Here is a 288,358-nt window from a genome sequence, read left to right as displayed (position 1 = left end):
AACATTGGCCAAAAAGCGGAACTCCAGAGGTGAGGTGAAACTGACTGCTTTTATTGTTAGGATTACATTTGACTGTGCGTGGCAGCACAGAATCCACCTCTAGAAGTCAAAGCTAGAATCATGGGAGAGACATTCTGTTTATTTGGAGTCATATCTGCATCAAGTCTGCCCCTTTATTATGTTATCCTTGTTTTTTCTTCACAAGGGGTCATAAAGGTAGAAGTGCCAAAATGTCTGGAAGTTGTCACTTTCAATAAGGCAGAGGAGAGCCACTTCTCCCAGTTCTGGTTTTCTCTAGCTTGGTTTAATTTCAGTGGAGGGTGAGAAAACTGCTACTAACAGAGAAGCTGCTACAGTGAAACAAGATGCCATTCTCTAACAGATGTTTTCTTGCCTGACTCTATTCTCTTTAATCTCTCCTGACGGTAAGAAGCTGTGTTTGAATTTACCTTTTGCAAAGGGATGTGTTTATGGGATGTTGTGGGAAATGGAACAGCTTTGTTAAGTTGCTATAAAATTGGCTGGGTTTTCAAATAAGTTAACTTATTCTAAATTCTGTTTTCTTTCAATCATATTTCATCCATAGTGTTTAAATAAATTCTGTTTTGTTTAAAACTGAGTGGTTTTTCCAGCTGCATTACTCCTGGAATATCCACTCTACATCTGCCTAAAAAAAAAATAAAGTTAGGATCTGGACTACCTTATTAAAATGCTTTGAGGGGATCTGGCCTGGTCCATTACACACCTAATCGAAAGAAAAATTATTTTGTAATGTCAGCTCCAGAACATCTCTGCAAGAGTTTATCAGGATAGAATCTTCAGCTGCTTTATCAATGACTACCCTTAAAGCATATAGTCAGGAGTTGGGCTGATCATTGATGATTGTAAAATATGCATTACCATTTGTGATCTCTCAAATACTGAAGTCATCCGTGTCCAAATACAGCAAGGCCTTGACGATACCCAGATTTGAGTTAACATGTGGCAAGTCATGTTTATGCCATAGGGTACAAGGAAATGCCTATTTCCTAGCAATCACCACTTGACATTCAATGGCATTACCATGACTGGATTTCCTACTATTAACATAGAGTCATTGAGTCATGGAACCCTACAGCAAAGAAACCCACCCTTTCACCCCAAACTGGTCCATGTTGACCAAAATGTCCATCAACACTAACCCCATTTCCCTGCACTTGACCCATATCCTTCTAAATCTTTCCTATCCAAGTATTTGTCCAAATGGCTTTTTAAATGTTGTTAATGTACCTGCCTCAACCACTTCCGCTGACAGCTCACTCCGTATGCGTGTCACCTTCTGTGTAAAGATTTTGCCCCTCAGGCTTCCTTTTATTTTTTCCCCTAACCTTAAACTGATGCCCTCTAGTTCTCGATTTCCCAACCCTGGGAAAAAGACTGATCGCATTCACTCTATCAATGCCCCTCATGATCTTATAGAAAAGATCTCCCCTCAGTCTCCCATTCTTGTTGAAGTGCTTATGCCCAAAACATCGACTCTCCTGCTCCTCGGATGCTACCTGATCTGCTGAGTTTTTCCAGTGCCACAGTTTTTGACTCTGATCTCCAGCATTTAAAGTCCTTACTTTCTTCTAGAGAAAAAAGTCCTAGCTTGTCCAACCTCTCCCTCAAACTCAGACTGTTGAGTCCTGGCAACATCCTTGTAAATTTCTTCTGCAATCTTTCCAGTTTAATAACATCCTTTCTGTAGCAAGGTGATCAAAAATGAGCACATACTCTAAGTGTGGCCTCACCAATGTCCTGTACAACTGCAATACAACTTCCCAACTTTTATATTCAATGCCCAGACTGATGAAGGCCAGTGTACCAAAAGCCTTCTTCACTGTCCTGTCAACCTGTGACTCCACTTTCAGAGAACAGTGCACCTGAACTCCAAAGTCCCTCTGTTCAATTAGACTCCTTAAGGCCCTGCCATTCACCATGAAACTCCTACCTTGACTTGATTTTCCAAAATGCAAGACCTCACACATCTATATTAAACTCCATTTGCCATTTCTTGGCCCCCAGATGATCAAGATCCTGCTGCAATTTCTGATAATCTTCCTTCGTGTCCACAATATCTCCTATTTAGTGTCATCTGCAAAACATCTTGGGGGAGGCTTTACCACTGTCTAGAAATGGAAGTGGACTCACTTTGCAAGTACTGTGGCTACAAGACCTAGTGAGATCTAGGAATTTTGCAGTGAGTAACCCACCTTCTGACACCCTGGAGCTTCTCAACCATGTGCAAAACACATGTCAGAAATGCGATGTACTACTCTTCACTTGCCTGAATGAGTGCAGTTCCAACAACAGCAATCATGAAACTTCACATCATCCAGGACAAAGCAGCCAATGTGCTTGATTACAAGATCCATAGGCAGTCGCTCCCTTCACAGTAGCAGCAATGGGTACCATCTGGAAGATGCACAGCAGAAATTCTCCATGAATACTTAGCAGCTTCCAAACTCATGACCAGTACAAATTAAAAGGATATGGATAGCAGATGTGTGGGAACACCATCACCTCCAAGTTCTTATCCAAATCGCTTGCTATCCTGACTTGGAAATATATTGCCACTCCTTCACTATTTCTGGGTTAAAATTGTGGAACACTCTCCCAAACAACATTAATTGGAGATACTGGTGTTTGACTGGAGTGTACAAAGTTAAAAACCCTTACACTCACGCAGACCTTCTCTCATACACAAGCTGTTTCTCATATGCTCACACACACACTCCCACAACTCACGCTCACACATGCACTCTCTCAAAGACTTATACCACTTTACACTCACACTCACACACGTACACACTCTCTCTCGCAGGCACTCATAACTCCCCCCTAACACACACACACACACACACACACACGCATATCAGCTTTGGGGTGAATTTGTACTTGCAGAATTACACTTTATTTTGCTCAAAAACTGCATGAATTCATGTGAGATTCCGTAAATCTGTTTTTTGGATTAGAATCAGTCTGAACATTGTGGCATAGACAGTCTCACACAGGGCACCTCACACCTTCAATGCATTACCTGGGCCGACATGACACCAATTAGATTAGATGCCCTACAGTGTGGAAACAGACCCTTCAGCCCAACCAGTCCACAGCGACCCTCCGAAGAGTAACCCACCCAGACCCATTTCCTTCTGACTAATGCACCTAACACAATGGGCCAATTCACCTGACCTGCACATCTTTGGACTGTGTGAGGAAACTGGAGCACCCAGAGGAAACCCACACAAACACGAGGAGAATGTGAAAACTCCACATAGACAGTCACCAAGGCTGGAATTGAACCTGGGACCCTGGTGCTGTTTGTTAAAGTTCATTTGAGAATATAACTTTAAAGAAGTTCTGCAATTTATATATGAATAAACTGAAACCAACATGTTAATTCTGAGTGATGAGAGACTAAACAAACAATCCAGGTCTTTTTCAATATACAATTTCAGTTACATCAAGCTGTAAACTTTTGCTATAAATTCTGTGTCTTATGATCTTATACTGCACAACAATCTGATGAAGGAGCAGCACTCTGAAAGCTAGTGCTTCCAAATAAACTTGTTGGACTACAACCAAACAACATTGTATGTCTACCTATGCCAAACGGATGCAACATTTCAAGAAGACAATTAACCACCACCTTCTCAACGACAACTCGGAATATGAAATAAATGCTGATGGATCCAGCGAAGTCCCCACCGTCTGAATTTTAAAAATTTGCTGTAGATTGTGTACAGCTGCAACCCAAAGTATCCCATTGATCAGAACTTGCCAACTTGAGAATACTCTTTTATTTTTATTTTTTGTCTTTCATATAATCATCAATCCTTGCTAGTGTATTACACACAATCCCTGTGTGGTTTAACTTTTCTTTCTAACTTTTTGTATTGGAATTCATCAAAAGTCTTCTGAAAATCTAAATTCCCCACAACCACAATATTATTGATGCTGCCCATAGCAACCTCAAAAAAATCCATCAGCTTTATCCATCATGATTTCCCTTCATAAATCCAATCAGACAACTCTTTTCTAATCATCTTTTCTAAGTCATTTGAGTACTTTCCCTATTAATTATGTTAGGCTCACAGCCCTGTTGCTCCCTGCTTCCTCTCTCCCTTCTCTATGAAACAGTGTGCTTACACCCTGCAGGTGCCATGGTTGAAGTAACTGGAGTTTGAAAGATGATTACCAATACATTCATTATCTACGTAGCCTCAGTTTCAATACTCTAGAGTGAAGGATATTGAGCCCCATGGGTTTGTTAACTTTCAGTACCATCATTTTCTGCAATACAACTTTTCACTAATGCTAATTTCTTTCAATTCTACACTGTTACTAGATTTTTATGTCTTAACTAATTCAGGAAGTCAAAAATCACAGGTTACAGTCCAATCACCAGGGTTACAGTCCAACAGGTTCAACCACCTGATGAAGGAGCGGCACTCTGAAAGCTAGTGCTTACAATTAAACCTGTTGGACTATAACCTGGTATTGTGCGATTTTTAACTTTGTACATCCAGTCCAACACCAGCATCTCCAAATCGTGACTAATTCAGGAAGGCCTGTTTTGTCTTCCTGTGTTCCTATTTTGCAAAGTATCTATTTTGCTTCTTTATTTCCTATTTTAAGTTTTCCAACCTGTAAAGGACACACAAATTATCTTTGTTAATCTTAGCTTTTATACATACCTGTAAAAAGTTTTACAATGCATTGTGCATTTCTAATAATAATGTTCATATCCTATTTTCTCTATGTTTTTTTTATCCTCTCTTGCTGAATTCTGAGCTTCTCTGAGTCCTCAGGCTTACACTATTTTGACAACTTTACAAACTTCCTCTTTTGATGTAATATTAACTTCCCTTGTTATCCATAGCTTCCAGACTTTTCCTGTTGAACATGTTTAAATAATGCATCTTTTTTGAAAACAAAGCATTGCCTCTTTATATACTAGCCATTGCCTATCCACCAAATATTTTAATGTATTTTCCATCTCACCATAGCCAACTAAATCCTCTTATATATTTCATAATTACCCTTGTTCAGATTGAAGACTCTAATTTGGGTTGAACTGCACATTTTTTCAAACTTAATGCAAAATAATGTCATGTTGTGGACCTTGTTCACGCAATGATCTCATTGCAGCATATAAATCTGAAATAGTTTGTGCCCTGTTTAGTTTCTTAATAAATTACTCCAGAAAACAATCTCCAACATATTCAAGGAATTCTTCTTTCAAAGAAGCGGTATTCATTAAGTTTAACAAGTCTATAAACAAATTGCAGTCACCTATGAATTCAGCATTCCTCTGACTACACACACATGTAATTTCCTGATTTACACTGAACACAACATTACCAATTCACATTGGAGGGCTATAACCATTCATACCAATGATTGCTGCCCTTTGGCATTACTGAGCTTCACAAAACAGATTCTACATCATTTTGTTCTGTTTGGAAATTCTCTGTCACTAATACATGGATCCCATCTGTTATTATCAGCACTAACCATTACCTCTTGTTCCTTTTCCTCCTAAATGTTGACTATCCTTTAATGTTTGGTTCTTAGTCTTGGTCACTCTAGTGATGTATTTGTAATGGTAATTAAATTATACTTCTTATTTTGACTAGCACCATCAATTCACCTATCTTGTTCAAGGTGTTATGGGCATTTGGAGTGCTTTTAATTCTGCCTGCTACATTCTATAGTTCTGTCATTTGACACTAGATTCTAGGCTTTATTTCTGCTGCTTTTGTTGTCATTTATAGCTTTTCTACTTTCCACAACAGGCTTTGCTTTTATTGTTGATGAATTCCCTCTTTGCTTGCCATCCCCTGACAGTTTAAACTTTCCCCAACAGCACCAGAAAATCTCTGCATGAGAACATTAGTATCAGTCCTGCTAAGATATAATCAATCCATGTGTAGTTTTCATTTGCCTCAGAGCTGGTGTCAGTGGCCCAGAAATCTAAATTTCTTCCCCTTGCACCATTTTTGCAGCCACAAATTCATTCCCTCAATCTTCCAATTTTTATGTTCACTTGCACTTGGAACAATTTTAAGATTATTGTCTTCAAGGTCCTGCTTTTCAGTCTCTTGCCTAGTTTCCTTTAGTACCTGATCCCACTTCTTACATAGGTTATTGGTATCAATGTGGACTCAGCTTCCAACTCATTCCCAAAAAGAATGTTCTGCTCTATGACATTATTGACCTTGGTACTAGGTAGGCAACCTGGAGCCATGTCATGGACCAGAGAAACACCGTAACTTTCCCGAAATATCAAATTGTTTACCACTATTGTCCTTGTCCCTTTTTTTCTGCCCGCTTCCCTCACCTGTGCAGCTGTGCCAGTTCCTGTGCCACAAGCTTTGCTCTCTTTTTCCTCTGATGCTTCGCCAGTATTGAAAACTTACAACTGGTTATTGAGTGAGATAAACTTTGGAATTCCTGCATCACATGCCTAGTTTTTCTAGGCTGCCTTGCAGCCACAAATTCCCTCTCTGTCTTAGTCGGCAGTATGACCATGTCATTAAATGTGCTGTCATATTGTTCTCAGCTTCATGAATACACTACAGCAACTCTAGCTGCTGCCCTAGGTCCAAAACCTGGAGCTCAAATTCCCACATGAGGAATCCTCTGGGCCAAATGAAGCATTCGTGAGTCCCTAGTGGTTTAGATTAGATTAGATTAGATTAGATTACCTATAGTGTTTAGATTGGGCAACTCACACAGCCAACTATCCTGTCATACTGTGATCCTGGACCTTTTCTCAACTACTCTTGGATGTTGATAATCTTGAATCTTAGTCTTAAACTACTATGTAGAGCCCTCAGATTCCATGCAATGTCAATGGAAATATTTATTGTCTTCTTTGGTTAAAAAGAACAACTCTCTCGCCATGTGATAAAATCCTCCATATCATTCATACCAACAAAAATGATTACGGAGTCATGAAAATGGTGTGTAATATTTTTAATGTTATTAGCTTGTGTCAACAACCAGAAACCATGTCAAAGGGAAGGAAACTGTTATTACACTTTCTTGAAACTGTAATTTTTTCTCAGGTGATTATAACACCTACTGTGCTGAAATCCATTAGGCAAGCAATGATAATAGCCACAATTGTCTACAAGAGACAACTGTATGGAAAGGAAAGAACAGAAGGTATTCATTTCAATTTCATATCAGAGTGCCCGTCAAAAAATGTAAGGGAGCAGTTGGTTTGATTTTCTTCCAGTGTCAAAACCAATATTTTGAAAATCAGCTAGAGCCATTTACACACAGTAGAGAAAAAAAATGACAGCGCAGGACATTTTTCACTCTATTATGATACTTTATCCATTGGAAATTCACTGTTTTACATATGAATAGAAATGGTGATAATGTGAAGGTCAATTTACCTTTAAAGGACAGATCCCTATGACATTAATAATAAAAACACATCTGTATTACAATACAGCACCCAACAGTGACTTTTGACAGTGTGAAAACAATTTGTATTTATCTTTTCAGAAAGTTCCTGACTCCTCAGTAGGCTTGAATAAAAGTGAAATACTGCAGATGTAAAAATCTGAGACAAACACAAAGAACACTGGAGAAACTCAACAGTTCTGCCAGCACCTGTGTAGAGAATCCCACAGTTAATGCATTGAGTCTGCTATGCCTCTTCTTCAGAAATGAAGTTGTCTGCATTTGTTTCCTTGGAGGTTTTGCATTTTCTTTGTTATCTCTCAAACCTGGCAAACATTTAATGGGCTGCAAAACCTCTCCCTCTACCAGAAAATAAATATGTGCAGAAGTCAATCTGATCTTTATTCTTCATTTAAAATGGAGAACCTGACTTCAATGAGGTTAGGTATTCCTTTTATGTGTTAGGAATTCTCAACTGGTGAGACGGTCAGGGGCGGTCATGGTGCAGAGTCAGTTCTGTGGAGGAAAGTTGGATTTTCTTTAAAAAAAATTAAGAGTGCTCATGCAATTGATGCACACTGCTACACATGGATCGAAATTCAGCCGAATGAATGAAAAATTTTATATGAGCCACCACATCAGACTGATTTTTCTTTCCCCATCTATCACCAATTAAGTTACATATAGAGCTCCGAAAACTGAAGCCAGCTAATTCTACAGTTAGAATTTCTGCAGCACAGAAACAGCCCTTTGGCACACCTCATCTATGCCAACCAACAAACTACACTAATCCCACTTACCAGTACTTAATCCATAGCCTATTATGCCCTGGCATTTTAAGTACTCATCCCAGATGCTTCTTAAATGTTGTGATAGTACCTGCCTCCACCACGTCTCAGGCAGTATGTGCCATTTATCTTCCACTCGCTGGGTGAAAATATTTTTCCTCAGCTGTCCTTCAAACCTCTTGCTCCTCACCTTAAATTTGTGTTCTCTGGTTTTAATCATGTTTGCAATGGGGGTAGAGATCTCATAATCTCCTTGGCCAATGCCTCTCATAATTTTATATACCTCAAACAAATCCTTCCTCAGCCTCCTCTGCTCCAAGGAAAACAAACTCAGTCTAACCAGTCTTTCCTCATAACTAAGACTTTTCATCCCAGGCAACATCTTAGTGAATCTTCTCTACACTCTTTCTAATGCAATCACATCCTTCTGTTTGTAATAAGGCTTCCTGGCTAATGAAGGTTAACATCCTGTATGCCTTATTCACCACCTAGTCTAACTGTGCTAACACCTTCAGGGATCTATGGATTTGTACATCAATGTTTCTTTGTTCCACAGTACCCCCTAGGCATCTACCATACATTGTGTATATCCTTCCCTTCTTAGACCTCCCAAGATACATCATCTCACACTTATCAGCATAAAATTCCAACGTCATTGCTCTGCCCAATTTCCCAGCTGATCAATATCAGACTGTAGACTGAGACCATCCTCATCACTATCAATAACACACTCAATTTGTGTTTCATCTACAAAGTTACAAATTAAACCTTCTACATTCACATTAAAGAGTCCTAGCACCAATCTCTGTGGTACACTTCTGGTCAGTTTTCCAATTACAAAAACAACTCTTCACCATTAATCTTTGCCTCCTATTTGTAAACTAATTTTGAATCCAGTTTACCAACTTGGATTTTAGCTTTAGGACCAGTCTTCCATATGGGACCTTATCAAAGGTCTTACCAAATGCCATGTAAACCACATAAATTGCACTACTCTCTGCAGTATGTTTTGTCACCTTTCCAAATTAGCCAAAGAGGATCTCCTTCTAACAAATCTATGCTGTCTATCCTTGAATCTCTGCCTTTCGAAATATTGATTAATCCTGTTTTGCAGATTATTTGCAATAATTTCCCTCCCACTGACACTAGACCAACTGATCTGTAATTATCTCACCTATCTCTGCTGCTCTTCTTTAACAAAGGAACTACATTTGCTATCCTCCAGATATCTGGCACTTCACTAGTGGCCAGCAAAGTATTAAGTATCCACACCAGGACCCTTGCCTCCCATAGCAGCCTGAGATCCATCTTATCAGGCCATGGGATTTATGCACCTTTTTGCCCCCTAAAACACTTAATACTTCTGCCTTATAAATCTTACCATGTCCTTGAACCTCATCATCCCAAGTAAAATCCTCAGCTACAATGTCCTTCACCTTTGTAAATACAGATGAGAAGGATTCACTTAAGAATTAATCTATGGTCCATAACAGGTTGCCTCTTTAGTCTCTAATAGACCTCTCTAATAGGTCCCACTCTTTCCCTGGTAATTCTCTTACTCTTAATATACTTGTTAAAAGCATCAGGATTTTCCTTGATCCCATCTGCCAAAGATATTTGTGACCCCTCTTTGGCTTCCAAATTTCTAAGCTACCATCTGCACTCTATACTTTTAAAGGACTCCATGTTTTTAATGTGCTATGCCTGGCATATGCTTCTGTCTTTTTTCTGATCAAACTCTCAATATCCATTGACATTCAGGTTGCCCTGGACTTGCTATCCTTGCCCTTCACTCTTAAAGGAACACACAGGCCCAGAATTCTCACTATATTACTTCTAAAAGACTCCCACTTTCCAAATATTGACTTACCTACAAGTACTGCTCCTTGTCTATGTTTGCCAGATCCTGTCTAATGATATTGAAATCAGACTTGCCCCAATTTAATCACTGAACCTATTCACTATCCTTATCCCTTCCATAATGACTTTGAAGCTTATGGAGTTATGGTCACTATCCCCAAAATGCTCACCCACTGAAACTTCAGCCAGTTGGCTGGTGTCATTCCCTAGGACTAGGTCTAGCACTATCCCATCTCTAGTTGGACTATCAACGTACTGGCATGGACAACTCTCCTGGATGTATTTTAATAATTCCACTCTATATCATCCTTTCACAAGAAGGCCTTCCCAGTAATTTAAACAAAGTTGAAGTCTCTTGCAACAAGGTTTCTCTCACACTTTTCTATGATTTGCATACATATTTGCTCCCCCTGTCTCCCTCTGACTTTATGAGGCCTGTAATATACTTCCAGCAAGATAATTGCCCCTTTTGTAATTTCTAAACTCTACCTAGATGGCCTCATTTATAGAGTCATAGAGATGTACAGCATGGAAACAGACCCTTCGGTCCAACCCGTCCATGCCGACCAGATAGCCCAACCCAATCTAGTCTCACCTGCCAGCACTCGGCCCATATCCCTCCAAACCCTTCCTATTCATATACCCATCCAATTGCCTTGTAAATGTTGCAATTGTAAGAGCCTCCACCACTTCCTCTGGAAGCTCATTCCATACACGTACCACCCTCTGCGTGAAAAAGTTGCCCGTTAGGTCTCTTTTATATCTTTCCCCTCTCACCCTGAACCTATGCCCTCTAGTTCTGGACTCCCCGACCCCAGGGAAAAGACTTTGCCTATTTATCCTATCCATGCCCCTTATAATTTTGTAAACCTCAATAAGACCAACCCTGAGTCTACGCTCCAGGGAAAACAGCCCCAGCCTGTTCAGCCTTTCCCTATAGCTCAAATCCTCCAACCCTGGCAACATCCTGTAAATCTTTTCTGAACCCTTTCAAGTTTCACAACATCTTTCCGATAGGAAGGTGACCAGAATTGTACACAGTATTCCAACAGTGGCCTAACCAATGTCCTGTACAGCCATAGCATGACCTCCCAACTCCTGTACTCAATATTCTGACCAATAAAGGAAAGCATACCAAACGCCTTCTTCACTATCCTATCTACCTGCAACTCCACTTTCAAGGAGCTATGAACCTGCACTCCAAGGTCTCTTTGTTCAGCAACACTACCTAGGACCTTACCATTAAGTGTGAAGAGTCTTCTATGATGTCCTCCCTTATGACTGCACCAATGAAAAGTTTTCTTTATCAATAATGCATTGTCCCCACCTTGTGTACCTTTTGCCATTACACCTGAAATCTCTACAGTGTGCAATTTTGATCTGCTGTCCCTGTCCTTCCTTCAACCATATCTTAAGAAATAGAGATTGATCTATGGGACCTTTTGCAGAAAGTGAGTGAGCTATGGACATTACATTTTAATCACCAACCAGATAATGATCAAGAATAAATGAAATATTTAAGGTGAAACAGGAATCCAAACATTAGAACCCAACAGGAATGCTCACAACCTCCCAAACAGTAAGTTACAAGGCATATAATTGAATTTTCAATCAAGATTATCTAACTGGATTTAAGTCAGGAAGTTTAGGTACTTATAGATAACTTCTACTTCATGAAACATGACAATGATACTGAGACAATCAAAGTTAATTCACGTTGGCAGGATAACATTAATGCTTGGATAAACTATTGATCATAGTCCTCAGTTGGCTCAACAATTTGAAAATCTACAGAAGTTAAGCTCATGAACATTTCCTAAAGTGCTGCTATTGTTCACCCGAAGAAAACAAAGACAGAGTCAAAGTCTAATCTCACGCCAACATTGCTGCAGTCATGGCCAGCACAGTAACAAACTCATTTACAAACCAACAGAAATAATTATTGTCAAAAATAACTGTTGGCAGTAGAATTTGGCAACGAAACACATGCAAGCTAATTTTCTCTCTGCACATGTTTTCCTGTAAATCTATCCAAAATCATAACCTGACCAATCTGAGCTCTGATTCACATTCTCAAATCTTACTGTTTAAATTGGAAATGGAGTAAGGCCGGATATAATACTTCAAAGGGAAATGAACCAGTCTGTGAGAAAATAGTTTTTTTTTGATAATTGTCTCAGCTTTTGAGAGAAGACTTGCACTCAGTTGGTAGCTCTTACTGTGTAGTGCCCATTGTGATGGATGTCTAATGCTCTAAAAAGGGAAAGCAATGGTGAAGGTTTGCAATCAATTCATTTGAAAATTCCTCCCTGTGATGAGCAAAGTCTAAACCGGTAAGTATTAATTGAATGTATTTCAATTTAGTCAAAAACCATAATAAAGATGTGGAAGTATTGTTTTGGATAACAGGGAGTAATAAAACAGGCAGGTATGAAGAGCAAAGTGAATGGATTTTGGAAAAGTCTTCAACACTCTAATTACAGGGAGGCAATGACTATGCAGTATTATTGCTGGGCTGTTGACCCAGGTAATGATCTGAGGACTGGGTTCAAATCCTGCCATGGCAGATAATGGAATTTGAATTTAATTTTTAAAAGTCTGGAATTAGGAATCTAATGATGATCATGAGTCAATTGGCAGGAAAAACCCATCTGGTTCATTAAACATTAATTATGGTTCATTAAAGTCATTTAGGGAAGGAAACTGCCATCCTTACTTGCTCTGACCTCCATGTGACTCCAGACCCATAATGTGGTTAACTCTCAACTGTCCTATGGGTAATAAATGCTAACCTAGCCAGTGACCCTCTTCCTGGGAATAATTAAAAATAAACTTCTAAATTAGAGTTAAATATTGAATGTGAAATAGAAACAAATTTAGATTTTTACAGAAATTAAGAATTGCTTTAATCAGCCAACTGCCAGCACTGTTCCAAGTTGCTCTATGGCCACGCCATACAGAAATCTGTCCATTTACATGCCCTTATGCTGTAGGCTATCTGTTGTCAGAAAAATCTTGCTCCTCCACAGGATGTACTGTAGCAGCTCTTACCAAATTTACTGAAATCAAGCAAATGACATAAAAGTTCCAATACTTACCCAAAGGATGCTCTCGGAAGGTGCCAGTAAAATTTAGAGATGTTGGATACAGCCTAAGTGAATTTTAACATTGTAGTTATTGCCAAACAATTTTGCTGGATTTGAAAGGTTGATTTTCAAGCTTTCAGAAGTTTATTTTATTTGTGGAGAATCTTATAAAAGAGCAGCGCTCCGAAAGCTAGTGCTTCCAAATAAATCTGTTGGACTATAACCTGGTGTTGTGTGATTTTTATCTCAGCATGAAGAGTAATGTTGAACAGAGTATTAGCAGTTGGGTGAGTAAGAGAATATGGAAAATTGGAGGGAGAAGCTCCTTTGCTCTTTTTAACATGCTAACCTCGAGAAATGTGTTCTTACATCTCTACAGAGAAGAGGTTTGGCAAATACCTGGTGAACGGTTAAGGTGTGTTCTATTCCTTACATTTAGGATATTATAGGAATTGGTGGTTATATTAACAAAAATAAAAAGGGAAAATAAATCATTGCAGAAAATGAATAAATGAAGAAATAATTAGAACTCATTAAGGATAGCAGGACAAGTGATGTTATAAAGCTGCTGCATGTGGATGTTCCTGGATATCAGTGTGATATAAATACACTTGGAATTAATTCAGAGAAAGTGTACCAGGCTAATAAGTGGAATGGGAAGGTTGTCTTACAAGGAAAGTTTGGACTGTCTCAGACTTGTATGAGGTGATGTTGAGAAGTGTAAAAGACAACCTGATTAAATTATCTTAGATTCTAAGGGGTGTTTACTGGGTTCATGTGGAAATGATATTTCCTCTCGTGGGAGAACGAGGCATGACTGTTTCATAATAGAGCTCCATCCATTTACAACAAAATAAGGATTACTTCTTTTTCTCACGAGTTTGAGTGTCTTTGGAACTCTCTCCCTGAACAGGCAGTGAAAGCAGAGCCTTTGAATCCTTTTTTTAAAGGTGGAATTGATAACTTTTCACCTCGTTATTAATTGAAAATGTATCAGTTTTGTCAGGAATGTGAAGTAATCTTATTGGTCATGATCTTATTGAATGAAGGACCAGGCTTGTTCTTGCTCCTAATTAATATGTTTGTAACAACTTTGCATTTGAAAATGTTTGGGGAGACATGGAAAGTTGCTTTTCAATTTCATAACAGTGAGTGCTTTCAGCCTCATTATTATTATCAATCTAGATTCTGGCCCATTTGTAGCATAATGAAATACTAATGAAAGGTTGCTAGCCTTTACAAACTCTTCAAAGCGGACAGTGAAGGTTTTTCATTTTTACCAACACAATTTAAGAGGATTGCATTTAGTGTAAGATTCAGAGTTAGAATCCTTTTTTGAGGTATTTTAGGTGCTGGAGGTGATTCTCTCGAATTCCAGGAGCAGCAATTACTGTTTTATATGATGTTGCATTGTTTTGGAACTTTGGGAAAAAAAGTCAAAACAACAGCAGTTTTAAAAGGGAGAAGAACAGACAAAGGAAGCACATGGTGAGGTCATTGCAGGAGAGAGAGAGAGAGAACCTGCAAAGTTACTGCCTTTGCTGTTTGAATTCATGTATTGTTGGACATCGGAGTGCATCTGGGAAAATTAACAAACAGTGAAATTCACAACTGATCTTGGAGGAACTGTTGGGCAAAGTTCACAGCACAGAATCAGATAAGGTAATCATTGTTTTAAGCGTGGCCTACAAAGAAACTGCAGTAGTGAGTAGAGTGGGTTCTTTCTTGATTATATGTTTTTGGAGATATGTCTCTTGATTAAACTTAAAATATAAGCCATAAGTATTAATTTAACCTGGGGCAGTGTTTGTAGAGGAATAAGACGGTGTTAATTTCTGGTTCTGTAGATTGTGTAGGAGCAAAAATGGCCTGTAATACAGTGATATGTACTTCTTGTCAGATGTGGGAGTTTAAAGAAAGTTTATGGGTTACTGCGGATTATATCTGCCATAAATGCTGTTGGCTGCGAATCTTATTAGATCGAGTGGATCGGCTGGAGAGACAGTTAGAAGCAATGAGGAATTTGCAACAGCAACAGTATGTGGTGGATGGCAATTATAGGAAGGGGAGAAAGACTCAGATATAGTCACATAGATGGGTTAACTTCAGGAAAGGTAAGAGAGGTAAGCAACTAGTGCAGGAGTCTTTTGTGGATATACCCATTTCAAACAGGTATGCCCTTTTGGAAAATATAGGGGGTGATGGATTCTCAGGGAAACGTAGCATGAACAGCCAACTTTCTGTTTCAGAGACTGGCTCTAATGCAATGAGGGTACATCGGGTTACAAGAGATCAATTGTGTCAGGGGGTTCTCTAGTCTGAGGTACAGATAGACTTTCTGTGGCCAGCAGCAATAAAGCAGAATGGTGTGTTGCTTCCCTGGTGCCAGGATCAAGGATGTCTCAGAGACGGTGCAGAATGTTCTCAAGGGGGAGAGGGGCCAGCAAGGGGTAATTGTCCACATCGGAACCAATGCATAGGAAGGGAAAAGGTTGAGATTCTGAAGGGAGATTACTGGGAGTTAGGCAGAAATTTAAAAAGGAGGTCCTCGAGAGGAGTAATATCTGAATTACTCCCGGTGCTATGAGCTAGTGAGGGCAGGAATAGGAGGATAGAGCAGATGAATGCATGACTGAGGAGCTGGTATATGGGAGATGGATCCACAATTTTGGATCATTGGAATCTCTTTTGGGATAGAAGTGACCAGTACAAGAAGGACGGATTGCACCTAAATTGGAAGGGGACTAATATAGTGGCAGGGAGATTTGCTAGAGCTTCTTGGGAGGATTTAACCTAATAAGGTGGGGGTGGGGGGGGGGGGGGGGGGGGGGTGGTGGGACCCAGGGAGATAGTGAGGAAAGAGATCGATCTGAGACTGGTACAATTGAGAACAGAAGTGAGTCAAACAGTCAGGGCAGGCAGGGACAAGGTAGGACCAATAAATTAAACTGTATTTATTTCAATGCAAGGGGCTTAACAGGGAAGGCAGATGAACTCAGAGCATGGTTAGGAACATGGGACTTGGATGTCATAGCAATTACGGAAACATGGCTCAGGGATGGGCAGGACTGGGAGCTTAATTTTCTAGGATACAAACGCTTACAGGAAGGATAAAAATGGAGGCAAAGGGAGGGGGGTATTTTTGATAAGGGATAATATTACAATTGTGCAGAGGAAGGATATTCCTGGAAATATATCCAGGAAAGTTACAAAATTATGAGGGGTATGGATAGGGTAAATAGGCAAAGTCTTTTCCCTGGGGCCGGGGAGTCCAGAACTAGAGGGCATAGGTTTAGGGTGAGAGGGAAAAGATATAAAAAAGACCTACTGGGCAACATTTTCACACAGTGGTTGGTACGTGTATGGAATGAGCTGCCAGAGGAAGTGATGGAGGCTAGTACAATTGCAACATTTAAGAGGCATTTGGTTGGGTATATGAATAGGAAGGGTTTGAAGGGATATGGGCCGGGTGCTGGCAGGTGGGACTAGATTGGGTTGGGATATCTAGTTGGCATGGATGAGTTGGACCGAAGGGTCTGTTTTCGTGCTGTATATCTCTATGACTCTATGACTATAACTAAAGAGCCCAAGCTCAGACGATGCATCAATGATTATTGGTTTTGTATAATGTGATAACTGCAGAACAACAGTAGATTTTGTGCATGTGGTAAATGGATGAATGAATGATATATACATAATTCTGGATTAGTGGTGCTGGAAGAGCACAGCAGTTCAGGCAGCATCCAAGGAGCTTCGAAATCGACGTTTCGGGCAAAAGCCCTTCATCATACGTAATTCTTCACACTTTGCTTCAAGGTATAATCTGGATGCCAACTAAGAAAACTTTGAGCTGTTAATTTTTCTTAGGTTACTTGCAGTGTGGAAACAACCCTTCAGCCCAGCAAGTCCACACTGACCCTCCAAAGAGCAACCCACCCAGACCCATTCCCCCCTTCACTGAATACTCTGGGCAGTTTAGTATAGCCAATTCACCTAACCTGCACATTTTTGGACTGTGGGAGGAAACCAGCACAAACCCACACAGACAGTGCAAACTCCACACCAACAATTGCCTAAGGCAGGAATTGAACCTGGATCTCTGGCACTTTGCAGTGGCAGTGCTAACCACTGTGCCACCGTGCTGCCCAAAGCAAGCTTTGAGAAATTCGAACCGTATATTTGAATTTTCCAAATCCAGAATAATTCAATCACATTTGGTTATCATTGTGCTCCTGGAAAAATGAGGCATTAATCAAAAGTCCGAATGGTGAAGTATAAGGACCGATTTCTTTTATCAGTGCCAGATAATTTGCTGATAAAACACAAGATGGTAAAATGACACTGACCTGAAATATTAACTCTTATTCTTCTCTTTCCACTGATGGTGCTTCATCAGCTGAGTGTATTAATTTTTATTTGGTTTTATTTCAGGTTTCAAACATATCCAGTTCTTTGTTTTTCGAAAAAAAAACATGATTTTATTGTTTCCCTTCCTGAAGCAATAAAGCAGATAGATAAATCACTCTCAAAACACTTCAGTGCTTAACCAAAGAGTGAAATGACCTGGCAGAAATTGGAATAATAACAATGGCAGACTGAGTACACTTTCATTCAAAAAGTAAATTGAATACTGCAGTTTTCTGTTAGTACATCATCTGCCATATGCTGCAGTGCTTTATTCAAAGGAGGCAGTGCATTTGGATATAAGTAATTTGACTGTATAAACAACATAACACCTTGGCAAAATGATTTAGGCAACAATAGTTGATAAAAGCCTAGGAGTTACTTACTACAATAAGTTACCTTCAATCTAGTGGGAAGAGAAATAGCAGCAATGGAGAATAAGAACAACTAATTAAGGCACCAATCACTATTTTAGGGTGCAAGTCCGATTTACTCTCATAGGTCATATCTGCTGAAAGGAATTATTAAAAGTATTCGGTCTATTAAATAAACAAGAAATCTCTATGGTCACAAAGCAAAACAAACCATTATTTTCTAAAGAGGAGTATTCAAATTTGTAAGTTAACAACAAAATAAATATTGAGGATGAATTAATTTTGACGCTTTGTCTTATATCCATTTATATGAAAAACTCATTTAAAAATCACATTAATAAATTCACAAATGTTTATTAATACAACCTCAGGTAGTAGCAGAGATGTCTTTTATCATTTATGTCTGATCTGCTCTCAATTGAAATTGCATATGTCAGATGAACAGAATGTTTGTTTATATGAAAAAGAAGATATTAGGGTGAGGTTTAAAGTTGGAAGTGGATTAATAGTATTATGACAGAGTCATAGAGTCGTAGAGATGTACAGCATGGAAACAGACCCTTCGGTCCAACCCATGCCAACCAGATATCCCAACCCAATCTAGTCCCACCTGCCAGCACCCAGCCCATCTCCCTTGAAACCCTTCCTATTCATCTACTCATCCAAATGCCTTTTAAATGTTGAAATTGTACCAGCCTCCACCAATTCCTCTGGCAGCTCATTCCATACACGTACCACTCCCTGTGTGAAAAAGTTGCTCCTTCGGTCTTTTTATATCTTTCCCCCTCTCACCCTAAACCAATGCCCGCTACTTCTGGACTTCCCAAACCTAGGGAAAAGACTTTGTCTATTTAGCATATCTATGCCCCTCATAATTTTGTAAACCTCTATAAGGTCATCCCTCAGCCTCCGACGCTCCAGGAAAAAAAACCCCAGCCTACTCAGCCTCTCCCTATAGCTCAAATCCTCTAACCCTGGCAACATCCTTGTAAATCTTTTCTGAACCCTTTCAAGTTTCACAACATCTTTCTGATAGGAAGGAGACCAGAATTGCATGCAATATTCCAACAGTGGCCAAACCAATGTCCTGTACAGCCGTAAAATGACCTCCCAACTCCTGTACTCAATACTCTGACCAATAAAGGAAAGCATACCAAATGCCTTCTTCACTGTCCTAGTTACCTGTGCCTCCACTTTCAAAGAGCTATGAACCTGCACTCCAAGGTCTCTTTGTTCAGCAACACTCGCTAGGACCTTACCATTCAGTGCATAAGTCCTGCTAAGCTTTGCTGTCCCAAAATGCATCACCTCGCATTTATCTGAATTAAACTCCATCTGCCACTTCTCAGCCCATTGGCCCATCTGGTCAAGATCCTGTTGTAATCTGAGGTAACAGTCTTCGCTGTCTATGACACCTCCAATTTTGGTGTCATCTGCAAACTTACTAACTGTATCTCTTATGCTCACATTCAAATCATTTATCTAAATGACAAAAAGTAGAGGACCCAGCACCGATCCTTGTGGCACTCCACTGGTCACAGGCCTCCAGTCTGAAAAACAGCCCTCCACCACCACCCTTTGTCTTTTACCTTTGAGCCAGTTCTGTATCCAAATGGCTAGTACTCCCTGTATTCCATGAGATCTAACCTTGCTAATCAGTCACCCATGGGGAACCTTGTTTAACGCTTACTGAAGTCCATATAGATCACATCTACTGCTCTGCCCTCATCAATCCTCTTTGTTACTTGTTCAAAAAACTCAATAAAGTTTGTGAGACATGAATTCCCACGCATAAAGCCATTTTGACTATCCCTCATCAGTCCTTGCCTTTCCAAATACATGTACATCCTGTCCCTCAGGATTCCCTCCAACAACTTGCCCACCACTGACGTCAGGCTCACTGGTCTATATTCCCTGGCTTGTCTTTACCGCCCTTCTTAAACAGTGACACCACGTTTGTCAACCTCCAGTCTTCCGGCACCTCACCTGTGACTGTCGATGATACAAATATCTCAGCAAGAGGCCCAGCAATCACTTGTCTAGCTTCCCACAGAGTTCTCGGGTACACCTGATCAGGTCCTGGGGATTTATCCACCTTTATCCATTTCAAGACATCCAGCACTTCCTCCTCTGTAATATGGACATTTTGCAAGATGTCACCATCTATTTCCCTACAGACCATGTCATCAATATCCTTTTCCACAGTCAATATTGATGCAAAATACTCATTTATTATCTCCCCCATTTTCTGCAGCTCCACACAAAGGCCGCCTTGCTGATCTTTGAGGGTCCCTATTCTCTCCCTAGTTACCCTTTTGTCCTTTATGCATTTGTAAAACCTCTTTGGATTCTCCTTAATTCTATTTGACAAAGCTATCTCATGTCCCCTTTTTGCCCTTCTGATTTCCATCTTAAATATACTCCTACTGCCTTTATACTCTTCTAAGGATTCACTCGATCTATCCTGTCTATACCTTACATATGCTTCCTTCTTTTTCTTAGCCAAACCCTCAATTTTTTTAATCATCCAGCATTCCCTGTACCTACCAGCCTTTCCTTTCACACTAACAGAAATATACTTTCTCTGGATTCTTGTTATCTCATTTCTGAAGACTTCCCATTTTCTAACCATCCCTTTACATTCAAACATCTGCCCCCAATCAGCTTTTGAAAGTTCTTGCCTAACACCGTCAAAATTGGCCTTTCTCCAATTTAGAACTTCAACTTTTAGATCTGGTCTATCCTTTTCCATCATTATTTAAAATCTAATAGAATTATTGTCTCTAGTCCCAAAGTGCTCCCCCACTGAGACCTCAGTCACCTGCCCTGCCTTATTTCCCAACAGTAGGTCAAGTTTTGCACCTTCTCTTGTAGGTACGTCCACATAATGAATCAGAAAATTGTCTTGTACACACTTAACAAATTCCGCACTCATTCATGCCTTTGCTAGAGGTTTAACATGCTCCCATTTTCAATTTCATCAATAATTATTTTGCTTTCAGAAATCCACTGTCTTTGAAGAACATTTTAATTTTTTTAAACATGAGAAAAATGCTTTTGCTATCCTTTTGTGAATAACGTGCTATGCTCTGAAGTTGATATTCTACAATTTTTTCTTATATTTTCATCTCAACTCTCAGTACTTAAGGGACCTGATTTTCTAATAACATTTTGATAATGTTCATATTTTTCTTTCATTTGTGGAAAGAGCACATGCTTGGTTGATCATCGGCTATCAGTTGTAAAGCTGATCTGTAGAATTAATTAAAATAGAGCAGTCCAATTGGTTATTGAAAATTGATTAAAATATCAAAGTGCTAAGACATGCATTATTGAAGTAAGCCTTCTCCATTGAACTCTAAACTTAATGATGAGGGTATAATGGTGGATTGATTCTAAACTGAACTTGGATGGTCAGAGGTGCTGCAATGTTTAATCACTTACAGCAATGTGCTTTGTTGTAACTCTATCTTAAGATGGCTATTTATACCGTCACACAGAAGCTAACCCAATATATTCAGACATGTCTGCAAATGATTTTCAGTAGTTTTGATGATAAGGATGCATCATGACAATGGTACACTTTCCAAATAGAACAGAATGACTTATCCTAAGATCTCTTCATGGATCTCATAGGGTTTAGTAAAATTATTATGGGTGGCACAGTGGTTAGCACTGCTGCTTCACAGCGCCAGAAACCAGGGTTCAATTCCCACCTCAGGCGACTGACTGTGTGGAGTTTGCACATTCTCCCCGTGGCTGCATGGGTTTGCTCCGGTTTCCTCCCACGGTCCAAAAATGTGCAGGTTAGGTGAATTGGCCATGCTAAATTGCCCCTAGTGTTAGGTGAAGGGGTAAATGTCGGGGTCTGGGTGGGTTGCGCTTCAGCGGGTCGGTGTGGACTTGTTGGGCCGAAGGGCCTGTTTCCACACTGTAAGAAATCTTAAAAACAGTTGGGTTAATTATGTTCATAAAATACATTCTGAAGAGAGGAATACAAATTTATAAGTTTACAACAAAAAAAATCATTTGAGAATGATGTAAGGTCGAGGCTTTGTCCTATTATATTCATGTGTAAAAAAAAATAAAATTCACTTGTGAGAAAATGTGTAAATTTTTACTATTAAAAATCAAAATATTTATTAAGGTAAATATAACCATGTTGGAGGCAAAAGTCTTGATAATAACAAAATCTATTTGGCTTAGGTAAAGACACAATACAGGTATCATTATATTTCTGCATGTATTTTATAAACTGTAAATTAATAGGCAAGGTAAAGAGGACCAACTTTGCAGGAAAATTACATAAATGTGTAAATGTAAAAGGTGACAATGGTGGTGGACTCATCATTATTTGAGTGTATCCAAATTGTTAGTGACTATGTTGTCTTAGACTAGAAGACCATAAGACATAGAAGTAGAAATTAGGCCATTCAGCCCATCAAGTCTGCTCTGCCATTTAATCATTCATCTTCTGTGAGTTTTCTCTTGACTCAATAGTCCAGTTTACGATCAACACAGATATCTACAGAAATTGTCGTACCTGCTGTTGTTCTTGTTGGGAGAAATTCCACAGCTATGGCCCCTCTAACCTGCTTTTGTGTAAATTAGATTCTAGCAGTTTAATGTGTATGGACCTTGAAATACACTAAACCAATTCAGTGCTTGCCACCATATGAACTGGTTGACTGCAGTGGTTTCCTACGTAAGGTGGTCTGCATTGCAGATTGTGGGTGTGTTTGTCTCATGTTCTTTATTGATCAGCTTGATGCTGTTTGCCCTGGAACAGTTCTACCTGGAAGATTTCCTGAGGGCTTTTACAGTCATCGATGTAGGCGATATGGTCTCCATTTTTGAAGTGGAGGTTCTGTTGGGTGTTCTCCATACTATTGAGTACTGCATGGTGAAGAATCATGTTTGTGATTTTATCTTACCATCAATTTCTCACCATGGGTCTCAGGTATCAGATTGAGAATTTTGCAGTGTACAGCAGAGAAGGACAATGGCCAGGTAGAGTTGGATTGTAGTTTTCAGCTTAAAGCTATGCTGCCTCTAGATGTAATCATTGAGTCAACCACAGATAGAGCTTGCTTTTGAATGCGTGTATTGATATCTTCATCAACAATGGAAATCCTAAAAGCACACTAAAGAGGTATGAAAAATTTCTACAACCTGGGGAATGGTGTCATCGATAATTATGTCTGACACCAAACACAACCTAAGATAGGAAAAATGCGAAGGGCAGAGAGATGGAAGGACGTTTGAAGTTCTGGTGAATCGGTATATTTCCATACCAACAAGGAAAGAGGAATTGCTGGATTTAGTTCTGGGAGTAAAAGCAAATCAAGAGTCTGTAGTGGAATATTTAGAGGACAGTGATTAATGTGTTGGGCTTAAGTTAATTATGGATTAAAAAAAGGACCAAACTGTGGGAAAGAAAAACTGAATTGTAAGAGGGCCAATTCTAGTACTGTGAGAATAGATCTGGCTGAGGTAAATTGGAACTAAATATTAGCTGACAACACTGCAAGAGAACAATGGTCTACCTCTGTGGTTGGAATTATTTCAACCAGAAGATATTTCCAAGAGGGAATTGTGTATTTTGATCTCCTCTTCAACGTGGCCCATGTTGAATTATGGCATAGATTTCAGGCCAGATAGGCCTGTACTTTTAAAACAGTTCCTTGACATCATAAGACTGGCTTAAAATGGCTGCAGCAATTACCTGACTGTAGGTTGGGCAAGTCATAAAACTGGTTGGAAATAAACTAAGACAGTCTGAAACAAAGATTAGAATAGTGCTGAAAAAGCACAGCAGGTCAGGCAGCATCCAAGGAACAGGAAAATCGACGTTTCGGGCAAAAGACTTCATTCATTCCTGATGAAGGGCTTTTGCCCGAAACGTCAATTTTCCTGCTCCTCGGATGCTGCCTGACCTGCTGTGCTTTTCCAGCACCACTCTAATCTTGACTCTAATATCCAGCATCTGCGGTACCCACTCCTGCCCAGTCTGAAACAAAATCAATCTTACAAAAATGCACTGAAACCAGTGAAGCCGGTTAGACAAGAGGAAAGTCTCAACTATTTTGAGTTATACATTGATGCAAATTTTCAATCTTGGAGATGGAATTTTACCTCCAATTAGCACACCTTAGAGAAAAGTAATTTCCATAGACACAATGCACAAAACAAACTTGTACTTCATGGAACTGTCTTTTGAAAAAAGAAGAGAGATGGATTTGTGACTGCAAGACTGGAGGAAGCTTTTCCCTCTCTTGATATTTCAAAGTAAAAGTTCCCAGTGACAGAAGTGATTAAATAGAAACATTAGAACACGATGAATTCAAAGGATAACTGAAATGATTGTTACTGCTGTTATTATAAAACATTTCTTTTTTGAAAAATGGTCTCAGATTACAAGATTGTGCTTGAAAACACTCTAATACTTTATATGTTCATTTCATCCATCTTTTACTACACTTTCAAATTTTCTATCTCTCTGTTTACTTGAACTTGGATTGTTCTTATTTTTCTTTTGGTTAGCTGATAATAAAATTAGTCTTTTTTTCACTTTGGTTACATTAGAAATTGCATTAGTCCATGCTTATTAGCCAGAGTATGGTCTCACGCTAAAAAGGAACGTTAATATCTTTTGCAGTCAACCAGGAGGCTTCACCTGGACATGATTTGGATGTGAGCATAAGAGGTAGTTAGTAACAGATGACATGAAAATTGGAGGTGTAGTGGACAGCGAAGCAGGTTACCTCGGATTACCATGGGATCTTGATCAGATAGGCCAATGAACTGAGGAATGGCAGATGAGTTTAATTCAGATAAATGCAAGATGCTGCATTTTGGGAAAGCAAATCTTAACAGGACTTATTCACTTAATGGTAAGGTCCTAGGGAGTATTGCTGAACAAAGAGACGTTGGAGTGCAGGTTCATAGCTCCTTGAAAGGAGGCAGATAGAATAGAAGATGTTTGGTGTGCTTTCCTTTACTGGAATAGTACTGAGTACAGGTGTTGGGAGGTCATGTTGTGACTGTACAGGACATTGGTTAGGCCAGTTTTGGAATATTGCATGCACTTCTGGTCTCCTTCCTACTGGAAAGATGTTGTGAAACTTGAAAGGATTCAGAAAAAATTGACAAGGATGGAGGATTTGAGGCATAGGGAGTGGCTGAATAGGCTGGGTCTGTTTTCATTGTAGGGTCGGAGGTTGAGGGGTGACCTTGTCGAGGTTTATAAAATCATGAGGGGCATGATAGGATAAATAGACAAGATCATTTCCCTGGGTTGGGGGAGTCCAGAACTAGAGTACATTGGTTTAGGGTGAGAGGGGAAAGATATAAAAGAGACGTAAGGGGCAACCTTTACAAACAGAGGGTGGTGCGTGTGCGGAATAGGCTGCCAGGGGAAGTGATGGAGGCTGGTACAATTCCAACATTTAAAAGGCATCTGGATGGGTATATGAATAGGAAGGGTTTGGAGGGATTTGAGCCGGGTCCTGGCAGATGGGACTAGATTGGGTTGGGATATCTGGTTGGCATGGATGAATTGGACCGAGGGGTCTGTTTCCGTGCTGTACATCTCTATGACTCTATGACTCTATAACAACATGTTATATTTTTCTTGGGCTTGGAATACATTGAGAGAGCTGAATTAGACAATTTGTTCAGACATATTTTTATTTATCCTTTATTGTAGAAAAGTAAAGCCTTTTTCCTTTTGTTATCTGTGATCTCAAAATCTACTATCTTACTTTTGGAACATTGCAGTCATTTAGACAGCTTGGAATGAAGATGATGACTCTGAATGTCCAACAAAACATGCTAGATTGGGCTTGGGAAATGCCACGTTGATAGGTAATGCATTAAAAGAGGCTGAATAAGGATTGGGATTATATTTCTTACAAAAAAAACTTTTCTGTCATGATATGTGATTATTTTTTAATTGGGTGGTTGGTGTGTGTTGATGCGCATACACTGTAAGTACTTCCTCTGTTAATTCCAAATTCGAGTATATCCTTGAGGTTGCATCCTCTTAGACACACAATGTGATCCCTACGTGTCCAGTTTAAAGTGCTGCCTGGAGAAAGTAGAGAAACACCTGCCAAATATTTCACAGCTGAAAACATTGTTTCATATTTCTCCAACTTTGTTTCTTTGAGTAAGTTCTTGGGAAGAAACAACACAATCCATGAAGATACATTCCAAATCAGAACCCCTCCAAGTGTACTTTTAAAAATAATTATTTCATTCTATTTTTATTTCTTTTCGACTTTTAATTTGCTGGTAGATGTGTATGGTAGCGTTAAGTGGACAAAACTGACAACGTAAATTTTCAATCAGTTCCAGACAACTATTTAAAGCAAGCGATAAAAGAATGAATGGCAGCATGAGGATAAATCCTGCCGGAAAGCATGGTGGAGCAGGATGAAATGGTAGCTTTAAAAACTAAAAAAATGGATAAGTGCAGGCAGGGAAAGCTAATTACAAGGTTAAAGGGGAAAGAACAGGGGAGTCAATTTTTATTTGCAAAAAGCTAGTGTGGAAACAATGGGCTGGCTAGTTTTCTCCAGTGTTGTTAACGCTCCTGTAATAAGATGACTCTATAAAGGGCTGGTATAAGACATGATGGATATTTCCCTGGCTTGTATAATTCTGCGGTGTGTCGATAGTATTAAAACTACTTAAGAACAAAATAAGTGATTTCTAGCTTGCAATAATTCAGGTGGAAAAGCATTCATAGTCAAATCTCAAATTTACATCCACAATACAGAAGTTTCGATAAAGAGTGGAGCTGGAAAAAGCACAGCTGGTCAAACAGCATCCGAGGAGAATGGAAGTCAACCTTTCAGTTCGGAACCTTTCATAAGGACCTGGTGAAAGGTTGCGATCTGAAATATTGACTCCTTTCTTCCTCTGATGCTGCTTGACCTGTTGTGCTTTTTCCAGCTTCACTCTTTGTCCACACTGATCTCCAGCATCCGCAGTTGTTACTATCTCCAATACAGAAGGTTACAGTATGAAAATATAGGCATTCTCCTTAGGTGGATTATCATTCAAGAAAATGTATCTTTTCACATGTGTCAACTTGATTGGTCAGATGGCCTCCTTACATTTCTTAAATGATTGTATAATTTAGGACTATTACCTTAGAGAATGAATGTAAAGTCCATTTGAATGGGAAAAAAAAGACAAAAAAAATCAATCTTGGACTTGGAGCTAAAGCAGCAAGACATTGAAATTATAATAATTAGATGTGAATATAAAGATAGTTGAGATAGATGAAGTGAATTGGTTCCATCCATCCTCCAAAGTAGTCAGATATTGAATTATGGCAAAAATGATTAAATCACACAAAACATAATGGACAATGATGAGTATAAAATACCATGCGTTGGCATACAGTGATAAAATCCAATTGTGAATCTTCCTTACCAGCTTAATCTGAACTTTTATTTACAGTTATACAGCATTGACTGAAATGTACAGGTAACTACTTTATATTCACTCTAACATGATTCAGTTCTTAAACCTAGGAACTGATATTAAAATAAAACACTACAATCTAAATTGGAGATAATGGTATTATCAATCTGGTTTTTCATCCAATTCAGGAAAATATTTCCTACTAAATAAATGGCATAAATTTTTTAGATTAGATTACCCACAGTGTGGAAACAGGCCCTCCGGTCCAACAAGTCCACATCGACCCTCTGAAGAGTAACCCACCCCAACTAATGCACCTAACAACTATGGACAATTTAGCATGGTCAATTCACTTAACCTGCACATCTTTGGAATGTGGGAGGAAACCAAAGCATCTGGAGGAAACTCACGCAGACATGGGGAGAATGTGCAAACTCCACATGGACAGTCGCCCAAGGCTGGAATTGAACCGAGGACCCTGGTGCTGTGAGGCAGCGGTGTTGTGAGGCAGCAGTGCTAACCACTGAGCCACCGTACTTTGAGAATATTTAATCAGTTGGCCATATTTCATTAACATGGAAACATGCAAGAGAAATCGATCATAAAATTGTCAATTTCAATTTTATTAACAATTACACTTGAATTGTTTAATAAATGTGAAGTCATCCATTTTGATAGGAGTAACTGTAAGAAGGATGATTACTTGAATGGGAAATAGTTGCAGCACGCTGCTATGCAGAGGGACCTGGGCGTCCTTGTGCATGAATCACAGAAGGTTGGTCTGCAGCTACAATAAGTCATTAAGAAGGCAAATGGAATTTTGTCCTTCATTGCTAAAGAGATTGAGTTTAAAAGCAGGGAAGTTATGTTGCAGCTGTAAAAGGTGCTGGTGAGGCCACACCTGGAGTACTGCAAGCAGTTTTGGTCTCTTTACTTGAGAAAGGATATATTGGCACTGGAGGGGGTGCAGAGGAGCTTCATTACGTTGATTCCAGAGATGAGGGGCTTGGCCGATGAGGAGAGATTGAGTAGGCTGGGATTATATTCCTTGGAATTTAGAAAAATGAGGGGAGATCTTATAGAAACATAAAATTATGAAGGGAACAGATAAGATAGAAGTTGAGAGGATGTTTTTGTTGGTAGGTGAAACTAGGACAAGAGGGCACAGCCTCAAAATTAGAGGGAGCAGAACTGAGAAGGAACTTCTTCACCCAGAGAGTTGGGAATCTACAGAATTCCCTGCCCAGTGAAGTAGTTGATGCTACTTCAGTAAATGTTTTTAAAGCTAAGATAGATATATTTTTGAACAATAAAGTAATTAAGGGATGTGATGAGAGTGCGAGTAAGTGGAGTTGAGTCCACAAACAGATCAGTTATGACCTTATTGAATTGCGGAGCATTATCGATGGGCCAGACGGCCTATTCCTGCTCCTAGTCCTTATGTTTTTATGTTCTTACATTCTAATTATTTCATGCAGTGATTGTATCTTCCTGAAAAATATGTTTGGTTTAATGATCTGATAAAGTTACTGTAATATTTACATAAATTTGAATAAAGCTATTTGAAACTCTATAGGGAGCTAAAAATGTTACACACAGATAACTTTTTTTTAAGGAATGAACATTTGCAAGACTTAAACAGGACTAAATAATATTGTGTATTTGCATAATGTAAAGTTTACTTCAGAATTGAGTTTTACTCTAATTACAATTTTCAAATGAATTTCAATATGGCAGCATGTATTCTTTGCCACATACACCATAGAACATAGAACATAGAACAATACAGCACAGAACAGGCCCTTCGGCCCACGATGTTGTGCCGAACTTCTATCCTAGATTAAGCACCCATCCATGTACCTATCCAAATGCCGCTTAAAGGTCGCCAATGAATCTGACTCTACCACTCCCACGGGCAGCGCATTCCATGCCCCCACCACTCTCTGGGTGAAGAACCCACCCCTGACATCTCCCCTATACCTTCCACCCTTCACCTTAAATTTATGTCCCCTTGTAACACTCTGTTGTACCCGGGGAAAAAGTTTCTGACTGTCTACTCTATCTATTCCTCTGATCATCTTATAAACCTCTATCAAGTCACCCCTCATCCTTCGCCGTTCCAACGAGAAAAGGCCGAGAACTCTCAACCTATCCTCGTACGACCTACTCTCCATTCCAGGCAACATCCTGGTAAATCTTCTCTGCACCCTCTCCAAAGCTTCCACATCTTTCCTAAAGTGAGGCGACCAGAACTGCACACAGTACTCCAAATGTGGCCTAACCAAAGTCCTGTACAGCTGCAACATCACCTCACGACTCTTGAATTCAATCCCTCTGCTAATGAACGATAATACTCCATAGGCCTTCTTACAAACTCTATCCACCTGAGTGGCAACCTTCAAAGATCTATGTACATAGACCCCAAGATCCCTCTGTTCCTCCACCTGACCAAGAACCCTACCATTAACCCTGTATTCCGCATTCTTATTTGTTGTTCCAAAATGGACAACTTCACACTTGGCAGGGTTGAACTCCATCTGCCACTCCTCAGCCCAGCTCTGCATCATATCTAAGTCCCTCTGCAGCCGACAACAGCCCTCCTCACTGTCCACAACTCCACCTATCTTTGTATCATCTGCAAATTTACTGACCCACCCTTCGACTCCCTCATCTAAGTCATTAATAAAAATTACAAACAGCAGAGGACCCAGAACTGATCCCTGCGGAACTCCACTTGTAACTGGACTCCATGCTGAATATTTACCATCTACTACCACTCTCTGACTTCGACCGGTTAGCCAGTTTTCTATCCAATTGGCCAAATTTCCCTCTATCCCATGCCTCCTGACTTTCCGCATAAGCCTACCATGGGGAACCTTATCAAATGCCTTACTAAAATCCATGTACACTACATGTGATATATTCAGTGAGATGAAGTTGGTTTGGAAGGATTCTGTTTTCTTTGATTAGCTCTGAGCCTTGTTACATGCGCCTAGATTCTGGACAGGTACAGACACAGTCTGCTTCATGGAAAACTCAGCACCATACAACCCTGTCACGGTAGACATTGCAAGACATGTCAGAGCGTTAACATGGATACCACTATTAAACATGGGACACCACTCATCATGTACACGACAAGTACTCATGTGATTCGGCCAACATTGGCTATCTCATATACTGCAGGGAACGATGCCCTGAGGCATGGTACATTGGTGAGACCAAGCAGAGGCTATGGCAACAGATGAGTGAATATTGCACAGCAATCAACAGACAGGAGTGTTCCCTCCCAGTCAGCTGACACTTCAGCGGTCCGGGACATTTGACCTTGGACCTTCGGGTGACCATCCTCCAAGGTGGACCTTGGGACAGGCAACAATGTAAAGTGGCCGAGCAGCAGCTGTTAGCCAAGTTTGGTACCCATGAGCATGATCTCACGGGACCTTGGGTTTATGTCACACTTCAGGTGATTTCATTGCACTGTACACTCTCTCACAGAGACACACACATACCTACAGACCCATACACTCATACAGACCTTCTCTCATAGACAAGGTCTCTCTCATGTGCTCATACATACACTCACACGCATACACACACCCTCTCACAGACTTATATGCCTTTACACTCACACTCATACACATACTCATCCACACACTCTGTCACAGACACTCATAATCACCCTCCCCCCCCTCCCCCCTTACCGGCAAACACACACACACATATAAATTTGTGGGATGATTTGTACTTGTAGAATTACATTTTATTTTGCTCAAAAACTGCTGAATCTGTGTAGATTTTGTAAATCCCTTTTTCCGATTAGAGTCAGTCTGAACATTAGGGCACAGACAGTCTCACACAGGGCACTTCACACCTTCAATGCATTATCTGGGCCAACATGGCACTTATTGTTAACATTCACATGAGAATGTAACTTTGAAAAGGTTCTGAAATTTACATATGAAAGAACTGAAACCAAAATGGTCATTCTAAAAGATGAGAGACTTAACAAACAATCCAGGTCTTTTTCAATATATAATTTCAGTTACATAACACTGTAAACTTCTGTTATAAATTCTATGTTTTATGATCTTATACTCCACAATCACTTGATGAAGGAGCAGTGCTCCGAAAACTCATGCTTCCAAATAAACTTGTTGGAGTATAACCTGGTGTTGCAATTTTTAAAGTTGTACACCTCAGTTCAACACCGGCACCTCCAACTCATTTATGGAGGATTACTATAATCACTGGCTCCCAAGAAGAATAACTAACTTAAAAATCTAAAAGTACTGTGATAGAATTCAATATCTGAGAAACCTAAAAAGCTTTTAAAGCCTTTTAAAGTGTTTAAAAAGTACCAAAACATTTTTAAAAATGTTATAAATGTTACCAGGTTGAGGTGTATAAGCAATGATTCTTGTGGCATATTGGTAATGTCATTGACCTGGTAATCCAGGTTAACGCTTTGGGGATATGGATTCAGGTCCCATCACAGTTGTTGGCATTATTTTGGACCCAGGATGTAATGATATTTGGAATGAGGTAGTCCTAGCAGAATTCAAACTATGCATTGGTGAGTGTGTTATTCCTGAGTATTCCTTGTAGCACTTTCAATAACATCTTCCATCATTTTGGCAATGACCAAGGAGAGATTAATGGTACAGTAATTGTCCAGGTTGGATTATATATGCAAAGCATATGCCTAGACAATTCCCACAGTGTTAGGTTGATATCAGTATCATAGCTGTATTGCAGCAGGTTGGTTCAGAGGCAGAACTAGATCTAGAGCACAATCTTCAATAATGCAACTGTGATTGTCTTGATGCCCATAAACATTGCTGCAACTAGTGCATTCAGCTTTTTGCTGATAAAAGGCATGTCAAGAAACTTTACAATTGATTATGTTTGCCCCAGTTTATGTGAAATTACACATGACCAAAACATAATCAGATCATTTCTAACCAACAATTTATGGCGATTTTGATAAATAATTAGTACTCAAAAGTTATAGAAGTATATTGTGATAGCAATTTAGGTTAAAATGAGTCAATCTAGCTGAATATTGAGTTTTGAATTGCAATGCATCAGAACATATAACTTGGTATTTGATTATAAGCATTAACCAAGTTCATTGCTGAACACTGTTGCACTTAGCGTGTACTTAATGGCTTAGTTCTTCCACAGAACAGCGATCATTACTGGCTTGCTACTAAACTCAAATTTTTGTCCACCGTGATGCTGCTTCACATTTCTGGCTAATCTTTTTCAGCTGGCATATTAATAAATGCAGAGCAAACTTTCATTTGGAGATCTTCATTATAAAACAGGAGTATTGAGGAGAAGACTGGACATGCCCATTTTTATGGCACTAGCTGCTCTAAGGCTAATTTAAATGTCCAGTGTAAATGTTAGTGAAGGGGTAGTGTGAGTAGGTAGGTGCAGTGAGTGGGTAGAATGACAGGTGGGTGAAGTGGGTAAGTGAGTCAGGGTAGTCAAGTTAGGTCTGAGGGGTTGTCAGATTGGTGACCAGGTGAAAGTGAGGACTGCAGATGCTGGAGATCAGACTCAAGATTAAAGTGGTGCTGAGAAAACACACCAGGTCAGGCAGCATCTGAGGAGCAGGCGAATCAACGTTTCGGGCAGGAGCCCTTCATCAGGAATGATGGAAGGGCTCCTGCCCGAAACGTCGATTCATCTGTTCCTCGGATGCTGCCTGACCTGCTGTGCTTTTCCAAGCATCACTCTAAGATTGGTGACCAGTCAGGTCAGGTTGGAGGTGTAGTTAGGTTGTAGTCAGATGACAGGAGATTGTCTGAGTATTAGGACGAACTGGGGTTTCAGTATGAGTGTTTGTTAGGGAATGTCAATTGTTTAATCACCCAATAGTTTGTCCAAGATTTTCCGTCTAACGCTTACTGAGCAACTATTGAGGAAGTACCCCAGAACTGTCCAAAGTCCCTGACTCTGTCTCAGGAGGGTCCAGAGAAGCAGGAGAATTGTGCATCTAATGTTAAAACTTCCCAGACAATTTTCACAGATGTCAGTGTGTCAGAACTTCCACAGATTCCTGATACACATTCTGAGTAGTATAACTGATCTGAGCCAATAAATCTATGAATTTTTGATTTCTGTATTACACAAATCTTATCCAATTCAAAAAAATAACACAATGAATAAGTGTCTGAATCTGAACACTACAATTTAGGAACTGTGTTAGTCTTTGGAGGAAGTGCAGAAGAGATTTATTGGTTCCAAGGATGTGTAATTAATTACATTTAATCACTGGAGTAGCTGTGGTTCTTCCTCTTAAGCAGGGAAAGCTAAGAGGAGACTTTATTGAGGCAATAAAATCCATGAGGAGTTACATACAATAAATAAATAGGAACTACTCCATATGATTGAAGGGCAAGAACCTGAAGAAGGCATGTGTATGGTGATTAGCAAAAGAACTAGAGGTAACATGAGGAAAAACATCTTTCTACATACGTGTTTAGGATTTGGAATGCACTGGCTTATCGGGCAGTTAGAAACAAATTAAACAGTAGATTTTCAAAAGGGATTTATGGTAAAAGTAGAATAAAGTTGGAGTATAGGGGAAAACATATGAAACAGAGCAACATAGAAAATAGGTGCATGAGTAGGCCATTTGGGCGTTCGAACCTGCAGCACCATTCAATATGATCATGGCTGATTATGTGATCAAAGTATCCCATTCCCACCTTATCCCTTTACCCATTGATAGCTTTAGCTGCAAGGGCCACGTCCAGCTCCCTCTTGAATACATCAATGAAGTTGCCCCAACAATTTCCTGTGGGAGAGAATTCCACAGGTTCACAGCTCTCTGAGAGAAGAAATTCTTCCTCATCTCATGCCTGAATGACTTACCCCTTACTCTTAGACTGTGACACATAGTTCTGGACTTCCCCAACATCGCAAATATTCTTCCTGCATCTAGCCTGTCCAGTTTCATCAGAATTTAAATGTTCCTATGAGACCCTCTCCTCATTCTCCTAACTTCCAGTGAATACAAATGCAGTTGATCCAGTCTTTCCAGGAATCAGTCTGGTTAACCTTCTCTGGACTCCCCCAATAGCAAGTATGCCCTTCTTTAACTAGGAGACTAAAACTGTACACAGTTTTGAAATGGGGTGAACTAGAGTGTTTAGTGAAAATACCATCACAGACTCAGCGGACCAAAATATCTCTCCTCACTGTTCTCTATGGTTCTATTACTCCATTGTACCAAGAATCACAATATTATGACTGAGACTAAAGACATGTATTACCACTCCAGTCCCACTACTCCATATTTCACAAAATAAGAATCGGTTTTCCAGTTACCAAGATAGTCAAATAAATACTTTTACTGTGTCAGGTTTTAAGCAAAAAGATAAGCCATCAGATTTCTTAATAAACATAATTATTGATTTATTCTCAAAACAAAACATAGTCAATTAAAATACAATGATTAATTTGTGTACCCCTTTGGTAATATCGAAGCATAAATGCTTATTGTTCTAAATAACACCAAAACGCATGTGCACACGCATATACTTTTCAGAAAACAAGAAAAAATAAAGACTTTCTGCAGTGTTACCTGGGAAAACACATTTGGCCAATGGGTTATTCTCCAAGATGGAAGGATAGAAGCGTAGAACATTCTGAAGTTTGCTGCTGCAATATTCGGGCATGTTTAGTCAAATCATTAGTCACATATGGTTGGCTCTGGGGTCTTTGTGGACAAAGCATGCTTAGGGAAGACAATATGGAGATATTCCTTCGGTCACTCTTAGGAAACAGGTTGGCTTCACCCTGAACTGAACAAGAGGGTGTATTTTCAGAAGTTGAAAGATTAGCTTGGTATCCCTTCTACAAAAGCTTTTGTCGCCTGTTTGAAAATCACCTAAAAATGCAAACTGTCTAAGCCAAATACTGTTCAAACTACCCCAGTAGGGTCTAAACCAAAGCTAGCAGTTGTCATCAGTCATGTATTTTCCAGGATGTTATTTTTTTAAATCTCCAATGTCCACAGAAACATCTCAAAGATCTCTTTGGAAGAAACTACTCCAGGTATTTTCACAAACCTTGAAGCAAACTAATTTATCTAAAATTCTTAAAAAACAAGTTTTCAAAGAAATGTGAATTAAGAAGTGCCTTTGTAACAGAATAAAACTCAAGAATATATAGCACTAACACCTATGTTTCTTTTCTGTCTCATGGCAACTGAAAATTCAATATCAAAGAGTTAATCTGGTTTTATGTATCAATGATAAATTCTAAATATGGCCCATGGTGCTGTTACGTAGATAAACCAGCAGCAGAAAGAAATTTATGAAAATAAAACACTTTTCAATGTAAATGCAACAAAGATCAAGATTCATTTTGTTTAATGAAGAATAACATTGGCTTTAGAGAAAATAAAAGCAAATGTGAGTGCTAGAAATTTGAAAGTAACACAAACAATATTGGAAATATGCACATATTGGACAGCATTATGAGAAAGGAAACTTTAATGCTTTTGATCATGGCACCAAGTTAGTTGCAGAGAATTGCATTGTGCAGAGCTGGATTAAGGAACGGTGTGTTGTAATTGTAAGCAAAGGATTCCACAAATTAAAAGCTAATGTTCATATTTATTACCCAATTATGGAAAATGCAATTACTTAATTGCAGTGAATGATGGCCCATCTTTAGCATTCAAAATGGTAATGGATATGATGTTGACAATAAGAGTTCAGGAATTATCCGTGAGAGATGAGTCAGGGAGTAAGATGAGATCAATGTACTATTTTTCATAGAAGACTTCCATAGAAACTCTACAGCATGGAAGCAGGCCATTTGGCCCATTGAGTCCACACCACACTCCTGAAAAGCATTGTACCCAAACATCCCCAACACCGTACCCCTGTAACCCCACATTTCCCATAGTTAACCCACTTAACCTAGGTATCTCTGGACACTATGGGAAATTTAGCATTACCAATCCACCCAACCTGCACATCTTTGGAGTGTGGGAGGAAACCAAAGTACCTGGAGGAAACCACACAGTCACAGTGAGAATGTGTAAACTCCACATAGACTTACCCAAGGCTGGATGCGAACACAGGTCCCTGGCACTGTGGGGTAGCAATGCTAACCACTGATCTTTTTTTTTCATTATTCCTTAATCACTTTTCCTTATTTTTAAAAATTATTCTTGACTTTCTCATTCTACACACCAATCCTCAGCTTTGGTGACTTTCACCAGATTTATCCTGCAAAACAAATTCATAATTCCTCAGCCTGTCTGGGGAAATTGATAAGATCCACTTTTCAGTAACCCTTTCAAATTAATTGTGGGATTATAACATTTCTTGAAACTTACTTGCAACTTCAGGTTAATGGGAACCCCCGTGACGCCTTTGTTTATTACTTTGTGTTTTAAGTACATTGTTAAATAGAAATAAGCATTTCAAAAAGTGAATTAGCGTGGTGCTGGAAAAGCACAGCAGGTCAGGCAGCATCCGAGGGGCAGGAAAATCAACGTTTTGGGCAAAAGCCGATTCCTAATGAAGGGCTTCTGCCTGAAATATCGATTTTCCTGCTCCTTGGATGCTGCCTGACCTGCTGTGCTTTTCCAGCACCATTCTAATCTGGACTCTGGTTTCCAGCATCTGCAGTCCTCACTTTTGCCTATTTCAAAAAGTGTACATTATAATAAATGCATAGTAGTCTCAAGTTCAGTTGTAAGATTGACAGATTTCCACAACTGACTTCAGTAAAACGAAAGTTAATGGCAAGTCAGTAGGCAGAACTTGAAATTTATTCGAATGAACATTTTGATTTTGTTAAGGCATTTTGTTAAGGATTTTGTGATTAGATACAGAATAAAGATTCAGAAGAACTAGATTAACAGAAATTTCATCCAATCAATTTTTGGACCATTTTGGCGTCAACTGCCATCACAAACTTCATTTTCAAGTCACAAACATTATCCCGCTCATGGGTACCAATCTGAATTTGAACCAGACTGTTTGCAATCTTGGTGTGCATTGTATTTGACCCAAAGATGAGCTTTGTCCACAAAGCTGCACCAACACCAAGACTGGCTATTTCCGCCTCCATATATTTGTTCAACTCAGATCATGCTTCAGTTCAGCTTGCTATTGAAACTCTTGTTAATTCCTTTTGTACTTCTAGCCTGACACTTCCAATTATTGAAATTCTACCCTCCATAACTCTGAAATAATTCCAAAACCTGCTGCCTGTGTCTTTCGGTAAAAACAATGACTGCAGATTCTGGAAAAACCAAATTCTGGATTAGTGGTGCTAGAAGAGCACAGCAATTCAGGCAGCATCCAAGGAGCAGTAAAATCAACGTTTCGGGCAAAAGCCCTTTCTCAGGATTACAGGCAGAGAGCCTGAAGGGTGGAGAGATAAGTGAGAGGAGGGTGGGGGTGGGGAGAAAGTAGCATAGAATACAATAGGTGAGTGGGGGAGGGGATGAAGGTGATAGGTCAGGGAGGAGGGTGGAGTGGATAGGTGGAAAAGAAGATAGGCAGGTAGGACAAGTCGTAGGGACCGTGCTGAGCTGGAAGTTTGGAACTGGGGTGAGGTGGGGGAAGGGGAAATGAGGAAACTGTTGAAGCCCTCATTGACACCCTGGGATTGAAGTGTTCTGAGGCAGGAGATGAAGCATTCTTCCTCCAGGCATCTGGTGGTGAGGGAGCGGCGGTGAAGGAGGCCCTGCAGAGCACTTTAGGTAACATCTCCGGGAGACTCGCACCAATCAACCACATCGCCCTGTGGCCCAACATTTCAACTCCCCCTCCCACTCTGCCGAGGGCATGGAGGTCCTGGGCCTCCTTCACCATTGCTCCCTCACCACCAGACGCCCAGAGGAAGAACGCCTCATCTTCCGCCTCGGAACACTTCAACCCCAGGGCATCAATGTGGACTTCAACAGTTTCCTCATTTCCCCTTCCCCCACCTCACCCCAGTTCCAAACTTCCAGCTCAGCACTGTTCCCATGACTTGTCCTACTTGCCTATCTTCTTTTCCACCTATCCACTCCAACCTCCCCCCCCCCCCGACCTATCACCTTCATCCCCTCCCCCACTCACCTATTGTACTCTATGCTACTTTCTCCCCACCCCTACCCTCCTCTCACTTATCTCTCCACCCTTCAGGCTCTCTGCCTGTATTCCTGATGAAGGGCTTTTGCCCGAAACATCGATTTTACAGCTCCTCGGATGCTGCCTGAACTGCTGTGCTCTTCCAGCACCACTAATCCAGAATGCCTGTGTCTTTACATTTACCAAGTTCCATCCATCTATTACCCCTATGCTTGCTGATCTAGACTGACTCCTGAATAAAAAAAATGTCTTGATGTCAACAAAAATCGGATTCTTAATTTCAAATCTCCTTTTTTTTCATCCTTCCGTATATCTGTAACCTCTTCTAGGCCCACAGTTCTCTTAGATACCTGTATATCTCCAACTACAGGATGTAGAACAGACTTAAATTTTAATCACTCCACCATTTCAGATTATGGCTGTGCTGGCCCCTGAGCTCTGGAATTCCCTCCTTGACCAGATTGATTCATTGGATGGCAGGACTCATTTATGTGGAGAGACTAGACTGGCCCTGAATATATTCACTGGAGTTTAGAAGAATGAGATGGGAGGAGGAAATTCATAGAGACTTATTAGATTCTAAAATATTTATACAAGGTAGATCCAGTGAGGTTTTTTCTCCAGAACTGGAGAAGTCCATAACCAGGGGTCACAGTCTAAGTATAAGGGATGGATCTTTTATGACGAAGATGAGAATTTCTTTCATCTGGAGAGTGGTAAGCCTGTGAAATAAAGAAAGCAGTTGAGGCCAAAAGATTGAATATTTACAAAGAGGAGATCAATACAATTCATATAGCTAAAGGGATCAAAGGATATGGGGAGAAAGCAGGAACAGGACATTGAGTTGGATGATCGGTAATGATCATATTGAATGGCAGAGCATGCTTGAAAGATCGAATGGCCTATCACACTCTTATTTTCCATGCTTCTATAAATCTCTCCCTCTTTTGACTCACTTCGCTGATTTGATTTAATCTTTAAACCTTATCTCTCTGACCAGGAATTTGGTCACCCACTTTGTTATCTCCTTCTGCATCTCAGATTTAAAGTTTGCCTCTGAGAAGTGCATTGGAATGTTAATGCATTGATTTTGCCATATAAGTTGCCATTTTTCTTCTCCAAATCTAACATAAGAGAAACACTGCTTTCTCCACAAGTATGACAAACTTTATCTTTCGTATATGAGCTAATTTCCATTTTTCTGAAGGTCCATACTTTTAAAGACCCTGGATTGAAATTATTCAAATGCATCTCATGTAAAATCATCCTATTTTGAATTTGAATTCAGCTTCTAGGCATGAAAGAACAGTATTTACCTTCTAGCTGTTTTAAAATAAAAGTCTGTATACAGTTATGAGACTTATGGAGTTGTATACAGTTAAAAGATATACTCTTTGGTAATTGGCAATATCACTTCAACACTGAGAAACGCTGAGTTTATTAATGCTCTCAATTGATATAATGGGATTTATGGTTCTTCCATCTTGGAATTGGAATATAATAAGATGAATAGCCAAGGGTGGGAAATGAGAGGCCATAGGTTTAAGGTGAGACGGGTAAGATTTAAAAAGGTTCTGAGGGGTAACCTTTTCACGCAGCGGGTGGTGTGTGTATGGAATGAACTGCCAAGGGAAGTGGTAGAGATGGGTATATGAATAGGAAGCATTTAGAAGGATATGGGCCAAATGCTGGCAAAAGGGACTAGATCAGATTGGGTTTCTGGTTGGTGCAGACGTGTTGGGCTGAGGGTCTGTTTCTGTGCAATATAACTGTATGGCTCTATAATTTGCAGCTGTTTCATGGGTGACCAGATAACTCAGACTGTTGTGCTTTCAATGGGATTTGGATCACAGCAATATATTTAGGTACTTCAGACCTGTGACAGTAACATCTGAATATTGGACTAGGAGGTACAGACGAGAACAAATGGAATGGTTTGCCTTAGAAATTGGCAGAAAAAATAGCTCCAACACGAAATCAGAAGTGTATAGAAAGGATGTAGGAAATAATCACTTGTGCATTTAATAAATAGGTCAATGGCATTGCACGTAAAAAGGTACATCAGAGTGATAAAGAGCACAGTATAGTTTTACTGATCATATCCATCAAGGTGCCATTAACAAGCTGTAAGCTCTGTAAGTTTTATTTGGCAATAACATAAGATAGGGCTAAGATAGATTTTTTTTTGACCAGTAAAGGAATTAAAGGTCTGAGGGCGGGTAAGTGGAGCCGAGTCCACAAAAAGATCAGTCATGGTCTTATTGAATGGTGGAGCAGGCTCGAAAGGCCAGATGGCCTACTCCTGCTCCTAGTTCTTATTTTCTTTCTGCCCTTTCTGCCCACACATGTTCTTCCATTTGAAATAGCCTAGAAATCTGGTCAGTCAAGGGCAATTAGAGATGCCAGCCTTGCCAATAATACCGATTACCCATGGAAAAATACATAAGAAAAATAAAACTTTCTGTACCTCTTGATATTGCCCAAGAAATGGGTTAGAGAGTTATGTCAGGCCAAGTTCTAGAGAGAAGATGGCAGTGTATAAATGTTCTCTGAGTCTTGATATTGTCTAAGTGAGTCAAGTGACTATATACTGAGAATTAATTTATTTTTAAAATTGTTACTTCCTGAAGGGTGTTGGATCTCCAGAGGCCTTTGACAATGTGCCACACAAGAGGCTGCTAAATAAGATAAGAGCCCATGGTGTTAGGGACAAGCATGGATAGACGATTGACTGACTGGCCAGGAAGGAGAGAGTAGGGATAAAGGGGTATTTTTCTTAGTATAGCAGCCAATGACTGGTGGAGTCCCGCAGGGGTCAGTGTTGGGATCACCAATATTCTTGTCATACATTAATAATCTGGACAAAAGAAGTGAAAGCATTGTTGTGAAGTTTCCAGATGACACTAAGATGGAAGGAGAGGTAGTGTTGAGGTGGTGGAGATGTTGTAGAAGGACTTGGATACCTAGGCTAGTGGGCTCAGAAGTGGCAGATGGAATACAATGAGGAAAAGTGTGAGGTTATGTACTTTGGTAGGAAGAATAGCTATTTTCTGAATAGGGAAAAGCTTGAGAAACTGAAGCACAAAGTCCTACTTCAAGACCCTCCTAAGGTTAACATGCAGTTTCAGTTATCAGGTAGGAAGGAAAATGCAATGTTATCATTCATTTTGAGAGGGCTAGAATACAAAAGCATTGCTAAGGATGTACAAGGCTCTGGTCAGATTGCATTTGGAATACTATGTTCAATTTTGGGCCTTCTATTTCAGTGAAGACATGCTGGCTTTGGAAGGGATCAAGAGGAGGTTTTCAAGAATGATCACAGAAATAAAAGAGGTAGTTGATGACTCTGGGTCTGTACACAAAGGAGTTTAAAAGGATGACTGGGGGGATTTAATTGAACCTTACATAATGCTGAGAGGCCTGGATAGAGTGAATGTGGAAAAGATGTTTCCATTAGTAGGAGAGACTAGGACCTGGAAGCACAGCCTCATGATGAAGATGATACTTTAGAACTGAGATGATGAGAAATTTCTTGAGTCCCAGCAAACCTGGAATCAATGGGTATTGGGGCAAACTCTCTGCGGGTCAGAGCCATAAATGGCACATGGAAGATGGTCGTGGTCATTGAAGGTCAGCCATCTCAGCTCCAGGACATCTCTGCAGAAATTCCTCAGGATAGTATCCTCGGCCCAATCATCTTCAGCTACTTCGCTCCATCATAAGGTCAGAAGTGGGGATGTTTGCCAATCATGCATAATGTTCAGCACCATTTGTGATTTTTCAGTTACTGAACCAGTCCATGCGCAAAGGCAACAGGATCTGGGCAATATCCAGGTTGGGCTGACAAGTGGCAACGAACATTCATACCACAGAAATGCTAGGCAATGACCATCTCAAATAAGAGATAATCTAACCATCAATCCTTGACAGTTACTACCACTGAATCCCTCACGAACAACATCCTCAGGGTTTCCATTGACTAGAATCATATAAACACAGGGGCTTTAAGAGCAGGTCTGTGGTAAGTACCTCACGTTCTGATTCCCTAAAGCCTGTCCAGCATCTGCAAAGGTACAAGTCAGGAGTATAATTGAATATTCCCCATTTGCCTGATTGAGTGCAGCTTCGACAACACTGAAGGATCTTGACACCATCTACAATAAAGCAGCCCATTTGATTGGCATCACATCCACAAGTGTTCAACCCCTCTACCATCAACACTCAGTAGCACAGCAGAGGATGCACTACAAGATGCATAACAGAAGTTCACCCAAAGATCCTAAGACATCCTTTCCAAATCCATGTTCACTTCTGTCTAGAATGATAAGGACAACAGATAGATAGGAACACCGCTACCTGCAAGTACCCTTCCAAGTCACTCACCATCTTGACTTAGAAATATATCACTGCTCCTTCACTATCACTGGGTACAATTCCTGGAATTCCTTTTGTAGGGGCATTGTGGGCCAACCTACAGCATGTGGACTGCAGCAGTTCAAGAAGACAGCTCACAACCACCTTCTCAAGGGTAACTAGGGATAAGAAATAAATTCTGGCAAGCCAGAGACACCAATCTCCTATGAAGGAGTACAAAAAGGTCAGTTCCTATTCATTCTCATGGTCTAGTGGAGAACGTAGTGCAGATCAGTTGCTCCTTATGTTCAGGCCTGTTAATAGCACAAGTTAGTTGTTTTGATGTCCTTGGCCACCACCCTAAGCCAGGCTCTGCACTTTGCAATATCCACGTGCTCCTGGTGCAACTTGCCTAGATCTCATCTCTGAGTGAAAATGCAATGTCCAGTTCATTATCAAGTACCAACAAATCATTTATGATGGTGAAATACTGTCATTGCTCAAAACAGGTCTTCACAGCCAACGCACTGGACATTTTACCTTGCCAATGTCTGCCACAATTTAGGTGAATGGCAATATTTTCTAGATTTTTTTTTGTTCATTTCAGATTTGATTGAGCCTTGGGTTGCTGACTACTCTGTCACTGTCACCTGAGTATATGTTTCAAATTCACCAGCAAATTCTTCATCAGATATTGTGAGGTTATTGACAGTTTTTTCTAGAGAGAAGTAACTGCTGTTATTTGCAGTTTCCTCTGCATCCATTTTAAACCATTGTATCTGTGGAAGCTTTGTTGCTAACTCTTTGCCATTTAACAGGTAGACCAATAGTTTTTTGTCCATTTCAGCAAGGACGTAGACCTGGAAATTTTTTGCAAGCCCGTTGACCTACAGAACCACCTCATTTATGACAGCAAAGTTTATCTCCAATGTCAGATAATATCTTAGAGGCAAAGAGTACCAGTTTCCAACACCCATCTGTTTGCTCTTGAAAGAGCTCTATTCCAGTGTTCGTAGCTGAAGCACTTGCAACTATAATAGTTTGGAAGGATGAATTGTCATAGCACAGAATTTGCAGATATCACCATGTCTTCCCAGAACCATATTTTGATTTTTTTTGTGTGTTGTCTGAAGGATTCCATCATATTGCCAAGTGAGGCAAAAATCTTGACAATTAGTTCACCATATCTCGAAATCTTTTCTATTACTGAACCAACTTTTGAGTAGGCAACACTTTGTCTTCTAAGGATCCAGCTTTATCCCAACTATGCCAATAATGTGTCCCAAGAAATGAGTAGATTGTTTGGAAAGTGCACACTTTGCTTTGAGAGGGTCATGAATGCTGTAAACACCATCTGTAGGTCGCGCAAAGAATGTGTCATTTAAAGAGATGCAATGTGGTGACACTATCTGTACTTGCAGACATATATTGCAGCCTATCCTGTGACAGCCAGCTAACATCACTGGCTACATCTGTCTTGGGTGTGGTGGTTATATGACATTATGGATAATCATACTGCTTTTAGTGTAAGCCCTGAATTGTGTAGGTGTTTTGGCACTGCATGAACTCTATGAACACATTTTTTCATTGTCACTAATATGGGTTAATATATGCCGGAGGGCATGTCAGGAAGACAGCCAGGCATACCCAAAAATGAAGTGTCAACCTGGTGAAGCTACAAAACAAGACTACTTGTGCGGCATACAGTGTAACCAGAAAGTGATAGGCTGGGCAAAGAGTTTCCATAACTAACAGATCAGATTTAAGATCTGCAATGCCACTAATGACTGGAGGAGTTGACTCAACAAACATTCCCATCCTCAATAACAGGGGACCCCAGCACTGTGTAAAAGTCAAGGCTGAAGCATTTGCAACAATTTTCAGTCAGAAGTGCTGAGTGGATGATCCATCTCAGCCTTCTTCAGAGTTTCCCAGCATCACAATTGTCAGTCTTCAGCTAATTTGATTCATTCTACATGACATCAAAAATGGCGAGCTACATTGAGGTTGCAAGGGCTGTGAACCCTCACACCATTTGTTGCAATAGTATTGAAGACATATGCTCCACAATTTGCTGTGCCCCCAGTCAAGCTTTTGCAGTATAGCACTAGCATCTATCTGACAATGTGAAAAGTTGTCCAAGTATGTATTGTACACAAAGGAAGACAAATTCAACCTAGTCAATTACTATTCTCAGTTTACTCTTAATACCTATAATTACTTTACTGATGATCATTAACAGTGCTATCAATGCACTTTCTTAGCAATAACCTACTCACAAGTGCCCAGTTTGGGTTCTGCCAGGGCCACTTAACTCCTGGCCTCCTTTCCACCTTGGTTCAAACATCAATAAAAGAGCTGAATTCTAGGGATGCAGTGAGAGAGTTAACAATTTGCAAGTTGACAAGTTGCAACTAATACACATTCCACGCAAGTGCCAAGAAATGACCATCTCCAATAAGAGAGAATATAACCACTGCCCTCTGACAGTAAATGGCATTGCTATCAATCAATCCCACACTAAACAACATCCTGGAGGTTATCATTGATCAGAAAATTAACTGGACTAGGTGTATAAATCCTTGGCATCAAGATTGTATGTGACTGAGTGTAGCATTAAGGAGCCCTCACAAATCTAAAGTCAATGGGAATCAGCAGGGAACACTCTGCTTGCTGAAGTTATACATAGCATGTAGGAAGAGTTGTGGTTGTTGAGAGTTAATCATCTCAGCTCTGGGACATCTCTGCAGGCCATCCTCAGGCTCAACCATCTTCAGCTGCTTCAGCAATGACCTTCCCTCTATCATAAGGTCAGAAGTGGGGATGTTCACCGATGATTACACAATATTCAACACCACTTAATACTCGTTGGGTCAAAAACCTAGAAGCGCTTCTCCAATGGTATTAAAAGGTGCAACTACATCAAGCGGACTGCAATGCTTCAAGAAGGCAGCTCACCACCACCTTCTCATGGGCAACAAGATAGAGAAATAAATGCAGACCCAGCCAATGACATCAAGATCCCACATCATTGCAGCAGGCCACATATTTCAAACTAAGTTGTGAATTGTTTTCAATAAGAATTTACACAGAAGTTAAATCAATAAAAGATAATAATTTGCTTAAACGATAACTTGATACTGATTCAAAACATTTTACATAAATAAGCCTTTAGATTTTTTTTTATTTTTGAACACAAGCCCATAATGAAAAGAAACTGCCAGATTCGCAGGTATCTTAACAATAATTGAAACTGTGCTATGTGAAATTACATCCTGTCCTGACAGGCCAGGAACTTAACAATGCAAATAAGTTCAACAAATAAAGCTTAGCTAAATAAGCTTTGACTTAACTAGATTCAAATTTTTGACAGGAATTTGCATATTTTCCTCTGCTGACAGGTTAATTAAAAGTCAAGGACAAATAATATCTCAGAGCAGAATTTACTGAACAACTTTTATTTTTTAAATGTTAGCAGTTAGGTCTTCTCTAAATGTGTAGACAATGATTATTATAATTTATTATAATTTGAAACTGGACAAATTTTAAACTAACACATAACACTTGTCTGAGGGTGCTGGTTACTTAAAGGCCTGATGAACATCTTGCTCATGGCCACCATGCAGTGTTATGAAAGCACTTTCTGTTCCGTATGGAATGCCTGAATGGAATTTTGTCTCAATGACAAGCTTGGCTACATCTAAAACTGCCCACATCCTATTTGTATTCTGCTATCACGCACTGAGGTCAACAATGTTGCCTGATTGGAATGCAATGTTTGGTCTTCAAACAAATCGGCTTAGTTGATCACTTCTGTTTGCAAAAGGCAAAAGAAGAACATCATAGCTGATTGTTTTTTTGATATATAACTGCTTCACAGCCAAACAGAAACTGAAAATGCTGGAAATGCTTAGCAGATCATGGTCAAGGATCATTCATGGACAGAAACCAGAGGTAAAGTCTCAGATTAATGAATTTTTATCGGAAAAACTATATCTGCATAGGCAAAGTACTTTTGCCTTCTAAGTAATTTCCTAAGCTGTAATATAACATGCTAATTATGTAATTCCTGATATTTTTAAACAGGCAAGGCCAATAAGACAACTCAACAAAGAGATGAGGTTTTGAATCAGGTGCTTTATTCACTATCATTGATGAGAAAATTACATACTTTCTGATGAAAGTAAATGTAAGTTTCAGTGCATTGTAAGGTCAATGTTTCCTCAGTCCCACGTATAGGCCCAATGAGCTGAACTTCTCTAATCCTGTTCTAGCCAGTATTAATGTCATCCCACAGAACACTGAACAAGGCCATTCATGTACAAAAGCTTTACACCAAATACAACAGATCTATACACCAATACTTCATCACAGAAAAAGCCTTCTGTTAACCAGTCATTCATCATGATGAGAAGCAACAGCGATGCCAGGCCAATACACAGTCATGTGTCACAGCAACAAATATGTCTCAGATATTGCCCAGGTTCTTTCAGAGCAGAATATATGCTTTACTCCTCACCTTGTTGACAATTGCATCACTCTTTTGTAACCTCTTAGGATCTATTATAGGATTAATAGATTACCAATACTAACTGCTAACATGAATTGATCATGAAACTAACATCTAAATTCAATGGAAACTTAGTGGGGAAAAAATAGGAAATAACTTCTTTTTGATTCTTAGTACCCTAAGAAACCTAACTCAATGCTCATTCTATTCATCCTCCACTCTAGATTTTCCCAGTTTACATGAAATGGACAACACCCATTATTACTGTATTACCCACATTATTTACATTATTTGTGTTTCTGACTTCCTTATTTATATCATGCTCAATATTTGTACTAGGGTTTGGTGTCATATAAACAACTTCTACCAATGTTTGCTATCACTTGTGAGTCCTTAGTTCCACTCAAACTGTTTCTATATTTTGATCCTTCAATCTAAGATTCTCTCTTACAAACGTCCTGATCACTTCCCTTATTAAGAGTGGCACGCCATCTCCTTTTTTCCTTTTTGCCTATTCCTCCTAAATGGCAAATATCCTTGGATATTTGGTTCCCAATCTTGGTCACAAAAAATAGTTGACTTAATTGTGTTTAGGTCTTGATTGTCCATATTCATTGAAAGGCTAATCAATTCAGCCTGGATCCCGGTTACAAGTGGAGTTCCGCAGGGATCAGTTCTGGGTCCTCTGCTGTTTGTAATTTTTATTAATGACTTAGATGAGGGAGTCAAAGGGTGGGTCAGTAAATTTGCAGATGATACGAAGATAGGTGGAGTTGTGGACAGTGAGGAGGGCATTTGTCGTTTGCAAAGGGACTTAGATATGTTGCAGAGCTGGGCTGAGGAGTGGCAGATGGAGTTCAACCCTGCCAAGTGTGAGGTTGTCCATTTTGGAAGAACAAATAAGAATGTGGAATACAGGGTTAATGGTAGGGTTCTTAGTCAGGTGGAGGAACAGAGGGATCTTGGGGTCTATGTACATAGATCTTTGAAGGTTGCCACTCAGGTGGATAGAGTTTGCAAGAAGGCCTATGGAGTATTATTGTTCATTAGCAGAGGGATTGAATTCAAGAGTCGTGAAGTGATGTTGCAGCTGTACAGGACTTTGGTTAGGCCACAGTTGGAGTACTGTGTGCAGTTCTGGTCGCCTCACTTTAGGAAATATGTGGAAGCTTTGGAGAGGGTGCAGAGGAGATTTACCAGGATGTTGCCTGGAATGGAGAATAGGTCGTATGAGAATAGGTTGAGAGTTCTCGGCCTTTTCTCGTTGGAACGGCGAAGGATGAGGGGTGACTTGATAGAGGTTTATAAGATGATCAGAGGAATAGATAGAGTAGACAGTCAGAAACTTTTTCCCCGGGTACAACAGAGTGTTACAAGGGGACATAAATTTAAGGTGAAGGGTGGAAGGTATAGGGGAGATGTCAGGGGTGGGTTCTTTACCCAGAGAGTGGTGGGGGCATGGAATGCGCTGCCCGTGGGAGTGGTAGAGTCAGAATCATTGGCGACCTTTAAGCGGCATTTGGATGGGTACATGGATGGGTGCTTAATCTAGGTTAGAAGTTCGGCACAACATCGTGGGCCGAAGGGCCTGTTATGTGCTGTATTGTTCTATGTTCTATGTTCTAATTTAAAAAGAACAAAGACAATTTTAGATTCCAACCATCACAGTTTATATCTTTGTAAAGTACAAATGTACAAAAATGAGACATAATACAGGAAAAAGACTGAGTGCTCAGTGGCATTGTGTAAAGCCAACAATCTGTCCATCAATTTCTGCAAAATGAAAGAGAGGATCATTGACCTTCAGGAAGTGAAGTGAGGTGATGGTGGTCGAGAGTGTTAAGTTCCTTCAGGTGATAGACATAGACATAGAACATTACAGTGCAGTACAAGCCCTTCGGCCCTCGATGTTGCACCGCCGTGTCATACTAATCTGAAGCCCATTCCACCTACACTATTCCATGTACGTCCATTTGCCTGACCAATGACAACTTAAATGCACTTAAACTTGGCGAATCTACTACCGATGCAGGCAAAGCATTCCATACCCTTACTACTCTCTGAGTAAAGAAACTACCTCTGACATCTGTCTTATACCTATCCCCCCTCACTTTAAAGTTATGTCCCCTCATCTTTGCCGTCCCCATACTTGGAAAAAGGCTTTCCCCATCCACCCTATCTAACCCTCTGATTATCTTGTATGTCTCTATTAAGTCATCTCTCGACCTTCTTATCTCTAACGAGAACAGCCTCAAGGCCCTCAGCCTTTCCTCATAAGACATTCCTTCCATACCAGGCAACATCCTAGTAAATCTCCTCTGCACCCTTTCCAAAGCTTCCACATCATTCTTATAATGCGGTGACCAGAACTGTACACAATTCTCCAAATATGGCCGTACCAGAGCTTTGTACAGCTGCAGCATAACCTCCTGATTCCGGAACTCAATCCCTCCATTAATAAAGGCCAAAACACTGTATACCTTCTTAACAACTCTGTCAACCTGGGTGGCAATTTTCAGGGATCTGTGTACATGGATACCGAGATCTCCCAGCTCATCTGAACCCCAAGGATCCTACCATTAGCTCAGTACTTTGCATTCCGATTACTCCAGCCAAAGTGTATCACCTCACACTTGTCCACATTAAACTCCATTTGCCACCTCTCAGCCCAGCTCTGCATCCTATCTATGTCTCTCTGCAACCTACTACATCCTTTGTCACTATCCCACAACTCCACCGACCTTAGTGTTGTCCGCAAATTTACTAACCCACCCTTCTAAGCCGTCATCCAAGTCATTTATAAAAATGACGAACAGCACTGGACCCAACATCGACCCTTGTGGTACACCGCTAGTAACTGGACACCAAGATGAACATGTTCCATCTACTACAACCATCTGTTTTCTTTCAGCAAGCCAATTACTGATCCAAACTGCTATGTCTCCCACAATCCCATTCCTCTGCATTTTATATAATAGCCTATTGTGGGGAACCTTATCAAATGCCTTGCTGAAATCCATATACACCACATCAATTGGTTTACTCTCATCTACCTGTTTGGTCACTTTGTCAAAAAAGTCAATAAGATTCGTTAGGCACGACCTACCCTTCACAAAACCATGCTGACTGTCCCTGATCAGATTACTCTTTTCTAGATGGTTATAAATCCTACCTCTTATAACCTTTTCCAACACTTTACCAGCAACTGAAGTGAGACTCACTGGTCTGTCATAACCAGGGTTGTCTCTACTACCCTTTTTGAACAAGGGAACCACATTTGCTATCCTCCAGTCCTCAGGCACTATTCCTGTCGACAATGATGAATTGAAGATCAATGCCAAAGGCTTGGCAATCTCTTCCCTTGCTTCCCAGAGGATCCTAGGAGAGATCCCATCCAGCCCAGGGGACTTGTCTATTTTCACACTCTGCAGTATTTCTAATACCTCTTCCTTGTGAACCTCAATCTCTTCTAGTCTAGACGCAAGTATCTCTGTATCTCCCTTGCCAACATTTTATTTTTCTATAGTGAACACTGTCGAAAAATATTTATTTAGTGCTTCCCCTATCTCCTCTGACTCCACACACAACTTCCCACTATTATCCTCGATTGGCCCTAATTTAACTCTCGTCATTCTTTTATTCCTGACATACCTATGGAAAGCCTTAAGGTTAACCCTGATCCTATCCACCAACAACTTCTCCTGTCCCCTCCTGGCTCTTCTGAGCTCTCTTTTTAGGTCTTTCCTGACTTCCTTGTAACCCTCAAGCGCCCTAACTGAGTTTTCACATTTTGTCCTAACATAAGCCTTCTTCTTCTTCTTGACCAGGGATTCCACTTCCTTAGTAAACCATGGCTCATGTGTTCTATATCTTCCTCCCTGCCTGACAGGTACATACTTATCTAGGACACACAGGAGCTTTTCCTTGAATAAGCTCCACATGTTTAATGTGCTCATCGCCTGCAGTTTCCTTCCCCATTCTTCGCTTCCTAAATCTTTCCTAATTGCATTGTAATTTCCCTTCCCCCAGGTGTAATTCTTGCTCGGTGGAGTACACCTATCCCTTTCCATAACTAAAGTAAACCTGACAGAATTGTGATCGCTGTCTCCAAAGTGCTCACCTACTTCCAAATCTAACACCTGGCCAGGCTGGTTACCCAGTACTAAATCTAAAGTGGCTTCGCCCCTTGTAGGCCTGTCTATATACTGTCAGGAAGCCCTTCTGCACGCACTGGACAAAAACTGACCCATCTATAGTATTCATACTGTAGTGATCCCAGTCAATATTTGGATAGTTGAAGTCCCCCATGACAACTACCTTCCCTTTCTCACTCCTATCGAGAATCATCTTTGCTATCCTTTCCTCTACATCTCTGGGACTATTTGGAGGCCTATAGGAAATGCCCAGCATGGTGACTTCTCCTTTCCTGTTTCTAACCTCAGCCCATACTACCTCAGTTAACAAGCCCCCAAACATCCTTTCTACAACGTAATATTGTCCCTGATCAACAATGCCACACCTCCCCCTCTTTTACCATCTTCTCTGTTCTTACTGAAACATCTGAATCCCGGAACCTGCAACAGCTATTCCTGTCCCTGCTCTATCCATGTCTCTGTAATGGCCACAACATTGAAGTCCCAGGTACTGACCCACGCTGCCAGCTCACCAACAATCTGTTCTGGTCCACCCACATTGGAACAATGGTCAAGAAAGCACAATAATGTTTCTAATTCCTCAGGAGGCTAAGGAAATTGAAGTCGAAAAGGGTGGCAATGGAAAAGCACAGCAGGTCAGGCAGCATCCGAGGAACAGGAGAGTTGACGTTTTGGGCATCTAGGCTAAGAAAATTGTACAAAAGGACTTTCACCAATTTTTATAGATGCCCATAGAAAACATCCTATCTAGATCCATCAAGCACGGTATGGCAATCATTCTTCCCAAGACTACAAGAAGCTAGAGAGAGTCATGAACACCACCCAATCCATCATACAAACCAATCTTCCATTCATTGGCTCTATCTACACTTCCCACTGCTTCAGGAAAGCAACAAAGCAACAAAGTCAAAGACCCCTCCCACCCCAGTTATGCTCTCTTTCACCATCTTCCATCCAGGAGAAGATACAAAAGTTTGAATATATGTATGAACAGATTCAAGAACAGCTTCTTCCCTGCTGTTGTCAAACTTTTGAATAGACCTCTCAAATGTTAATTCTGATCTCTCTCTCTCTCGCTCTCTCTCTCTGTAGTTTCTCAGTGGCTGTAAAACAGTATTCTGCACTCTATTCTGCTACCCTGATGCACTTTATATGTTACAATCTGTCTGTACAACACTTTTCACTGTATTTTGATGCATGTGACAACAATAAACAAAGTCTTAAGGTTTGATTATTAAGCATAACTCATTCAAACCTACCCTTCCCATTTTATAATTTAACCCAATCAATTGATTGGATTTTATCTTTAAAATCCAATGTGATTACATTAACTCTGTTTCTCTCTCCACAGATGCTGCCAAACCTACTGATTGTTTCCACCATTTTTAAAAATTTCATATCTTTAACGTTGCAATTTTTTACTGTCTCATGTGATATGTATTTTCTACCTCATTTACACGTTCATGCTTCAGTCTTTGCGGATGGTGCCTAAAAGTCCGTGGAACTGGTAATTAATCGCAAATCATTCAAATCTAGTTCCATCTTCACTTCTCTTCATGGCAACTGAACATAACACAGAAGTATATAACAATGTGCTACTCTTTTAAAATTAGCTTTAGGGTCTTGAACAAGAGATTTTCACATAGATAGGATGACATATTAATGGTGAAGGAATAGCAGGCATTGATGAAGAATTTGTTAGTAATATTCTAGATGTGTCATCATGGAGGTTTACACTGCAGTTGGCAATGTTCTTGCCTCTGGGGTGGAAATTTTGGGTTTGAATCTTACCCAAGGACTAGATCGGTAAGGAAGTTTGTTACTTTCCCAATGAAACAGATTGAATATATTCATGTGTAAATTCTTCCAGCACACATCATTAGGTAGTAAGAGCAGGTGATACTCTGGGTTAGTGGTATGACAGAAAGTTGAAGTCTTCACCATCATTATCCATAGCTCCACAGTGCAACATGCATGTAAAAACCGGGACTCCTTGTGAAAGTTGTAAAACGTATGTCATCAGCTTCTTTCTATGGCAACTTAAGCCAAAAATAGCATTTAACTGAATAAATTAAAACTAAATAAAGGAATACAACTTATTCATCCCAGGTGATCATTGGAAGTTTGTGATCTGAGGTCGTGGATGGCAACAACTGTCATTGTAGTGAACACATTAACTTAATAATCAGTAAAGCCTTGGAATGTATTTTCATGACTGAAAAGCAGCTCAACTTGAATAGGTTTATTGGAAAACAATCAATGATTGGGGCGAGCGGATAGAATCAGCTCCAGATAACTAAACTCTCTCATTTGGTTCGTGTCTGACATTGGAACAGCCGTGTGGTAGACATAATACTATTTGACTTGAAATTGTCCATTGCCAAGGAGTGGACGTCAGTCAATAAAGGGTTAGACCACTGAAGTGCGAATCCGTTTACGGAAATAATTGGACTAAAACTCGTTTTTTTTGCAGTGATTGTGTTTGGGAATATCCTGAATTATCGTGTGTAACAAAATCCTCCATCCTGCCTGTCTCCGGACCCTTCCTGGGATGGGATCGTTCGGCAATGGGAACGTCAGTTTCAACTTGGATTATAGGCTCTAACAGTGCATTGGTAGTATCCCAATTCTGAACCAGGAGGCCCAGGTTTAAGTCCCACCTTCTCTCGGGGTGTGTCATTACATCTGTGAGCACGTTGATTAGAAAATATGTAAACTTGGATTACAAGAGGTTGTTATGACACACTTCGCCCTCTGTACTTCTCTCTCTCTCTCACTCTACCTCGCTATTTAGCCTTCACTGGGAAACGCATCCATTACAGATAGAGCAGCTACGTGCAATACCGAGCGATATAAAAAAAGCATCCAGATCAGCAGCTTCTCCGACGATACTGGGGACTGTGACGATATATTTACCACAAATCGTGAATGTGATTGGTTTCAAAGGGAGGGTTCCTTTAATTTCTGAACTAACATCACAATTCCAAACCAAAGAGAAATCCGGAGTCAAGGTAAATATACACTTCTAATAAAGACATTATTTCTAAAAGCATAACAGAGAATCATGTCTTGGTGCTTTCCAGTGGGTTAACTATCGCACTGTGACTCTCGGATTGATTTGCAACAACAATTATATGACAGTGCTACGTTTAAAAACGCAATAAACTTATTTCTCGACTTGTTCCCAATTGTAATTGTGTCATGGTTCGCCCGGGAGACGGTGGGACTGTCTGATCTGACGTTTCCGATTGCCTTTCAGCAGGCTGCCGAGCGCTTGCTGCTCGCCAACAATCAAGTGCAAGCTGTTTCGTGCTGCTATGTTGCTGTGTGGATATTCACGGTGAGAGAGAGAGAGCGAGGACCGAGTCGACGACACAGATGAAACGAGAGATGGCTTCTCGCAAAATACATCTCCAATGTCCCATCGTGTCAATCAGCGTCTCATTCCTCAGAAAGGTAGTCTTCTGGACATTTCTGATCGCGTGTCTTCCATCCTGGTAAGTTTTTGGAAATTGCCTTTCATTTTGTATGTGTATTAACGTCTTGGAGATACAATCAGATTGGAACTCTTTCTCTCCCTCCTGTAATCAGCGATTACTGCATTGGTGGCATTCCTCATCACACAGGCATGCATTAGCTTCCTATCAGGTGTTACATAGTTACGTTGTTATGGGTCATCAGAACTGCTTAAATTTAAACGTAGTTTTGTGACTGTTATATAGGTATAGCGACGACCCTTATTTCGATATTGTTCATGATTTTGCCTTTGGACACAATTCGGATTTCATTGTTCATATGTATGGTGGAAAATGAATCACACAGCATTCATCTGTTTATTTGCTTAAAACAAGGATTGACATGAAGCGTTTGTGTGGGATGCTGGAAAGGATGGTGCTGTTCGATCGTAGCCTCCTAGGTTCCGTTTAAAGGTTTTCTGTTGCAGCATTCTGTTCCCTGTTTTCCAGGAACGTGCATGTCCTCTTATGTAGGTCATAGTTCCTCTCCAACGCTGCACATAAATAAAGAATTTCTCAAATGAAGGCAGATTTAGAGCAATCCTACACACGGCACACAACTGTGTACTGTAGTATACATACTTACACCCAATTGCCTGCACAGACGCCCAGACACTCACAGAGATGTAAATGCTTTGTTTGACGATTGTATACGTGCAGTGAACGTCTCCTTCAATCCAGGTTGCACAGAGGCCCCCAATATAATGAAACGTCAGATGAAAAAGTGCTGCAAAGTCTTTTTTTTAAATAAATGTGACTAAAGTAGAATACAGGTTTACTATCCTTAGAAATTTGCAGTTTTTAAAAACAAATCATTTGTGGGACATGTGTGCACGGTTGGCTGGCCAGAATTTATTGCTTGTCCCCCTAGCTGTCCTTGAACTGAGGAGCTTGCTATGCTATTTTAGAGAGCAGCTGAGAGTCAACTACGTTGCTGTGGGTCTAGAGTCTTGTGTAGGCCACACCAGGTGAACATGGCAGATTTCCTGCCCTGAAAGACATTAGTGTGCCAGGTGAGTTTTTCTGGCAATCAACAAATCATCAGTGGATTCTTAATTCCAGATAAAAAAAACATTCAAATTCCACCATCTGCCATGGCGGGATTCAAACCAAGGTCCCAGAACATTAGTTGGCTCTTTGGAGTAATAGTATCCCAATAATAACACATCTCCATGTTTGGGATGTTTGAGATTCCCATGTTTATCAGTAGTGGGGGTTGGAGAATGAGATTGGTGAATGTTGCCTCTGGTTTCTTTGCATGGTTAAGAGATAAACAACTTTAAGTGTGTCTGCCCCACAACAATTAAAGAAGAAGCATTTGAAAAGCAAAGTGACACAGATTCCCCACCCCCCCCAGTCCAGTTACAGAACACAGATACCAAATAACATTGACTAATAACATTGTAATAGCATATCATAGTTAAGTCACACAAAGATGACAAGAAGTAGGTCTCTTTCAACTACGCCAAAATAGCCATTGCACAGGCAGTTATTGTAGGGACCAGCAAGGAATGACAAAAACAATGAATTCAAAGCCTCTTGAAGAGAATGCCATGTTACCTTTCAATTAAACACTAGTTATACTGTTGTTGATTGGATGAAATCAGAAAAGTTGCTTTACTAGATTCAATTGGACTCAATCATGTTGGGAATCCATGGCCTAAAACCAGATAATGTATGCATTTAATAAAATAAGAGTCCCACATATGGAGGAAAGATAATTCAAAAATGCTTTCCCCCTGTCCTACACCATATTTTGAAATGCTTTTCTTAAATTGAGTAAAGAAGATCATGTGGAAATAGTGTCCAAGATTATGCACTGAGCAATGCTCAAAAAATAGAAAAGTATTAATGTGTCATAAATACTAATGATATTATTTTCATCCATCTCGTTACAAAAATATCAGACCATCTAATGCAGTGTTTTGCTTTCTTCATTACTGATTTGTGTTCTCTTTCGACTGTGACTTATGATTTGATTTTTAATCCTGAAATTCTTTTTATATATGTCAAGCTTTGCTTTCTGATCATTTTAAATTGTGTTTAATTAAGTATTAGCATCAAGATGCCTGTCAAGCATGGAGAAGGTAGTTTATTTCTAGCATACAATTAACTCAATGACTATTACATACTTGTAATAAGTTCATATAGTGAGACTATCTTTAAACTCTGTTCAAATCAAATCAGTTAAGTAGTCATGTAATCTTAATAAATAGAAGCATGCAGAAAAAGGCAATATTACCTATTCACTGACTATCCCACATCTTAAATTTACACCTTATATGGCAATTACATGCTCCAACACCAGAGATTTGAAAACATCCCAAGGTGCTGCCTTTTTTGATGAAACATTTGACAGTGGCCTCATCTCCCCTTTTTCAAATGGACATAAATGTACATAAGGCACTATTTCAAAGAGGACCAGCAATTTTCTCCAGTGTCCTGATCAAAATCTTTTCCTCAACTACAGTTGGATCAACGGCTCATTATCTCATTTCTGTCTGTGGGACCTTGCAGTACATAACCTGTTTGTCATAATTCCAACATCGAAAGTGCGACTACACTTCACTAGCTGTATCGTCTTTTGAGATTTCCTAAGGTTGTGCAAGATGTTATATAAAATGCAAGACTTCCATTCTAATTTAGAAAATAAAAATTTTAAAACTTCCATTGTCACTTGAAATTCAGCGTAGTAAGTGATTTTTAAAAAAAAATTGCTCTGAGGATGAGAGGATTGCCAACTATTTTGTCAAATCCCTAATTAAGCTGGTAAGGGTGGTGATGGATGCATTTTTGAGTTGCTGAAGTTTTTTTAGGGTGTAGGGACATTCACAATGCAGTTAAGTAGTGAATTCCAGGATTTTGACCCAGTAACACATAAGGAATATATTTCAAGTCAGGATTGTGTGTGGTGTTCCCATGCATCTACTGCACTTGTCCCTATTGGTGATAGAGGTAGTAGGTTGCCTTTGGAGGAGCCTTGGTGAGACGATAGCCACTGAGCATCAGTGTTGGAGGGTTTGAATGTTGAAAATGGTGGATGGCATGTCAATCATGCAGGATGCTATGTCCTCAATGGTATTGAGCTTCTTGATTGTTGTTGGAGCTACATCCATCCAGGCAAGTGGATAGTATTCCAGGCTTGTGAAAATGGGGTGATTGGCTCAGTACAGAATTCCTACTTCTGACCTACTCTTCTAGCCACGTTACAGATATGAATGGTCCCATTCTGTTAAACACTTACTTTCTGAAACAGCTAAAGATAGCCAGGTTCAGACGTTGTCCTGAAAAACTCCTATAGTGATATCCTAGAACCAAGCTCTCTCCCATCTAATAACTGTAACCATCTTACATTCTGCTAGGAATGACTTCAATAAATAGAGACACCAGTTTTGCCAGGGCTGCTTAATGCCACTCTAAGTCAAATACTGCCTTGATGTCAACAGCAGTCGTCTTAATTCACCGCTTGAGTGCATCACTTTTGTTGATGTTTTAATAAGGCTATCCTAATATCAGGAGCTAAGTGTCCATTGTGGAACCCAACTGAAGGGTCAGTGAGCAGTTTATTCCTCTGCAAAAGCCATTTGGTGGCACTGTTATGACCCTTTCTGTCACCTTGCTGATGACTGAGAGTAGACTGACAGGACAATACTCAGCTAGGTTGGATTTGTTTTGTTTTATGTATACAAAACAGACCTGGACAACTTTCCACATTTGTTGCATAGATGCCAGTACTGTTGCTGCATTGCAACAGCTTGGTTAAGTGAATGAATAGTTCTAGAACAAGTCTTCAGCATCAACGCCAGAATGTTACCAGGGGTCCATAGCCTCAGCCAATTTTTGATATCATATGGAATGACTGATTTGGTTGAAAACTCACATCTGTGATGCTGAGGACTTGAGAGAAGTTGACGTGGATCATCTACTCAACATTTCTGAATGAAAATGGGTGTAAATACTTTGCCTTGTCTTTTACTCCAATGTGCTGAACTTCTCCATGATCATATTTGGTGTGCTGTAGCCCTTCTATCGTGTTTAATTATCCACTGTCATTCATGACTGAAGCTCTGCAGTCCTGCCCCATTCAATCTCATACATTGGCTGTGGAATCACATAATGCTGTTTATTACATGCAGCTTCCACTGTCTTGGCATGCAAACAGTTCTTTTTTGTAGCTTCATCAGAATTACATCGATTATTTTATGAATGTCTGCTGCTGCACACTTCATTAAACCAGTATGGATCTCCTGGCTTAACAGTAATGGGGGATAGGGGCACATTGTAGCCATGCTGTTTGTGGCCCACGGTGCCCCATAGATCCCCAGGTTTGAGTTGTTGGATGTTCAAAGTAATTCAGCATGATGGTATTGCCATACATTATGATGGAGGATGTGAAAATCAAGTCACAATGAATCTTCAAAAGCTAGTTTGATGAGGACAAAGTTATTTTTTCGCTCATGTTGGTTTCCTCACCAGTTGCCATCAATCCAGTAAAGCACGTGTATCCTTTAGGACTGAGCCAGCTTCTTGCTGGTGGTGCTATCGAGTCACACGGGTGATACACATTGCGCTCCCATCCCCCCAGCCCCCAATATGTTCCATGCCCTTGCCAACCTCGGTGTTTCCTCCAAGTTGTATTCAACAGGAGGAGTACTGATTCATCAGTTGAGGTGGAGCAGCAGAAGTAATGGCATTAGTGACAATTAGCACTATTTAACTTAATGCCATGAGACTTCATGGGGTCCAGAATCAATGTGGATGACTGCCAAGGCATCTGCCTCCTAACCTGTGGTGAGTCTGACCTGTCAGTGGAAAAGATATACCCAGAAATGAGGATGAAATCACATAGGGTAGTTAGTAATACTTTGCAGGACTTTTATGTGTCAGTATGAAATATATCCAAATAGTAATGTTATGTTAAGAAAGATAGCAATAAATATAAAACATAAAAAACCCACAGATGAAAGGAGCAGAGTGAATGTTAAGTCGATTTGCTTCTATGAGAAGTAGGAAATGTTAGGTCAAATGAGAGATTGGGAAATGAAGAAAAGGGAATAGTTCTGTTCCATAAACTCAGGGAAATCGAAAATACTGGACTGGCCATTCAGTCCTATTAGCCTGCTCTACCATTCAAAAGCATCATGGCTGATCATCCAACTCTGTACCCTATTCCTGTTTTGCCAATACTCTTTGATTCCTTTAGCGCTAAGAACTGTTTCTATTGCCTTCTTGAAAATATTCAATGTTTTGACCTCAACTGCTTTCTGTGGCAAAGAATTCCACAGGCTCGGCATTCTTGGGGTTAAGAAATTGCTCCCCATCTCAGTTCTAAGTGGCCTATCCTGTATCCTTAAACTGTAAACCCTGGTTCTGTACTTCCTGCTCATTGTGGAATATTCTTCCTATATTTACCTTGTTAGTCCTGTTAGAATTTTAAAGGTGCCTCTGAAATTAAACCCCCCACCCCCATTCTTCTAAACTCCAATGAATATAGTTTTAACTGATACAGTCTCTCTTCATTCATTAGTCCTGTCATCCCAGCAATCAATGTGGTAAACCTTTGATTACCTCCACAGCCAGAACATCCCTTTCTCAGATAAGGAGACCAAAAATGTACAATACTCCAGGTGTAGCCTCATCAAGGCCATGTTCAATTACTGCAAGACATCCCTGCTCCTGTTCTCAAATTGTCTCATGATGAGCCAATGAACCATTTGCCCTCTTCACCAGCTGCTGCATCTACATGCTTACTTTCAGTGACTAGTGTATAAGGACACTCACATCTCATTGTACCTTTCTCTTTCCCAAACAATTGCCATTTCAGACAATTTCACCTTCCCGTTTTTGCTACCAAAGTGGATAAGCTCTAATTTATTCACTAACTACTCTATTTGCTTACTAACTCATCTTGTTCATGTTGAAACATCTCTGCGTCCTTCTTACAGTTTACCCTCTCATACAGCTTTATTTCATTTGTGAATTTGGATATATTACATATAGATCCCTCATCTTCATCATTGATATATATGGGGAGTAGCTGGTGACCCTGTGGTACCCCACTAGTCACTTCCTGCCCCTGGAAAAAGATCTGTTTACTACAAGTTTGTTTCCTGTCTGCTAACTAGTTCTCAATTCCATGTGCTTTAATTTTACCTAATGTCTTATGTGGGACTTTTATTGAATGCCTATTGAACCTTCTGTTGCAAGATCATTGACTTGAACTTAAAATTTGGGCTGGACTTGACAGAAGATGGCACATACAAAGATTGGTTGTGAAGCAATCATCTTAAGGGCAATGGTAACATGCTGTGGATGGCCTGAATAGATGGATCATGGTACCTCTCACTCTGCTGTCTAAGATGTACTGCCCTCGAGAGCTGCTGGCTAATCTGGCCAGTAGTTCTAGCATTCCCAGCAGCACCTTAGTGAGCACCTGCTCATACTGAAAACAGCACCAAGGGTAAAACAATAATGGCTTCCACTCTCTGGTAAATGTAGGATCTTTGGCTACCTGGATGTACCTGGTACCTTTGCAATAGATTTGAGAGAGCGGTTTTGTTGACCCGGATGGGAGGCACAAAGTGGAGATTTCATCTTTGGGGTGTACTCCTGATGGGTACAGGACACTACCTAGTGAATGTTCACCTACCCACTTTATCACATCAGATGATGAAGAAGTGGAACGGGAAATCAGTGTGTTAATCTTGGGTTTTTGACTTGATGTCATCATGCTGGATTTTCTGTAAGTGAGGGAGGGCAGCAGTGCCGATTTTGGAAAAGGCATCACTCAACCTGCATTTGGTGTCCTCGCAGCAAAGCAGACTGCACCACATGGGAACAGGAATAGGCCATTTGCACCTTAAACCAGCCATGTCATTTAATAAGAATGTAGCTTATATGATTGTAATTTGAACTCCACATTCCTACCTACCTCTGTTAACCTTTCACCCCTTTACTTCTCAAGAATCAATCCATCTCTTCAAAATATCTAGATACTGATTCTACAACTAAACAAGCCTGAAAGAATTTCAAATCTGTTAGGTAATTATGAAGGCAACAGTCCTGTAATCTCAATCTGAGGGTCTCCTTACCTGCCCTAGTTTTAGCCAAACTGTCCTGTCTGTGACCAATTATCACATCAGAAAACCTTATTCCAAGGGCTGCTCAGCTGGACCACCTTCTGGAATAAAATGTTAATTTAATGTCCATGTATTAATATCTATATCAGCATTCCGTAAAAGTCACTAGGTCTAAATCCTGCAACTCCGTTCCTAATACCACTATGAGTATCCCCACAACTCAAGGACAGTGGGGGTTGAAGAAAGCAGACGACCACCAGGAATGTTAACCCAGCCGGTGATGCCAACATCCCAGGAACACATTTAAAATAAAATCTGGGTTGGAGACTAATTGCTGGCAAACTCTATGACATTCTGTGAACAATTTTTAAAAAAATCTCATCATAATTCTAGCTCTTCTACATTAAATTATTGAATGTACCATTTCTCTGTTGTAATTTGAATATTAAATGAAGTAGTCCTTAAGAACAATCTCACCATCAGTGGTTGCGTTCTCACTTATCTGTACTATTCCTGTCTGTTCTGGCTGTGTTAATATATTGTGTGACAAAGCAGATGTAATGTGAAAATTGTGGGAAGAAATTCTGACATAACTGGTTTGTGACAGAAAGTCTCTTACAAAATAATATTTTTCTCCAGTTGTATCTTTCTTTTGAAAAACGTCTTTTTCTTTTTTGTATATTTTCTTTCAACTTATTAAGTTTGGGAAAAAGTGACGATGAAGACTATGAAGATTTGATACTTAACAAAACTTGGGTATTGACACCAAAAGTTTATGAAAGTGATGTTACTCTTATTTTAAACAATCTGTTGGAAGGGTATGACAATAAACTCAGGCCGGACATAGGAGGTAGGTGTACGTGAGTTCTATTTATGCATGTTTTATTGTTGACTTAAATTTCATATTTTTCAAAATTATATTTACTTGCAATTGTAAAAGAAGTCAAATGCTAATAAATTAAAATATTTTGTTCCAGTGAAGCCAACAATAATTGGAACTGACATGTATATAAATAGCATTGGCCCAGTGAATGCCATCAATATGGTAAGTAATATGATTATTAATCTGAATGTTTGTGTATGAGTTCTGAAACTTTAATCATGTTAAATTCTGAAAGATTTAGAACTACAATTTTTTTTAACAATTTGAATTGTAAGAACATAAGAGTAGACTTGTCAGTTGTTCAACCTGACCTCTCATTCAGTAAAACAAGCTAATTTGATTTTGATCTCACCTCCACTATACTGCATGCCCCCGTAATTCTTGAGTCTTCTGTTAGATCAAAAATCTGTCTAACTCAGCTTTGAATATATTCAGTGCTTCTCCATTGCCCTCTGGATTAGAAAATTCCAAGGTGAACTATTCTTTGAGAAAAGAAATTCCTCTAGGTTAAATGGGAGACCACTTATTTTGAAAAGTTTTATATTCTCCCAAGAGGAGGTACAGCCTCTCAGCATTTACATTGTGAAGCCCCACTATCAGAATTCCTTATGTTTCAATAAGATTCCCTCCCATTCTTTTCAACTTAACTGAGCAAATTGGGTCTACAATCAAATCTCTCCGAGAGGTCTTCCTCATCCCAGGAATCAACCTGATGTAACATCTCAGAACTGGCTCCTACACAATTATATCCAAAACTGTTTTCAGTACTCTAGGTGCAGTCTCACAAACACCCTGTATATTTGGAGAAAAATTTACCTTGCAAAAAATTTTACATTCTGTTTGCCTTCCTAATTACTTGCTGTATCTGTAAACTAACACTTTGTGATTCATGTGGAACACTTAGATCTCTTTGTATCAAAACATTCTGTAGATTATGTCCATGTATATGATATTTTGTTTTATGTTATTCCTAAGTATTGCCTCATAATTTCTTATATTATATTCCTGTTTTCATTTTGTTTGATATTGGAATGTAGGTATCATTAGCAAGGACAATATTGTACATTTTTAAAAGCTTTTGAGATGGGAAGCCATCATTTTGAATCATTCAAGACCATAGATGCACCCACATTATTGTTGGGTAGAAAGTTCCAGGACTTAGACCCAGAGGCAATAAAGGAATGATGATATAGTTTCAAATCAAGATAACGTTCGACTTGAAGGGGGAATTGCAAGTGATGGTGTTTTGATGTGCCTAGATAGCAGAGTTTTGGGATCGTGCTATTGAAGGAGCCTTAGTGAGTTACTGTAGTGCAACTTTTAGATGACACGCACCGCAGCCTCTGTCCAACTGAATCTTCAAATGGTGGATAGATTTTTTTCATCAAGGGGGCTGTCATGGATGATGTCTAGCTTCTTGACTGTTGGAGCTGCTCTTATCTAGAAAGTGAGGGGTATTCTATTTTAGCTCTGACTTAGGTATTAAAGATGGTGGAATGGTTTTGGGGGTTTAATTTAGAATGGATTAGATTAAATTCCCTACAGTGTGGAAACAGGCCCTTCAGCCCAACCAGTCCACACCGACCCTCCGAAGAGTAACCCACCCAGACCAATTTCCCTCTTACTAATGCACCTAACACTATGGACAATTTAGCATGGCCAAATCACCTAACCTGCCCATCTTTGGATTGTTGGAGGAAGCCGGACCACCCAGAAGAAACCCATGCAGACACAGGGAGAACATGCAAACTCCACACAGACAGCTACCTGATGCTGGAATCGAACCTGGGACTTTGGTGCTGTAAGGCAGCAGTGCTAACCACTGAGCCACCATGCTGTCCTACGCAGAAGATTAGTGGGCAAAGAAAATAGCTAGTTTTAACTAGGTAGAAAAATGTTAGCACACTTTTGTAAGACTTATTTAAAGGTTTACATTATCTGTCCTCACTCAACAATTTCAATTTCAATTTTAATGAGGTCCAAGTGAATCCCTAGTTAATGCCTACCACCAAAATACAATCAAATATAAGTAATATATAATTAATAATCAGGAGGTATATTATTTACTGCAAAATATTCAAAATCTGACCTATTGTTGTAGTTGCAGTGGACCAGTAGCTCTGGTCAGTGGTGAGCCCAATCATATTCGCAGATAGGGGAAGCCCTAAAAGAGTTTTTTGCTTCGGTTTTCACCAAGGAAAGGGAACTTGTTGTAAATGAAAACTTAGAGGAGCTGGGATACAGTATTGACCAGACAAAGATTGATGAAGTTGATGTGCTAGAAATTTTGGAAAACATTAAGATTGATAAGTCCCCAGGGCCAGACCAGATTTATCCTAGGCTGCTCTGGGGAAGTGAGAAAGGAGGTTGCTAAGCTGCTGGCAAGGATATTTGCCTCCTCACTCTCCACAGGAGTCGTAATGGAGGATTGAAGAAGGTGAATGTTGTTCTTGTTTTCAAGAAGGGTAATAGGGAGATCCCTGGCAATTACAGACTAGTCAGTCTTACGTCTGTGGTCAGCAAAGTTTTGGAAAGAATTCTGAGGGATAGAATTTATGACTATTTGGCAATGCATAGTGTGATTAAAGGCAGTCAGCATGGCTTTGTGAGGGGCAGGTCAAGCCTCACAAATTTTATTGAGTTCTTTGAGGAGGTGTCAAGACAGGTCGACGATGGTTGAGCAGTGGATGTGGTGTATATGGACTTCAGCAAGGCATTTGATAACGTTCTCCATGGTAGGCTCATTCATAAAATCAGGAAGTATGGGATACAGGGAGATTTGGCTATCTGGATTCAGAACTGGCTGGCTGACAGAAGGCAGGGAGTGGTTGTAGATGGAAAGTATTCTGCCTGAAGGTCAGTGTTGAGTGGGGTCCCGCATGGCTCTGTTCTTGGGCCTCTGCTCTGTGTAGTTTTTATAAATGACTTGGATGAGGAGGTTGAGGGGTGAATTAGTAAATTTCAGATGAGACAAAGGTTGGAGGTGTTGTCGATAGTATAGAGGGTTACTGCAGGTTGCAGCGCGACATAAACAGGATGCAGAGCTGGGCTGAGAAATGGCAGATGGAGTTCAGCCTGGGTAAATGTGAAGTGATGCATTTTGGAAGGTTGAACCCGAATGCTGAATATAGAATTAAAGACAGGATTCTTGGCAGAGTGGAGGAACAGAGGGATCTGGGTGTGCAAGTACATAGATCCATCAAAGTTACCACCCAAGTGGATAGGGTTGTTAAGAAAGCATATAGTGTTTTGGCTTTCATTAACAGGGGAATTGAGTTTAAGAGCCATGAGGTTTTGCTGCAGCTCTACCAGACCCTGGTGAGACCACACTTCAAATATTGTGTTCAGTTCTGGTCGCCCTATTATAGGAAAGATACAGAGGCTTTGGACAGGATGCAAGGAAAGTTTACCAGGATGCTGCCTGGACAGGAGGGCTTGCCTTATGAAGAAAGGTTGAATAAGCTTGGACTTTTCTCTCTGGAGAGAAGGAGGAAAAGAGGAGACCTGATTGAAGTGTACAAAATAATGAGAGGAATAGATAGAGTCAATAGCCAGAGATATTTCCTCAGGATAGGATAGACTGGTATGAGAAGTCAGTTTGAAGATATTATGAGGAAGGTATAAAGGAGACGTCAGAGGTAGGTTCTTTACGCAGAGAGTAGTGAATGCATGGAATGTGTTGCCAGCTGTGGTGATGGAAGCAGAGTCATTGGGGACATTTAAGCAACTGCTGGACATGCACATGGATAGCAGTCAGTTGAGGGGAGCATACATTAAGTTGCTATGTTTTACATTAGGATTAAATCTCGGTACAACATCGTGGGCCAATGGGCCTGTTCTGTGCTGTACTTTCCGATGTTCTATATTAACATTAATGGTAATAAATGTGAAGGGGAGATAGTTAGATTCTTTTTTAGAGATGATCAATGCCTGACATTTGTGGAGTATAAATGTACTTGGCATTTACCAACCCTAGGCTGAAAGTTGTCCATGTCTTGTTGATTGGGGACAGACTGTTTGATATTTTTTCAAAGAAACAATATCAATAATTCTTTTGTCACTGATGCAAGGAAGAATGTATTGATGTGGTATGTGTAAATTTTACATTCCAGTGTGATAATATGCTGTGGTTTTATATTTGCAACTGAATGCCTATTTTAATAGAGTTCTTGAGTTTCTTGCAAAAGTATGGATCAGTTTTTACAATGTTGGGATATTCTTTGATTCAAACATAATATTGCAATCCACATTTTATATTTGACATGTAAGCTTGTAGGGTGTTTTGCCCTTTTGATCCAAGTACACAAAAAAAACAATGTTGCACAGGTAAACCAAGATTCTAGAATTGGCCATTTAGTCAAGGTGAACGTTCATGTTTTCCATGCAATTAGGGACTGATTAAATATCATATTTTAGATTCTTATCTTTGTTTTCCTGGCACCTTCCCCTGCCACCACAGGAATTGCAAAACCTGTGCCCATACCTCCTCCCTCACCTCCATCCAAGGCCCTAAAGGAGCCTTCCACATCCATCAAAGTTTTACCTGCACATCCACCAATATCATTTATTGTATCTGTTGCTCCCAATGTGGTCTCCTCTACATTGGGAAGATTGGACGCCTCCTAGCAGAGCGTTTTAGGGAACATCTCTGGGACACCCGCACCAATCAACCACAGCGCCCTGTGGCCCAACATTTCAACTCCACCTCCCACTCAGCCGAGGACATGGAGGTCCTGGGCCACTTTCACCGCCGCTCCCTCACCACCAAATGCCTGGAGGAAGAACGCCTCATCTTCCGCCTCAGAACACTTCAACCCCAGGGCATCAATGTGGACTTCACCAATTTCCTCACTTCCCCTTCCCCCATCTCACCCCAGTTCCAACTTGCAGCTCAGCACCATTCCCCATGACCTGTCCTACCAGCCAATCTTTTTTTCCACCTATCTACTCCATCCTCCTCTCTGATCTATCACCTTCATCCCACCCCCATCCACCCATTGTACTCTTTGCTACCTTCCCCCATCCTCCTCCCTGACCTATCATCTTCATCCCCACCCCCACTCACCTATTGTACTCTATGCTACTTTCTCCCCACCCCCACCCTCTCATTTATCTCTCCACCCTTCAGGCACTCTGCCTGTATTCCTGATGAAGGGCTTTTGCCTGAAACATCGATATTGCTGCTCCTCGGATGCTGCCTGAACTGCTGTGCTTTTCCAGCACCACTCTACTCCAGAATCTGGTTTCCAGCATCTGCAGTCATTGTTTTTACCATTCTGTACATCACACCTGGACAAGCCTACTGGTATACTTGTATACTTCTACCCTGAAATCTGGTCTTGCAGTATCCATTTTCCAGATACTAATATTTCTAAGTTCCAAGAGGAAAGGGAAGAAGCATTTGCACATTTCTGACCAGAGGTACACTGTCAGTACTTGAAAGCAATGTTGCACTCATAGCAATGTTTAAAATTAAGAATACTTGATATAAAAGATGCTCTTGCAGGATCCACTCTAAATTTTCCAGTGTCCAATGATTCATTTGCGATATGTTCATCAAACACAGAACAACATAGTGCTTAATGTCAAGCAAACCCTTTGCCGTCACTATGTAAAGGAACTATAAAGCTCTTACAGATCTTTGCACTGGCCTGGCAAAACCTCAAAGGAGTATAAGTCCTTAAAGGTACAGCTGATGTTGTCAATAAACAGCAATTAGGCAGGTTCCTTTTTCGCCAACCCAAAACTGGTGATGACTCCTTCATCTTTTGCCAATTCTCTGTTCTACCTTTATTCCAACAACCTACCAAGTTGTAGGCTGACAATTAGGAGGCAAGGGTAATATCCAACATTTCATACAAAGCTGCAAAACATAACCCAGAATGAGGGCTGTGCTATTTAAAGGAACATTTATCAAGAAATACTCAAGCAACATGTGTGATAACTAGTTTGTCCTTGAGGAGCTTTGCAGCATATGCCTGAGTACATAATTGTCTTCATCTGTTGCATCTGAAAAACTTTGATATCCTGATGAAGCAGCTTTTACCATTAGCTAGACAACAATGAGTACTGAATGAGGAGAAGAAAAAAGATGGAGGATGGTGAATGGATAACATAACAACTACTACTGCTCCTACCTCCCAGAGGAATCAGAGACCTGTGCATTGAGAAGGTCTTTACCTTAATTAGGTCTTGCATTCAACAATAGTCATACAATTTCCTTATAACCGTAATTCAATTACATTCCTTAAGTCTAACATTATGAGCCTATCCTCCATTTCACTGGAAGGACAATTACTAACTTTAACAAATAAATATTGTCAAAGAATGTGAGTATTGGCCAAAGAAAGGATTAATCACCCATGTTCAACCCTTTCATAGCTGTCAGGTATGCTAATTTTCCTATCCCTGTGCTCCTATAAAAATGTCTTCCTTATGGCTACACTTTGGGTGATGGGAGGTCTCAGAACTTCCTTTGAGGACACTTCAACTGTCCTTGGAAGATGATCTCAAATATCTCTCGATTTATCGAGCTTGGCTTCAGGCTGAACAACCTTCATGTGGGCTGCAACTGTTTGTGTTCACTAGTTGTGTGATACTGACTAGCAGTGATGGTATGTCTGCTGGCTGAGCAGGTGTGCCGTCATTCACAGCAAAGTTTTGCAAATACATGCAGAAATAAAGTGATCTCCTGAAAGTCCCTTTCAACAGAGTGCTCCCTTAATGGCAGTCACTGTTGAAAGAAGTTGAAAGAAGCCATAGAAGTCATCAAAACTAATATGTGGCTTTATCACCAATGGATTGATGGATCTGACCGCTTGGTCCATGGTAGAGTAGTCTCTGTGCACTAAATCTTCAAAAACTGCAAAACAGTAAGTTTGGCTTCTCCTTGTTCCTCAACCTTATGAACAAGCTTTCTCACAGGCTTCAGAATGCATAGGGCATTTTCTGACACATGCCTGTTATGATCATTGCAAAAATATGGTCTGTCGATTTTCAAAATCTATCATTTGATATAAGTACCTGAAAACCTCATTGGCTAAAATAGTCTTAATAGGGAAGAAACATCGAGTTCAAATGGCCACAGTAATCAACTGACTGCAAACTGACGCAATATTAAAAAACTAGTATGAAATAAATCTTCGAGGAGAAAGTGAGGACTGCAGATGCTGGAGATCAGAGCTGAAAATGTGTTGCTGGAAACACGCAGCAGGTCAGGCAGCATCCAAGGAACAGGAGAATCAAGAGAATCAAGCCCTGAAGAAGGGCTTATGCCCGAAACGTCGATTCTCCTGTTCCTTGGATGCTGCCTGACCTGCTGCGCTTTTCCAGCAACACATTTTCAGCTAGTATGAAATAAACCAAATCATCCAAACATGACATTAAATGACTCTATGCTACTTTCTCCCCACCCCCACCTTCCTCTAGCTTATCTCTCCACACTTCAGGCTCACTGCTTTTATTCCTGATGAAGGGCTTTTGCCCGAAACGTCGATTTCGAAGCTCCTTGGATGCTGCCCGAACTGCTGTGCTCTTCCAGCACCACTAATCCAGAATCTGGTTTCCAGCATCTGCAGTCATTGTTTTTACCTCAAAATGCCCTGTTGAGTCAGGCATAAAAAAACTCACTTTTATGGCATAATTTACACTTTCATGATAAATTGCAAAATCTGGACATTGAAGGTTACCTGCAACTGTTCAGCTTGGAAAGCTTTTGAAAACAGGCTTAGCAATACACAAGCAAAATGTTTCAGTGGTTGTTTGGCCAAGAAGCAAACAGAGAAAGAACAAAAGGCTTTATTACTGTAAGGGCTGGAAGACTTATTCTCTTCTGTTTCCTTCCCCTATTGAAAGGCATTAGTGATACCGCAAATTGGAGGATCATTTATTCACTGAGAACACAAGGATTCTGCAAATTTTGCTTATGCTGTGGATATGAGATATCAATTAAATAGGGATAGTCTCTGGCTCAACTGTAAAACCTCAAGGACTCTAAGAACTCTTTAAACTGTATATTTTTAAACTTCCTATTATTCTGACCCTTTTAAACATTGTGCCTCTATGTGTTAGATACCATGTTTTGTTATTTTTCTTGGGGTTAGTAAATAGTAAAATTCCTTCTGTTCATGCTGAAGGAAACCTTGTAATTGGCTCATTAATTTTGACTAGACCTACATTTTAATTGAAGTGTGATTTGCTGTGTGCTAAAAATAACTAAAAACCTTTGTTGGAGCCAACTTTAATAAGAGGAGAGTTGATTCTCCCTTCCTCACTTGGTCTTGGCAATATCCATCAGGCTTTTTCAACAGCACAACCCTCTGAGCCAGCATCAGTGTTTGCGACAAAAGCACTGTATATAACATCAGTCCTGGCAATCTGGCTTATGAGGTCCTGCTTCTGGTTGTGCTCCTGCACACTAGAAAATCACCAAATACCAATATCACATTTAATCTTGCTCTGTGAAATCCCAATCGTGCCAAAATTTGAGCTGCAATCTGAAAGTCAGAACAAATGACCATGCTGGACTTCTCCTTCTGCTCGAGCTGAGGGCTATTGATATTTTCAGGAGCTGAGATGAAAGAGAGGTAGAAGGATTAAGATGTAGCATGAGGGAAAAGAAGGAAGCAATGAATGTGTATTGAAAACATCTGTATCTTGTCATAAAATGTGTGTTGAGTGAGGGATGTTGTAAGAATTGAGATTATAAAAAATAGCACGTGTGGCATCTCCTGTCCAGTATACCGTCTTCAAGGGGCAGTGATAGCTTCTTGGCAGGTTGTTCTCTCTCAGGTTTCCACACTTGTGTTCTGTACAATCTCTTTCGGCAAAAAGGAAGGGAATCTTCAGGTTAGTGAGAATCTTCAGGTGTTTGGAGAATGTGGCTGGCTAGACAGAACAGCTGGTCATCTGGATGTGAACTTTGAGTTGTTTGAAAGTAAGAGTTATGAAATATGAACATGGAGAGGGAACTTCCTTTGAAATACTGCAGTGATTGGAGAAGAGGTAGTGAAGGAGGACACCCTTTGTCTCTACCATGTATAATTAATAAGCAATACTTAATATCATCACCATGGTGGGTTTGATAGTGGAGAGTGGCAGGTGGGTTCCCTGCCACCTTTCCCCCTACACCTGGTGGGTACTATGCAAGCAAATGATGCGGAGTTACTTACGACCAGCTGTGGTAGAGTTGTAACAGTTTGGCAAGTTCTCTTCCAAAGACACTCTCAGTGCTTGACTGAGAGACTCAGCATTAGTGAATAGAAAGCCAACACAGAATCACCCACCTACCATTGCTATTAAGCAACTTATGCATGCACCTCAGTCCTCTACCAGCCAGCAACTTACAATTCCCCTTCTGTCACCAGTAATATAACCTGTAGTCCAGCAACGATACCAGGGCTTGATGTGTGTTGTTTTGGCAGTTGACAGTGCTGTCCAGCTTTGCTGCCATTCTGTAGAATATCAGGCCTTTGGTTGTTTAGCAACACTCAATTGTTGGGATATCTGAGCCTATCCTCCATTGTTGAAGCCCAGGGAAGGTTAACCACTGTCTAGTTGATTTCTTGAGTAATACTTCATTCAGCAGGTATTCCTTAAGAGGCACTGCAGAGCACTCACAGGGTCACCAACTGATGAGTGTGACCCCCATTGCTTCCATTAAATACCATCTTATAAAGTTAGAGTTATGTTCTGAGCAGGCATGCTATCTCACAGTGCCAGTGACTTGGCTTTGATTCCACCCTCAGTTGCTAGTCTGTGTAGAGTTATACATCCTCCCTGTGTCTGCGTGGGTTTCCTGTGGGTGTTCTGGTTTCCTCCCACAATCCAAAGATGTTCAGGTTAGATGAATTGGCCATGCTAAATTGCCCATAATGCACAAGGATGTGCAGGCTAGGTGGATTATCCATGGGAAATAAAGGGTCACAGGGATAGGGTGGGGGGTGTGGGGGGGATGGGTAGTCAAAGTTGGGGTGGGATGGGGATGGTTAGGTCAGGGTGGGATACTCTTCAAAGGGTCAGTGTGGACTTGATGGGCCAATTGGCTTGTTTCCATATTGTAGGTACTCTATGTGTGAATGAGAGCAGGCTTGTCACTTTAATAACCCCAGTTAGATCATATATATTTCTTGACAGCATTGCAGTTTGGTTCTTGCTACATTATTCCTAATATTTGCATACACAGCAATTCCTTCTCTCTGTGAAGCAGCTGCACGGAGATCTTCCTGATCTCTAGTAAAATGAGAATTTCTTTGATGTCCAATTGAGGAAAATCTGGGTGCCAACTTGCTTCCTCTTTTGGTGATTTCTGAACTAAATTCTTTTTGTGTCTGCAACCAAAATGTAGCCTCCTCCTTAAAAATTGCTTCTACCTTTAAGTGGTCTCTAGATACCTTAGATCCCTCCATTTTCCCTTCAATAAGCATAAGCAAATAAGTAGTATTAACATCAGCAAGCACCATCACCTAGTGTGGGCAATGCAAGTTCATTCCACTTGTTGCAAGATTTCAAGACCAAGCCCGATGCTTATTGGTTTATAACAAACGAATAAGTAGTTTGTTTTACATTTTATAATAAATGCGCCATTTTGCCAAAGAAGTACAAACTAATGTTCTGTAAAGTAGCAGACACATATCTGAAATAACAAATATTAAGAATGTTGATAGCATTGACATGCAGATTTTCTTTTAATGGCTGATTTAACTGCTGTGTATCTATATGTGGAATAATAGGCTGGAAATCAAATCTTCAGTTTGTTAAGGGTACCTGTTTGGAGAAGAGTTTATTGACCTGGTTGGGCAAACTGTCTACTCAAAATATAATTGAAAATTTTAATTAAAAGCTATTTGTTGGAAGTTACTGGTTCAAGTTTTCTTCATTCATCAGCACATCCACAGTTGCTAGTTCAGAAAGGCTATTCATTATGGAATGTTTTGGAATGTTTTGATATGAAAGCTATATTTCATTCTAATTAATGCACAAAGTTCTTGCTGAAAGACTATGATTATTATCTTTATCACAGTTTACTAGACCTAATTTGTAGTTGATTACTTGGAAAGAAGATTGAATTATTAATTATTTAGAGATAAAGTAGAACATGGAACTGCAAACATGGGGCTAATCCAGTAGTTCAGAACTAATGTTATGGGAAGATTTGTTCTGATAATGTAAAATTAAGAGGTTGACAAGATGTTTTATAATATAAATACATAATGTGTCATGGACAGCTGTGGAAGCATAAATGGATAAATGGAAGCATAAAGTGATGAGATAATCTGTGAAGCTGTGAGTGGGTTATGATGGAGCTCACAACTACAGATACCTTGCATCACCTGATTAGTCCAGGCATAATCAGTTTTTTTCTACTCTGTGCTACTTTATTCAACCCTTGGAATGACTTCTACAAATCCCCATTGATTTGATTAGAATTTTGAACCCTGTGACACTTTACAAATTTTGGACTTTCTAAGCATTAAAAGGTTAGATTAGATTCAATTCCTTACAGTATGGAAACAGGCCCTTCAGCACAACAAGTCCACACCGAACCTCCAAAGAGTAACCCTCCCAGACCCATTTCCCTACTCTATATTGACCCCTGACTAATGCACCTAACACTATGGGCAATTTAGCATGACCAATTCACCTGAATGCACATTTTTGGATTTTGGGAAGAAACCAGAGCACCCAGAGGAAACCCACGCAGACATGGAGAGAATGTGAAAGCTCCACGCAGACAGTCGCCTGAGACTGGAATCGAACCCAGGTCCCTGGCACTGGGAGGCAGCATGCTAACCACTGAGCCACCATGTCACCCAAACAATTAAACATTTTGACGTATATTTTGAAGATTTTACATCCTTTGGAGGTTTTGTCTGGAATGCTTCTCCTTTTTGTATGCCATTCATACAAGAGCTACTTCATGGAAGGTGAGAATTGGATCCTAAGCAGCAATAACACAACATCTTGTGGTGGGCGGCACGGTGGCGCAGTGGTTAGCACTGCTGCCTCACAGCGCCTGAGACCCGGGTTCAATTCCCGCCTCAGGCGACTGACTGTGTGGAGTTTGCACATTCTCCCCGTGTCTGCGTGGGTTTCCTCCGGGTGCTCCGGTTTCCTCCCACAGCCCAAAGATGTGCAGGCCAGGTGAATTGGCCATGCTAAATTGCCCATAGTGTCAGGTAAGGGTAAATGTAGATGTAGGGGTATGGGTGGGTTACGCTTCGGCGGGGCGGTGTGGACTTGTTGGGCCGAAGGGCCTGTTTCCACACTGTAAGTAATCTAGTCTTTGAGACCTGCTGATGAAGGCAGAAGACTCTGTAGCAGTCTACTTACTCTAATCTTACATGTTGTCTTTTGGTTGTTATGGTTTCTGCTGTGCATGGTAAGTTTAATTTGCTGATTTATGTGGCCTTTATGTCTGTGTTTAGGTACCTGGCCACCTCTCCTGTTGCTGTGGTGTCAATGTAGCCACATGTGAATTTTACGGCTGGACGCTGGCAATTGCCCTTTTAGCAGTGGATAGCTTCCAGGATGTTGCTGTGCATATAACATTTATTCCGTTTGTGCAAGGCAGTACCTTCAGCCATGTGTGACAGCATTGTGCCTTTAAGAAAGATTTGTTTTGTTCTGTGTCTTTTGCAGAGAAGTATTGCCACAATGGTGTAGGAACGTCTACTTCAAAAACAGTGGGTAAACAGCTTTGAGCTCCCTGAGTGTTTGTCTTTTTTATAATTAGACAAAAGAAACATGAGTGAGTAGAGTCAGCCTCATACAGACCCAGAGATTTCATTTTGCTTCCTGTTGGGATTTGGAGTTGGCTGTTGAAGCCGACAGATACAATTCTTTCTCTGCTCTAGCCTCTCCGCTACTAGATTGTTTCTTTCAATTTTTCTTTCTCCTGGTCTGCGGTAGAGAGAGCAAGCAATGAAAATCTGTTCGGCTGAATTTGGCTTTGTCAAAGGTGTGTTTATAGTATGCTGCTGTATTGGAACAGTTGATGATTAGTAGTTAAACAACATATTACTTTATTAAAAACTTCAGCAGAGTTAAAGTTATGCCAATTCTTTTTGTTTGTATCTTACTGTTGTAAGAATAAAATATGTTTTGCTTAAAGCCTAGCTATGAACCAGTCAAATCAAATCTGGAACACAGTGCCTTTAAATAAAAATAAAAGTTAGGGTTTAAGCTATCTCATCGATATATTTTGAGGGGGTTTGATCTCATCCATAACGAAAGAGAATGCAAAAGCAATTTGTAATTTCTCACTAAGTGTACAACAGTATCTATGGCATTACTCCTCTGAGATTTTACCTCTTCATGTAAGGATGCACTTGGTGTCCTGTTTTATTTGTTTGCTGTTACTGAAATGGCTGAATTTGGAGACCACTCAACAACTGTGGTTGCAATCTGTGTTCTACACACTGACTCATTTCACTGAAGATCCAATGCACTCAATTATCTCTATCCTTGAGGCATCACTTTTTAAGCAGGCTTTTCAAAATTCTACTTGGATTTTAACTGCAGTTGAGAACAGTCATACCATTATATAATCACTTTTGTGTTCCTAACTGTGATGTAGCAGCTATTTTTTCTTATTTGGATAGGATATGTGCTTAATAGAATCATTGGAATAGGTATAATCATAATGGTGACTCAGGTAGCTCTTGAGGCCTACTTCCTTATGCTAAAATGATGTATTGGAGCCAGGATTAAAAAAAATCATTGGATAAGAAGAATGCTAGTGAGAACTATCAAGGAGTTTATGATGTTAATTTGGTTTAACTGATGACCAATCAGAAATTGACAATCAGAATCCCACTGCAATTTGTATTTATATATAGAATGAGATCGTTAATTTCTTAAAATGAATTTCATTGGAAAAGTCACTATATCTGTGAAGATATCCTGCACAGGCATTCATTTAAAAAATCATGTAGGGTAAATGCTACACCGAATCTGTTCAGAAGTTTCTTAGTTTTTAGAGAGTCTTAATTAGGAAGAGAGATTGGATAGACTAGGTTGTTTTCCTTGAAGCAGAGGAGTCTGGGGGAAATGTGATTGAAATAGTAAAATTATAAGTGTCATTGATAGAGTAGATGGGGAGAAACTTTTCTCCTTGTTGGAGTGACCAAGGGGTATACTTTTTAAGGTGAGTGGTGGAACATTTAGAGGGGATGTGAGGAAAATCTTGTTTCACCCACAGCATGGTGCGAGTCATGAACATGCTTCATGTAAGGGTGGTAGAAGCAGAAACCCTTATGAAGTATGAGAAATATTAAAATGTGCACTTATGATGTCAAGGCAATTTTCTGATTAAGGACTTATGCCCGAAATGTCAACTCTCTTGCTCCTTGGATGCTGCCTGACTTGCTGTGCTTTTCCAATGCCACACTTTCAATTCTGACTCTCCAGTGTCCTCACTTTCTCCATTCAAGGCTATGGACCAAGTGCTAGAAAATAGGATGAGTATTGGTGTTTCTTGTGACTGGTGCAGATCTGATGGGCCAAAGGGTCACCTCTGTGCTGTAGACTTCTATGACTCTGACTCAATTATGAATTCTGGAACTGAAAGGTACTTTCAGTTATGATGCCATGGGATATTATTGATTGTTGTGAAAAACCCATTTGTTTCACTATCATCCTTTTAGGAATGGAAATCTGCTATCCTTGCCTAGTCTGGCAAACATGTGACTGAACCCACAGACTCCTAACTGCCTTGAAAATGGCTTCAGCAAACAACTCAGCTCAAGAATAATTAGGAATGGGCAACAAAAACTGGGCTTGCCAGCAACTTGAAGGAATTAAAAAAAAAATCTTTTGAATAGATTTTATGTAATACTTTAAATGAATTTTTAAGTAAATGCACAGACAGGATATCTTCACAGATTTATAAGGATTTTTACAGCAAATTTCATTTTAAGGAATTAACAATCTCAGTCTGTATATACATAAAACATCATTGCAGAGAATAAATATCACCTTCATTATTGAAATAACTCGCAATCACTCCATGTTCTGTGCTTTTGCCATCTGTGAAGATCACTAATGCTGATCGGAACTTCACTTACTTCACAATGTGAGACATATTAAATAATTCTCATCATACTTATGAACAACATCCAGCTCTCTCCTCAGAACATCGTCAATTTCTTGAAGATATCTTGTGCCAAAATGAGTTAATTCAGATCAAATTCTCAGGCAATTCTTTCAGAATGAACCAAAAATTTCTCCATGAATCAAAACCAAGAACATAAGAAAAATATATTATGAAAAATCCTCCATTGCCTGTCAAAAAATCTTGCTGTTTCATTTTAGTTCAGTAAATTAGGCCAACTATTTCTTCCTTTTGGTGCCTCAACCTAACAGATTTAATGACAGAAATGAAGACGTGCTTTTGACACATGTATCACACCCAGCTAGAACATATCACGTGCATGCAATAACTGGGAAACCAGCACTACTTAAAAATGGTAATACACATTACGTTAACTTAAAATTATACTATTCTAGAATTTTGTTTTTTTATTTAATATTATTGTTTGGAGAATTTTGTTGTGTCTGGTGTGACCAAGAAAACTAAGAAAAGGGTGGGAAAGTACGATGTGAGTGAAAAATTTGATTCTCAGCATTGTGAAAAATTTTCTTTTTTTACTGCAAACCATAAATGGCTATTTCAGAACCTCCCCACTGAGCAGTAACTACCTTAAACTTATGCATTTGCACCTCATTAAAGCCCAACTACCCTTTTTTATATGTCACCTCCTGTTATCCTCTTCTTCACGGAGAAACTAGACAGTGCAAAAGCCTGGCATATAAATCAGTGTGGGAATCTGGTGGCTGCAAGCTGTAATATGTTTGCTCCAGCCATTATCCAACTTTTTCTCCACAACATTCCTGCCTAATCCATGGCCATCATCCTCCTCAACATTCCATCCATGCATGTTGGCATTAGCAAACTACCAGCTTTGCTACATCATCATGCCTGCTCTCAGAGCATTTCAGGAGCCACTTCAGTGCTTCAACACTTTGGAGATTAGGGACACTTCGAACTTGAATGCTTCTGCCATGTCATTTTGCTCGCAGGGCAAAAATGTCTCCTGCATTTGCATCAGATACACTTTATGGCTCTTAGCTTGCTTTCTTAATGTCCACTCGCTTTACTGCTCACCTGGAGGCTGCCAGCCTCTGTTTTCTTCACATTGCATTGTTATAGCACTCTCACTGACTTCAGAACTGATCTACAAGCTACCAGCCTCGATGTGGCTAGCATTGTCTTTTAAATACAGAAGGTCTTTGGTATTCAGTTACAAGTTGCCACCCTCCGTGGCTTCCAATACCGGAAGTCAGTTTTTTGATGGTGGGGAGCACTGACCAGTCATTTGATCACTTAGACCAGGGAAGGACATGTGGACACTTTGCTGTATGGCACCGTTAAATCAGACCAGCAGCATGTGCCAGCATTGTATGGGTAAATGTAAACTTGAAGCAAATGGCACTGTGTTAAAGTCAAAGGAGAGCAGTCCTTGTTGGTGTGAAGGAGGGACAACCACCCATCGAGGATACTGCAACAGTCAGTTAAGGGGCTTATTCAACTCCACTAAAGGGTTGCCCACAGTCAGTCAGGCACTACAACCTGGCAGAACCTGGGAATCTGCATTTTTGCACTTTATGAATTGGGCCACAGTCAGTCCTACAGGTCAGGTGAACATGGTCCAGGAATCACAGGTAGGTCAGTCAAGGTGCTGGTAAGATATCAGTCCAAGGTGGGGAAGGGCCAGGTTTCTATATAGTGAGATAAATGGAAGGGCTTGCATATGATGGTAGCAGATGAAAGAACAGTTTCTTGAAATACAGGAGACATAGTGAGGTGTTCCCAGTGCATGAATACAAAGCTCATAGGGTTGGAAGGATGAGGTGGTTGAGAGCCAATGAATTAACAGGATGCATAAAATACTGGAAGTTGTAATCCATGATTTTTACATCCATGAGATATTTGTGGAGTAGCAGAGTTAGTGAGTACAGACCTTGAGTGTGAGGGAGCAGAAAAAAATGGTGGCACTTAATCTTGCAGAGATCAGATGATCAATGAGCTTCTTTCTCAACTATTTATTTACAGGCTAGCTCTGTCAGATAATGTGACCTCTTGTGATGGCCTGTTGGAAAAGGAACTGCTCTCCTTTCTATTAACTTATCTGTGAAAAGGGGAGAGAGTTTTCCTCTAAGCTATGTCACAGACCTACAGAATTATTATCGAGTAAAAGAGTTGGTAATCACAGTGAGCACCATTGTGTGAGGGACAGTGCCTGGCTCTCAACATCTGAAGTGCTACCAGAGGTGTCTCTGTTATAGAGAGGATATTAAGTTGAAGGTGGTTCAGAAGAAATTTACAAAGATGTTGTCTGGAATGGAGATTTTGAAATATAAGAGGCTGGGACATTTTTCATTGGAGCGTAGGAGTTCGAGGGGTGACCTTACAGAGATTTATTGTCCAGTTTGATTTCTGTTAATAGCAGGAGGAAGACCTTTCCCTATTGACAGGATGTGGAATTCTTTTGTTCACTCACTGAATGGTTAAAAATAGATGGAATTGTTAACAACTGGAATGTAGCTCCTGTGTGATTTGTTTTTGTTAAAATTGTTAAAGGCAGGTGCTCCATATCATATTTGAAAAATGGTATTTATATATTATATCACAGTTACCTATACAGTCAATTTTGCCCACACAACATAATTAATTTTCAATATTTTAGAATTGAGGGAACATCTGTAATGCTGATGCTGGTCAATGAATTTGGATTTAATATGAATACCTTGACCAAGCTTGAGTATGCTCATTGCTTTGAACCCAACTTAAAAGGCACGAGTGTTAAAGCAGCTCAGTATAAACAATAGTACCATGTGCATTCGAGATTGCAACTTGTTGTCCCTGTAGAGCCACGTCATTCTCATTTTATGCCTTGTACCAACAGATTTATTATTCAAATAAAACCAACTCATTCACTGCTCAGTCAAGGCACCTTAATTAGGCAATTAAACCTAGTTAAAGGCCTCTTCCTAGTGCTATTCAGATTTAATATGCCAGGAATATGCCAGGGTGGCACGGTTGCACAGTGGTTAGCACTGCTGCCTCACAGCGCCAGAGACCCGGGTTCAATTCCTGCCTTGGGCGACTGACTGTGTGGAGTTTGCACGTTCTCCGCGTGTCTGCGTGGGTTTCCTCCGGGTGCTCCGGCTTCCTCCCACAGTCCAAAGATGTGCAGGTCAGGTGAATTGGCAATGCTAAATTGCACGTAGTGTTAGTAGTGGTATGGGTGGGTTGCGCTTCGGCGGGGTGGTGTGGACTTGTTGGGCCGAAGGGCCTGTTTCCACACTGCAAGTAATCTAATCAGAAAGGGCAACACCCAAAATGCACCTTGACTTGTTTTACCCTGTATGCTTAGGCCAATAAAATGTTCATTTGGAAGGGGCAGGCCTTCTTTGACTGCTGAATGTCAATTTTGGGCTCTTCCCCCCCACAATCCGCCATCCCTCCATCACCATGATTTTCCCTCTGCCTATTCATTTTCCTGAAATTCCCACCCCTTTAAACTTGACCTGTGAGTCTGGCCTTTGGCAAGATTGTAGACTTACTTGAAGGTCTGATCCAATGCAGCATATCTTCCCCTTGGCCTACCTGCAGCACTGACAGTGATTACTAAGCCTACCAGTGTGGCCAGTACTGTAGAGCTGCTGGTAACTGATTGAAGAGGGTTGTAGTAATGAAAGGGCACTCAGCCCAAAACCCAGGATGAAAGTTCATGGAAGATGCACTCACCTTCAATATTTACACTGAAGAACACGTTGCCCCACCTACCTGCCTCAGCAGATAATTCATATCACTGTTCCAGATCAATGACTTTTCCTTATTATTATTCATTGCATGTACTGGCTAGATCAGTATTTGTTGCTCATCTCTAATTTCTCAGAGCCAGTTAAGAGTCAACCACAATGCTATGGGTTAGACCAGGTAAGGATTTAGGTTTTCTGTAAAGGAATATTAGTGAGCTAGATGAGCTTTTACAGCAATCAATAGCATTTCAATTTCAGGTCTTTGTTTTAGAAATTGAATTCAAGTTATGCCATAGAATTTGGATCCATGTTCGCTGAACATTAGCCTGGTGTTCTGGGTTACTAGGAGAAAGTGAGGACTGCAGATGCTGGAGATCAGAGCTGAAAATGTGTTGCTGGAAAAGCGCAGCAGGTCAGGCAGCATCCAAGGAGCAGGAGAATCGACGTTTCGGGCATGAGCCCTTCTTCAGGAATCAGGAGTTCTGGGTTAATATCCAGTCACATTCCCATTATGCTATCTCCTCTGTTTTGAATTACTTGGCAGTTTAGTTTACTCCATGATTTAACAGTGCTTACATCAAAAGTTCATGTGAAAGATAACGTTTTAGAAGTTTTTGTATGCAATTATCCGAACAACATGGGCGGGGAGTATTTTGTTCAGAAAATCGAACGTTTGGATAATCAAATGCATTATTGAAACTTTGTCTCTGTATATTAATATTGATGATTCATTTTCATTTAACAGGAGTATACCATTGACATATTTTTTGCCCAAACATGGTATGATAGACGTCTCAAATTTAATAGCACGATGAAGGTCCTCCGACTCAACAGCAACATGGTTGGCAAAATATGGATACCAGACACATTCTTTAGAAATTCCAAGAAGGCTGATGCCCATTGGATAACGACTCCAAATAGAATGCTTCGGATATGGAATGATGGAAGAATATTGTACACGCTAAGGTAATTTAAGCTAACTTGTTAACATTTTGGTTAAGTAGAAGAAAAGCATGAACATAATCCTCACGTCAATTGAGGGCACTTTTAAGATTGTTATCATATACAACTATTTTCATTTGCTTGATTTTAGTGATAGTAAATATCATGTTATTGTCATGAGATACGAGAATAGTTCTAGTTTGCAACACTTAATAATGACCAAGTTAATTGATAAACAAACCTTCAAGTTCTGATTACTTTGGTCCTGAATTTCCTGAAGCTCCCTGCTGATTTGGTAATGTAAGATCATTATAAGTACGTCGAAAACTTATTTACATGCATAATCATACCACTACACTTTCTCATTATTGAAATTGTTGGCACTGATTTTTCTGGGTAAGGAAACAACGGTTAGACTTTTTGCCTTTTTTGTTTTAATTTGTTAAAAAAAAGGTTGCTGGAAGTGCAATAGCAACAGAGTTCCTGGGACCTTGGTGATAGGTAAGACCAGCAGTGCATCCCTTTTAATCAATGTGATTTAAGGATTAAGAAAGAAGCTGAGGAATGAACTAAAAGGAAATTGGATTAATTCCAGTCAAACCGAATATAGAAAAAGAAATAAAGAAGGGAAAAATGGTATTAAGATGCAGGAAAGTGAAGTAAGACAAGAAGTCAAATTTGAAATTTTTGACTTATGCGAGACTTTATTGTATGCAGGATTGTAACTCAATAGACAATAGACAATAGACAATAGATGCAGGAGTAGGCCATTCTGCCCTTCGAGCCTGCACCGCCATTCAATATGATCATGGCTGATCATTCCTAATCAGTATCCTGTTCCAGCCTTATCTCCATACCCCTTGACTCCACTATCTTTAAGAGCTCTATCCAATTCTTTCTTAAAAGAATCCAGAGACTGGGCCTCCACTGCCCTCTGGGGCAGAGCATTCCACACAGCCACCACTCTCTGGGTGAAGTAGTTTCTCCTCATCTCTGTCCTAAATGGTCTACCCCATATTTTTAAGTTGTGTCCTCTGGTTCGGCACTCCCCCATCAACGGAAATATGTTCCCTCCTGCCAGAGTGTCCAGTCCTTTCATAATCCTATACGTTTCAATCAGATCCCCTCTCAGTCTTCTAAACTCAAGGGTATACAAGCCCAGTCGCTTCAGTCTTTCCGTGTAAGGCAATCCTGCCATTCCAGGAATTGACCTCGTGAACCTACGCTGCACTCCCTCAATAGCCAGAATGTCTTTCCTCAAATTTGGAGACCAGAACTGTACACAGTACTCCAGGTGTGGTCTCACCAGGGCCCTGTACAGCTGCAGAAGCACCTCTTTGCTTCTATACTCAATTCCTCTTGTTATGAAGGCCAGCATGCTATTAGCCTTCTTCACGACCTGCTGTACCTGCATGCTTGCCTTCATTGACTGGTGGACAAGAACACCCAGATCTCTCTGAACAGCCCCTTTACCTAATTTGATACCATTGAGGTAGTAATCTGCCTTCCTGTTCTTGCCACCAAAGTGGATAACCAGACATTTATCCACATTAAACTGCATCTGCCATGCATCTGCCCACTCACCTAACTTGTCCAGGTCACCCTGTAACATCCTCATCATATTTCACCCTACCACCTAGCTTTGTGTCATCAGCAAATTTGCTAATGTTATTGCTGATACCATCTTCTATATCATTTACATATATTGTAAAAAGCTGCGGTCCCAGCACGGATCCCTGCGGTACCCCACTGGTCACTGCCTGCCATTTCGAAATGGAGCCGTTAATCACTACCCTTTGTTTCCTATTAGCCAACCAATTCTCTATCCAATCTAGTACTTTGCCCCTAATCCCGTGCGCCCTAATTTTACTCACTAACCTCTTGTGTGGGACTTTATCAAAAGCTTTCTGAAAGTCCAGGTACACTACATCCACTGGATCTCCCTCGTCCATCTTCCGAGTTACATCCTCAAAAAATTCAAGAAGATTAGTCAAGCATGATTTCCCCTTCATAAATCCATGCTGACTCTGTCCTATCCTGTTACTATTATCCAGATGTGCCGTAATTTCATCCTTTATAATAGACTCCAGCATCTTTCCCACCACTGAGGTCAGACTAACTGGTCTATAACCAGTCTATAACTGGTCTATAACTCAACGGTTAAAATGCTTTCTTTCTACACCAGAGAGGTTATTTGGCATTAAGTGATAGCACATCATTATTTCAGTTCTCAAAATATACTTTTACTTCTTGATGAAGGGCTTTTGCCCGAAACGTCGATTTCGAAGCTCCTTGGATGCTGCCTGAACTGCTGTGCTCTTCCAGCACCACTAATCCAGAATCTGGTTTCCAGCATCTGCAGTCATTGTTTTTACCTCTTTTACTTTTTGTGTCATGTTCAATTTCAGCTTAATTTTCCAAAGCCAGCATATTCCTAAAAGTAAAGAGGAGCATAAGGGCAGGTTGTCTTTTTTTTGTAAAGCTAATGGTGAAACATCAGAATTTGTCCAGAAATGAGATGATTTACAACTCACAAAATATCTGTTTCTGACCATAAGCTATTGGATCATTTATGTGATTAAGATTGAGTGTAATTAAGCTTGCTGTTATTTTGGATGCAAATTCTGGGCTATTATAGCTTTTTCCTACAACTTTGCTAATTAAAAACATCATTCAATAATTAAACCACAATTGAATGATGCTGAGAGCTACAGGGCTATAATGCACTTTAATTAGTTAGGTGCCAGTAAGGATGTTCACTCACTGCCTAACCAGGACTGCCACAAATTCCCAAAGACAGCAATGAATATTTCGCCATTGGTTTGATATTTTGGTTTGAAATCAGATAGATCTGAATTATTCAATCACTTCAAAATGCATTTCTTAAATAATAATGAATGAAATATTGTATGCTGCTTGTTATAAATTGATATTTAGGGAGATTATTACCCTGTTAGTTCTAAATGCACACCAATTTTATTTAAATTCTAAAGAATTTATAAATGCACTTGATGTGCACCATATTAAGATATTTGAGTAGTGCTGAAGTGAACGGCATTTACAGTCTCATTTTCTTCACTGGAATACTCTCAGAAATTAGATCAGTAATGTAACTAAATTTATCTTTGATAATCTAATACAACACTTACTGTGATTCACTGCTAATGGTATCATGACATCAATTGTATTATTTTTATCCAAATACTGTTAATGAGTATTTGAAATGTTCCATCATATAAGTTTTACTTGTTTAAAACACCACAGCTTGTATTATGAAGTATAATATATTTTGTGCATCTTATAAAGTATGCTGAGTAAATGATTTTTGTTGGTCTCCATTTCTTACATGTGTAAATATATATGCCTGTGTCTTTGGTTCACACCTGACACATAACTTTATGTATGTCATACATGTGTGAATATATTTCTCTATAATTACTGTTTCTGTCATAATGAGATTGCCCCCTCAATTATTTCAACACTTAACATGAGCTTTTACTATTTTTAGGTTGACAATTGAAGCTGAATGTCAGCTACAACTGCATAACTTCCCAATGGATGAGCACTCATGCCCTTTGGTATTCTCGAGTTGTATGTATAACTTTATGAGTTATAATTTAATCACTATATAAAACAGCAGTGTCATCTGATAGAGAATTTCACAATGTTTAAAAGGCTGTTTTGTCACAAAGAAGACTGGAAGAGATGTACTTACAAACTTTAGTACATATTTATTTATTTTTATTCATTTGTGGGATATAGGAATCACTGGCCAGCATTTATTGCCTGCTGCCCTTGAGAAGGTGCTGGAGACCTGCCTTCTTGAAGCACTGCAGTCCACTTGCTGTGGATTGACCCACAATGTTATTAGGGAGAGGATTGAATATTTTTAATATTTTCAGGCTAATTATTTTCCTAAAGTACACATTGTAAATGTATATAGCATGACAAAAAATGATAATCTATGAGATTTTTTGCCAGCAACAATAGTTAGATTAGATTAGATTACTTACAGTGTGGAAACAGGCCCTTCGGCCCAACAAGTCCACACCGTCCCGCCGAAGCGTAACCCACCCATACCCCTACATCTACATTTACCCCTTACCTAACACTATGGGCAATTTAGCATGGCCAATTCACCTGGCCTGCACATCTTTGGACTGTGGGAGGAAACCGGAGCACCCGGAGGAAACCCACGCAGACACGGGGAGAACGTGCAAACTCCACACAGTCAGTCGCCTGAGGCGGGAATTGAACCCGGGTCTCAGGCGCTGTGAGGCAGCAGTGCTAACCACTGTGCCACCGTGCCGCCCACATTTTCATCGTAACACAATGAAAATTCTCAGTTGTTCTTTATTTGTGATAGCTATGCTTATCTAGAGATGTCGCTAGTTTTCCCTTTGTCTGCAGCTGGCATGAACCATGAGGTTGGGAGTCATAGCAGGGAAGGAATTAGGGGCATGGGAGTAGGTACAGGGTCATGAAGGGAAGGGGGCCATGCTCTTGTCTATTGATGTTTGGAAGTATGCCTTCAGGCAGAAAGTTGTCTGCAACAAAGGAATGGGGAGATAACTTAATGGCATGTACCTTGATGAATTTTCAGGAATGTGCATGTCATTTAGAACATAGAACATAGAAAAGTACAGCACAGAACAGGCCCCTTGGCCCACGATGTTGTGCCGAGGTTTAATCCTCATGTAAAATATAATAACTTAACCTACACACCCCTCAATTCACTGCTATCCATGTGCATGTCTAGCAGTTGCTTAAATGTCCCTAATGATATGCTTCCACCACCACCGCTGGTAACGCATTCCATGCATTCATAACTCTCTGCATAAAGAACCTACCTCTGATGTCTCCTCTATACTTTTCTCCTAATATCTTAAAACTATATTACCTCGTACCAGTCAATCCTGCCCTGGGGAAAGGTCTCTGGCTATTGACTGTATCTATTCCTCTCATTATCTTGTATACCTCGATCAAGTCTCCTCTTTTCCTCCTTCTCTCCTGAGAGAAAAGGCCAAGCTTATTCAACCTTTCTTCATAAGGCAAGCCCTCCAGTCCAGGCAGCATCCTTGTAAACCTTCTTTGAATCCTCTCCAAAGCCTCTGTATCTTTCCTATTGTAGGGTGACCAGAACTGGACACAATACTCCAAGTATAGTCTCACCAGGGACTTGTAGAACTGCAGCAAAACCTCGCAGCTCTGAAATTCAATCCCCCTGTTAATGAAAGCCAAAACACCATATGCTTTCTTAACAACCCAATCCACTTGGGTGGAAACTTTGAGGGATCTATGCACTTGCACACCCAGATCCCTCTGTTCATCCACACTGCCAAGAATCCCATCTTTAATCCAATATTCAGCATTCGACCTTCCAAAATGCATCACTTCGCATTTATCCAGGTCGAACTCCATCTGCCATTTCTCAGCCCAGCTTTGCATGCTGTCTATGTCACACTACAGCCTGTAGTAGCCCTCAACAGTACCTCCAACCTTTGTGCCATCTGCAAATTTACTACCCACCCCTCAACCTCCTCATCCAAGTCATTTATAAAAACTGCACAGAGCAGAGGCCCAAGGACAGAGCCCTGCAGGACCACGCTCGACACTGACATCCAGACAGAATACTTTCCATCTACAATCACTCTCTGCCTTCTGTCAGCCAACAAATTCTAAATCCAGATAGCCAAATCTCCCTGTATCCCATACTTCCTGATTTTATGAATGAACCTACCATGGGAAACCTTATCAAATGCCTTGCTGAAGTCCATATACACCACATCCACTTCTCGACCTTCATCAACCTGTCTTGTCACCTCCTCAAAGAACTCAATAAGATTTGTGAGGCTTGACCTGCCCCTCACAAAGCCATGCTGACTGCCTTTAATCACACTATGCTTTGCCAAATAGACATAAATCCTATCCCTCAGAATTCTTTCCAAAACTTTGCTGACTAGCCTTTCTATGACAAGCCTTCTCAGCACCAGCATAGCTGATGGTAACCAATATTTAGGCCCAGGTAAGTTTTTTATGTTAACAATATGTCCGCCACCAGCGATCCTATGCTGAATGCCGACTGCACGTTCTCACCCTTGAATTTTTTTTCAGCCTACACATGGGCAACAGAAAGCCAGTTCTTAACTATTAAAAAAATTATTTTGTTTAACTTTATTCACCTTTTTTTTTACAAACATATTGTCAGGTTTTTATCACTTTATTCAAATGGTTACTGCTACTGTACATGCTTCCGGGTGTCAACAAACATGCCTTTCTTTTTAAAGTACATCTTCCTTGCAGGCCAGGATGATAACAATAGCCTTATATGCCCAAAGAGTGTCTCCTCCTCTGATCATCCACTTGCCGAGCCCACTTAATTCCTGTTTCTTACCTTACTGAAACATGAATTGCCTATTGCTAGTGTTGTGACTGTTTGCCCCTTGTACGCCCTTTTCCTTGCCAAGTTAAAATAGGTCCTGTTGTAGTGTCAGAACAAGCTTTCTCCACATATGTAAAACTATGGAACTGACATTAAATAAGTTATAGCAGTTCATTTGACTTTGCAATTAAAATACTATATAATTTTGCTTTACAAACAGTTTTGCTTCCTACCAACCCTACGTACTTGTTGTGTGTCACTATCTCTATTCTCTGCTGCAAGGATTGGAGCAGTTCAGGGCTGCAAATGCAGCATTAAAGCTTGCTTCCTCACTGCCTCCTCAATTGTTTTCACAACCTACAAGGCACACATTCAGAGTGTGACAGAATATACTCCACTTGCTGAGTTGAATTTAAGAAGCATGACACCATTCAGAAAATAGCAATCCACCTGATTCATTAGACTAGACAACTGGTTGCTGTGCTACTTATGTTTTGTGGCAACAATGCGTGCTGCCAGTTGATGCAAAATCAACTCACCAACCATTTGACAATATTTCAGAATTCCTTGGACATTACCAACTAGGTCAAGGTCAAGTTTATGAGAACATTAACGCTGACAGGATTTTTTTTTCAATTCTCACATGGCTCTGCATTTGACCTATATTGCCATTACTCATTATTAATGAATCAAAGGCAGAACTTTATGTGTGGAATGCCAATTTTGGCAACCACCCATTTACTGTGTTATGGCAGTGAGCTTGTTGGTGCATAGGAAGATAATGGACTGAGCATTAGCTGCAGTTTAAGTGCTGTCTCCTGTCAAAAATGTGCCAGGCAGGCCTTGTAAAATCCAGCCCTAAATGTTTGATCTCTATTCTGTGGGAGCATCTTTACCAAAGGGACTGCAGTAGTTCAAAACAAAGGCCGATCACTACCTTCTCGGGGCCAACTAGAGATGGGTAATAAATGCTGTCCCAGCCAGTACTGCTCACTTCCCACAAATGAATAAAAGAAAAGTAATGTGTGAACTGCTGACCTAGTCAGCAACATCCAACTTCAAAATAAAGTAATAGTTCTGAATAAATGCAATCTGGTTGCATAATAATTCCTGACTGTGACATATTCCTAATATTCAACAGAGAAAGGGACAATGGGGAGAGGTTATTGTCACTTGTGAATGGTAACAGAGGGTGGAACAGGATCGTTTCCATAAAATATGTGGACGTTCTGAAGTTTTGCTTGATTAACATTGATTTTTAACACACATTTATGTGAAATAATACAATCCTGCATGTGATGATGTTACGCCTTTAACCTGTTGATGTTATCCTTAGTTTTTTTCAAGAGGGGTCGTAAAGGCAGAGATTCTGACATCTCTGGAAATATCTACTCAAAAGGCTTTTAAATTGCTTTTTCTAAACATTTGTACAATGAAAGGGGAGTGGCCAATTCTCCCAGTTCAGGGTTTTTTCTAGTTTTGGATTAGGTTTAGTTGGAGACTCAAAGAAACAGCTCCGTGCTGATCCTCTCTCTCTCTGACATCTCTCCTGTAAGAACTGTATTTGATTTTATGTTTTTTTTCCGAGGGGATGTTTATGGGATGTTGCAGGAAATCAATACAGTTCTTAAGTTGTGATAACATGTCGGTTGGGTTTTCAAATATTTATGTTATTCTAAATTGGGTTTTCTTTTGTTCATGTGTAAATAAATTCTATTTTGTTTAAAACCAAGTGGTTTGACCAGCTGCATCTCTCCTGGAATATTCACCTTACACCTGCTTAAAATATCTAGGAATGTTAGGGTCTGGGCTACTTTCTTTAAAATGTTTTGAGGAGGTCCGGCCTGGTCGATAACATGCAATAGCAACAAAGCCAAATGAACCGAGGTTCAAGATAGAGGTCAAGTTTGGGACGTGTGCCAAGTGAGGGAACTCATTTCTTTAAATAAAAACTGTTGGATATTTGGTTTTGTCAGTGCCATCATTGGAAGAGAAATCACTTTGCCACGAAGTTAATTCGGGGGAATTAAAACAGATAGTGCTGTAACAGTTCAGCATATCTTGCTGCATCTGTCGAGAGAGAAACAAAGTTAATGTTTTGAGCTGAAATAAGTCCTTTATTAGATCTCTAATTGGCCACCTCACTCTCAGCCACCTTCCCTCCAGCCCCACCTCCTCAGCTCACAAGCCTCGATGAATCAGGAGAAAACATTGATTAGATTACTTACAGTGTGGAAACAGGCCCTTCGGCCCAACAAGTCCACACCGCCCCGCCGAAGCGTAACCCACCCATACCCCTACATTTACCCCTTACTTAACACTACGGGCAATTTAGCATGGCCAATTCACCTGACCTGCACATCTTTGGACTGTGGGAGGAAACCGGAGCACCCGGAGGAAACCCATGCAGACACGGGGAGGACGTGCAAACTCCACACAGTTAGTCGCCTGAGGCGGGAATTGAACCCGGGTCTCTGGCGCTGTGAGGCAGCAGTGCTAACCACTCTGCCACCGTGCCGCCCATTGCCACCGTGCCGCCCATTGATTCTCCTGCTCCTCGGATGCTGACTGACCTGCTGTACTTTTCCAGCACCCCACTCTCGAACCTATTTTGTGGGTCCAACCACCTGCTTTCTCAGCTCCAGTGACCCATGTCAGACAGCCCAATATTAACTTGGTCTTTCTCTTCACAGATATTCCAGATATGCTGATTTTTTTCCAATAATTTCTGTTTTTACTTCCACTTTCCAGCATCTGTAGTGTTTTGCTTTTATCTACAGTGCTCAGAAGATTACATTTGCAGAACATTAAAACTAGTAAATGTAGATGAGAATCCACATGATAAAATGAGTTCTATAAATAGAAATTACTTCAGGTATTCCAGTGAGTGTCTGTTTTTAGCCTTTTCAATGGCCTACATATAATATTGCACACCTAATATTCTCTGGGGTGGGAGTTTTGTCATGAAAAGCCTAGAAGTGTACCTAATAATTAAGAAAATTGTCAAATTCTGTACACAGTCTTACCTTAAATTGTGTGAGTAGCTGACTAGTGAGCAAGTTTAACTAGTAAAAGCTATATTCAGAACTGATATTCAGAACTTTTTCATACAAAGAATGATCAATTTCCAGATAGAGCAGTGAAGGCTAAACTTCAAAGTCTTTTAAGAGAGAATTAGATTTAGTAATCATAGGACTGCATATTCTTTGGGAATAGATTGTGGTCTGAATAGTTTTACTCATCTTTAATTGCATTTTGATCTTATGATTGAAGTTAAGCTCTTGAATTACTTGAACCTTACTTTTGGGTATTGAATAGATGGGATAGTGTTCTTGGTAGGGAATGTACACGGCCTTTGAAAAGTGGAGATTTGGCTATCGTTTCATCCTTCATGATATTTTATATCTTTCTAAATAAAAGATTATAAGTTCAATTTAAAACACTGCTGACTTAATAGAGTAATGAAAAACATTCTTGCAATCTAATTTCTAGATGGCTATCCCAAAGATGAAATAATATACCAGTGGGCAAGGTATCGTTCTGTTATCTTTGGAGAGCCACGTTTTTGGAGGCTGTATCAATTTGCATTTCTTGGATTGAGAAATACAACAGATCTTGTCAGGACTACTTCTGGTAAGTCACTTTCTGAAACTGACAGCTCGCAAAATAGGTCTTCCTCCTCCCCCCAGCCATCATGGGGGTCATATTATTGAAGTTTATGCATGCTCTAACAGAGAAATTTTGAGAACTGTGGATGATATTTCTTTTGGCAGAATCTTGGTAACCAGATGGTTTATCCTGTTCAGTTTTATTTTATTCTGTTGCTGATAAACTTGGTATTTACCACTGGAAGCATTTGTAGTCATGAGATGAGATGTATAACTTGGGAATGTACAAGTCAACTGGTACGGTCAAAAGCTACAGGAAACCATTAGAAAATAGCATTCTACTCTGCATTGGTTAGTCATACCTACCAAAAAAGAAGATGGTTCTGATCATTAGAGTTCCGTGATCTCGGTCCAAAGCCATTAATGCTTTACTGCTGGCCTTTTCTCCATGAATATTTGCTGATTTCACAATGTTCAACATCAGTCTCGGATGCTGAAGCAGTCTGTCTTTATGTGCATCAAAAACTGGACAACCACCAGGTTTGGTCTGATAACTGATAAGTGACATTCATGCCACACAAGTGCCAGGTCGTGACAATCACTGAGAAGAGAATCTAACTATCTCCACTTGAAGTTTAGTAGGATTGCTATTACTGAATCGACCACCATCAATTTCTTGGCAGTTATCATTGACCAAAAGCTGAAGTAGGCCAGACATATAAGTACTATGGCAACAAAAGCATGTTAGGTGCTGGAAAGTCTAAGGTGAGTAACTCCATATCTGTCTCCCCAAAACCTGTCCACCAGTTACAAGACACAAATCAGTAGCTTGATGGAATATTTCACACTTGTCCTGGATGAGCACATCTCCATCAACACTCAAGAAGCTTAATATATAGGACAAAGGAGCCCACTTAATTGGCACCCCATCCACCATTTTTCTGCATCATTCCCTCTACCACTGATGAGCAATGGCTGCTATGTGTACCATATACAACAATGCAATGCAGAAACTCAACAAGGCTCCTTTGACAGCATCCCCTAAGCTCACAAGGCAAGGGTAACAGCCATGTTGGAACTCAGTATCTGCTTTAACCGTCCCTCCCCCTCCCCAAGCCACCTCCACCCCGCCAAGGCATAGACTATCTCAACATAGAACTGTTCTTTTACTATTGTATAATGAAAACCTGAGAACACTAATAACACTGTTGGTATACCTATATTCAAAGAACTACAGCAGTTGAAGAAAGCAGCTCATCACCATTTTTTCAAAGTGCAATTAGCAAGGGGCAACAAGTGTCCACATACCATGCAGAAATAATGAAATAAAAATCAAATTATGGTGGAATGCTTGCCATCAATGTGCAGTCTTACTATCCAGTAGGTGGAATTTTACTGGTCTGGGGTTCTCTCCTCGTAGACAAAGAGCCACTATCTGTACTATGCTAGTGGCCTGATCGTGCCCTTTTTGGACTTAGTCCTGTTGGGTATAATGCAGGTTTCAGAGCCATGCTGCCAGAAGTCCTGGCCATTCCTCTTTGACAGTGCCACCATGTCTGGTGGCAGTTGCCAGAAATGCATCCAATAGAGCCCAGGATTTTCAAGGAATGCCATGCCAAAGATGAGTGAGAACAGAATAAAGATTATGGGATGGGTGTGGTGGTAGGATGGATGCATAATGATGTTGCAGCCAAAGACAGGAGCTGGCCTTTCAACATCCCATCCCACCGTCCAATGTTGGAACTGTCATTCAGTCCCAGAGTTAGTTCCTTGGCTGCTGCAGTCTTGCTCCATAAAGTATGCAGTGGCTCTTAATTGAGCATAATAGTTTTGTTAGCAGCTAATCATTTAACCTCACTGATATTCTGCTACTATCATGAGGAATTCCCTAACTGAACTTTAACCTAATGGGGGTAATTTTGTGACTTCATTGAATCATAGAATCATAGAAACTCTACAGTGTGGAAATAGACCATTTGGCCCAAGTACACACCGACCCTCCGAAGACTAACCCAACTAGACCCATTTCCCTAGATTTACCCCTTACTAATGCACCTACCCTACACATCCCTTAACACAATGGGAGACTGACCCAGGGTTTTGCCTGTAAAGTGGCCCCATTCATCATGGTTCTCTCTAAATCAGGCAAGGTTAAATTCTATCCAATGTATGTGAATCAAAAGAAAATCGTCCTGAATTTAATGTGATTTTCTACTGTCCCTGAGCTAACAAGTTTTGAAAGTTTTCTATTTACAATGCCTTAACCTAATGATTTTCTAAAGGCAATATTGGAGCCATAATTAATATCATATTTAATGCTGAGTTGAGAAAGTGTTAAAAAAATTATTTTCTCATTGTGTCCTCCACACTATTTTCCCCCTCTCCATTCTGTTGCTTATTGCTCTCGTTCTCTGCTTTTACATCTGCTGCAGTCTATTACTTTGGTTTAACCTTTACACTTTAAAGTTAAAATGCTTTGCTTGTCTTTGTCTCACTGTCAGTAGTAGACAAACAGGAGGCTGGAGGAGCACAGCAAGCCAGGCAGTATCTGGAGGTGGAGAAGCCCAATGTTTCGAGTATAACTCTTCTTCAAGAATGGGGATAGGTGGAGGGGATGTTGCAAATGAGGTGGGGTGGAAGAAGAGTTATGGGTGGGGAGAGGAGGCAGAGTGGTGAGGTGGTAATAGGTGAATACAGGTGGTAGGTATGACTTGGAAGGCCAATAGGAGGAATGAATCTGGTAGGTTGCTGGAAGGAGGGATTGGTCAGAGGGATTGAAAGGAAGGGGAGAGGATGGAAAGGGAGTTGGGGAAGGTGATTTGAAATTGGAGAACTCAATGTTAAGTCCTCTGGGCTGTAGGCTGCCCAGGCAGAAGCTGAGGAGTTGTTTCTCCAATGTCCGATTCGCTGTGGCAATGGAGGAGACCTAGGATGGTCATGTCAGAGAGGGAGTGGGAAGGGGAATTGAAATGGGTTGCAATTGGGAGGTCAGGCTTACCTTTACAGGCTTGGCTGAGATGCTTGGCAAAATATGCCCTTAGTTTACGTTTGGTCTCACCAATGTAGAAGACACCACGTTGGGAGCAGCAGATACAATAAACTAGGTTGGAGGAGAGGCAGTTGAACCTCTGTTTCACCTGGAAGGACTGTTTGGATTCTGGGTGGAGGGGAGAGGATGGTGTACTGGCTGGCTTTGCATCATTTATGGTTCCAGGGGAAGGTACGGGCTGTTTCGGGGGATTGGTGGAGGAGAGTGGCACGAACCAAGGAGTGGCAAAGGGAATGGTCCTTGTGGAAGGCAGAGAAGGGTGAGGAGAGGAAGATGTTCTTTGTGGTGGGGTCCAGTAGGAATTGGTGGACATATTTGAGGATGATACGTTGGATGCGTAGAAAGGGGGGTAGAAAGTGAGGACAAGGGGGACATTGTCATTATTATGTTTGAACAAGGTGGGATATAGAGAAGTGGAACAGGGAATGAAGGAGGTGCATTGGAGAGCTGTTTGGATGACAAAGAGGGAAAAGCACATTGCTTGAAATATGTGGACATCTGGGGTGCGTGGGAGTGGAACGTCTCCTCACCAGAGCAGATGCGAAGGAGACAGAGGAATTGGGAAAACAGAATGGCGTTTTTTTCAGGATATAGGGTGGGAGGAGGTGTATCCAGGTAGTTATAGGAGTCTGTGGGTTTGTAGTAAATGTCAGTCTGTAAACTGTCACCAGAGATGGGAACGGAGAAGTCGAGAAAGGAGAGGGAGCTGCCCGAGATAGAGCAATTGAATTTGAGGGCAGGGTGAAAATTGTTGGCAAAGTTGATGAATGCTCCAGTTCAGCCTGGGTGCAGGATGCAGTACCTATGCAGTTATCGATGTAACGGTGGAAGAGTTGGGGCACAGTATCTGTGCATGGAGTGAAGAGCGACTGTCTGATGTGGCTGACAGAGGCAGTGTAGCTAGTGCCCTTTATACTTGCCCATGGCCATCCTCTGGATTTGGAGGAAATGGGAAGAGCTGAAGAAAAAGTTATTGTGGGTGAGGACTAATTCAGTGAAGTGGAGGAGGGTATTGGTGGAGAGGGACTGGATGGTCTGTTGGAGAAGAAGAAACTGAGGGCTTGCAGACTGCCATTGTAGGGTATGGGAGTGTATAGGGATTGAACTTCCATATTGAAGATGAAGTGTTGGAGGCCGAGGAACTGGGAGTTTCTGTGGAGATGGAGGGTATGACTGGTGTCCCGGATGTTGGTGGGAAGAACCTGGACTAAAAAAGAGAGAATGAAGTTGAGGTAGGAAGAAATTAGCTTGATGGGGCAGGAGCATGCTGAGATGATGGGTTGGGGGGATGGTTGGGTTTGTGGATCTTGGGGAGAAGGTAGAACCAGGCAGAGCGGTGCTGGGGTCTGTGAGGTTGGAGGTGGTGGAGGGGAGATCACCAGAGGTGATGAGGTCACGGACAGTGTTTCACTGACATCTGGATTATGCATTCAGTAGAACATGTACTGATGCTGACTCATCTTAAACAATCTATTACTAATCAGACAGAAGCTGTTTTTCATTTTCATAAAATTTTCATTTAAGATCATTTGTTAGTGTAAACAAATGACAATTACTTTAGAGTAATTTGCATTCACACTGTCCTTATAAACAATCAAACTATCTCATAATATAGACACTAGGTTAATTAACAGATTGCCTTGAATGCTCTCTTCATTTTAAGTGGTTACATTTCTTATTTCTCAATTACCTTTTTTCCAACCATTTCATTGATGTATACTTAATTTTCGTTGATGTTCAATAACTACCTCCAATCCCATTACAGAAATCATGTAAACATTTCTCATGACGTTCACAGACTGATGGAACCTGACTCTGATATGAGTTTGCTGCAGTTGTGCAAAATAGGTTTTGCCAAGGCAGAATGAAAAACATTAATAAGGTTTCTAGAATGAAATACATGCTGGTTAATTTTTAATTGTTTCAACTGAGCCCTTGAATTCTACCCAGCTATAAGGCAGTTCTACTTTAATTCTTGACTGGGACCCAAATTTTACCCTCATCACTTTCCATGCACAGATGTTTATCATAGTCTTGGCCTTGTTACATTGCTTATAGCTTTAATTATTTGATCTCTTGATTAAAAATATCTGAGTTTTAATTTGGAATTTCTCATTGCTTAATTATCTGTGTTGGGAATTCTGATGGTTATATGCAGTGTGCATCAAGAAGCTTGCATAATTTCCATACCATGTAATATCACCGCACTGTAATTCTTGCACTGCCTTTATATGGTAGTATTTCTAAGCAATGAATGCCACAGCTTGGCATAATACCCACATTGAATCATATAATAATCATTTATTTTGTAGTTAATTGTACTCACTAGTTCTGTGCTTTTTGATAGTAATGTATACTAAACAGGATGGTGGAAGTTTGGGGAGATGTTGGGGATAAAGCAATGGTAAAGTCATAGCTTTAGTAATCCAGAACCAACTATAATGTCCTGAGGGCTGGTGTTCAAATCTCAGCATGGCAGATGGTGAAGTTGAATTCAATTTAAAAATATCTAGAATAGAAAGCTAACCTAGTGATAATCATACAACCACTGTTGACAGCCATTTTAAAAATAAAATTGTTTCACTGATGTCTTTCAGGGAAGAGAATCTGCTGTCTCTACCAGGTCTGCCTTGCATGTAACTCAAGGTAGACAAGCAAGAGTCTGGAAGAACACAGCAAGTCAGGCAGCATCAGGAGGTGAAGAAGTCAACGCTTCTGGTGTAACCCTTCTTCGGTCCCGAAGAAGTGTTACACCCGAAGCAGTGATTTCTCCACCTCCTGAGGCCACTTGGCTTGCCGTGTTCTTCCAGCCTCCTGCCTGTCTATCTTGGATTCCAGCATCTGCTGGGTTTTTTTTGTCTCTTGCATGTAACTCTCAGCAATGTGGCCGATTCTTAATTACCGTCTGGATAATTAGGGATAGGCTATGAATGCTGTCCTGATGCCTTCAGTATTGCCCTCATCCTGGGACCGAATTTTTAGATAACTTTAAATATGCCATATAATACATAGCTTTTTGCAGTCTTTCAAAGAGCATAAATCCATTGTTTTATGTATAAATAGACTTCTCAGTCTGTGGAATGGAATTTGGAAGGGAATGTCTTTAGTTATGCTGTTGTGAAGTATGCAACTTACATTGCTACATGTTATTAACACTAGCACAGGTAAACCAGCACAACCACTAGCACTGACAGGTTATGAAATATAACAGTACAATGATGGTGCCTGAAGCATGTGGAACCTTATCCCATGCAGTTTATTACAAACAGTGATAAGTCATATGTGAGAAATACAGACCTGCATCATTATTCAGTTCATATCTCTATAGGCCTGTTATTTATTAGTGCATTTCCTGAGTGATTTAAATATCAACTCAAATCAATTTCCTGCTGGAAAAATGGCAGTTTGTAGTCAATCTTCAGTACTACAGTCCCCAAAGGCTAGTTCTGGTTAATTTAATAGCTGCTGATCGATCTTTGCTCCAGATTAATATCAGCTTGATGGAAACCCACCTATATGACACTCATTCTGGTTTAGGTTGTGAGTTCTATAAGTGTTACATCCTATGAGCTGGCAGTGATTCAATACTGATGTTCCATATGGTACTCTCAATGGGCTAGCTGTCATCTTTTAGTGAGTATTCTTAATGTTGCATCCTTTGAACTAGTGCCAGTACAGTGTTAAGTTACACTTCTGTCCTATCACTGGTTTTTCAGTGATCCTTAGTGATAATAAAATTTGTTTCTCATCAGAACTATTCCCTCTGTTTTCTCTTATTTTTCCACTCGTGAAAATTCCTCTGGAAGCTTTTGACCAGAAATTATTTTGAAGAATGCTAATAAGTTTTTCTGAATGGCTGGAATGGACCAACTGCCAGTTTTGAAATTAACCAAAGACAATTGCCCAAGACAAACTGGGGAAGATCCAATCACATTGGGCTGAATGTTATTCGAAATTAACCAGCGTATCATTTTTGCTGGACTTCGTGCAGGGTTTCTCTCGACAGACTTGGTGAGTTTTCTCACCATCATCCCAAACGCATCTCATTAACTAGATACAATGCCCATCTGGTATCTCTCTCATCTGATGTTAGCTCAAATCTCCCACTTGCATAGGCAGAAGTACTCATTACTGCAAAGTTATCCTTGAACTCCTGGCATCAGTGCCATATTTAGAAAGCTGTGCACCCACCTCAGTGCTGTCAGTGTACAGCTGCACCTCACAGTTATTGACATTTGCTCCAGACATGATAAGTATTGGTGCCCCACTTTGTGAAAGGGGATTCGGAGGTCCTGTTGGTTGAGTTATTGCACATGTGGAACATTCACTTCTCCAAGTACTGGCTATGACACCAGACCTTGCTAGTCTAGTTCAAGGATGCCATCCAGGTCATTGTGGGCTCAGCTGTCTGAACTGTAAGAAATGCTGCAAGAGGAACACTGACTTCTCCTTTTCACCAGGATAAGGGTCACTATCTTCACTTTATGGCCTAACACACATTCTATCTCTGCTATTGTACCCATCTCTTGGCATACTACTCTTAACATCTGCCTCCTCTCTCATTCACTCAATATCCCCACCCTACTAACTGAATGGCCTCTTCACAAGCTACTCACTCACTCACTTGGGATACCTCTCCACCCTTCCCCTCCCCACTTACATCAGTGTTAGCAGCTGTGCCAACTACTTGTATCATGCTCATTCACTCCTTTTTGTCTCATTCCAAGAGAAAACAGTCATAACAGAGTAGAAAGAACCACAACATACAGCTCCTCATGATGCTTGGCCAATACTTCCCTTTGACTTTGTAACATGGCCATTTGCTTGAAGCACAACATTGGGCATTTGGTGTGCAATGGCTGACAAATGGTGCAGGTGTGAGATTGACATAGCACAGTACCTTATAGAAAAATGTTCTCCCCATTGACTGATTGATACTGACAGCCATGATGAGCTGCTTGGTTTCATGCCTGCACTAAATAGCAAGTCAAGAAATAAGTACTCAGAGCCTTACTTTTAGCTGATTGAGATAAAAAATGCTGTGAGCATTCCAAGTAGGATCAAATGAGTGCAGGCTAAGAGAGCAAACAAGGAGCCCTGCGACTCACCCTAGTCCAATCCATGAACTGGTCACCTGCCCGTGCGCTCAGAGTCAACTGGAAGCAGCATTGCAATGAAAGGTGCCAGTAGACTAAAGGATGCAGCCACTGAAGTGCAGAACCATACTGCTCATTGATTGGAGATGTGATGTGATGATGCAGTGAAACTGGTACATGTTGGATGTCAACATTTATGGATACGAGATATTGGTGCCCAAGAGTAAGGTGTGGAAGAAGAAGAGATGAGCTGGAGTCACCAGCTACTCACTTTGACTTTCTTGTCTGGAATTTTCAGACAACTAGTTTCTAAACAGCAATGGGAGAAAGGGAGACTACATACTAACAAGGGTGATAAGCGATAGTCCCTGATAATAGGCTTCTTGCCAATCACCAGTGAGAATTTTGCCTCAAGATCAAGCATTTGTTTGAAAATATATTATTTTTGTTCTTGATGTCAAGAAGGACTTTACAGGGGATTTCATCCAATTTTCTCAAATTTCTCACACTGCCTATATCATTCAGGGGGCTGGGAAGAATCTGCTCATTGTATCAGGGTCAATGCTAGCTCCTTTTTTAGTGTCCAACATTTTGGTCACCCATTCCTAAATTATACCTCAACATTATCATTAAATCTTTGTTCCACTAATCAACTATGTGGTAAACTATCACAGATGATACATCACATTATAATATGAATTATCTACATGACTTGAATCTGAGCTGTTCAGCAATGTAACAGCACTGTCCAGTGTATGAGCAAGTTCAGCGCACTACTTCTACTCTCTCAGCAAAGATATAAAAGTTTTAGCAGCATTTACATTTAATATTATGTAATTTATTAAAATGAAATGGTGATAGGGCTACACAATTCCTTTGCCAAGTACTTTAAATTCGCAAGACAGTTTCATTAGTCTGTCATTCTCAGCTTACTGGTGCAATGCAGATTTAGTTCATTATTGCTATTCGATCACAGTTTCAGGTTTATTTAGTCCCTGGTTTTTCATCTTTTCCCTTAACTAATGTTTGTTATAATTTGCTCCCTACTTTTGGAGATGAGGTCCAGTTTCACGAATAAATTTGGAGTGCAGTTATTTATTTTAACAAGATCTTAAGCAATTCATAGAATCATAGATTCCTTACAGTGTGTAAACAGGCCTGACAAGTCCACATTGACCCTCTGAAGAGTAATCTATCCAGATTCATTCCCCTATCCTATTACTCTACATTTAACCCTTAATAATTCACCTAACCTACATATCCCTGAACACTATGGGCAATTTAGCATGGCCATTCACCTAACCTGCACATCTTTGGATTGTGGGAGGAAACAGGAGCACCCGGAGGAAATCCAATTAATTTACTTGAACATGCAAGATATTATGCAGAGGTAGAATTGCACATTATATAGGCTGTAACTTCACGAGGAGGAGGAAAGGATGAAGAATCTGCCTGTGCTTTATTTAATTATTTATGATGGAATATATTGAGGTGTGTGCAGAAAATGATTTGGAACTTCATTTTGTCTTCCACTGGTTTTTTTTTAATATTACCAACAGAACCTCCTTTACCTATTACCATGTTATGGATGAATTTATTTGTTTGAATCCATATCAGCACCTCGCCCAATGATAATGTGACTTCAGTGAATGGGAGGACTTTTAAAAAAAATGTCAATATCTCTCCTACCACCAAAACCCTAAAAATCACGATTATTGGAGGAACAAAAATCTCTTGATAATTAAATTGTTTTATTATAGTAATAACTGTTATTTTGGTCTGACAGTTATTTCCCAAATTGAATTGGGTTTAAAAAAGAACAAAGTATTTTGATTGCAAATCATTTGTTGTGTATTTCTGATAATTTTATTTGACCTTTTTATAAATGTGATTTGGATATTTGGTACGAGGTAGTCAATTGTCAAGCACTGTTCAAGTCGTAACACTTTGGGCTGATTATAAAACCTAATTTTAAGTTAGTTTGTTTCTTCCTTCTTACCCAAATCAGTAATTTAATGATTTTCTTTTACGACTGACAACTTGAAAGTAAAAATGAACTTTGCAGTTCCCCCCTTCAGGAGAATTGATTTGGTCTTAGTTCTGAACGTTAACTAACTCATATGCAGAATGGATTTTAAATTATTCAATGTCATTTGTCTCATTTTCCAATTGGAAAGGTGGACATAAAACATTTTGTCTCAATTGATAGGAAGGCAAATACTTTAAGCCTTGTTTAACAATGTACAAATGTCATGTACACTCCGTAATTTATTCCAGTTCGTTGCTATTTTTCATTCACTGTAGAGAAAATTTATTGTACCTATTAAGTTGATTTTACTGTGCTCACTATTGCTTCATGGTGAACCGAATTTCATATGCATGTATCTTCACAAATGATTTATACACTTTAGTAGTAAAATTATACAATAGTGCTATGATTAGCATCAGATCCGAAGACAACTATCCCCTCAAATGTTGAATAAATGAGCGAGAATGTTTTTGACACACAACTCCACTTCTAAATCTTTTATTTTCCTTTAAGCTAATTTTGTTTTTGGTAATAATTGCCTGATCATCACTATTATTCATGAGCTGGTCATTGTAGCATTCTACCCAGAAGCCAAGTATTTTAGCTTATAATTAGATATGCATCCTAGCAGAAGTGCCTGAAGAAAGCAAAGGCAGGGATATGCAAAAACATGTCAGTATCCATGGTACACCTGGAGGCTTCATTAATGGTTTGGTGTTATCATAGGGAGCTCTATAATTGAAGGTGAATGCATAACAACCACTGTTATCACTGACAGGCTTATAATGAGCCTGAGATATTTCGCAGATGCAATTCTATTGATTTCAGAATGTATTAAAATAAAAATATGCCTGATTCTGGAACCTTGAAATAGGCACAAAAATGGTGGAAAACTCAATAGTTCAGGCAGCATCTGCAGACACAATCAGAGTTAATATTTCAGGTCAATGACCTTTCATTTAGAACGGAAGTCTAAAATTCAGCTGCCGGGTTTGTTTAATTGTTTTACCAAGAGTTCCTCAATTGGCAAGTTCTCAAGTCAAAATCACAAGTGTATGGGGTAAAAAGCAATATAATAAGATTTAAATTGATAAATCATGGCCTCACAGAAAATATGTACTGCATTAGCTATTGATTAAAATTTTCTCCCACACATCAGGCTAATGAAACAAACTCTTTTGTTACAGAACTGTATTCAGCCATTCAGGAAGTTACTTAAGAACAGGACTTAACTCCCAGCCCTCATGCCTGTTTTGTCGTTCAGCTCATTGCAGCTGATCTGAACCCCAACCTCATTCATTATATTCATGTTTCTTCCTATGCTCACCTGATAAAATTTATTAAAATCAGTCTATAAAGCTTCCAGTAATACAGTACCACAAAGTTTTCATAGAACACCTACAGTGTGGAAGCAGGCCATTTGGCCCATCAGGTCAACACTGACTTCTGAAGACCTTCCCACCCAGGTCCACCAACCATCCTCTCCTTGTAACCCTGCATTTCCTATGCACCTAATCTACCTAGCCTGCATATTCTTGGACACTACAGGCAATTTCGCAAGGACAGTCCGCTTAACCTGCACATCTTTGGACTGTGGGAGAAAGCTGGAGCACCTGGAGAAAAATCACACAGACGTGGGGAGAACATGCAGACTCCACACAGATAGTTGCCTGAGGGTGCAATCAAACCCGACTCCCTGGTGCTGTGAGGCAGCTGTGCTAACCACTGAGGCACAGTGTTGCTCACATCAGGACAATGAAAGTCCTGATTTAGAGGAAAGATTTCCAGATATCCACAACCCTATACTAAAGAAGTGATTTCTTCTTGATTAACCTGGCTCTGATTTTAGGATTGTCTTCCGATTCCGATTGTCCAGGGGAAATACCTCCTCTTTATCTATCTTATTATACACATTTTCATTTAGATCACCACAACTCATTCTTCTGTACTCAAAGATTAGGCAACCTATCCTCATCATTCAAGAATTGTAGAACGGTTATATCACAGAAGGATTCTATACATTCCATTGTCTTCATACATATGTTGTGTTGGACTGACTCATTTAGTCCAATTCCCTGTTGAAAGTCAGGATTGAATTTGTCTCCACCGTACCCTCAGTAAGTGCAGCCTGATCAGTTGTAGTATTACAGAGAGGGTTTATCTTGCATTAGTTATAGTTCATTTGTTCATACGATTATTTAACTGAGAATGAATGATTCATGTCCTCCAAAGATAATGCATCTTTTCTTCAGATGCATTACACAGAATTGAATGAAGATGAATGAAGAAAGCATCAATTTACTTATTCTGCAACTGAGAAAAAGGTCATTGTTCTGTCAACTATTTGATCGCTTTTTGTACTTGTCCACTAACACATAGTGAGTTGTGGACATGAATACCTAAATCTTGGTTCCTGGTACCTCACCAATAAGCTAACAGTTGAATTTAAAAGCAAAATACAGCACTTCAAATGCTGAAGTTTGGAATTATACTGGACATGAAATGTTAATGGCCTCTCTCTCCTGCTCAGTTTTCCCAACATTTTGATATGCCTTTCCTGTGTCCAAAGTAGACACGTGCTTCACACGTGCTTATTTGAAATCTGTTTACCCTCAATTTGTTCTAAACATGCACTTAATTTGTGCATAACATGAACTTATTTTGTGTATAACATGAATTTAAATTGTCTGTATTTCTTTGGCTTAATTTTCTGCTCTCATCTCTGCTATTGAATTTGCATCCAAATTGAGTGTCATTTGCAAGCATAATGTTCAACATGCCTTGTTCCAGGTGTGAACGAGGGAGCTGGATCCCATTGGCTCAACCCTCGGTTTGGTCAAACAGTAGCATTAATTCTCATTGGCATGAGTCTATACCTCTCTCCAATTAAAATATAGTTAACTACCTTTTACTGTAAGCAATAAGACCAGCACAAGATTTTCTTCAGCTAAAGTCAGAGCAAGTTTAAAAAGTGCAAAACTGAAGAAAAATAAAGTTGCAACATCATATGAGGTTTTATGCTGTAATCTGTGCCAAACACAGGGTGAGTCTTGTTTCTTTGAGATTAATTGTGGTGTTGGGCCGAAAATTATGAGGTACATCCACCCAGGGGTTGGTTATTTTTCTTCTCAATGCATTGAAAATGCATTGCAAAGTTTAAGGGCAGACAGGTAGGACATTCTCCCTCCTGCCAGGACCGTCTGGCCATCATATTTACAAGGCAGGTATTACTTCACACTCTTCATCAGACGCTACAGTATTCAACAGCTTGTGCACCATCTGCTCATTGACCTTTCTTTACAAGTAGTAGAATATGAACACCTGATAGCTTTTAATGGGACATGGACCACAACCACAACAGAAGGCACTAAACCAGTTTTCATTCTGAACTGTTTAATATCTAACTTTTCCCCTATAACTTTGTTTTTAGTTCTGATGCACAGCTCCTGAAGCACAGTGCTTATGTACCCATGTTGAAAGAGGGTTTGGAAATTTATTGCCACTTCGTGAGGGAATCTCTAAGAGGCAGCACATTAAGATGTTGGTGCTTGATGAAACCTCAGTTAAAGGTGGTAGATCTTCACATAAACCTTTTTTTTATACCTCAGTACTTCTTTGGATCCCACTGCCAATCCAGGGCAAAATAGATATCCTTGTGTTCCAGGCCCATAGAGTCATAAAGTCATAGAGATGTACAGCACGGAAACAGACTCTTCGGTCCAACCCATCCATGCCATCCAAATATCCCAACCTAATCTAGTCCCATCTGCCAGCACCCGGCCCATATCCCTCCAAACCCTTCCTATTCACATACCCATCCAAATGCCTTTTAAATGTTGCAATTGTACCAGCCTCCACCACCTCCCACCTTTACCAGTACCTTTTATTAGACTGCTCTGACACTGAAAGCCCCCGCAATCCTGTTCAGGCATTGTTTGCTCATCCACTTGAGCTTTGTCTTTCTGGTCTCACTGGGCCTTCCCTCTTTGTCTTCTCCTCAATGTGTACCTCAGCAATGCCAGGATAACTGTTAGGTTAGGTCAGTCAAACACCTGACATGGAAGTCCTGATCTGTGAAGAAATATGAGGACAGAAATGTTAGTTCTTCATTTGCCATTTGAACATAGTTAAGCTACACTTTGAACTTTTATCAAGATACATATCAGGGCAAAAGCCTGCCCTACATCCACCTCTTGACAGTGAAGTACATGTTCCATGATCCATGACTACATTTCCTCTTCTTCATTCTGTCTTGTGCAAGATCTTTGTAGACTTAGTCTTTGTATGCGCCAAATAGCTTATTGTATGGAAAGCAATCTGAAACTTGGCCTACTGAATGGGTCCTATAACCTTAGAATCTATAGACTGCATAATGACTTCAATCCGTGTCCTTAACTTTCACATCCATGGGAATGTTCCTATAAGTTTGCATGTGCAAGAACCTTCTACCATTATCACCACAGTTGGTGAGTCTCAAGTGTCCTTCTTTACAGGGTTAAGTAACTCAGAAAATGGTTGGATGTTAGTGTTGTGAGTTGGTAGAGCATCACTATCTTTATTTTGCAGGGAGTCCTTCCCTTCAATGCAGTTAAATTCAGCACCACTTCCTGCTAACTAATGATAGGGAGCAGTGTATAGACCTCTAGAACTATGACTTTCATTTTCACTCTTTTTCACTTACCTGGGTGCATGTACAATAGTATTTTTCTGTTTCTGTTTTGGTTCCCTCAGATGGGGTGTATGTACTATGGAGGAACATGATTCTTGCCCCCACCCTATTCTCATACCCATCCCCATATCAGACCTTAGCCTTTCACTACCCTTTACTCAATCTATCTGTTCTTTTACTCCATCGTGATACAAACACACTCTTCCTCTTTCTCCTTACCACTATCAGTGTTACTCTCTCTTCTATATTCCAACTTTCTAACTCCTGGTTTCGAGGATCTATTCAGTGCTTCCAAAAACCATGCCCTTTCATTTTCATTCCCAATCATTTTTTTGTATCTAATCTGCCTTTCTCTGAACCTTTTTGAGTTGAGCCCGTTTGCTCTAGTCAGGTTTGTTGAATGCATCAGCTAGTGTGGCTGCATCACCTGAACAGGCTTGTTAGTCCTGTCAAGCTCCACCATTTACGCTGCAAGTATTTAACACCAATAAAGAAAACAACATAGGACTGAGACTTTTCATAATTTGATTGATCTGGCCAGTCTTCATCCCTTACATATTTGTGTAAAGATGTGACTTTGTTGTGAAAGAGCCAGGTTACTGAAGAAGCTTGCAGGAGGATGTCTATCCCACCAGTTCACCACTTCATATGTATTATCAGGTTTGTGAGCACATGGATATCCTGTTTTTGCCTAACAAGATTCACATATTAATAGTATTTGAATGAATGCAAGCCAAATTGACATCATTTCTGAGAAACTAATATTAAAACTTAAAACTGACAGTTTTCCTGCCTTTACCCCTATTCTAAAGGTGCCAGATCCAAAACCTTCTGGCTACACACACATATACATGCACAACATACAAAGGAAATTAAAATAAGATACAGTTTAGAATCCTTTGAGGCATAAGATTTGAAATTCTAGTCAAGATTGGCTACTAAACAGAAGTTGCTTGAGAAGCTCTACGTGTCTGGCAGCATCTGCGGAGAGACAAACAGAGCTATTGTTTTGAGTCCAGCGACCCTTCTTCAGAACATTTTGGTTTCTTGGATGCATTTGGCAGTAGCAAATGTTATACTTATTTTTAATGTTATCAGCTCCTGCTGCTTGGTTAGCTCGTTTCTTGAATGCTGCTTCTCTCTGTTTCCATGGGAACTGAGCCAGTTTCTTAGACAGAGAGAGAGAGAGGTTGCAGCTAGATTTCAGTAATTTGTGACAAACTTTCAGATCCTCCCTTGAAATATCTGTTTCAGTGTGGGTTTCCAAAATGTTCTAACGATTTTGTCTCTGACAGCTATGTTGTCAATGCTATGTAATTGTTAATGTCTTCCTGAGTCTGTAATAGATTTTGAAGGGTCTGAATTTATCCAGTTTCCATTAAATTTTCACAATTCCAAAGTTTTTTAAAAAACTCTTCAAAATTAGAGATTTCGCTCTGTGATAAACACTTTTTAAGGAAGAATATACTTGCCTTAGACAGGATGTGACAAAGGTTCACAAAATCGGTTAATTTGCATAATGGTTTCTCTGAGTTAAGATTGAGTAGAAAGGATCTACGTTCTTTGTGATCTATAAAAATGACTAACTATCTCTCTGAAATATCTTAGTTAGTCTCTACCTTAGAGAGCTGTGAATGCTCAGTGATTGAATGATGTGAGTTTCAGATTGGTAGATTTTTAAACAGAAAGGGAGTCATGGGATATGCTGGGAGTTGCTGTCGACGATCAGACATGATTTCATGGAATGGTGGAATAGTCATGAGAGACCCTGTGATTTACTCCGGCTTCAGTTTCTTGTGTTTCATTTTTTTGTCAAGATGATTTTTAAATGCGTTGAAAATATAGAGCTCTGGCACAGTTCCATAGGGGTCAGTACCAGTCGTATCCACCTCATCTGACTAATTTTCCTATTGCTATTTATCCTGATTCTCCCTTTCTCTGCTCTTTTTTCAAATGTATTATTCAAATTTTCTTCTTATGTAGTGACCATTATCGTGCATCACGTGAGAGTATGATCCATATATCTGTCAATCAGTTACTGATTGACAATAAGTCAAATTAATGCCAATTTTAAGCTATTCAGCAAATTAGTACATGTCGATTCTTGACCTGCTGTACTTTTCCAGCACCACATTTTTTAACTCTGATCTCCAGCATCTGCAGTCCTCACTTTCTTTTAATTACAATATCATGAACCAGAGTTAAACAACACAAATGTGTGTAAAAAAGAGATTAATAATGTTATAAAGATCATGTTATGTTGTTATTGCATTTAAAGTTACAATATTTTAACATTTTGAACAGTAACATAATTTTGACCTAATTTATTAAAAGGTTGCACAAGATTGTAGCTATTTTACATTGTTGATTTATTACTTTATTAAAAATAGCAGAAGTTGACAAATATTTGTATTACCTACTTGAGTTATAAAAAGTTAATTAACTCAAATAATATTTTGAAAAAGACATTTGAGTGCTGACATTGAAGTAACTAATTGTAGGACTATACTATATTTTCAACAATTTAACAAGTAAACTAATTTTGGTTTGATATTTAGACATAATTCATTAAACTGTCCCAAGTCCACACCCCCCATCAACCCAACCTCCACTCCCGGCACCTTTCCCTGCAACCGCAAGAAATGCAAAACTTGCGCCCACACCTCCCCCCCTTACTTCCCTCCAAGGCCCCAAGGGATACTTCCATATCCGCCACAAATTCACCTGCACCTCCACACACATCATTTATTGCATCCGCTGCACCCGATGTGGCCTCCTCTATATTGGGGAGACAGGCCGCCTACTTGAGGAAAGTTTCAGAGAACACCTCTGGGACATCCGGACCAACCAACCCAACCACCCAGTAGCCCAACACTTCAACTCCCCCTCCCACTCCACCAAGGACATGCAGGTCCTTGGACTCCTCCATCACCAGACCATAGCAACACAACAGTTGGAGGAAGAGCACCTCATCTTCCTCCTAGGAACCCTCCAACCACAAGGGATGAACTCAGATTTCTCCAATTTCCTCATTTCCGCTCCCCCCAGCTTACCTCAGTCGAATCCCTCAAACTCATCCCTAAACGCCAGCTCGCAGACACCTCCTCCTTCTGCCCCCTTGATCATGGCCCCACCTCCCACCACCAAACCATCATCTCCCAGACCATCCATAACCTCATCAGCTCAGGGGATCTCCCATCCACCGTCTCCAACCTCATAGTCACACAACCCCGCACCGCCCGTTTCTACCTCCTGCCCAAAATCCACAAACCTGACTGCCCAGGCCGACCCATTGTCTCAGCCTGCTCCTGCCCTACCGAACTCATCTCTGCATACCTCGACACGGGCCTGTCCCCCTTAGTCCAAGAACTCCCCACCTACGTTTGGGACACCACCCACGCCCTCCACCTCCTCCATGATTTTCGCTTCCCCGGTCCCCAACGCCTTATCTTCACCATGGACACCCAGTCCCTGTACACCTCCATCCCCCATCACGAAGGACTCAAAGCCCTCTGCTTCTTTCTTTCCCGCCGTACCAACCAGTACCCTTCAACTGACACCCTCCTTCGACTGACTGAACTGGTCCTCACCCTGAACAACTTCTTTTTCAAATCCTCCTACTTCCTCCAAACCAAACGAGTAGCCATGGGCACCCGCATGGGCCCCAGCTATGCCTGCCTCTTCGTAGCATATGTGGAACAGCCCATCTTCCACAGTTACACTGGCACCAGCCCCCACCTTTTTCTCTGCGACACTGATGACTGTATCGGCGCTGCCTCGTGCTCCCACGAGGTGGTTGAACAGTTTATCCACTTTACCAACACCTTCCCCCCCAACCTCAAATTCACCTGGACCGTCTCAGACTCCTCCCTCCCCTTCCTAGACCTTTCCATTTCTATCTCGGGCGACCGAATCAACACGGACATTTACTATAAACCGACCGACTCCCACAGCTACCTAGACTACACCTCCTCCCACCCTGCACCCTGTAAAAACGCCATCCCATATTCCTAATTCCTTCGTCTCCGCCGCATCTGCTCCCAGGAGGACCAGTTCCAATACCATACAACCCAGATGGCCTCCTTCTTCAAAGACTGCATTTTCCCCCCAGACGTGGTCAAAGATGCCCTCCACCGCATCTCCTCCACTTCCCGCTCCTCCGCCCTTGAGCCCTGCCCCTCCAACCGCCACCAGGCCAGAACCCCACTAGTCCTCACCTACCACCCCACCAACCTCCATATACAGTGTATCATCCGCCGTCATTTCTGCCACCTCCAAACAGACCCCACCACCAGGGATATATTTCCCTCTCCTCCCCTATCAGTGTTCCGAAAAGACCACTCCCTCTCGATTCTCCTGTTCCTTGGATGCTGCCTGACCTTCTGCGCTTTTCCAGCAACACATTTTCAGCTTTAATATGCCCTTTATCTCAAAGATGCTTGAGTTGCTGCTAGTTGTTCCTGTGTTCAGCTTTACCTTGTTCTTTTCTCTGTAGTTGTTTACTGATAATTTCTTGTACAAAATCTGAAAAAGTTGCTGATTAATATTTTCTCAAATCTCTCATTTGTCTGCTGTGTGTGTCAGTTTAAATTTTTTTTTTGTGTCGTATCCATGGCTTTTCCTCTGGTCAGCCTTTCATATTTGCACGTTATTATGGAGGAGGCATGCCAGACTTTATTTTTACATGCTTTGAAGTCATGGGGGATCACTTTGAGCCATAGTCCACACTTCTAAGGATTCCTTAATCACAACACTTATATTAATTTTGAAGAGGGAGAAAAGGAATTGTAATAGCCATCTGCATACACATGAGAAACGTAATACAAAAGGTAAAGAAATGGGAATCATTCAACAAAAGGCCTTTTTATACCAGCCAACGTAGAATAAATAATTAAGTGCAAGAAAAGGAACAGACATGTGTATCAGTGAAGAAACAGCTAAAGGCAAAGGGCATGTGGAGGATGGGATCAGAGAGGATGAGTATTTGATGACTGATATGGACTTGATGGGCCAAAGGGTCTCTTTCCTGACTATAATACTCCATAGTTCTGTGAAATTTATATGACAGTATTTAGCATATTTATTTAAAAGGTAAAATATATTGTTGTAATTACATTTTCATAAAACAACTCAATGAGAGCATTGGCCTTGATATTGTAGTTGTAATGAGGTGATTAAACATCAGTGAGCATGTAATTGCTGAGTACATGAGTAGATTACAGCTTCCATCACTATGTTGACCAAGTTAAGTATCATACCAGGTTATAGTCCAACTAGGTTTAGTTAGAAATACAAGCTTTTGGAGTTCTGCTCCTTCAACAGGTCTAACCTGGTGTTATGTGATTTTTAACTTTGTCCACCTCTGTCCAACACCAGTACCTCCACATCATATGCTAATTAAGTAGCAGAAGGATACAGGGTCATTGGCTAGGTTGAATCAATCCTGCTTTTCTTGTAGTTGGGACGTAACTGACAAATTTTCCAAATTGTCAGGTAGATTCACTGATACAACAACAGGAAAAAAAATAATGGTTTTTGTTCCAAAGCCACAACAGATAAGCTATCAAACAAAGTAGTCCAGGAATAGGAAGCACTTTTGTCTCATATGTGAAAGCTGCAGACTATTTTGTTTCACTTTTAAAGCACTATGGACAGTAAAATCACTTCAAGTCATGTCAATTGGTTCCCTGAGACTGTTTCCCCCGTTCCCCCCCACCTCCCCCCCGCCCCCCAGTTTTCATTGCATAATAGTGCTTTTTCCAATGGTTAACATACTTTAATACTTAGCGAGTTTTGAGAAGATTTGTAGCTCAGGTTGAGGATGTAGGCTTGCTTGCTGAGCTGGACTCTCTCTCACTAGTATCCTTACATACAGATAAGGAAGGACACCACTTTGACTGGGACAACACATCATCCTAGGACAAACCAAACAGAGACACGCACGAGACTTCCTAGAAGAATAGCATTCCAACTGGAACTCAAACACATTGAGTTAGACCCCACCTACCAGGAGAAAAAGAACAGGAAATGACATCACCACAGGAAATACTGTCACAACAAGAAATAGCATCACCAATCCAAAGAAACCTAAACATATAAATAGAAAGCAGGAATTATCAACAGTGCTTCGCCCAGAGGCCCACTGAAGATTACCTAGTAGGTCTGGAAATGAACCTTCCAGCTCAGCGAGCAAACCTACATCCAGAATACTTTCATGCATTCACATACTGATTGAGTGTTTATGAACTTAATGGTCAATGTATCATGGCAAATAGAGCTCTATGATAGGGAAAAAACACAACACAACCTACTTAGAATGCACCATCTAATGATATTTGAAATTGTTAAAATATATAACACTTGCCTTGAATTTTCTTGATTCCTCAGCGTATTCCCCAAAGGTTGACAAGTCCAGAAACAAGACTGGTTTCCGTTAGATTTTGCAAATCCTGATTGAACTGATGATAAAACTGGAGGACAGAAAAAATAAATTCGTCCTTGCCTGTTAATGGTGACTCCAGTGTCACAGGACATCCATTTGTGGTCATAATCCAACCATAGCCCTAACCTCTTCCAACCTCAGCGAAGATTATATGGGTCCATTTTTACGTTGGAAGCTTAAATCCATGGCAGGCCCATAGAGTGAGGTTGCCATGTAACAATATGTTAATCTTCTTGATTGGTGACTACTGACAACCATGAGAATTTGCCTGACATCATACTGGCTCCAAACAGTAAGAAAATGGAGAAGTAATGTGAAGCCTTTAAGCTCTGGCTAAGGGGCCAGAATGCTAAAAGGCAAGGCAAGTCAGGGCAGGGATGGTGCACGCATTGAAATAGGCATGAAGAAGAGCAAGTGAGCAGCCCTGAAGGGCTTTCTGGTTGAATCCATGAAATGGTTGTCTATTCCGGTGCTCAACCTGCCCTCCAGCAGCAATGAGAGATTCTAGTGCATTCTAAAGTGCAGCTTTGAAGTTCAGAAATGTAATGTACATGGATTGAAATTGTGCCGCTGTGTGGTGAGTCTAGTATATGTTGGATTTCCGAGTGCATGGACATCAGGTGCACGTGGTCACTGACTATGGTGTGTTCCTTGAAATGTTGGTGCCTGGCATCCAAGATAGAGGTCCAGAGAAGCTAGCAGTGCATTGGAATTGTTCCCAACTAATCTTACTTTTGATGTCTTTTTTTGAATTCTAATCAAGTGTTTCTAATCCAGTTTCTAAATGGTAGATATGAAACTACATATTATGAAGACAACATCAAGTAATAATGAGATGTTAGTGCAAACTAATTCATGAAAATCGATCTCTTGCCACTTATTAACAAGACTCCCATTGCACCATTTAACACTTGAATGGAAAATAGGACCTTCGGCTATTGTCATTGAGAAACTCCTCACATTCTGCTAAGTTACTCATCATTATCCACATCATTCAGGGGCTGTGAAAATTCTGCCAAATGTATATGTGGTTTTCTCAGTCAAAAGTGGTTACCATCTTCTTAAGCACTCTCTCAGGATCCCTTGAGACTTTCTTAGACACCTCAAGACCCAGAAAAGTAAACAGTCCAATATTGGATCCACAAGGCCTGCCACGGGTGAGCAGGTTTTTTTTTTCATTCATGTGTGCATTAATGACTGAGCCAGTCCATTTATTGCACAGCCTTGGTTGCCCTTGAGAAGGTCTTTCCTTCTTGAATTGCTGCAGTATATTGCTGTAGGCATACTGACAATGTCATTTAGGAGGGATTTCCAGGATTTTGACCTAGCGACAGTGAAGGTACAGAGATATATTTTGAAGTCAGGATGGTGAATGCCTTAGAGGGGAACTTGCAGGTAACAAAGCTATTGTCAAACACTTGGATGTCATGAAATGGATGTGGTTCATCCAACAAAGCTGACTGACAATGACTGTTGGCCTGATACTGTGAATAGTGACCTGAGGGAGGACTCTTTGCCTCCAGTGCTCCAGTGCAGGCTTTGGACATCTGTGAAACTGTTGAGTTTCATTTTGTTGATGTCTGCCCTCACTGGAGGAGTCATAGAGTCACAGAGATGTACAGCAGAGAAACTGATGCTTTGGTCCAACTCGTCCATGCCGACCAGATATCCCAACCCAATCTAGTCCCACCTGCCAGCACCTGGCCCATATCCCTCCAAACCCTTCTATTCATATACCCATCCAAATGCCTTTTAAATGTTGCAATTGTACTAGCCTCCACCACTTCCTCTGGTAGCTCATTCCATATTCGTACCACCCTCTGAGTGAAAAAGTTGCCCCTTAGGTCTCTTTTATAACTTACCCCTCTCACCCTAAACCTATGCCCTCTGGTTCTGGACTCCTCCACCCCAGTGAAAATACTTTGTCTATTAATCCTATTCATGCCACTCAAGATTTTGTTAATCTCTATAAGGTCACCCTTCAACCTCCAACGCTCCAGGGAAAACAGCCACAGCCTATTCAGCCTCTCCTTATAGCTCGCCGGGATAAGTGAATTATTCAATATTGTCCAGTGGCTTGCTGTGGATGTTTAACGCCAGTGAGGGTGAAGGTGTGGAACTAGTGTTCAGCCTGCAAGAGGATGTTTATTTTCCAGATTTTTAGCTTAAGACTCATTCTCTTATGCAGCTGTGAGTGCACTGATGATAGCTTGGAGCTTGGCCTGTGAGTATCCATGCACATAAGTGTGGTCTGCATTCTGTAATTTGACATGGGGACTGGAGATGGAGCTTCTTATTCTGCAGATTAGTTTCACAACAGTAGGAAGCTCATGGATATGGGGCAAACTGTTATAGTGAGAAAAATGGAAAGTAGAGTTGGTGTGATGTTCTTGTATGCCATTACGTAGCAGGCTGTAGATGGTGATGAATTTCTTTTGGCGCCAGTTTTGAGGAGGATGCACTGTAATCCCTCCCAACTGACAGAGTCTAAGGCTTTTGTGAAGTTCAAAACTCTGATCGTAGCAACTTACGCTATCATTTGGCCAATTCATGTTGTGCAGTATCAGTAATTGATCACATATGTCATAATTTTAGGGTGTAGTTTGTAAGAAGATCGAACCAGTATTAATTCCTGCAGCGCTTCACTAATCACAGCCTGCTACGATGGTGCTGTCACTTTAAAAAGGTCATTTTGTCCTAGGTTTTTTGAAGAGAGGTTTTAAAGTCAGAGGTGCTGAAGTGGCAATGGGAGCCAGCCTACATCAATAGGCTAAGAGACCTTCAGGTTTTTTTACAAGAAGTTGTGACAGTGAAGGAGGAGTGGCCAGTTCTCCCAGATCAAGCTTTAATAGTTTTTTTTAGCTGTAGCAGTCGGAAGCTGTTTGTGTCCCAGAAGAGTTGGAACTTCAGTAAATGATTCCTAACTGTGACCTTCTCTGAAATCTCTCTTGATGTTGAATGGCATCTAAGAATCAGTGTCTGAATTTACCTTTTTGCCAAGGGATGTATTTATGGGATGTTACTATATTGGTACAGGTAATTAGTAACGATTATCTGTTATTCAGTTAAGTTTTCCAATAGCAAGTCATTCTAAATTTCTCTTTCTTTTGATTTTATTTTAACTATAGTGTTCAAATAAATTGTGTTTTGCTTTTGTTGAGTGGTTTGACCAGTTGCCTCTCACCTGGAAGAAGCACTTCACATCTCCCTTTAATATAACAAAAAGTTAAAATCTAGGCTACCTTGTTAAATTATTTTGAGGGTGTCTGGTCTGGTCCGTAACACTGCCACCTTTGAAATATCCTGTTCATCCCATTTGTTTTCTTTCTGTCTGTTAGTCAATCCCTTATTCCTGCTCATGTACTTACCCAAATTCCTTGTGCCCTTACTTTGCTCTTTGTTTTTTTTTGTGTGACCCAATATTGAATGTGTCTTGGAAGTCTAAGTTTGCTGCCCTTTTTACTTTCCCTTTTTCTACTCTACATCATAGCTCAACAATAAATTTATCAAACACTATTTACCTTCCATAAAACCATGTTGGCTCTGTTTGATCATACTAACTTTTCCTGAACATATTATTAATGCTTTCTTAATAATAGATTCCAGCACTTTCCTGATCATGATTGTCAGGTGTAATGTATGCCCCAGTTATAGAGTCAGAATTATACAGCACAGAAGCAGACCCTTCAGACTGACTCATTCATGCCAACCAGATATCATATAGTCCCATTTGCCAACATTTGGCCCATATCCCTCTAAACTCTTCCTATTTGCATACTCATCCAGATGCCTTTTAAATGTCATAATTCTACCAGCCTCCACCACTTCCTCTGATGGTACCACCATACATGCACCACCCTCCATGCGAAAAAGTTGTCCCCCAGGTCCCTTGTAAATCTTTCTCCGCTCAACCTAAACCTATGCCCTCGACTTTTAGACTCTCCTACCTTGGGAAAAAAGGTCTTGGCTATTCTTCCTGTCCATGTCCATCATGACTTTCTAAACTTCGTTAAAGTTACCCATCAGTTTCCAATGCCCCAGGGGGAAGAAAAAACACGCTATTCAGCCTCTCCCTATAGCTCAACCCTCCAATCCCAGTAACATCCTTGTAAATCTTTTCTGGACTCTTTTAAGTTTAACAACATCTTTCCTACAGCTGGGAGACCAAAATTGAACAACGTATTCTAAAAGTGACCTAATCAATGTCCTATACAGCCACAACGTGACATCCCAATTCCTATACTCAGTGCACTGACCAATGAAGGCAAGTGTGCCAAATGCCTTCTTTGCCACACTGTTTACCTGTCTTTTTCATTTATTGAATCGTGTAGTTATATTTGCGAACTTCCAATATGCTTGGCCATTCCCGAGTTGAGAGAATCTTTGAAAATCTATACCCAGCATATATGATGTATCAGGAGCTATCTGTTTTAGAACTAAGATGCAAATCATCATGTCATGAGTTTTAATATGTATTATTCACTTAAGGTGCTCTTACACCAATGATATAAATATGTATTAAATATTTAGTATTTTCCTTACTCTTAGCCCATTGACTACCCACCAAGTAATGTTAATGTGAAATCAGGCACTAAACATTTATTCAATGCCTCTGTTATTTTCACAATCTCGAGCACAATCTTTTTCCCTGTTTCTGCGTCTAAGGTACCAATATTTATTTTAGCAACTCTTTTTTTTGTATGATGTTATGTCTGTGTTTATATCTCCAGCTAGTTTACTTGCATTCCATCATTTTGTTTTTGCAATTTTCTGGTGGCCTGTAGTTCGTTTCTAAAATACACCCAATTCCTAAACTTACTTTTGTTTCTTGCAACATTCATAAATTTGTTATTTTAAAATCGTACCTTAGTAAGCCCTGGGTAGATCTTTCTTCTTGAATATTTTTTCTTTTAGATGGAACAAGGTTTATTGAACACCTTGAATTGTTACTTTAAGTGTTCCCTGGTTTTTATTTATTGACATTTTTTGGTCTATTTATAAAATCAACTTTGGCCAGCTCCAGTTATTCCTACGTAATTGAGCTAAAGGTTCCTGTTAGGGACTAGAAGCAAAGTACTCCAGTCCCTAACTTGCAAGACTGGAATCAAATTATACTATAATCATATTATCCAGTACATCTTCTATTTTTAGATTATCAATTAACTCTGCTTCATGACACAATATTAAATCTAAAATAGCTTTCTCTATCATTATACTGGGAGACTCTTTAATTCATTCATGGGATGGAGATGTTGTTAGCAGGGTCACCATTTATTATTCACCCCTAATTACATAACTGAGTGATTCACTAGGCCACTTCAGAGGGCTGCTAAAAGTCAATACTTCGCTATATGTACAAAATCATATCCAGGCAGTCAGGGTGAAGATATCCAATTTCCTTTGTTAAAGGATGTACTGAAAATCTAAGGCAGTACAGACCCAGGTATTTCTCTTAACTTTTCTTTTGTAGTCTGGAGACTTGAATCCATCAGGTATCTAAGAATGACCTTGCCGCAAGTTACACTTTGGCACCTTTTTCAACATGGCTGCCTTCCTGTCTTACAATGAATTGTCAATTTAGATTATGATTTGGAGGTGCCAGTGTTGACTGTGGTTGACAAGGTTAAAAATCATACAACACCAGGTTTTGGTCAAATGGGTTTATTTGGAAGCCCTAACTTTCGAGGCGCTACCTCTTCATCAGGTGGTTGTGTAACAGAACCATAAGACACAGAATTTATAGCAAAAGGGTTACAGTGTCATGGAGCTGTAATGATATATTAAACAAATTTAGATTAAGTCTTTCATCTTTTAGAATAGGATATGTTCATTTCGGTTCTTTAATATGCAAATTCCAGAACTCCTTTTAAGTTACACTCTAAACAATAGCTTCAGCTTTTCCAACAATAGGTGCCATCTCAGCTCAGACAATGCATTAAAAGTGTGTGGTTAAAGTCTGTATCCCAATGTTGAATCAGACTGGTTCTATTTCTAAAGTAGGACTTACAGCATCTTACATGGATTCATGCAGTTTTTGAGCAAACTAAAATATAATTCTGCAAATACAAATTCACCCCATAAACTTATATGTATGCATGTGCAGGAGAGACAGACTGAGTGTGTGCGTGTGGATCTGAGTGCATGTGGAGGAGTGTGTGCATATGTGTGTATAAGCTTGGTCAAATATGTGTCTGAGTGTAATGGGGTATAAGCTTGTGAAAAGGTGTGTGTATGGGGGTGAGTGTGGGGGGTGCATGTGTGCACATATGAGAGAAAGCTTATGTATGAGAGAGGGTCTGCATGAGTTTTTGAGTATGTAGGGGTGTGTGTGTGTGTGTGTGTGTGTGTGTGTGTGTGTGTGTGTATAGTGCAGTGGGGTCACTTGTAGTGTAATATGAACCCAAGGTGCTGGTTGAGGCCATCCCCATGGAGATTCGAATTTGCTATCAGCTTCTGCTCAGCCCCTTTGTGTTGTTGCCTGTTCCAAAGTTCACCTTGGAGGATGGTGGCCCGAAGGTCTGAGCCCAAATGTCCTGAACCGCTGATATGTTCCCTGACTGGGAGGGAACACTCTGGCCTGGTGATCATTGCACAGTGTCCATTCATCCATTACCGTAGCCTCTGCTTGGTCTCACCAGTGTACTATGCCTCAGGGCATCCTTGCCTGCAGCGTGTTAGATCAACAACATTGGCCGGGTCACATGAATACTTGCGGTGTGCATGGTGGGAGGTGTCCCCACGTGTAATAGTGGTATCCATGTTGACACTCTGACATGTCTTACAGCGTCTGCCATGACAGGGTTGTACCATGTTGTGGTCAATATTGTCCTGAAGACTGGGCAGTTTGCTGCGAACAATGGTCTTTTTGAGGTTTGGTGGTTGTTTTGATGGTGAGAAGTGGAGGTGTGGGGAAGGTCTTGGCGAGGTGCTTATCCTAGTCGATAGTGTGTTGCAGGCTGTCAGGTGGTTGAGCAGCGCTCCAAAAGCTAGTGCTTCCAGTTAAACCTGTTGGACTATAACCTGGTGTTGTGTGATTTTTAACTTTGTACACCCTTATCCAACACAGGCATCTCTAAATCATATGTATGTGTAGGGTTTGTAGGGGATAGCTGTTTTAATAAGTTTCAGGTGGAAGCTAGAAAAGTGTAGTATTGTCAGGTTATCAATCCATTTGTGGTAGAGGTGAGATGCTGAGGTATCCATCCTTGATGGAGATGCATGTGTCTAAGAATGAGACAGATACTAAAGAATAGTCTATGGTAAGTCTAATGGTAGGATGAAACTCGTTGATATCACAGTGTAGTTGTTTCAGTGACTCCTCGCCATGGGTCCAGAGGAAGAAAATATCATCAATGTACCTGTGTATGGTGATGGTTGGAGGTCCTGCATAGAGAAGTCTTGTTTGAACCTATGCATGAAATGTTGGCATATTGGGGTGTAAGGTTGTATCTGGATGAAGAACTGGTTGTCAGTTTAGATTAAATACACAAGTCTCGGAATGGGCCTTGAATAAATGACTTTTTTCAGTTCAGAAGCAACAGTGTTCCTATCTAAGTTAAACTGGCACGTAAATTACTTTTTTTATTGCCCTCTTTTATTTCCCATCTGGGATTTATTTAACAAGCTGTTTCGGTACTTCAATGGAATAAGCAGAAAAGAAATAGATATATGTAAACCAGGTATTTGTGGTGATCTGTATAAGAACTATTTGCCTGTCATTTTGAAGGGAGAAGTCAGCTCTTTGTATATATGGAAATTGCTTGTAGTTTCTAAAAGGAAAAAATATTTATTGCAGCAGAATTGTTTATTATTTGTAGAAGTACTGTAGATTATCTGTCAGATAACACAAAATCAACCTACCATGTATATAAATGCCGCTGGTAATGTGTTTTTATGGGTTCTGTCCAGGTTTGCTTTTGAATTTATCTAGTCTTTTGATGGCTAAATGTTACATATTTGCATTATACAATTTGGTGTTCGGATTTTAGATTGTGAGGTGCTGCTCTGACAGAATCTCTATTTATTTTAAATACTTGTGAAGCTGTAAATGAAACCCAGTCCCACTAATACAGGGTCATTCTAGGTGGGAACTACTGATACATTATTCTCTCTTCACACTGTATTCAGGATGTATGGGCATGACCATTGTTGGTGATTCATTGATGAGGCATACATTATGCCACAAGACCATTAGAATTGGTCACTAATGCTGCCTTCAGTCTACCAGAGACCATGTACTACTATTTTTCTCACTGCTCTATTATGGAACAACTGCCGTTATATAAACTATTATTCATGAATTATGTTGATAAAGAGAAACTGGTAGCTGCTAAGGTTGTAGACAATAATATTTTTATTTATGATTTGGAGATGCCGGTTTTGGACTGGGTTGTACAAAGTTAAAAATCACATAATACCAGGTTATAATCCAACAGGTTTAATTGGAAGCACTAGCTTTCGAAGCGGCGCTCCGAAAGCCAGTGCTTCCAATTAAAACTGTTGGACTATAACCTGGTGTTGTGTGATTTCTAACTTTATATTTTTATTTGCTTGCCTTGTTTGTTCTGCTCTTGTTGGCAAATTGAAATGATAGTGGAGAGGTTATCCTGTCACTAATTCAACTGCAAGGTCAAATTTCTAACCTCCCCACAGTTGCCTGTATTCCAATAGCCAAACCTGGGAGAGCTCACTAATCATACTTCCTAGGCTGTAACAAGGTTCCCTAACTAATGTTAACGGAAGCTGTACTTGCCTCTAGCAATTCCATCAGCAGCCTCCACAATGTTCATTGAAGTGGAGCTGCCGAGTGAAAAAAACTCAAGAGAACTGTTTTATTTAAATTTACTTCTGTGTCACTGCATGGAATGCCTGCTGCATGCGATGTTAACTTGAACATAAACATTCACAAGAAATGTCATTCATTGTCACAAGTGCATGGATAGGCAGATAAAGTCACTGCTGATTTTAGAATTGTCAACTTAGCTGCACTGATATTAAGAGAGACCATTTAAGGTTAGCATGCTGCCTATGGTGATCACCTCTGTGAGCCGTTGGACCTTGGTTGAAGATGGCAAAGTAATCTTTCTGACTTTTTAATATCTAGAAGCTGGAGTGATAAGCAAATGCATGAGGGAAATTCATAACCTCTGTTGGACTGTTTGCAATTGTCCATTTGGTAATGATGGTAGTTTTTATTTGAGTAAATCTGAATTATCAGATTTGATCCATATACGAGTTGAGAATTATGTTAACCTAATATTCCTTGGGTTAATGTTGTGACTCCTGTTTCGAATTTCCTCCATAATTCATCCTTGTTAACCATCTAGTTGCTCATGTTGAATGATCTACACTGATTTAGTCATTGGATATGCGTTAAAAACAGGAGCTCCTTCAGATGTTACTCAATTACGTTTTCTCTGATACATCCTTCTATCCACCCAATCACATTGATATATGCATGTATAAGCAAAAACAGTGCTTGGGCCTCTATTATCTGACCACAAGTTTTTTTATTACCTCTAACTTAATCATCTGATAGATTTTGAAACTAAAGGTCTGGTCAACTCTAATCAAGTCTTAAACTATTATTTTCTTGACTAATTTAAGCAAAAAAAAATCATGTAATGTTGTCTATCAAAGCTGAGAAATTAAAATCTAGTTCACCATCTCCATTATTATACACGAAATAAAGAGGTTGTCAGTTGATAAAGGAAAAAGAATTCTACAGCACAAGTGATTACCAATAGTGAGATAAAACCCAAACTGTGAGCTTCATATCTCAAAGCTTCCTCCTTTGCTTTTCTTAGAAACAAAATGTTGATTTCTCTGGAAAACCATAACATCTGTCATTTCTAGATCCACTGTTCCCGAAAATGTTATAATATTTAATTCTTTTCAATCAGTTTCCCCAAGTACCTTCTGAACCCATATTCCCTTACAGTTCTAATATTTCCTACACTTTCAGATTAGAGGAACCCTTCTGGAGAGAAGACCAGAAGAAATTGGGAACAATAATAGTTGATCTGGTTCTTTGAGCCGATTCAACTATTCAATATAGTCATGACTGAACTTCAACTTCAACTGCAACTTCCCTCCCTATCTCTACCTTCCTTGACTCCCTTAATATCCTTCAAAATCAATTAACCCCTATCTTGAATATTCTTGATAATTGAGGATGTACTGTTCTCTGGGGTAGAGAATATGTAAGATTTCCCATCCTTTGCATAAAGAAGTATCTCCAATTTCTACGAAATAATTGACTCGATATCCTGAAACTACCACTTTGCTTCCCCAGCTAGAGGAAATGGTAAGAATCTTACCCTGACAAGCCCTCTATGTTCTATTCAGATAATTTTATATTCTTCAAAATTGTAAGGAATACAGACGTGGCCAACTAAATCTCTCTTTATATGACAATCCTATTGTCTTGGAGTCTATTCTCCAACAGTGTTTTGTAACCTTCTGTTTGAAGACTGTCCACTATAATGCATTGTATCAAAAAGTAAATGTCTCTCTTCAAGAGCCTCCACTTCTGTCATGATTTTGTTTTGTTCAGATATGCCAGTTATACAGCTGTTCAAAGCAGGTAACTTTTTTATCACATGCTTTGCATAACACTGATCTGAATTGACTTCCAGTACATTAATGCTAAAATTCGCAACTAAAAGCATGACCACTAATAACAAGTGAAAAGGGAAGCAATTCACATGGGCAAGTCAACACTGGGGTATGATTCAAACCTTGCTAGACTAGCGATTTTCTTTTTAAACTAACAACTGTTGAGAACACCTAAATTAATACATTAGAATTTACAATTGAACCTAAATAATAGTCTGGTTCTTAGAAAAGGAATTAAATTGCCTGAGTGATATAAAGTTGGAAAGTGTCGAATCAGTGTGGGTACAGTCAAGTAACCATGAAGGAAAACAAACCCTGATGGGAGTTATGCACAGCCAGGAGACGGTGAGGATGCCAGATGCTGGAGATTCAGAGTCCATCAAGTGTGGTGCTGGAAAAAGCACAACAGGTCAGGCAGCATTTGAGGAGCAGGAGAGTCGCATTTTGGGCATAACCCTTCATCAGGACTGTGGAGGGGAAAGGGGCTGAGAAATTAATAGGAGGACTAGGGGTGGCGTTGGGGAAAGATAGGTGGGATGGTGATAGGTGGGCAAAGGTAGGAGATGATTGTGATAGGTTGGTAGGAAGTGTGGAGTGAATGGGTGGGAAGGAAGATGGACAGGTGGGTCAGGTCAAGAGGGCGGTGCCAAGTCAGAGGGTTGGATCTGGGAGGGGTATGGGGGAGGGGAGCTTTGGAAACTAGTTAATTCAATGTTGAGGCCGTGTGGTTGTAAGTTCCTGAGTCAGGATATGATAGTCTTCCTTGAGTTCATGGGTGGCCTTCTTTAGGCGGTGGAGGAGGCCCAGAATGGATGTGTCATTGAGGGAATGGGAAGGGGAGTTGAAATGGATAGGCACTGGAAGGTGGGGTTGGTTGGTGCGTATGGACCAGAGATGTCTCCTGAGCCATTCAACGAGTTTGTGTTAAATCTCTTTGATGTAGAGCAGGACACATCAAAAGCAACGGATTCAGTACACATTCAGCCATCTGAGCATGGGGGAGAAGAAAATATATCAGGAAATAGAAATGGCATGTAAGAAAGGCACTATTCAAATAATCATGGAGGACTTCCACATGCAGATGGATTGGGAAAATCAGTTTAGTAGTGGATCTCAAGAAAAATAATTTGTGGACTGTCTGTGGTAGAGCTGGCAGTTCTGGATTTGGTGATGTGTAATGAGGCAGACTGGATTAGGGAGATTCGGGTGATGGAACCCCGAGGGGGCAGTGACCAAAATACAATAGAATTCACCCAGCAGTCTGAAAGGGAGAAGCTGGAATCAGAGGTAATGGTCTTAAAATTGAGAAAAGGCAGCCACAAAGACATGAAGGAGGAATGGACCAGAGTTGATTAGAAGACGAGCTGAGCTGGGAAGACAGTGGAGCAGCTGGGGGTAATTTAGGATGCGCAGCAGAAATTCATGCCAACAAAGAAGAAACATACTAAGGAGAGGATGAGGCAACCTTGGCCGACAAGGGAAGTCAAGGACAGCATGAAGGCAAAAGAGAAAGCATACCATATTATGAAGATTAATGGAAATCCAGAGAATTGTGATGCCTTTAAAAACCAGTAGAGGATAACTGAAAAAGCAATAAGAGGGAGAAGATAAAACATGAGAGTAAGCTAGATAGTAATATAAAAGAAAATTGCAGGGTTTTTTGTTAGATGTATGAAAAGTAGGAGAGGCAAGAGTGGATATTGGACTGCTGGAAAATGAGACTGCAGAAGTTGTAATGGGGAACAAAGAAAGGGCAGAGAAACTGAATAAATACTTTCTATCAGTTTTCATAATGGAAGATAACAGCATGCGAGAATTTCAAGCACATTAGGGGACAGTGTTGAGTGAGTGGCCATCACTAAGGAGGTGGTGCTGGGGAAGTTAAAAGATCTGAAGGTGGATAAATTACCTGAACTAGATGGACTACACCCCAGAGTTCTGATGGAGATTGTAGAAGCATTGGTGGTGATCTTTCAGGAATCATTGGAGTCAAGGAGGATGCCAAAAGACTGGAAAATGCCTAACATAACATTGCTGCTTAAGAAAGGAGAGAAGCAGAAGACATGAAAATATGGGTTGCGTAGCCTGACATCAGTTGTGCATGGTGGCTCAGTGGTTAGCACTGTTGCTTCACAACACCAGGGACCCAGGTTCGATTCCAGCCTTGGGCGACTGTGTGGAGTTTGCACATTCTCCCTGTGTCTGTGTGAGTTTCCTTCGGGTGGTCTGGTTTCCTCCCACAATCCAAAGATGTGCAGGCCAGGTGAATTGGCCATGCTAAATTGCCCATAGTGTTAAGTGCACTAGTCACAGGGAAATGGGTCTGGGTGGGATACTCTTCAGAGGGTCAATGTGGGCTTGTTGGGCTGAAGGGCCTGTTTCCACATTGTAGGGAATCTAATGTAAAATTTTAGAATCCATTATTAAAGGTGAGATTGTGGATAATTTGAAGTACATGGTAAAGTCAGGTTTTGTCAGCATGGTTTCATCAAAGGGGTGGTCATGCCTGGCAAATGTCCTAGAATTCTTTGTGGAAGTAACAGTTAAGTTAGACAAAGGAGAGCCAATGGACATGATCTGCTTGGATTTCCAGGAGGCCTTTGACGAGGTGCCATATAGGATATTGCAAAATAAGGTAAGAGCCTATGGCATTAGGGGCAAGGTACAGACATAGAGGATTGGCTGACTGACAGAAGGCAGAGAGTGGATGGCAGCTGGTGACTGGTGCAGTTCCACAGGGGTCACTGTTGTGACCACACCTATTCATGTTGTACCTTAACAAAGGAACTGAGGGCATTGTTACTAAGTTTGCAGATGGAAAAAAGATAGATGGAGGGGCAGGTAGTGTTGAAGTGGGAAGTCTGCAGAAGGACTTAGGCAGGTTTTGAGACTGTATCCCATCCGCCACTTTTTTGCCCAATGTGGGAAAGTGTGAGGCTATATACTTTGGTACAAAGAATAAATGCATAGACTATTTTATAAATGTGAAAAGGATTCAGAAATCTGATGTACAAAGGGACTTGGGAGTGCTGGTTCAGGACTCTCTTAAGGTTAGCACTGCAGGTTCAATTGACATTTAAGAAGGCAAACGTAAATGTTAACATTCATTTGAAGAGAGCTAAAATGCAAGAACAGAGATGTACTGCTGAGGATATCTCAAGTTTTAGTCAATTTCAAATATTGTGAGGAGTTGTGCTGGCATTGGAAGGGGTACACGAAGGAGGTATACAAGAATGATTCTAGGGATAATGGGCTTGTTATATGAGAAGTCGTTGAAGATTCTGGGTCTGCATTTGATGGGTTTAGAAAGATGAAGGGGTTTGAGACTGACAAAATTCTGTGTGGCCTGGATAGAATGGATGTTGGGAAACTAGGACCCAAGGGCACAGCCTCCAAGTAAAGTGATGTTCCTTTAGAGCTGAAATGAGGAGGAATTTCTTCAGCCAGAGGGTGGTGTATCTGTGGAAATCATTTCTGTAGAGGGCTGTGGAGACCAGTTCATTGAGTGTATTTAAGGCAGAGATAGATAGGATTTTGTTTTGTAAGGGGATCAAGGATTATATGGAGAAAGCAGGAGAACGGGGTTGCAAAACATATCAGTGATCAATTGGGATAGACTCAATGGGCCAAATGACCTAATCGTACTCCTATGTCTTATGGTTAGGGCAGATGGAGGTAAATAGAGCATGAAATCCATTCATCTTGCCCATCTTATAATCCGTCAATTAATTTAAATAGATAGAAAGTTGAGTGAGTTCATTGTAGTTTAGAAAAAGAATTCCAGTGAATGGGGGCCAGCAGCTGAGGTGACCATTCGTAATGATTTTAAGGGCATTCTCACCTTTTGAGATCTTAAAGTTTTAAGTCTGAGAAACTTGTGATTGGTTGTAGTTGTTGGAATATATTACAGAGTCAGGGAAGGTTGAAGAAGTTTAAATAGAGTGTAAATTTTAAATTTTTTTTCTGTTCTGCAATATGAATTAATGTCGATCAGTAAGGAAAGGAATGCTGGGAGAGTGGATTTAAATTCGATGAGCTGACGCTTATATGGAAGATGGGAAACCAAGGAATAAGGAATTTCTTTGAGAGTTTGGAAATGATAGAGCAATATAATTAGGACCAGAGGCAGGCAACTTCATGGAAGTGGACATAATCAATCTTGTGACTGCAAATGCACATGATCATAAGAATTACTTGGTGCTGAACAGATACCTGAGTTTGTAAAAAGTCTTGTTTAGTCTGAGAAAGAGGATAACAAAAAGATGGAACATAAAGATTTGTGGTCTGAACAGGACGACCATTCTTAAAAAACATTGAACTTCCAGAAATAAACATTAATTATACTAAAGAAAGTGTTAATGGTTAAGAGTTTTAGAATAAATGAGTGATCTGATAGAATCAACAAAATCTCTGTTTGGTGTGGAAGTGCTAACACAATGTGAGAACTCTTAAAGAATGTGTGAAAAGAGGTTGTACAAGTGAGTTTGAGAGAATTGTATAACTTGCCAACACTACAGCTAACTTTAGAATGTACTGTAAACAGCCTTCAAATCTTGGAGTAATACTTGTTTTGAGTTTATTTTTCAAGCATGCCATAAAATTGCTGCAAGAATTTACTTTTGTTTACAAATGCACAAATGTGGATCAACTTTGACATGTTTTTTAGCAGTTTTTAAACCATGTTCTCTATCATAGTTAGAACTAGTAACCCTAAAAAAAATCATGATTGAGCCTTGCTGTATCAATTTTAGTGCATCCTCAATGAAGAATAAAATTCCCTGTTTGTTATTACGATCGATATTTATGTGCCATCCTTCAGTAGAAGATGTTCCTGAGATGCAGTGAGACATCGACTGGGTTATGAGACATAGAAAGAAGTATTAGGATAGATGAACAAAAGCTTGTTTAAAATATTTCTCAAGAAACATTTTAAATGAGTGCAAATAAGGAAAAGTCAGAAGTATTTAGAAAAATTAAATTACCTCCACTAAAATCAAACCCCTCCAACTTTTTGCTCTATTTCCCTTTCTTCTTGTGTAGTTGAACAACAATTTAAGAAAATAGTTCCCAGTTGCCCTATTATAAACTTTTTTCTAATTTACCTCGGTTGCTTCTTTTTGCTGGATTGTCTATTTTATCTCCTAATTGTAAAAAAAACTGGATTGAAACTCCAAAACTCAATTTACTGTGAACCCTAGCAATCATTTAGAAAAGCAGGATTTTGCATGTGACTTTAAACCGATAATAATGGGAGAGCATTGTACCAGCCATATTGAACTAATTTAAGTAAAATGTGCTATTAATGTCACTGACGTAATATGAACAGTTCATGCAGTGAAAGGCTGTTTTTGTTCGGTAGACATGTTCTTGCATTGGTTGCTTGCCAGCTGAACAGCTGTCCATGGTGCTGAACATCTGAACAATTATTTGTCACTGGAAAGAAACAGGATCTGCAGCAGATTGGCTTCAATCACAAGTGTATGTCACGTACATTATATATAGTTGTGGAGTGATAAAGTGAATACTAAGAAACAAGGTCAGTTCAAAGATTTAAGTCAAAAGTCAATATTGGAAGCCAAGCCTTCAATTAAATTAAACATACCTTTTTTTTTGTTTAGTTTATTCCCTGTGCACTGTCATAAGGAGAAATGGTATGAAACTTACAGATCTCTGATAGAATTGATTATATTGTTATGTAATGAGAAGTACAGAGGGAGCTATGCTGTTCTATTTCCACGCCTGATTGGTAGTGAATTGCCTCATCTCTAGTTGGCACCTTCTTTTGATGGCAGAACTTTCCAAACTTGACAGGTTTGCTGTCCCTATCTTTTCTCAATCTGAGACAAAATGTTTTAACACCACCACTTACCTTACTGCAAGTTTTATTAACTTCAGATGTGAAATGCTCAGATCATTAGGTTTTGCTGACTTTTGACATGTAGACATTCTTCCTTTAGAGAAATCTCGGAGGATCACAAAATCAGTTTGGGTGCTTTTAATCCTTCATTGTGATTTTAATAATATTCATATTGAAACTCCTCCAAAGATCTTAACAGGAGTGTGCTGGCAGACAGCAAGCTGGTTTGAAGTATGTCTACTTCAATGCCAGGATAGTCCGAAATAAGGTAGGTGAGCTTGCAGCATGGATAGGTACCATGAGACTTTGATGTTGTGGCCCTTTCAGAGACATGGATAGAGCAGGAATGGATGTTGCATGTTCCAGGGTTTAGATCTTTCATTAATATCAGGGAAGGTAGTAAAAGAGGGGGAGGTGTGGCTTTGTTAGTCAAGGATAGTATAATGGTAGTTGAAAGAACTTTTGATAAGGACTCATCTACTGAGGTGGAATGGACTGACATTAGAAACAGGAGGAGAGGGGTCACACTGCTGGGAATTCTTTATAGGCCTCCACAAAGATCCAAGGATGTGGAGGAGAGGATTGACAAAATGATTCTGGGTAGGAGTGGTCATTATGGGGGAATTTAACTTCCCCAACATTGACTGGAAATGCTATAACTCTAGTATGTCGGATGGATCAGTTTTTTTCCAATGTGTGCAGGAGGGTTTCCTGACACAGTATGTTGAAGGGCCAACAAGAGGGGCCGCCACACTGGATCTGGTGCTTGGTAATGAAACAGGCCAGGTGTTTGATTTTGTGGTAGGTGAGCATTTTGGAGAAAGTGACCATAATTCAGTTATGTTTAGTTTAGTGATGGAAAGGGATAGGTACATGTCACAGGGCAAGAGTTACAGATCGAGGAAGGGCAACTACAATGCAATTAGGCAAGACTTGGGAGGGATGGAATAGGGTAGCAAAATGCAGGGATGGGGACAGTCGAAATTTGGAGCTGGTTTAAGGAATAGATATTGTATGTCCTTAATAGGTATGTCCCTGTCAGGCAGGAAGGAAGTGATAAGGTAAGGGAACTTTGGTTTACTAAATAAATTGCATCTCTTGTTAAGCGGAAGAGGGAGGCTTATGTAACATTGAGACGAGATGGTTCAGATGAGGCAATGGAGAGTTACAGATTAGCTAGGAAGGAGTTAAAGAGAGAATTAAGAAGAACATGGAGGGGATATGAGCAGTCTTTATTAAATGGAATAAAGGAGAACCCTAAAGCTTTCTATAGGTAAGTGAGGAATGATTAGGGTAGGAATAGAGCCAATCAAAGACAGAAGTTGTGTGTGGAATGTGGAGATCAGAGAGGTGCTAAACAAAAATTTCTCATCTGTTTTCACTCAGGGAAAGGAGAATATTGTAGAGGAGATATGGGCTATTAGACTTGAAAGGATTGAGGTTAGTAAGGAGGAGGTATTATCAATTCTAGAAGGTGTGAAAATAAAGAAGTCCCCTGGGCCAGATAGGATTTATCCAAGGATTCTCTGGGAAGCTAGGGAGGAGGGGATGGAGCTTTTGGCTTTGATCTTTGAATCATTATTGTCTATAGGTTTAGTACCAGAGGACTGGAGGATTGTAAATGTTGTGCCCTTGTTAAAGAAGGGTAGGAGAGATGACCCTGGTAATTTTGGACCAGTGAGGCTTATGTCTGTTGTAGGAAAAGTTTTGGAAAGGAGTATGAGATAAGATTTATAATCATTCAGCAAGCAGCAATTTGATTGCAGATAGTCGACATGGTTTCGTCAAGGGCAAGTAATGTCTCACAAGCTTCACTGAGTTTTTGAAAAGGTGACCAGGTATGTGGATGAGGGTAGGACAGTTGACGTTTTGCACATGGATTTAAGTAAAGCCTTTGATAAGGTTCCACGTGGTAGGTTGTTGGAGAAAATGCAGAGGCATGGGATTGAAGGTGATTTACTAGTTTGGATTAGAAATTGGCTTTCTGTAAGAAGGCACCGAGTGGTGGTTGATGGAAAATATTCAGTCTGGTGTGCCACAAGGATTTGTTTTGAGACAGCTGCTGTTTGTCATTTTTATAAATGACTCGGACGCAGGTAAGGGTGGATGGGTCAGTAAGTTTGCAGATGACACTAAAGTGTGGAAGAATGTTGCAGGTTGCAGGGGGACTTGGGTAAACTGCAGAATTGGGCTGAGAGGTGGCAAATGGAGTTCAATGCAGATAAATGTAAGGTGATTCACTTTGGGAAGAATAACAGGAAGGCAGAATACTGGTTAGGTTATTGATGGTGTGTATGTGCAAAGCAATCTTGGTGTCCATGTAAATAGAACCCTGAAAGTTGTCACCCAGGTGATAGTGCAGTTAAGCAGGCATACGGTATGTTAGCTTTTAATAGAAGAGGGATTGAATTCTGGAGCCATGATATCATGCTGCAACTCTACAAAATTCTACAAAATGCGGCCTCACTTGGAATATTGTGTACAGTTCTGGTCGCCCCATTACAGAAAGGATGTGGAAGCGTTGGAAAAGGTGCAGAGGAGATTTACCAGGATGTTGCTTGGTCTGGAACATAGGTCATATGAGAAAAGGCTGAGGGACTTGGGTCTGTTCTCATTAGAGAGAAGAAGGCTTAGAGGGGATTTTATCAGAGGATTAGGGTGATCAGAGGATTAGGGTGGACAGTTAGACTCTTTTTCCTAAGATGATGACATTAGCTTGTACAAGAGGGCATAGCTGCAAATTGAGGGGTAATAGATTTGAGACAGATTCAGAGGAAGGTTCTTTACTCAGAGAGTGATAAGGGTGTAGCCATGTTAGGGGCATTTAAAGAGATCTTGGGTAAGCATATAGATGATGATGGGATAGTGTAGGGGATGGGCTTAGAATAGTTCACAGGTCGGTGTAACATCGAAGCACAAAGGGCCTGTTCCGCACTGTATTGTTCTATGTTTTAACACAATATTGAGGAAGAATATTAGCTTTAGTGAAGTGAAATCTGTAAGGATAGAGCTTAGAAACACCAAGGGGCAGAAAATGATAGTGGGGGTTGTATATAAAGACCCCCACGCTGTAATTGTAATGTTGAGGAAGGACTTAAAAATGGAAGGAAATTAGAAATGCAAGCAATAAAAGAACAACCGCAATTATGGGTGATTTTAATCTACGTATAGCTTGGACAATAAAAGGCTGGATATCGGAGTGCATCTGGGAAAATTAATAAAAACAGTGAAATTCAAAAATGATCTGGGAGGAACTGTTGGGTCAAGTTCACAGCACAGAATCAGATAAGTTAATCATTGTTTGAAGTGTGGCCTACAGAGAATCTGCAGTAGTGAGTAGAGGGGATTCTTTCTTGATTATATATTTTTTGAGATAGGTCTCTTGATTAAACTTAAAATATAAGCCATAACTATTCATTTAACCTGGGGCAGTGTTTTATAGAGGAATAAGACGGTGTTATTTTCTGGGTTTGAAGATTGTGAAGGAGCAAAACTGGCCTTTAGTAGAGTGATATGTACTTCTTGTCAGATGTGGGAGTTTAAAGAGAGTTTAAGGGTTACTGTGGATTATATCTGCCATAAATGCTGTTGGCTGCGAATCTTATCAGATCGAATGGATCAGTTGGAGAGACAGTTAGCAGCAATGAGGAATTTGCAACAGCAACAGTGATGGATGGCAGTTACAGGAAGGGGAGGGGGGAGGGGGGAAGTCTCAGATATAGTCACATAGATGGATTAACTCCAGGAATGGTAAGAGAGGTAGGCAACTAGTGCAGGAGTCTTTTGTGGATATATCCATTTCAAACAGGTATGCTGTTTTGGAAAATGTAGGAGGTGATGGATTCTCAAGGGAACGTAGCATGAACAGCCATGATTCTGGTATTGAACCTGGCTGGAATGCAATGAAGGGTATATCGGGTTCCAAGAGATCAATTGTGTTAGGGATTCTCTAGTCCGAGGTACAGACAGACATTTCTATGGCCAGCAGTGAAAAAGCAAGATGATGTGTTGCTTCCCTGGTGCCAGGATCAAGGATGTCTCAGGGAGGGTGCAGAATGTTCTCATGGGGGAGAGGGGCCAGCAAGATGTCATTGTCCCCATTAGAACCAATGACGTAGGAAGGGAAAAGGTTGAGATTCTGAAGGGAGATTACAGGGAGTTCGGCAGAAATTTAAAAAGGGGGTCCACGAGAGTGGTAATATTTGGATTACTCCCGGTGCTACAGTCCAGTGAGATCAGAAATAGGAGGATAGAGCAGATGACTGCATGGCTAAGGATCTGGTGTATGGGAGCAGGATTCACATTTTTGGATCATTGGAATCTCTTTTGGTGTAGAAGTGACCTGTACAAGAAGGACAGATTGCACCTAAATTGGAAGGGGACTAATATAGTGGCAGGGAAATTTGCTAGAGCTGCTCAGGAGGATTTAAACCAGTAAGGTGGGAGGGTGGGACCCGGGGAGATAGTGAGGAAAGAGATCAATCTGAGACTGGTATAGTTGAGAACAGAAGTGAGTCAAACAGTCAAGGCAGGCAGGGACAAGGTAGGACTAATAAGTTAAACTGCATTTATTTCAATGCAAGGGGCCTAACAGGGAAGGCAGATGAAATCAGGAACATGGGACTGGGATATCATAGCAATTACAGAAATATGGCTCAGGGATGGGCAGGAATGGCAGCTTAATGTTCCAGGATACAAATGCTACAGGAAGGTTAGAAAGGGAGGCAAGAAAGGAGGGGGAGCATTTTTGATAAGGAATAGCATTACAGCTGTGCTGAGAGAGAATATTCCCGGAAATACATCCAGGGAAGTTATTTGGGTGGAACTGAGAAATAAGAAAGGGATGATAACCTTATTGAGATTGTATAATAGACCCCTCAATAGTCAGAGGGAAATTGAGAAACAAACTTGCAAGGAGATCTCAGCTATCTGTGAGAATAATAGGGTGGTCATGGGAGGAGATTTTAACTTTCCAGACATAGACTGGGACTGCCATAGTCTTAAGGGTTTAGATGGAGAGGAATTTGTTAAATGTGTATAAGCCAATTTCCTGATTCAGTATGTTGATGTACCTACTAGTAAAGGTGCAAAACTTGACCTACTCTAGGGAAATAAGGCAGAGCAGGTGAGTGAGAGGTATCAGTGTGGAGCACTTTGGGGCCAGCAACCATAATTCTAATAGATTTAAAATAGTGATGGAAAAGGATAGACCAGATCTAAAAGTTGAAGTTCTAAATTGGAGAAAGGCCAATTTTGACGGTATTAGGCAAGAACTTTTGAAAGCTGATTGGGAGCAGATGTTCACAGGTAAAGGGACGGTTGGGAAATGGGAAGCTTTCAGAAATGAGATAACAAGAATCCAGAGAAAGTATATACCTGTTAGGGTGAAAGGAAAGGCTGGTAGGTACAGGGAATGCTGGATGATTAAAGAAATAGAGGGTTTGGTTAAGAAAGGTATAGACAGGATAGATCAAGTGAGTCCTTAGAAGAGTATAAAGGCAGTAGGAGTATACTAAAGAGGGAAATCAGGAGGGCAAAAAGGGGACATGAGATAGCTTTGGCAAGTAGAATTAAGGAGAATCCAAAGAGTTTTTACAAATACTTTAAGGACAAAAGGGTAACTAGGGACAGAATAGGGCCCCTCAAAGATCAGCAAGGCGGCCTTTGTGCGGAGCCGCAGAAAATGGGAGAGATGCTAAGTGAGTATTTTGCATCAGTATTTACTGTGGGAAAGGATATGGAAGATATCGACTGTATGGAAATAGATAGTGACATCTTGCAAAATGTCCAAATTACAGATGAGGAGGTACTGGATGTTTTGAAATGCATAAAGGTAGATAAATCCCCAGGACTTGATCAGGTGTACCCTAGAACTCTGTCGGAAGCTAGAGAAGTGATTGCTGGGCCTCTTGCTGAGATATTTGTATTATCGACCGTCACAGGTGAGATGCCGGAAGACTGGAGGTTGGCAAACATGGTGCCACTGTTTAAGAAGGGTGGTCAGGACAAGCCAGGGAACTATAGACCAGTGAGCCTGATGTCAGTGGTGGGCAAGTTGTTAGAGGGAATCCTGAGGGATAGGATGTACATGTATTTGGAAAGACAAGGACTGATTAGGGATAGTCAAAATGGCTTTGTGCATGGGAAATCATGTCTCATAAACTTGATTGAATTTTTTGAGGAAGTAACAAAGAGGATTGATGAGGGCAGAGTGGTGGATGTGATCTATATGGACTTCAGTATGGCATTCGACAAGGTTCCCCATGGGAGACTGGTTAGCATGGTTGGATCTCACAGAACACAGGGAGAAATGGCCATTTGGATACAGAACTGGCTCAAAGGTAGAAGACAGAGGGTGGTGGTGGAGGGTTGTTTTTCAGACTGGAGGCCTGTGACCAGTGGAGTGCTACAAGGATCGGTGTTGGGTCCTTTACTTTTTGTCATTTACATAAATGACTTGGATGCGAGCATAAGAGGTACAGTTAGTAAGTCTGCAGATGACACCAAAATTGGAGGTGTAGTGGACAGCGAAGAGGGTTACCTCAGATTACAACAGGATCTTGACCAGATGGGCCAATGGGCTGAGAAGTGACAGATGGAGTTTTATTCAGAATAATGCGAGGTGCTGCATTTTGGGAAATCAAATTTTAGCGGGACTTATACACTTAACGGTAAGGTCCTAGGGAGTGTTGCTGAACAAGAGACCTTGGAGTGCAGGTTCATAGCTCCTTGAAAGTGGAATCGCAAGTGGATAGGATAGCGAAGAAGGTGTTTGGTATGCTTTCCTTTATTGGTCAGAGTATTGAGTACAGGAGTGGGGAGGTCATGTTGCGGCTGTACAGGACATTGGTTAGGCCACTGTTGGAACATTGCGTGCAATTCTGGTCTCCTTCCTATCAGAAATATGTTGTAAAACCTGAAAGGGTTCAGAAAAGATTTACAATCATGTTGCCAGGTTGGAGGATTTGAGCTATGGGGAGAGGCTGAACAGGCTGGGGCTGTTTTCCCTGGAGCGTCGGAGGCTGAGAGGTGACCTTATAGAGGTTTACAAAATTATGAGGGGTATGGATAGGATAAATAGGCAAAGTCTTTTCCCTGGAGTCGGGGAGTCCAGAACAAGAGGGTATAGCTTTAAGGTGAGAGGGGAAAGATATAAAAGAGTCCTACAGGCCAATTTTTTTCACACAGAGGTTGTTACATGTGTGGAATAAGCTACCAGAGGAAGTGGTGGAGGCTGGTACATTTGCAACATTTAAGAGGCATTTGCATGGGTATATGAATAGGAAGGGTTTGGAGGGATATGGGCCGGGTGTTGGCAGATGGGACTAGATTGGGTTGTGATATCTGGTTGGCATGGACAGGTTGGACCGAAGGGTCTGTTTCCATACTGTACATCTCCATGACTATGACTCTATGACTCACAATTTCATAGAGGAGGGACTATAGGATGATTTTCTGGATCAATACATGGAGACCAATGAGAGAATAGACCATCCAAAACTGAATATTGTGTTATCAGCAAACAATAATTGGCAATCTAACTGTGATAAGCTCCTTGGGGAACAGTGACCATAATATAATCAAATTCTTCATTAATACCGAGCATGCTGTGTTGATTCTCTGAGAATAGGGTACTGAATTGAAATAAAGGGAAGTATGATGCTATAAGCTGTGAGTTGGTTATGATAAATTGGGGAGCCTTTTGGAAGGATAACAATGGATAGGCAATGGCAAACATTTAAAGAGTGCATGGAAGAACTGCAATGTTATTCCTGTATGACGCAGAAAGAAAATGGTAAAGGTGGCCTGACCATGGTTAATGAAGGCAATAAGTGGTGGTATCAGATCTAAGGAAGGAGCATACAAATGGTCAAACCAAAATCAGCATACCTGAAAATTGGACGCAGTATAGATTTCAGCAAAGGAGGATAAATGGATTGATTAAGAGGGGAGAATTGAATATTAAAATATGCTTGTTGGCATCATTCAAGCTGACTGTAAAAGCTTCTGCAAGTATGTGAGGAGGAAAAGATTAGTTAAGACATGTTTGGTTTGACCATTTGTATGCTCCTTCCTTAGATCTGATACTACCCCTTATTGTCTTCATTAACCATTTTACAGTAACTCTTTTGCAGTAAGAAACAAGAAACATTAGAATGAAGAATAAATGGATGGCAGGTGAGTTAAATACATACTGTGGTTCTGCATTCAGAAAGGAGGATCCAAAACACCTTGCAAAAATGTTGGGGAACACATGGTTCATTGGGAGAAAGGAACTGAAGTAAAGCAGTATTAGTAGAGAAGTAGCATTGGGGAATTTGATGGGCTCAAAGGCCAATAAATCCCCAGCACTTGATAATCTACATCCCAGAATACTTAAGTGACCCCAGAAATGGTGGAAGCATTTGTGGTCATTTTTCAAGGTACTGTAGACTCAGGGATATTTCATACAGAATGGAGAGTAGCCAATAGAACTCCACTATTTTAAAAAAGGAGGGAGTGAGAAAAGAAGGAATGATAGATCAGTTAGCCTGACATTTGTAGTGGAAAAAATGAGATCATTTTAAAAGATTTAGTAGTTTAGCACTGAGTAAACAGTGACAGTATTGGACTGAGTTTATGGATTTACAAAAGTGAAATTATGCTCGACAAATCCATTGCCATTTTTTGAGATTGGAACCATTAGAATTGATAAGACAACACCAGTGGATGTGGTTTACTTAGACTTTCAGAAGGCATTTGATAAGATCTCATCAAAGAGATGAACATGTAAAATTAAAGCCTGTCAGATTCAGGGTAGTGTACTGACGTGGACAGAGAACTCGTTGCCAGACAGGAAACAAAGACCAGGAATCAATTAATAGTTTTCTATGTGGTAGTTCATAGCCATTCACAGTGGGGTACCAGAGAGATCCGTGCTTGGGTCCTAGATGTTCACAAATATTTTAATGACTTCGCTGAGGAAACTGAACAATGTTTCCAAGTTTGCAGGCAAGACAAAATTGGGTGGGAGGGTGAACTGTGAGGAGGATGCAAAAATGCTTCAGTGTGAGTTGGACAATATAAATGAGTGGGTAAATGCACGGCAGATAAAGAGTAATGTGGATAAATGTGAGATTATCTACTATGCTGCGAAAAATAGGAAGGCAGATAATTAACTGAATGGTGATAGATTGGGAAAGGGTGAGGTGTAAGGTGAACTGGATGTCCTTGTACATCAATCACTGAAAATATGCATGCAGGTGTGGCAGGCAGTGAAGAAAACAAGTGGCATGTGGCCCTTAATAGCAACATTGTACATGGCCTTGGTGAGATCAAACGTGGAACATTGAGTGCAGCTTTGGTCTCCTTATCTGAAGAAAGATGTTCTAGTTATGGAGGGAGTGTGAAGAAGGCATGCCAGACTTGATTGCTTGGTTGGGAGGACTGACATATGATTAGTGACTGGATCGGCTAGGGTTATATTCACTGGAATATGGAAAATTGAGATTGATTTTATAGCAACCTTTAAAATTCTAACTAGATTAGATAGGGTAAATGCAGGAAGGATAATCCTGGTGACCAGGACATTTAGAATCAGAGTAATAATCTAAGGACACATGGTAAGCCATTTAGGATTGAGACGAGGAGAAATCTATTCTCCCAAAATGCGGTGAACTTGTGGAATTCTCTGCCATTGAAAGCAGTGGAGGTGAAAATATTGAATGGGGATCCAAGATGGCGGTGATCTAGGAGGATCACTTTGCAGAGCACAGCAGTGCAGCACAAGTGGGATAATTTTCTAACCCACCCATACCGGACCATCACGATATGCTTGGACTCTAGAAAGATCGTAGAATCCCAGGCATCTGTGAAAAATTGATTTACCTGTGTTTCTGCCGTCCAGAGCTGCCGAATAAGAGAGGACAAGCCTGCAGGGTCCTCACCAGGCGATTACCCACCAGGCCCTGGTGGACGAGCTCGCAAAATCTCACGAGATGCTAGGTAAGCAAGTAGAGGAGAAGATGGCCCCGATCTCTATCACGCTGCAGAAGCATGAACAACAGCTGGGAGACCTGAAAATTGGAGCTGATTCCAGTTCCTCCAAAGATAGGATCCAAGCCCTGATGATGCAGGTCCGTAGTTTGCGTGACCAAGTGGATGATCTTGAGAACAGGGGCAGGAGAAAGAATGTTTGGATCATCGGTCTGCCTGAGGGTAAGGAAGGTGAGCAGCTGGTGGATTTGACGACTGGTTGCTGAAATTCCTGAACTTGGAGGCTAGCATGAGAGGTTTAAGACCAAGAAGGCTCACCTGGTCACGACATGGAGATCAGGTCTGGGTCAACATCCTCGTCCTCTCTTGTTGCGGTTTCGTCACTATAGAAATAAGGAAAGATTTGTGGAAGCTTCCAGGATCCAAGGGAAGGATCTAAAGGCCCTAATTTACGAGGGCTCTAAGATCATGTTCTTCCAGGACTTCTCAGCGACGGTGATTCAGAAAATATTGAATGTTTTGGAGGAGAAATTAGGTACAGTTCTTGGAGATAAAGGGAGAAATGTATGGATAGGGTACTGAATTAGATGATCAGCTATGAACATTTTGAATGCCAAAATAAGCTTGAAAGGCTGAATCGCCTATTTCTATTCCTACTTTCTATGCTTCTATGTTTTCTTTCTCATACTGATACTACAAACTCCAGTTGGGTCCATGCCCAAAGCTATTAACATAATTGGTAGCATTGCTATAGCATACATTTTCCAAATGATTATTAAATAGCATTACTTAGTATTTACAACACAAATGAGCCATTCATTCCAACAGATCCATGATAATATTTATGCTCACTTTTGCGTGCTTCTTTGTGCAACACCATTATATTTATGCACATCTTTGAATTAGTGCATTGTCTAAAATGAGCAAATTATATGAGCAATTTTCTGAAAAAAATCATTTACTCTCTTGTGCATTGATTCAATTTTTGATATTTTCCAAGAAAGTGATATTTGTGTCCTAGGAATTCTACTTATAAATAAATTAATCTCTTATTTTTATCCTCCTAGTCCAGTGTAATTGTCCACATTTTAAGGTGAAAATCTGATGTGGGAGATACATGTGATCTTTCGTATTATGTACAGGGTTAGTCATAAGTAAATTAATCATTTTGATTAATTATGCAGAACACCATGAGTTTGAATGCACCATTTTCCTCCTGATCCACTTCTTCACAGATAGCTAAGAGCAAAAATGTATCGGAATATGAACAGGTATGGGCCACATGGCCCCGCATCAGCTCCACCATTCAATAGGTTCATGTTTGATCTTCCATCTCAGTTCCCACTTTCTTGCCCTAGTTCTATAATATTTTATTTTAGACTGCACGATAGAATAGGCTGTGGAAATCCTTATAAGAATGTCATTGAGAATTTGGATGGACTTCTAACTAATATTTTATTCAGGGTTGACTGCTGATGTAATTATTGGCAGAACTGCTTGGTGGGAGTGATGATATCTTTGACGCACGCAGGGTTAATGACTAGCCATACTGATATTTATTCAGCTTCTTTTGTTTTTGGTAATCATTGCAGACAATTTCCAGAGTAGTGTTACTACACTCAATATTTGAAGAACAATATTCAATCAAAACAATATTAATGGACAGAAAATAAGGAATCATGTTCAATTTGATGCTAATTAATTATAGTTGTTTACTTTTTAAAAGAGTGCTAATCGCAAGAATTGGGTAGGTGGAGGGATTATTAGATATTACTGGACTAGAAATCCAGAGAGATTCTTTCAAAACCAGCCTAGGTGGGGGTGAGAATTTAAATTCAGTTGATGAAATAAATCTGTAATTTAAAAATGCACCTGTAATAGTAACCATGTAACTCCTGGATGGTTGTTAAAACCTGTCAAGTTTGCTAATATTATTTTGGGAATAAATTGTCTTCCTGGACCAGTCTTTAGTTCCTCTGAAATGATTTAGGAAGTGACTCAATTGTCAGAAAGGTGGCTCAACATCATCTTTCCAAGGGCAATAAAATGCTGGTGTTGCTAGTGATGCTCAATCTCCGAAATGATCTTTTTAAAAAAATGTTGTAGAAGACTGAACTGAGAAGATCACCAAGACACATTGTAATTTCATATTTATTCATGCGATTTGGATATCGCCGGTGAGGTCAGCAATTATTTCCCATTCCTAATTGTCCTTGAGGAGATCATAGTAAGCGCCACAGCAGTTTGTGTCATGAAGTTCAGGAGAGGTATTCATAATTTTACTTAGCAATGAAGGAACCTCAATATACTTAAATTCTTTGGTTCATCCCCATTATTTTCTCATTTTCTATACATGTCTCAAAAATGCTTGGACCTTGTGTGAAATAATGAGCTCTTTGAGTGATGAACTAACAAAGCTGGAATTGTTTCCTTTGCAGTGGCAAAGCTCCTCTTATTCTACCTTCTGCAATCCTAATTTTGATTGCGTTTCCATTGGTGGCTGTGGTTGGCTAAACCTCAGGTTCTAGTTTACCCACTTTGTACTTCTCTGCAACTCTATCTTGCTTACTTTCTTTATGATACCACTTGAGACTAACTTCTTTCATCAAACCTTTGAGGTCATCTGTGTTAATATCCCCTTATGTGGCTAGTCTCATACTTTGTCTACTAATATTGCTATGAAGTACTTTGGGACAATTCATTATGCTAAAGCTACTACACAAGTTTAAGTAATAGGAAAAGGTGTTTTACACAATTATTAAAATTGAGGGTTTTTGAGAGAGAAATGTTCATCTTTGGCTGGAGTGCCACCAGTAATCAGAAGAGACAAATTGAAAATAATTGACAAAACACCAGAGGAACAATGAGAATTAGTTTGTGTATTGAGTTACTAATTGAAATACCTGACTGAAACAGTCGTAGATGGAGATTAAATGTTACCTTTCAAAAAGAATTTGGATCTCCATGATAAAAATAAAACTTACAGGGCTATTGGGAAAGAGATGAGAACTTTTGATTTAAAACATATTCATTCGCATGATGTATCACTGGAAAGACCAGCATTTACTTCTCATCTCAAGTTGCCCTCAAAAGTGATGGCAAATCCCTTCTGAAAATGTACATGTAATCTGTGTGGTAAAGGCCCTTCCACAGTATGGAGGGAGTTCATGATTTCAATCTAGCAACGATAAAGTAAACTCAGGTGAATGTGACACTTTGTCAGGATATTGCAAATGTGTGATGTTCTCATGCATCTGCTGTCTTTGTCCTTGTCCAGAGTAGAGTTTGCAGGTCTGGGAGATGCCATGTCAAAGAAATGTTGGTGTACTACTGTAGTGGTACCTAATGTAATCACATTCACCAGTGATAGAGAGAGGGAAAATTTGAGGTGATGAATGGAATGCCAATTAAGTGGTTCCTTTGCCTGGATGGTATCAATATTCTTGAATTTTGATGAAGTTACAATCACTTAGACATATAAAAATTATTTTATCATTCTTGTTATACCTTGTTGATAGTGGAAAGGCTTTGAGGAGCCAGGAGATGAGTCACTGACCATAAAACACTAATCCTCTGACCTGCTCTTTGAACTGTCTTATTTATGTGGCAGGTCCAGTTAGGAACTTTGTATTGAACAATACTATTTCAACTCTATCCAGGAGAGTTTAACAAGAATTTCCATCTTAATCAATAGTGAAAGCTATAACTGGACCTTCAACACTATTATTTTTAAGTGTTACTAAATGAGTCAATTATGGTAACTCAAAGAGGGATGAACTTCCCATTAGTGAGATTATTATCTTATAACTGATTCCTCAGTCTGTGTGTGAATTCCTTCTTCGTACAATGAAAAGATAAAAAAAAATCTGCGTTTTTCATCTCAGTTGCGATTGAGATAGATTGGGTGATGTTGCACACTGTTCCCTCTGTGTCTTTTCATCCTTATGTGATGGAATATTTACTTGAAAAGTATCCAGCTTTTTTTGAAGATTATCTTAAAATTGGCTTTGCAGTTTGATTTGCAGCAATTTCACTACAATTTATCCCACTAAGTATTTTTAACTGTCTATTTGGCACTTAGGGCATTATAAAAACTTCATTTTGATGGAAAGTTGAAATTCTGCCAGTTACTCTCGCCTGAACTCCTATTTGTTGCAATTGCAGGAGGTGGTAGTAGGTAAGATGGGAAGACGAGAATTACTTTGGGGATTCCAAATGGCTTTCATGCACTAGAAAAGAAGAAGCAATTTGAGAAGAAACTATCTCCAAGTGCAGGGGAATAACAGAGGGTACATTAATGAACTCTTCTGGTATCCTTGGGACTGAATGTGGTCCCAGGCATGTCTGAGTAAACTTATTATTATTACTGCAAAAGAAAGGCAGTGAATGAACTATACCACCTGCTCTAGGCTGATCGATAGACCACCTTCATAAATGTAGTGGTTTCCCAGTAGCTATGAATGTCACAACAGCTTTCACTTTTTCATTACCCAGGATATTTCCATGCCACATCAGTGCAGAGATGCATCAAACAAGTGATAAATGCCAGGTTTACCAGTGAGGGCAATTTCAGCTGTTTCCAAAGGAGAAGAATCCATTAGATGTCGAGTACATATATCTTTTTAAAATAGCAGGGCACTATTTGTGGATCCAGTGAAGCCACTAGGGATCAATTTGACAATCCAATGGTCTCAGAAGCCAGAAGGTTCTCCTAAACAATGCTTATAAACAACGTTCATATAAACACTCTAAATATGAAGGCAATTTTGCACGTGAATACCGTTATCCAAAGAATAACATGACTGATATATTCTGCAATGTGATCTATCATCAATCTTCCACAGTTTAAACAATTGGCTTTTTACAGGATAATACTATCCTCTTAAAGCTAGTGAAAAACCTACATATAATTATAATACATTGAGATCCACACCATCACCAATCTTTATGTGGAGTACAGCATTAAGCACTGAACCAATAGTATTTAGCAAATTGGAACAAAAACTAATGTAGAGTTCAAATACAGATCAGCTGGTGTCTAATTGAATGGCAGGGTAGTCTTGACAGACTGAGTGACTTGATCTTATTTTCATTCTTTATTGGACTATGACCATCACTGGCAAAACCTATATTTGTTGCCAGACCCAAATTGCCCCAAAAGGATGGCAAGAGAGGCCATTTCAGAGATTTGTGAAGTATGAATAATAATATTGCTATGGTTCTGCTGTCACATGAAGGCCAGAGCAGGTAAGAATGAACGATTTCCTTTCCTAAAGGGAACAAGATTGGCTTTTACATTATTTGATGACAGTTGTCATTGTCCCCATTTCTGGGAGCCAAATTTTTATAGTTCAAGATATGTTGTCCAAATTTAAAGTCTACCAGCTCCATGGTGAAATTTTAATTCACAGCAGCTAGGTCTCTGATTGCCAGCCAAGTGACTTTACCATGTCATTGCCTCCCCTATTTTTGTTCCTAACATGTTCTGGGTTGGATTTTCCTCTTCGTGTTGGCATCCTTGAGTCAAGATATTGCCCAGCTTACATCTGCTGATTATATTTGTCAGATGTTTAACTGTGTGCCAAGAATGGATAATGTGTTCAGCCCTATGGGTAACTTCTATACAGTTACAAAACAAAAGGTCCTAACTTTGTTTGATTGCTTTAAAGTTGTAATAAGTTTTTTTTTGAGTTTTCATTACCTGTTTGTCTTTTTGGACAATATTAGATGATGAATATCAATTAATTGCAGGGACTGTTGTGGGAGTACCCTTACCTTTGAACTAGGAGGGCAGGATTCAAGTCCCACCTGTTCCAGAGTAGTATGGTAATACCTCTAAACAGGTTGAATGAGAAAATGGGTTTCAGGAGTTAATTGTTTTTATATAATGAATGATTGTGTTTGATAGACAGTTTGAGGAGTCTGTAAGAGCAGTTTTTTTCCAAAACAGATTTTCAAAGTGTGCTGGCTTATTTTGTCAGTTTTAGGACTATAAGTAGTAGATACTGAAGGATAGGTATAGAGATGCTTAGGGGCATAGGAGGTAAATGAGAGGAGTGGAACAGCTATGGAGATGGGAAGAGGAATATGAGGAGTATTGGCAAGATCTTTTAAACTTACCTAGCGAGAGATTCCTGATTCTGCAATCGACCTCCCATTAGGTTCACAGCCTGATCTATCTTGAAGAGCTCCCATGGCCAACAGGAAACTACCCATTTTGGAAAAGGAAACTTGAATTTCCGGCAGGGATTCAAATTGCTATTTCGATTGTGCCATGCTCCTCAACATGGACAAAAGCAGGCAGGGGTTTGGAATTGCAGCTTTGAAACTGCAGTCCTCCACACCTGATGTTTTATTTCCTTGACATGGCTTTGCTTAGTGGGAGTGGAACATCTAGTCCTCTGGGTTTGAAATGATTGGAAAGGTTCTTGTATTTCCAAGGTACAAGCTGGAAGTGTGTTAGCATGCAGGTTGTAGAGAATGACCAAATACTTGATCTCATTCTGACAGGATTACTTCAGACTAATTCAGGATACCTAGCCTGGTCATGCTTCTTCCACACATGTGTAACTGGATAACCTAGCATCTTTTCACATTTGTTAAGTCAAGACAATAATTCTCACCTGTACATAAAATAAAAGTTTTTAACTCCCTCTAAGTGTTAGTTTTCAACTCTTTCTCAGTTTGTATTTTGGTGTGAGTCCCTGTAATGTTACCTGCCCATTTGATAGAATTGAATGACAATATTACATTTGTCATTCCTGATGAAGGGCTCCTGCCTGAAACGTCGATTCGCCTGGTCCTCAGATGTTGCCTGACCTGCTATGCATTTCCAGCACCACTGTAATCTTGACTCTAATCTCCAGTATCTGTAGTTCTCACTTCCGCCTAGTATTACATTTGCACCAATTAGGAGCAGGGCTAGGGCCATCAAGTCTGCTCTGCTTTCTAATAAGATCCAGGCTGATCTGATTAAAAATAGGAACAGGAATATTTGCTCTCTTCAGTTTGCTCTGTCATTCAATACGATCTGCCTGATTTATCAAAATTTAGTTTGCCCTGGAACAGTTTGAACCCATGTTACTAGAACATGCCTCGGGGGTCTAGGTTACCAAGCTAGTGATATTACCACTAGACCATTGTCTCCCTTTGTTCCACATTTCATCCAAACCCCAAATTGTTCTTAACCTCTTGCTTCATAGTCAAAGAAATAAAGAATTTCTTTTTAGGTTATTTCACAAGGCAGGCATCTGAAGTCTAATGTCAACAATAGCAGTAATTTCTTGTGTATTGTTCATGATTTGAAATGTGACTTTGAAATGCTTGTCACATTACATCTGTTTTCTCAGGCTGAAGAATATGTGGTTGTGTCATATTTGGAGGCTGTTATACTGGAAGCTCTTTGAGAGCTATGTAACACTTTTCACAAATGAATAGATTAAAAACCCAAATGATGGAGAGGTAGCTAAAAAATACGTTTTGTTTCCTGAATTTGAAACAAAGAATTGTATGCAGTTCCAAATAACACACTACTTAACAGGGAAAACTGTTAGGTTCAGTTTGGTGAAATTTCTTCATGCTAGAACGAGTTTCAAACGAATTGTTCTATCTGCATGACATAACCCAAACGAAAGCTACTCCCAGAGGGAACACTTGATTGTAGCAAAGTTATGAAGGAGCAATTAAGTGGTTCAATTCATTTTTATGAAGTGGGGAATTAAAATATGTTGTATCCATAAATCATGTGGAAAATCGTGACCTAATTAAAGCCTTTTCAACTGAAGGAATTGCTGGAATACTTGCAGTTAGAACTTTCCAGCAATAATAGCTGATGTGCAGAATTCTCAAAACTATACATAGCTTGCCAGTCATCAATCGTACCTGTACATACTGAGATAGCAGTCCTGGTAATGTTAGCGAGAGCTCTAAGCAAAAATAAAACAAAGCTACTAATTTTAATTCAGAGGAGGCAGTGATCTAGTGGTATTATCAGTGGGCTATTAATCCAAGAATCAAGGTTCAAATCCCACCATGACAGACAGTAGAATTTGAATTTCCCTTTAAAAGCAAAGTTGGGATTAAAAGTCTAAAGATATCCATGAATTAATTGCCGATTGTCAGGGAAAAAACCCATCTGGTTTACTAATGCTGCTTAGGGAAGGAAATTTGCCAACCTTACCCAGTCTGGCCTTCAGATCGACAGCAAGATAGTTACATTATGGGCATTAAATACTGGCCTGACTAGTGATGTCCATATGCTGTGAATGAATAAAAATCAATATTCTGGAAATATGAAACTGAGCAAAAACTGATAACAGTCAATAGATTCATCAATATCTGTTGGGAGAACAGATGAATTATTTCTAATAAAACTGAAAATGCTGGAAATATTCAGCAGGCCAGGGAGGTTATTGGTGTGAAACATTAATTCTGTTCCTTTGTCTGCAAATTCTCCTTAAGCTGCTTAGTATTACTATCATCTTCTGTTTTTAATTCTGGCTTCCAGCAGTCATTTTGGTCTTCTGTAGGCCAATTAACATTTTAGTTACAGATCACTCCAAAGAACTTTAAAAATCCAAAGAAGAATCTACTTCTGAAACATTAACTTCTATGTTCTTGCCACAGATATTGATTGTAGACAAGCAGGAGGCTAAAAGAACACAGCAAGCCAGGCAGCATCAAGAGGTGAAGATAACGATGTTTCAAGTATAGCCCTTCTTCAGGAATGAAGGTGGGAGTATGGGCAACTGCCTACCCCCACCTCCATTCCTGAAGAAATGGTATACCCAAAACATTGACTTCTCCATCTCCTGCTACTGCCTGGCTTGCTGTGTTAGAACATAGAACAGTACAGCAAGTACAAGCCCTTCAGCCCTTGATGTTGTGCCAGCCTTTTATCCTACTCTAAGATTAGACTAACCTACATACCCTTCATTGTACTAGCTTGCATGTGCCTATCCAGGAGTTGCTTAAATGTCCGTAATGTATCTGACTCTATTACTACTGCTGACAGTGCATTCCATACACTCACCACTCGAAGTAAAGAACCTATCTCTGACATCTCCCCTAAACCTGCCTCCAATTACCTTAAAATTATGCCCCCTTGTGATAGCCATTTTCGCCATGGGAAAAAGTCTGTGGTTATCCACTTTATCTATGCCTCTCAATATCTTATACACCTTTATCAAGTCACCTCTCGTCCTTCTTTGCTCCAGTGAGAAAAGCCCTAGACCCGTCAACCTCTCTTCATAAGACATGCCCTCCAGTCCAGGCAGCATCCTGGCAAGTCTCCTCTGCATCCTCCCTAATGTTTCCACATCTTTCCTATAATGAGGCGGCCAGAACTGAACACTATATTCCAAGTGTGGTCTAACCAGGGCCCTATAGAGCTGCAGCATAACCTCGCGGCTCTAAAACTCAATCCCTCTGCTAATGAAAGCCAACCTTGTTCTTGTCAGCCTTCTTCCAGCCTCCTGCATGTCCACTTTGGATTCCAGCATCTGCAGTTATATTTTTATCTCTGACAGATACTGGTTGACCTGCTGATGTTTCGAGTTAGTTCTGTCCTTGTTAGAGAAAAATATGTTCTTCAAATGATTAACATACACATTAGGTAAATCTGGAGTTTTTGAGTCACTAAACATCAAATGATTTTCATCATGGTGCAGAGGCACTGATAAAGTACCTCCAAAATTGATTGAATGGCTTATACATTGGTTAACTCCAGACTCCATTCGGAAGTAATAAATGAGTGCCAAAGCATTCTGTGTTTAGGTGCTATGTTTATGAACTCATTCTGTGCCAAATGGTACAGAATTTTGCAGTTAGCTGGACAAATTACAATTATGCATCACAGTGTGTTTTCACGTCGACATGCTGGGATTACCGTTGAGCACAGTACTAAGTAGGTGAGTGGAAATATTAAAAGCCTGGTGACCACTGTCTTAACATAGTGCATAATAAGCTCAATAAAATACAACCACTGGCTAGCACTACACAAATGAACAAGCATGGGTCAAAAATAAAACCAAAAAGATTTGCAAACATTCAGCACATGTGGCAGTAAGTTTTCTCTCTCTCTCTCCCTGAAATTAATGCTTTGAGATAAATGTGACACTTTTGAACATTTTCTGCATCCATAGTATTTCATTTTATGTATGCTCTAGTTCAAAACTGTTCAGTGTCAGAACAGGTGAAGAGAAGGACTGTCTACTCAAGGTAAATTAACTTTGGTTGATTAATTAAATAATCAATCATAGTATAGCACTATAAGACTTACCATGAACTGTAAAGTACTTTCACTATCTCACTGAAGACTGTACAAACTTAATATGATCCGGGCAGTTTGGTATTGACCTGCTTGTGCTTCATAATAAAGCACACTGTCCAGGTACAATATCAGACTGACTTAGCTACCAAGGAGACCCAATTAATTGTGTAATGTGACATTTCCTTTAGGAATTCTGTGACAGTGCAGACTTATTGAGGTAGGAAGAAAGGCAGGTGCAATTGTACAAGAAACATTGTCACCCATGAACAATACATTAAACCTGGTTTTGTCTGCAGATATCTGCCTTCGTTGTCCATGCTTTACATGGCAGACTGTCATTGAATTTCCTCAGAAATAACACCATCAATGGTCAGCACTGTAACAGTGAAGGTAATGAGAGCATTATAATTTTGTGCTCTTGGATCCTCCCAAGCCATCACTGATGATATTTGTCAGATTATTCGTCTTTTGTGCACAGATGCATTAAAAAGAAACAAAAATTTGCTTTTCAAGCAGAAGTGTTTTTTTTCAACCAATGGAAGGAGTCCAGCATTTTTAACCAAGTGACAGATTTTACAGAAGTGCAGGCTTTTGTTAACAACATAGATGTGGCCATCTGCTCCTCTAACAACAATTTTGTAGCCTAAAACAATAAACAGCATTCCATTGAATGACTACATTCTATTCACGTGCAGGTAACTGAGGACAAGATTAAATTATACAAGCTACAGTGCACAAAAACTACTTGTGATATTTGTAATTTTATCTGTCAGGCACAAATTTCTTCCTGCATCATTATAGGTATTGAAGAAGCTTAGATATATAGAATTATGCTGAGACTGCAAGACATTTGAAGCACAGTATTTATGGCTTACACACAATGACCATAGACTTAATTAATGGTGGCAAGTACGATTTATTGTGGCAACACAGATCAGAGAGAAATTTGTTTCAAATCTGCTCCCATAGCCCATGGACATTGTTAGAAAAACATTGACTCAATAAGCTACCAGTTTTCATTCTTAAACAACATGGCAGAGAAAAGTTTTCTCTCTGTTGTGAATATTCATGTCTCTTAGAAACCTGCCAGTAAAATATTGCAAGTATATTCATGAGAAAGGGATTTTCTGGCAACATTATCTTGTCTATTTTCATTGGTCACATGGTTGATTTATTATAAATGGTTTGGAAATCTGCTGGTCTAAGGATATCCTCCTCTACTCAGTCCTGTTCCTTACTGCACAAATGCAAGTTTGCAGGAAATATTCATGAGATTGTCATGATCTAACCCTGTTGAATCAGCTGTTGACTGGAATGCTGTAGTTTTGCTACAATGTCATTTCATTAAAATTGCAGAATTGCCCTTTCTATATAAAAGGTGATGATTTCTAGTCTTCTGGAAGCAAAGATCTGGCTGCAGAAAATTCCTGACTGTGTCCAGTGCCCAATATATTCATGAAATAAATAGAATAAGCCATCAAAAAAGGGCACAGAGCAGGTCAGGAAAACATTGTTCCCATTGATGGAGGAATCAAATAAAAGGCACAAATTTAGTGTAATGTAGCAAAAGAGGCAGTGCAAACATGAAAAGAAACATTTCTAAGTAGCAAGTGTTAAGACTGGGAATGCAATTCCTGACAATATGGTGGATGCAGTATTAAGCAAGACATTCAAGAGGAAATTGGATTAATATCTGAAAAGGAAGAATATATGTGATTACATGATACAATGGGGAAGTAGAACTAGATTACCTTTTACTAACAAATCAGTGTACTGATAACTAGGACACATCAGGTGAAAACTGAAGCATCCACTTTGACTGGATGCAGTATATCAATCTCCAAGTCATAGAATCCCTACAGTGCAGAAACAGGTCCTTCAGCCCACACCGACCCTCCAAAGAGTAACTCACCCAGACCCATTACCCCTGACAAATGCACCTCATCTATACATTTCTGAACACCAAAGGCCAATTCATCTTACGTGCACATTGTTGGATTGTGGGAGGAAGCCAGAGCACACCCCACAGACACGGGGAGAATATGCAAACTCCACACCTGCGGCTAGAATCAAACTCAAGTCCATGGCACTGTGAGGCAGTAGTGCTAACCATTGAGCCACCATGACCTTTACAAAGGAAAAAAATTAGTGGAATAGTTATGAGACTCTTTGAATTATATCAATTTCTGAAGTTTTCATGTGAGTGTCAAACAATTTAAAGTCTGGATATAATAATTTTTCTTTTTCTAGCTTTGTCAGTTTAGATGACTTAGTTTGCATCAAAAGATCTTTGAACCATATTATCTTCCTGCACAACTGCAAAATTAACTTGAGTTCACATGAATCCGTTCATCTGGAGGTAGATTTTCTGAAGAAACATTTATCTGAATAAAGGATTGTCATTTTTATTGTGCGTTTCTTCAAATTTATTAGTTTTTCTTCTTAAAACTCAAATAAATATAATTTACTATTCCTGTTGTAGATGGTGTGTTTGAACCTTTGGATAAGTAGTGATATTACAGCCAGAAGGAGTAGGATTTTGGTGCCACTCCAGACCATTCTGGAAATTGAAAACCAGTTAATCATCTTGTGAGTCGATGCAACCTCATGCATAATAATGCTCAACTTCATGAAAACATGTCTGTCAGTGTTGAACAGTAACCTTTGGAGGTTTGAAACCTCCTGCAGCTCTCACAGATTCACAGTTTCACAGATGTTTGTCAGGAAAACAAAAATTTGCAGAGTCCATCGAACATGATTTTTGTATTTTGGTTTCATGCTCTGTATTGTGCAGATCATTAAATCCTGCAGAAACATTCTAATGCTTACACCTGGCCCACATCCTGCCCTGCAATGTTGAGTTCTCCAAGAGTGGTGTTTATAATGGGATAGTATTTATAATGGGATGGCATTTATAATGGGATTAATTTGTCGTTCTATGAATTAAACTTTGAAAACCACAGAAGGATCAGCTTATTTTTCAATGGATGCACAGAATTTTCTATTCTTTTCAACATCATGGGCAATGGAGAGAAATGTGGAAAAATACACCAAAAATGAAAAAAAAATCAAAATCTTGACTTTGAGAAGAAAAATTCCACTTTGTATTTGAAATGGCAAGTTCAGAATCATGCTAACAATGTCAACCTTATTACCCTGTATTCATGTCTCATTATTAGTCCAACTTGCCTCATTTCTACGCAGCTTCAAATTCTTTCCTACTTGTCCTAAAGTTCAATCCTCAGGACAGAAATGTGTTCAGCAGCTGGCAGCAGTTTGCTCCTTGCTTCTTTAGACCTTCATGCAAATCTGTCATCATCACAACATCCCTTCATGCTCCATAGACACTATACTCTTCCACCCTCCCTCTAACAAGATGATGTAACAAGACAACAACCTGATGGAGGAGCAGCACTCTGAAAGCTAGTGCTTTTAAATAAACCTGTTGGACTATAATCTGGTGTTGTGTTATTTTTAACTTTGTACACCCCAGTTCAACATTAGTATCACCAAATCTAACAAGATGGCGTTGGCAAACCACCAGGCTCATCACTTCAGCCTGCCTGCTTTTGGATCAATACAGCACTTCAGGACTTCAAATTAACCTCAAGGACACTTAACGCAGTGCATATTTCTGCAAGATCATTTTGTGAGCAGGAATGCGTGTATCATGTGCAGCAACACAAAATGGATCTTATAGCTCTTTACTTCATTTCTTAGGAATTAATCACATTTCATTTAGTTGGAAGCTGCCAGCCTTGGGCTTGCAAGTGGGCATAGGCTTAAGTGTATAGATAGAATCAGGCAGCTTGACATGGTTAGGAGGATTGGACATGTTTTGCTGTACAGCACTGTGCTATGTAAGTATCACATACAGCATGTACCAGCAGTTTACACAGCAAACACACTGCATGCACTTCAACCAAATAGTACTGCGTGAAAGTCAGAGGAGATCAGTCCTTAATGAGGTTTAGAGGGACTTTAGTCAGTCAATGGGTACTGCTGCAATCAGTCAGTGGGATTTTGCCATTCCAGTTCTGACCATGGTCAAGTAAGGCACCTGGTTGTACCAGAGGATCTGTGTCCTTGGATTCCAGGAATTGGGCCATAGTCAGTCATGCAAATTAATTGAAATCGGTCTAGGGGTTACAGGTACATGAGTTAGGGTGCTGTGAAGATATCAATCCAGTGAATTGACTAATCTTTTTCTTCAATGAGACAAAAGGATGGATTGAGTATAATGATAGTGGACAGAAAAACAGTTAGTGATGATGCAGGAAGAGAAGAGGTGATGAGGTTTCCCCAGTGAGTGAGTAGGAAGTGCAGAAGGCAGAAGATGAGTTTTTTGGGAGCATGAGGTGGGAGATGGCCACTGAGTAGACATAATGCATGCAATAGTGTGAGTTGTAGTTCATAAGTCATGATTGTATGTGTGTGCACTGGCAGAGTTAGAGTGAATAATGGCCCTGTGAGTATGAGGTAGTAGAAATGCAATAGTGCAATTCCCCATGCAGAAGACAGAAGATCATTACTATTCTTCCTTCAAAGCTGTGTTTCACTCGGGAAACTGCACATACCCAGGCTTGTTATCTCAGTCCATGCTGATGTGCCTGATAACCTTGTCTCCTTTGTACTGCTGTCCTCTCTGTCATCTTGTCCACTGAACCTCAAACTGAGCAGCTAAATCCTTGGAGATGATGGTGCAGGACCACAGTATGAAGTGCAGTTCCTGGCTTGCATCATCTGAAGTGTTGTGCAACTGGACTTTAATTATGATGTCAGTGACGGTAACATTGTAAAATCCCAGTGGTGTTGAGAACTTTTACTTCTCCTGCCACATGATCAGTTGCAGCATTAATGAGATAACAATCAGAGAATTACATGCAAAAGGTTGAGATGGATCATAGTGCCAAGAATCTCATGCAATGAGCTACTTTTCCTACAATTGGGAAAATATAGTTCTGAGTCATGAATTGAATGGTATCTATCCTCAACTTAGGCATTCACCTATATAGCACATCTGGGTTGACAATATTGCATTGACACTATTGACTTTTCTGCCATTGTAAATATTTTGGAATGAATATCTCAAACTATTGATCTTTAAATGGTGAAGATCTGTGGCTTTTTAAGCATGACCTAATTAATTTATTGAAGGATTTTCTTCAAGTTCCCAGTGGAGTAACAAATGTTAGACAAATTGCTCTCCAAAGATCAGTTAATCTATATATGTTCCATCAATTAATTATCCAGCTTTGTTTCCAAGCATTTTGTCATGTAAAATCACCAGGACAAGACGTTTTCTATTGGAAGTCATCACTAACTTCCTTAGTGATTTCATATGAACATATTCAGTGAGATGTATATTTAAAAATAAATATTACATTGAAATTTCAAGTTTGAAGGAAGTGACTCTTAATCAAGAACTTGGAAGAAAATTTGCAACATGGGAAGGTGGTGGCATCATAATAATATGACTGGACGAGTAAGCGAGAATGCCAGACCACTGCTCCGGGCTATGGGTTTGAATCCCCACCATGAAAGCTGGTGAGATTTGAATTTAAGAGATATCAGGAATAGAAAAATTATACAAAGGTGATCATGTAGTGATAGTCAGCTGTTATAAACACCCATTTGATTCACTAATGTCCTTCCTTGAGGGAAGATACGGTAGCCCTTACCTGGTGTGACCTGCATGTGACTCCAGATGTGTAGTAAAGCAGTTGACTGTTCACAGCCCTTTGGTCAATTAGGGATGGACAATTAATTAAAGGCTTAGCCAGCGAAGCACAAATCCCATGAACAAAAAAAATCTCTTCTTAGGAAAAAGGCGAGGAATATTGCACCCATTATTTGCTACAATATAACTTGCATAAATCTGACAATATTGTCTAACTTTAAATTCCACATTGACTAAGTAGCATTAAGTATATTGCAATTGGAGGACAGTATCTTGATTCCATAAAATGGTATATATGAATAGAAATTCCAGTACAAGCTATTCCAGGAATTGGGTCAATTTAAAAACCCCATGTATTAACCCTTTAACTGCCAAATACTCATTTTTTTTTGGTTTCATTTACTAAGAGGTGGATCCTGAACACATTCTCATTTTTGAGTGCACATTAATATTGTTAATGTAACCCAAATATTGTTCTTGTTCAAAAGTTATTTAAGCATTTTTGCTTAATTCTATATCTATCCAGATTCTTACATGACTCTACTTATGAAGACTTTTCTCATCAAAATAATACTAACTGCTTTTGCACTGAGCAAATTCCATATAATCACTCCAGAAAAGAAAGTACTTGCTCATCTCGTGTCAAAGTGATAGAATTTTTAACCTTATGCATGAATCCTCAGTTTTAGTGCTGTTTACTCTAGCATTTGATTTATTTTTAATTGCTGTTTCTTTTCAGCTAGTTTTCTTTCCCATCTCCTCTACAGTCTTTATATAGCTCCCTAGACAATCGTTCTGTGGAACTCTAACAGAGTCTTTAGAAACATTAAGTTTGTTTCTTTCTTTACAGATGCTACCAGCTCATTTTGGTTTTATCTTGCCTTAACATCCCTTTTGAAAGATGTAATCTCCAATAATGCAGTAAACTGAAGTGTCAGCTGAGAATTTGTGCTGACATCTCTGGATAACCTATTTGCTCCACCCTCCCCTTCAAACTATCGCTATCACCCCACAGTCCACACCTGCATCAACCTACTGCCTATTTAGCGACCTCCCCCCGCCTCACTCCCACCAACCTATTTATCTCTCAGCCACTTCGCTCCCCCCACTCCCCGTCACATCCTGATGAATGGCCTATGCCTGAAATGTCGATTCTCCTGCTCCTTGGATACTGCCTGAGCTGCTGTGCTTTTCCAGCAGCACACTCTCAACTCTGATCACCAGCATCTGCAATCCTGACTTTCTCCTAGTCTCTGGATAATCTCCTGACTCAGATGTGAGTTAATGTTGAACACTTTTACGTTTGTTGAGTAGACTTCTACCTCTTGATGTCGAAGACCTGAACAGTCTCAATTTTGTTGACCTATGTCATGTTATATTTGGGTGGCCTATTGCTACTTCAGTTCCATATGAAGTGAAGGGAAAAGAAGTGTTGCATCAGGTCATTTAGATCTTTCTTTTAGTATAATTTTTGGATCCTATGTGCAGCTTGAGTCTAAATTAATTACCAATTTCTTATACTTGGATCACAAATAAATTGGGAATGATACAATATTTTTTGACTAATACAAGTTATGAAATGCTGATGTATCAAACAAACATAATACCTATCTGGATCTGGTTTCATTATAACACCCTTCTGACCCTATAACTGGAAACAAAGCTTCTCTAAGAAAAAAATATCAAGGATATAAGAAAACCTTATTAAGTTTCTGCTAATAGACAAGAAAAATGTTATGCTTCTATATTGCCTGCCCCCTTTTTGAGTTAGATCATTTATTTGTATAGCCTGAAATCTTTCTTAAAATCCCCAAATCATTCTTTCCAATTCTGTAGACAGGAACGTTCCTGTTGGAAAATTCAGTTGTAAATATAGTAATAGTGTTATAATAATTTGAAATTATACCATGTTATATAGTTCAGGTAATAACAAGGCTATTGACTTTTATAATTATTATGGATTAACATTAACATAGAGTGGTGTGGTGGCTCAGTAGTTAGCACTGCTGCCTCACAGCTCCAGGGACCCGGGTTAGATTCCAGCATCAGTCGACTGTCTGCGTGGAGTTTGCACATTCTCCCTGTATCTGCATGGGTTACCTCTGGGTGCTCCGGTTTCCTCCCACAATCCAAAAGATGTGCAGGTCAGGTCAGATGAATTGAACATGCTAAATTGCCCCTCGTGTTTGGTGCATTAGTCAGGGGTAAATTCAGGGTAAGGGAATGAGTGGGTTACTATTCAGAGGGGCAGTGTGGATCTGTTAGGCCGAAGGGCCTGCTTCCATACTGTAGGGAATCTAATCTAAAAAAAAGTTCCACCATTCAAACATGACTACTATAAAATGTGAAGTTCAAAATGTTCCTGACTGATTTGCTCTGCTCCTGTGGAAGCCATGCTACATCAATACTTTATCCAGAGATTCAGGGAGAATATGACATTGTGGTATGTATCCATTAGATATCCAATACACACACTACAAAAAAGCTTTTGTTTGTGATTTCAAGTTTAAATGGAGGTTTCACTTCTCTGCATTTGATTATGTTCAGTTACACATTCTAACTCTTAGAATGTCATAGAAAGGATTCTTCAAACTGATTGGTGGAAGAGACATGCAGTTGTTTGCCCTGCTTTATACACATCCAATATTTCCTTTAGAGGACACTTAGATGATTTTCTAATTACTTCAAATTACCACACTTAATTCATTTGACAGCTGCAAGCCTAATGAGAGGTTAGCATCATTCATTCTCCAGGCCGATATTGCTTTATTATGAGTGAAAGATTCGCCTTCTATTTTTATCTTTTTGCAGGAGATTATGTTGTGATGTCTGTGTACTTCGATCTTAGCAGACGAATGGGCTACTTCACTATCCAGACCTATATCCCTTGCACATTGACGGTTGTTTTATCCTGGGTATCATTTTGGATCAATAAGGATGCAGTACCAGCCAGAACATCATTAGGTAATTACATCATATGAACTATATTGCTTTCTGACAAAATAATAACAGTTTTCACCTCTTCTAATTGTTCCTTTAAAAATAAATATACACGGGAGGAATTATTGTATGTTGCACTGCTTCTCATTACACTATATCATGGTTATTCTGTGTAGGCAGGCTATGCCACAGATCAATACCTGCACAATGCTTCATTAATGTCAATGAAGAAGAATAGTACATATCCATGCGGTACACAACACTTGGTTTCGCCTGACCCAGCAAACTGACCGAAACATGTGTCACACAGCTATTCCTCCCCAGGCAAACTAAATCTTCCCCTCAATGTTTAATAGCTAAGTTAAAATTCTGTTAATGGCGTGGCCGAACCATGCTGTTGACAGCTGCATTCTGTTCGGTCATATTACCCTCTGTGTTACCATTTGAATAAAATATGAAGATCAATGTGAAACCTGTCTTATCTTGCCATGTATAATGTGCAAGCATGCATATGGAAATTCTGTATGATTTGTGTGGTGGGAAGACATATGTTTGTGTTGGTGTGGGTAAATATAGGAAATGGATAGGCATTGTGCTCTTGGATTGATTCAATCCTAAAATGGTGAGATCTGAGATCCTAACTGTTTACATCCATTTAATGCAAAATTTCAGTCAAATGTTTAACATATAATTTTGTTGTTGAAAGCCAAAGAATATCACATGACCTTTGAGTCATTCCGTGGTATTTGTTTTCTTTAGTTTTATGTGCACTGACGTTTCTGAATTGTTGTACAAAACACAAGAAACTGCGAGAAAATATCCTTTAATCCATTGGATTCCCTTATTCTTGTCACAAATGTTCAATTACAATTTTCTGAAGGAAATGATAGGTCACAGAATAAGAAACTCACTTTTTTTCCAAATCTCTAATATATCAAGCTCATATTAAAACCAAAATTGCTTATTTTCTTTTTCCTTATAGCCAATATGCTGGGAGAGGCCATCTACCTCTGTTGTTGATAGACTCATGACTGAACATTTATTTATAATGTACAAGAGTAACATAGCTATTTAGGCAGTTCTGAACAATTACAACAAATGCATTAAACTCTGAATATTGGCCACTATTTTAAATGTATAATATGCAAAGGCAGTAAAGATCAAAATCAAATGAATTGTGGATGCTGTAAATCAGAAACAAAAATAGAAATTGCTGGAAATGCTCAAGTAGGTCTGGCAGCATCTGTGGAGAGAAATCAGAGTTAAGGTTTCAGGTCAAGTGACTCTACCTCAGAGCAAAGGAAGTGTATTTTTCAGTACTAAGCTTTAATTCCAGGAGAAAAAATTCATGGCACAGCAATCTAACATATGATAATTGTGTGATTTTCTCTGATTCTTGTCAATCACTGTGATTTTCTTTTACCTATTCAGGAGGATTTGGGTGTTGCTGACTGTGCCAACATTAATTGCCCATCCCTTATTGCTGATGGATAAAGTGATGGTGAACTGCCTTATACTGCAGTCTTTGTGGTATAGGCACAGTGACTATGCTGATATGAGGGAAGGAAATTCCAAGGTTTGGACCCAGTGACACGGAAGGAATTGCAATGTAGTTCCATGTCAGAATGGTATATGATTTGCAGGGGAACTTAAAACTGGTGATATATCTGATGCCCTCCGAGGTGATAGAGGTCACAGGTTTTGAAGGTACTATCTAAGGAGCTTTGGTGATTCATGGGAGTGCACCTTGTATATAAATGCTACAATGCATTTATTATGGAGGGAATGAATGTTGAAGGTGTTAGATGTGGAACCAATCTATCAGGCTGCTTTATCCTGAATGATGTCAAGCTTCTTGAGTTATTGCAACTGCAAGTGTGATATGCTCTGTCACAGTCCTGATTCAAGCCTTGCTGATGGCGGATAGGTTTGAGGATTCAGTAGTTGAGTTAGTAGTCACAGAACTAAAAGCCTTTGACTTGCTCTTGTAGCCACAATGTTTATATGGCTGGTCCAGTTTCTGGCCAACAGGAACACATCCAAGGTTTCTGTTGAGGCCATGCTCATGGGTAACAAACTTGGCTACCAGCCTCTGCTCAGCCACTCTGCATTGTTGCATATCCTGAAGTCTGCCTTGGAGGACAGTCACCTGAAGATCTGAGGCCAAATGTCCCTGAATGCTGAAGTGTTCCTTGACTGGAAGGGGATATACCTGTCTGGCGATTATTGTGTGGTATCTATTCATTCATTGTCACAGTGTTTGCTCGGTCCCGCCTAACTACCATGCCTTGGGCATCCTTGCCTGCAGCATATAAGATAAACAACTTTGGCCAAGTCACATGAGTACCTGCTGCGAAGATGGTGGGCAGTGTCCCCACGTGTATCCATGTCGACACTCTGACTCGTCTTACATGGTTGCCATGACGGGGCTGTATGATGTTGTGGTCAATATTGTCCTGATGTCTGGGTAGTTAGCTGTGAACAATGGTCTGTTTAAAGTTTGGTGGATGTTCAAAGGTGAGAAGTGGAGGCATAAGGAAGGTCTTGGTGAGATGGTCATCCTCATCGATAATGTGTTGCAGGCTGTGAAGAACATGATGTAGTTTCTCTGCTCCCAGGAAGTACTGGGCAATGAAGGGTCCCTATCTGTTGCATCCCTTGTCTGTCTCCTGAGGAAGTCATTACGATTTCTCGCTGTGGCACGTCGGAACTGGCAATCGATCTCCAGTTCCAACATGCCATAGCGTGAGCCTTCCTTTATTCAACAGTGCTGAACACCCTGGTTCCCTTGGCTGCAGCTCTTTGAGCTTGTGTCTCTGATTATGTTGGTGTTGGGATTTCCTTCATCTTCTCCTCTTTCCCTCCACGTTTACCACAACAATACTCGTGCAACAACTGGATTAAGTTACTCAAACACCTGGCATGGAAGTACGGATCTGTGAAGAAATATCAGGACAGCAATGTTTGTTTCCTGTTTGAAATCCTGACGCAGTCAGGTTATCGTATGGGTTTTGACAGGCTTCTCAAGAGGTTGACCACAGACCTGCCCGACAGTCGCATTTGCGTGGTGAAATGCATTCACCAGAACCCATGCCTGGATTTCCACTTTCTCATCTGCCATTTACAAGATCTTTGTAGCCTTGTTCTTTACATTGTTTTCCATGCACAAAACAATCAGTTCAATCAGATTCTTGCTGCTCTTCATTGTTTCCTGAAGTACAGCCCTACAACCTTGGAATCTATAGCTCACATAACAATTTTATCACTATGTCTTTAGCATTCAAACACATTGGCCTGTGAATGTGCCTGTGTAGCTGCATGTGAAATACTTCCTTACCCCTTGCCCCCATCCATCAACCATCAAGGCCACTGTTTGTGATTCCTAAATGCCATTCTTCTCAGAGTTAAATGATTCATGGCATGTGGATGGGCTATTATGGTTAGGAGTTGATGGATCCAATTCATCTTTATTTTGTACTGAATGCTTCCATTCAGGTTTAGGCCTTAACCAAGCACGTGGTATTTTTCAATTTCCATGTCAATTCTCTCCGGTGGGTCTGTTTGTGCAGGAACAAGTGCAAACAGGTCTCAGTTTATACTGTGCGTGCTCTGCATGGCCATTTTATATCAGGCGATTTTGCAGAAAGGTAGTGCTTGTTAAATTTTCACTTGATTTGTTCATACTCTCCACTTCTTTTCTACAGCACACTTTGCTTCCCCATCACTTCTTTCTTGCATTCATTCTGTCCTTTTTCAATATCCTTCTGTGATTATCAGACCTTTCACCACCTACCTTGACATTCCTGCTCTTCTCCTTAATTCCACAGCCGTCCAGATCTCCATACCCAGCCTTAGCCTCACACTGAGTCATTATCAAAATTACCTGTTCATTCTGCCTCTCCAGTGCCTTAATGCCCTTGTGTTCCAACCTCTAAATATTCAGGGACCATCTTTCCTTGTCCTGATCACAATGGCTCTCCCCCTACATCCCAGTTGCCTTCTTTCATTTTCCTGGCCCCTTCTAGCACCTCTCACAATGTGGACATTCAGCTCCATTCCATATCATTTGTTTGTAACTAACCAACCAATTTCTGAACCTTTTGACTGAAGGTCCCTTCGACTTAAACTCTGTCTGATCTGGTCAGATTTGCCAGTGTCAGCCTGTGTGGCAACTGGCTTTCTGGAAGAAGGCAGCGAGTGGTAGTTGATGGAAAATATTCAGCCTGGAGTACAGTTACTAGTGATGTGCCACAAGGATCTGTTTTGGGACCACTGCTGTTTGTCATTTTTATAAATGACTTAGATACAGGCATAGGTGGATAGATCAGTAAATTTGCAGATGACACTAAAATTGGTGGATTAGTGGACAGTTTGGAAGAGTGTTACAGATTGCATGGGGACTTGGATAAACTGCAGAAATGGGCTGAGAGTTGGCAAATGGAGTTCAATGCAGCTAAATATGAGGTGATGCACTTTGGGAGGAATAACAGGAAGGCAGAGTACTGGATCAATGGAAAGATTCTTGGTAGTGTGGATGTGCAGAGGGATCTTGGAGTCCATGAGCATAGATCCCTGAAAGTTGTCACCCAGGTGGATAGTGCTGTTAAGAAGGCATACGGTTTGTTAAGTTTCATTGGTAGAGAGATTGAGTTACGGAACCGCAATATCATGCTGCAACTATACAAAACACTGGTGCAGCCAGACTTGGAATATTGTGTACAGTCTGGTCGCTCCATTACAGAAAGGATGTGGAAGTATTGGAAAAAGTGCAGAGGAGATTTACCAGGATGTTGCCTGGTCTGGAGGGAAGGTCTTATGAGGAAAGGCTGAGAGACTTGGGTCTGTTCTCATTGGGAAGAAGAAGGCTAAGGGGGGATTTGATAGAGACATACAAGGTGATCAGAAGATTAAATAGGGTAGATAGTGAAAGGCTTTTTTCTCGGATGATGACGTCAGCTTGTATGAGAGGGCATAACTACAAATTGAGGGGTGATGGATTTAAGACAGATGTCAGAGGCAACTTCTTTATGCAGAGTGTGCTAAGGGCGTGGAATGCCCTACCTGCTAAGGTAGTCAACTCAGCGACATTAGGGAGATTTAAACAATCCTTAGATAAGCACATGGATGATATTGGGATAGTGTAGGGGGTCGAGCTGACAACATTTCACAGGTCGGCGCAACATCGAGGGCCGAAGGGCCTGTTCTGCACTATACTGTTCTATGTTCTATTCTGTGTTCTATCATGGGCAGATTAACTGGGTCAGGCTTCACCCTTGATACAGTAAGCATTTAACAACGAGAAAGATCAAATATCATATAAACTGGCCCTGGTAGACTTCACTTTTTACACTGTGTAATTGTTCATGCGAAGAAATGACTTGGTGATGAAATATCCATATTACTCAAGAAGCTTGAACTGTCTGCAGTTTGGAAGGAGAAGTGAACCCTACCAAGCACATGCCTCATCTATGTCATCAGGCTTGTGAACAGATGTTTCCCATTTTGACCTTACAGCATTGTGCTCATCAACATAACTCCAACAGGTTCGAGTGTTACTTAAAATTCATGGATGCTATTTTATGCAAAAGAGGCTGCTCACTGTGAAAAGGATGATCCACCTGAAAGGATCCAAAAACATAACAGCAAAACTTTAACTTGCTGTGGAAAATATTTTCGGCTACCCAATTAAACTCCCCTACCCACTTTTGGAAAGACTCAGGGCAGACCCTTCATTTCTATGATGCTATAGAACTGAAGAGGAATACAATATGATTCGGTTTGAATCAGATTTTTAGTTTTAATGTGGGGTAGAAATGGGTAGTTACATTCCCCCTCAGCTAGTCATTTTTATTATGATATACTCATATTTCTGTAAATCGTCTGTCAGTATAACCTGGTATATGAATTTCTTTGCTGATTTGTTACCAAGCATATAGGTCATATGTTACAAAGCCTGGCAGAATATATTGAACATCATATCACTCCGTTTGCAAAAGCAAAATGCTGACTGTACTCATGCAGCCCACACTTACAAAGTACTCAATGCAGTGTCCAAAATTAGAAACACTCTGCAATGGACAATATTTGTTGGACAGTCCTAAGTGTGTAAAGAAATATGCTGACAACTCAATTTGGGGTTGTTAGTTTTTTTCAGTACGACACACTTACATGTATTGGAAGTGGCACATGTTTATATTATTATGTAGGGCCCTGTTCTTTGCAGATAGGATGTATTTATACACACACTGCGCCTAATTCAGCACAACGAAAAAGCTTAGAGGCATTTGCTATTTCAAATTTCAAGGTAATTCCTTGACCAATCTAAGTCAAACTGCTTGATTTAAATTTTAAACAAAATTTGGCAGTTAACTGTCAATGATAATTCTATTTTGTTCTCATTGGACCATATTTCCACAATTAAAACCGATTGCTCAAGTTATTAAATTTCACCAAATAAACGCAAACTTTCTAATTAAGAAGGTATCCATAAACATGTGATTTTTACTGCAGATTTGGAGACTGTGTTGATACAGTACAGAGTTGGGCCTGCCGACCTCAGAGACGGAGTGTAAGCAGTCACAGGGACAATGAATCACATTCTGGCCCTCTTTCTTAATGACAGAAATTGGGTTGGTTGGAAATAGGGGCAGAACTTCTATGTCCTGATCCCACACATTATTTTAATTTAGTCCATGGTATCAGTAAAATTGTGCCCTGAAAATCTGGCCCTAAGTACTTGCACTTTGAGTGGTTTCTCAACTTATCCTGCAAGCCTCAAAAGTTTATGTACGTACACAAGTCCCCATCTCACTGCAACCCCTGTAAAATGGCACAATTTTGTTTAGGTCATCATCATATTTTATGAAATACATTAAGACTTCATTATGGTTTGCAGAAGTTTTCTTTTGTAATGTATAAACTTGAAATCATACCCTGTACAATCAGGTTTAAGTTACTAATATATCAAAATTGCAGTGTTCCTAGTACCGACACTTGGAAAACATCTGTTTGGTTTGCACTCATCTGAAAAGTACCAAATCACCACTAATCTCTGCCCTCAACCCTTCAGCTAATTTCATACTCATACTGCTTCTATCCCTTTAATTCTAAAAGCTTTTGTTTAACAAGTCTATTGTGTAGTAATTTATCAAACATCTTTTGAACATTAATACATTAATTGAACTACCATTATCATGTTATCTCCATTACTTCATCCAAGAACTAAATCAAGTCAACTAAACTAAAGTGGCTTTTAACACATTCATGATGACTTTCACTTATTATGACATACTTTTCCAAGTGCTAAATATTTTCCTCCCTGGATTTTTGTCTCCAGTGGTTTTTTCACACTGATGTTAAGTTCACTGGCCCGTAGTTGCTAAGTTTATCCCTCACTTCATTTTTTTTTAAGAAAAGAATAGCACTTCTAGTTCTCTGATTCTAAGACACCAACCCACATTTGAAGGAAAATTGGAAGGTTCCATTCAGTAACCTCTATGCATCCCATCTGGAGCAGGTGATGATTTTATTTTGTATTGTGCACTTCATCATATTTTTTCATCTATTTTCAACATTGCTACTTTTTCCTTCTTTCCTGTTACATTAACAACCTCTTCCTCTCTACTCAAATCAAATACAAAGTACTCATTGCTGCTATGCCATCATCCTTTATTTTTTCCACTATGAATTCTTCCGTATGTTTCCTAGTCAGTTTCGCCTTTTCACTATCCTTTTGCTATTATGCATTTGCACAATACGTTTAAGTATCCTTTTTATATTATCTTTAAATGTATCCTCATAATGTCTTCTTCACACTTTCATTTTCTTTCAAAGATCATCTCTGTATTTTCTAGTTAAATATTTTTGATGCTTGATTGCCTACTGTCTTTTTTCTATTACTACTTAAAACTTCACTGTTCCCCTAAAATTTGATCCATTTGCCCTACTTCATTCCTCATAACTAGTCTTGTCACTCTTTTCTTCCTCATTGCATTGATCAAATAAGGTTTTCCTGTAAACATTTCAAAATTTCCATGCCTTTGTTTCTTGTTATTCTAACAATCCTGTTAATCTTTTGGAAATTGAAGTCCCTGATTATATATTGGTTGTATCTTTCTGTAACTTGGTCACAACTTTCCTTACCTATCTCATTCTCATTACTTAGTTGCCTTTAGTAAAAGCCTCTGATCGTGAGTGGCTCGCACTATTTAGTTGCACCCTGCACCACTTAAATGGTAGGAGTTTTAAACAAAACTATCTAGGCTATAGTTTGATCATATTGGGAAGCAAGTCCAAAAATTTTCATTGTACCTTAGGTCTGAGATCAATAAAGAAAAAGATGCTGTCAACATGAGTCCATTCATCTTCAAATTACATGTCCTTTCAACTGCACCACAAACTCTCAATCTGTGTTCAATTTACTGAATCCCCATCACCTACCTACCAACAATCTCTTTCAATTGCCATTCACTCCGAACATTAGTGCTTTACTTTACCCTGACACAATTAACACTGCTACAAGCCTTGAAAGTACAACTCAACCAGGCATCTTATAGGATACTAATACCCTTATTCATTCAACAGAAAATGGTCCATGCCAAGGCAGAGGGGAAAGAACTAGTGGAAGACAAGTGTAGGAGACAATGCTACTCACAATGGGATGGGCCATCACTGAGGCTGTGGCCACTGGTGGTGACCAATGATCAGGGTTTGTGCATATCTACTCCTCATCTCATTCAATTTTCTGTCTTTCTACAATTTCTTCTGATTCACAAGCTGCAGATGGCTTCAATCAACACTTCCCTCTTTCTCCTGTCTCGTCACTGCACAAACCTTTGTCTCTTTTCATTTTCAGGCACCCAACAAAGGGATCTTTTCTAGTCAGTAGAGTAAAATGATGAAGATAGTAAGGATGAAAAATTGGCATCATTTGATTTTATTCTTGTAGTTGCTAACTTTGACACTGACATGGCATAACTGGAGGTTAGGACAGAAGAGGATCTACACTTGAGACTACACGAGTACAGGATCCGTGGTCATGGGCAAGAGTAGCAATATTTTTAGCTTGTTGAACTTTGAGGTCATACACTAGCTCTGCTTCAAGTGGCAGTTTCAATGGACCAGGCTACAGAAGAAGGCTGATGTATGTAATTAACAGTTCTATCAAAGGTTTGAGAGCAACAATGGAAGCTCATAATGTTGCCTTGTATTATGTTACTACAATCATATGTGTGGATATCCTGTTAAGAGGAATCTACAGAATAACATAGCAATCCCTCAATGTGATCCCTAACAGATCAGTAAGATTGTTGACAGATCACTTGAGGCAAGTGACAGTGGCAGTGTGGAGCATGAACCTACAATCTTTTCTCAGCATGTGAAATTCCTGTCACATCCCAAGTTTCCCTACTGTTGCCTGTTGTCTAGCCAGCTTGAGCAATCTACCACAGCCAAGGAATGGTGGCACAGCCTTTGAGGCCCCAAACTGCTTAAGGTTAACATGTAAAACAATTTGCAGTCTCCTTAACTGCAGGTCAACAACCTTCTATAATCATGTATTATGGGCAGCTGAAGCACATGGTGGGAGTACTTATTTTTATACACATTTTATCAAGATTAAATTTCAAATTTAGATTTTACTCTGCACTTCCTTGATGGTGTTTATTGTTGTCATTGTGACAAAGAGGATAATGTGATGATTAGAGAATAAATGTGAAGAGCATAGGGTTGTTGGTGAATGGTGAACTGTGATAGAAGATATGGATATGCCATAATCATTATTTGATACACTACAACTAATGCAGATAGAAGCTGTTTAACATTATAGCCTGCTTCCCCTCTGTGTGTAAATTGGGATATGACTTTCAAAACTGCTCTACTGGAATCAGAGCAGTATTGTATTGCTGATAAACAATGTAACCTGCCTGCTCTGCAGCTGCAGGTAGTCATTTAGTTCAAATCTGCAAACTCTTTAACCAAGGCAGCGTCCACCACACTTCACATCCAAAATGTGCACTATTTCTTAGGCACATAGTGCCTAAAGCCAGATGCCACAGAGGTAACCTACTTTCCCATTTTTTGATTGTCGGTTATGTCATAACTGACTTGTACATGTTCATAGATGACCTCATTTTGTGATGCCCTGAATTATCCAGTTGTACTGATTGTGAGATAGGCACCATTTACCATCATTACAATTGTGAAATTGCATTTACATGTGCGCAGTTGAACACAGAAATCCAGAAGCTGCTGAACAGTGATATTCTGTTACTCTGAAAAGTAAACTGTTGAAGTCCCCCACAGATGGAAATCACTTAGAAATGTCTGACTGTGAACTTTTCTTATGCTCTAATATCGATGTTAAAACTTATGGTCTTGTCAACGACATGTAACTGGGAATTAATGCTGTACCAGATCATAACTACTTCTAAAGAACCATTATATTTGTCTGTCAAACTTTACCATTATGACAAAAATTCCATTGGGGGTGCATACAATTAAAAATGTATTTTTAAAGTTTGTTTAGAATATTTCTGCTCTCTGTCTATGCAAATTTTATAAAATATGAGAAATAAGTCTACACTACTTAGTGGTTTGCTGTCTGTGAGAATTCATAAGCTTCATGTTGTTTACTGACATTACTATTGTTGGATGGCTGGAGCACTCCTGGCTTGATGCCAGAGTCCAATTCATACCAGGAAAGATAAATCCATTTCTCAGGGATAATTAAACCTTTGCCAGTCACTTTCTTTGAAACAGCAGCAAGGGCTGTTACTTTGCCACAAAATCCCAGTGCATTTGAAGGAGTGAAAATTCACTTGCACAAATAACAGCAGTGAGTGTATCAAATGTTTCACAGGATTGAAATTATTTGCTCAGTGAGATAACTATTCAAAATAAAAATGATGGAGTGTATTTAAGTCAAGTTCCATTGCTAACATGCCATTTATATGCAATAAAGGTCATGCTAATACAAACTTGAAAGACATAAATGCGTGGAAGGTTTCATTGTCTACTTCTCTTCTATGTGTTATAGTGTCAAATAAAAGTTAAAGGAGGTTTCTCACATATTTTCATGATCTTACTTTCATTGCAGGCATAACAACTGTCCTGACTATGACAACACTGAGCACGATTGCACGTAAATCGCTGCCCAAGGTTTCCTATGTGACTGCTATGGACCTGTTTGTGTCGGTTTGCTTTATCTTTGTGTTTGCTGCGCTGATTGAATATGGGACCTTGCATTATTTTGTCAGTAACAGAAAGCCCAGTAAAGACAAAGACAAGAAGAAGAAGAATCGCGTATGTACTCTTATCATAATAGCATCCTTGGATATGGTTATTGATGTTTGAAGTTAGAAAGGTCATAAAAGTCAGCACCACAATTGGTGATGGGTACAGAAGCACTTTTTCAAAAGCTTTGTCAGAGTGTTTTGCTGTAACACTGACTCCTTCAAAGATTGTAATGTTACTCTTTGTTTTAAATAGATAAATGTGCTAAAGTATAGCATACATTTGAAATAAATACTTCCCTCGGGTGAAAACATTGCACTTTTTTGCCTTCATGAGCTGTTCCACATTTTCAACCTTAGAATGGAAGTACAATCCATTTTGCCAAATGTGGTCACTTGATTAAATGTTTTATCCTTTTTGAGATATTACTGATTTAACTGTATACCGTTATGAAGGAATGGAAAGCATACATTCTGAAATTTGCTGCCAGAACATCCCTCTTCTATTTTTTGCTACATACCTACCACACCTACCATTAGATCTTGATCAGTTTTTACAATCTTTGACCTAAGAATTAACCAATGTACCTGTTCGATGATCATTATTACCAAATAATGGTGTGTAATCATACCTTCTGACTTTTCAATTAAGATTTAAGGAGAATTTCTTGTGCACCATATAAATAATAAGATGCAATTTGTGGAGCTGTTATTCTCTGCACCAAACATTCAAATCCAAATGCCCTCTATGAAGTCCATCACTGGGATATGACAGGTTGTTCAACATAGATCTGTTTCCTGTCCTATAAATGAATTTCTTGCTACTTATTGATTCTGATTTCTCTCTACACTTCCTTCAAATGTATTTCAATTGCATTGTGATAATGATATATCCCCTTAAGTTTTCATTAAATATTTTTATTCTGTTTCTTAAAAAAAGCTTCTTCGGATGTTTTCATCAAAGGTACTTTATATTTATTTTTCCAATGAACATAGATATTTAGTTTTTTGTTTGTTTCTAGTTTGTTTCCAGTTTGAAAATATCCCTTTTTTTAACCAAAGGTATCTATTTCCGTCAATATGCTGATGTTGTTAATATCACAAGGAAAATGTACCTTTATCTTTTGAGATGGGTTCAATATATTTGAATGTTATTTGATTGGTTTTAATTCTTTGCCCAGTTGATGTGTGGCTCTGTTGTATAACTTCTTATAGCTGGCAAAACAAGGCAGACTGCCTATGTAATATGTTTTCCAACCCAAGCACAGCTATCTGGTCATAAAGATATACAAATTTATTCTTTTCTGCAATTATTTTTCCTATCTCTTTATGATTATATGTTTATCACTGCTACTGAACATGATTCCATCTCTCAAAACCATTCATTTCTCACTGTGTAGTTACTTGTAAGTGTAAACGGCTGCTCAACAGTAGCAATAATGTGTTGATCCAAAGTTTCTATATTGTAAATATTTTGTAATGGAAGGATTCAAAGACATGACTCACAGTGAGCAAAGCTGGATATATAGCATCCTTCATTGTGTTAGGATGTCTCAAAGTGTTCTAAGTTCATTACTTCAAAAGTGTTACTTTGTCTTCAATGTTGGGGTGAGGGCTTTGCTTGAACCGCATTTATTGACCATCTTTAATTCCCTTAAAGAAGGTTGTAGTGAGCTGCTACCTTGAACTGTTGCAGTGCTTGGAATGTAGGTGCACCCATATTACTGAGAAAGAGGTTGCTCCAGCATTTAGGAGCAGTGATAGTGAAGGAATACTGATGTTGTTCCATGTCAGGAGACTTGAGGGAAACTTGCAGGTTGTGGTGTTCCCATGCACCTGCTGTCCTGATCCTTTGCGATGGTACAGATTGTAGGTTTGTAAGGTGCTGCTGGGTATGCCACTGAGAGTTATTGCAGTACACCTTGTAGACGGTACACACTACATTTGATTGATGCATTGATGGTGAAGGGAGTGAACATGGAAGGTGGTGAATAGGGTGCCAATCAAGTGATCTGTTTTGTCATGGGTTGTGTTAAGCTTGAATGTTGTTGAGCAGTATCCATCTAGGTAAGTGCAGAGTATTCCATCACAACTTGTGGTGACAAGAAGCAAGATGCTGACTACAAAATTCATAGACTCTGACCAGCTTTTGTACTCACAGTATTTATATAGCTGTTTTTGGTTCAGTCAGCTTTTGGTCAATCCTAACTACCAGGGCATTGTTAATGGGGGATTCAGCAATGACAAAATCATTGAATGTCAAGACTAGATTCTCTTCTTTTGGAGGATTCTCTGCTGTTGCCTGGCACATGTGTAGCATGAATATTATTTGCCAGTTAATTTCTCAATTAAGTCCGAGCACCAGTTGCTTGTTAATTGAAGAATACTTATACAATATCAATACAATGTTAATAATTGTTTTGTGAAAGACATGACAGGCCATATGTAACTTTTGTGTTATTTTGCAACTGTTTCATCTCTGACTTTAACTGGGAGATATGAGTTATTAAAATAGCCTAAGATAAGATAAGAGATATTTTTAACTATATAGCAAAAATTACGTAAAGTAAGATGAAATGCTTGGTACATGTAATTTCAATTAAAAGTATTCTGTAAAAATATTTCTAACGTAGAGCACCATAATGGTAGAAATAAATCTATTACCTTCTCCATTTTAAGTGCAGTGGAAAGAGTATATTGGGAATGTTTTATTTGTAAATATTATAAATAGTTACTTTACAATGGAGTCTTAGGGTTGCTTTTTTTTGCCTGATGCACTTCCACTGTCAATGTTTTTGCCTGTCCAAAATCCAATGTGAGTCAATATACAATTCATTATGTTGCTACACACAGCCTGTGGAATGGGCATTGTGTACATTCTAAATCTTTACAGCCTTTTAAATGCTAATCACGTGTTCTTCTAGTGAGCAGCGAAATTTAAGTTCCTATTTCCTTTAATTTTACCAATATCTCTTAAGACTTTTGATGCAAAATACCCATTTCTCCTTTAATGTGTTCTAAACTGGATGTAGATAAGAAATTTGTAAAATGTTTCGAACAAATCCAACATATAAACCAATCAGACAAAGTGGCACTTTTATGACCCTGTTCAATATGTTACATAATACAATAGTAGGCTAATATCTCCATCATGAATTCACTTCATGTTAAACAGCAGAATTGAAGAAGTAATCACAAAGCTCTTTGTTTTAGGCATTATGATCCAGTGTCTAAAATCAAAATACATATGGAACTAATTCATTTCAAAATTACTTAAGTCCATTAGCTAATTTATTAAGATGCTATATAAATAGTTATAAATTAGATTCAAGAGGTAAGTAATACTGTTCAGATGTATTATGTGAGGTTCTTGCTCAGTCCTATTCTAACCATTGTTAATGCACCAGATTTTGATTAAATTCCAGTTCATGAATCCCGATTTCATCACTTTCAGAAGTTAGAGAGAATTGCTATTTATCAATTTCTTCCATCATTTGGAAAATCCTGTCAATGTTGTCCAACTCAATCAGTATAATAAGCAATTGAATGATTGTCCACATTGATATGATTATACATATTCTGTCAGAAAATGTGCTTAGTTATATTTGATCCCATTTATCAAGAATAGTTTTAACAATGCATTATCATAAACCAATAACACTTAAAGATGTTTTCTTCAACTTTGCATACTTCTGTAGACTGAATTTTATCAATCCTTAATCTCTAATATTCAAAAGTGGTTACTTACTTTCCTTTTCTGCTCTGAATCATCTAATCAAATCATTCACTTCACAGAACAAGTTCATTGCCATAGTATCTTAATTTTGACATGGTGCCAGATCTTAGAATTTGACAAATGTAACATGTTAACAAATCTCTACTCAGTCCATCTTCTAGAGACAATTGCTGTTGCCTCACAGTATAGTGAGGTAGATTTTCAGCTTCACTGCCTGGGTGATAATCTCCTGGAATAGGTCATTCATTTTTATATACCCACCTCTTCCCCCCTACCCTTTAATTTTCTGCCCATTTAAAGCAAAAAAGAAAACTTGTGGAATAAACTTTTAAACTTTCTTTATAATGAGCATTACAAAGAACAGTCCATTATAGAAACCACATGATATAGACATGTGAAGGCCACAGTCTTTTCTAAATGGCAATTGACAGGGTTTTTAGTGTAACTATTTACAAGTCATGTAAAGAAAAGACATTCTACAGACTCAAGCACTAGATCTGTATTATCCAACATCACAGTATCTTTACTCCAAGAATACATGGTAATTCTGCTTGAAAAGGGGTCAAGATATAAAGTAGTAAGTTCACCCAAGTTCTTTTACAGTACCACATTTCTCTATTTACGTGAGCATTACCCATAGTGCCCCCATCCCCCTCTTTGGGTTGAGGCAATAATTTTCACCAGTATTCTCAGCTCTCTGGAGGATCTACAGGATGTATAGTCTCCCTTGTTATTGTTTGGTAGGGCAAACACATGTGTAGTGTAGGATAGCTGGTTCTCTGTAGACAAGAACTTCTCTGGAACTGTATCAGAAAGTAAGAGTGCATAGCAGTATGGTCTGCAGACTGGATAACCAGTTCATTTAATTCCCTCTGTGCTCTGAACCTTTTTGCTATTTGCTAGATATTATCCTGAAATTGCAGGTGATTTCCATTCCTAATAAGGATTGTTCTTCTCAATGATAGTCTTCTGCAAAGTTTTAAAAAAATGTGTTGTCTTTTTCAAGATTTTGTCCCTTCTCTGTAAATCTCCAGAGCACATTTATTGACCATAGCGTAATATATTCCTGAGATAGTATCATTCAGTTATTTTCAAGCTTAATGTGTTCATATGAATTGCATAAGAACACTGGCTACTTCTGTAACTAATTTTCAGAAATATGTTGCAGACATTTGTTTTGAGTTATGTAACTACTAGCAACTGGTTTTTTAGGTCAGTATCTGGATTAGTGGTGCTGGAAGAGCACAGCAGTTCAGGCAGCATCCGAGGAGCAGTAAAATCGACATTTCGGGCAAAAGCCCTTCATCAGCAATAAAGGCAGAGAGCCTGAAGGGTGAAGAGATAAGTGAGAGGAGGGTGGGGGTAGGGAGAAAGTAGCATAGAGTACAATAGGTGAGCGGGGGAGGGGATGAAGGCGATAGGTCGGGGGAGGGAGGGTGGAGTGGATAGGTGGAAAAGAAGATAGGCAGGTAGGCAGGGCTCTCCACCCTTCAGGCTCTCTGCCTGTATTCCTGATGAAGGGCCTTTGCCCGAAATGTCGATTTTACTGCTCCTCGGATGCTGCTTGAACTGTTTAGGTCAGTAGCCTCTTTAAAAGATATTTAAACTATTTCAAACCTTAGTTACGTTTAATGGTTCAACCTCCTTTTAATGGTGTATATTAAAGCTGGTCCAGGGCAGTCTTCAGATGTCAAAGCTTTGAAGGTCAAATGGGTTTGATCCAAGTTGGAGTAAAGGACCTCATCTTTCCCTGAGCCTTTTATTAACCGTGTATTATTGTTGATTATTCAATTCGAGGACTTGGAGCTTTCCTGTAAATACATCAAGTTTGCATTGTGCTCTGAATATCTTTGTAAAGACACTTGATATAAGGTCGGTGACTGTTACTGCAGCAGGGCCATCCTGTACCCTCACTGAAGCTTCAATATTTTTCACAATGGAGCTGTGAAATTCTTCCTTGCATCACTGAAGATCTTATTCTTAATCCATAAGCCATACTACGCTGTTGCAGTGGGCATCATTGACTGTTGAATGTTTAAAGTTTCACTTGCTTCTATTGATAATTGCTCTCTTATAAGGTTTTGCCCCTGTTTCCCTTTAGTGTTCTGACCTTTTATCAAAGGGAGAAATTTCTGTTTAAATCCACGTTGGTTGTTGCTACACCTTTATTTCCCCTTTCTTCAACAAAACAAAGCAACGATTCTGCTCAAAAGAGGCAGCAGGGACTTTGAAACAGTGCCACCTAGATGCAAGAGAACAGGTCTAAGCCTTCACTAAATGACAATCTGAGTCTCTGTGGTTATCTCTTGAAAGGGCAAAATAACGTCCAGAAATACCATTACCAGCTCGTTACACCTCCCCCTCCCCAATCAATTCAAGCATCTCTTTTGATAAGCTAAAGCTCAGCATTACCTTTTTGCAATCCTCAGGCTAGATGCCTGCAGTGGAGAGAAATTCCTGGTTTGCTGAACCATCTTCAGCAACTCTGGCACTTGATACACATGCAGTCCCATTTAAAGAACAATAATGGTTAGGAATAACATTCAGGATGACTGGCTTCATATTGTCGCAAAGGGTGGCATGCACCAGCTAGTTTACTGTTATTTTAAAATCACTAGTATTACAAAGTTGAGTGGAGAAGTTGGATGTTTTCTTTAACCATGACCAAGACATCAAAAGAATCAATATATCTGCCCTTGTGTCAATTTAAGGTAAATTTTGTTGTCACTTACCTTTCATGTATATTTACTAGAATAGAATGAAAGTAATGAAGTTGAAATCTTGCAGTAGACCTGCCATAACCCCTAGGAAGAGTTCCTCTTGCCCTTCTGTGTTCTGTACTGTGATAGGCAGGCTCGCAGTGTATAGTGATCTGTATTTAACTCTGCGCTGTTGCTGCAGCTGTAACCTAGGGTCACTGCCTTTGCACTATGCAATCCTCCATAACGCTGGCTGCGTTGAATTCTCACCAATAGTCCACTCATGGTGTTGACAGCACACTGTTTCTTCACATGTTTACCATTAGTAGATTCTCTAAGCATTTGTTTCTTCCCCTTCCCTCTTAAGGAGTTTTTGAATTTCTGGGAAGTCTTTACTCACTGTGCCAAATTTAATTTTTTGTTTCTTGTTACTTGTTGCTTCATATAGATTTTGTGACTCCATGGTTCAGTACCTAGGTGGGCTTTGTGGGCCATCACTTGCTGATCCCTATTACGACCGAGCTCCTATTCAGGTGTTCCTCCCACTTCTGGAATTAAATCGCTTGGCTGGCCTCATGGTTTACCCATTACACTACTGTTGGTGGAATTCACTTCGGTCTTTTCTCACATCCTGGCTCTAGTTCAATAATTCTGATCACTGTTAGCCACCAAGTAGAAATATGAAGTTCATAATATCGGAGAAAGTGAGAACTGTAGATGTTGGAGATGAGTGTCGAAAAGTGTAGCACTGGAAAAACACAGCAGGCCAGGCAGCATCCAAGGAGCGGGAAAGTCGAAGTAATAAAACCTTTAGAGCTCACTAAGATTAACAGAACTCTTTTCACAAGGCATAGCAAGACAGGACATGAAGTCTTACTGAAACTCCAGATCCATGTGGTCTTCTACCAGTGTGACAAACCTCCTTTTGCACATATGCAGCAGCTAGTCCTGCAGAAAAGATATAATTAACCCTTTATGTTACAAATAGTTTTCATTTCTATGAAGGCACATCTGATTTCTATAATAGGAAACTGACTATCAGTACTATTTTTAAGGCTATGATTTTTCCAACCAGTATGTTTTATTTTAAACTCTGATTTATTTTCAAAGCAAGACATCAATATGCAGTTTAAGTTAAATGTTGCATTCTGATCAGAAATATTAGAGACTAAGTAATAACAAAAATATTAAGTATTTGGAAATTTAGAGTGAAATCTTTTGGATTTAATTCCTGCCAGAATGGAAACCTGAGTTACAAAGCCAAGGGTTTAGCAGTATTACTTGAAATCAGCTACAGCATTTGTCATCAAACCTGCTGACAATGTTGGTGCTGTTGTTGTCTGGCTGACTGACCTCTATATTGTGGAGGGTGAGCGTCAGCTCTCAGAAACCTCCTCTTATCAAGACCCCACCAAACAGGAGACCATTCAGTCCACAACTGTCACCAACCTCATCTCATCTGGGGATCTCACACCAACAGCCTCTCAGCTCATAGTCCCTTAAACCTGTATAGCCCGCTTCTATGGTCTCCCTAAACAGGACTGCCTGGGGAGACCCATTGCTTCTGCCTGATCCTGCCCCATGGAATTTCTTCCTACCTCAACTCTCTTTTCTTGCCTTGTCCAGTCCCTCTTCACTTTCATCTGCAATTCAACGGTTTTAAAGTTTTCAGTTTGCAGGCACCAGCCATCACCTATTCACCATGCTAGGCAATCCCTTTACGCATCCAACCTCCCCCCCCCCCCCTACCATCAGGATGATCTTAGGACTTTCTGCTTCTTTCTGGATTTGTCTTTACTTCAACACAAGGAATTCCAGTCTGTAACAAAAGTACTAAAGAAAACCACCTTTTAAAATTGCTACTTGTCACCTCTTGGACAAGCATAAAAAAGTGGATCATTCTTGATATAACAACAATATACTAATGGTCTTTACAGCTAAAGGTAGTGCTTTTAAACCAGGGGAAATCAAATAAAGGAGATATGCTTTTGCTTCCTAAACTCCAAAAAAATTATGTATGGAAATTCATGTACAAATATCAATCAGAAATAATTTTGCTAATTGTCTTTTATGCATAAAAGTTTGGACACTTATTTTAGTGAATGGACTTCCTCGAAAATGATTAATGTTCCTACAAATTAAAAAAATCTTCTGGTCTCTATTGAATCATTCTCTAATCTGTCCCTCACAGTGATTTTGCTTTTTCCAGCTGATTAGCCAGACGTTATCAAAAATATTAATCAGATCAGATAAATCTACAACTTCCAAAACATCTTGAATTTTTATTCTTTTATAATCTTTGTATACCCTTGTCTATGTGGAGTTTGCACATTCTCCCCATGTCTGGATGGGTTTCCACTGGGTGCTCCAGTTTCCTTCCACAGTTCAAAGATGTGCAGGTTAGGTGGATTGGCCATGGTCAGTTGTTTATAGTGCCCAGAGATGTGCAAGCTCAGTGGGTGGGTCTGGGTGGGATTCTCCTTGAGGGCCGGTGTGGACTTGATGGACCAAATAACCTGCTTCCACACTGTAGGGATCCCATGATTCTATAATAGGAATGATCTTTTTTAAAAATCAGTTGATTTTATCGTACTAATTGTACTCCATTGTAATTTTAGTTCAAACTATTCTTGACTACTTCAGCTTTTCTGATTATTAACCATGTCTGAAATCAGTAATCAATTCTATAAGTAAGAACATTCCTAAAAGACATCCATTACAGGGGAAAGTAAGAAAGCTATTTTTATAAACTTGAGAGTTGTGAGGTACTATAATGAATTGTGTAAAATATCAGTATTACTGCAAAATTGATTGAAATCCATTTGGGAAGATTCCAAGCTTCTCTTTTATTTCAAATGTAATTGCATACAATTTAGTTTTCCCAATAAGGCATATTCTGGGTGCTTATTTCCCAGTAGACTATGCTACGTGCAAATCAATCACACTGTGCATGTAGGGAAACCAGGTATCACTATGAAACTTAAACCTTTTCCCTGTTGAATGTCAAGAAAGTGCAGATAATGAAAAACTCCTTGTCCTTTGCGAAAAGGACATTGATAACCTATTTAATACAGCTGAGAGCTGCAGTCAGAGCTGTGACTGGTATCCCCTGTGGCAGATTGAAAGGATCCATTTATACAAAACAGATATCACTAGTGACTTGAGCATCGATATGCCGTAATTTCAGTTTTGTTGGCAGATCGAAGATCTATAGTTCGGATGTGATTAAATGGAACATGAATCCTAATCAATTATGTTACCCGGCTATGATTTCATTACTTAAATTAGTCCCCTTCTTCTCTGGAACAGGCAGCTTTTCCCTGTTTAAGATTGTGAGAGACAGAAATATGTGAAGGATCCAGATAAAACCCAATTTGTTTTTCTTTTCCTATATCTCTTTAAAAGACCATGCCAGCCAAACATAAAAGACTCATTAAAGTTCAAGTATTATGATAAAGATCTCAAATTTAAGCCAAAATCAGCATTACTGCATTAATTTCTTGTTAAAACCAATTTTGTACATACATCATTTAATGATTTTGCCTTAATAGAATTTACAATTTTCAGGAAAACTTTCAGTCTATGGACAAAAATACCGTAAAATACAAAAGCAAACTCACCCACAATGTATGTTGTAGTTACCAACCTTAAACTGAATTTTAAGAAAGGTATAACCATGAATGAATGCATAGCATGATTATCCTACATCCCTGTGTACTGTTTTCCAGTAGTATTCTATAACCAACAGTAATGATTTAAAAATAAAATTCAAACACACCAGTATGAGTAGGGCTGGCTACTGATATCTCACCAGCCAGCTTGAGGGAAGAAGGGCTGTTGGATGGGGCATGTTTGTGGCACTATTTGGAAGGTGTGTGTTCATTTTAAAATTTGCTGTTTAGTATTTAGGTATTTGAATGATGCTAGTTAACTTAAATTTAGTCCAGGGGATATATCGTTGAAAGGACCGACCTGGTCACCTCAAACAGTATAGCATTCTCTCTTTCACCTGTACTGAAAGAGTAGACATACTGTCTAATACCAAAAAATAAAATTTTGTTTCTAATGGACGTAAGCACACAGCTTAGACTTTCTAAAACAAATCTGAATGAAGTGTTTCATTTGAAGTGTAAGGCCAAAGCACATTAGAGATACAGTACAGGAAACTTAATCCCATGACAAATCTAGATCATTCTCAAATCTTGCTCGATGTTATCAGCAAGGACATGCTTCATCTTAAAAGGGCAGAGAACTGCACAAACCTTCTTTAGAATATGCTATTTTGATTCCCTCACAGTAACCAGATTGACTTATTTTGCTGTAATAATTACAGGCACCTACTGTGGATATCCGTCCTGGGTCATCTGCTGTCCAAATGAACAATGCGTCACATCTGCAAGAGCGGGATGAAGAATATGGATATGAGTGTCTGGATGGCAAAGATTGCACCAGTTTCTTTTGCTGTTTCGATGAGTGCCGCACAGGAGCATGGAGGCAGGGGAGATTGCACATCCGTATCACCAAAGTTGATTCGTATGCCCGTATCTTTTTTCCCACAGCTTTTGGTTTGTTTAACCTGGTCTACTGGGTAGGCTACCTTTATCTGTAAATAGTATGAGAGGCATTTTCTTCTGCTGATCATTAAAAGTCACATGTAAAAATGGTTAATTGGATAAAATATTGTAAATTTTTAAAGCATGTCTTAAAAAGATTAGTGATTGAAAATTTGGTGCATGTTTTAATTTCTGGGCCAAAATTGCTATGAATTTTTAAAACTTTTGTTTTCTGTGGTTTTTGGAGGATTGTATTTTAAATGAATTATTGTAGCAAGCCAAATGCAATGGCTTATCTGTTTTCTTGGCACAAAATGTGGCCAAAAAAAAGCACTTTCAAAGTTAGATTTGCACTGGAGTCAGGCTAATGGATACTTATGGCTTTGGAACATTGCTCAGCACTAGGTTTTCCTGATGTGGAGGGCAAAGAAATGAAGAAGTCCTAAAACTCATCTATCCATGCATTATTTCCATTTTATTATGAAATTTTTGCTATGATTTGAGCAGCTGCAATTAGTAAGCATTAACACTATTTTTTAGAAAAATACCAAATTTTAAAAGACAAATAAGGACTTAATAAGGAGAGGTCTTTCATTAGAAGTAAATAAAGAAAGGATACAATTGTTTTTTAATGTGTTAAATCTTTAGATTATGGATGTATTTTTCCAGTTTGTTTTTCCTCTCTTTATGTCTTTTGCTACCACAAAGACTGTTCCCACTAGAGGGTAATTAGTAATTTCAGCTGGTTGAAGAATTTTAACCCTAATAAAGAGAACCATAAATAAGAAATAATTATCTATATTGAAGGTATTGTTTCACATATGATTTCACATTTTTTATTAATAGTTTTTCCCTTTATTCACATCATTACTCAGCAAAAAGAATAGGAAATAGTGGTGCTAGGTCACCACCAGTTCTGCACTGTAACCATGTCTAGGAGACAATGTGGGTTAAAGAGTCTTAACTGACCATTCTGATGTTAACCATGGGGAGGTGTCTGGTCTACATTTCACACCTTCCCTCTTCCTCCCAGATACATCTTCTGCGATTGAAGCATCTCTTAAGTGGACAAATGCAGTTACAAGTTGGGATTTAATGAGTGTTAAGAAAGTTACAAAAAGCTATTACAGCACAGGAGTTGTACGTACTAGTATTGTTACCTTAGTGCCATTGAAAGGATCACAGATGTACTTCCTGCTTTGAAATCTGACCTCAAGGTTTCCAACTTCCTTGCACATGTGTTGTACTGTTAGGATATCGATACACATCTTGACAGTTTAATGTAAAGTTTTAAACAATGTGTAATTAAAACAGCTGTAGCAGCCTTATAGTTGTTGATACTAATAAAAATTCTGGAATACTCTCATCCATAGTGACAGACTCTTCTTGTTAGAATACCACTGCATTCAGTGGTGGATATTCACTACTGACCTCGAGTATATTAATATTTTAAAAGATCACATGCATTGTCATTAAATATTAACAAACTAAGGCAATGTGCATGTCAAGATTATATAATTAAGCAAATTTCTACATTTTTGTTTTGAAAAATATGAGCATTTATCACCTTCAATTTAACCACCAGACTTAAGTTAAAGGCAAGCATCTGGGGAAATTCACAATCAAAGCTTATTAATTTTGATCATCACATGATAATAATTATTACACTAAGCAGTCATAATAAGGACATCCAGTTCTACTGTGACGTTTGTCCTGTTATGCCTCATTGGGGTAACACTCTGTACCATTCCCAAAGGCATTCCAAAAGGTAGATTTTAAAAAGTATGTGGAATTCCTTAATTTTCCTGGCTTTTAGACCCAGATCGGTTAAAAAATGATAACTTTTGTACTTTAATAGAATTACTGTTTATTACAAGTAATAGACTCTAGCTACAGGTAAAAAAAAAATGAAGCATTGGCATATAGTTTAACTAGTTAATTCCCAAATCTCTCTGATCCCCTCCTTTATTTTACACACACAAACACATGCACGCACACACACACTCTCTCTGTCTCTGTTTCTGTCTCTCTCTCTCTCGCTCCCCAACCCCCCCCCCCACCACCACCGCCACCCCCCTCCCTTTATAAGAAAAAAAGAAGGGCAGTGCCATGGCTTAGTTCGGAAAAACAGCTGCCTGGTAATCAAGATGATCCAGGTTCATACTCAAGTGGTGCCTTCAGGTCTGTGTTGTGGTACAGTGGTATTGTCTCTACCTCTGGATCAGGAGGCCTGGGTTTAAGTCCCATTTGCTCTAAAGGTGTGCAATAACATAATTGATGACATATATTGATTAAGAATGATGTTTAAAAAACACTAAAAGATAATATTTTATAGATGGTGGAAAGCAACTGAATGGTCTCAATTCACAGGATCTGATCAGAATCCTCCATTTCAGTTTTCCTGTTCTAGTTATTTCCACTTGTTTATGAAAGGCAAAGCATAGTTCATTGACTTCTCAAAGGTTTTTGACTTAATAACTAAAAGTCACAATTTGCAGTAACTGCTGGAAAAAAATAAAGTGGTTTCCTCCACACTTTACAGAGGTGAAAAAATGCACCAAGTCAAATAACAAAATATTGGGATATTTTATTAACATTTTATTAAAAATGATAGCTTCCACGGAGTTTCACAAAATGGGAGATGGAACTTGAAGGTGGAGTAATTTAGCAAGGAAAGTCTAGAACATAAGGAAATACTGGCCCAAGAGCAATGCTGTGCAACATGCATCCATTGTACATTTTCTCAATTGGAAACCATGGTTGTTTTTTTGAATCAATGCTTCACTCTACTAGCTATTGAGAGAATTTTCTAATTACTGAGCTGGTTAATGCGCTACATATGACTTTAAGTGTTATGGATATGAAAATAGCTCAACTTAACATTGGTTTTAAACAGATCACAACTGTCTCAGTTTGTGGGAGCTGGTGGGCACTAAAGTTAATTTCTGTGCGAGACATCCAAATGGATGTACTTTTGTTCCCCCAATGGACAGCATGCACTTGACTGACAGTGTTCACATTTGACCAGTTTGATAGCACTCAGGTTTTGGTTCATATGCGCATTGTCGCCTGGATTAGGAATGAGTACAGTACTGATATTTATAGATGTTGTCCTGGCATATGAGAGAATGGGAAATGAGTAGAAAGCAAAATATTTCAGGCTTTGGAGCTGATACTGATCAACATCATGTTTCACATTGATAGCACTGGACTGCAGCAAAGATGCGTTTGCATGAGGTTTTCCAGAATGCAATTGCTGATACATGCACCTAACTAAGGCAAGCATTCTAAGCTCTCAGCTTACTTGAGTAAGGTTACTTGTAAATACTATTAGAATCCTGACAGTCCATAATGTGTTTCATTAAAGCCATCAAATTTAAATCTTTCTGTATCTCGTTATCTGGAGCAATGCAATTTATTGTCAGTAAACTATTGCCCATTAGTGCACGAGATTAAATAAAATGTCAACCTTCTTATATTTAGAGAATTCCCCATTGGCATTTTAATGGATTTTTGAAGTAATGTCAGATATATTTTTACTGTCAACTGCCAATGCAGGAGTACCACTGCATATTATGTAGATAGCTCTTCAGGGAGAATGGTCATTTCGCTGAGTACCACAACATCCATGATCTTATTAGAATGGAAAGAGCAGTAGCTACAGTTGAATTTCCACCAAGATGGATATCAAATGCTGCGTTATTTATATTTTCAATTTTTTTCCAAATTATGTCCTAGGTCATCTGGTGTCTGACTGGTTAGAGATGTGTTGGGACTGCTCAGAGTTCTTGATGTACTGACTCAGTGAATATTGGCTGGGATATTTAAACTTAGGATAGGCAATTCCCCATTTCCCAATGCAAATATCTCCAAATATGAATAAAGTCTGAGACTTGGAACAGTTCCTAGTAATTTAACTGAATAATTATCCAGGAAATATTGGATTGATTATGACTATGTCTAATTCCTGGTAATACACAACTGAATCCCCCATCCTCTATCACTCTCACTAATTCTCCACAATTCCCAGTGACACCCCATCAATACCCCTTCACTTCCCTGACCAATCCCATTCCACTGTAGCCCTCAACTCCCCCTCTGATCCAGACCTCCTCAGATCACTCAACTGACCCGATGTCCCCATCCTGACCTAAGCCCCTCACATCCTTCCACCCACTCCAAAACCTTGTCAATCAAAATCAATTCCCTAACTACCTCCATGACTGTCATTTCACTATGATTCCCCCCCTCTCAACTTTCCCCAAGTCAAACTGACCACCCAGCAAGCTGCCACACAACTCAGCCTATTCATTGTCCACCCTATCCACTTAACATATCTATCCATCTCCCTGACCACCATCTCACTCACCGTATTCACCAATGCACACAACAGATGCAAAATGCTGCAAAAGAGAAAAAGCAAAAATTAGGTCAGAAATTAGATGAAATCAATATGGTGTCCAAAACACTGTAAAGTCCTTAAAAGAAAGGGAAGGTGCTTCTCATTGAGTTTATTTTGGGCTTTGATGGAGCAATGCAGGAGATCAAGCACTGAAAAGGAGCATAAAACAATTTAGAGAATTAAAATAGCAATCAAATGGAACATTGAGTTTACAGTGCATTATGAATCCTCATTCCTGATGAAGGGCTCCTGCTCCTTGGATACTGCCTGACCTGCTGTACTTTTCCAGCACCACTCTAATCTTGTCTCTTCCCTCCAGCATCTGCAGTCCTCACTTTCACCTTACAGTGCATTATTCCAACTTCTCAGCAAGATTACTGGCTCATCTTATCCTGGTTAGAGACAAAAAAACTGCAGATGCTGGAATCCAAAGTAGACAGGCAGGAAGCTGGAAGAACACAGCAGGCTGGGCTGCATCAAAAGGTGCAGAAGTCAACATTTTAGGTCTAACCCTTCTTCAGGACTGGGGCTTGGTGTGGGGGGGAGCTGCAGATAAAGGGGGAGGCAGGGGCAGGGTGGTGAAGTGGGGATAAGTGAAGACATGTAGAGGGTATGACCTGGTTAGTCAATGGAATGAATGAATTCAGTTGGTGGCAGGGAGCAATGGAAGGGAGAGGGAGGGGCTGGGAAGGGAGTCAAGGGATGGGGAGGGAGGTTATTTGAAATTAGAGAACTTAATGTTGAGTCCTCCGGGCTGTAGGGTGCCCAGGCAGAAGATAAAGTGTTGTTCCTCCAATAGCAGCTGTGTTTTGTTTTGGAAATGGAAGAGGCCAAGGATGGTCTTGTTGGAAAGAGAGTGGTTAGGGGAATTGAAGTGGGCGGTTATTGGGAGGTCCGCTCAGCCCTGCAGACTCAGCTGCAATGCTCAATGAGCAGTTCTCTAAATTTACATTCGGTCTCCCCGATGTACAGAAGACCACAATGGGCACACCTGATGCAGTAAACTAGGTTGGAAGAGAGGCAGGTGAACCTCTGTCTCATCTGGAAGGACTGTTTGGGGCCCTGGTTGGAGGTGAATGGGGGTAGTGAATCGGCAGGCTTTGCATCTTTTCTGGTTGAAACGAAAGACCCCTGGGGATTTGCTGGTAGGCGTGGCGTGACCGGTCCTTGTTGAAGGCAGAGGGGGGTGCTGAGGGGAAGATGTTCTTGCTGGTAGGGTCTAGTTGGAGTTGATGGAAGTTTTTGAGGATGCAGAGACTGGTGGACTGGTAGATGAGGACAAGGAGGACTGTCTTTATTACGTTGGGAGAGGGATTTGAGAATGGTGGAACGGGGAATGGAGCTGGTGCAGTGGAGGACTGTCTGGATGACAGAGGGAGGAAAAGCATGTTGTTCAAAATAGGTGGACATCTGGGATGCTTGCGAGTGGCATGTTTCCTCATCCGAGCAGATGTGGCGGAGGCAAAGGAATTGGGAGAATGGGCAGACCTGCAGCAGACCTAGCAACAAGGACAATAAAGCAAGGGAATACATGATGAATGGCAGGACTCTGGAGAACACTTAGGATCAGAGACTTTGGTGTGAATGTGTACCAGTTCCTTAAGATATCTGGACCATTGGGTAAAGTGGTTAAGACGACATGTGGGATACTTACCTTTATTCATTGCACCAGAGAGTTTAATAGCAAGGATCTAGAACTGTGAAACATATTGTTTAAGCTACAGCTACAGTATTGTATACAGTTCTGGAATGCACATCTTTCGAGGAGAGGGATGTGATAGCACTGGAGAGGGTGTAGAGACTTTTCAGAATGTTGTCTTGACTGGAGAGATTCAGTTAGCTGTGAAGAGAGATTGGACAGACTCACGTTGTTTTCCTTAAAGTAGAAGAGATGAAGAGGGGTCAAGATTGAGATGCATAAGATTATTAGACGCATATATAGGGTAGTCAGGAAGAAACCTTTCCACTTGATGGAGGAACTAGAGACCGGGGCATAGATTTAAAGGTAACTAGCGGAAAGGTGTGAGGAAAGACCTTTTTCGTCTAGAGGGTGGTGGAACTTACTGCCTGTGAGGGTGGTAGAGGTAGGAACCCTCATAACATTTAAGAAGCACGAAAGCAAAAATGTTAGTAGCCAAGTGCTGGAAAATGGAGTTAGAGTAGTTAGGGGTTTGCTTTTGACTGGCATGGCACAATGAGCCAAGAGACATTTCTCTGTCCTGTCGATCTCTATGATATCTCAAGACCTTTCATCCATGAAACCCTGTGACTATTGGTTGCAGTAGAGTTGTATTCAAAAACAATCAAGCCAACAGTAACTTGTTAATCTGGCATATCACCACTCTACCATTACCACCAGACAGTCAAACCTTGTTCAATGAAGCATACGGAACAGCATGTTAGAAGCAATACCAGGCACAACTGAAAATGAAGTGTCATCCTGATGAAATTAAAACATGGTCTACTTGTTTCTAAGCAGCACGTGAGGTATAGAGATGAGTATCCCAGAACCAATGGATCAAATCAGTGCTGTTTCATCTTGCAGACAGTCCTAAATGTGATGGATAGCTAAACAACTCACTGGCAGCGATAGTATTATGTATATCCCCTTATGCAATGATGGGTGATCAGAGCAAAAGACAAGGCTGAAGCATTTAAAACAATCTTCAGCTGGAGGTACTAATGGGCAGTCCATCTCTTTCTCCTGAGATCCCCACCATCACACCTGCCACTGATCAGCCAATGCGGTTTACTCTGTGTGATATAAGACCATAAGACATAGGAGTGGAAGTAAGGCCATTCGGCCCATCGAGTCCACTCCGCCATTCAATCATGGCTGATGCGCATTTCAGCTCCACTTACCAGCATTCTCCCCGTAGCCCTTAATTCCTCTAGACAACAAGAACCTATCAATCTCGGCCTTGAAGACATTTAGCGTCCCGGCTTCCACTGCACTCCGTGGCAATGAATTCCACAGGCCCACCACTCTCTGGCTGAAGAAATGTCTCCGCATTTCCGTTCTGAAATGACCCCCTCTAATTCTAAGGCTGTGTCCACGGGTCCTAGTCTCCTCGCCTAACAGAAACAATTTTCTAGCATCCACCTTTTCAAAGCCATGTATTATTTTGTACGTCTCTATTAGATCTCCCCTTAATCTTCTAAACTCCAACGAATACAATCCCAGTATCCTCAGCCGTTCCTCATATGCTAGACCTGTCATTCCAGGGATCATCCGTGTGAATCTCCGCTGGACACGTTCCAGTGCCAGTATGTCCTTCCTGAGGTGTGGGGACCAAAACTGGACACAGTACTCCAAATGGGGCCTAACCAGAGCTTTATAAAGTCTTAGTAGTACATCTCTGCTTTTATATTCCAACCCTCTTGAGATAAGAGACAACATTGCATTCGCTTTCTTAATCACAGACTCAACCTGCATGTTTACCTTTAGAGAATCCTCGACTAGCACTCCCAGATCCCTTTGTGCTTTGGCTTTATTAAGTTTCTCACCATTTAGAAAGTAGTCCATTCCTATATTCTTTTTGCCAAAGTGCAAGACCTCGCACTTGCTCACGTTAAATTCCATCAGCCATTTCCTGGACCACTCTCCCAACTTGTCTAGATCCTTCTGTAGCCTCCCCACTTCCTCAGTACTACCTGCCTGTCTACCTAACTTTGTATCATCGGCAAACTTCGCTAGAATGCCCCCGGTTCCCTCATCCAAATCATTAATATATAATGCGAACAGCTGTGGCCCCAGCACCGAACCCTGCGGGACACCGCTCGTCACCGGCTGCCATTCTGAAAAAGAACCTTTTATCCCAACTCTCTGCCTTCTGTTAGATAGCCAATCCTCAATCCATCCCAGCAGCTCACCTCGAACACCATGGGCCCTCACCTTGCTCAGCAGTCTCCCGTGTGGCACCTTATCAAAGGCCTTTTGAAAGTCCAGATAGACCACATCCACTGGGTTCCCCTGGTCTAACCTACTTGTTACCTCTTCAAAAAATTCCAACAGGTTTGTCAGGCATGACCTCTCTTTACTAAATCCATGTTGACTTGTTCTAATCAGACTATGCTCTTCCAAGAATTTAGAAACCTCATCCTTAATGATGGATTCTAGAATTTTACCAACAACCGAGGTTAAGCTGATTGGCCTATAATTTTCCATCTTTTGCCTTGATCCTTTCTTGAACAAGGGGGTTACTACAGCCATCTTCCAATCGTCCGGGACCTTTCCTGACTCCAGTGACTCTTGAAAGATCTCAACCAATGCCTCTGCTATTTCCTCAGCAACCTCTCTCAGAACTCTAGGGTGTATCCCATCGGGGCCAGGAGATTTATCAATTTTAAGACTTTTTAACTTTTCTAGCACTATCTCTTTCGTAATGGCAACCATACTCAACTCAGCCCCGTGACACCCTTTAATTTTTGGGATATTACTCCTGTCTTCCACTGTGAAAACTGACGCAAAGTACTTGTTAAGTTCTCCTGCTATTTCCTTATCTCCCATCACTAGGCTCCCTGCATCAGTTTGAAGTGGCCCAATGTCTACTTTTGCCTGTCGTTTGTTTCTTATGTACTGAAAGAAACTTTTACTATTATTTCTAATATTACTGGCTAGCCTACCTTCATATTTGATCCTCTCATTTCTTATTACACTCTTTGTTATCCTCTGTTTGCTTTTGTATCCTTCACAATCTTCTGATTTCCCACTGTTCTTAGCCACTTTATAGGATCTCTCTTTTTCTTTAATACATTTCCTGACTTCCTTTGTCAGACAAGGTTGTCTAATCCCTCCCCGGTTAATCTTTCTTTTCTTGGGAATGAACCTCTGTACAGTGTCCTCAATTATACCTACAAACTCCTGCCATTTTTGCTCTAGTGTCTTCCCGGTTAGCCTCTGCTTCCAGTCTATTTTAGTCAGTTCCTCTCTCATGCCCTCATAATTACCTTTATTCAACTGTAACACCATTACATCAGATTTCGCCTTCTCCCTTTCAAACTCCAGACTGAACTCTACCATATTATGGTCGCTACTTCCTAAGGGTTCCCTTACTTTAAGATCTTTTATAGAGTCTGGTTCATTGCAAAGCACTAGGTCCAGAATAGCCTGCTCTCTTGTGGGCTCCATGACTAGCTGTTCCAAAAAGCCATCCTGTAAGCATTCCATGAATTCCCTTTCTTTAGATCCACTAGCAACATTATTTACCCAGTCCACCTGCATATTGAAGTCACCCATGATCAATGTAACCTTGCCTTTCTGACATGCCTTCTCTATTTCCCGGTACATGTTGCGTCCCTGGTCCTGACCACTGTTAGGAGGTCTGTACACAACTCCAATTATGGTTTTTTTGCCTTTGTGGTTCCTCAATTCCACCCACACAGACTCCACATCATCCGACGCTATGTCATTCAATACCATAGATTTAATTTTGTTCTTAACTAACAAGGCAACCCCACCCCCTCTGCCCACCTCTCTGTCTTTTCGATAAGTCGAAAAACCATGGAGGTTTAACTGCCAGTCCTGACCCCCCTGTAACCAAGTCTCTGTGATGCCTACTACATCATAATCATTCACTATTATCTGTGCCATTAATTCATCGGCTTTGTTATGAATGCTACGAGCATTCAGGTAAAGTGCCTTAATGCTAACTTCCTTATTAGAGATGTTGTAAGTCATATGTCCTAAGTTATCCTTGCTTTTTTCTGCATTCTCAGTCTGCCTCAATTTTAAATCCGCCTGGAATATCAATAAGTAGCTAAAGCCACTGAATATTGCAAAGGCTGTGGGTTTTGACAATATTTTGATCATAAAACTGAAGATTTATGCTGGACAGCTAGCTGCACACCTAGCAAAACTATTCCAGTGCAATTTCAACATCCAGAAATGTGGAAAATTGCCCAGGTTCTGTCCACAAAAAGCAGGTCAAATCCAACCCAGTTAATTACAGCCCGTTAGGTCCCCTCTCAATTATTAGAAAAAAAGTGTTGCAAAGCATTATCGACAGTGCTTTCAAGTGGCGCTTAGTAACAACCTGCTCATTGATGCTCAGTTTGTGTTCGGCTGGGGACTTTCAACTCCTGGCCTCAATTCATCTTTGGTTCAAATGTGGATAAACAGCTGAATTCCAGAGGGGGGGACATCAAGACAACATTTGACCAAGTTTAGCATCAAGGAACAAGTGTAAAACTGGAGTTAATGAGAATTGGGGAAAATTCAATGCTGTTTGCAGTCATACCTAGAACCTTTGCAGGTCAGTCATCTCAGCTCCAGGACATCTTTGCAGGAGTTTCTAGGGTAGATATTTTCCTAATAAACCTGTTCAGCGATATTATATATCTCTGGAGCAGGTGGGTCTTGAACCCAAGTCTTTTGGCTTAGAGACAGAGTTACTACCACTGCATCGCAATAGCCCTTTGTTCCTCAGGGTAGTGTCCTGGGCTCAAGCATTTTCAGCTGCTTCAAATGTAGGTCCTTCCATCATAAGGTCAAATGGGAGGGTATTCACAATGTCCAGCACTACTCATGTCCTCTTGGGCACTGAAATAGTGTATCCGAATGCAGCCAGTCCTGACAACATTTAGGTTTGGGGTGTGTTGGCAAATAGCCATCATGCCAAACAACTGTCAAGTAATGACCAACTCCAACAAGAGAGAATCCAACTATTGCCACTTGACATTCAATGGCATTATTTCTAACTGAATTACCTGCTAACAACAGGTAATGTCAGGTCAAGCTTTTCCTTGACCTGAACCTGAACAGGACCAACCACATAAATACTTACAAGAGCAGGTCAGATGTTGAGAATTCTGTGGCAAGTAACTCACCACCTGACTCCTCAAAGCATGTTTATCAACCACAAAGTACAAATCAGGGATACGATGGATATGTTCATCTCCAATTTCCTGGATGCAGCTTCAACAACACTCAAAAAGCTCTGTACTATTCAAGACAGAGAAACCCACATGATTGACACCCATCCAAAATCCTCAATATTCACTCCATCCACCCACATTTCAGCAACTCACCAAGTCTCCTGTCAGAGCACATTGCAAACTGGTGAACTCTACCATTTAGAAGGACAAGGATTGTAGATGCATAGGAACATCACCCCATGCAATTTCCCTTCTAAGTCACACACCATTCTGACTTTGAAATATATCACCATTTTTCCGCTGTTGTTGTAACAAAATCCTGGAACTCCCTCTCAAGACAGCACTGTGGATTGACTGTGATTCAAGAAAGCACTCAATACCACCTTCAGGGCAATTAACAATTAGTAATAAATGCTATCACAGACAGGGACATGTCACATCCGGAGAGTGAATTTAAAATTATCATTGTTTAATATGATACACAGTGGTAATCAGTTGCAGATTATATATTAGGTAAATTAAAGTAATCAAGCTGACAATATTCCATTGTGAATTTCAAAAGCCATCAAGGGTACCTACCACACTGTAGTCAACATCTGTCATGACAGACGATGCCAGTACAAGATGGAATAAAACCAGAATAATATCCTACATCAAATGAAAATAGATTATAAAGAACTGTAATTGTAATTATTCCTGTGCTAGATTCATCATTCCAATAATATTTAAAAACCACTGAACTATCACTCATAAGGTTTATGGTATTGGTTGAATCTCTCATTTGCTCTCAAATGCTCCCTTTAACTCTGTGGAACAAGTGCAAGGAAGGTGTTAAACACCAAGTCCTCACTATACTCAACAGCTTTTAGCTCCAACGAAGTGAAACCTAAAAGGCCATTTGAGAGTGAAGCAAACTCAAGAATTGAATTAAACATGTAAGCAACTGTGCTCCATGTTTACAAAGAAATACTGAGAACAGTCACCGAGCAAAATTTGTTTATGCAAATTTCAAACACTCAAATCAATGATTTTTGCTTTAAAAATCATTGGCTAGGCCAGCATTTATAGCCCATCCCTAATTGCACCGAGGGCAGCTAAAGGTTCCTTCCATAAAAGGACATTAGTGAACAAGATTTTTTCCCCAAACAATCAGTAATGATTTCATTAGATTCATCATTCCAGATTTTTATTGAATTCAAATGCCACGTGGAATTCAAACCAGGTCCCCAGAACATTATCTGGGCAGCTGGATTAGTAGTCCAGAGATAATACCACTAGAACATCACCTCCCCACCATTATAATGGCAAAATAATGCTTCAGTTCTGATCATAGCTCTCTGGCCTTAAACATAAAGGACTTCCAATCCTTTTGCTAACTCAAATCTATTCCCTATTATGTGACATATTAGCATGCCCATTAGTACAAAATGAAAATGTTATACCGAGAAGAAACAAAATCTATTACTTTAAAGTTGGACTAAATCATTTAATGTGATGCTTGTCAGTTCACTTGGATAGATAATTAGCATGTGGTTCAGATTAATGGCAGAGGTATAAGGCAGAGCCTTGGGACTTGCCTCTTTGCCTTACTTCCGAGAATTGAAGACATTGGAATATATTGTCAGGAAAATAGACTCAGGGTAAAGCAGACAGTGAGGCAAAGGATCTGCCTCCTGGCACAAAACCCAGGAATAAATTACATTTATGAACTTATTTCACTTACTAATCATCTTCTAACCTTGTTCCTCTTGAAGATAGTACTTGATATTTCCTCTCCATGTATAACACCACAGAAAGTACACTAAAACATATCATACTTGAAATTATATTCATGAGCTGCTTAACGTGAAAAGCAGTAATCTTCTCTTAGTAAGTTATGTAATGTCCTAATGCACATTGATTCCTGTGTGTCCCCATTTGCTTGAGATTTTGCACTTGCTTTGAAATCAGTGTGTACATACTGCCAATTTGAGACAGAACTAATGACACTGTCATTGGCTAATCATTTAATTCAAAGCTTTTCCCTATATAATACTGTAACACTGCTGACTTCGAATCAATCCAGTTTACCCATTATTCTAAGCACTGTTTACAGCTATGTATTATCGCTGCAATAGAACTATAGAACATTTATGCAATGTATTACTGTTGAATTATAAAGCAGTCAGGTAAAAGATCAAATTTTTGTATTAGTTCTTACACTATGAATGAATGATATCATCTGGGTATAATTATGTTGCCAATGCCAATTGTTCCTTTAGGTAATTTTAGGTTCCACTTTTCCATTATTTCCCCAGCTATCAGCTAACATTGAAGACTTTTTTGTGCATTTCAAAAAGAAGTTCTAACATTGATAACAGATCAGTGCTGGCAAAATCAATCAAAGAGCCATGGATACTGAAGGTCTGAAATGAAAATAGAAGTTAATGGAGTTTGGAGTCAGCAGATCTGCAGCATTTGTGGAGAGAAAGCAGTGACCCTTCATCCAAACAGGGTCACCGAAATCAAAATCTGCTTTCTCTCCACAGATGCTGCCAGATCTGCTAAATTTTGTTAGAATTGCAAGCAATTGATTCAAGTCATGGTGGTAAGCAATGATGGATAAAAGGGAAGGAACAGCAAGAAATGCAGAAGTGAAGAGGTGCATGTGAGGCGAAGGGGAGGAAAAATGTCCAGGACGTCATCCCCATAATGAGTCTTCAAGGAGCAGTTTTTAAAAGCCAACTAGTTCAGTTATTGGTTCTGAAAGATTTAATGAAATTGCACCCTCCCTCTACCCAACCTGACAGTGCCTCACAGTCTTTCTTGGAAAAATGGCTAATCTGCATAAGGTCCCGATGAAGATTGATGTGATATACCTGGCTCTGCATTGTAATTGTTAGTTGTAATTAGTTGTAATTATGCCTCAATAGTTAATATTAATTATCTAAATGAACTTTATGCCAAGAGAATTTAAGCAACATTGATTTAATGCAAGATTAAAAGCTAGATAGCAGCAAATTGCAAACAGTATTGAGAAGCCATGGATTTAAAACAACTTTAAAGAAATAAGACTAAGCACATTAAGCAAAAATGGATAGAAAAATAATACTTCCAAACATACTCATCGATAAAGATAGATCAAATAGTACACAGGATTAGATATCTTAGAAAAGAGAATTCTTCAAAATCTGAAGATGAATAAATTAATATACTAGTGAATTCAATAGGTCTTAGACCAAATAACAATATAACTTGGCAAAGTAGAAGAGAAGCACGCATAATTTTGAAGAAGGTGTTTAAGCTTTGATAATTACTTCACTGAGAACAAAATAAATTCTTAAAGAAGCAAGATTTAACAGAAACGACCAGCTTTAATGGGAATCCATAAATAATTGTATTAATAATTTATTTGGATTACTGGAGAACTGTGCCTCTGGAAATCAGAATCCATAAGAGATAGAATTATTGTTGGGACTATGAGTATGATAGTATCAGATTTATTATAATTCCTGGAAGATTTAATTTGAGAGAAAGCTCCTCAAATCATGTGCGATGTAGAAACCATAAAAACCTCTCACACAGATCTTGAGAGGGGAAGAAAAGTCCAATCTCAGGAAAGCAACAGACCTGTTCATTTTATAAGGTTTGACCATTCCAAAGAGGCACATCACAAGTCAGCACAAAGGCAAACAGCATATACAATGTGTTAGTGTCAGGGCTATGGACCAATGAAACCTCATAACACAGGCAATGCCCAGAAGAATACAACTGTAAGGCTTTAGGGCACTTCCTGAAGATCTGCAAAAGTAACGTATAATTTCAGAATAGCAAAAAGTCAAATGTTAACTCTTACAAAGAAGGTATTCCATTACAGTTGTATCTGGAGTGATGTTATAACTCCGTTAGAGGTATTTTTTGGAGAATTTATTTACACAATTAGTGATCAATTGACTCAGATTTCACAGAAGTCACTTGTGTCAACAGACATCTTGTTAAATTCAAGTGTGACAGAGGAACAAGTGTCACTATTCTGTCAGATAGAATATTATAACTGAAGAAACTTAAATTATATCCTGAAAAGATGAAACTGTATGGTCCAGGCAGAACAACTCCCAAGATTAGAGGTGTACTGCAGTTAGTACTGTAACATAACGAACATAGAAGAGTTGAAAATATTTATATGGTTCTTCATCAACACACCTCACTTTTGAGCCAGCACGTCTTGGCCTCAACGTCCTTGCAGTAGAGAAGGGGTTGAATTAGTGCCCCTAAGGATCTATTGTGATCACCTACGTTGTCACAAAATAATTGTTCGTACAATCAACAAGAAGTCAGTTACAGCCTCCACAAGAGTGGGGGAGCGTTTCATCATGAAAATGCATTTCAATCTATTGTCTCCCAAAGCAGAATTGCTAGGCCCAGTCAGAGAGACAGTGATGAATGAGTAACAGTCTTCTAGCAATATAGCTGAGGATGTGAAAACAGAGGTTGACTAAAGATGTCTGACCTATGTGAAAGGTTTAAAGATCACAGTGGCACAATGCTCAGCACTCCTTCCTCACAACACCTGGGGCTTGGGTTCTATTCCACCCTCAGGCAACTGGCGAGGTGGAGTTTGCACATTGTTCCCGTGTCTGCGCGGATTTCCTCTGGGTGCTCTGATTTCATCCCACATTCCAAAAATGTGCAGGTAAGGTGAGTTGGCCGTGCTAAATTATCCACCAGGCATGTGTAGACTAAGTGGATTAGCTGTGATAAAAATACAGGGGGTAGGGGGCCAGGTCTCAGTGGGCTGCACTTCGGAGGGTTGATGTAGAGACAATAGGCTGAATGGTCTCATTCTGTACCGTGGTCATTTTCTTCACCACAGATAGTGTGTAAATATTCAACAGAGCAAAATGGAGAAAGTTTCACTTCAGGAAAGCTGTACAAAATGTTCACAGATTCAAGACATGGCTGTAAAAAGGAGAAATTGTATAGGTTGAACATCTAGGATATTTTAGAAAGAAAAGAGAGTGTACATACTCACATCAAGAAATTATTGCCCACTCCAAAAATCTAGGATATTGCAAGGAAGAAAATATTTATTTTAACAGTGTTGTCATCTTTCATAATTGATAATTATGATATTAAAGGTTGTCCAGGTGATGTTTGACACAGCTCCCTGAGTTAGAGGGAAGACTACAGCTATAAAAGGAAATTTAGGATATTAAAGAGTTCTCCTTATAAGATAATGGACTAATCACCTGGTCTACCAGGAACAATCATCCATGAAAGACATCATATAAATAAAATATCCTTCAACAGAGACATGATCTTCAGACATTCAAAATCAATGTCACCAGTCCTCAAGTCAAAGGCTTACAAGGCAGAACACATTCTGGAAGAATTGGTCTGGAGATTGCATGTCAACAGTTGTGAAGTTAGAGAGTTTAGGAGAGATGGGGGATAGTGATGCATGTAAAAGTAATTATACAATGATGTTTTAAGTTATGCTGCCAGATCTGCTGAGATTTTTCAGCAATTCCTGTTTCTGTTCTAATGTTTCAATCAGGTTCTCTCTTATTCCTCTAAACCCCAGTGGATACAAACCTAACCTGCCCAATACTTCCATTTAAGGCAACTAGCTCATTCCAGGTATTAACGTAGTAAACCTTCTCTGAATTGTTTCCAATGTATTTACAGTCCTCTTAAATAAGAAAACAAAAACAATGCACAGAACTCCAGATCTCATCAAAACGCTGTACAAAAGAAGAATAACCTTCCTACTTTTGTCACCAATTTTGCTTGCAAGAAGCAGTAACATTTATAAATATCATAGCTTTTTGTTTTTATTGGATACTGAGATAAGAAAAGTACAGTTTAAAACACATGGATTACTGCATATTTTGGAAGCAAGTAACCTGATCCTTATTATAACCACCACCTGCACTGCTGCTGGTTCAAGTGTGATTGTAGACAAACTGAAACAAAAGAGTTGTGTACATTAAAGCTTTGTTTGGTACAACTAGCTAGTTGTCATTGATTACTGGTTGCTAGTCCACAGACCAAAGGCCCTCTACTTTCCTACAACTATATGATTGGTCCTCAAGTAGCTGAACTGTTTGGGGCTGTGAACAACATCATGAGAAGTTATTTAGAACTCCTATAGCTGAAAGTTCTCTCTGTTCTCTGTCATTAAAAAAATCAGGAAGTCTGAAGAAAACCAATTTATCTTTCCTCCAATAGTTGCTGTAGGCATGACTTTTAAATAATAAACCACAGATTTTAAAAGTGAACCAGCTGCCCTGTGCCTATTGCAAACCAGTGGTTGTATGTGGGAAGAAGCAATGTTCTGATCAGCACAAGAATCACTTTAGCAGACCACTAAATTCATCTCTTACTTTTCCCTCAATTCATAACACCCATCTTCTCTTCCCCGTGTGTGCGTATCATAGAGCGCATGTGTAGGGGGAGCATGTTTAAAAGGACTTCAGAGTTTTAATTAATACACTTATATGACAATGGTTCATTTTTGCTTAACTAGAATCAATTTAAATGTAATAAATAGTCTTTCTTGTGAAGTGCAATAAAGTCCTTGTTTTCTGTCTAACTGGGTCAAACCTGGACGGGGCAAAACACTTTGACTGAGGGCAACAATGTGTAGGTTGTGAGAGACCATACAAATCTATTTGGTTTCCAGTCACAATTCATTTATCCTGCAGCAATATTCTGAAACCTTTTATTTCAAACCTGTCTCAAGCCTTTATAAAAGTGGAAAATCTACAGCATGTAGTTTGGTTCAGTAAACTGCAAACTGAGTTCTGTAACATGGTGAGTCGGGATTGTGTCATACATTAAAGTCAAAAATCTGAAAAAATGAACCAATTAAAAGGAACTTGAACCAGTCCAGTTCTGACTGTAAATTTAATTATAGTGAACTTCACCTTAACATTTACTGTAATTTTGACAACCAATGTTTAAATTTCCTAGGCCTTGGAGTTTGATGCTTAAGAGTGACTATGGGGTTGATTCCACAAGGTATAAGTATCTTTACAGCACTGATGCATGACCAGCAGGAATCAGAGTGATTACCATAGGGTTATCAAGCTACCCAGTAAAACCTTCCTTTCAGCATTTGCCTATCAGAGACCTGACTAATAATCGCTCCATCAACCAATTTTGGATTCCCCAATCTTGAATTATCTATTCTGCAATTGAAATTCTTGCATGACCAGATTGAGAGACCCTTCCCCATACTTGGATTAGTGGTGCTGGAAGAGCACAGCAGTTCAGGCAGCATCCGAGGAGCAGTAAAATCGACGTTTCGGGCAAAAGCCCTTCATCAGGAATAAAGGCAGAGAGCCTGAAATGATCTGGGGGTTGCAGTGGGAGAGGGACTCCCTGAGATTCTTGTAGAGAGAGGAGGAAAACTTCTTCAAGGCAGGCATCCTTGCAAGAGGATTCACAGTAGAGTTAAAATCAACGAGGTAAAAACAATGACTGCAGATGCTGGAAACCAGATTCTGGATTAGTGGTGCTGGAAGAGCACAGCAGTTCGGGCAGCATCCGAGGAGCAGTAAAATCGACGTTTCGGGCAAAAGCCCTTCATCAATCCCTCTCCCACTGCAACTCCCAGGTCATTTCAGGCTCTCTGCCTTTATTCCTGATGATGGGCTTTTGCCCAAAACGTCGGTTTTACTGCTCCTCGGACGTTGCCTGAACTGCTATGCTCTTCCAGCACCACTAATCCAGAATCTGGTTTCCAGCATCTGCAGTCATTGTTTTTACCTTCCCCATATTTGTTAGGCTCCTCCCTGACAATCAGCATCTAGTGGGCTGCTGTGCATTCAAGACCCGAGTATTGTTAAACTGTTCCATTTGTGATTCGGACCGGGGAACATCACTGAACGCATGTCCCAAGATCCAGAGTCCTGTTTCTCTGATGCTCACAACCCCCAAACTCGCTAATCACCATTCAAAACAAGATCAAGACATTCTGGAACAAGCATCAGGTTGTTTAATTATGTTTCCTCCTGAGCATAAGTTGAAACATGTGGTACTAGAAAAGCACAGCCAGTTAGGTAGCATCGAGCAACAGGAGAATTAATTTTTTGAGTATAAGCTCTTCATCAGGAATATGTGGCAATGTTACCAGCTCCTGGGAACCTGAAGTTTATTCATGAAAGATATACAGGAAGACCATTCTCGAACATTTCCCAAATTGACTACAGCTCCATCCCAACCCTTCTTAGTCCTGTGATAAATCAGATCACATTTTGAGTAAAGGTCTAAAACTGAAACAATAAACTGTTTCCTCTACTCAGATGTGAAAAGAAAGTTATCTATTTTCCACGTCTACTCAAATCTCCACATTTACAACTTTATTCTTTTCTCCTTTTTTATTCATTGACTAGTCAGTCCATCAGCAGTTAGTTAACCTCATTCAACTTATTCCTTGGATTGTGAATTGCTTTTGTTGAATTGTTGCTGCATTCACAGTAGACATGAAATGGCTTCTGATTTTTCTTTTCACAGTTATTGAAAAAGACCAAAAAATGATAAAATGTGAAATATTGTCTGGATTTGATCATTGATCATCTGTCACAATGAAACCTATTTAAAAGCACTTATATAATCAAAGCGCATTGTACAGAAACTAGGGAAATCCGTTTTTCAATCTACATGACCACAGTTCAAAACTAACCAGGACTGATGAATAAAAGCTTTTTCTCTGTTGGATGCCTGGATAAGTCTCTTATGAAATAAATTTAGCACAAAGTTGAGTAGCTGGGCAGTTTGATTCAAAGAGATTTAAAAATAATACTGGTGTAAGATGTGGTGTAGTAGAAGATGATTCCAAATGGCTCACCACTACACTTTAATACATCATTGATGCAGTTTTGATTTACACCATTCTTAACACACAAGAACATATAGGAAAATTGTCATACCCCCTGCTGAAATAACATTCACTTTGAAAAAGAAAAGATGTCTCGACCTTTATGTGCTGCTTTAATAGGATGCATCATCAAATGAAGTACGGGAGCAAGCCTAAATTTGAACCTTGTTTTTGTGATGGCCGTTCCTTCAAAGCTGACCTTTGGGCTGTAAGTTAGAAACTCATCAAAGCTAACATACTATGACAAGAAAAGTGACCTTTTGCAGCATCTATTGCCAGGTTCCATTCACCCAACATGTTCTGGATATTAACAAGCAATTGCTTTTCCTATATTCCAGTCCAAACGGAAAAATGGTGCAACATCTATTCAGGAATGCTCCATAATTTTCCAAGCACGAATAATGTTCAGTGTTCATTTGTCTTCATCAAGAACGTCTCAACCTTTGATGCCATATGGTAAAGGAAGGAAGTCTCCATATCATCCCCTAATAACAAGAGGTGAAACACCAACAGTGAGCACGTAGGAGAGTTCTGAGACTTAGGCCTGGGTGACAAAATACTGATGGGGTAGTTGCTGTCCTTGAACCATCTACCTACAGCAAACACCTTTATTAAATTTCAAATTATTACAAGCTAAATAAACTTGTAAAGTGCTAGCACCTTCAGATAAGATTAGATTCCCTACAGTGCTGAAACCAGCCCTTCGGCCCAACAAGTCCACACTGACCCTCCGAAGAGTAACCCACGCATACCCATTTCCCTCTGACTAATGCACCTAGCACTACGGGCAATTTACCATGACCAATTCACCTGACCTGCACATCTTTGAACTGTGGGAGGAAACCGGAGCACCCGGAGGGAACCTACACAGACACGGGGAGAATGTGCAAACTCCACACAAACAGTCACCCAAGGCTGAGAATTGAACCTGGGACCCTGGTGCTGTGAGGCATCAGTGCTATCCACTGAGCCACCGTGCCGCCCTGATTTGGCGAATATATTGTGGTCAGGATCCATGTAGGAAAACTATTTTTATGCTTGTGATCCTCAAGGAGGTGGAATCCCTACTGTAATTCTGAAACACAGTGAAGATACACCTTTGAAACAACATATCCCTCTTCTGGGAAGAAAAGTGTAAGTTATTTTTAAATCAGTCAGAGTGGATACACTGTGACAGACCTATGAGGCAGTAAGACTTAAGGCCAGGCCCTCTTGGTCTGGAAGAAGACTGGAAACTTAAGGATTTCAGAGATGTGATCATGACTATATCCAAGAGGGAAACAAGTCCAAATGTAGTAACAGTGGAGTTGCCTTGCTATCTGCACAGAAAAGATAAGAGTGGACATTTTACCTGAAGCTCTACTAATCTAGGCTCCAATTCCATATGTGATCTGACATGACTAGGGCATAGCTCTTCTCACTCATTCTTAGTAGCTATACTTAGAGTCAAGGTACAATTCCCTTTACTCTTCTCTGTATGGCAAACACAATAAGAGTTCAAGAAACTACACCGACCACCTTTCTCAACCTCACCAAAGCCTTTGATTATCTCACCCTGAAAGGTATTTGCAGTTCACAGAAGATGAATTAGATTATCTGGAATCTATTTATCTCATGAAGAAAGATTGGACAGTCTGGACTCATGTATTGAAGTTTAGAAGAGTGATCGGTGATTTGATTGAAATATATAAGATCTTGAAGAAGCTTGACAGGGTGGATGTGGAATTGATGTTTCTTCTTGTATGCAAATCTAGATTTATGAGTCACGGTTTCAAAATAAAGAGACACCCACTGAAGACAGAGATGAAGTAATTTTTTCTCCTCTTCGAGCCATAAGATTTTGCAACTTCCTTAAAAAGATGGTGGAAGCCGAGATTTTGAATATTTTAAAAATAAAAGTGGATAGGTACTTGGCAAGTAAGGGGTTAAAAATCTCTTTAATAAGCACAAATGTAGAGTTGGGGTTATAATCAGATCAGCCATTATCTTATCAAATGGCAGAGCAGAAACTAAATGACTACTGCTTCTGCTCCTAACTCATATGTCCATATGGAGTGGCCTCATCAACCTTGGCGGCCTTCAAAACTTTGTCACCATCCACAAAACTCCATAATAATTTGCAAGCCATGAGGCTCAGCAATGTAACCCACCACAAATTTGACCTCAGTGAAAACTGGGTTTAAACAAGGCACCATCACTCTTATGATTTGGAGGTGCTGGTGTTGGACTGGGATAAGTTAAAAATCACAACACCAGGTTATAGTCCAAGTGGGCTATCACCATCTCTCTTAATTTTCCTTTCTGCAATACATTACCCTACCTCCAGCAAATTATCTATAGGTATGAAGGTAAACTATAGAATAAATGGGGAACTGCTTAGCCAAATAATGTTCAACCCAAAACAAGTTCAACCACAGTCATAGAGCTCTGGTAGGTAAATGATGCTTATATGCACTCACTCAAAACTAAGCACTATATGATAGCCAAATCCTTTTCTGAATTATAAGGGAAAGTAGGCCTTTCCCCAGACACCTGAGAAACCAATGTCCTCTTCCAAACCACTTGCTAGCAAAATGCCTTACTCTCAATGATGAGATCCAGAAATTTATGTTCCATTTTGCTGTACCTTTGGTGCATCATCTCTACAAAGGCAGGCATAAGCATTGAAAAACATCACCTCCAGTGTGCCAGATGACTGAGGAAACAAGCACTTGAGAGGGAGGATCTCAAACCTGAGATTAAGGTTGTGGTTTACTGGAAGGAGCCATCCCTCTCCTTAAATGATTCAGAAGTTTGGAGGCCCAGAGAAGGCACCTGACAGCACCGGAGAAGCAGTACCAGTATTGCCTTCACAAAATTCTTCCAATCTGGGAGAAAGATGGGGTTCAACAGCATTGTCCTCAAACAAGCCGATGTGCTGTTTGATAACATTGAGGTGCTGTTCACCCAAAACCGCTGAGTGCAACAAATCATTTGTAAGTCTGACACCAGTCTTCTGAAACAACTGTGATACACAAGGCAACAAACCTCCTGGACAACAATGGAGATGCTTTAGGTAAGTCCTGCCAAGTCACAGTTTCCTGACTTGTGACTGATCGAATTCAAGAAGTTTCCTCTGGGTAAGTATTGAACATATGAAATGACTTTAATGGAAACTTGGAGGAGTTAAGTCAAGGTTTCCAAGACTGTGTACAAAGCCCCAAACACATTATCTACACAAATCCTTAAACCAACATCTGTACAAGATGACGCTAAGTCCACAGGTTGTGCATTGAACTGATTAGCCATCTCATAATCCATTAAATTAGAGTGGAAATACTGATCCTCAATCTCAAGGGACTGCATTAGAAGAAGATTAATTTACAGCAAAAAGAAAGAAACCATAGCAAAGCATCAATCTGTTATTGCAAATTCTTGAAACTTTATTTTTTACCCAGATGAGTGGATCATCCCCTGTACTGAAAACCATTTGCACTTGAAACCTAGCTGAACATTGGCAATGACCATAAACTTTCCACATGTTAGGTAGCTGGAAAGGGAAGGAAAAAAGATTCTCATTTTAATTTCAGAGCAGAGTATATGCCAATCACTATAAAGAAACAGGTGACACAATGCTTTTCGAGCGACAAAGCCATTTTTTAGAATGAAGGAGCTATTTAAATAATAGTAGTAAAGATGAAAGCATAGCTGACAGGACACTTACAGGGAGAAAGTGAGGACACTTATAGGGTCAACTTACCTTTAAAAGACAACTCGCTGGGATGAATCACTTCACTGAAGCACATTCACATTACAATGCAGCTCCTCCTCATGACATTTTATAGTGTGAAAACAATTTAAACTAACTAATGGTTCAGCAGCCCATTTCATTCACAAACTCTCAAACCTAATGTGCTGATAATGGGTTTCCAAAGTCTCATACCACCAATTGAAAGTGGCACTTGAAAGGAAATCCAACATTCATTCCCTATTCAAAATGAGGAACCCAGCATCAGTGATGGTGAGTGCTTATAGCAATCTCAAACAACAAAACGTCCAAAGGAAAATTGTATCAGTTCACCGGCAGACTAAAATCATTCCTCTAAATCCCGATTTTTAAAAAAAATGACAGTGTGGCTATTTTTGACAGCCAGTATCATCATAGCTACCAATATGACCTGATAAAATAAAACAAGTGAAATATAATTGATGGATGTCCATCATATACCCATTGACAGTTGATTAGCAGAAATAATACGATCAGTGCCTAATACGGTTTAATGGCTTTTTGATGAACAGCTGAAAATTAGATTTGGTTTTAACGTGTCATGCAACTTTCGTTTTTCTTTCATCTGACTCAACAGCCAATCATCATCACTGACTTTCAATCAACACACTATTGCTATTTACGTTGATGCCCAGTATAATTTTGCTGTAGACATATTTGTTATCAAGTCAACATTTACTTGGCTCCATGACGATTTTGTCAGACTATGGCACAAACATCGTGGGCTTCTCTAGCTAATCTCAAACTAGCTCAATTGGAAAAAATATCTTAGTACTTTCTTTCTCATCCTTAAAAGATCTTTTGTTTTCAAAGAACAATTGTTATGAAGTTGAAAGTGTACACAATGCCTTTAAGAGAGAGTGAAGACTGTTTTGGCAGTGAGAGTTTGCAGGCAACTATCATGTGACTGACTTGCAGTCACAGAGTGTGCTGGAAAAATTGAAACTATGTAACATTTGGCTGAAAACTAGATATCTCAGTTGTTTTGACAACGATTTGAATTTAACCAATCAGTTTAAATTATGCACCAGGATACTAAAACCCAATCAAATTAGAAATTCACTGTTTTAACAACATCAAACCAATGAGACAATCTGATGTTTGATGTATTAAAAAACAGGCATTTTGGACAGTTGGCCAGAAAGAGCATCAACTGCCATTGAAAGACTGTTATTCACCACACTCGCTGTCAAAGGTACCTTTTTCATATGAAACATCTTTGCAGCAGAAGACCAAGGGCAACCCAGGAAGATCTATAAACAGAGGAAAATCAACACTGAAGGTGACAACCGCTGTCTGGTTTTAAAATTAAATTGCTATAAATTTAACAGGGGCTTTATTGGATCAGTGTATTGTTATAGAGTGGGAGGTAGATTACAAATCTTTAATGGAAAGGAGTTTTAACATTGTAAATAGTTGTTGCTTAATGTTCGTTTTTAGAGTTAAAGAATAAATTGATTTTTTTTCATGTAAATAATGGAAGTTGAGTAGTTCTCTGTCACTCTTACTTTAATGGATTACAAGGCTGGTGAGCTTTTCTGTGTGTTTAGTTTAACTAGCAGAGGGGTTCACTGCCGTGTCAAAACAAAATGAACTGGTTAAATTACATTTGGTATCAAATGATGAGCAGAGCATGCATTAGCACTTACCATAGAATGCCTACACAGTGTGGAAGCAGGCCATTTGGAAGGTCCATACTGCAGCTCTGAAGAGCATCTCACCCAGACCCACCTCTCTACTCTATCTCTGTAGCCATTTCCCATAGCCAATTCACCTAACCTGCTCACCTTTGGACAGTGAAAGAAAGTAAGTGTACCCCACGCAGAATGTGCTGAGAGGCAGCAGGGCTAACCATTGAGGCACCTTGCCACCCTAGTTCTGAGATCTACATACTGAATGGGCAAGAAAGTGTGTCAGAGCTGTGTCAGTGTAAGCAAGTCTAACACTTCCACAGCTGCTACTCTGAAAGTATAGTTTTGGATATTCAAATAATCAGGGTCAGCATTGTGGAATAAGAAAACCTTCACAAGGACAGAGCAGTGACCAGCTAGGATGAAAGAATGCTATATTTGTAAAATTATATGCTACTTCCAGAGGTGTGCAGGAGTAGAAACATTTTCAGAGCAGTAAAAAGTCAAATGACTACTAATACAAAGATGTTAGTGCAGTATTAGAAAATAAGCCCAAAGCATTCCAAAGGGAAACTTATGCTGTAACTGACTGAAGTTTGACAGAACTTGTTTTTGTAAGTAAACATCTCAATAATTTTAAGCCTGAGGCAAGTATCATTGTCTTATCGTTAAAAGATTACAGAGGTTGTAGCCTATAGAAATGAAATTATATGGTGCAGCAAGCATATATTGCAGAATTAAAAGCATGCTAAAGACAAATATCTAACACAAAAGGTGTCAGAAAACATTAATAATAAATGTAATTTATAATCAGGAAACTTCACTCGAGCAAGAATCAATGTTTAGCCCTCAGCCTTCTTGAAAAGATCAGAGACTGAACAGCATAGGAGTAAAACTTTATTTTAGAAAGGATTCACAGGATTAGTGAAACTCAATACTGAGTACTGAGTATTGTCTCGACACGATTCCACATTCCTGATTGAGGCAAGTTCAGAGTCAACTTGAGCAGATGAGCAGAATGAGCATCATTTTCCAGAGACCAAACCATGTTTGAGCATGATTATAGCTTCCAAACATAATGGGTCCATAAGAATACATAACACAGCTCAATAAGTCATTCAAAAGGAAAATCCCCTCAATGTCAGCAGTAGATGTATGTTTACCCAAATTTTTCGTTAAACCCAATACCAGAAATTTGTTCAAGGAAGTGTCAGTGGATGAACAATCAAAATTGTTTGCTAGCTTTGTCACTAAATTGTTGCTCCAATAAACGGCCTTTTGGTATTCCCCAGACCATGAGATTTTTCGAGGGATGATGTGTCTATTTACAAGGTTTAGAAGGTGCCATATACCACAGGATGACATCTTATTACATGGGGAGAGAGTTGAAAATGATAGAGACATGGAGTTTTTTGGCATGAAAAGATTACCTTTGGCTCATTGTATTCACACTGATCATCAAGCACATATCTGCAATTGTCACATTTTCCAGCATTTGACACATTGACTTATATCCTAAAGGCACCTCGAATGATCATGTAAATAATTTTAAATGTTGTGATGATTTCTGCATCTGTCACACTTTCATGCAGTGTATTCCAGATAATCACCACCCTCTGGGTGGAAAAGAAAATTCTTCCTTAAAAATCCCCTCTTAATCTTCTTCGCTTTACCTCAAATCTATGTCCCCTTGTTAATGATCTTCCTGCTAAGAAGAAACATTTTTTCCAAACTACCCTATCTATACTCCTCATAATTTTGTATGGTTCAATCCCAAGTCTACCACATCATTCTCTGTTGTAAGGAAAACAATCCCAATCTATCTAGATTCCCTTCATACCTGAAAAGTACTAACCCTCGTGAATGTTTTCTACACCCTCCCCAGTGCAACTACATTCCTCCTACAGTGTGGTAAGCAATATTCGAACTGTGGCTTAACTAACATAATATACCATTCCAGCATTGCCTCTTTGCTCTAGTGTTCAATGCCTCAACAATGTAGTTTCCAGGAGTCCAAGATAGAAGGGCATGGTTGTGTGTGTGTGTGTGTGTGTGTGTGTGAAACTATTTATGTTTGACAAAGATGGTTTTCTCAATATGCTAAGATATCCTCAAAATGATACACCAGGGATGCTTTGGGACTAACGAGTGTAGAGCCCAGACTCAGTCATCTGTAGAGTGGACAGGGATATCAAGGGAGAATCAAACCCTATAAGCTGACAGTGAAACTTGTGCTGGTCACAGAGCTGAGCAGTGAGAGCTATGTTTTTTTCTGCTAGACAATGGAAATAGGAGGGACAGAGCTGCGAGTGTTTGATGGACGGTCTTGTCTTATTGCTGTTGACTATTCATCTTGGTGCACTGTATTGAAAAAGTTAAAGTTAAGTCTATGCGTCACCATATAAATGGTTGTTAGGATCCTATATGAAGTATTGCCTGTATTTGGGGTCCCCAATGAAGTTCTGTGAGACAATGGACAACAACTTGTTTCAAGTCTTCCAATCAATTTGTAGTTGGTTCTGGGTTTGACATATAAAAATATTAACAAGTGAAATGGGGAGAATGTGGGGTCCAGATTATTATATTCTTCTTAAAGAAAATTATTGAATTTTGCAAAGACTTGTTAACTACTGATCCACCCCACTCCAGCGTGGTATGCCACAGTCAGAATTACTGAGAGGTAGAAAACTGAAGACTCAGCTCCCTATCCCAACAAAGCGGATGAGTTCACAGGAATATTAGAATAGTCTTACTGGCAGGCTATTCACTATATTAAATATCATCATGCTTGACAGATGCCACATTTGAGCTAAAACCAACAGATATGGATGAGGGACCTTGCCATGAATGGTCTAGCTATGCAAGAGGCAGAGGACCAGCAGTAAATGTATTATTTCCATACAGCTAAGGGTTTTGAATGGAGGAACTGCAAGAACCTTGTCTTATCGCAGAACCAACGTCCATCAATGATTGACTGGGGCAAAGCCAAGGATGCTGATCTGCAGATTATGCAAGTCACAGTCAGAACCAAGATCAATATTACAAGACAAATCATGGAATAAGAGTGGAAGCAGGCCATTCAGTCCATGGAGTCCACAATCACCCTTTAAAGAGTATCCCACCCAGATGCACCCTCCCATTCAATCCCTGTAATCTTGCATTTCCCGTGGCTAATCCATCTAACCTGCATATCTCTGGACACTATGGGCAATTTATCATGACCGATCCACCTAATGTGCACATCTTCAGACTGTGGGAGGAAACCAGGGCACCCAAAGGAAACTGACGCAGACATACAGCCGCCCAAGACTGGAATCAAACCTGAGTCCCTGACACTGTGGGGGTGTAGTGCTAACCACTGAGCTACCATGCCAATTGTCATACAGTCTTGGGTAGGGAGAAAGCAGAAAATTATAGAGCCTTATGGAGTGCAGACATATATCCACAGGTCTCTTCATAATCTTGCTAACAATGCTTATCTTACTAATGTAACTTGTACCTGATTTCTATCAGGCAATAAACTGCATCTTGTTTAAGATAAGAATCTCTTCTTGTGCAAACTCAGTTCTGGTTGCTCCTCTACCGCTGTAAAACAATAGGCCCTTGAACCAAGTAAAGGAAAAAGATTTGGTTGAAGCACAAATATTACTAATGGCACCATTTTTGCAAATGACAGGGTATAAGAAATCATTTTGTAGAGGGAGAAAAAACAGAAAAGGAAACTTTAAAAGAGAACATACAGGTCAATCTAGCTCAAAAAGCTCATCAGACCTAATCAACTTTCTAAGTACAAAAATACCAAAACATCACATGCTAGATCAACATACAATGGCTTTAAATCCTTTGCTGTTGAAGTTTGTGCCCCAGAATAGTCAAAGAAATGAATTAACATAAGCAATGACCAGCTTTATCAAGCAAATAGAACTTGTGCTCCAAGATGGTGCTGTCATTGTGAGTAGTGTTAAACCTTGTCAGATCCCATCCACTCCAGGCCAGCAGCAATGTTTTCTCTATGTACTTTCCATCGTTTTTCTTTTCTTCTTCCTTACTTCTTCATCTTCAATGTCATGGCAGTGATTACATGGCGGTGGCTATAGCGTCAATGAATAGAGTGGGACATTGAGTGGTGCCTGGAGCCTAGACTCTTGGCGGTGGTAGGCCCGGAACCTGAACTCCCAGCAGTGATAGACCTGAAGTCTGGACTCCCAGTGGTGGTACGCCTGGGGCCTGAACTCCCAGCAGCGATAGACCTGAGCCTGGACTCCCGGTGATGGTAGGCCTCAAGCCTGGACTCTTGGCAGCAGCAGTGTCTGGTTAAAGGACTCATTGCAGCAGTGTGCTGGGACCAGGACTTCTTGCAGCAGTAAATCTGCAGTCTGGAATCTTGGTCATGTTGGCAAGGTGCTGGTGGCAGCTGAGCTGGAGACTTCTGGGTTATCGGTGTTGTCATTGTTGTTACCAGAGGGGGAGCTCCTTGAGGAATGGAACACCTTGCAGAGACCTTGCAGAAACCCTGAAGCCTTGTTTAAGATCCCAATTTGAACAGAAGATGAACTCTTTTTTAAGTAATTTTTTTTATCCATATTGTAACTCAAAATAATGCAGGATTGTTGAGACAAAACACCTTTCACTGTACCTTTAAGATATGTGTGACAATTACTCGTTCATTCCTTAAAGTTTGTATGGAAGTGGTACAAGTCCAGAGAAAATGCTAGAGTCAAAAATAGCTGTTCAAGCACAAAATTAAAAATGCTACTGTGCACACAAATGTTAACACCTAGAGCAAGCATCTTTTAAACAGCACTCAGAATACCAAGACTTTCCTTTATTCAAATGCATCAGATGATATGCCATCTTTGGAAATTATGAAACATGTTTTCTCAGTGGCAATAAATGACTACTTTTAAGCGAGTATATACAGATGTTGCAGATTAATGGTCAATCAACTAATTTCAAATTTCCCACCAAGGTATGTTTTCACCTTGTCTGAAAATGAAACCTTGATTGAAGAAAATTACATTACTCAATTTTGATTTAATATTACTTGGGACAGGTAGCATAGCTTCCAAAACTGAAGAGATGTTAGCCATGTCTTTGAAGCATAAAGACTAAAACAAATTTAAAAAAGGTATACCACTTCTAAAACCAGCAGAGCTCATTGTTGGACAAGAAAGCAAATTTTGCTCTGAACTTCCTCCACTCAATAGAAGAAGCTAATAAATAGAGAGAAGAGAATTTTGATGCAGAACATAATACAGAAGTCAGTATCGTGTTAAGAAAAGATGCTAAACTATTGCATATTACATCGCTAGAAAGATCCTTCAACCTTCGACAGAGTTAGTAAAAATAAATACAGGAGATAATCAATATAAGTGACAACTAACAAGTGACAATGCCAGAGAATGATATTTAGGCATGTTATTGTACCAAAATCCAACCATTTTATTAGAATGTATTTATATTTAACACAACTCATGAAAGTGGTGTCTAGAGAATCCATCCTGTAACTACTGTGAATGAAAGCTAATCCAAACTCTCTAAAAACAAAATCTTTACAAAGTTTGAGACCAACTGGAGCTTTTGATGGGTCCCATTAGATGAGAACCCCAGATTGTTTACCAAATTCATCATTCTATTTGAGAAATATTGTTTCAACAGATTGCCCTTTTGGAATCCCCTCATCTCCAGAGATTTCCCAATGTACCGTGTTCAATATTTATAATGCATGCCAGGTGTTACTTGCCATATGGAAAATATGTTGGTCATTGCAGATACAATAGAACTTCATGACCAAGTCCAAACAGTTAAGAAATGAATGCAGTTGGGGGGGCTTATACTCAATGGAAAGTGTAAAGTATTACCGACTAGGCCAGACAACACAAAACATTCTTAAACAGGCAATCCAGACCATAACTTTGCAATTTGTTTCAGTAACTGTACAGTGAAAATTACCCAGATTAAGTTAGCTAGGTTGACTACAAGGTTTCAAAACAGACAAAAATTATTCTCAAACTTACACAATGAAACACAAAGAACAGAATAAAGAACTCCTACAGTACAAAATTGACTTAATTCTGCTGTTCCATATATACACAACAATCCCAATAATCAAACCTCTTATACACAGTAAAAATGAAACAATGGCTTACAGGTCGAGGTTAGAAGGGCAGTAGGAGAGTCTAGCATCCTATTTCCACACAGCTTCACAGCTGAACTCCCTAACTAGTTCCGGATTAAACTGCTTAGCTAGAGAGCTGGCCACACCCCTGTAACTTATACAGGTTACTTCTAAAAACAAAAGCTTTGGCCTAAAGACTCATCTGTTTACATATAAACAAAAAAGCCATTCATCTCTGTACCAAACCCAGCCATTTCAGAGCCCAGCCTGTTTACAAACCCACTGGATGTAAACCAAGTCTTTTTGAGGAAAGGAACAGCTTTTTGAAAAAAGGACCAGCTTTGTGACAAAAGGTAGTAAAAGATTTTTCCATAGTAAAGTCAATTCATAGTTTACAATTATTTCTGGGAATGATAAATCAGTTCATATAACATTTATTCTGATTGGCCATCATCAACAAACACTTGCAACACTTAGTCAAAAGTCTCAAGGAGAGTATTGAGACACACATCAAGAAGAGGCCTTCCAGAAGATCAAAGGCATACTGACCTCCACAGATACCTTGGCCATGACAATCCATCATTCAACATTACTATTACAACAGCTGCCAGGCACAGGTGTTAGAGTTGACTTTTCCAAGAACAGCTGGAAAGACACAGAAAACCTGTATATTATGTATTTCAAGATTATCTGAAACAGTAAATTCAGCATCAAATGTTTACAAGGGCATGTAAGAGATTCTCAGAAAGCATACTCTCATAATTTGAACAGAGACTGATGGAGCTGGTAGAGACAGATGACACAAAACTGGGTGGCAGGGTAAGCTGTGAGCAGGATGAAGAGTCGCTCCAGTGTGAATTGGACAAGTTGAATGAGTGGGCAAAGGCATGATAGATGAAGTTTAATATGGATAAAGTGAGGTTATTCATATTGGTAACAAAAACAGGAAGGTGATTATTATCTGAATGGCAATGGATTGGGAAAGGGGAATGCAACAAGTCCTGAGTATCCTTGTATACCAGATGCTGAAAGTAAGTATTTAGGTACAGCAGACAGTGAAGAAAGCAAATGTAATCTGCTTTCATAGTGAGAAGATTCAAATACAGGATTAGAGTTGGCTTGATGCAATTACACAGGATCTTGGTGAGGTCACAACTGTAGTATTGTGTGCAGTTTGGTCTCCTTATCTGAGGAAGGATGTTCTTGCTATGATGGGTACAACAAAAGTCTACCAAACCAATTCTGGGTATGACAGGACTGATGTATGAAGACAGGCTGGATTTATTAGGGCTATAATCACTGGAGATTAGAATAATGAGGGGAGATCTTGTAAAAACCTACAAAATTATATTGCAGTAGACAGGATAGACACAGGAAGGATGTAATGTCCAGTACCATAAGTTACAGTCTATAGTTCTTAGAGTGAAAGGGATTAAAGGTAATGGGGAGAAAGTGGAACAGAGTGTGTTCAGCCATGATCATATTGAATGGTGAAGCAAGCCCAAAGGGTTGAAAAGTCCACTCATGCTCCTATTTCCCAAAGGAATGGACATATTGCTGTTTGGCACAGTGTTATGTCAATGTCACACTGAAGGCAAGAGTCAACAGCTTACAGCCAAACACACTGTTTGTACTTCAAAATAAATGGCCATGTGTGAAAGGTGGAGGTGATTTGTCCTTAGTGGGATCAAGAGGGACTGCAATCAGCCAGGAGGCACTACTGCAATCAGTCAAGCAGATTGTCCTATTCCGATCCTGGTCCTGGTCAGTCAGGTGCTTGGCCTTACAAGGACATCTGTGTTGTTACAGTTCAGGAATTTGGCCATAGTTCATCATACAGATCAAGAGCAATCAGTCTGGAGATTACAGGTACACCAGGCAGGGTGCTGTGGAGACATCACAGTGACTTAGCTAGTTTCCCATCAATGAGACAAAAAGATAGACTGAGTATGATGATAGTGGTGTTGCAGGAACAGGAACAAGTGGGAGGTGTTCCCAGTCAATGAATAGGAAATGCAGAAGACAAGAAGGGCTATTAGTTTGAAAGGAAGAAGTAGTTGATAACCATTGAGTAAATATGATACTTGCAATAGTGCGAGTTGTAGTTCATGAACCTTAATGTGTGCAGTGACAATGTTGGAGTGAGTGGTGCCCTTTGAATATAATGTAAAAGAAATAAGGCATTGGGAAGCTGTGAAATTCTCCGCTACAGAAAGCAGTTGAGACCAAAACATTAAATAGTTTCTAGAAGAGGTTAGATATAGTTCTTAGGGTTAAAGGAATCAAAAGATATGGGGAGAAAACATGATAGAATTTGGATGAATATATTGAATAGGAAAGAAAACTCAAGGGGCTGAATAGCCTATTCCTGTTTCCATTTTCTCTGAGTTATGCATAAGAGACAATGTGCAGTTTAGACACAATGCAACTTGATATTAAGCAACATACGATAAGCCTCTAAATGTTCATTAATCTTGATGTAATTCCTGCCACTGACATTGTGGGGACATCCTTGTCCATGTGGTATCAGATTAATGCCAGCAAGAAGGAGTGGTGGCAATGGATCTACTCAAAGAACCTGAAGGCATATTTGACATAATAAGATTGTGCTTGGTGAGATAGGGGGAAAAAATCAGGTGAGGCAAAAATAAATTCTCCCAACTCACACTTTCCATATAAAAACAGAAGTTGCTGGAGTAACCCAATAGGTCTGGCAGCACCTGTTGGAAGAAAGTGGAATTAGTATTTTGAGTCCAATGACTTATCATGTCAGAACTTCTTACAAAGAGTCACTAGACTTCAAACATTAACTGTGTTTTCTACTCACAGATACTGGCAGACCAGCTGAGTTTCGCCAGCAATTTCTGTTTTTGTCTCAGATCTCCAACATACGTAACTCTTTGTTTTATTTCCACATTTTCCACAATTTTCTGCCTCTTCCAATTCAAGCTTAGGTGTTGTATCACAGGAGTGTCCAGTCATCCTTTGTTTTTAAAGGAGCACTGAGCTCAACCAAAACCATTCTACAAATCTATTATTTCATGCTTGTTTATAAACATTTTGTCCTAGAGCATAAATCATGTTAAGAATGCATTAATGCATCACTTGTATTTAAGGACTTTATGACAGGAATGATTCATACAGCTTGCAATTCCTTTCTCAAACAATAAACTTTTAGCAATCCCTTGTCCCCATTATTTTAATGAAGATTAATTCTTGGACCATTATCTTTTTTAAAAATGCAAATACTGAAGGAATAAAAAGCAAAATACTGTGGATACAGGAGATCTGAAAATCATAATTTATTCTTTACAAATATTATGGGGGTGACAATAACACACAAAGAAATAGTAAAGTTATTTTGAAGCAAAATATTTGATATAATGAACATTTAAAACTCAAAGGACATATTAGTAGGACCCATAGCATTCTTACTGCCTCAGGCACTGTGGAAACAAACCACAAAGGAATCTAAAGGTTAATGTCTTGATGCTACGCTCAGGGAGCAGCCTCTCAAGAGCAGCATATGCACAAGTGCAGAACAGCAGCAGAAGAAAAATGCATAAGAAAGCATCCACAATTTTTATTAGTGCTCTGGAAAAGACTTACACCAGTCCCAACAGTTTGCTTCCTGACAGCTCTTTATGCACCGCTCGTGAATTGAAATCGGGCACCCAATGGCATCTTTGCTATTCTTCATAGTAAGCCAATATTTGAAATCTATTTCATACCCAGGAGTCATAAAGAGAGTTCCCAAATTGTGTTTTAACAATGATATGTAGTTTTTAAATGGATACTTCCTGGATGCAAGATGGATTGTTAGCATGGATCCCAAATGTTTTCTGTGAACAAAAACTGACTCATCATCCTCCTAGAATGTCATATCCTTGCATTGTGTAAATTAGCTAGTTACATTTACCCAAAAGATCCACATACAATGTGTCAGCTGTAATTTAAAATCAAAAATCATCATGGCTGAGATGTCATGAATGACTTCCACAAGTATCTCCAACATCACACAATAGTTTGTATTAAAGCCATCTCTTTAACTAAAGTGACTAGCTCAGGAAATTCTGTCACAAGACTGAAACTTTGATTTCTTTTAAAAAGCATTAATTAAGCACCTTTGACCTCTTTTATTGATCTGCTTTGATTATCAGGCCAGAAAACTACAGAATACCTTCAAGATTAGCATAGTAGCTGCCACTAGTCTCAGATTCTCTGAAACCTCATTTCCAGGAAGATTCCTGAATTTCACATGAAAAGAGAATTAATTCCTCATTTACAAGAATTATATTATTGTACCTTCAACTGCACCCACCTGAATCAGAAGTCTTATGGAAATGAATGCTGCCAGACCAACCAAATGCAAGACTTACTGAGTCTAATACATGTGAATTAATTTCAAAATATTTGATCTTAAAGCAATTCGTAATTATAGTTTCCTTCATTTCTTTTATTCTTTTTTGTTTGTGTGCTTGCATGTGTATGTCGTGACGTACAACCCTTCCAGATTTTCAATGCATTATTAAGTTCAACTTTGCTTTAGTCTGACATAATGTCCTAATAAGATTGGATTTCACAAATAGGGCCTGAGAGAACACTAAGATTGTAACCCTTTTTCATAAATAAATTTGCTAATGTTATTATGTTTTAGCTTTTGTTGTCACAAAGCTGGTCCCTTTTTCTTCTAAAAGCTGTTCCTTTTCGCAAGGATACTGTGTCCTTGATTTTTTTCAGAGGAGTCATAAAACTCACCTAGTTCTGATTAGATTGGTTTGGTACAGAGATTAAAGGGCATTGAGAGGCCTTTTTTGTTTATATGTAAACAGGTGAGACTTCAGGCCAAAGTAGTCATGTTTTAGAAGTGACCTGTATAATGAAAGGGGAATGGTCAGCTCTCTAGCTGAGAACTTCAGCCCAGACCAGTTAGGAGTTCAGCTGTGAGGAAACAGGCTCTCTCTCTTTCTGCCCTTTTAACTTCAACCTGTAAGCATCTGTTCCTTTTTTAAAATTGTTTCTTTTAAGGAGGTTTCCTTATTGGGACTGCAATTTTCACTGTACATATACCAAAACAAATTGCAAAGTTATGGTCTGGGTTGTCTGCTCAAGAATGCTTTGAGTGGTCTGGCCTAATCCATAACAGATTGGGGGTTCTTTGCAGGATTTTAAACAGCAAGTGATAGGTGCTAGTGTCTTTATTTTGGATGTTAGTTCGGTTGGGTAGATAAAGCTTGGGATAGTATTGAGTCTTTCAGTCGCCAAAGGTTGTCTGGAAGTGTGCGGTAACATTGAATGTTTTTCAAAAGGTGAATAAGACCAAACTGCAGGAATTAGCAGACAAGCTGGAATGAGAATTGCCTGCTTCTGTGAGGAAAGGATAGATAAATACAGCAGTAGCTCAGCATTTAAACTTGCTGGGGAAACTATCAGAATCTTTTGAGATGGCAAGAATTCAGTTCCAAATTAAGCAGCTTGAGTTATAGGTGAGAAATAAGGAAAGGGCAGCAGAAATAGGAACAGTTTGAGTTATGATTAAAAACAGAAAAGAGGGGAAAAGAGAGAGCAGTAGAAGAGAGAGAAAAAGAGAGAGAGCAGCAGAATAGAGAGAAAAAGAGAGCTTTTGCACTTCAAAAACTGACACTTAAAAAAGAAATTCAGCTTAAAAGGTTGGAGATAAAGGCTGAAGGTAGGCTTAGTGAGGAAGAGAGTGAGGAGGAACAAGCCTCTGGTAGTCAGAAGCCTAGTGAGAAACTGTTTAAGTATGTTCAAGCATCACCTAAATTTGATGAGAAGGATGTGGAAGCCTTTTTAATCTCCTTTTATAGGTGGCGAAAAAATGCAGTGGCCAGTGACAGTGTGGGTTTTGTTAATCCAAATGAAACCTGTAGGTAGGACTAGTGAGGTATTCACATCACTATCAGAGGAGGTATCTGGGGAGAATGAGGGGGTGAAAAAAAGTCATTTTAAGTGCAAATGAGCTTGTACCAGAAGCCTATAGACACCAGCTCAGGAATCTAAGGAGGGACCCAGGTCAAAACCTACATTTCGATAGATGGACAAGAGCTTTAAAAATCAAGAAAACCTATGATGCCCTTAGAAAGACAATTATTTTGGAGGAATTCAAAAATTCACTGCCTGAAGTCATCCAAACTCATGTGGAAGAGCAGAGAGTTTAAATGGCAAGGTTAGCAGCTGAAGTGGCTGATGATTATGAACTGGTCCATTAAACATAGTTTGGCTCCCAGAATCAATTTCAGTCCATGAGGGATAGAAATTAGGACAAAGAAAAATCCTCACATGAAAAGGGAAAGATAGATTTCAGTGAAGATCATAAGGATAACTTACCACAGGGTTAAAAAAAAACCCTTGAGGGGGACAGAAAAGTTAAAAAACTCTGGTGTTTTCATTGTAATAAAGTGGGCCACATAATATAATAGTGTTGGTGGGCTAGGAGAAAGCCAGATGTAGGAAAACTGGACAAGCCTGGAAATTTTGCTGGACTAGTAATAAAAAGCACAAGGGAAGTTAGACAACTGCCTCAGAATGTACAAGATGATCAGAGGTTGGTTAAGGAGTAAGTGCCAGATCTGCTTAAAAATATACATGCAAGGGTAAACAATAGGCCAGGAGTAGAAGGTAAAGAGGTTACAATATTAAGGAATACACAGGATTCACTTAGTCTGGGATGCTAAAGGATGAAGAGATATGTACTCCTGAGAGACTATTGCCATATAAGGTACTAGTAACAGGAATTCATGGTGAGACAAAAAACACCCAATTATGTAAAGTGAGGCTAAAGAGTCCAGAGAAGAGTGGAGAATTTGTGGTTGGTGTATTGGACAAACTCTCAGTGCCAGGAATACAATTCGTCCTTGAAAATTATATAGCTGATTCACTGGTAGGCATGTTTTCTACTCTATTTGAAAAGCCAGTAGAGACACAGGCAACTGAAGAAATGAAGGATCTTTATTCAGGAATTTTCCCAGATTGTGTTGTCACAAGATCACAGAGGTAAAAACTGAAGCAGGAGAGACCAAAAGGCACAGATAAGGAAGCTGAAATAGCTTTATCTGAGACTTTTTTGATCAGATAATTGGCACTCAGCAGGAGCAACTAGGTATGCATGTAAGTATCTTTAGCTCTGCTACGTTTATTGAATTACAGCAGAAAGATGAGAACTTAAAACATTTATATCAAAAGGCATTTACTGAGAACAAGAATAAATGCATCCCTGTATGTTATTACTTAATAAATGGATGTCTTAATGAGGAAATAGAGACCATCAAGCAGATGAGAAATGGGCAGAGATTCATCAAATTGTTTTGCCGGTCGGGTATAGAAAGGAAGTGCTGCAAGTGTGTGACCACTTGGAGGTCATTTAAGAGTGAGGAAAACACAGGCAAAAATACAATGACATTTTTTACTGGCCTGGACTATATAAGGATGTAGTTGAATTTTGATACACGTGTCATACATATCAGCTAATCGGAAAAACACAAGCAGTAATAAAACCTTCAATACCTATTCCAGCATTTGAGGAACCTTTCACAAGAGTGTTGACTAATTGCATAGGTCCCCTACCTCAAACCAAAAATGGGAATAAGTATTTATTAACAATAATGGATGCATCGACTAGATTTCCAGAGGCAATCCCATTACACAATGTCACAGCTAAAAGTGTTGTAGAAGAATTACTTAAACATTTTTACTAGATACGGACTACCAATAGAGATCCAGTCACATCAAGGATCAAACTTCACATCCAAACTTGTCAAAGAGTTTATGAATAACTTGGGAATAAAGCAATTCAAATCTACTGCGTACCATCCAGAATTGCAGGGAGCACTAGAGAGATGGCATCAAACACTAACGACCATGTTGAGGGCTTGTGTTCAGGATTATCCAGATGTTTGGGATAAGGGAGTTCCATTTGTACGTTTTGCGATCAGAGATGCAACAAGTCAATTGACTAAATTCAGTCCATTTGAATTAATGTTTGGGCATGCAGTAGGAAGGGCCATTACAATTGATTAAGAAAAAATTAACAAGCCAGAATTCAGAGACTATCCATTGGACTATGTGTCAAATTTTAGAGAATGATTAAACAGAGCTGGAGAGTTGGCTAGACAGCATTTAAATTTATCACAGCATACAATGAAACGAGAAGTGGATAAGAAATCACAAATGCACCATTTTGCAATTGGGGCTAAGGTATTGGTGTTACTTTCAGTATCAGGTGAGCCTTTAAAAGCAAGGTTTAGTGGACCGTATCAAATCGAGAGGAAAGAGTGAAGTGAACTACTTGATGAGGACTCCAGACAGGAAGAAATCTGAGTGTGTCATGTGAATATGCTCAAAAGGTATTTTGATAGGGAAGGAAAGCAAGAGGGGAAGGTGTTAATGATTACAGCACAGAAGGAAGAACCACATTCAGAGGATTCTGAATTGGATATTCTTCAAATCAAATTGGCAGTGAGGCAGTTGTCAAAAATTGGGATAAATTATTGAGTTACCTTCCATGAGACAATCAAACTGAAAGAGTTATTACTGTCACATGAAGAGATATACAGAAATAAACTGAGAAGTACTAACCTAATTGTGCATGATGTAGATATAGGAGATGCTGTCCCAATTAAGCAACATCCTTATAGGCATAATTCTCTAAAGTTGGCGCAGGTTCAGAAGGAGATAGAGTGCATGCTCCAAGATGGTATAATCAAAGTGAGTTACAGTGACTGGAGCTCACCCATCTTCATGGTGCCAAAGCCGGATGGCACCCAACAGTTATGTGTGGACTATTGCAAAGTCAATGCTGTTACAAAGACTGATGCATATCCAATTCCACAGTTGAAAAGTACTATGTCGAAAAAGTAGGACAAGCAACTTTCATTTCTAAGTTGGACTTACTCAGAGGCTACTGGCAAATACCTCTGTCAGAGAGACCAAAGGCAATTTTGGCTTTTGTAATGCCAAATGGACTGTATCAATTTAAAGTCATGCCATTTGGTATGCAAAATGCTCCAGCCACATCTTAGAGACTGACTAATAAGGTCATTGCCAGATTACTCAACTGTGTGGTGTATATTGAAGACCTGGTGATTTTTAGTCACTCATGGAAGGAACATTTACAGCTTTTATCAGACTTGTTTGATTGACTTTGGAAGGCAGGTTTGGTGGTAAACCTAGCTAAAAGTGAATTTGCCAAAGCTCAAGTCACCTTCCTTGGCCATGTTATTGGACATGGACAAATAGACCCATGGGATGTGAAAATGAAAGTAACTGGGGAAAAGAGCAGTACTCTGATTCCTGTGATTGAGTGGATTTTCCCGTAAGTTTGTAATGAACTTTAGCAGTGTGGCTGCTCCACTCACTGAATTGTTAAAAAAGGACAAGAAGTTTCAGTGGACAGTGGACTGTCAAAAGACATTTGACAGCCTAAAAAATGAGTTAACCAATGCCCCAGTACTAGCCACACTGGATTACATGAAGCTTTTCAAGGTTGCTATCAATGCTAGTGATGTGGGTGTCGGTGCAGTGCTCCAGCAGGAGGATGACGAGGGAATAGAAAGACCCATCGGGTATTTTTCCAGGAAGTTGAATAATCATCAACAGAAATATTCAATGGTGGAGAAATAGACTTTAAGCTTGGTGTTGGCATTACAATATTTCAGTGTTTATGTTACCAGCAATGCATCTGAGACAATCGTATACACTGAATATAACCAATTGACATTTGTGGAAAAATTTAAGGACAAAATGCCAGGCTGTTTAGATGGTGCTTGTTGTGTCAGCCATTCAAATTGACAATTGTACATGTGGCAGGTTGCAAAGATGTGATTGCCAATGGGTTATCGAGACTCTAATGAGATATGAGAGCATTCAGTGGCAGGTGTGCCATGGCCTGAATTCACATGTGGTTGTGCATGTTTGCATGTTAATAGTTAGTATAGCGTATGCATGTGTTTTAGACTACTAAACAGTTTGATTATGAAGGGTTTTAAAAATGAAGGCATCTTTTGGTATTGAGGGTTCTTTTTTTTAAGGGGCACAAAGCTGGTCCTTTTTTTTTAAAAGCTGTTCCTTTTCTCAAGGATACTGTGTCCTTGATTTGTTTTCAGAAGGGTCATAAAACTCTCCTGGTTCTGATTAAATTTGACCAGAGATTAAAGGGTATTGAGAGGCCTTTTTGTTTATAAGTAAACAGATGAGACTTCAGGTCAAAGTGGTCATGTTTAAGAAGTGACCTGTATAATGAAAGGGGAGTGGTCAGCTCTCTAGCTGAGTAGTTTAGTCCAGAACCGGTTAGGATTACAGCTGTGTGGAAATAGGCTCTCTCTCTTTCTGCCCTTCTAACTTCAACCGGTAAGTATCTGTTCCACATTTTTTACTGTCTTTAAGGGACTTTGCTCACTGGGACTGTTGCGTTTATTCAGAACAGCATAATTAAGTCTAGTTTGGATAGACTGAGTTCTGTAGGAGTTCTTTGTGTTTCATTGTGTAATTTGTGAATACATTTCTGTCTGTTTGTAAAACCTAGTAGTCAACCTAGCTACCTCACTCCAAGTAACTTTCACTGTACACATACCAAAACAAATTGGAAAATTATGGTCTGGGTTGCCTGCTCAAGAATGTTTTGAGTGGTCTGGCCAAGTCAAAAACATTAGGAAAAAGTGAGGACTGCAGATGCTGGAAACCAGAGTTTAGATTAGAGTGGTGCTGGAAAAGCACAGCAGGTCAGGCAGTATCCGAGGAGCTGATGAAGGGCTTTTGCCCGAAACGTCGATTTTCCTGTTCCTCGGATGCTGCTTGACTTGCTGTGCTTTTCCAGCATCACTCTTACCCAGTCCAAAACATTGCCACTTTCATAAGTTATCACTTGATAATACAGGGTTTTGAAAAAAGAGACAACTAATCGAGTTAAATGCAAAAATACCAGATTTCAAACAATAATAATAAATTATATGACAGGAAACCAGGTGCAGATTAGTTGGGAAGTCAACTCATATTGGTTGTTGCACTGCCATGGAGATAGCAGTCTGTGTTTAAAATGCTAAAACACAAAATAATTACTGGTAAATGTGATTCTGTGATTATGCAAGACCTTGCAAAATAATCTTTGGTATGCTAAGACCTATACTAACAACTAATTTAATATAAGAAGGTAAGAACCAGGAGTAGGAATAGGCAATTCAGCCTCTTGAGCCTGCTCTGTTATTCGATCCGATCAAGGCTGATCTCAGTTCAACTTCAACTCCACTTTCCTGCCCACTCTCCCGAAATCTTCAACCCATTACTAATTAAAAATCTGTCTGAAATTTACTCAGCATCTCAGCACCCACCACAATCTGGGGAAGTGCTTCCAGATTTAAGATGATTAGCCAAACTTGTAAGATTGATGCATCTAAAAACAGTTTATGTTCATTTGCAGAGACCTATGGTTTTCAACCAAAAGAGCTGCTCGAGTCCAGTTATATATACAATATTTATAATATTATTCAAGAGCTTGCCAGTCCGATGTTGCCATGTTGCTTTCTCTCTAATAATGTCTCAACCAATCAGAGTCGACATGGAACAAGTCAGCATGTTTTTCACCTGTAACAAAAATGGTTTTCTTTTGAAATTTTACAGTTTTACATTGGTTCTGATGAGTACAAGAAGAAAAAGCAATCTGTCTCTCCTTTCAGCAAAATTCAGTAAATACGTTCTGATGCCTAGTGTCAGTAGTTTTGATGTACAAGTATGAACAATTATAGCAAGCAACATTGTTATATACATCTACATACTAATAACCCATTGGGATGAATCTGGTTTTCTCTGAGCTTGACTTTCAGTGATTTCAAACAATGTCACCCAAAGCTAATAAAATGTCCTGATCTTTATACTCAAAAGTAGACAACCAGAGAAGTGAACCATTTAACAAACTTTCATCACCAGTATTTTGCCTGTACCCTTAAGATTTCTTACAATGGGTTAATTTGTTTGAATCATACATTGTTAACATTATCTTGTACATTCTATTGTTAATTTATTGGTATAATCTAGGTTAGTTCAGATACATTTCTTTTTGCTTCCTATTAGAACTAAGCCACCTGACCTAGCCAAAAAAAAGTGTCCAGCCATAAGTTTGCACTTAGGCTTTTAAACCATGATATCTGTGTAAGCCATTTGTCAAACCTATTAAACAGACAAGTGTCTAGTTAAAACAGCAGTCATGTGTATATGATATTAAACTCTTTGGCATTTGTCTGATATAAATAGCAATTTCAAGAATGTTATGGTTATGATGCTGATAGCATGTTTACAGAAGCAAAATAATTTAATTGACTAGTTTGTACTCTTAAATCAGGTGAAATTGTTTTCTAGTGCAACTTTCACATTGTGATTGCAAATCTGCATTTTTTTTCATTGTCATTTCTTCACATTGGGTGAAAATGAAATGAATCACAGACAAAAAAAAAACACAATAGAAAGCAAGGTTTGCAGCACATTGAAAGAAAATGAAGACAGTTATTTTCCCAATTTCTTATAATCTTACATGTCCTTGTACCAAGGTTGAATTCTTATATAAAGATGCAGTTTTAGAGCAACAACAGTTTATTGCACAATCTGCTAAGAACATTGCTTATTATTTCCAGCGCAATTGCGGATGAATATTGAGGTACAAAAACAAGTAACTCTCCTGCCTTGCTAATGGAATAACATGGCTTGTGCCAGATTGCATATAACAGTTCAGCAGTTTTCAGTTCTGGGTCCTCAGTGGTTAATCTGCCGTGATAACAACATGAAAATTGGTGGATTGCAAGATAACACAATGCAGATTTATTTAAGATTCACCACCATTGCATACTATGCCTAATATGAATAATCTTGTCATTTTTATCTTAGCACCATTTGTCTGCTTTTAGCCAGTCAAGCAAAGCAATACAGTCTTTTTTTTAAACATAAATATATATAAAATCAGATGTTTTAGATTCCACCTTCAGCCTTCCTTTTGACTCTGTCAGATTAATGTTCAAAACAGATTGCAGTGGGGATTTAACTCAGTTGGTTTGTTGGCTCGTAATTGCAAACAACTCCATGAGAAGTATGTTATTACCGAAATCCTTCAAGTGAAATTATGACTGGCATTACTATTCTGATTAAACAGCTGTGCACTGTTACCCAAGAGGAACACAGTGAGTGTATATATATATAAAATAAATATACAAAAGGTAGAGCAGAAATGCCAAATATGAAGAGACACCAGAAATAAAAGAAGATTGTTGAATCAGAGCATTGAGATTAAATGGATGAACACATTAGTGATTATTTTAGTATAAGCAGAGAAATTTCAAAGGGAAATAACATATAATGAAGGGCAATGATTGAATGAAGTATAGTATAAGGAAAATTGCAACCAAATTATATGAATGCAATTAATTACGGTTATGTGAAAACATGAGGGGTTAAAAATGAATATCATGTAGCATTTATTTAACAACCTGCTATGATTCTACTTCAGATATTAAAGAGTCAAAGTTTGAGAAGAACTTTCATTGAACTTGAAACGTAAATGTTAAATGCTATTTCTGTCTCCACAGATGCTGCCAGACTGGCTGAATTTCTTCAGCACTTCCTTTACGTAAAAGTTCCAGGTTCACTCTGTCATGGCTACATACAGGCCTAAGTAATTGAAAATGTATTTGATGATATAAAGAGATTTGATGTTTGAGTTAAAAATAAGTATTAGATTTAATATATGTAAACTCAGAAAATTAAAACAAAAACATTTGATTAAGTTACTGCACAGCTTTTTCTTCTAAAATGTGATAATAGTGCAGCTGGGAGTGAGAGGAGAAAGGGTTTGGCCTGATTCTTTGCTTCCAGCTCAGGATCATGGAGTCGGAACTCTTCCTGACTTCACAAATCCCATCTGGAATAAAGTGATCTGATTTTTGGACATCTTATACTAGGGTAACCAGTTTCTCCTGACGTTGACCCAGGCAATCCTGGAGCTAGTGAGGAGATTGTCATTTATAGAAGTGGATAGATCAGAAGCCCTGCCTTCGTGTTTTGCTTCTGAATTGAAGTTAAAATAAGCTTTATAAAACCCAATATAAAAAGCCCTCAAACCTCACACCACCTTATCATCTTATCCACCTAACAATGCCTCAGGCATGCCAACCCCATGACATTTTATAGTTCACACCTAATCTTCAAGACCCTTCATATACTCCATGCAACTTTATGCACTTTTCCCACCAATAACCCTCATACTCTCCATGGATACAGTTAATGTCCTCACCTATTCCTATGGCCCTTTATAGTTCATGTGTTAATTTAGTACTAACTCATGCCACCCTTTGCCCTTCCATCTTCCATTCCAACTTTCCCAGCATCTATCATGAGAGGACCTGAGTATAGACACAGTGATGAAGCAAAACAGAGTTGTGTCTATCAGAGACTTAATTTTTTTTCAAATAATCTCTCTTAGAATAATACATTGACTACATTCATACCCCTTCATCTGCATGATGTCTTATAAAAAGCAGCACTTTTTGATTTAAGTACATGATCCCTTTTACAACCATGACTTGGAATTTATAGTCCCACTTCAAAAAGTCTGCAATCACTTGGAGCTACCAATCAAACTATAAATTGACAGATGCAATACTGTGATAATGGAAGGTTGTGAAACTGGTCACAGAGACACTAATCCAGTCATTAAAAACCTCAGGATTAGGTCACTTGATAGGTGAAATAGTAAGAAGTACAAGAAATTTAAATTCCTTGAATTTTGACAGTTTATTTTGACCATTTTTTTATGACAATGCTTTTGACACTTTTGACAGATCTTTTTGAAAGTTGCTTTTGACAACTTGGATAAGTGGTTTGGAATGGTCACTTTGGCATCTCTGGCAATTAATTTTGACAGTTGCTTTTGATAGCCATATTTGAGAGTTTCTTTTGACAGTTCTTTGATAATAACCTTTGACACTTTTGACTGGTGCTTTTGTCATTCATTTTGATGGGTCATTTGGCAAGTCATTTTTACATTTGCTTTTGCTACATTCGACAAGGATTTTTGATATGTCTCTTTTCACATATGCTTTTACTGACCTCTTTGACAGTTGTTTGATATGTTTGCTGCAGGCTCTACACAGTTACTTTTAATGGGTATCTTTGACACTTTCTTTTGACAGCTGTTTTTGACTCTTCTAACAACTGTTGTTATTGTAACAGGTCCTTTTGATGGTTCCTATTGATAGCTCTGTGAAAATTCCAATCAGCATGATAATTATTGGGTTTATACACTTTTTACGCCTACATTTAACCATTCTAAATGACACTTCTTTTTCTCCCAAAGGGCACATTACATCTCCCAAAAGGTAGCTCACCTCTTTTGAAGGCGTCTTGAGACTATTTTCAAAGGGTAGTCTGGCTGTCCAAGCAACCCTGCAAAGTTTCAACTTGCTACTACAAGTCTTAGTTGTGTCTGTTATGTCCCATATAACTTATTCACTAAAATCAGACATGACTAAAGACAGGTACTGATTTATATGAGCAAATACCTCTCTGAAACACTCATGCACAAAGTATGATGACTCCCCATTCCTGACTCCCATTCCTGCTCCATGAATATGACCTCAAAGTGATTTGACAATGACCTCTGGAACTGAATTGCGACTGTTAAGCAGCAGAGATCCTAACAACCTAAGATTTTAAATTATTTCCTTTTGGGTAAAAACTTTCACAAGAAGAAATGCAATATTGCTTTTCATTGTTACCAGACACATATCACAGTGAATTAAATGATATGAAACTCTTCATCCCTTTGTGTTGAAAACTAAAAATTTTTTAAAAAATTCTTGTAAAAAGTTTTAACAACCACATTTTAAATTAAACAAGAGCTTCTTTAACTGTTAAAGAAAATAATATCCAACCACAATCTCTCAAAAATGACTTTGTGCCTTGGAAGTCAGGTTAACAGAGTATGATATAAGATGTGATGTATTTATTTTCATAATTTAAAAGTGTCTTTTGTTTCTAAAATCCTACACATTGTATTGATGTATAAAATTGTTCTTCTTTGTGAACAGTGATAATCTTTTGTCTTAAAAAGCAATGGTTCAAGCAATGATGATCCATGCTGGGTTACGCATTGTGGCTCAGGAGTACACTCTAGCAAAGGGATCTCTGCCACATTTATGACAGAGTGAGACAATGAACTGAGACAGTGCACAGTTCACTGGCCTCTGTTTTCTCTGGGTTAGATAAAGAAAAACCGCTGGAATCCAAGGTAGACAAACAGGAGATTGGAAGAACACAACAAGCCAGGCATCATCAAGAGGTGGACAAGCCATCGCTTCAGGTGTAACCCTTCTCCTAATGCTGCCTGACTTGCTGTGTACTTCCAGCCTCCTGTTGGTCTACCTCTGTTTTACTCTGGGCCATCTTCTCAGCCAGCTGAGCTTCTTGTTTCTGCTCCCACATTGTTTGGTATATTCTTCTCTTTGCCACTACCAAATGCCTTCAAGGCATCAACAGGAGCTGTAAATTTATATAACAGAGAGCTGTCAGCATTGCACAGGAGGTTCCAAGACAAACTTGCAACAAGTTAATATTTAATTTGTAACTCATCAGTTTTAGAATATAACTTTCAGTTTTGCAATTAAAATTTTAACTGTGGTAAATGAAAGCTTATGATTGAGAAACTTGAAGTAACCATTAAGTAAATGCAATTAAAACCAGTTTGAAGTTAATAACTGACAAAGGGCAACCTATATTTATCGTGAAAGTCATGTTAATCCTGGCGGCTGATCTCTCATTCGAAAGAAAGACACATGAGGGTGAGTTTAACTTGAAGGTCACCACACTTCTAACTGGGTTGAGTTTGAAAAAGTGGGCCCTTTGTGGTAACCTCAACTGCATTCCAATCAACTGAGCTAGCAAACCCGCAGAGGAAGCAACATGGCAACTCAGTAAGGCTTATTTGGCAATGTATTACAAGTCTGCTGTCCTGCCCTTAGATGAATGTGCTTGGCATATGGACAAAACAATGTTGTTTCAAAGTTCCCTTCGAAGACATACACCATTCCATTTTGGACATATATTACCATTCCAAGAATGAAATGGCACCATTGCACATGACTTTTAATCTATAATTTATTTTTGTGGTCCTTCTCTTTAAGAATCTTTAACTTTTTTTAATATTACAAGGTATTGTTCCTAAAATGTCCACTGAGGTGATGTTACTGTTCAGCCTTCTGTTTGTTCAAGCCACCCATACCAAAAGGTTTCATGTCAAATTGAATCTCTCATTCATTATACAAGGTATTTTTGAAACAAGATAAAATTAAATGATGATTAAGTGGAGTGAAGAGGGAAAATTTGATCTTGAGGGACTTTGGTCTATTTTCATCTAAATGACCCACTTCACTCAATCTATTCCCAAATAACTTCTGCTGTGTAATAGATAAAAATGTTGTACATTTACATAATTTTATGATGAAGAAATTAGGGCTCAATTTTTCTTCTGACCTAGTAACCATTATAGTTTTCATGCAGACAATAAAAGACATGAATATAAGAAAGCTTTATGCTCATACATTTATCATTTTATTTAAAGATGAAAACACTTGTCATATTCAATTCCTTGAAGGGTCCTCTGTGATTTACTTTTCACACTTCAATCATTTTAAGTTCATGTGGTCAAAAATGGAGTATAAAATGTTTTCCTAGAATTAAGGTACACCCAGAATTTTCAATTCGATTGGTGAGATAGAGATACCGAGCAAAAATAAATAGAAGTATGAAGCAATATCGTCTGCTTTTCTTTGCATATTGAGAAGAGAACATAATTGAAGAAAACTGAATGTGAAGAGTTAAGAATCAAAATTATGGGAAAAAAAGAAGTAAGCTTAAATCATAACTTGCAATATTTTGGTGTTCCTGGTGATGCGAGCTGTAATGTCATTTTATTACCAAATCCAGGTCTCCTTGTAGAAGACATTTCTAAGCCTGTTGTTATGATCCTCCTCTGGTGGATTGTGGTCATGTTTGTGCCAAGACAATGGTTGCTGGTGAAGGTTATTGGTCCTCAGCTGTGAAAGCTTGATCTTGCTCTTGCACGTCGGTCATGCACACTCAGTTACTCAAAACAATACCATTTACAAGGCAGGGTTAACAGAAAATGACTCAGACCTCATTGGGAAATATGTTTGAATCCAATGGAATGAAAATACATTTCCCACAACTGTCAAGTGCTTAAGCTGAATATTTTTAGGTGCTCCTTAATTGGCTGTTAATGGGCATAGGTTTATAGCACAAAATGATCTACAATTTGATGCTCATTAATACTAAATTGCTAGGCTCGCTGAAAGAGTCGACACAATTTGCTGTACAGAAACTTCACACAAATGCAAATAGAAATACTTCCTGAGGATACTGTTGTGGCAGTATAGAGAATACTACTGTGCCTAACCTGCAGAACATTTATAGGGGGACTTACAAATAATGAAGCCACACGCTAACAGTTAACATGGGTCAAACACAAATTGCTCCATGCTGTTGAACCTAAAATAATTATATCTCTTCCAGGCGTTTTTTTGTTCATAACAAGATATATCCTGGAGCAAGTTGTTTTAGTCATAGCTCTAATTGCTTCTGAAAATGAATGAGATTTACAGGCCCTGTGGGAGTGCATTCAATCTACTTGGAAAACCACTGACTATTGATCAAGACATACTTAATGGAAAGGTAAGAAGAAGAAGATTTTTAAACAAGACCACAGAAATAACATAAGACACTATGTTTTTGAGCTCATTTAGTTTGCTGATTGATTGAACGATAATTACAACGAAACAAATACTCTGGTGAGAGGTTATATGAGGTGTAAAACAAAATCTCCTTAGTGCTGCAGTACATTAAAGAAAATAAACAAAAAATGTAATTAATTTGTTTTTTATTGATGTAATAAAGTAATTTTCCGTTTTAATTTGAGTCGCAAATATGGTGAAAAGAAAGCGGATATTTTCAGTGTGAGGGATGGGATGTATTTCATGCGATTGACAGACTCCTCGTCTGTTCACATCAACATACCCTGTTCTCGAAGCAATTTGTGGACAGACGTCTAAAGGCTGTTTAAAGTAGGATTGCCTTTCTCAAAATAAAGTTTTATTCCCTGGAAGACACATTGTTTTCCCAGTCTAGTGTACAATTCCGCTGGAAGCAATGGATGGAATTTCCAGTTCTGGGGGAGAGGAGAATGGCCTTTGGAGGAAATTCATTTGGGTGAGAGTTCAGAATTGATAAATTTGGTGGTGGAATAAACTTCAGTAATTTTCACCGATAAAGATGGTTTGAATCTCTTGACCCTAGGTCTTTCAAAACCTACGGATATTTAAATTTGCATCTCACTAAAAGCTCAGTCACCAGAATTAAAATTGAAATTTGCTTTATTATATCAATAAAACCAAAGTAATTGCATTTGCTCTTTATTTTCTTTAATATACTTCAGCAATAATGAGATTTAATTGCAATTAAGTTCTACCTAATTTCTAAATATATGACTTCACAGAAAGCATGTATCCAGTAATCTTGACGTCTTCCAGTACTTTTGAGTCGTTGCTCCTTTGTGTTCCTGGAGATATGAATTTACATCAAGATTAATGATTGAGTTGCAGTGTTGTTTCTCTAAAAGGACCAACATCAGCAGGTGGTAAGAAGCTGACTGGGTACTCCATGACTACAAGGTGGTGTGGAGCAAATGCAACATATTAGAAGGACAATCATTGGGGAAGGAGAAGCAATTGCCAGAGAAGGGTGGAGTAATTCTCATCCAAGGTTGGAAGGCTTCACGTGGTAGTATGGTTCTGACCTGTGGGTCATTTGCACAAGCCTGGGCAGGGTGTATCACAGGTAACGGAGTGTCAAGGGTGGGTTCACGCTATCAAATCTTTATGTCTTGGGGTCTGAATAGTGTTGCAGCACAGCAGGATATGGTACTGGATATGGTAGGGTCTGAGTTTCATAGTCATGAGTGGGGATTGTAAAGTATGTCCAAGAAGGACATCCAAGAAGGGCTGATGCCTGAAACGTTGCTTTTCCTGCTCCTCGGTTGCTGCCTGACCTGCTGTGCATATTCAGCACCACTCTAGTGTAAATGGATAGTTAATGGGGAGCGGGGTCACGTTGGTGGGTAATAGGGAAATATATTAGTTTACATTAGTTCTCCCATTTAAACTAAAGTATATCATATGTCATGAGGTGCTATGAAAGGGCAATGCCCAAAATGGGAGGAGGCTTATTTTTGGGTGGATGAAGTTAATGCTTGGATTTTTTGGTTCATGGAGGGCCACTCTATTATGAGTCCACTGGTTTCATGCACAGCTGAATGCAACACCTAAAAATTCAACGTCACTCCAGACCCCATTCTGTTAAATTCCAACAAAATCTCATGAAGACATGGAACTTCCCTACATTGAGAGCTGATTGCATATTGATATCACAGCCAGGCAAGAAGGGGATGAGATACACGCCGTAAACGTTCCGGTCATAGAGAACAACAGACTCCAGCAGTGGGACCTCTTGTTCCCTGGCTGAAAGTTCATGGCAGACAAAGATGGTAGGAACAGGGGGCTGCATGTGGGAGGTGTTGACAATTCTTTCATGTCAAAGCAAGGTTACAGTGGTTATGTTCCAACCTTGCTGAATCGAAGCTGACAACTGTGTTTGGGAACATGCCTGGAGGTGCTTTAAATATCCTGGACAGTGTACAATGTCTCTGTTCAATGTTTTGTCAGAGAAACTGTTCCAAGGGACAACACCTGATGGACCTCACCATTGTTGACATGCTAGTTAGGAGGAGGAAATGATGTTAGATCAGCAGTATATCAAGGGTATAACGGAACAGGTTTTGTGAGCAAATCTCAAATTGAATGATAACTGCATGATTATGAAGAAGCACCATTATTATCAGTATCTGTCAAGACACTGTATTATCAGACTTCCTAAACCAGAACTAATATGAACAGAATAATCCCTGACGTTCTTCTTACCATTTTTCAGTTGAGGACACAGAGGCACAGAAGGATAGAGGTCCAGTCTGCTGAGGTACAAGATTCAGGCAAGAAGGACCATGTCAATGACAAGCCTTGGTCAGAAACAGAATTTACAGGGGGTGCTGCAGCTACCTTCAACAGACAGAGACAATCCAGATAATACCTCAGGATACTTTGTGAGTTTGTCTCCACAACATGTTACAGTGAGCTCAAGGAAATTACAGACCTGAATGACTTTACAAATAGCCTCTGTTCCATGGAACTCTGCTGAATCTCCTGGTCAGCCATCTAAGTGTGTCCACCAGCTCAATGATGTTCTCTTGCAAAAAGCCTAGGGTTTTGTGAGGTTCCTCTTGAATGCAGGAAGCCAGGCAGCCAAGGCACTGGGATTTATTGTCAAAGTAGAACTTCCACAGATGCAAGGTGCTATAGATTACAGATCTATTTTCATCAGAGCAGCCTGAGATCAGTCAGCTGCATTTGTGAACTGGAAAGGATTCCACTCTCTCAAGGTGCAGCTGAACTGTGGCCAAACCAGCTAAATCCTTCAGGGACCCAAATGATACCCAGGGACCTCATGATTCCTACACTCTGGAGCTCTCATAAATGACTAAGGTTTTTAATGCCCTCAATAGTTTTAGGGCTGGCTGCTGGCGGATAAGGACACACCCCAGAATATCTGGCTGATTACAACATTGAAGAGTTCTCAGGCTACCAACAGGGAAAGGTACAAGGCTGCATATGGCTCTGTAGCGATTATCTTTCAGTGAATGATCGGACTGCTCAAAAAGCAGTTTTAATGCCTGTATACCTCAAACGGAGTACTACAGTATACACTGGAAGAATGATATGCATTATCATGGTATGGTGCACTTTCACTCTTAGGCAGGCCACGGGGATTAAGTAAGATTAGCTGATCAGAACCTCAAGCTTGTTTTACAGATCTCCAGCATCACATCTGACGCAAGTCTTTACCTTATTCTCTATCAATAATGTCCTGGAGATCTTTCTCTTCCGTAAGTCTTGCCTACATTAGCTTAGCAATCTTAGTGACTGTACCTCTATGACTTTATAGGTGGGGCAATTCAAAATACTTCTATCCCAACCCATCATATACATCTCAAATTTATATGTGTCTAAGTCAAAGTATTTTTGGAATATTGAAGATGACCTATTGAATGAATGTCAGTGCCAGCCATATGCCTTGAACACATTTTCTTCTTATTTTGTGACAATTACATCTTAACACTACCCTGACATCTCCAGCTATGTAGACAGCTTTGCCCTAGTGACTGTAATGACTTTGACAGGTGTCCTTTGGGGGCTTGAGGCTTAGTTCAGATGCATCTTCCTCAGCCTAACACACTGGAGGTGTCAGAGTTACTGGCAGGGATGAACTATTGGGGCAGGGCACTTCTGGAATGCCATGAGATGAAACCCATGGGGCGTCTGGTTGGTGGTACACTTCCCTGTTGATGTCTAATCACATCTCCCTAACATCTTGAAATGAAGAGGTTCCTCAATCCCTCGTGCCTTGCCACTGATGCACTGCATCCCTGGATACTGTGAAGGAGCACAGGTATGAGAACATAAGCAGTAGCCATTGAGTGTACCTGGGTTTTAAAGGCAGCTGCACAAATGCATCCCAAAGCCAAGAATGTGGATGGATTCCTTCAGCCTGTGCTCTGATCCACTGAAAACCACTAGCAGCTCTGCCTGATGGTCCCCTTCCTGTCTTTGCATCTCCAACATGTCACTTATGTTCAAGTATAGAGCATGCAACTGAGTGTCAGAGAAGTTGTGTGTTGATTCCTCTGCCAGCTACAGAGCAAGGTCTGTCATATGTTTACCAGATTGTAACCCTGAAATTACTCGAGGTGGTGCATCCACTGAAATGAATGTCCCTGTGTTGGTGAGGGTGCAGGTACATCGTTTGTGATTTGGTAGTCTTCATCCTCAGAGTGGTGATTGTGGTGGTAGTGAAGCTGGAGCTGAATTTGAGGAGTGTGTGCAGACAGGGCTTGGGAGAAGGCTGAACTCCTTTCCTTTTTGTTTTGATCATCACTAATACTTACTGCTGAATATGCAAACTCCCTCAGCTAAACAATCTCTCACTCTGAACATCTGACTACAGTTGCTGGAGACGCCACCACTGACTTTCTGAGATGGTCCTTTCGATCAGTACAGGTACTGTCACTGACTTTCTCACCCACCCTGTGGTCTCCTGTTCAAAATATCTATGGATGCAAGTATTTAGTACCCCTCCATTAATATCTGGGAGCATTATTTCCTACAGAAAGGCAAAGAGAAGGGTTAAGAGTCATTGTTATGAAGATTTCATAGGCATGCAGAGCCATGCTATGTACTGGATCTTCTCCAGTAAGTAATGATCAATTGCACTGTTCTGCAGTTAGAAAAGTGAAAACATGAGGCCAAAGTTATCTAATTAATGAACATCAATATACCTCTATTCAATATACATATTACATCTGGTGATAAGGCTTGCACATGATGTCCAATCTCACTTGTGGCAGGACTTTGTAACTAGAACATACTGTAAAGAAAGTTTATCAGTCTTTAAGATAGACAAATTACCCTCCAAAATGTCTCATAGGAGTCACATGACTACCATTATGAATTCAGCTGTCTTTGATATAGGAATTCATTTACCTCAAAAGACCTGACAAGAGACTTTTGAAGAAGGGTCACTGAACCTAAAATTTTAACTCTGATTGCTCTCTATAGATGCTGTCAGACTTGCTGAGCCTTTCCAGCAATTTCTGTTTTTCTTTCCTACAAATGCACTGCTGGTAAATGTAAATTCGGTAAAATAGATTGTCTCACATGCAATTTTAGAAGCAGAAAGAGAAAAGTTTTTAGCTGGAGCTCAGAGAGGAATAAAAGCTTCCACATCCAGCTTTCAAGACGCCAGTGACTGAAGAAAGGTAAAATTAAAAATCCTGATTGTGTGGGAGCATTCATTTAGGCTGTTTCTGTTGTTCCAATTTAAAAAAAACACAGGGCATAATAAGCTGTTTAGTCTATTGGAGCTACCTCTGTCTCAACCTTTCTCCATGGAGAAGGACAAATACATCTCTTAAAGCAATAGTATCATTACAATTTTTACACACTAGATTTTTGTTCATCACTTATTCAACTTCACTCCATCTTGTCTTCCCACCATCTGTCGCCAAAATAATATAAGAACCTAAGAAAAAGCATAAAAGACTACATGGCCACTCAAACATGCTTTGCCAAGAATTATGATTGTGATTGATCTTTGAGCTCAATTCTCCCTTTCCACTCTTTCCCATTATCCACTGATTGCCTTAGTATCTAAAAAATCTATTGGTCTTAGGACACATCTCACAACCAAAGTGAAAAAGTTTCTTTTCAGCTTAAACCCAAATTATCTACTCCTCACCTTGACTACTGCATAAAAGTGAGACCTCAGAGAATGTACCACTTACTGTTCCATCATTCTCAAGCAAGACTGTTTGAGTTAAATAGTCTGTAGATGATTCTGCATTTGATGAAACACTCAGCATGAATGAAAGCAGTACATGCTAGTGCTGTTAACAGTAGGGAGAGCATTTGCTCGAGCTGAAAGTAAAGACTCTTGTCTGGCCTTGCAATATAGGTCAGTAGCAAAGTATCAGCTGCCCTGCCAAGAAAGAATTGCTGCTGTTGCTCATGGGTATACTCAAGTATTGAATTGCCCACATTATGCTTTAAGTGTGGTGGAGCCTCCCTTTTAGCAAGTGCAGTATCATTTTCACACAATAACCCACATTCTACCCCAGAACATTCAACCATTTACTGCACTAGACCATCATGATGAAGTGTCACCAGTCTTTCATCTTTCACTGTAAAGTTAAATACCTGCCATGCAAACTCTAATTTTATGAATAGGAACATTCATGGAACAACTCATCTTGAGTCGATTCTATTGATGTAAGTAATAAAACAGCACTGCAGGAGAAGCACGGTTTTGCCAATTCCACTCAGCATGCAGGCATATCTGCTGTATTATGATCTATTTAACAAACATACCCACCGTGACTCAACAGGTTAGCTGAGCCAGATCTCCCCTGCAGCAGCTGCAGTGAGACACCGACTTAAAAGGTCAGAAGGAGAATTTCAAAACATTCCAATGGAGCAGATGAATCCTAATTCCAGGGCTGCAAAGTCCACAATATTGAACACAATTATTTCAGTGGCTCTGGTAAACTAAATAACATGAAACTTTTCAGGCACTTTGGGTTCTGGGACAAGTGTCCATAATTTGCACAAAAGCAAGATGAGATCCTATAGCTAGCTTACGAAGATTGAGACCGAGTGTCTAGTCAGAATGGCATTTTGTAAGCTTTGCTTTGTGCGGACTCTGTAACCCATAAGACCCCACATAATACAGTCCCTTTAAGTTACCATATGTAAAAATTGCATTGGAAAATTAAAGGAACTGAGTAATTGACTAAATTACCTTTGCACATTGAAAAAAAAAATCAAAGAACAGTGGATGCTAGAAATCAGAAACAAACCCAAAGATTTTTGGAAAAACTCAGCAGGTCTGGCAACATCTAGGGACAGAAAACAGAGTTGATATTTCAGACGCAATTACATTTCTTCAGAATTCAGAAAAACAAATGAAATTTTGCTTCTGGATTACTTGTCTTTCTAACTTCATAAGAAAGCAGATGTTTAACATGTGTATGACTATTAGATGGCAACTGTTAATATTTAATTTATTTTTTCTACGGTTCACAATATTGTTCAATTAAGTATTATTATCATTACAGCTGATGTTATTACTGGACTAGACATCTGGGATGGACGACTGAAAATGTTTACATTGTATATAATGAGATCTTCCATCATTGGTCAATCTGCATATATGGATCTACACATTACCACAATCTATGAGCTCATACAGATATCAATCCAACACCAAAAATTCCACATTGCATCATTGAGTCTATCCAATGAGCTGACTGACAGATTCTGGGGTGGCAGGGAGGTATCAGATCCCAGCGAGGCATGTTGTGGGGGAGTGTCATGTCCAGCAGTCTGGCAAAGACATCGGGTCCAGAGAGGGACAAGGGGTTGTGTCTCTGTAACAGAGGGTCAGGTATGGAGTAGAAGAAGATGGTGTTGGATCCAGTGGCATGGGAAGGGGTTGTATTTCAGAGGCTGGGGGGCATGTTGGGTCTGCATCAGGTGGGTAATGGGGGAGGGAGAGTCAGATCCACGGTGGGGTAAGTGCTTGGCTTCTGGAGGCAGAGAAGACTTTAGAAACTTAGGGTGAGAGGGGGAGGATGTCTCAGGACTTGGGGATTGTATGGGGTCTGGGCGAAGTGAGCATTTACTTTTTACTTAACTACAATGGAGTCCTCTGAAAGCTCAGATTTAAATGGATACTTTTGGAGGGCTATAGACAGACAGTATTCTGAAGAAGGGTCACTGAACCAGAAACATTAACTCTGTTTTCTCTCCACAGATGCTTTCAGAACTGTTAAGTTTCTCCACCAATTTCTTTTTTTTATCATGAGTTAAAGTTAGTTAAGTTGCTAGACAAGTAATGAGTCAGGATGTCAATCTGTGACAGTCAGTCAGTCAGTCATTTAGTTCATCAACCATCAATGAGAATAAGTATAATGTAATAACAAGTATAAACAAGGTCAGAACACAGAATATACTTAAGTCTCAGACACCATATGAGTGGAACTAGCTAGTTGTTCATAAACTTCCAGATGTTTGTGTCAATATCAGTCTTTTTGGTATATTTTAGAAAGGCTAAAATAGAGAGAACCATACCACACCAGCCAGTAATGGCAGCACGTATTCTCCTGCCCTAATTACCTTTAAGTGGAGTGGCTTACTAGACATTTCAGAAGCTAAGAGTCAACCACATCGTAGTGAGGCTGGAGTCATGTGTAGGCCAGACCACAACAGCAGATTACCTTTTGTCAATGTTATCAGTGAATCAAATAGGTATTTTTACCACAATTGACGGTGATCAGCATCATAGAGACTAGTTTACAATTCCAGATTTATTAGTTGAATTTAAAATTCTTCAGCCACCATGCTGCAATTTGAACATATATTCCCAAAGCATTTGTGTAGGCCTCTGGGTTATTAAACCAGTGACAATATTATTATGGTACTAACTTTCTTTTATCATTGCCTTTCCATGTTACTGTGAATCCCTATTATCCTAGCCACTAAAGTTACAAATTCATCAAGGCTGAAGTGACTTACTAATAATTCATAACTAACCTGTGTGCCTTGAAAGGTCTGTTGCTCCAAACTGTAAAAGAACCTTGACTTTCTATCCTTCACTGATCAAGATGTCCAACCTATAGCCCTTCAAGCCGTGCTTTAGATGACCTCACTGCCTAGGTTCCTATTTTGAGTCTGTGTGAGGGGCTGGTTGGGACCTGGCACTTGCATAACTGTACCTTAGCATCATCAAACAAGACTTAGAGAGAAAGTGAAAACAAATAAGACAAAATGTCCATGGAGTCCAGATGGTTCTATTGACACCACATGCTGTCATACCGTCAGATAATCACAAATTGATGATACTGCCAAGAGTGTAAACAATGGGGTACTATGTCCTGAGGGGCAAAATAGCAACTAGGTCAGCATGAAGTCATTGTTTCAACAGAGCAGAAGAGACAATTTCTCAATCTTTGGAAGTTTAAACAATGTGACTGAAAACAAGGGAAACGTACAATTGAAAGAGTTCATTAAAACTGTGATTTTAAAATAGAATGACATTCCTAAAACTATTTTTGGATTTATTTTTCTGATGGGTGCTGATGCAAGGTATCTAACAAGAGAGTGAGCTTGAAGGGCCTGGTAGGATATGAATTAATTTGACTGGTACAAATGACATCACTAATTTGTGCTTAATGGTCAAATACATGAAGAAAATGGAAGATTATTTGCATGGAAACCACTGTATTATCTTTAAGTTATGCCCTTAATAGAATTTACCTTATTACATTGTATTTTTGCAAACAAGATAAAAATAGTTGTCAAAGGTGTTTTTCAAGTCATAACAGCTTATGAATATTCTCATATTATGGATAGTTATATCAACTATTGTTTCGAAAGGGGTTAATATTCTAGTTACATTGGCTCCATCCATTTTATTGATATTACGCATTATGAAGGTGGAGACAAAGCATTCTACTCTAGTTTTCAGGGTGAGTAGTTGTATCTATAATAGGTCCTTCAGGTTCTAGGAATGATGTCGAACCAAGTATAGTTATACTTACTGCTATTATGAAATAAATGTTTTTGCTCTGTAAGAGCAGTGCTTCTTCTGTAGAAGTGAAACTATCACGGTATTCTAACAAATGAAAGGCTTAACAGACAATCAATTTTTCAATGTATAATTTCAGTTACATCACACTATAAATTTTTGCTATAAATTCTGTGTGTTAGGATTGAGCCCTCCACTACCACCTGATGAAGGAGCGACACTCCGAAAGCTGTTTCCAATTAAACTGCTTCCAATTAAACCTGTTGGACTATAAGCTGGTGTTGTGTGATTTTTAACTATGTTAGTGTATCTTCTACTACTACTCTCTAGGCAGGCCCAAGACAAAGCAAAGACAAAAGTAGCAGCAAACTACTGAAAACAACTCTCACCTAGTGTCACATGGTGATAGAAGGGATAAATATCACATGCTTCCAGGAGTGGTCATCTGTGGGAATACCACACAAAGTAGGCTAGAATTGTAGTTGTGTCTTGGTTATGCCATGCATTACTGAACCCTGCCATGTTACCGAGAATGGAAATAAAGTATTTTCTACGGACATGGATAAGAAGTTACCAAATGAGAGGGAGATATGCACACATCTGACAAGAATTGAGATTAGCGAAGGTTTGAGTTTTCCCCCATCACTGATCTGTGCTGGTCGAATATGTGAAGAAAGTAGAAGATTACTTGTATGAAAACGTTTGTATTAGTTGTTTTTCCCTCTCTCTTTAACTCCCAAATTAGATAGTATGAAGTCAATAAAGAAGCTGAAGAAATGGCTGGGGGCAAAGAAAGCAGCAGATACACACTGTCTTTTTCAAATTCTGAAGAACAAGTCAAGCTGAATTTCTATACGATTTCCTCTCTTGCTTATCTTGAGAATATGAGTTGAAAAATGTGGTGCTGGAAAAACACAGCAGGCCAGGCAGCATCCAAGGAGCAGGAGAATCGACATTTCAGGCATAAGCCCTTCTTCAGGAATGAGGCTGAGATAAAAGGTAAGGGGGAGGGAATTTGGGAGAGGGGCGCTGGGAATACGATAGGTGGAAGGAGGTGAGGGTGAGGGTGATAGGGCAGAGAGGGGGTAGGGGCGGAGAGGTCGGGAAGAAGATTGCAGGTCAAGAGGGCGGTGCTGAATCTGAGGGTTGGGACTGAGATAAGGTGGGGGGGGAGGGGAAATGAGGAAGCTGGAGAAATCTGCATTCATCCCGTGTGGTTGGAGGGTTCCTAGATGGAAGATGAGGCGCTCTTTCTCCAGGTGTCGTGTGGCCAGCGTCTGGCAATGGAGGAGGCCAAGGACCTGCATGTCATTGGTGGAGTGGGAGGGGGATTTAAAGTGTTCAGCCACAGGGCGGTTGGGTTGGTTGGTGCACGTGTCCCAGAAACGTTCCACAAGTAGGTGGCCTGTCTCCCCAATGTAGACCACATCGGGTGCAGCGCATACAGTAAATGATGTGTGTGGAGGTGCAGGTGAATTTGTGGCAGATATGGAAGTATCCCTTGGGGCCTTGGAGGGAAGTAAGGGGGGAGGTGTGGGCGCAAATTTTGCATTTCTTGCGGTTGCAGGGGAAGGTGCCGGGAGTGGAGGTTGGGCTGGTGGGGGGGTGTGGACTTGACGAGGGAGTCGCAGACGGAGTGGTCTCCTCGACCTCCTCCATGATTTTTGCTTCACCGGCCCCCAATGCCTTATCTTCACCATGGACATTCAGTCCCTATACACTTCCATTCCCCATCACGAAGGTCTCCAAGCCCTCCACTTCTTCCTGTCCCGCCGACCCAACTAGTACCCTTCCACTGACACCCTCCTTCGACTGACTGAACTGGTCCTCACTCTTAACAACTTCTCTTTCCAATCCCCCCACTTCCTCCAAACCAAAGGAGTAGCCATGGGAACCTGTATGGGCCCCACCTATGCCTGCCTCTTCGTTAGATATGTGGAACAGTCCATCTTCCGCAGCTACACTGGCACCACCCCCCACTTTTTCCTCCGCTACATCGATGACTGTATCGGCGCTGCCTCGTGCACCCACGAGGAGGATGAACAGTTCATCCACTTTACCAACACCTTCCACCCCGACCTCAAATTTACCTGGACCGTCTCAGACTCCTCCCTCCCCTTCCTAGACCTCTCCACTTCTATCTCGGGTGACCGACTCAATACAGACATTTACTACAAACCGACCGACTCCAACAGCTACCTGGGTTACACCTCCTCCTACCCTGCCCCCTGTAAAAACACCATCCCATATTCCCAATTCCTCCACCTCCTCCGCATCTGCTCCCAGGAGGACCAATTCCACTACCGAACAACTCAAATGGCCTCCTTCTTCAAAGACTGCAATTTCCCCTCCAAAGTGGTCGATGACAGTCTCCACCGCATCTCCTCCACTTCCCGCACCTTTGCCCTTGAGCCCCGCCCCTCCAATCGCCACCAGGACAGAACCCCACTGATCCTCACCTTCCACTCCACCAACCTCCAGATACATTGTATCATCCTCTGTCATTTCCGCCACCTCCAGACAGACCCCACCACCAGGGATATATTTCCCTCTCCACCCCTATCAGCATTTAGGAGAGACCACTCCCTCCGTGACTTCCTCGTCAAGTCCACACCCCCCACCAACCCAACCTCCACTCCCGGAAGCTTCCCCTGCAACCGCAAGAAGTGCAAAACTTGCGCCTACACCTCCCCCCTCACCTCCCTCCAAGGTCCCAATGGATCCTTCTCTATCCGTCGCAAATTCACCTGCACCTCCACACACATCATTTACTGTATCCGCTGCACCCGATGTGGTCTCCTCTACATTGGGGAGACAGGCCGCCTACTTGCGGAACGTTTCAGAGAGCACCTCTGGGGACACCCGCACCAACCAACCCAATTGCCCCGTGGCTGAACACTTTAACTTCCCCTCCCACTCCGCCAATGACATGCAGGTCCTTGGCCTCCTCCATCGCCAGACCCTGGCCACACGACGCCTGGAGGAAGAGCGCCTCATCTTCCGCCTAGGAGCCCTCCAACCACACGGGATGAATGTAGATTTCTCCAGCTTCCTCATTTCCCCTCCCCCCCACCTTATCTCGGTCTCAACCCTCGGATTCAGCACCTCCCTCTTGACCTGCAATCTTCTTCCCGACCTCTCCGCCCCCACCCCCTCTCCGGCCTATCACCCTCACCCTCCCCTCCTTCCACCATATTCCCAGCACCCCTCCCCCAAATTCCCTCCCCCCTACCTTTTATCTCAGCCCGCTTGGCACACCAGCCTCATTCCTGAAGAAGGGCTTATGCCCGAAACATTGATTCTCCTGCTCTTCGAATGCTGCCTGGCCTGCTGTGTTTTTCCAGCACCACATTTTTCAACTCTGGTACTCCAGCATCTGCAGTCCTCGCTTTCTCCTATCTTGAGAATGTGTCTGCTTTTGATCAAGGACATTGAATGATGGATCACTTGGGTGTTATCTTGCTATCCAGAGTTCTTTCTTTAAAAGGAAAAATTAGAAGATTGAAACCGAGAAAGATATTTTGCTTTATAATTCAGAAATCTCTTCAAATCTGTTGATCTTCATCTATTTTAAATATCAAGGCAAAACTGATTGTAAATTACAACATTTTGTCAGAAGAGTGCTGACATCATTAGGAAGATGTAATAATCTAGAGGCCAGGCCAATCCTCTAGGGACAAAACCAAAATGTGCAGGAGAAACTGACTGCAAAAACAAGTCGATTTCTGACAAAGTGTCACTAGATTCAAAACATTAACTCAAAACATCTCCACAGATGCTGCCAGATTCATTGAGTTTGTCCAGAACATTCTGCTTTTGTTTCAATTCTCAACCATCTACAGTCATTCCTTCATCAGTGCTTGAGGAATATAAATTCAATTCCCACCACAGCGGCAGTTGCCATTTGATTTGCTTTGTTTTGATTTATTTATCACCATCTGTATTTTGTTAAAAAATACAGCATAAAGTGTTCTGTAGTGTCACCACTCTCCAGCGCCATTTTAAAACACAGAAAAGTAAACCAAAATACAGAATAAAAAGGCAGAAGCATGAATAAATGAACAAAAAGTGTTCAACTTTTCACTTCTTCTTGTTTTGTGCTCTGCCATGGGCCTTTGCCAAGCCACCACTGGTCACCACTCTTTGGCGCCAACTCACCCTCACCACTATGAGTCCTCATTGGACCTTACCATTGTAATCGCCACTAGTGTCGCTGGGTACCACATCAACCCAAACTCAACTCTGCTGCCACCATGAGGCTACTTCGGGCCCACCGCACCCACCTGCAGCCACTGTCGCAGGTCTCCTTATTGGCCGGAATTCACCTCCACCATTACCTCCAGTAATCTGCACTGGATGCAGACATCATCGGGAGCCCAGACATGAGCTGGCGCCAAGATTGTCTCGTCAGAAACTGCCGGGAATCCAAACTCGCCTCCAAGACTGCTCTCCCGAATCCATGCTACTGGGCCTACTCGTTGGTGCCAATGGATGCCCATCGCTGCAACCGGGTTCTTCCCAAGAAATCAGTAAAATAACAGAGAGAGAAAACAAGAAAAGACAGAGAAAAAGAAAAAAAGAATGAAAAGAAAAGTGGACAAAGCAGACCAACCCAGGTTCAGAAGCTTTACTCCACTGTCATCTTTGAATTTAAATTCAATTAATAAAGCTGGAATTGAAAACTAATGTCAGTGTTGTTGTAAAAGCGCATCTAGTTTGCTAGCTTTTAAGGAAATAAACCTGCCATCCTCACCATATATGTGACTGTAGGCCCAAAGGAATACCCTCCAAGACATTCAGTGCAAGAACAAAAAGGGATTAGCAATGACCTTGCTAATAATGCCCACATTCCGTGAAAGAATAGATAAATCCAGATACAATTGCTTTTTATGTTGGTGTAAATGAGTTTTGTATGATTAGGCAAGTAGAAAAAGGTGTTAAAATTCAGCATTAACAAAATGTAATAACAAGATACAATATCATTAACATTGCTGGATATCCCTCACATTAATCACTTTAATGTGTTCAGCTCTCCAATGCTCTTGGATTCAATATGCACGAGCTAAGGTAAAACCAAGGAATTGAAGAAACTGGATTTCTGAAATAAAAACAGAAAATACCAGAAATACCCAACAAGTCAGAGAAAAAGGGTTAATATTTCAGTTTAATAGATAGGGCTCACAAAGGTGTCCAGACATTTTCTTCATTTCCAGAACAATGACGGGATTCCTCTTGCACTCACCTTCCACTCACCAGCCTCTCTATTCAAGGGAGTATCCTTTGGCATTTCCACCTTCTTCAGTGTGGTGCCAAAACCATGTTTCCGCAGTTACACTGGCACCATTCCCCACCTTCTTTTCCACAACATTGATGACTGTATTGGTGCCACTTCATGCTCCCACAAGGTGGTTGAACAGTTCATCAACTTCACCAACACATTTCACCCTGTCCTTAAATTCACCTGGACCATCTCAGACACCTCCCTCCCCTTCCTGGACCTCTCCATCTCCATCAACTGTGACCGACTCAACCCAGACATCTTCTACAAACCCACCAACTCCCACAGCCACCTGGACTACACCCCCTCACACCCTGACTCCTGTAAAAATGCTATCACTTATTCTCAATTTCTCTGCCTCTGCCAAGTCTGCTCTCAGGAGGACCAGTTCCACCACAGAACCCACCAGAAGACCACAATTTCCCCTCCCACATGGTCAATGATGCCATCCAGTGCATTTCATTCACTTCCCGCACCTCCATTCTTAAACCCCACCCCTCCAACAGCAAGAAGGACAGAAGCCAACCACCCATCCTCACCTTCCACTCCACCAACCTCCGTATAAATGGCATCATCCTCTACCATTTCTGCCACCTACAAATGGACCCCCCCACCACATTACCCTCCCCAACCCTTTCTGTAAAGACTGTTCCCGCCGCGACTACATCGTCGGGTCCATGCCCCCCAATAACCCACCCTCCCCTCCCGGCACCTTCCCCTGCCACTGCAGGAATTGCAAAACCTGTGCCCACACCTTTCCCCAACCCCCCCATCTCTGTTCAAGTCCCCAAAGGAGCCTTCCACATCCATCAGAGTTCTACCTGCTCTTCCACACATGTCATTTACTGTATCCATTGCTCCTGATGCAGTCTGCTGTACATTAGGGAAACAGGACACCTACTTGCAGACCGCTTCAGAGAACATCTGCAGGACACCCACATCAACCCCACCACCTTGCGGCTGAACATTTCAACTTCCCCTCCCACTCTGCCAAGGACCTGCAAGTCCTGGGCCTCCTCCATCGCCACTCCCTTACCAGCCAATGCCTTGGAGGAAGAACGCCTCACCTTTCGCCTTGGGACCCTCCAACCACATGGCATCAATGTGGACTTCACCAGTTTCCTCGTTTCCTCTCCCCCCACCTTATCCCAGCTCCAATCTACCAACTTGGCACTGCCCTCATGACCTATCCTACCTGTCCATCTTCCTTCTCACCTATCCACTCCACCCTCCTCTCTGACCTACCACCATTACCCTTACCTCCATCTAACTATTGTACTCTCAGCAATCCTCCCTCCCAAGTACACCCTCCTCCCATTTATCTCTCCACCCTCTCAGTTTACATGCCTTATTCCTGACGAAGGGCTCTTGCATGAAACGTCAATTCTCCTGCTCCTCGGATGCTGCCTGACCTACAGCATTTTTTAAGCACCATACTCCCAACTCTGATCTCCAGCATCCGCAATCTTCAGTTTCTCCCTACCAAAACCATGCACAGCTTCCTCCGACTTTCCCTCCCCATTAAACCTTTTGAAGGAGCATTGCCTCTGATCCACTTCTCTTTCCAAGTAATGTGGGCGGCACGGTGGCACAGTGGTTAGCACTGCTGCCTCACACTGCCAGAGACCCGGGTTCAATTCCCGCCTCAGGCGACTGACTGTGTGGAGTTTGTACATTCTCCCCGTGTCTGCGTGGGTTTCCTCCGGGTGCTCCTGTTTCCTCCCACACTCCAAAGATGTGCAGGTCAGGTGAATTGGCCATGCTAAATTTCTGGTAGTGTTAGGTAAGGGGTAAATGTAGGGGTATGGGGTGGGTTGTGCTTCGGCAGGTCAGTGTGGGCTTGTTGGGCCGAAGGGCCTGTTTCCACACTGTAATCTAATCTAAAGCAATTTGGTGCGCTGTTTTCAATGCATCCAGCATTGGAGGAATATTGGCCAGATGCAGACAGGTGGGACTAGTTTAATTGACTCTGACTGTAAAACCATGGATGGGCAATAAATAAATAATAAATAAGCCAAACACAGCTTGGGTGACTGCTTTGTGGAATACATCCATTCACATCACAAGTCTCAAACTGAACTCCAGATTAATTCTTGTTTCCATCAATTCTACATTGTAAAATCTGCTCCCATTGTGTTTCATTTTTCTTTGCTCTTAGTTTTACTGCCATTTTTCGATTGTGTTTGCTTTAACATGGCAGCTCTTCACTATTCCATGGTTTACACCTCAAGACACATTTGTTTCTTTATTCCATTCACACACCCTTGTAATATCAATTATTTTGCCATTTAATCTCTCTTCTATTCCACACTAACACATTGCTTTTGTTCTTATTCCACTGTCCTTCTCAACTACTTAGAACATATTACACCCCCAAATCCTTTCCATTATGAAAAGAATTATTGACTTCAAATGTTGAACATGGACTTGTTTTCTCCTGGTTGCAAGCAGGAAAGGCAGGGCGATATCATGCCTGAACATGTTGCTTTCTCTAGGCCCCAATGACCTCTCCAGTTCTTATCATTCTTAAATTATTTTTTGGCTGGATCAGAGGCACATCCACTCCATGATAGACTCCATAACTGTGGCCATGCCTTTAGCTGCCAAAGTCTTAAACTGAGGAATTCCATCCTTTCAACTATTTGCTTTGGTGCCCCTCTTACTTCCTTGAGAACACTCGGTAAAATTACCTCTTTGATGAAGCTTTAGGCCAACTGCCCAGTGCCATCTGTTAAATATTGCTTTGAACCCCTCATGTGAAGTACCAAGGATTGGTTTACGATATGAAGTACACTAACTAAATACAAGTTAGTGCTGTCATATATAAAGCATAGCAGAGCTGCATCAAAGAACTGAGGACTCTATAAAACTACTTACTTTTAGACAAGAACAGAACCAGAAGTTGTTGGCAAGAAACAAATAAACTACTGATGAAGAGTCAACAGACATGAAATATTAACTCTGGTTTCATCCCACAGATGCTGTCAGACCTGCAGAGTTTTGCCAGCAAATTCTGTTTCTGTTTTTCTTTCATATCTCTAGCATTCTTTGTTTTGTTTTAACTGTTTTTTCTTAGAATTGCGTTGATATTTTACATGACACAGCTGAATCAAAGATGAAACTATTGATTTGACTGATCAGTGAGTTTGTGATAGCTCTGGACAATAAATAAATAGACTTATAGGTCTCTGCAATACTCGTGTAGAAGGAGTAAGGGGAGTGATTGAAAGCAGAGATGCATAAGGAGCGGTGCAGATATCTCAAACTGTTGTGCAGCTGGAGGAGATTGCGGAGGCATTGCTGGGATGTGTTGTTGAGGGAAATGTGGGATAATGATGCCACTTAAAGCAAAGATTGGGATTTTAAAAAAAACGCATTTGGTGAAGATGTAGCGAATGTAAATCAGTAAGAACAGGACTGATGGGTGAATGGGACCTGATGTGTGACAGGATATGGGCAGCAGAATTTTGGATGACTTCAAGCTTAAGAAGAATAAAATGACCAACCAGGAGTTCATTGGAACACTTAAATGAGAGGTAATGGAGGCATGGATGGTGGATCAGTGGCAGATGCACTGACGTGGGAGGCTGAACTGGGCAATAAATATAGGTGATATTGACTAAGCTTGTTGTTACTCATTCCTCATAAATCTCTTCAATCTTGTGTCAAACTAGTGCAGCTTGGTACAACATAGTTGTTGTGCAGCAGAGCTGCAGCATTCATTATAACACGTTCGTTACCTTATTTGATAGTCAATGGAAAGGGAAAAGCAGATGAAGTATAAAGTGAGCTGACAATCCTCAATTATTGTCCTGACACTGACGTTAAAGTTATTCCATCACAGCTATGCCTCTGGGTCTTTACTTACACATAACTGGTAGTTATAAGGCAATTTTATGAGTTTTGGGCTGCTGACAATCATAGAATTCTACAACGTGAAGGGAAGCCAATCAGGCCATCGGGTCTGCACGGACCCTCAAAGAGCACCTGACCCCAAACCAAGCCCCACAACACATCCCCATAACCCTGCATTTACCATGGCTAAACCATCTAACCTGCACATCATTAGACACGATGGGCAATATAGCATGGCCAATTCACCTAACTGGCACATCTTTGGATTATAGGAGGAAACGGGAGCATCTGGAGGGAGCTGACACAGATTCAGGAAGAATGTACAAACTCTACACAGTCACCCAAGGCTGAATCAAACCCCAGTCCCTGATGCTATGTGGCAATAGTGCTGAGTATTGTACCACTGTGCTTTCCTCAGAGGGTTTTGGGAGGGTACAGCAAACATAAAGTAGTTAGCATCTAAATTTCTAATATACTGTGCATAGCTATGTCTTATGTCAGATAGACCGAGCATAGAAGTATCCCTTTCAGTACCTAATGGGATAGTCCTACAATATGTAGCCATGACTTCTATACAGCAACTTCCTGATTCTATGCTGCAGAGATGCATAAGGAGCAGTGCAGGTGTTTCAAACTGTTGTGTGGCTGGAGGAGACTGCGGAGGCATTGCTGGGATGTGTTGGTGAGGGAAATGTGAGATAATGATGTCATTTAATAGGCAGTCAGAAGGAGGACAATTTCCTTACAAAGAGGAAGGAGAAATAATCAAAAGACAAAATCCATCCTCAATCCTAAACTATTCATATGTAGCTCTTGGCAATTTGTTAACTGAACAAATTTGAATTCCTGATGAAGGGCTCTTGCGTGAAACCTCAATACTCCTGCTCTTCGAATTCTGCCTGACCTGCTGTGCTTTTCCAGCACCTGACTCTTTGACTCTGATCTCCAGCATCTACAATCCTCACTTTCTCCTAACAAATTAGAAAAAGCTCATTTGCTCACCTTTTTAAACTGCCAATGGTGTTTCACATAAGGGATTTGAATATTTGCATAAAATGAAATGCAGTATTTGAGGCATCAAACTGTGAAACTGTTTCTTTCTGGGACCTTTACAAAAAGAACCTGAAAAGAGAGATGTTAACGGAAATTTGAATCTCAATTTGAAACTTGATAACCTAGAAATGGAATTGTTCTGCCAGTGTGGAATGAATTTACAGTGATCACACTTTTAGTCATGTGCACATTTTCAAAACTGGATATTTAATGTCATTTAATGCAAAGCACTTCAAAATTTGGGCTCTCCGACATATACTACTCAGGTCCTGTTTGTGACTTAATGATAATGGTATTCTTACATTCTGAATCGAGGCCAACACAGATTTTATTTGGTTGGAGCAGTTCATTAAACATGAAGCTGCATTCAACTGGCAAGGGCACTTAGCTAAGATCATTTCTGCACATTGCTAATTCCTGTGAATTGTATCTGCAAGTTCAAAATTGTTTGTAGTAGATTAACCTTTACTTATTAGTTAGAAAAAAGGTTATGTCTTGTCCTTTGTTTGTTTTTAACAGTATTTTTATGATGTTATTTTTATTAATTATTCCTTGTCTTACTGCTTTAACAATTTTTAATATTCACAACTTGTACTGCAACATAAAATGCCCAATATTAAAAGCAAAAATTATGAATATGTTTTATTACTGAAGCAGAGTTAACATTTAAATGCTATTATTACAGGGATAATTATTACTGCTTGAAAATGTTGACTTCGATTGCAAGTATTAAGATTTTCTCTTTCTAATTATCCAAGATGACTTAATTCTTAGACATTTCTGAGCAAACTACTTGTGTAACTTTTTATCACATTCTTCAACAGGAACTTATCAAGAAAACGATTACATATTTAAATAGCATGAATAATTGACTACAAATTTGGTGGAATTTAATGGCCTCCCATTGCTGAGTTTGGTGGCTGGATAGACAATGGGCTCTGTCATCTTCCAGACAAAAGTGAGGAATGCAGATGCTGGAAACCAGAGTTTAGATCAGAGTGGTGCTGGAAAAGCACAGCAGGTCAGGCAGCATCCGAGGAGCAGGAAAATCGAAGTTTCGGGCAAAAGTCTTCATTAGGCTTCATGCTGTGCTTTTCCAGCAGCACTCTGATCTAAACTCTGTCATCTTCCTCTCTACACCCCAATTCAATCCACGCTGGGAATGTCCGTGAATGACATTCTTATTCCACTGCTATTTGAGGCCCTTAAGTAGTCATTTCACATTCATTTCAGGGCCTCATCCCACTGCAACTGTATTAACCCAGCCATGGGTGGGTGACATGCCACTGCCCAATTCCATAACCTGCCTACCAACATCCACCTAGTGCTTTGAGTTCACGCATGACTTTAGATATCTAAGCCACCAGCTCCCTAGTGATACAGCCTTTCAATTAAGCCTTCAGCTTCTGATAGCTAACAGCTCTTATTGGGCAGGACTTCCCCAGCCTAGATCTTTAATTCTGGGGAAGGCTCACCATCCAGTTAACTGCCTCGTGGCAATTTATTTGGTAGACATTCCCTTATCGATCCCTCTTTAGAATCTTTGTGTTGTCCTCATCGCCATTCACAAACTTGGCCATAGTACTTCTGATTTATTTCAAGTGTGATGATGCTGTGACTTTAAGAAATTGTATTTTGTCCTCATTTCATTTAGAGAAAGATTGGGGGACAGGTATCGAGCAGTTTTTGAGAAGGTAAACAACTTGTGAGCCTTTCGGTTTTTTGTTAAAATTGCAAAAATAGAAGCAGGCTGAGTGGGTGAGGTCAAACTCTCACAGATCCAAGATTCTTAGTTAGCTTTGGTTAGAAAGCAATGAATCTCTCCTAGTTGTTACGCGGTCTCTGTCTCAGTCTCTGTCTCTCTCTCTTTCTCTTTCTCTCAGTGCTGACTTTTGATGTTCTTTCCTCCTGGATTGGAGAACTGCATGTGAGACAATATGTTTTTCTGAATTTACCTTTTTGCCTTGGGTGTGTTTATGGGATGTTACTATATTGGAACAGTTAATTAGTAATAGTCGCTCTACCTATTAGTCTGTTGCATTTTCCAATAGAGTTAAGTTATTCCAAGTTCTTCTTTTTTGTTGTACTTTAAACGTAATGTTTGAATAAATTATGTTTACTTAGCATTGAGTAGTTTGACAAATCAATTTGCATCTGGAACACAAGGACCTGACATTTGCCTTTAAAATAAGAAAATGTTAGGGTCTAGACTACATTCTTAATATATTTTGACGGGATCTGGTGTGGTTTGTAACATGAAACAGTGGTGAGTTGCCATTTAAGGGGCATCAGAGATTATTAAACATTGAAATACAAGAGTGGGAGTAGACCATCTGTCTTTTGAGTTTGCTCCATTGTCCAATATAACCGTGATCATGCCTCCTAATGCTATAAATTCGCCTTATTAATAATTGGCTTTCTATCTAACTAAATGCGCTGAACAAACTGGACTTTAAGAATTCTCAACATGGAAGTCAGACGGTCTACCTGACTTCAAGCAGCTTCCATGTTGTTTAACACCAAACAGACTCTCAGGGCATAATCCATGGGCACCAACTGCATGCACATCCCGCACATGGACATTGGCATCCAGCATTTGGAAACCCCTCAAAAACATCATGGCACCTCTCTACTCTGTCTACAAACTGCTTAGACAGCACAGACATGCATTGCAGGGCAAATTGGCAATAACTATTGAAAAGAATACTTTGTGTGTGAGGACAGATAACCACTTCACAATTTGAATCAAGTTGCATCTTCACACTGCTCGCTTGGCTTCTTAGCACTCACTCACTTAATGCCTATTTGCTTGTTTGCAGCACTCATGCCTTGCCTTAAAAGGCATATTAAGCAATCAGACAGAAAGCTTTCCTTGCTGGTCAATTGTTCTCAGTTAAGGGAGTGTACATCCTGTTGTATGGCAGTGTGCTCTGCCAATCTCACATCTGAACCATGTACCAGAGGGTTTTGTGACACACACACCATCTGCAGCAATCAAGCAGCCAAGTCTCAAAGTCTTAAGGGAGTATTGCAGTCCTCTCCAAAGTCCATAGAGGTACGCCTCAGTCAGAGGATTGTTGCACAGTAAGTCAAAGACAGTATCTGATACTAATCCAGGAGATAGGTCATGGTCATGTATGCATTTGGTATTTTCTCAGGCAGGGATCAATGACCCTGCAGCCCAGGGCATGGATTGTGTTAAGTTCAGTAGTGTCAGGGAGATGTACAGGTAACAGTCTGGGGTTTGGGCACTTTTCATGTGGAACTATTTAGTTGGGTCACTCAAGAGGCTGGGCCATGGTCAGTCTAATGGATCCATCCAAAAAAAACTAAGGGGATGGACAGTTAGAGAAAAAGGGGAACCATTGCCCTGGGATTGAAACTGGGGAACTTATTCATCAGGATTGAGAGCTGCAGGAGAAGGGAGATGACATTGTGATGGGGGGATATGCTATAATACAGATGGGAACAGGATAAAGAGGGAGGGGATTTCATCCATGATCAGGAGCATCATGACTTCAAGGGGAGGACAGTCTATGGCTACACCTGGCTTGGTCATGTCACATCTCTAGAATTGGGGCAGGAAAGTTAAGCGGGCACATGGATTGGGTAGGGAGCTGGGAGGCACGAAACCTACAGCTATCACAGGATGGGATACCAGGAAGTGGATCTGGAGGTTTGTGGTCTCACTGAACTGTAGAAGCAGGGGCTGATATCCACTAGTTGAAGAATGCTCACTGTCACCTTATATTGTGCTGGAATAAAAAGGTAGAAAACGGGAAGGAAAATAATTGAGACCACATTCTGCATGGGTGGGGTAACTGTTTTAACCTCTTGAGTGAGGGATTGAGCATCCATTGATGTGATACCCTTTTAAGCAAAAGAACATTAAGCACAGATCCATGCACTGTACAAAGTACAGACTTGCAGGCTCCCTAATCCCTGGTGACCACAATGCATTGACTCCCTGTAAACTATGCAACTCCCTGCTTCAGACATTACTGACTAGTTCATTCATACCAGTGTGTCTGGATGAAAAGGCTAAAGAACATATTGGGATATTCCAGGATGACGGGCAGTGCTTTATTCACCTTGCTTGCACATGCTGCAGCAGCCTCTCAACAAAGACAAATATACCCATGGTATACCCTAATTAGATAAGCAGTTAGACATCACATTGCCACTGATACATTTGCAGTTTCACAGAGAATCACACAGACAGACATAGGATGAAGACAAGTTATTCCTACAAACACATTATTTCTTAAGGTATGTAATACCAACTGTGTCATCACAGTGCACTTGATATACTTTCTTCTTTCGCTCTCTTTCTCACTATGTCCCAGTGTTGCCTCTTCCACAGATGGGATGGAGGAAGCCTGCTCAGTAGTGGAGTCCATTGGCTGTGGAGATTTTGTCATGTGATCTCTGGGAGCACTTGTGCTTTGATGGCTCAGACATTCTTGCCAGAGGCAAGTGGTCCTTCCTCGGCTTCAATTGCCAAGCATCAGACAGGGCAATCAAGATCGAGGCATGTGGAATGTCCTGAAAAGAGGTTTCTGAGGTGCCTGTGTGTGGTTCTTCCTCTGGCTTTCCCACCTCCTTGCTGTGTGAGAAAGGACCACCTGGAGTGTGTGCTTCAGTAGGCCAGTGCTGTCTGGGTACACATTGAAAGGTGGAGCAGGTGCCAGGGGTGGAGCTCTTTTGGCAGATAGTTGCTGAGTGGTAAGTTGTTCTCATAATGGCATGTGGTAAGTTTGAGTTTAATTGGGCATGAGGAATGCTAGAGCTTAGGGTAGGCAGTTAAATTGGTGTGTTTGATAAGATACAGATAGAAATCTCACTGGTCCTGTCAGCAAAATAATCCCTCCAGAATGCCAACACAACTGTTCTTTTGCCAAAAAATGTAAGGTTCAGTTCTACATATCTTCAATAGAAAGGTGTGGGAAACCGTGCTTTTACAAACCAACAAACATTTATTGGCTATTTAAACTATGTACAAGATGAATTGTTGCAAAACGACATCAGAATCCTTCCGTCTCAAATTCCAGCAATATGTCGCCTGACAGCTCTGATAATGCGATCTAACAGTTAATAGCTATAATAGCTATCAGTCCCTCATACCACAATAGTTAGATCCAGAACACAATATTTTTAACAGCAGGGAACTCAAAAAACCGTAAATATCAAAGATAAATATTTCAAAATAGAAAGAAACAACAAATGCTATGTGTGCCAGTACACTAGGAAATGAGGAAAATAATTATCAGTTTAGATAAAAGGAGATAAGAAAGACTACTAGTTAGCAGCAAGAAAGATCCAAAGGGTTTTTTTTTTGCAGTTTTAGTATTAGCACGCTAAAGAGCAAAAGGTCCTTAAGGGATACATTAGGAGGTGGTTCTGGAAATGCCAGATCCATTAAATAGATTGTGCACATCCATCTCTATAAATGTAGAAAGTGGCTAAATTACAGACCCAGGTATGTTGGCTCAAAAGGACATGTGGACATCATTATGTGATATAAATAGTACAAATGACTTAAAGGGCATATTCTTTTCCAGTCATTTCAGTAAAAAGATGATCAAAAGTTTAAAGCAGCAACTTGACAGCTTACTGTCATTATTTGATAAAGTTAGCAAATTAAGTAAAATAGGCAGCAAATGCTTACATTTACATTTCCTAGATCTGACAGCATACATTATGTAACTTTACAGAAATTAGAAAGAAAATGGTGTTAGTTAGTGATATTAGGAACTTCATAAAAGCAGGAACAATAAATGCTTTCAAGAATATTATATTATTATGACTTTAATTGAGCTACACAAGAATTTGATTATTACAGGAGATTTCGCAGCAGCAATTTGAAATTCTTTAGAGGAAAGAATTGCCAGTGCAGGAACTGTATTAGTTATTAGATTTTTAAAAATTCATTTATGGGGTATTAGGCATTGCTGTCTAAGTCAGTATGCATTACTCATCTCTAAGTGACTTAGAAAGGTTTTGGTGCGCAGCTTTCTTAGAATCATAGTCATAGAGATGTACAGCACGGCAACAGACCCTTCGGTCTAACTTGTCCATGCCGACCAGATATCCCAACCCAATCTAGTTCCTCCTGCCAGCACCCAGCCCATTTCCCTCCAAACCCTTCCTATTCAAAAAGCCATCCGGATGCCTTTTAAATGTTGCAATTGTACTAGTGTAAATCACAAAACCTTTTTTTAAAAAAGTTGCAATCTCAGGTTAGCTGTTAACAATGGTGATAGCTAGACAATATGTTGAAGGTATTCGACCCCTGTGTTCTCTATCTATACCATGATGTTTAGATCGATTCTAATCTAAAAAGTGAGATAACGGAGTTTTACTTGAATTCATGCAGTTTTTGAGCAAAGTACAATGTAACCCTGAATGTACAAACTCACCCCACAAAATATATGTGTGCATGTGGGTCTTTGTCTGTCTGTGTGTGTGTGTCTGTCTGGGTTGTGGGTTGTGAGTGTGAGAAGTGAAACTGTCATGGTATTCTAACAGAAGAAAGGTTTAACAGACACTCAATTTTTCAATGTATAATTTCAGTTACATCACACTGTAAATTTTTGCTATAAATTCTGTGTGTTAGGATTGAGCCCTCCACTATCGCCTGATGAAGGAGCGATGCTCCAAAAGCTAGTGTGCTTCCAATTAAACTTGTTGGACTATAACCTGGTGTTGTGTGATTTTTAACTTTGTATAACCCAGTCCAACACCGGCATCTCCAAATCATGCATTTGGATATAAACCTCTTCACTATCTGAGGAGTCTCAAATGGTGCTAAACATTGTATAATCTCAGCAAACATCCCCACTTCTGACCTTATAATGAAGGAGAGGTTATTGATGAATGTAGTTGAGCCTAAAGCTTGTGGAAGTCTTGCAGTGATGTGCTGGAGCTGAGATGATTTACCTCCAACAATTACAACCACTTTCCTTTGTGCTAGACAATTGGAGAGGTATCCTCCAGTTCTCATTCATTCCAGTTTTGCTAGAGCTTCTTGATGCCACACTCAGTTAAATGTTTGTAGTTAATTGCAGTTATCTTCTCTTCCTGCAGTGAGCTTGGCTCTTTTCTCCATGATGGATGAAGGCTGCAATGAGATAATTTGTGCTCAGCACAGTGCCAGATACCCGGGTTCGATTCCTGCCTCAGGCAACTGTGTGGAGTTTGCACATTCTCACTGTGTCTGCGTGGGTTTCCTCTGGGTGCTCTGGTTTCCTCCCACAGTCCAAAAATGTGCAGGTTTAGGTGAATTGGCCATGCTAAATTGCCCGTAGTGTTAGGTAGTGGTCGTGCTTCGGCGGGTTGGTGCGGACTTGTTGGGCCGAAGGGCCTGTTTCCACACTGTAAATAATTTTTTTAATCTTAAAAAAAAGTAATTTAATCATGAGTTGAATTGGAAATCAAAGAAGCTTCATTAAGCAAATCATTGTTGATTAAGTTGCTCTTGATAATACCTTCATCATTTTACTGATGATTGTGAGTAGACTGGGTGGTAATTTGTCAGGTTGGATTGGGCCTATATTTTGTGAACAGGATACATCCATGAAATTTTCAGATAGATGAAAGCGTTTTATGTATTATGTCAGCTTGGTTAGGGACGTGGTAATTCTGAAATATAAGCGTTTAGTACTATTGCCGGAATCTGAGCAGGGCCCACAATCTTTGCAATATCCAGTGCCTTCAGTTAACTTTTGATATCAGGTGGAGTAAATCAAATAGGGTGAAGGTTGGCAACTATGATACTAGGAACCTCAGGAGGAAATTGAAATAGATCTTACACTTCCAGCTGAAAATGCTTCAGCTTTGACTTTTGCTGGACAGGGCACCCTGTCCTCAAGAATGAGGATATTTGTGTATTTCCCCCTCCTCCATTGAGTTGTTTCATTGTTCACCACCATTCAAGACTAGATGTGGCAGCACTTAGATCTGATCCATTTTGTGATCATTTAGCTGTGTGAATTTAATGCTTCTTTTGTTGTTTTGGCAAGTTCTGTGTCCTGAACAAAGTAACAGAATGTGTTGTTCTAAAGAACATTAATAAGAGTGTGCATGAAGCTTGAGAAATACATTTTCATTCGTGCTCATAAAAGTTAGAAGAAAACAAATATATTGTTTTCAATATAACTAGGAATTGAATTAATTCTAAAATGCATGTTTAGACATTATGATTTGAATTGTGTGACATATCCTCTTTTGACCATATCATTTATAAATTGTATTAAATAATTGAACAATTGTATGAATTCTAATCTAATTTAATGTGGATTATTCACTACATTCATTTTCAACAAGTGCTACTCAAATTATAATCTTTTACCCTCGTAAATGTTATTTGGAAAACTTGTTTCATCACATTTTGTCTTTACTATAATTGCTCTTGGTTGACACTTTCTTCAGAGGAATATATAAAGCAGGAATATTTAAAATATAAAATATGAATGAGTTGTTTATTCTCTTGATAGGTTGTTGCAATTCCTGCAGGAGAGTTCCTTGGATAGTGATGAATTGCTGCTTATATTTAAAGTAGTTTCAGATATAGCCTCCCATCTTTGACGCACGTCCTTTTTTGGTGCTTGCTCTTGATGATAATTGATGCTCTTGAGCAGTTTATTTGTTTTAATTTGCTCATTCACTATCATTTTTCAGCCTTCCAAGGCTTTGCTATTAGATGTAAAGCTTTATGTTCTCTGGTCTAGATCAGTAGAATTCACCCCCTTCACTTTTAGATGGGACTGAGGAAATCATGTGTGAAAGAATAGAACATGCATTGCAAGGCATACATCGAACACAACATTTAAATGCATTCTTACAAGAAACGAAGTCTGAGATAATGTAAAAGGTAACAAAGGCTACCAGACTATTGGAAAGAGGTGACTGTGGGTGGTTGAATCAGAGGTTATCACACTTAAGGTTAGGGAACAGACTGAGAAGGAAAGTCCTTCATGGTAATCTTAGAAAGTATGGGAACTGAACCCACACCATTGGTGTCACTCTGCATCACAAGCTACCCTATCTACAGCAATGTATAGTTATATGAAATGTTATTGTTTCCATTATCCAAACTGGGAATTTTCAGACTCTTATGTTGCTTTTGCATGATAGTGCGTTGCAAAGTTTTGCTTTTGCATGATGGTGTATTGCTATTGTATTGAACACTCAGTAAAGAAGAATTTCAATTACATGGAGCATTAATCAGAAGTTACCCTCAGGACTTTACAGTGATTAAAGCACTTTTGATGTGTAGTCCATTTTATAATGCACAGACTAACAAAAAAAACAGCAGACAGATAAATAACGAGAGAAATGAATTTAAAATTTACCCAGTAGAACTAGAAGGTTGAAATCAACAGGATGACTACTTTTAATTTAACCTGTAGAGGGAAAGAACATTCTTCTGAAGCCAGTTTTGTCCTTTCATTATAATCTTTATCCAAGTTAGTCAAAAAACTAGGAGAAACTAGCTCCTATCCTTGGTGAGGCCAAAGGCATTCCAACACATGATGCTTTGGAATATATAAAATGAAAATAGAAGTTTATGGAAGTTTTCAAAACTGGCAGTATCTGTGTAGCAAGAAAGAGTTAATATTTCAGGTTGATGACACTTCATCAGAATTCATGAAAGACAACGGACCTAAAATATTTGCCATTTCGTTCCAGGGTTGTTGTCACACATTGGAATAATTTCCAAGTGCACAAGGTATGTGTTTCACATTAATGAAAAAAAGTAATTAATTGCCAAATACTGTGATCACAATCCAATTATGGAGTGTGTTTGAGTTGACGAAGCTTGAAGGCCTAACGGAAGCTGTCCAGAAAAGACCGATCTGCTTCCTGTTGGCGTAGGTGAAGCAGAAAGGGTGCTTCAAGCTGGAAGCATGCTGTCAAACTCTTTAAAATCTCACAAATTAAAAATGGTCCCAGCTGCTAGATGGTCCTTAGAGCGGGGCACCCTGTTTTCAGTGCCAACTGTGGCCAATTGTAATGTAGGAACATAGGAAATAGGAGTGGGAGCAGGCAATTCAACCCTTCAAGGCAAAAGTACTCTTTGCTAGCTTCCCCCCACCCTCCTCTCTGATCTCTCACCTCCATCCCACCCCCATTCACCTATTGTACTCTTTGCTACCTTCTCCCCAGTGCACCCCCCCCCCCCCCACCCCCTCATTTATCTCTCCACCCTGGAGACTCCCTGCCTCCATTCCTGATGAAATGCTTTTGCCCAAAACATCGATGTTCCTGTTCTTTGGATGCTGCCTGACCTGTTGTGCTTTTCCAGCACCACTCTGATCTAAATTCAGTCCTTCAAGCCCACTCTACCATTTAATGTGATCACAGCTGATATTATTCTGGCCTCAACTTCACTTTCCTGCCTGCTCCCCGTAGCCCTTTATCCCACTTTTCATCTGAAACATACTTATCTCTTGCTTGAATCTATTGATTGATTCTGCCTCCACTACACTCTTGGGCAATGAGTTCCACAGATTCAGAACCCCATGAGCAAAATAATTTCTCCTCACCTCAGTTTTAAACCTAACTCCTCTCACTCTATATCAATGACCTCTTGGGGATAAGGGGTCACATCTGTTCAGCAATTACCTTATCAAATATTTTTAGCAGTTTATATCTCAATTAAATCCTGCTGCAATCTTCCAAACTCCAGCAAGTACAAGTCCAAACTTTTCAACCATTCCTTTTAAAAAGGCCTTTCACCTTTAGAATCAACCTGGTGAAACCCTCTGAATTGCCTTCAGTGTTATTGCATCCTTCCTCAAGTAAGGAGACCAAAGCTGGACATAATACTCCATGCCTTGTATAATTGTAACAACACTTTTATTTTTATAATCCAGTCCTTTTGCAATAAATACCAGGATTCCATTTGCCATTCCTATTATATGCTGCACCTGAAGAACTATTTTCCCGATTCATTCACAAAGGTACCCAAACTCCTCTGCATTGACACTTTGAATCTGCTTCCCATTTAAATAATAACTTACCCTTTCATTTTCCTGGCCAAAGTGGATAACTTTGCCCTTATCCCATTAAACTCCATCCGCCAGATTCTGGCTCATTCTCCTACCTTTTCAATATCGATCTCTAAACTCTTTATTGCCTCGTGACAGTTTGCTTTCCCATCTAGGTTAGCATCAAACATGAATTTTGGTATGTAATACTTTGTCCCTGCAGATCACTTATATAGATTATAAATAGTTGAGGTTCAATTATTTATTAAGGTAGCTGTTATAGGGAGGGTATGTTAAAATAGTGAAAAGTGGTATTGAAGCTGTCTCCTTTCTCTGTCGTGCATTTGCAACTTCAGAGATCCTGCCTACTAAATGAAAACAAGTCCTTTAAATGGCCATTCATGAGTTTTACTCTAGCCTGACATTTTGGAAAATGGCTGGGAAGTAGGACTGTACCAGCAAACTCGATAGCAGCGGGAAACCCTGCTCATTCTTCTCAAGCCGATTAATAATTTAGCCTGCTAATTATAGAATCATAGATTCATTCAAATTTATTTTATAAAGGCATGCCTTTCAGACCTATATTGGCTAATAAAAAGTCATTTAGCCGAATCCTACTTATTCATGCTTGGTTCATAAGCTTGTCGGTGACACCAATTCAAGAGTGTATCCAAGAAGTTCTAGAACCTTGTGAGACTTTCAGCTTCTAGGACAACGGTTTGTAACTGGTGTTGCAGACAAGATGAGAAGTGTGCTGTGAAATGTTTGGAAAGCAGAGTATCGAAACAGCATCTATGGTTTCAATCTAATTTGGGCAGCATGGTGGCTCAGTGGTTAGCACTACTGCCTCACAGTGCTAGGGACCTGAGTTTGATTCCTGCTTTGGGTGAATGTCTGTGTGGAGTTTGCACATTTTCCCTGTGATTGCATGGGTTTCCTCCCACATTCCAAAAGGTGTGCAGGTCAGGTGAATTGGCCAAGCTAAGTTGTCCATAGTGCTAGGTGCATTAGTCAGGGGTAAATGTAGCAAAAGGAGTCTGGGTAGGTCACTCTTCGGAGGGTCAGGGTGGACTTGTTAAACCGAAGGCCTGTTTCCACACTGTAGGGAGTCTTAATCTCCACTGGACCCTTGTTTTCTTTTATTGAAGCACAGAAAGGGTAAAAAAAGGACTACAAGAGACATAACAATGAGGACACAGACTCAGGACATCATAAAGTCAACAATGAATGCAAAATCATTAGAAGATTAAAAGCCTAAGTGGACCTGGTATAAAGAGAAAACTTAGTTGTAAGAGTTCATTAAGGGTGCAAAAGAAAGGTGTGAGATCCTTCATACAAGCTGTTGGGAATCATATTTTACATTTAGAGGAGTGAGAATCACCAAGCAAAATTGTGAAAGAAACAAAGGTGATTATCAAAGAAACAGACAATGGAAGTCATCCAGTTAAAAAAAAAGTGAAAAAGGTGGGATTAAAGCAGAGAGTAGCAGGATTGTCCAGGAAAACTGAACTCCAAGTGGGTAGGTTAAAACCTTAACTGAAAGATATCATATTTCAGATTGTTAAATAATTTACTAGCAATGGATTGGATTGTATAATGGAATCTTCTCCCACCAACCCAAAGACCAATAACCAGGAACTTTCAAACCAAGAGAATCACCTCACGGTTGAATTTATCTCCAGATGTATCATTTCATAAAAAGAAGCTTTTTAAAGTTTACCAATATCAACCCTTAGAATTATAACTTAATAATTGTTAGATATTGTCATCTAGATGAGGTCTCATGAGTATTTTAGTAAGAGGCTAAACATCTTTATATTTAATTATGATTGTTCATTGCAAGAATCAAAATGTATTATAATATTGTATACTGTATCATAGAATATCAAAAGTTAATAACATGACTATTTTACCTTACTTTTCTACACCTTACAAAAGGATATTCAATTATGTAAGGTTTAAAGAAAACTGTATTCGCAATCCAGCATAGTTTCTTTATACTATTTTGTCTCAACCTTTAAAGGGACTCTTTTTCATTTCTTCATTTTTGTGGGATATAACTGTCATTGGCTGGCCAGCACTTATTACCAGTCCCTTGAGAAGATGGTGTTGATATGCCTTCTTGAACCGCTGCAGTCCACTTGTTGTGGGTTGACCCACTATGCCATTAGAGAGGAAATTCCAGGATATCGACCCTGCAACAGTGTAGGAACAATGATAAATTTCCAAGTCAGGGTAATGAGTGTTGGAGGAGAACTTTATGGCAATAGTGTTCCCATGTATCTGCTGCCCTTGTCCCTCTAGATGGAAATGATTGTGGGTTTCGAATCTCCTGTCCGAGGACTTTTAGTGAATTTCTGCAGTGCATCCATAGACAGTGTTCACTGCTGCTACTGAGCGTCAGTGGTGAAAGGAGTGGATGCTTGTGTATATAGTGCCAATTAAGCGGGCTGCTTTATCCTGGATGGTGAAAAACTTCTTAAGTGGTGTTGGAGCTGCAAGTGGGAAAAATCCATCCGTCTCCTGACTTGTGCCTTGTAGATGGTGAACAGGCTTTGAGGAGTCAGGAAGTAAATTCCTAGCCTCTGAGCTGCTCTTGTAGCCAGTGAGTTATGTGGAAAGTCCAGTTGAATTTGTGGTCAATGATAATCTCCAAGATGATAATTGTGGGGGATTCAGTGATGTTAACAGCATTGAATGTCAAGGGGCAGTGGTCAGATTGTCACTTATGAGTAATGGTCATAGTCTGGCATTTGTGAAGCACAAATGTTACTTGCAACTTGTTAGCCCAAGCCTGGATATTGTCCAGATCTTGTGCTGTTTGAACATGGACTGCTTCCGTACTTGAGGCGCTGAATATTGTACAATCATCAGCAATGATCCCCACTTCTGATCTTATGATGGAGGCAAGGTGATTAATGAAGCAGCTGAAGATGGTTTGGCCTAGGACACGACCATAAGGAACTCCTGCAGAGATGTCCTGAAGCTGAGATTTCCGATCTCCAATCAGCATGAACATCTTCCTATGTGCAGGTATGACTCTAACTAGTGGACAGTTTGTCTCAGATATCCAATGATCTTAGTTTTGTTTTGGGCTACTTGATGTTATACTTGGTCGAATGCAGCCTTGATGTAAAGGATTATCTCTCTCACCTCACCTCTGTAATTCAGCTTTTTTGTCCATGTTTGAACCAAGGCTGTAATGAGATCAGGAGCTGAGTGGCCCTGGCAGAACCCAAACTTGGTATCACTGAGCAGATTATTGTTGACCAAGTGCTGCTTTATGTTGATGACACCTTCCATCACTTTACTGATGATCGAGAGTAGTCTGAGGGGGTGGTAATTGGTTATTTTGGATTCAACCTACTTTTTATGTACAGGCTGTACCTGGGCAATTTGCCACATTGTCATTTGAGGCCAGTATTGTAACTGTACTGGAACAGCTTGGCTCTGGGAATGGCAAGTTCAGGAGCACATGTCTTCAGTACTATTGCAGAGAATGCTGTCAGGACCCATAGCCTTTGAAGTTTCTACTGTCTCTGAACTGCTTCTTGATATCACATGGAGTGAATCAAATTAGCTGAAGACTGGTATCTGTACCGCTGGGAACCACTGAAGGAAACCAAGATGGAGCATCCACTCAGTACTTCTGGCTGAAGATGGTTGCAAATGCTTCACCATTATCCTGAAGAAAGGTTACACCCGAAACATCGACTTCTCCACCTCTTGCTGCTGCCTGGCTTGCTGTGTTCTTCCAGACTACTGCCTGTCCATTTCAGCCTTATCTTTTGCATTGATGTGCTGGACTCTTCCGACATTGAAGTTGGGGACATTTGTAGAGCCTCCTCCTCCAGTAATTCTCTACCACCATTCATGGATGTAGCAGGACTGTAGAGCTTAGATCTGTTGATTGTGGATTCACTTAGCTCTGTCCATCACTTGCTGCTTATACTGGTTGGCATGCAAATCATCTGATTTGGAGGCTTCACAAGGTTGACTCCTCATTTTATTTCGGTATGCCTGGTGCTACTCCTGGCATTCCATCCTCCACCCTCCATCGAACCAGGAGGACAAGCAGGACAATGAAGTTGCAGATTGTGCTGGAGTACAATTCTGTTGCTGTTGATGGTCCACAGCACTTCATGGATTCCCAGTTTTGAATTGCTAGATCTGTTTGAACTCTATTCCATTTAGTACAGTGATAGTGCCAGACAGCACAATAGAGGTTATTCTCAATGTGAAGATGGGACTTCATCTTCACAGGGACTATGCGGTGATCACTCTTACCAGAACAGATGCATCTGCAGCTGAGTGATTGCTTAATCTGATTTAACTCCGATTATTTAAGATCACTTTATTGTTATTCTTAAGTTATTGCTTTCCAGTCATAGAGTCATAGAGATGTACAGCATAGAAACAGACCCTTCAGTCCAACACATCCATGCTGACCCAATCTAGTCACACCTGCCAGCACCCAACCCATATCCCTCCAAACCCTTCTATTCATCTATCCAACCGGATGTCTTTTAAATGTTGCAAGTGTACCAGCCTCCACCACTTCTTCTGGCAGCCCGAACCCATACAGGCACCACCCTCTGCACGAAAAAGCTGCCCCTCAGGTCAACAACAACAGAAACTTCTGGAGAATGCAGCAGGTCTGGTGACATCAGTAGGGAGAAAACAGAGTCCATTGACCCTTCTCCAGAATTGAAGTTCTGGTCACAGGTGCTGGCAGAACTGGTGAATTTCTCAAACAATTTCTGGTTTGCTGCAGGTTGAACGATGCCTTGTGTGCACGAAGATATTTAGTTCTTTGTAATCAGTATAACGTCTGTGTAGATGGCTTGCTCCTGATAGTTTATTGTCTCTGGTAGCCTATGTGCTTTTAGACTTGTATTGACCCTCTATTGCCCTGGACCTTGATCCTTTGATGTACCCCAAGGGTGCCACTTCACTTTATGCTGACAAAATTGGCAAGAAATGAATGCATTATTTGTTCCCCTATACTCATCCTTTATCAGTTCATTGAAAGACTTTGGCCCATTAACAATATAGAGATTCTAAAATGGACTCGATACCTTGGGGCTTATTTTAACTACCAATTTGTTCTTCTCTGAGGTAAGTTCTAAGTAAAAAGTTAAGTAACTGGTTGATATTGCTGTTATCTGTGAAATATCTTTAATTCCAGCTGCAAATAAAAGGAACAAACCGTGCCCATAGGAGGCACTGTCGTACCAGATGGGCAGTAAGCTGACATTGCAGGTAGAGGAGAAGGAGAATACTCAATCTTGAGGAGATCTTTCTGCATTTCTAAGTCATTTGTAATAAGTAACCACAGCAACTAGACCACCATTCTGAATGAAACTACCAACAGGATACTGTAAGGTTGTGGCTAGGTAGGTATGGGAAGTGGTATAGAAGCCATTCTGGATTGCTGACTCTCTGGTCTGCCACTGAAAGGCTGTCTCTAGGCACTTACTGTGCTCCTGGTGCCACCCAGTGCCCAAAAGCTGACAGAAAATTCCTGTTGGCCTCTGATTAACGGCCTCATTTGGCTCTTAAATTGCCATAACAAGCTTCTTGTTGCTTGCTGGTGGTTAGCTGTTCAGCACCAGTGTGGCATTTCCAAAAATAGAAAGGGGTGGACATGGGATGGCTCTTACAAACCAAAGTGACAGCTTACACTTTGCCCACTTGAGTTCCTGCACCATTGCCCCATGAATGTTCTGCCCTATATTCTAGTCTCTACAGAAAGAACCTTTTACAATTGGCTCCAAACCTATTAGTTTCTCACTCAGTGACAAGCTTGTTACCTTATGCCAAAATCTCAATCCTGAATAAAATAAAAATCTTGACATAAGGAAGATTTGCCTGCATTAACTTTCATAAATCAGTTATGGTTGGCCTCAAATGTGAATCTATTTATCACTCACCACAAGCTATAATGCATTTTATTTAAACCCAGCTTTCAATTGTAATTGGGATTTACTTTGTAATCTAAAAAGGAAACTAACCGATTGTCTCAATGTATCATTATAATATTGTACCAAATGGTGAACAATTTTAACGTAACATGTATTTCACCATATAAACTTTGTAAAAGTCAATTAAATAATACAATCAAATTTGAATCACACAAAGACAATAGAAGGTGTTGTTTGGAAAAAAACTGTATATAGATTCTGCATTTCAAAAACAGACTATTTGTCATTGTAATGCAAAATGTGGCCAGGCTTGTTGTGGTTAAGTGACCCACAAACTCCAAGATTGTTTGAGAAATATTGATACTTTTTCATATTCCTTCTCAAAACTTGCTAACTTTTTCATAAGCATGGATAAAAACTTAATGTGGAAGCCGAAGTTAAACCTAGCCAGCCTCTGCAAACTGCAGTACTGGGACAGGATTCATGGAGGTAGGACTTGGACAATCTAACTTCCCATTGAAACCGGCAGGCCTGGAACAGCCTGGGCAGGTGCGAACAGCCACACTGCATCAGAACAAACTGTCGTTTAGATCGCCAGTGAACCTGCTTTGTTAGGAGGATGCTACAGCAACTTGGTGCAACCAAACTCAGTAGAAGGCCAGAGGACAGACAATTGAAGATTCAAAATCATCTTCTGTGATATGGAAAGTAGTCACCTCATTGTATCTTCCTGTCCCCACCTGCTGCTAGTATTGGGCACAGGACACAAAACCTTTGAGAAGGGTGCAAAGAGGGGGATAAATGTGTAGCTTGGATCCCCAGCAACTCTCTCTGCTTTTGCACCTTAAATGGCATCTCCAGAGAGTCCACCTTGGAGAGAACCAGCCCTAGGTGCAAATGGAATTAATCACTGCAGATCTAGAAAGATTTGCCAACCCTCAAAGACTGAGGGAACAGCCTGTATTCATCTTATTGAATGGGTATTATCTGTCTTTCAGGCAAACATTTCAAATACGGTGGTGGGGGCCTGTAGATATAGTGTTGCAAATCCACAGGTGTGCTTATCAGGTTAAGATAGGTAGTCTAGATTTAAGGATGATGCGATGTATATGTAGATTGGTAGGGTGGAAGATAAGAACCAGGGGAGTCCTCACCTTCGAAGGTAAGGGCCAAGGGTCCTCACCTTCCAAGGCCGCAAAGGATCCTTCCACATCTGACAGAAATTTACCTGTACTTCCATGAATGTGATCTACTGCATCTGTTGCACCCAATATGGTCTCCTCTACATCGGGAGACAGGACACCGATCATTTCCGAGAACATCTCTGGGACACCTGCACCAACCAACCCCACCGTCCCATGGCTAAACTCTTTAACTCCCCCTCCCATTCCAACAATGACATACAGGTCCTGGGCCTCCTCCATCAACAATACCTAACAACCTACGCCTGGAGGAAGAACACTTCATCTTCTGCCTGGGGACCCTGCAACCACATGGCAATAATGTGGATTTCACCAGTTTCCTCATTTCCCCTCCCCCCCACCTTATCCCAGTCCCAAGCCTCCAACTTGGCACCGGCCTCTTGACCTGTCCATTGTCCTTTCCATCTATCCACCGCACCCTCTTCTCTGACCTATCACCACCTCTCCCACCTTCATCTACCTAGTGCATTGTCAGCCACCTTCCCCACAGCCCCAGCCCCCTCTAAGTTATCTCTCAGCCCCCTGGCCCACTCCTCATTCCTGATGAAGAGCTTATGCCTGAAATGTGCTCCTCGGATGCTGTGTGACCTGCTGTGTTTTCCAGCACCACACTCTCGACTCACTGGGTAATGCACCGAGTTTTAAAAGAGTTACTGCAAATTGATTAAGTAAATGGGTACATTACCCACCTTTCACTTCTCAACATAATCATTTGAAATAGTATGAGTATGAATAATCAGGTTTCATGGAGAAAGTGAGGACTGCAGATGCTGGAGATCAGAGCTGAAAATGTGTTGCTGGAAAAGCACAGCAGGTCAGGCAGCATCCAAGGAGCAGGAGAATTTCGGGCATGAGCCCTTCTTCAGCCCTTCTGCTGCGCTTTTCCAGCAACACATTTTCAGCTCTAATCAGGCTTCATTCCAACATAACTGACTCATACATGTGTAAAATTCCCTTTATAAGAGAGAATGTAACATTCATTTGTTTAACTCTTTTGGTTATTACATAATTCATATAAAAATTGTTTTTCTTGCACTGAAATTTCAAAATTCAAATTTGGTTGATTTGGTCAGTCAAAAAAAGGTTAATACAACACCACAGGCCATTTGGCTCACCAAGCCTATACTGATTCCTAATCCTTATTTAGATTCTCTATTTAGTACCCATAATTAGTTTCTAACCCTCTGTTTGCCTCCCAATCATGTGTCTATCAAGAAACTCCTTAAACATTGCCATCATGCCTGCTTCCACCACCTTCACTGCCAGTGTGTTTCAGGCACCCACCACCTTTCGTGATATATTTTAACCACACTTCTCTCAAACTTTCCCCCCTCTCATCTTGTGCCTGTGCCCTCCTGTAGTTGACCTGTCCACCCTATCTACACTTGTCATTATTTTGTATACCTCTATTGGGTCGTCCCTCAGCCTCCGTCTTTCCAGTGAAAACAATTAGAGTTTATCCAGCCTCTCCTCATAACTAAAACATTCCAAACCAGGCGACATTCTGGCCAACCTTCACTGCACTTTCTCCAAAGCATTCACGTCCTTCTGGTAGTGTGATGATCAGAAGTGCACGCAAGTGTGGCCTAACTAAAGTTTTATACAGCTGTACCATAATTTTTATATTTGATACCCTGGATGATGAAGGCGTGTGCTATACAAGCTGCAATATGAAATGGCATCTGATTTGCAGAAAACAACATACAATGCAGATTTAATAATCATTTCATGACTTCTTTTTAACCAGTTCAAGTGTGCTGCTGCCATGTTTTGAAACATGACAGGAGTATTTTTTTGTTCAATCCATTTTAAAAGGAAATCTGAAATAAAAACAGAAAGCACCGGAGGAACCCAGAGGAACCTAGGTGTTCATAATAGAAGAAATGCTAGTTCTGACTGAAAGCAAAACCATGAAAAAAACATCTGGAGGATCCGGTTTTGGACTGTTTGGAAGCTTCCAAATAAACCTGTTGGACGATAACCTGGTGTTGTGTGATTTTTAACAATGAGAAAAATGTTGGGGGAAACAATTTGAAGTTTGACAGAATTCATCATCTGAAGTTGTTGAACTTAATCTTGAGTCCTGAAGTCTGTTAAATGCCTAATTAGAGAATGAGTTGCTACTCCTTCACCTTACACTGGGCTTCACTGGAACACAGCAGCAGACTTAAGACGCAAATGTGAGTGTGAGAGCAAGATGGTGCATTGAAAAGGCAAGCAAGGGAAGGTCAATGTTATGCTTGCAGACAGAACAGGAGTGTTCTACAAAGTGGTCATCCAATCTGTGTTCAGTCTGTTCAATATAGAGGCAACTGTATTACAAGTAGTGAATCCAGTAGGTGAGATGGAAAACAGTAAATTGTTGCTTTGCCTGGAAAGAATGTCTGGGGCCTTGTACAGTGAAGAGGGTAAAGGTAAAGGAGCAAGTTGCACACTTTCTGCAATTGTATGGGAATGTTGTATTGGGGTGATATAGGAGTGGAGCAGGATGTTGTGGAGGAAAGGGCAAGGGAAGAAGGAAGGGGAAGATGAGCTTTATGACATTGTGTTGAAGGTGATATTGAATGCTGTGCCTAGGATAGATGCAAATGAGGATGAAGGAAACCTTATTGTTGTTCTGAGAAGAGGGCAAATGTCTTCTATGGAAGTATCGGAAATGGATCAGGCATGTTTGAGGCCTTGTCAGCTGCAGTGGGGTGTAATTCTTGTTTGAGAAGAAAGGAAGTCAGAAGTGTCATTGTGGAAGGTAGGATTATTGGAATAGGTGTAATAGACACAGTTAAATTTGCAGAATAAAATAGAGTTCTTACTGGAAGCAATACGAGAGGATCCAGTATTTTCAATGATCCCAGTATTAGCTGCTGTACACTGGGGAATTCAAATGCAACGCATCTGACTACTTTGTGAAACTCCTCCAGTTAACCATTACAAGCCTAACTTTCCGACCCCATTATCATTTCCTTTATCTTTTTGTTCTATGACACCTTTGATTTTCATCAGATTTTCCTGAGCCTGCCCCAATCTTCTACTTATTCCTTCTCACTTTTCAACAGCTCAAACCCCATCAGATTTCTAACCTCCTTCGACTTGCACAGAAGAATCATATTGGACGTGAATTAAATTTGGTTCATTCTCCACCAACACTGGTAGACCTGTTGAGTTTCTCCAGCAGCTTCTATTTTCATTTTTTTTATGCAAGCTGCTACTTTAAAAGATTTTTTTTACATGCTTTTGGTTTTTAGATGTGTTCAACCCTAATCAGCAGTACGTCATTCCCCTTTGTCTAAATTAATGGTAGTATTGATAGAACTAAACATTAAAATGTATGTTGTATCATGTAGCTTGATAAGTCTTCTATTTTACTTTTCACTTTTTCCATTTGTCATCAGAACCTACCTTGGTTTTGTTCTCCAACCCCTAGAATGGGAATTGTAATTGAAAGCTCATTGGATTGAAGTCACCAAAGGCATAGTAGCTTATTCATCGACCTCCACGAGTACGATTAGAACTGAATGTACTGTATGCTAATAACCTTCAAAGCACTCCAGCTGTTCCTAGGCCAAATACTAATTGTCAACGAACTTGCATACAAGGATTTTGTCAGTATACAAAGTTATTTCAATGAAGAATTAGGAAAGAAGTATTATTTTTCTGTGCAATATACTCATCTGTGCAATATTTTACTGCACTTGTTGACATCTCTGAAGTGAGGGTCAACAATTATGTTTTTTAAAAACACCTAAAGAAAAGAAAATCCTTTTCTACTTTGTCATGATTAATAAAACCACTTATTACATAATATAAAGAAATAACCTGCCCTCCCCTCTCTCTGGATCCATTCATATTGAGTAATTGGCTTCTCTTATCTAATATCTCAACAAATCAATGCAGAATAGTACGATGCCAAACCACTGAATATGCAATTCATTTCATAAGTTATGCCCATAAATATGCAAGTGCAGTATACTGTTTAAGTTTGTGAATAAAACTAAGTCAATATATAACAAATTGTTTAGAAAACCTTGCTTATTCCATAAGTATGGAATAAAATATATAAAAACAAAGTCCAAGTAGTATAATTTTGTTAGGTCAAATTAATATTTGTTCCAATTCTAACCTCATGGGATCCACGTTAGTGGATTTTAGCTTCTTTTCATTTGGACTAAAGACTAGATGGACAACAGCTTGCAAATTCATTGTCACTCATTGACTGTCCATCAAAGTAAATTTATCCCCAATATCCCAGTTATTGTCAATGAACCAAGAAGAGAGGCACACTGCTATTATATGAAAAGGTTCATCTTTCCCAGTGTATTTTGTCAACTGTATTTAAAATTCAAATTTCATTAATTACAGCTATAGCTCTGACAGAAAAGCCCATACAAAAGATTCTGAAGAAGAGTGAAAGATGTTTCATTTAAAGTGCATTTGTCATATTGATGCATTAGCACTTACTGAGGCATCATGCCATTATGTACATTAACACATATCAAATGAAATGATAAATCATACCATTCGAATAATATGTAGTTACAGTTCAAACTTCAACCCTGTGACTCATAAAAACAACAAATGCTAGTCTAATAGACACGGCAATAAAAATATACCCACATTTCAATTCTGGTCTGTTTTATCATGTATTTCTGAAATTCAAATACATCTTTATTTTTTCTCTTCAATTATTAAATCACACTTTTTCAAAAGCTTTGAGAAATGCAGCTTTGTGGGATGGGTAATGTTAGAGAGTAGGATTAGTGGTGCTGGAAGAGCACAGCAGTTCAGGCAGCATCCAAGTAGCTTCGAAATCGACGTTTCGGGCAAAAGTAGTTCTATCCCCTGGCGTTAAAAATATTGCTCAAATTAAAAATAATGTTAAGTGATGAAAATGATACAATGCTTTAATCACTATACAGATGTTATAAATTCTTTGTGTATAGTGCACAATATATACTTTGTCAGGGAAGTGTAGCAACCAGAGATAGTATGAAAATTCACCACAGAATTTTCTCTGCTTTGAATTTATGCCCGTTCCTCTTTGGGATGAATCCTCCACTGCATTGTCACCATTTTGGAACAAATTGGGGTGTCAACTCAAGATAAATAATTTCCTACAGTCTATGCCTCAAAGAACTGCACTTTAATTAACCTTACAAAAAAAATCTGAAGACCTGTTCATTGTCATCTGTGATTCTGAACCTTTATATGTAAATGAAACCAAAGTGGCTTAACTAAGCTCTTTGATTCACTGCTTCTCTGCTCCTCCTCATATCCAAGGATATTAGAAATTAAAAACAAATTATTGAGGTGGGCATACATTGCAGAGGCTATTTCATGTACTGCTATGGAAAGGGTGTTGCTTTGATTAGATATTGATTTTTTAAGCTGAGGCTCAGTCAGGACATTTGCTCTGAATTCCACTGAGCTTTTCTCAAAATATGATTTTGAATTGCAGTATGGATTTCAGTATGAAATCACATATCTCCTCATCCAAGCAGCAGAGACAAGTGGTGTGTACAATGCTAAAATGAAGCATCGCAGATTCATAAGTCACATTCTCTTCTGTGCATGTTCATAAGCATTCATCAGGATCCACAGATGAGGAACCTCTTATTTTAACTTATTTCAAAAAATAGGCATTCTGGGTGAACATATGGGTGAACTTTGCTATATTGAACAATCAACCAATTATTCACCATAGCCTCAGGTCTGTGAAGGCTGCACATTGGAAAAAGATGATCAGAGCTGAGAAGATTATCCTATTCTTCAAAATGATGGTGTTCCTACAGGTGTGAGAAATAAGTGGTTTCAGTTTACTCCTGGTCTATAAATGCATATCACATCTATTCTCAGACAATTTTCTGAAGAACAGAACAGGGTTTTATTGTACCATGTCAAAACTTACAAAATTACTCCAGAAATGAAGATGTTTAATTGAAACTAAATAGTATAAGAAGTTGATATTTTTCCAGAAACAAATTTTACGGTGTTGTCGCCAGAGAGAAATGGAAAAATGCCATACTGCCATTTTTAATCATGCACCTGTGAGTTTGTTTACTTTAAAATTAAACGTCTGGAATAGGGAGCTATTATAATTCTCAAGAACTCTTAAAGATGTCATAGAGATGTACAGCGTGGAAACAGATCCTTCGGTCCAACCTGTCCATGCCGACCAGATATCCCAACCCAATCTAGTCCCACCTGCCAGCACCCAGCCCATATCCCTCCAAACCCTTCCTATTCATATACCCATCCAAATGCCTCTTAAATGTTGCAATTGTACCAGCCTCCACCACTTCCTCTGGCAGCTCATTCCATACACGTACCACTCTCAGTGTGAAAATGTTGCCCCTTAGGTCTCTTTTATATCTTTCCCTCTCACCCTAAACCTATGCCCTCTAGTTCTGGACTTCCTGACCCCAGGGAAAAGACTTTGCCTATTTATACTATCCATGCCCCTCAATTTTGTAAACCTCTATAAGGTCACCCCTCAGCTTCCGACGCTCCAGGGAAAACAGCCCGAGCCTGTTCAGCCTCTCCCTGTAGCTCAGATCCTCCAACCTGGCAACATCCTTGTAAATCTTTTCTGAACCCTTTCAAGTTTCACAACATCTTTCCGATACGAAGGAGACCAGAATTGCACACAATATTCCAACAGTGGCCTAACCAATGTCTTGTACAGCCTCAACATGACCTCCCAATCCCTGTACTCAATACTCTGACCAATAAAGGAAAGCATACCAAATGCCTTCTTCACTATCCTATCGACCTGCGACTCCACTTTCAAGGAGCTCTGAACCTGCACTCCAAGATCTCTTTGTTCAGCAACACTCCCTCTGCTATAAACTCTTCACTGCTATAAATTTGAACAAAGTACAATTAAGGACTCTTTCTAACATCTGCAGAGATGCAGAAATCTTTCTTCAAAAGTCAACAAGTGAATACACAGGAGGACAGTCAGTTCAGGCACTTCGGGAAATAAAGCTGACACTTCCAAAATTGGTCTCAATTTTATGGTTCAGACAAAGAGACTGCATGCTGTTCCATTGGAATTTCTATTGTAGTATGAGTATAATTTCATCAATAAGCATTTGTTTGAATATCTGGTTGTTTATGAAACTGAATTTAAAAATTCATGCAATTTAAAATTAGAATTGTGGTGTAATAACTATCTTTCGTGATTATGTATGAAACGATACAGTACTAAATACAACAATGTAATCCAAAAAGTATTTGAAGATTATGGTCTTGTATTTAAATGTCAGAAAGCCACTCTCTGATAACAATATCTGTCAATTCTTAATATGGAATTCTGTGTGCTGATAATTTAAACAAGATGTTTCTGCTATAACATATCTGCAGGTATATTCTATCTTGAAGCAATTTTGTTGGTTTAGAAACTATTAGGAGGAGGAAATTTGATCTGTGGAGAGAGAAGGAGATCACAACTAATAGCATGATATCTCAATAAAAAAGGTTGACACAACAATAAAGTAACACACCTGTCGCATTGTGAAAGACTTCTGACAGATTCCTTCATGAGACAAAGCTCTAAGTTGCCCTGCAAACTCTCAATATTGACAACATGTACAAAGAAAAAATTAGAACTTTCTGAACTCAAGACATTTAGCTTGCAGAACAACATTTACTAAAAGATACCAAAACATTCTAATCACCCTATCAATCACCAATGTTTATCAATTAATTAACAAAAAATGTAAGCACACTTGTTTGTTTAGACATTATCAGTACAGTGTGCATGCCATAGTGCCTTAGTACTTGAGATGGAACTTACTTCAGGAAGGAACTGCGTCTGCCAAATCAGATTCTGGTGGTCTTTATCTTGGAGAGCCAAAAGTGGTGAAAAAAAGATCAGGTGCTTTGGATCTATGCCTGCTTAACATTTGAGTGCTTAATGTCTTTCTGCAAGTAAACCTGTCAGACTATAACCTGGTGTCGTGTGAGTTTTAAACTTTGTCCACCCCAGTCCAACACAGGCATCTTCACACTAAACAATATGACTTTGTGGCAGCACAAAATGAGCATTTTCCAGATTTGACAAAGTTTCTATTGCCATCAGATGCCATCACCTTCACCATCTCCCAGATACCTCTGAGTTTACGGTGCAAAAGGCCTCCTCATCCTCATCCCTGGAGCCTGGATTAGAGTTATCCTTCTCTGGTTTCATGTCTCTTGCAATGTTTATAAATCAACTTCTTCAGAGAGAAAAATAAAAATGTTAAAATGTGCAGAACTGGTGTGGATATTTGATACTCATATTCATGTGGACCAAGATAAGAAGGAAAAATATATGTTGTTGTAGGAAGGCTTTCAAAATGGACAGTGTTAAAAGTGCCACATGTGAAAATATTCAGCAAATGATAAATTCCATTGAAGACAAAGGATGTGATTATCAGGTAGGCTTATAAAATATCACATGCCACATGGTTGCAAAACTAATCTTTATGCCACAGAGCAGTGTGAAATACCTAACAACTAGCAGAAATTCATGTGGCATGCTTTGTATGTTCTGTGTTGAGATAGTCATTGTTATTTAAGATGGTGCTATACTTTTACACAGGCTGCTTCAATATCTGAGAAGTCTCTAACTGTATTGACCATTTTGCAATCATCAGCAAATCTTTCCACTTCTGAACTTATGGCAGAGGAAATTCCATTGATAAAGAAGTTGAAAGTGGCTTGGGTAAAGTACACTATCCTGAGAGCTCCTGGAGGGATATCCTGAGATTGGTATGATTGACCACCATTACAACACTATCTTCCTTTGGACTGGGTGTTAATCCAATCAGCAGAAAACCTTGCCCTGACTTCAATTGACTGTAATTTTGCTGAGGTTCCTTGATGTCACACTTGATCAAAGACTGTCTAGAAATGAGCAACTGCTCTCATCTTTACTCTTGATTCTGCTCTTTTGTCAATGAATAAAAGTGATAGGTCAGAACTGTGTGGCCCTAACCAAACCTAAACTGAGCATCAGTGAGCAGGATCTTGCAGAGTAAATATTGACGACTCTCTTCATGACTTTGCAAATGATCAAGAATAGATCAGAATAGGAGTCATGATTTAGCAGTGCCGGTTTTGGACTGGGATGTACAAGGTTAAAAACCATGCAACACCAGGTTATAGTCCAACAGATTTATCTGGAAGTATTAGCTTTCGGAGCGCTGCTTCCAAATAAACCAGTTGGACTATAACCTGGTGCTGGGTGACATTTAATTGAATAGGAGTGGTAGTTTGCTGGGTTAGATTTGATCTGCATTTTGTGGACAGGACATAGCAGAGGAATTTTCCACATTACTGAGAAAATACCAGTGCTGTAGCAATTCTAGAACAAAATCAAGATATTTGTGGTTCCCCCTCTTCCAGGGAGTTATTCAATTCTACACCACCATTCATGACAGGATGTTTGCGGAATTGGGTTAGCACTATCTACTGCATGTTGCTTCTGTTGTTTGTTATGCAATTAATCATGTGTTTTGGTTCATTCAGTAGATTGCCCTCACTATCTGTCATAGGCCCAGGCTAGTAGCTCTAACTTTTAAGTCAGTAGTGATACTAACAAGCTGCTCCTGATGATGGCATTGAAGTTTCCTACACACAGTACATTTTGTACCTTTACCACTCTGCACTTCTTCCAGGTGGTGTTCAATATGGGAGAGTGTTGATTCATCAACTTAAGAGTTGGAGCAGTAAGTGGTAATCATAAGATGGTTTCCTTATTCATGTTTGTGCTGACTTCTTAGGCATCTTCGGGTCAAACTTCAATGTTGATAGCTCCAGGGTAGGTCCCTCCTAATTCATACTAGTGTACAGCAAACTCTGTTGGGTCTGTTTTGTTGGTCGAACAGGAAATGTACAGCAAACTGTGTTTTAACTAGCATTCTTATGAACTGGCAGTCTTCATAAACAGGCAAAAATGACATACCTCACTATTATTGTTCTGTCCAATTATTACAGTTTTTAAATTTATTTACCTCACTGTAATTATACTTAGTGAGTTTTGAGAATGACTGTCAGACCCCTTAGCATCATGTAGCCCAGAAGCGCACCAACACATTAAAACAGCAGCTAATGAACTTGAAAGACCCTATACAGACAACAAGCAAAACCAACATCATTTACAAAACACCGTGCAAGGACTGTAGCAAACACTACATTGGACAGACAGGCAGGAAACTAGCCACCAGGATACATGAACATCAACTAGCCACAAAAAGACATGGCCCTCTCTCACTAGAATCCTTTCATACGGATGAGGAAGGACACCACTTCAACTGGGACAACACATCCATCCTGGGACAAGCCAAACAAAGACATGCATGAGAATTCCTAGAATCAAGTCATTCCAACTGGAACTCTATCAACGAACACATTAAGTTAGACCCCATCTACCACCCGCTGAGAAAAGGAACAGGGAGTGATTTGACCACAGGAAATAACATCACCACAGGAAATGACATCACCAACCCAAAGAAACTCAAAACATATAAATAGAAAGCAGGAATTATCAGTAGTGTTTCGCCTGAGACCCACTGAAGATATTACCTAGTCGGGTGATGAAACGTCTTGAAATAAACATACCAGCTCAGCGAGCAAACCTACATCTGTAATTATACTTGTTGTTCAATCAAATTTCAATTGGCCAATTTCAATCAGCCACACAAAATATCAACAGTTGATTCAATTTTGAGTCAATGTCTCTTCAAATACCATAATCTACCACACTGCAAACATAGTCAGTTGACGATGTGAGTGAGAAGGCTCTCTACCGGTAAATTTTATTTAAGGCAAAGTTGCATTATTATTTAAGTGATTTTTTTCTGTTAATAAAATATAATAGTAATAGTATACCCTTGCATTATGTTTCCATTACTTCATGTGTTTTTACATTGGTTATGTAGACCTCTTGATTTTCTGGAATATTTGATCCATCAACACACTCCTCCCATAAATGCCGAATAATAAAAAGTTTACTGGAATATACTGTTGTTGGTTACTGTATGGTGCTGGCATTGTCAAGGAATCTATGGGTAAGACATGATTCACTGAGTACAAATATGTCAGGCTGTTGCTTGATTAGTTTGTAAGACAGCTGTGTCAAGTTTGGCACAGGTCCCCAGATGTTAGTATGGCAACTTTGCAGAGTTTTCAGGGTTGGAAGTGTTAATGTCATTTTCTGTGCCTAGGTCAGTCAATGCTGGGTGGTCAATCCAGTTTTCCTGCTTTGTAGACATAGGTACAACTGATACAATGGCTTCCTAGGCCATTTCAGAGTGCACTTTGGAGTCAAACTACATATTATGTTATGGGCCCGGAATCACTTCAAGGCCAGGTCAGGACTGGGTGGCAGAACTCCCTCTCTAAAAAGGCAGTTATTGATAAACATGTGGGTTTTTCAACCATTGCTGAGACGAGCTTTTATTTCGAGATTTTTAAATTAAATTTAAACTCCACCAACTGGTGTTGTTGGAATTGAACTCAGAACATTAGCTTGGTTCTCTGGATCATGAGTCATTAGCAATATACAACTGCACAAACACACCAGCACTGCCATACCCCAGACCGTCAAACACACACCCCCACCTTTACGCTTAGTGAAGGTGGTACTGATATCTGCTGTCAATTTATGAATTCCTACACAGCCAATGCCAATCTCTTCTTGTGGGATTGCCTGTCAATCAGGTCCCAGCAATTGTACTTTCCCTGCCCTTCCTGCCAAAAAAGTGCCTTCATTGTGCATGTGAAAATTGAGGAAAGATCGCTTCTATTTCTCAGTCTGTTGCTGCTTCATATACTCTTGCAGATTTGTGGCTTTTCCCTTGAATTTGTATCAGCCATGTAAAACCTGCACCAGGAATAAACTCAGCTCCCTCCTAGCAACAGTCCATCTAATATTTATCAAGAGCAATTCATTGACTCACAGCTATTCCTCACTCTCCTTCTAAAAAGTGAATTAGTCTTGTATCATTGCATGCATTCATGTCTCCTCCTTTGTTGCTAACCGATCAATGGGAGAAGCTTCAGCCCCTAATTTCCCTACACAACTTCATGAGGACAGTAGCCTTTTTTATATCATGTGCATACTTCCTTACTGATTCCTGAGTAGTGTGGCTCGAAAATACAATTAACTGGGCTCACATGCTCATAAACAAATAGAATAACACCTAATATACATTGAAGAAGAGAATATAAATGAAAGAACACAGTTTACTGAAATGGTGAACATGCTATTTTTATTGAGAAACATAGATGCCTCCTCACAAAGAATCTGGATGAGTCATGAATATTTTACTTGTACCTCTTGCTACCAGTCAAGTTATCTACTACCTGCTGGGCAAGCAAATCACTGATTGACCAAAGAAACAGTGGGATACAACAGAGCAAAATATAAAAAGGAAGAAAGATCAATGTAATGACCCAAAGAAAGACAAGTAGAAACCAATCAGATCAATTATTTAAACCACTACTTAATTAAACAGCACCAAATAAATAGGTTTGAACCCAGCTGGATGTCTGTGAAAGGATGAAGTGATGCTATTAGACAGAGCTCAAAGCATTTCCTCATCATGTGCATTTTTTTAAAAATAGCTTACTGTGTAAAAAATACATTAGGATTTTGAAATAAACACTAACATTATAGTGAAAAACAAAATAGATTTATCACAATATTAGTCCCTAATGATTAAGCTAGCTCTATATGTTGCTCATTGCTATGCTTTTTGTGCCCTTTCAATCATGGCCTTAATTTAACTTTTCAAGTCCTTTCCCAACTCTGTTCTAAATGTTTGAAAGTCCATTTTTGAAGAAATTTAACTTTCTTTCAATATTAACTGCTTCCACCTTTCAGAGGTAAAAGCAATTTTTTTCTCTTTTAAGAGACTTTCATTTGACAAAAAGAATTGTGAGTAGACCATAATATTTAAACCAGGAAGCTTTGCTCAAACATTGGATTTCAGTTGAAGGTGAATTACAAGTTATAAACTTAAATAGTTTGGTGCAAAATAAAATTTTAAGTTTTCTTACTCAACAACTGCACTCCTTCAGTCCTCAAAACAGAACTTTTGAATTTGCTGTCTTCGTGTGCAGTTTTTTAAAACTTCCTTATTTTAATGATGCTATTGCTTCAAGACATAATATTCTGTTCTAATTCAGTTATGCTTTTACATGGATCCAACTATACTCATTATTATGTGACTTTTCCTGAAAATTGCATTATCTGCAAAATGTAATGCAAATTCATGATAATAAATGGTGAATTCACCATAATAAATTATGTTAAAATCCATTAACATAAGAAAGAGAATACCTGAAATGCTCCAAAGTAACTTCTATTCCTTGAAAGAGCATAAATGTTTTAACTTTAGAAAATTTGTCATGGTGAATAAGTGCCACTTGAAATTAATTATCTTAAAATAGTTTAAAGGGCAGCTCTCCCAGAATATTTGTCTAACTCAGAGTTGCAAGATGATTTTAAAGCTCTGGTGTTTCTTGTAAGTTGGGTTTTTTTTGTTGTTTTCCTAAAACTATTATTCGCATCAGAGAAATAGAGCATTGTGGAGTAGAAGTGCTACGATTGGAGATGTATGACCAGCAGATGTACCAATAGGCTGGTCATTGGCCAGCTGAGGTGGTGTTCGGTTGCATGACACATATGGAGACACCTTTCTGCATACACTTTCTGGACCCTCTGGAAAAGCTGTGATTTGGTGCGCTTTGCATTCTATAGCAGTGAGGTTTGGATCTTCAAGGACAGGGCAAAGACGGCTGAACGTCCACAGACAAGGTTGAGGATGAAGAGGGAGACAAGGAGTAGGAGGAGGAGGCAGAGGAGTGGGAGGGTAGCATGTGCATATTGTGGTTATGGATCCTCAGAAGGTCGTTATTATAATTACTTTCACTTAGGTTCTACTAGTTCATCCATAATATCACCCCAATGGGCAAAGTATATCTGCTGCTTAGTATATTTCTTCATTCTTGGGATAAATTTCTGCTGTGCCTTCCACATTACCCTCAGAAAATCGTGGCAATGCAGTTCCATCATCTTCCCTGCGGGACCCCCTTCTAATCAACTCTAGCTCGCTCTTCCCTTGTATTTGTAGTTAGTCTTACTCAGTTGTAACGCCATTACATCTCATTCCAGCTTCTTACTTCTCTTTCTTCCAATTGTTATGGACCAAACCAGATGCCCTCAAAATATATTAAGAAGATAGCTAGACCAAAACTACTTCTTATTTTAAAAATGTATGCTCCAGATGCAATTTGATTTGTCAAACTACTCAACCTGAACCAAAACAATTTATTCAAACCCTATAGTTAAAATACAACATTTTAAAAAAGAGGAACTTAGACGCACTTAACTCTCTTGGAAAATTTAACAGAATAATATTTATACTTAATCTTTTACTAAACAGTAACTTTTCCAACATAGTAACATCCCATGAGCACACCCTTGTCAAAAGGCAAATTAAGAAAACAGAATTGTCTGACATGCAGCTCCAGCAGCCCAGGAGGAAAAAAGTCATCCAGAGATCACTAAGTGAGAGAATGTAGCAGCTGGGAGAGATTCACTATCTTCCAATCTTTCTCAGACTCAGCAACAACTGCTGAATGCCAAAACTAAAATTGTTTGTTCTGTGGGTGCGAGCTTGGTCCAAGTTCAATTTCAGCCTTGGGTGATGGCTTGTGTGGAGTTTGCAATTATTTCTGTATCAACATGGTTTCCTCCAGGTGGCCCAGTTTCTTCCCACAGTCCAAAGGTGTGCAATTTAGGTGGTTTGGCTGTGCTCAGTTGTCCACAGTGTCCATGGATGTGTAGGTTAGGTGGATTAGTCATGGGAAATGCAGGGTTACAGGGAGAGGGTAAGGGGTGAGTCTGGGTGGGATGCTCTTGGGAGAGTCAATGTAGACTTGTTGGGCTGAATGGCCTGCTTCCACAATGTAAGGATTCTAAAAGCTTCACTGACAATTGTTGATAACCATGACATGTTTCCACATCTCCACTAAACAACAAGGTGGGCCAGTAGAACTGTGAACCTGGTATCTCTGGCTGAGAAGTCAGGAATGCTGTTAGCATGCAGGTAACCTTAATGGGACTGACCACTAAGAGAACAAACAAACATGTCAAAGATGGAGCCTGGTCTAATCCATGATCTGGGATTGTGTCTCTGAGCACAAAGTGTCCTGTTGCAGCATTACAATGTTAGTTGTCAGTTCAGCCCAAGGTGCAACATTGAAATGTAGAAGGGTACAGTAAGTAGGTTAGAAATGTGCCATGAGGACTCTTAAAGGTTGGCATATATCAGATGCCAATGTCCAAGGAGTGCACGTGGCCATGCACAAGGAGAGTGCCCTGAGTATTAGTACCTGCTGATGAATATGGATTTCTTTTGGAGCAAGCAGTTAACTGAAGTCAGTCTGTAGCTGTCCTGACTTCCATGTCAAGAATTCATGGCTTCTAGTTTGTTGTAGTGGATGTTAAATTAGGAGCTGCATACTAATGAGCAAAATGTGCAGTTACTAAGGTTATTAACAAGCAATGATCCTCCTTAATAGGCAACTTGCTGCATCTTGGCTTGATGCTCAGAAGCAGTGAGTTGTTCCCAATACCAAGATAGTCTTCGCTGAACTTTGCACAATTCTGCCACTTTCCTCACCCAAGCTTATGTTGTTCAAACCCCCATATAATTCCTCCTTATATGACAATAGGAAAGTTCCAGCAAACTATAAACAGGTAAACCAGAACTTCAGTGATATTGCAACTTCAGTACTGATTTATACATCATTGACAGGGGCTTCACATAATTTCAGTTTTCATATATGTTCCAGAGGAACCTCTACTATCAGTGAGTCTGATCAATTTCTAATATCGATCTTCTCAGTATCAGTATGATTTAGGCATTGGATTAATTTTTTGAAATTTGGTTACCTCTGCTGGACATTGCTTGTGGGACAGAAATTATCACCAACATCTGTTTCCAGAATATCACATAGCCTGACACTTGCATTAAGTATGCTGAAAAATGGTGTCCGTCCTTATTTAGGATCACCAACATGACAGTGTTATTCACTGGTTGACTGGCAGCAAACCATTTCGTAGAGCAGAAGCAATTTATCAGATGCACAAAAAGAATTGAAAAAGCTTCAAACCTGAAAGATATTTTCTTGAATCATACTAAAATTAAATGAAACTCATCTGTATTCCAACTGCTACTCCTCCATGAAGGTTCCGTGCTGCTTTAAAATTCACAGGTTTTATGTTAATAACAGTTGGTCAACCCACACAGACACATCTGATTACTATGAAGGTTCCTTCCAAGAAAACTGACTAGAAATGTAAGTGTATATTGTGTCAGTAATGTGGAGTTTAACTTGGGGATTTTAAGAGTTTAGCAAACATAGAGCAGGTCAGAAAGGTCTATTGAATTACCACTATACTAAGGAAAAGAAGGTTGGAGATCTATGCATGTGGTTTCTTAATAATGCATCCATATCATGTTTATCATATTAAAATGTCTCAAAGTCTCAAATCATCAATTAGTTTTAAAGATCTGTGACCCCAAACACTCTGCTCTCAAGTTGTGGAGAATCACTGAAAAGGCTCATTTTAATTGTACATCCTTATTTCCCATGCACAGGTGATTTAATCATAGAATCCCTACAATATGGAAACAGACCAATCGGCCCATCAAGGTCACATCGACCTTCTAAAGAGCTTTCCAAAACACCCCCCCTCCACCTCCTATACCCTATCCCTGTAACCCTGCATTTCCCATGGTTAACCCACCTAGCCTGCACATCCCTGGATACTAAGGGTGATATCAATGTGGCCAATCTCCCTAACCTGCACATCTTTGGACGGTGGAATGAAACTGGAGCACCCTGTAGACATGGGGAGAATGGGCAAACTCCACACAGATAGTCGCCTGAGTGTGGAATCAAACCCAGTTCGCTGGCACTGAGGCAGCAGTGCTAACAACTGAGCCATCATGCCACTGTCATTATGACAACGACACTACTTTTTTTTTCAAACCACTGCTGTTACTGCACTTATGCTATGCCCTGATGTTGCTATCTAAGGATTTTTATGCAGCACAGATCAAGGAATGGCCTAATACATCCAGGATTGAGCGTCATTTGAAGGGAACTAGGACAGTGCAATGGTAGAGGCTTTAGAGAAGAAAAGTGCTGTCAAAGTAACCTGGGAAAATTGCTCTGTTCATCTTGCACATTATACATTCTGCAGCCACTGCGCACCATTGTCTGAGGGGTTGGATTAGCCGTCGCACTGCTGAAATGAATACCTTTTCCTCCTATGTGTATATTGCATTATACTTGTGAATTAAGGTTGGTATACTGTAGAGAGGTTTAGAAGCACAGGAAGTGAGCTCCACTTCATAGAGCATCCAGCATTTGCTGTGATGTTGCTGCACCTGAGTGTCTGATCAATGATATGAATGATTGTTGATTCCACAACAATAGTAACATTGAAGGTACAAGGTAAAATTCAGGGCAATTCATAAATGCATGTGAAAATTAAGGATTGTCAGCAAGAATTCATTAAAGATAGGTCATAGTTGACAAATCAAGTTTTTGAAGAATAGACTGATTGAATAGATAAAGCAAACATAGATCGTTTAAGATTTGGAGATGCTAGTGTTAGACTGGGGTGTACAAAGTTAAAAATCACACAACAGGTCCTGATGAAGGAGTGGCACTCCGAAAGCTAATGTGCTTCCAATTAAACCTGTTGGACTATAACCTAGTGTTGTGTGATTTTTAACTTAGATTATACAATGTATTGATTTTCAGAAATGTCTCACAGGAGGCTTCTTGGAAACTAAAATACATCTGGAATGGGAAAGTTTAACAGCATGAATAGATGGCTGATTATTACACAGGAAGCTATGAGTTAAGTAGTGTTGTGCACATTCGAGAAAGGAAGGTTGTGGTATGTCATAGCAAATACTGCTGGGTCTAATTTTGTTCTTTGTATAAATGAGTGGTTTGAATGTGAACATAGTGGGCAGCTGTCTTCATTGGGTTTTTTTCAGTGCAGTTCTCCCAAATTTAACCTGAAGATCACAGGAGTTTAAAATAAATTGCACTCAATGCAAATTGCGTTTTGCAATTATCTTCTGTGATAGTTTAAAAGTCATTGTGCTGGAGACTAGCCTTGTCCACATAAATAACTACCCATACCCCAGTCAAATTAATCATTATTTTGAATGACTCAATATGAATCCATTTGTGGCTCTGCCAGTGGCAGGCTGTTAAAATAAAGTTTTATTTTTAAGTGCAAGGACAATAATAGTAATCTTTTAAAATCATTACTGAAAAAAACAACAAATTAGTGAAAACCTGACTACTATTTTCTAATTAAATTAGTAAATTGTCATGCACAGTTTTTTTTCTTATTTAAGAAAAATAATGTAGAGAAAATAAATGTTGCTTTCTTATTGCAGGTGTT

General features: G+C 39.8%; 1 protein-coding gene across 3 annotated transcripts; it reads left to right on the top strand.

Moving 5' to 3' along the window:
- Positions 1-54,199: 54,199 nt before the first annotated feature.
- Positions 54,200-182,967, top strand: gabrg2 (gamma-aminobutyric acid type A receptor subunit gamma2). Of its 3 annotated transcripts, none has more exons than XM_072590558.1 (11): positions 54,209-54,535; positions 54,787-55,021; positions 62,820-62,968; positions 63,096-63,163; positions 82,572-82,792; positions 86,277-86,359; positions 92,643-92,783; positions 159,254-159,406; positions 170,478-170,683; positions 171,554-171,577; positions 181,382-182,967. In XM_072590558.1, the coding sequence occupies exons 2-11, from the start codon at positions 54,903-54,905 to the stop codon at positions 181,655-181,657; spliced, it is 1,440 nt and encodes a 479-aa protein (XP_072446659.1). In that variant the 5' UTR covers positions 54,209-54,535; positions 54,787-54,902; the 3' UTR covers positions 181,658-182,967. The 3 variants fall into 3 exon arrangements, with proteins under 3 accessions (XP_072446660.1, XP_072446659.1, XP_072446658.1); XM_072590557.1 differs by having other exon boundaries at positions 54,784-55,021; XM_072590559.1 differs by lacking the exon at positions 171,554-171,577 and having other exon boundaries at positions 54,200-54,535; positions 54,784-55,021.
- The last annotated feature ends 105,391 nt before the right edge of the window (positions 182,968-288,358 follow it).

Source organism: Chiloscyllium punctatum, chromosome 20 (genome assembly GCF_047496795.1).
Source record: "Chiloscyllium punctatum isolate Juve2018m chromosome 20, sChiPun1.3, whole genome shotgun sequence".
Classification (NCBI taxonomy): Eukaryota; Metazoa; Chordata; class Chondrichthyes; order Orectolobiformes; family Hemiscylliidae; genus Chiloscyllium; species Chiloscyllium punctatum.
This window is presented reverse-complemented; position numbering and strand designations above follow the sequence as displayed.

Excerpts from the sequence above, each read along its gene's own strand:
- gabrg2 (XM_072590558.1), top strand. The coding sequence starts at position 54,903 with ATGAAACGAGAGATGGCTTCTCGCAAAATACATCTCCAATGTCCCATC. Across the intron at positions 63,164-82,571 it reads CAGTGAATGCCATCAATATG|GAGTATACCATTGACATATT; the intron begins GTAAGTAATATG and ends TTCATTTAACAG. Across the intron at positions 92,784-159,253 it reads TCTTGTCAGGACTACTTCTG|GAGATTATGTTGTGATGTCT; the intron begins GTAAGTCACTTT and ends ATCTTTTTGCAG.